The sequence below is a fragment of the Diadema antillarum genome, unplaced genomic scaffold (assembly GCF_040938485.1).
Source record: "Diadema antillarum isolate AM-2024a unplaced genomic scaffold, OU_Dant_1.0 seq00002322_RagTag, whole genome shotgun sequence".
Lineage (NCBI taxonomy): Eukaryota > Metazoa > Echinodermata > Echinoidea > Diadematoida > Diadematidae > Diadema > Diadema antillarum.
Window position 1 is genome coordinate 1 of NW_027272943.1, and position 281,288 is coordinate 281,288.

At 39.2% G+C, this 281,288-nt stretch overlaps 3 protein-coding genes across 3 annotated transcripts; 2 read left to right on the plus strand and 1 right to left on the minus strand.

Moving 5' to 3' along the window:
* Positions 1 to 46,176: 46,176 nt before the first annotated feature.
* On the plus strand, positions 46,177 to 51,059 carry LOC139714577 (uncharacterized). The gene is made up of 3 exons (XM_071626267.1): positions 46,177 to 46,350; positions 47,666 to 47,898; positions 49,750 to 51,059. Exons 1-3 carry the CDS (start codon positions 46,221 to 46,223, stop codon positions 50,992 to 50,994), a joined length of 1,608 nt encoding a protein of 535 aa, XP_071482368.1. The 5' UTR covers positions 46,177 to 46,220; the 3' UTR covers positions 50,995 to 51,059.
* Positions 51,060 to 79,634: 28,575 nt separating this feature from the next.
* On the plus strand, positions 79,635 to 112,497 carry LOC139714579 (uncharacterized). Its single transcript, XM_071626269.1, has 17 exons — positions 79,635 to 79,657; positions 80,330 to 80,421; positions 82,016 to 82,200; positions 84,361 to 84,434; positions 85,301 to 85,419; positions 96,685 to 96,746; positions 97,473 to 97,564; positions 98,699 to 98,792; positions 99,253 to 99,415; positions 100,635 to 100,781; positions 101,195 to 101,324; positions 103,068 to 103,263; positions 106,678 to 106,921; positions 108,091 to 108,222; positions 110,066 to 110,161; positions 111,026 to 111,190; positions 112,349 to 112,497. The coding sequence occupies exons 1-17, from the start codon at positions 79,635 to 79,637 to the stop codon at positions 112,495 to 112,497; spliced, it is 2,163 nt and encodes a 720-aa protein (XP_071482370.1).
* An 8,700-nt stretch (positions 112,498 to 121,197) lies between these two features.
* Positions 121,198 to 199,551, minus strand: LOC139714578 (sodium/calcium exchanger 1-like). The gene is made up of 5 exons (XM_071626268.1): positions 199,456 to 199,551; positions 157,663 to 157,814; positions 132,846 to 132,945; positions 126,904 to 127,170; positions 121,198 to 123,304 (listed from the first exon to the last, which is right to left on the minus strand). The coding sequence occupies exons 2-5, from the start codon at positions 157,759 to 157,761 to the stop codon at positions 122,925 to 122,927; spliced, it is 846 nt and encodes a 281-aa protein (XP_071482369.1). The 5' UTR covers positions 157,762 to 157,814; positions 199,456 to 199,551; the 3' UTR covers positions 121,198 to 122,924.
* Between the last annotated feature and the right edge of the window lie 81,737 nt (positions 199,552 to 281,288).

A 281,288-nucleotide genomic window follows, 5' to 3' on the forward strand; every position in this document is an offset into this window, starting at 1 on the left:
CTGACTAATAGTCTCAATAGAAGAATAGATTGCTGTTTTTTTTCATTATTGTTACTTTTGCCTTAGCTTTGATTATGATAAGATCTTCTTTAACTTATACCTCGCAGTTGAAGGGTTTGTTGTATATTCTTCTTTTCTTCTTCTTCTTCTCTTTCTTCCTCTAACCTTCGAGGATCGTTGTCTCTGTTGCTTACTCTTGTCTATTTTGTTACCTCTTCGTCGCGCTGTAGTCTTGTTTCCTGTCGTGTCGTCAAGTCAGTTTTCTTCCCTATAAGTAGTCTTGTTGCTGTCCCAGTCTTGTCTCATGCTCATTATTTCGTTTGTTATTGTTTTGTGTGTAACCGTTGTCCGTCTGTCTCTTAGTGGGCTGCTTAACTTTTATGCCAAACTTTTCGTGCTGCTTTGTTGCTATATTTAGTCAAATTTTGCATCGAGTTTTTTATACAAGAGGGGCCCACACTCTACAAGCATTGTCTTTTTAGTGGGTCCCTCCGTTTTTTCACACAGTGCATATTGACAACTCTTTCATTTTCGTTACTTTCTGCAACAATTGCAATGTATTGATACTATTAGTTTTTCTCATTATTGTTGGTTTCTCTGTACGAATTTACATACATTGTTTCTATCACTCAAGAAAGTGAGATTTATGTCTGTATGATTTTATTGTGGAAAAACGAATAAATTCGAACTCGAACTCGAACTCGAAGTAGGACTAATTATAGTAAGGAGTAAACTTGCCATGTAGAGCATGTATAGTTTGCACGCAAATCTTGAAATTCCATTTGTGTGTGTGTGTGTGTGTGTGTGTGTGTGTGTGTGTGTGTGTGTGCGTGTGTGTGTGTTCTGCAAACGAACAAAAACGACAACATGATGGCATACAATCAAACTAGGGCTTTAGAGAAAAAATAAACACGTTTTGTTAAAGGTCCTGTTTACCTTTGGGAGCAGTAATTCAAAAAATGTTCAAGATATCACATCTAATGCATATGTGCAGGTCTGTTGTATCACAAAAGCACCCTGCGGCCAAGTAAAATTTTCACAATGAAGCCTGAAATATTAGGAGATATCAGTATTTTCTCATTAAACCATAACTGTAGACGGTTTAGTCTGGAAACATTTTCATTATAACTATTGTTCGCATTTTGTATATTCCAATATACTTGGTATTGAATATCATATCATGGATTCAAGTTTTTTATAGTGGTTGTTTCTATCCCTATACAACTCACATTTTAGAAATATTCTACAGAACGAAAGCTAGGTTTTTGTTTCATCTGCAAATGGTAAATTATGCTTTTAAAGTAGACTATACAATGAGAAGGTAGCATAAAACAAATCTAAAATGTGAATATTTGCTCGTGACGGGTTAATACTGTAGGCCTATACCTTGACGTTAGTCACGCACCCTCCCCTTTCAAGTTAGGGTGATGGATACCAACTATCGCAGCCATCTACTTATGTCAATTGGGTGTATTGCGATTTACTATGTATCCCAGTTAATGAGCTGCCAATAAAACAAATGTGTGTGATCAGCATTCGTGCCTTATCTGGGTCAACAGCTCGGAGTGTGGATAATGACCGTCTGTCAGATTTAATTTCGTAAGGTTAAACACAAAACAAACTAGAACTAATGGAGTGTAGTACCGGTGTCACGTGCCAGTGACAAAAAGGGGGAAAAAGAAAAAGAAAACAACAACTTGACACACTTGCTAGGTAGCGTCAGGTGGGTGAGAAGCAATTTTACATTACTTTGGTTGTTGTTGTTATTGATGTCGCAGTGCGTGTATGTGTGCGTGTGTGTATATGATGAGCATACTTATGGATAATGTAGGCATGCTATCTCCTTATCATGAATTATCTGTTTTCATGTCACGCAAGGGGCAGACATTTGGATGACTCGCACGATATTTTGTTTTTGTTTTCAGCCACTCTCTATAACATTTTTGCTGTGTGTTGTTGCTTTCATATTCCGTCGTAAAAGGTGGTTGCTAAGCATTGTTGCATTTTCTCTAATTAACTTTTGGCAACGTGGTCTATAGCAACGGTTTACCCGGGATTGTCTGTTAGTTTGAACGGGTCTGTTGTAGTTATATTGGCCTACTTATACTAGATACATTTTGTTGGGGTTAGGTTTCTTTGGTGGTTTTTTTTTTTTTTTTTTTTTTTTGGGGGGGGGGGGAGTGTGAGACGTTTGAAACAGAAACAGAACTTTTACGTACTTCGTGAATGGATTGTGGTTCAATAGCTCCATGGTTTCAAGCCCCCATTGATTGCGAAGTAAGGGCGTTATTCTACTGAGCGATAAAAGTATTTGGAATACGTATCTCTCCACCAAAGAGCAATAGACGTGCTTACGCCGCCTGATGTCAATTCGTTACATAGGGGCTACTCTTGTAGCTGGTATGAAAAGCATGTTTCTCACCTCAGACGCAAATCTAGTATGTACACTTAATAATCATGGCTTACCGGCCACTAAAAGAGCAGCCTGCAACATAATTAGTTAGACAATTTTACAGACAAACTCAACCGTCTTGCATACGTATAACAGACAAACTCAACCGTCTTGCATACGTATATTTATATCTTTAATCCTCTTCCCACCCCCCCCCCCCCCCGTTTTGTAGTTCGATTTGGTAATTGGAATAACTCGTGCCAGACTTCAAGTCGCAACAAGGGCTCTGGCGATCCTCATATTGCCTCTTAAAACTGCTTTTCATTCCTGTGATTATTGGGAAATCTTGCGATTGCCTTGAGAGAAAAAAAAAATGGAGGTCTTGCGGTAAACCGCAACAGACGTATTTCTATCATATTTTAATGGAATGTATACTATTATTTCATCGTTGCAATATATCTGCTACTGTTTTGGAAATGAAAATGGAAATAAATGAACGGAAATTGAATGCTGTTACATAGAAGAGGATCAGAGAGAGGTTCATAACCTTAAAGGGATAGTGCAGTATTGGTGGAGATGAGAATTTGGATTTTAACTTTTTGTGAGATACCAAGAAAACACTAATGATATAGTACAGAGCATACCATTTTAAGAGGAATTTAAAGTTTAGTTGATGAAAATCGGGTTTGGAATGACTGAAGCATCCAAAAACAAAGTAAGACAAAGCGATAGTAATACAGTGTGGGTCCCACACTTAAATCACTCTTTTTTGGATATCTCAGCCATTTCAAAACTAATTTTCATCAAATAAACGTTGAATTCCTCATAGAATTACATGCTCTTTCATATTTCATAAGAGGTTTCTCATTATCTCACCAAAAAATGTTAGAAACCTGAAATTAGGTCTTAACCAAAACTGTACGATCCCTTTAACAACCACCACCAAAAAAAAAAAAAAAAAAAGCATCTGAGTTCATTACAAGGGGTACCAAACCGTGCAAACGAGACAGTGGTAAGGACGAGCAGAGAGATATCAGGGAGATCGGGGGGGGGGATGGGAGGGGAGGGGTATGTGGGAGGGAGAGGGAGGGGGCGCAAGAAAACGTAGAGGGAGAATGGAAGGGGGGGAGATATGGCGTGTGTTGGGACTGCCATAATGCGGCGTGACTGAGGCTTCCACAATTTAACACGGCGGGTGACGCAATCAGTCACACATCGATTTGGCATGCCGATAGCCCCCAAAATTAAAGAGCAAGTATTATTATGTGGAAATTAACAACAAGATTTTAGAGCATGCAGTCTAGCGGACAGGATGAGCGTGGCTAGCCGGCTGCGAGGAGATTAGCGGGAGAACTAACTCTTCTAAAGTCCAGCGAATACCTCCTTGACATTGTAGACTTTGTCAAAGGAGTATAGAAGCTGTGACAAAACGGATCATTTTTTTTTAATCATTATAATATTCATGAAATAGAATCCATCATAAACATAGATTCAAGAACCAACAAAGCATACAATTCTTATTCTTCATAATACGCTAAAAACTGTAAAAGCGGCAAAGGGTAATATTCATTTTTGAAGGAAAAAAAAGACAGAGCAAAGCTTGGGGTGAAGAGGCTTTCAAGTTTCTGCTTTTGTTTTTGTTTTACTGTTTGTTTGTTTGTTTGTTTGTTTTTTATTGAACTGTAGTACCAGGATTCCCACCTCCCTGGTAGTACAGAGATGTAGTTCGCTCCGGTAGCCAGGTCGCGCCAGCCGTTGTCTCCTACCTCACGCGGCGCTCGTTAGTAATAAATATCATTTCGATTATGATGCCTCGTGGCCTTGCTCGAGCCAAGCGCGAATCAAAATTTGGCCCGTGAACCTGGATGACAAGCGAGTTTGTGTAGGCCACTCGCACGCTGTCTGCTGATGAACACAGTGCCAATGACACGCTTTATCAACACGTACGAGTTGTCATTCATTGCTTGTGAGGGCACCCTGTTTTGTTCCTCTTTTATCATTAGTCATGACTTCTGATCCAGTCACGTCCGACAAGCAATTGCCAGAAGTTACACCTAAGAAAGGATTAAAAAACATCAGAAATGTTGGCTTGCATCACCTTCTTATTCCAAGAAAATGCTAGTATTACAACCATTAATCAATTTCTTTATTTTATTTCTTTAAATTTGTATGTTTTCATTTATCAAATTACCAAACGTCTTTGTCGATTGCAACATTAACAGTGGAGACAAGTTTGCAAAAAATTTCTCAACAAATCTTCACATTATTTTTCTTAATTAACCACACAACCAAGTCCTATCACGCAGCACATTTCCATAACTATATCTGTCACCATTGCACGTGTCCCTCTGATCTGTATATATACCAATATATCTATATCTTCCTAAATTCCATTATATCTCCGTATTTGTCTCCATGTCCACGGATTCATCACGATAATATTGGATTTGATAACATAATAAAGTCAGTGTCCCTTTCAGTTAAAGTAGCCCCGCATTAGCCGTGAAGTTAATTTGAGCGAAAGTGCATAAATTAACCGAGAAGGCCTGATGCATTAGCAAGCAATGTGTATGCTGTTTTTTATAGGCATCCAACTGATAAAGTATTCACGGAATTTGCTCATATTTTTTCTCCTTCTTTTCCAATACAGGGGAAAAAAACTCTAAGTCCTGGCAAAGTGTCTCCGAACATTTCAATAGATTCTACAATTTTTGATCACGCGTGGACATTGTGGCCAATAGCCTACGTGTTTATCATTCTTGGCACGGTGAAATGAGCAACCATTGAGCATTACAGTGATATAAAATGAAAAAAAAAAAGAAAGGAATTTAAATCCTTATTGGCAAACGTGGTTGCTGCATGGATTGAGTTCTTGGATGCGTTTGTGTGTGTGTGTGCTTTGGGACTTTTTTGTCAGTTTCTTATTTTTAACATGATACACTGTGTCTTTTCGACGCGAATTTGCAATTTTAATGGGGAAAAAACGCTCAAAAAGTGCGCTCAGTACAATGGAGAAAGGCATCTGACTGTAGCGCCCTCTATATATATTTCCCGACTTTACATCATCAGTGTACTTAGTATGCGTAATTTATATTCTGCAGGCCTACTGTATTTCCAGCATTACTATAAAATGTCGGTAACAGATCAACACCTGGAGTACCCATGACTGAGTTCATGAGAAAATATAGAATACCTTGAACTTTAGTCTAGGGGTCCCCAAATATGAATTTAGTTAATTTGGCACTTTAAGAATCTGCTGTCATAAATATTAATTCTTTACACCGATGTAAGGACTATCAAATTCTGTAATGGAAAGTATTATGGGACGTAATCACATACAATGTATGTGTGATACCTCCTTGCTTTAAAACCAAAGTAGGAAGCACTTAGCAATACTGACTCTAGAAGATTAGGGGAGGCGATGGTTCATCACGTAGTTATTCATACAGTCCCGTCCGCTGATTTTAAGTACGATATACTGTATATTAATTTCATTCAATTGAATCATACTTGAATGGAGTACGCCATGAACACACTGCGACTAGTTCTAAGACATGAAAAACATGTATGTCACATCCGTTGCCGAGTACAGCGGTAAATTTTTCCAGGGTGCCTCACAATCGCCTCTGGGTAAACGAGTTTAATTTGTCTGCTAAGTATCCCATTACGACCTTGAATAGTATATAGTGACGCATTGATCTCTTCGATCATCTTGACAGGTTTCAAACGACAATAGGCCCATGTCCCCGCGAGGCCCTCACATTGCATTTCACCCTTTCTATCTGGAAAAAGAAATGATGAATTAAAAAAAAAAATCTGAGTTAGTCTGTCTCCAAAGAGTTTTGATTTCGTTAACATTCTAAAAGTCGATCGATTGTTGGTCATGAAGGCCTCCCAACCTTTCTGACTGAAAAATAGGCATGATTTGGCTCAAAAGTAGGAATGAAAGTCACAGAGCAGTTCCAATAGGAGCGTGTAGTAAAATTATCAAGAAAACTAGGGAACTCCTATTGAAACATGAGCTGGGAATGGTCAACATTCAGATTCTTTCCTCCAAATTCAGAATGGTTGGGAGGTCTGGTCATGGTAAATGTCGCAAATGCTGCCATCTGACGGCTCATTACGATGTGTTATTTCTTAGATTTCAAGCGCGTCATTACCTACATGGTGCACATGAAATGAAGGTGTAAGCGACCAGAATCTGTTCAGTAATGCTACACGAATATCGGTCTATGAAGAGATTACTATCTTTTACACACCTACATAACAGGACGAGAAGAAACCACAGTTTAACTGTTTCAAAGATCTTCGCTCTTCCCACACGGAGGGGAGTATAAACTTCGGCATTATGTTTGAATTTTTTTTTTGAACCACCTCTCTACGAATGCATCCCTCAGTGGTTACCAATCGCTTTGTATGTCAAACAATAACCAGTATAATAGCAGCAAAAGGATCAACTAAGAGCTCCAATTGCACCGACAAGAAACTGTCATTTACGTGTCTTCAAACTACAATAGGTTTATGAGAAAAGACACACGATGAGTTCATTTTGATGGTCTTAACAAAACACCCCACAAGCGATTTCAGTATTCGTCATCATAAAACCACTGTTTCGGATTTTGGTTCTCTGCCAGTTATCTCGGCGAAGAAAAAAAAACACTTATCGTCACCATGGCAACATGCAGTCGTCTGGCAGGATTGCTGAGCAACTGTTCCCTCGTCCGTTCATTCTGATATGTTCGAAAAGAACGCCTGTTTCAGTATAAGGACCCACAAAACGGCCATGACAGCAAGATTGCGAGCATCTTCCACGTAATCGATTTGGACATAAATCCCTGAAACAGCACTAACGAGGGTGTTTTCGCCTCTGCTAGCTTGTTGCAGTCATTCTTTATAGGGACGAATTACTGTCGCTAACAGACAGACAAGAGAGGGGATAAAGCCTACCTCACCCGACATGAATGGTGGTCAACCCAATGAAATTGAGCCAAAAAAAAAAAGAGTGGGAAAAACAAAGCAAAACAAAACAAAAACAAAATGTGTTGTTACAGTGTTCAGAAACAGTCATTCAAAACTTTGCTTATCATGATCCAACTGTCGCGTTACATCTACAACTGAATCACTGACAACTTCTTTTTTTTTTCACCATCTCCTTGTTCTTAGGTTCAGTCCTAGCATGGAGCAGCTCCATGGTCCTAAGTAGGATACAAGCAGTGTGCATTGCGGGGGTGTGGTGGTTGGTAGAAACGAGGGAGAATGGGGAAAACGAGAAGAGCACGACAGAATACTCTGGTCAGGGAGGTGGAAGAAGGGATGGTACAGTATTGGTGGAGATGAGAATTGGGCTTTTAACTTTTTACAAGATACCAAGAAAACACTTGGACTTATGAAATAGTACAAAGCATACCATTTTAAGAGGAATTCAAAGTTTATTTGATGAAAATCGGGTTTGGAATGACTTACAAAGTAAAACAAAGCGATCGTAATAAAAGGTGGGTCCCACACTTTATTAGAATCGCTCTGTTTTGGATATCTCAGCCATTTCAAAACCAATTTTCATCAAATAAAGGTTGAATTCCTCATGGTATTACATGCCCTTTCATATTTCATAAGATGTTTCTCATTATCTCACCAAAGATGTTAAAAACCTGAAATTAGGTCTCAACCAAAACTATACGATCCCTTAAGTCATATTCATAGATTGTCAGTTTCATGCAAATAATCCAACGTAAAAAGGGAAATTAACAGCAAATTGTGGATAGAGCGAATGCGACAGCATTAGTAGAACGCAACTGTGACGTTTGAGGAAAATATCACTATACGTTCCAAAGACATGTTCAATGTATAATTATATTATATTCAAGGTTTCGGTGCCGCCATTGCTGGACATAAAGATTTGGAGAGCAATCTGTGATGACAAAGTGTCACAGTCAGACGGCGATATAAAGAAAATACAGAGAAAATTCCACAAAATGTCATTATCAACTTGTTGCTGACACATTGAAGTTAAGGGTAACATTATTCCCCTGCCTTCTGAAAGAGGCAACTTAAGTGCTCTTGTTATGAAAAACAGAAAATATGTTGAATTCTCTTGATATTTCCTTTACATCGTTGTTCAAATGTGACATCATGAAAATCATTTAGTGTCTTCTTATCCAGCGATGAGAACACATTGATTTGACCAACACTTTAAGATATGAAAACGCTTTAGTAAATAAATATTAATGTAAAATTTTCTCAACTTCCCTCAGTGATATGTTACACTCTATATCTACATTCACTATAGATTCACATAATACAATTACGGATTTGGGGGTAAATGACAGGCGCTGTTTTCACGGCACTACCAGTATTTATTGTTTGTTTTTATTTTGTTTTTGTTTTTTTACCTGAAGCCATTGTGAAAAGTTGTCTTTCAGACAATCAGCTCAATCTGATTAGGCTATCGAAAACGCGGATGGATTAAGTATAAAAAGACACTTTCTAAACAATTTTATTCATATGTATATAGCTCAAAAAGTTCTTACATTGATCGGAGCAATCCATCATGCGTATGCAGGAATGTTTTGAAAACCGTGGCGATTGGTCGACTTGCTGATATGAAATACTTTATTATATTTAAAAAAAAAAAAAATTTAAACTCTGCATAGCCGATGCCTGCTCATTGTAAGCTTGGCCACTTCAGGCAAATCAATTAGCATCGATAACAAGTACTCGACCCTACATAAACAGAAGGTATCACGGCCCTTTTCAGTTTCTCTATAAGCAAAAAACGCCAACCGTAATCCGATTTTCCCAGGAAGTCCCGCGCTCCTTTCATCTTCTGACATTTTTTTTTCAAATACTTTCAAGGAGACTACTGTAGTATGAAGCCTTTGGGCAATCACATTCAGATGCCTTTATCTAGTAACAACCCCTTGTCAAAAATAGCCTTAGAGGGCCATTTTCATTTTTCGTCTGTATGCTTTTTTGGTGCGTGTGCCAGTGTGTGTGTGTGTGTGTGTGTGTGTGTGTGTGTGTGTTTGTGTGTGTGTGTGTGTGTGTGTGTGTGTGTGGAGGGGGGGGGGTTCAGTTTATTTGCTATCAAAGCATTGTATGTCATCTCTCTTTCTTTGGATAAGCCTAACGCATGATGTTCGAGGTGGCGTATGGGGAGCTGAGGGGTAGCATATCTAAAATATAGTAGAAAAAAAAAAACACGAGAAAATAAAAGCGATCTCAACGATTTCCAGATAGGGGTTGGTCGTGTGTGGCCTGAAGTTTGCACATTAACATTCTGGGTGCATTAGCAGCAAGAACCTCCTCTCTCACCTCAACATGCTTCGGGCGGCTCAGGACCATTCTTCTGTCGAGCACATTTTGTGTGTCACAATGGTCTGACCTTCAGGCTCTGCTTTATTCCTGCGTCTTTGAGCGAAGAATTTTCTGGCAAATTTCTTATCTCATTCTCAGCAAAGGGGGAAAAATTCAACGTCCTGCGCAAGCCCTGTCCACATTCAACTAAACACGAACGCTTACCACAAGATAATCGTACTCTTTACCATTTAACCACTGCGAGAAGTTAACCCCGCTGCTTTCAGGGGAGTGTAGTTCCTTACAGAGTTTATACCATGTTACAGTACACCCCATTCATGTAAACATGGACTTGTGAGGTAGGCATTTTAAATTATTAAGACTAGTTGCGACAATGAAACGTCAGTTGTTATGATGCGGAGTTCTGATTAATTTGTGAGAGACTCACACAATCGCTAGCTGGTAGAATTCAGCACGATTTCCTCGCAGTAATTCATTGTAACCGACATCCAAGCAAATGGAACAATTACAAAATCAATTTGATTAAAACAAACAAGAAAGACTCGATACAGACTAGAGGGAAAAGGCATTTTGTTTCAAAAAGGTTGTCTTGACTTTCAATCCTGGACGATACAATATCTCTGCTTGGACAAACTGTCCCTCTTGACCCAACGTGGGTTCATGACAATTCTCTATAGAAGAACTCTAGTGGCAGTGTATCAGGAGAGGCTACCTTGACTGCATAACGACGACGACGACAATTATGACCATGATGACGACGAGGACGATGATGACGATGATGATGATGACTATGACGACGATGATGATGATGGTGATGATGATGATGATGACGACGACAATGAAGATGACGATGATTACTACCATTATCATTTTTGTTATTATAATTTTAAATGATTGATTCTTTTTCTTAGGCTTATTTTCATTTGTATTTATTTGTTGTTGGTTTTTTTCGTGTGTGTAATGTATTATTTGACATTGTGTGTAATTGTTTTACATTGATATAGCTGATTCTGGTTGCCCACACTGGTCGGGGAGGAAAGCCTCGAGCCTCGGTGTTCCTCCCCTGGCAACCAGCGGTATGCACCTAGAATCACCACATTATTTTATATCATGAATGTAATATGATTTTCTATTTGTATTTTATGTTGAAATGCCAAATAAATACATAAATGAAGTAATGATGATGATGATAATAATAATAATAATAATAATAATAATAATAATAATAATAATAATAATAATAATAATAATAATGTTCCTATTATTATTATTGTAGTTGTTGTTGTTGTTGAAGTTGTTGTTGTTGTTCTCGTATCCATCGTACACAAATGAATTGGTACCTGACAATCTTGGGGTAATCAGCATGTTAGGGTCCTCCGAGAGAGTAGTGTCTAAACATGGAAGAGGCTACCGTGGACATGAATAACGCCATCATTAAAATCATCAGTCCGTACATACGGAGTACTCATCACGTGACGGTCACCTTCCTATCATTCGCAGAGACTCCAACTCTCCCGTTTTCGACGGGAGATCTCCCGCCGAAAACCCATTTTTGCAAAATCTCCCGTTCTCCCGCTTGAGATTTAATTTCTCCCGCCCTGGCTCTTTGTCTCCCGTTGGAAAGAATTTCTTACTTATTTCTATCGTATGTTGAAAAAATAAGCCTTAGATAGCACCAGAGAGCATCTAGAACCCTGGGAATTTAGCGCTTCGCACACATCAAGTTGGAGTCTCCCGTTTGCTAAGGGTTTCAGGCGGGAGAATCTCCAGATCAGAAGGTGCTTGGGGTTGGAGTCTCTGCATTCGTCTGATTCCCTTTTCTCGATCTGCATGTAGTGACCACAGCGTTGCTTCTGAATATCTTTACTATTGGTGCATGGTAGGTAGTCTTGCATTTGCCTAGAATCTCAGAGTTAAAAAGGTGGTATAGTTAGATTGGTGGAGATGAGGATTGGGCTTTAGGGCCTACCTTTTTAAGAGATACCTAGAAACCCCCGGTGAAATAGTACATAGCATACTATTCTAAGAGGAATTCAAAGTTTATTTGATGAAAATCGGTTTTGGATTGGCTGGGACATCCAAAAACAAAGTAAAACAAGGCGATCGTAATAAAAGGTGGTCCTACCTTTTATTAGGATTCCTCCATTTTAGATATCTTAGCCATTTCAAAAACCAATTTTCATCAAATAAATGTTGAATTCATTTTGGAATTACATCCTCTTTCACATTTCATAAGAGGTTTCTCATTATCTCAACAAAAAATTTTAGAAACCTGAAGTTGGGTCTGAACCAAAACTATACATTCAAAGTGTGTGCTCCATGGAGAAACTTAGCGTTGATGTTCAGTTTACCATGCAAGATGTCAGTAAGTAGGCTGTAAAGAAAATATGCTTTTTCTTCGAGATGTTCACGAGGAGTTTACACAAAGCTTCAGGTTCAACTTCGGTGCTATTTTGTCCCTACTTCAAACATTCATAAATTTAATGCAGATCTTGTCCCGCAAGTGTTATTTTGATATTGTCAGAAAAGTCATGTGATTGTGTTTGTGTTTGTGTTCTTGCTTGTCTTTCCCTTTTTCTTCTTCTTCTTTTTCTTCTTTTCGCTCAGGCGTGATTGACGATTTTTGCGACTCTGTTTTCAGTAACCCGGCAGACGAACTATAGGCGATAATTATGTCACGTACAAGGTTCGCGCTCACCGTTGGTTCCTCGCAGACAACTCCTGTATTCAGAGCGACATTGCAGTAGCAACACCCCATCAATCAATGCCTACACGTGTACAAAAATGTTCCCTGCAATTTACGGGTTCACTTCACCTCGTATTCAGTCGTTGCGGATAATTGTGCCATTTTCTTGCCCTAGATTGTCGATTATTGAGTCCAGCGTAAATCATCATCATTCATTCAGACGGGCATCAAACAGATTTCTATCTTGCAACCTCTCTGCGAGGCTCATTTTTGTTCCCTTTTTATCACAACAGTGTTCCAGAATGTAATAATATGGACAGAACTTGAACACTGGTTTGATTGTTGTTGTTCTTGTTGTTATTGAATTTTCTTTCTTTCCTTCTTGTCTCCCTCCCTCTCTTTCTCTTCCTCAATGGTCTCAATTCTACTTCTAGCTAGACTCCACAACATTGCCTCGTGTGACTGGCTGGCAATTAAATGGGCAAAATAGGGGCATTAACGAGCTTTTTTAATTTCAATATGAAAAAAAAAATGAATAAAAGAGGACCCGAAAACGCACGGAATACCTAACCGTGAACTTCACCACCCAACATATTCAGTCTGAAACCGGCAAAAGCCCAAACACACACACACACACACACACACACACACACACACACACATCTATCAACATCTGTCAACGTGGTCTTTGAGTATGAACACTATACTTGATTATCTGAAATTGAAATCCTGGGCGCTCCAATTAGTAAACTATTACATGTCGCACAGAAATTCCACCAAGATGGGGAACGAACATAAATAATAGACTCGCCCGCGCTATCAGGGGTGTGGTGTCTCTCCTCCACACAGTGGTAAAACCATCAATCCGCCTTACGCGGCCGATCATGCAAACATTCATCCAGTTTATGCTCCTAGACATCTGTTTATTCGATCGCCCTTTTACCGCCGTGTCAAAGCGCGCGCGAGTGCCAGTGTCGTTTGTCAACGCCGGGAGTATGTGCAAGATATTACGTAATAATTGTTATGCCTTATTCGCCGTTTCGTAGAACTCCCCCATACCATCAGCATGGGAAAAGCGAAGATTTTAAAGGGGTGGGGATGGTACTAGTATGTGGTAAGACACAGTCTGCGTCTGCGAGAGGGTCGCACAGAGAGGTGTTCAAGAATTAACGATGTGCAAAGAATACAAGCATGATTCAAGGCACCAGAACTCCCTCAAGAGATATGCCCTGGTTGTGCGGACATGATGTGAACTTCTAAATGTGTTATGTGCTATTATGGTAGGATCGTCTGCGCTCGCTCTCCTTGATACACGGACGGGTGCCATTCGTGTGCGCTGCCCGAGACATCCCGTAAAATTATTAGAGCAAGGCTGACCCACGAGACAGCCCGAAAGTGTACCCGGCCCTGTATATTCACAAGAGCGAGTTGGGGGAGGGAGGGGTTGAGAACACGTCTGGGAAACGGTTTAGTGTCGCCACATACAGCTTCGCCGTGGTGACAAGGCGTGTTCTTGTTTGAGAACACGATAAAAAATGAACAGTTCTCTGTCCGAATATCGAAGGGGATAAACACGCGGATTTGCATTCATGTAACCAGGGAGGTGAGCACCTCCCTGATGCATGATGTAACATAGGAAGAGGAAGCCGTCCGCAATGAATGAGAGTCCTTACTTCGGTACTCTGGTCATCTATACCATGAATAATAGAAATGGTTCCCAAAGTTGGTGCTTTCATTTCATTCATCGCATCAGCCTGTTCATCACTTAGGGCCTACATTTCCTCGTCATCTCTGCGCGGGCTTCCACTTCCTTACTCTTTCTTGTCTGCTCTTTAAATACACTCTCAGCGTAGTAGTACTCATCTCTTTTCCGTTGTGGTAATCTTTTGGTATGAACCTTTATTTTATGATCCCTCTCCACCTCCCCCTTTCTTGTTGCTGAACTCGGCTCGGCATTCTCTTTCAGTCCGGATGATGAAGAAACGTCACTTTCTTAATTCCCAAGATCATGGGCCTACCGACTTTACATTGTCATCCTGTACTTGCCTACTTTCATTACGATGACTTTTTTGATGTTGTTGACGAAGCAAAATTTGACGTTAACAAACGAGATATCACTTCTTTTTTTTCAAAGTTTTTGGATAATATGAATCGGTAAACATTCAGCTGACTTACCCAGTGATCACCCTGTTTGGATAGACGTAGCTGTAGACCTGTCTTGACGACGTGGAGGTTCGATATCTCGTCGGGGAGGCGTGGGGGAGAGACCCACACATGAGGGCGACAACGGCCCACACGCACCGAAGCAACATATCGGCAGAATTATCCACTGAAGGGCAAGAAGCAGCCCCCCGCTAGCTCTCCACGGGGGATGGGGGAAAGGACGGACGGAGCCCGGAGATCAAGTGATTGGAGGACACAATACGCGAGGGGAGTTGGATGACCGATCCGACCGATGTCGATGATAACGTGTCGATGAAGAAGAGGAGATCGATGCGAATGATTATAATCCGAGTGTAAGCCCTAACCGCCGCGAGCTAGTGAACGCACCTCGAGAGAGCGTATCAGTCGGTCTCGGGCTCAACGAGGCGACAGGATCGGGGTGACCTGGTCTGCGATCGGATCGTGCGAGGGCGGAGAGAGAGCACCTCCCAAAACGAGTCTCCGCCAGAGAAATTCTGTCTCAATCCCGCTAGATTCTAATTGACGTGTACATCCGAGCTATAGTTTGACTAATCATCTGTCACAGTCAGATGTGGAGACACCAAAGACACGATGGCATTCGAATTCGAGGCAAATTTCCACAACTGATAATCCTGTGATTGGTTGTTTACAATTTCTAAAAACTCCCACAACGGTACTGTTTCATCTGGAAAGTTTGCCTTCATAGAAAACCAGCTGGCTCTATTTGAAGATGATTAAAAAGAAAAGTTGAACTTTTGACAACTTTCAGCAAGAAGAGACAGGGTTGTTCCCTCCACCGATAGACTGCGGAGCGATGAATGCCGAGCAGTGAAGTGTACATCACATTTAGGTTATCCGAGACTCTTTCAACCCGGTCACGTGCTCACAAGCACAAGCACACACACACACTTCTGCATACACATGCGTGCACACACCAATTCTTATTCGAACGAATAACATGCATGGCCCAGCTGAGACTGATTCCACGAGAGGAAGTTGGACGCACAGCTAGAGTCTGATGCTGTTCTTCGAACTCCTGGCACAGTCTCGGCGAGTCATGTTGGAGCTGACATTCGCAGGAACGCAGGGGACCTGCGGCGCGTGCATGTGCGTTTGTGAATCGCTCGCCTCCCACACTGACGAACGAGAGTGGTAAATGAACGCAAAAACAACATTCACAAATCTTGGGACGTACTCTCTGACAAATCCTTATGGATTAATTATACTGGATGTCACAGGAATCCTCATCGGGTGACATCTTTTGTGTGTCCCGAGAAAGTTTTTGACAGAGAGGGCGAAGAGAGTGCGCGCGCGGGAAGGGTTTATGGGAATAACGGTGCAGACGACGCCGCTCATCACTAATTTTATATTACGTAACTGTCGTTTTCCGTCATTTGTCACGCCGTTTTTCTCAATTCTCAAGAGGTAGGTCAGCCACCAAGGAAAGGATGACATGCATATAGACCTACAATCAAAAGGGCTATTCTACAGTAGGTAAAATTGCTGTGGTTATTCAGAAGGGAAACTGAATTGCAGTCTTCTTAGTCAACTAAATCATATTCTCTGATTAAAGTTTCCCTCTTTCTCTCTTTTTCTCCCTCAACCACCTCCTCTTCTTTTCCCTTTCTTTCTTCAGTCTATCTATCTACATTTCTATCTCTATAAATTATTCTCTCATCATGTACTATTCAGTGCAACACATTTAGATTTAACTTGCGCAACTGGAATAATATCAGTAATACTTGTCCTACGTCACAGCGCAATCTCTGCTAATCTGTACGTAAGATGGTATGACTGTCGCCAAAACCAATATGCAACGGTATTCTCCTTTTCAATAAAATGACAAATCACTTCACAAGCAGGAGGGAGTATAGTATAAGAGATCGGCAGAGATTGAAAAATATATGTTTGTGAAAGGGGAAGACAATTCGGAAAAGATATACAATTTTAAAGCCGCTTACATTACAGCGTTCGGAGAAGGCCATCGATATTATTATACGCGGGCTGTCAGCAGACGATCGGCCTTATAGAAGACATAATCCGTGTCCTCTGCAGAGAGTCTGTCAAAGGGTCACTTCATTCAATGTGGATATTGTTGTTAAAGGGATGGTATAGTATTGGTTGAGGTGATGATTCAGCTTGTAACTTTTTGCGAGAAACTTAAAAACCATCCCATGAAATGTTTAAGAGCATGCATGAAATTCTAAGAGGAATTCAAAGTTTATTTGATGAAAATCGGTTTTGATTTATTGGCTGAGATATCCCAAAACAAAGCAAAACGAAGCAATCCTAATAAAAAATGTGCCCCACCTTTCATTTGGGATTGCTTAATTGTGGATATCTCAGTCATTTCAAAACCAGTTTTCATCGAATAATAAACTTTGAATTCCTCTTAGCATTATGCTATGTACTAACTGTACTAACTGTACTATGCCTTTATGAAAGAAGATAAAAGGCAGGAAAATCAAAGAGCCACACAGACGATGTGTGTGTCTATCTAAGTCACTGCTTCTGATGCAAATTATTTGTCTTGTCCAAGTAGCATCCATTAGACCAACATCAGTTTTGTTTGCAGTGAAAAGCCACTAAGTGCATGACTTTATTGAATATAGTTATTCAAACAAATATCATTGAATAAGACAAAAATATCTGTGATAAGAATTATAATAAACATACACTTACGCCATGATGTTAAAAATGCACGAAATATATTATCATCATTATCATACAATATGCTATGAAAATCATGTCGTGACAAAGCAAGGGAATGCTATAAGAAGGCCATGAAAAAAAAGAATATCCTTTTACGTAATAATAATATATATTTATGAGTGAATATTGGTGATGCTAACACTTGTATACTGTTATCTTTATACGAAAGTATCTCTTGTCAAATAATGTATAAATGATCCTATGAAAACCTGTAAATATGTACATGTAACATTGCTTCTGTGAATATTGTAAATATGTTACATAATCTATATCATTGAAAGGACTGGTCTAGACTAGCCTGCACGCTATTGCCAGTTCTTTTTCTGCCAAAACTGTTCTTTAACTATTGACTATTTTGACTATGTTGACGATGTTTGTTTGGTAAATAGAGTTCATTTCATTTCATTTTATTTCATATGTGACTTTACACTACAATATCTTCAAATGCGTTATCTTGAACAGGGAATGCGTTTAGACTTCAAAGTGACTCTATCCCTGTGTAATGATGTTATTAAAATCATATATCATTTTGTATGCAACTTTTCTTTTCCTGGCCAGACCCGTTGCACATCACCTTAAGGAGCAATTCCAATCCACTTCCAGTTACACACTAATTGCACAAGCATAGAATTAAACGAACCCCCACGGTAGAAGTTTCCTCAGGAGCAGACAGTGAAATGACAAAGGTTAGACGTTTGAGTGCTAAGTTTCACATGTTTCCGCTGAGCAGTGTAAGTGGTCGCAACCACATAGAGATAAAGTGAAGATGTCATCATTCTGTTACTCTTTCATTGTTTGTACACTAGAACGTAAAATTTCGACCATGTATTTGGTAGATGATTTAACAGCTTTGACTCCCTTCCCACCATTTCTGTCATAACATAAGCATACTTAGATGACCTCGGTGTCAGATCAAGGCGGTACTAGCTTGCCTAATACCTTCTTGGTCAGATTATCCAACGATACGTTTTACCTTTCCGCTTACATGACTTGTACGCTATCCATTACAGACAATTTCGAACTGCGGAGAATGCGAGAGAATGACGCCTTGACTAAAGCCTGCATGTTTCTCCTCATGTTTTGGACACATCAAATCGACGGAATTTATGGTTTTCGGTGTTTGTTGACAGCTAACGATTCTTTACATCGTACACCTTTCATGTTTCGCCCTTGAAGACCCGGATGGGAGACATTCTTCTCGATCTCACTTGGCCTCTAGAAGCAATAACATTCCATCTCACACTCTCCAAAATGATACCCAATAAAAATACGACACTAATGGCACCATGCGACTGGTTGACAAGTAACATCCGCCACTTATCGGGTTCGATTACTCAACCCTACCCCCGCATTCCCCCCCCCCCTCCACAAAAAAGAAAACTTTTCTTTTTTTTTAACTACTATTATAATGATAATATTCAGCTTTCTACATAACTACCTGAAATAAAATAGCTTGGTTTCTCATCATACAAGTTTGTTGCAATTCATATCTCATCTGTTGAGATGATCAACAGAATGGACTGAACTTGAAATGCATTCGCAAGACTTTAGGAGTCGGGAAGAAAATGATAGATGCTACGTATTTCTCTTATTGCATGTGACACCCAAAAAAGCTGAACATCTATTTTGTGGAATGCAGGCTCATTTGAATTGAAAATAAATAGTTCATCCTATGACGAATTCGACTGTCTTCTTTCACCAAGATTGTCAGCAATCTTACGATATCAAGGTTCAAGACGGTCACAAAACATGTATGATTTGTAAGTTTTATAAGGATAGCGGAAGAACTTGCTGTTTGTTTATCTTGCTGCCATTCGATGACTGACATACTTTCACGGGTGTTTAGAATGTTTGAGTAGCAATTTGTCTTCTTCCATGGATTTACACAAGTATTCATTGAGGACAGGGGGGGGGGGGGGGGGGGGGATACTGGCATACATTTTGCTCTTCCCAAAAGGAAATGGCTCGATTTGCAAAAGTCCAAAAACAACCAAGATGCAAAAATAAACGAACTAAATTTCAAACCAGCGTTCTGTCTAGACGCAAGGGAAGAAATAAACACATTACATCCCCCTCAAGTTGGCTGAGCATGACACCAGACAGGTTTGTAGCCATGCGGGTTCGACCGTTTCCACTTTCTTCGAAAATAAGGCTAGCGAGGAGTGGGCCGGGGGTGGGAAGGAAAACGCGTAAACGTCATTTCCCCGATTCCGTCAAACTTTCCGATATCATAATTGTTGTGTATTTCCTGTAATTACATTCCATACCACCCACTCTAAAAACCTATATCCGTTTACAGGACCCGCGCTGTTTGTCCTGCCCTGATGACGGTTTCCGTGTGTAGTGAGTAGACACGTACAGCCTGCCTGCCCTGTACTGCGAGATATGTATGTGAAGAGGCGGAAAGGCCGTTGAAGTTCGACGAACTCGAGAGCGTGTTTGCCATGGGCTGACTGCTGCTGCTGCCCTCCGCGGTGAGTTACTGTAATACTGATCTCCTGACGCCCTTCGCCGTGTTTTTGGCTACTCCTTGTGGGCCGAATATTTCTGACATTTGAAAATAGTTTTCCATAGAGACGCCTGTTAAAATGAAAAAAAAAAATGTATGAAATACACAAAAGATGCAATTACTTTCGCATTTCATGTCTATGTAGACCAATTTGTTTCGTTCCAGTCTTAAAATTATGCATGGGGATTTCTCAGCTCAAGTTGCGCTTCGGTTTCACCACTCAAAAAATATCGTCTGTTTTCTGAATCTACGACGAAAAGAAAATGATATAGTTCCCCCCCCCCCCCCACACACACACACATTTAAAAGAAAAGGTGTCAAGCCTCCATAATGAGGTGCATCTTAAGATAAGATACACAATAACCAACCACACTCATTGTCTACAGGTCTGAAGCCAATGATGCCTGACGTTGTTTCTGACATGATTTTTCTCAATAGCATTTCTTGACCTTTGTTTTGATTAATGTTGGCGATATTACTTTGCAGTTTCTTGACTATTTCTAAGTTTATTGTTAGGTTTGCTTTTCCTTTGATCATGGGAATTATTTCACAATACATACACAAATTGCAGAGTAACCATCTCCCTTCCAATGTACGTATTATGAATCTTATACACATGTATCACCTGTTTTATATTCAAATCCACATTTATGCCTAATGGATGTATTACATATTCTGAAGTCCCATATCTCATTGGCTGGTTCGTAGAAGCTTAAGATGTTAACTTTGAATATACAAATGATGCACAGGATAGAGTGCGTTAGTGGAGGCGTAGCGGGTATTTACAATCGTGAAACATGCACGAGGCGAAGCCGAGTGCATGTTGCACTACATTGTAAATACCCGAGAGTGAGCTGCATCTCCACTAACGCCACGAAATAATCCTGTGCATCATTTGTTTTATAAAATGGGTCGAAAACTAACAGCATTTTTCACGTACCTTTGTGGGTCAATACCAGTCAGCTACATGTAGCGTTAGCACTCGCTCGAGAGAGTCGAATCAAGCACGTCGCACTCGGAAATCCCGCACATGTAAGTACTGTACGTATAAGAGTATTGTATACGTACGCCACATAATAAATACGTTATGCACACAAGAAAGGCCGGCCGGCAGTCCGAACTAGAAGTTGTTTACAGGATTGACAGCGCATATAATAGCACTTGTAACAACTAATTGAGTGCGCACTGGTACTGCAGTGCAATGGTACTAAAGTAATCAAAGCCCACGTGACTCATTTCAGCGCTTCCTATTGGCTACGTTCTTGAACTCATTTTATAATATACAAACGATGCACAGGATAGAGTGCGTTAGTGTAGGCGTATAGTGCACTCGAGGGTATTTACAATTGTGAAACATGCACTACATTGTAAATACCCGAGAGTGAGCTACGCCTCCACTAACGCCACGAAATAATCCTGTGCATCATTTGTTTTATAAAATGGGTCGAAAATTCGAAAACTAACAGCATTTGTCAGCGTTTTTCACGTACCTTTGTGGGTCAAGACGTCCGAGGATGTTCGTCCCAAACATTTACGCACGTCGCACTCGGAAATCCCGCACATGTAAGTACTGTACGTATAAGCGTATACGTACGCCACATGATTGTTGTGCACAAGAAAGGCCGGCTGGCAGCCCGAACGAGAAGTTGTTTACAGGATTGACAGCGCGTATGGTAGCGCTCGACGCACTTGTAACAACTGATTAAGTGCGCACTGCTAGTGTAAACATTGTGACGTCAGTGACTTTACGCTTTTTTGCAAGGCCGTGCATGATAGTAAAAATTAATGCACGCACACGTGACTCATTTCAGCGCTTCCAATTGGCTACATTCTTGAACCCATTTTATAACATGAGTTAATTGGCAAGAACCCATACTTGAAAAAACAGTATCTCATTATCGTCTAGGAATAGATCTGAAACTGTCACCTCGATATCATCGATTCGAGTTCTAAGTGGTGTCGACTCGTGTTTTTTTTTAAATTGCACCAATATAATATTCCTGATAAATAAAAAAAGAATACACAAACTCAATTTTACACAATAGTAGTTTCGAAGGAAACATTGCATAACACATTTTTGTAAGATAATAGATTTGAAAATGTCATGCTATAACTTAAAAGTCACGAATAATGAGAAAATTCATAGCAGGTATATTGCGTAGAATACACACAGAAGAATATATATGTGTTTTTGCTTTTAAAAGTGATGTCCTCACCCCGAATACCGTAAATAAAAAAAAAAAATCCTTGATTTTGCAGTGAGAAAACAACATGAATTTATGTACCCATTACGTATGCCCATGTAACCTATAACATTATGTAGGCCTATGTACGTGTATGTATAATGTGTGTACGCATGTGTGTGTGTAAGTAAGTACAAAATATAATATTATGTATGTGTCCTATAATACATGTACAACTGCGTATGTTAACACCGAGAAAAATCATGCTAGTTCGAGCAGAAGAGCACATGGGGTTTTTGTGTTGTTGCTTTTTTCAACTTGTGGACACACTTTGATGACTCAGATAGCCTTTCCTGCCAAAATTAAGGGCGACGCTGACTGGACGTTTCGTCGAATATGACGAGAAGATCTGGTCATGGTGAAACAATCATTGTGAAGAAAAATACTGTACAGCTCTAGGTGACCCTTGTGAGATAAAATTTCAAGAACAACATTTTTTTCGCTTCCTCTTTGATAGAAAAACAAACAGCATGTTTTTGTTTCTCTTGAACAGTCAGATGCAGTAATGTGAATAATTATGTAAAGGTCCTCCCCTCATAGCTCGGCATGCATTTTGTGCATGATTTTTTTTTGAAAGTTCCTATTTTGTTTTGTTTTGTTTTGTTCTTTTCTAAAGCGCAATTGCGCCCCAGTCTCAATTCCTAATATACTAGGTCTGACTGATTAATCATTATGTTGAAGTTATTCAGCCAGGAATAACATTATGTTTAACTCTTTTATGGCAGAATACGGGTGTGTTTTTCTTTTCTCTCTCTCCTCCCCCCCTTTTTTTTGGCAAGGGAGATGATTAATGAAAAATTTGTGAGGTGATGACATCATCCGCTCCCTCATTTGCATATTCATATCAACTATTCGGGAAAGAAAAAGAAATAATTAATCTTTTAAACTCCATTACTTCACCATTGTGTATGTCATATCTTGAGTTTTATTTTTCAGACTATTACGTTTAACAGGTCCAGAATCAGGCATAAGTTTGTAAATTTCACAAAGGTGGTTATGCCTCATTTTGTGTATGCAATAATTCAAGTAAAGGAGACATGGAACAAAACTGTTGTCAGTGCAATTTTTTTTCTCCCCCCCCCCCCATCTCTGACGCACTATCAAAGTCCAAAGCTTCTGCTTACCCCTTAGCTATAATAGCAGAGGTTGACTACAAGCGAGTGCTCGGAATTTCCTGCAATCTGCAACTCGCCGCGAAGGTCATGACGTCATCCTTTTCTCGAGAAAGGCGAGATTCAATTAATGATGTTACGAGAATTTCGGAAGTTGCAGTTACTGTGCACCGATGTTTGAAATGAACGATTTCCGCAGAGAAAAAGAAATGTATCAACACTGACAACCTGCGATAGAATAACAAAAAAAAAAAAAAGAAGAAGAAAAAGAGACGCCCTATGGAGAACGCTCATTCGCTATGGAATAATTTCCTTATATATATATATATATATATATATATATATACGAGAAGCCCAGTCATTAAAATCGTTTAGTAACCCCCCCCCCAAAAAAAAAAATAAATAAATAAATAAATAAAAAAAAAATAATGTGTTGAGCGAAGGTCTGTTAGGCTTACACTACCTGACAGTTTAAATATGTAGGCACTAGTGGTGTATGCCATATTCTTCTTTAGTTACACGTAATTTAATATTTCTAACATTATTTCTTTCTCTTCCCCTAAGAATTCAGGCAATCCAGTTATGCTTATGATTGGTATACATAATTTTGTTGTTGGTGTTGGAATGAGAAAATAAATGGAATGGAATGAAGTGAAACTATTGTTTTATATGGTGTTTGCATTGATACAAGTTCCTTCTATGAGTTGCGTAGCATTTTTTCTTGCATTCGTTTAGTATCTCTAGTATTTCATAAATCATGAAGAATCGTAGAAGAATACACTCATTTGATACTATATCAACTTGTGAAGTACAGATATAATCCAAAATCGGACTTTACTGGGACCCCCCCCCCCAATCACTTTGCAAATGAAAGGCCTCTCTTTACATTTCCATGTATTCTGCATCGTTCTCTCCAGTCCCTTTATTTCATGAAACATTCTTTGACAGCCTCTTGCACGAGCATTTCGTCTTCTCCGCTCACTAAAAAAAAAGAATGTCCAGGGGGGCATTTCATGAAGCATTTTTGTCCGACAACTTGTCGGACAAATTTGCTCCCAGCCAATCAGATGCAAGGATTTCAGTAGCTTTTACCATTTGGTCAGACGAAATATCTGACAAAACGCTTCATGAAATGCCCCCCAAGTGTACATACTTTTAGTTGCACAGTAACTGGCCGTAAGAGGGCGCCAAAGTATGAAATGCATCAGTGCCACATTGCAGCAGCAGTGAAAATATGACTTCAAGAGAAAACTAAAAATGCAAATTTGGTCTACTTTTTTTGAGGGGGAATATGTTGCAGGTGTTATAAAGGAACGGATTGTGCATTTGGTTATAAACATCGTGAGCGCCTTGAGCACCTTTGAGTGGGTATGTTGAGCGTTATAGATGTCTATATTATTATCATTATTACTATCATTATTATTATCATCATTATTATTATTATTATCATTATTATTACTACTACTATTATCATTATTGTTATTATTATTATTTCATCATCATCATCATCATCATCATTACTATTTTCATTATTGTTGTTGTTGTTGTTCATTTTCCATCTGTGAAGATGGCTGGATAGCCCATATCGTACAAGGGAGACATCACAATTGTCATAACGAATTGTGGATATGTTTAAATAAAATTATGATATGTACAATTAAGTAGAATAACTAAGAACACAAACGCATCCTTTGAAGATTGATAGAAAAAATAAGTATGGAAATGAGTGGTCCACTAAAAAGCAAGGCTTGTAATAAATGGATCACTAAAAAATAAAAGTAACATTACGTTATCATTATAAACAGTAATAAAAAAAGGAAAATACAAATTCAGACTGATCTAACAATGTTCAACTCCGGGGTTCAACCTTGAAACACTCTTCGCTGAGCCTTGTAACAAAAGAATGGTGAAAAGAAAAAAAATCACAATAGTAGATACCTATACACATGCGTGTGTATTTACACACATACACGTAAAAAGGAAAGGAGAACAGGCAGATAAATACACTCACAAGAGAAGCGACATCGTACAAGGGAGACAGCACAATGGCATTACAAAACAGCGAAGTACAAGAAGATAGGGGACATGTAACCCGAAGGAAGCAAACGGAGCAGAATAGAATGTAGGGAGATGTGTTCAATAGAATATCCTATACTCCATTGTCAGAACAGGTGAAAGCATGAATGTTATTCCTTAAAAGAATATATCTATTATTGTTTGCCGAAAGCAAATGATTAAAAAAAAATCTTAGTTTATATTTACATGAGTTTAAAAGATTCTTTTAACCTCTTGTCAAGGTTATTCCAAAGTTTGAGTCCAGTATATCATATAAACGAAATATAGCTGAGAAACAAATGTATTTTGGATATACAGTACACAGCTCCGAATAAGTGGAGATTTTCGTCTAGGAATTTACGAACGTGACTTTTTCGATGAAATAAATCGTGGGATATCTTGGGGAATGATTACTGATTATAATCAAACATAAACTGACCAAGTATAATGCGTACAAATCCTTTATTTTCAAGATTTCAACAAAGCATCAATATGCGTTTGTGAGTGAAGGTTTAAACAGTTCTGAGGGTTTTCTTTTGCAATAATAACAGTTCATCTGGTAATGTCTGGTACGTATTGCCCAAAGAGGATATTCCGGAATTTCAGATACACACTGTATAGGCCTACAGTAGTATCAAACTTTACTATAACAGCATCAATGCAGATATAAGAAGCCAGTATTTTAACGTCTTCATTTCACCTATATTACGTGAAATAATTTTGCAAAAACTATTAACATGACATTTCCATGAAAGCTTGTTATCAACACAAGCACCTAGATATTGATCCACTATATACGGTAAATGATATTGATTGGCAATGCGAGCCGACATTAAAGGGACATTCCAGACGATTTTCATAATTTCACATCATGTAGTACATAAATCGCCAACTCCATGTACAGATTTGTGGAATTTATTGTGGTTCTTGAGCAGAGAAACAATACTTTGAAAAACCTTAAACAAATTACACTGAACAAGGATGATGACATAGGAGGTTCACATATTTCAGAAATGTAGCAGTGTAATTCAATTACAATACTGCTTGCTTGCGAGTTCACCTGTGCATAATCTATGCATGCCTTCTTCTTTTGTTCTGTTTCCTCGAGCCCCAACTCATGCATTCTTATGGTGACTCTGCCATGTCATCATCCTTGTTCATTGCAATTTGTTCTAAATTTTGAAAATATTCTTATTCTTCATCCAAGTTATTACAAATTCTGAAACCCTGTCCTCAGTATAACTAATTTATAGTTGTTCAAATAAAAAAATCTGAAAATCATCCGGAGGTCTCCTTTAACCGTATAGCATGCAGCCACGTGTTACCCACCCGACCTTCAGCTTCATTCCTCATTCAGTAATTCAATAAAACTCTAACTCACAACAACAACAAATCATTTATTCTCACACTTTTGGAGGTGATGTCCAAAGTCTAATCGAGCTTTGTTTGACGAACCCAAGAGACACAAGGTATTCTTGTTTTTTTTTTTAATTCAGCTTACACTTCTTTCATGTTGGCGTACAACTCTTTTGTTCAAACTCTTTTGTTATTTTCATTTTGACTAGGCCGTCTCACACTCCCTGCTATCCTTGCCAAATCATGTATGCTCTGTGGGGATGTCATGTACATTTTCTTCCCATTATGTATCTTTTCCAATGTATGATGTAGTTGTTGTTGTTTTTTCCCTACGGGCTGTACATTTTTTTTTTTTTTTTTTTGCACAAAGCCCCAAAACGAAGGGGTTGATAGATTTAACATCCACGCCAATGGTTATTTTGTAACGGTAGGTTTAAATGTCTCGCAAAGTGAACGCATTAACAGACACCTGTGACGCTATTGGAAACAAAGAGGAAAATAGCTCGACCAGCAGAAAGTGATACCTGACCAAGCTGAGTGCATGAAACATAATTAATTCAGACAATCCTTACGTATGATTACTGAAGGGCTCAAATTTGCATTTCTCTTTCATGGGAAGCTTGCCCCAAACAGTATGATAATGGATCAAGAAAAAGGCAGCAAGACTGGTGAAACACGATGTGGGAAGAACAAATTGGTAAAATATCATGACTTCCCACCCCGAAGGTTTGGTTAATTTCATAAGCCACCCTCTCTAGGAACTCCTGTGCAATCACTCTGTGAATAGATCGGCCAAAACAAATCAAAGAGTACCAGTTGGCTTCGATTAAAACAAACAAACAAACAAACAAATAAATAAATAAACAAACAAACGCCCAACATGTCATAAACATCTGTGATGGCACGAAAGTATAGAACAGTGTGAAGGAATCAGTAAGTACATTTTACACTATAAAGAGACCATTTTATAGGACATTGAAAGCGCTTTTGATCCTATTCCTTGAGAAGGCAAAATAGTCCATATTATCCATTTATTTGTATTTTCTTTGAGAGACCAGCACATTACAACCACTGCTTTTTAATGGGCTAGACCATGTTGTTATCTTATATTTTATTATCATAATGGGAAACCTTTTTGTTTTAAAGAATGATGATTTTCATATTGATTTCACTGTATCATCATTTCATTTGTGATGTGTTGAAAATTTTTAAAAAACTTTGAATTTGAATTTACTTAACATTTGATTGAACTAAATTGCATATCATTGTATCTGTCGTTGCAAATAATGATATTAATTGTTGTGGTGATTTCATCTCGGGAGGGCCGCCGGGAAACAAGATTTAAGAAGTGCTTAATTTCTAAACGTATTTTCCATTTTCTCTCCTAATGTTCACAGTCTGTCACTAATATCTTACTGCCTTCGCTTTTGGGGAAACTTCCCGCTTTGGAGCTTTATAGTTACTTATCCATGCTGTAATTTAGTTGTGCTGAATCCACAGAACAGGATGAAAAGATGTCAACACTGTTAATGCCCGACTGATATCTATCCGGAAGCTTTTGTTAATTGCCAAAAATCTGACAGACTTGAGCAGAAAGATTGGCAAGTGACACAAACGGATGTCCCGACCGGTGAACTGCAAGAATTTCTGTCTATCGAAACCCACGGAAGTGCAACCAAGGGGAAAAAAAAGTTGCGAAGTCCCTCCGAATTGATAATTCTAGTACACCCTCATCGGCAGTGGTATGGTCATAGTTTGCGAACAATATAGATATCATGATACAAGACTGTTTGCTGGTACAGTATTCACCGTTCCAATCACGAAGGCGTACTGGATTAATTCTTTCATGACTACGAACACGTGTGGAGTAGAGAGAGAAAGACAGCCAGGGAAAAAAAAGAATAGCGAAATATGCCGGGAGCACAGAAAAGTGGATTTTGGAGTGTGAAATCTGGAATATTTCTTCTTCCTCCATCATATCGCGATGAGAACATATACCCAAACCCAGAGATGCGTGATAAACTGCAAACCAAAGGATTTGGTAAGTTAAGAACAGTGGAGGCGAGTCGTAATTTCTGATCAGTGTAATCAGAGTTTGACATGCAGTTTCCAGTCACCGGCACGATGTTCATTTGTATGTCGTTGGTTGGCTGAGAGTCCGTGGATATAATCCAGAATCTTACTCTTTCTGTCTCTTTTTTGATTATCCCTCTTTTCCACGAGCATTATGTTGGACCCCTTCTCTTATTGCATTAACGTATGGTATCATCGGTTGCCAAAGGGTCAAGCTTATAGCTTGTTATTGGCAACCGTTCTGTATGGTAATTCATAACACATGTACTGTAATTATGTCACAGATTTATGTGTAACGGAAATTGTTGAAATTGTAAAAACTATTCATAGTGAGTATCATGTTTGATTGTACTGCCAAAAAAAAATAATTGTAAATGATGCCATACAGAGAATAAATCAAATCAAATCAAATCAAATCAAATCAAATCAAATCAAATCAAATCAAATCAAATCAAATCAAATCAAATTAAATCAAATCAGACACCAGATCTGCACTGCATGAATAAGTTGATTTACAATGATGGTGCACAACTCCACGGGGTAGAAACTAGGATTTCTGCCTGAGATTTCTGCCAAATTTTTCCATTTTTATCATACAATGGACGCTTTATGTGCGTGTGTTTGTTCCTTCTCCTTTTGTAAGTCCCCCCCCCCCCCTCCATATCTTTCTCTGCGTACCTTTCACGTCTCTTTCTCTTTCGATTTCCATATACATTTGTATCATGCACCTGTGATATGCGAACATAATATAGTTTGGTTCTGGTAGTTAATTTTTGCAGCATTGTCCGTATAGAACGCCGGGGATTCCCCGCATCCGGAGCAGGCGGACCAGGCTACTCGGTGGCGTTACTTGCTCGTCGTCTACTATACGTACAATGCCATTGTTGCTGCGTACATGAAAATACTTTGGTCAATATCATACGGAGTCGCGTGTATACTGTATCTCTATACATAAATCAGTATACAAACACATGTATGTTACATTGAAAGATTCAACATATTTCGTTAGGTTATCCAATAAACCAACTTGCCAAGGTTGGAAAGGTTAGGCCTGTGTTTCTGCGCGGGTGTGTGTGTGTGTGTGTGTGTGTGTGTGTATGTGTGTTGGTGGTGGTCGATTAAATATCATCATATTCTATATTTCGTAACGGACCTAAGCTTTGGTTCCGTTATATACTCACTGATAGCCTTGTGTTGTTGATTCGCCCTGATATCATTGCATTTAGTTTTATGGCAATACTTTTGTCTTTTATGTATTCAATTGTAATCTGATGATTTTGATGTCTTTTGTCGAGTGATATGCATTGTGTTTGGGTTTTTGTTTTTGGTGAAATATATGAGAATAATTTCAAATCGATTCAAACCAATTAAAAAATCTGCTTGCTTGTAAAGTGTTCCATCACTCTGAGATGCCATGAATGAGAGTATGTACTCATGTATCTGCACATAAATAAAGACCCTGTTTAGACCCTTATCAACTCAACAACTAACAGCAAGCAATAGTGTAGGCCTACTTCCTACAGTGTAAAAACATCGGTGTTAGATTTAACACCACGGGTGTTAAATCTAACACCGATCAAACTTCAATAGAGGACCACACCCACAGGTGTTAAAAATGCACTGTGATGGTGTTGAAAAATGTTCACCTGACACTTCGTGGTGTTAATTTGACACTGTACCTGGTGTAATTTTGACACTGTACTGGTGTTAATTCAGAAATGACACCACATGGTGTTGATTTGATATTTGTTGGTGTTAATATCAATGGTTTAACACCTGTCCAGCTTCAATAAGAGACCACACCAGCTGGTTTTCTGTGGTGTAAATTTATTTTCACATTTTTCCAAAAATCTAGTATTTTAATGTAAAATTCTTGATCGTCTTGTTTAAATCAAAAATCAACAAGAAGTGCAGTTACTAAGAAACTCTTCAACAAACAGTTTAAAATTTGGAAATGACACCTGGAGGTGTTAATTTAACACCATAAATGAGCACCGAAAATTTAACACCAGCTCGGTGTTCACTATTTAACACCGGACTTTTTGCAGTGTATCCAGAATATTATTTGTGAAGCCTTTTCTTCCCTCCGCCCCTCCGTTATCAATGCAAAGTAACAATATTCGACAAAGTGTCTGGAAAATTATATAGAAGATTACTGAGAAGAGTGTCCCCCGGATTGTCCCTCGGACAGGACATGGAATGGACGTCCCATAGGCCCTATGTGTGAAAGAGTCACAACCCCTGACGTAGAAAAAGATCTCGCTTCATTCATTCATCGCAAAGAGCAGGGTGTCCAGTCAGATGAAGTGATCCGCCCTATAATACAAGCAGCTGGACCCCATGGAAGACCAGCTAGCGCAGCTGAATACTGGCTATCCAGCCATCTTGTCAAATGGAAAATGAAACAAGCAAACAATCAAGGTTAACATACTCAATATTTAGTGGAAAAATGAGCAAAGAAAATGGGATTCCATCGGGATTCGAACCCGAGACCTCCGGATTGCTAGCACCGGTGCTCTACCGACGGAGCTATAGAAAGCCCTAGTTCAGTGTCCGTCCCAGTTCGTCCCAGAAACCCTAAATTCTCAATGCTCGGATGGTCAGGAGCTATAGCAGTGTGTTTGTGTGTGACACATACGCACACACTTAAACCTGGCATAAACCCGAAGGATAATTCATCTTGGGGATAAATGCGAGGGATCACCGAAGTGATGCAGCTTTTTGAGTATGTAACAAACGCAAACAGAAAAAAACTGACCAGAAATGAATAATTATAAATCATTGATGGAAAAATGAGCAAAGAAAATGGGATTCCATCGGGATTCGAACACAATATCTAACAGATGCGTATAAGCAAACATACAGAGGAGACATTATATTATTTTGCAGCATGAAATAAAGCTCATTATAAATTTTGCTACTCACTGAGAGAGGTGTAGCAGTCGTGCGGAGGGGTGCAGCGAAGTGAGATGTGCGTTTTGCTGCGGATGAAGTTGATCTGTGAAAAGGCGTGGGGAACACTTCGATGGTCGTAAACTCATGTCTAGAGTAAGTGGATACGTATGGTATGAGTATCAAATATTTATTTACGTATCAGAAAATTATTGATGGTGCTACTTGTGGAAAGTCATTTCTTTTACCCTTGTGACACCATATTGGACGTGATAACTATTCATCCGTCCATACATGATTGTTATTATTATCAAGCTCGAACTACGAACACGTTCATCATTCACCAAAATTGTGGCTAAGTTCCTTGACTGCTTCATCATGGTCGTCTTTCTTCTTCTTCTTCTTCTTCTTCTTCTTCTTCTTCTCGCAAGGACCACTAAATAAAGAATAGATGCAAAGTTTGAATTCTTCTTAGGAACTTCATCTTCTTTTTGCAAGGACCACTAAGTGAAGGGTATGCAGAGTTTAACACACTAAAAAGGGGAAATGCATTCTCTATAGGCAGTGTCACAATTTTTGTCACGATGCGAATGCAAAAAAAAAAATGATGTAAACGTCTCCTTGTCATACATAATGAATGACAAAGTCAGATCGAGTGTAAACTCCTCTGCAGCATTCAGGATAACTGTAGGCCTATGAGGCGTACGCACAAAGTCGAATGAAGATTACATAACTCTATCATTTCTTTGTCTGGTTTCGTTTAGTTTCGCAAAGACCTTGGTTTTCTGTATCCTCTTTTCTACGACTCACTATATATTGCCTTTGGTCGATTCTTCATGCAGGTTGTTCAATCGCTGTTCTTCAATCCCTATCAGAAAGAAGCTGCTTAATCAAAGGAGAATTCCGGCTGATTTTCAGACTTTTACATTTGAACAACTATAAATCGGTTATACTGGGTACAGAGTTTCATAATTTGTAGTGATTGGGATAATGAATAAAAATGTTTTCAAAATTATTCATAACAAATCACAATAAACCAGGATGGTGGCATAGCAGCCTCACCATGAGAATGCATAAGTGGAGGCTTAAGTAAGCAAAACAAAAGAAGAACTTGGCATGCATAAATTCTACACGTGACCTTAAGTTAAACAAGCGGTATTGTAATGGGTTACATTGCTACATTTCTGAAATGATGCGAGCCTCCTACTCAAGCATTCTTATGGTGAGCCACCCACTCATGCATTCTTATGGTGAAGCTGCTATGTCAGCATCCTTATTCAGTGTTTGTTTTGGGTTTTTCAGAGTATTGGTTTCTCTGCTCAAGGACCACAATTAATTCCACAAACCTAAAGATGGATCTGTCGATTTATGTACTTCATGATGTGAAATTATGAAATTCGCCCGAACTTTCCCTTTAACTATAAGTTGTTTTTTTTTTAATGATGTTCGCAGGAACTTGCTCCTTTGAGAAAGGACTTGACCGCGCCTGGACCCGCGACGAATTGGAGCAGAAAATCATCGCCAAATACCCGCGACATGCAAAACTCCTACGATCCACCGGGATACTCTTCGCCAAACTGGCCTCAAGTTCCAAGAAGATCGGCGTCCACCGCTTCTCGCCCTGCCAGACCGTGGCAGACCTGGAGACTATGCATGGGAGTGGAGTCTTGGTGCTCCTACCTAGGGTAGGCTTGGACCAATCCATGCTTTCGCCATTTAAACATATGTAATACGTTTTACTGTAATTTGAAATAGAATAGCCTTTTCACGGGATGTCTCTTTGTGTAGGCGAATGGGGATGTGTTATATTCTCAGTATTGTTGTGTTTGTTTTTTACTGTATTCATTTGTTACGTCTCGGGTTTTTTTTTCTGTGTGTGTCCATTCGCTTAGTTTTCAGCAGACGCAAATCTAGTGTATTGGAAAACAAGCTAGATGATTTGTTAGTAGGCTGATCACTACAATTTTCTATTCAAAATGAGCCCAGCTGATGCTAGATGCTGAGTTAATATAGATTCAATGGCGAGTGACATAAAGAAAATGGTCAACAAGTATTGCAAACATGCTTTGGAGTAATTCTAACCTAGCCATTCAAAGTGCCCTCTCTTTTTTGGCCAATTTTATGATTCCCAGTGGCATCGATGGCATATCATCAATAGGAAATTGAGGTGATGGGGGGGGGGGGAATTACCGCTCTGTCAAAACACAGAGAAAAACCAACCTTCATGTAATTCAAACTAACAACAGATAAACAAAGAAATCTGCCATGGATTTTTTTTTTTAATTTCACATATTTTTATAGTAACTTTGGGTGGAATCTTCGATTAATCTACTTGACCATTCATCTCTTCATTAGTTCTTTATCAATTCACTAGTTTTATTTGCTTTCCTACCAAAGGGACCCTGAGGTAGATGCCATCCTATCATTTATGTGAAGGTTCATTTTTATTTTTTTTCACAGTCAGTCAAAAATGTACCATGTGTTGAGACTTTAACCTGTTGAGGACCTGCAAGCTTCATCAGGGGGGCATTTCATGAAGCGTTTTGGTCGGATATTTTTCTTACAAACTTTTACAAGCTACTGAAATCTTTGCATCTGATTGGCTGATAGCAAATTTGTCCGACAAACTTGTCTGACAAAATGCTTCAGGAAATGCCCCCCAGATCTTACTGTGTGTGAACGAAGTTCTCTCGCTAGCCAACGTAGCTGGCGCTCGTTGAGAGTCCGCTCGTCCGAGAGACTGGGATAGTCTTATAGTATGGTGAAAAAGAGTGTGAAATGCCCGTAGACGGTATTGCCCACGTCCCTGTTCTTTTGTTTGCCCTTGTTACTTCCGAAAGTAGAAGGCCTCCTTACCCCCCGTGTGGGTTTGGTTGAGTCACATGCAGGGATGGAGCTCTTTTTCCAGTGCGGTGAAAAAAAAAAAGCCTTCAGCGCAGGCCTTATCCACACTCCCCAAAAGAGAATGCATCGGCAATGTTTTCAGGAGTCACTTCCTGGGTCAAAAAAAGAAAAGAAAAAGAAAGTGGGTGAGGCCCGAAGGGGTACACACTATGTATTCCTATGTATATAATTGTGAAAAGGGGTGGGGGTGGGGCGAGCTCCCTCGGCACCCCCACCCCCTCCCCCTTCCAGTTCCGGTGGCCCTGCCTTTCTTTTTTCCTCTTGTGAAGTACGAGGATTCGCTGGCGTCGACTTCCTGATGTTGGTGTTCTTTTTTTCCTGGTTCCACAGTCTTCTTGCTGTCTCTCCGATGTCACAGCTCTTGCAGCCATCACACGGGACTCGATAATCGAGCCATTTTGGTCATCAGTAGATCTCTTGTCTTTGCCATGAACCAAGAAGTTGAGAAGTTTGTTACGTGGTTTCATTGCAGTAGAGATGCTATACTTTTGGTATCGTTAATAATATAGAAAGTCGTTCCCTCACACCGGCCGGAGCTCTTCCTGTCATGCCTGTCTCGGACTCTCAACGGGCGCCAGCTACGTCGGTTAGCGGAAGAACCTCATTCCTGCAATCAAGATCGGATGCAGCTTGCAGATCCGTTGCAGGCGAAAGTCTCGTCACAAGACTAATTTTTTGACTGATTGGTGAAAAAATGAACCTCTACATAATATTGCAATCAGATGAATCGCCCTGTCATTCTTCTGTAGATGAATGCATAACACACTTTTTGTTTTCACTAATTAGACTTGAATAAAAAATATGCAATGTTTATTTCTCGTCGATTGATGCCATCACTGTTTTATTAGTCTCCGTTGCGTCAAATGCTTGATTAGCAACACACAAAACGTTTTGTACTAGTTTTTACTATGCACATACCTTTACGTCTTCTCATCAACAGCCTCCAGATGTCGTTCAACAAGACCTTGCGCGTCTCTGGGAATGCGACGGCATTACTATAGGCCATCTCAACTGCCAATCTCTGCCTCCAAAAATTGACGAACTTCGGTTGCTGCTATTCAGGACTAACGTAGACATAATGACGCTAAGTGAGACGTGGCTAAGGAACGGCAACAGGGAGGCAGACTTCGAGGTGGCTGGTTACGAAATAATCGAGCGGCGAGATGGGAAGCCCAACTCCGAAAACCGTCCACGTGGAGGGGTCATGGTGTACGTCAAGGCAGAGTTGGCAGAGAGATGCAAGTGCCTGAACTGTGACCCTAGCCTTGAGATGGTATGTGTTGAATTAGACCTTGGTCAACCTGCGAAGCAGACCGCCGGCAAAGGCAGAGCCTCAGCAGCAGCGGCAGGCGCAGCTGCGAGGCAAACTGATAAGTGTGAGCAGCGCAAAGCACTTCGAATCCTCGACGTTTACATCCCTCCTGGAACACGCGACCAGATTGCGGCTTTCGAGAAGTTAGTAAGTAACATTCACGAGCTAAAAGCCCACGAGCAATGTAGACTCTTGAACAAGTGAGACGCATCCGCAGATGTTGTGAAGAGAAAGGGGACAAAGTCTGTTGCCAGCAAAGATGCTGGCGGTACTACCAAAGACAGCAGTGCTTCCACCAAGGGAAAAACGTGCCGATGTAAGACAAACTATGTTGTACTCGGAGATTTCAATTTTGACATGAAGATTGCTGACGCAGCAGCGGCGCAAAGATCCACGGTAGAATCAAAACTACGCACTCTAAAAGGGATGGAGGAGAGCTGCCAGCTAAAGCAGCTGATCAAGGATCCAACGAGAACGGAACGCAGGAGATATTCAAGTAGGGGTAAAGACAATGTGACTGAAAGCATCATCGACTTGATTTACACCGACGACCATACCAAAGTCAAGTCGGGCATCGTTCGTGTCTCCCTCAGTGATCATTTCATGGTGTATTGCTCGCTGACTGTCCCTAAGAAGAACTGTACAGGTGGGGCACCCGTCGGGAATCGGGACCAAGAAGCTCTCCGGAAATTTTCTTCCCAGTATCCAAGATCCAAGATTAACAAAAATGTCTTTCAGTTGATTAAAGATCGCGACTTGGCCCACGCGAACAAACAATGGGACGAGTATGGTAGATTACGTCATGAGGTAAAGAGGTTGACCTGAGTGATTATGAAGCAGGAAAGAGTCAAGTTGTAATAGAAATCTCCTTAGAGATCGCGGTAGGTCATTGCTTATTTGGTGGACAATCATAAGAATAACGGAGTTTGCCATCCCCTGGTCATTCGAATCTTTCAATAACAACATCTCAAAGTTGTTTACATTCCATATTATTTACTGAAACATGCCTCACTCGAATTGTCCTTTTTTGTCATGGTAAAAAAACATTATCAATAGACCTTAGTAAAACATATATTCGTTTGGAAGCGAGAGTTACACAGGCCTAAATGTTATTTCTCCCATGTTGGGTGTGTTGCAGAAACGTCTAGTCTTCAAAGTCAGTGTGTACAAGAAGAACCACGAGTCACACAGCCCACGAGTTCGACATTGAATAAAGGCCCATTAGTCATACAGCCCACGAGTCCAAGAGTTAGAGTTCGACACTATAGGCAAATTTAAGGCCCATGAGTTCGACATTACAACACGGGGCCTAATGTGTCAGTCTCGTAGGCTTTGTTTGCTGAGTGTCGAACTCATGGGCTCTATGATTCGTAGGCTGTAGAACTCGCAGGCTGTATAACTCATGGGCTGTATGACACATGGTGAGTGTCACATGGTGAGTGTCACATGAAATTCGTGAATTTAAAACATGTACTTTTAAGTTAATATGTGGCACAAGCTTCTACAAACCTACTATAAAGCTAGCCCGACCAGACACTGTTGCGCTATGCGACGTACCATGTACAGCGACTGGGCTGTGTATAGTTACTATAAAGCTGACTTTAAGATCTAGCATTACAAGAACATTCAGTACATATTCACAGTGTGTTGACAAATCAAACGGGTTGTTTGCTGTATTATCCTACCTCTACGAGTACCATAAGAGTGGCTACAACGTGATACTCTTTATTCCAAAAGTTCGTTAATCCGGAAAAAAGAAAAAAGAGTGTTCGTTAATACGTACATTCGTGGTGTTATTCCGAAGGTTCGTTATTTTCAAAGTTCGTAATTCCGAACCCAAGCTTCGTTGATCTGAAAATGAAAAGCAGGAGCGTACCGCCGAACCTTCGGAATTACAAACGTTAGGCCTACTTCATTTTTTAAAACAAACTTTCGGAATTACGATCCTTTTTTTTTTCATTTTCGGATTAACGAACCTTCGGAACAATAAGCCTTATTTCCTTTTCTGATTAACAAACTTTCGGAATAACGAACCTTCTTACATTTTTGGGATTAACGAATGTCTAGTATATCGAACTGTAACCATGAAAGTTACCTGTATCAGCACTACCTGAACTATGCAAATAGTCTTCCTCTGGTTGCCTACAAATCTGTAAAACAGTAAGACATGCCATTTTAAGTACATGTGTACTGAAAAAAAAACAACAACTGTGAAGCAAATCAGCCACCGCTTGGTGTCCACGTGCGAATGACATAACTTTGTCATGGGAGAAAATAAATCATATTGAGCATTGTTGTCTGCTCCCGCAGTACGGTGCAATACAGAACGCCTCGAATGCAATTACGGTGTGGTTATAATGTCCGTGCACATCCCTTCAAGGATGGAACAGCGCATTAGGTTATTACGGGATAGAGAAGAAATACATATCACTGTGGGTAAAAGTTCACCTCTGCTCGAAAACAACAACAACAACAACAACAACAGTACAAACAACGTGAAGGTGACTCAAGAGCTTAGGACAAGCTGCCATTTAAAGGGAAGAGTACAATGTTGTGTGCCTATTGCTTCTCTTACTGTTCATACTTTGCTACAGTCTGACAGTGTCATCATGGTCATGGTGCTTTTATTGTTGCAGGAGAATTGAAACATCTCAGGTTTATATATTTTTTTCGAGTGGTATTCAATTCTACAGTCAAACTCGGATACCTCGACATCGGATAAGCCGAATATCACTTACCTCGGGGGCAAAATGAAAGTCCCGATAGTTCCTATGGAGTTTCCGTGTATTAAAATTCGCGTAGCTCGAAAAAGATAACTCGAAGTTCGGTTACCTCGAAGGGAAATCTAATGTCCCGATCTTAATTAACTTATTGTTTTTCCCAGCATGTTGCTCGAATCGAAATTGTAAACATCACTCAGCATCTCCGATTAAGCGCGCGTGGACAGCGAAGACGTGTCACATGTTTTCACACTCGATTGTAAATATTCTGAGACCAGAACAATCGTGCGCCCAAGAAGAAATACCCGATACACAGCTGACAAGGAAAATCCCCAACACCACACGTACATGGTATGCACATAGCACCCGTGCCAATGGAGTGCTTTACGATAGAGCACTACGCGCTGCCCCATCATTTGCTTTTCTTTAACCACTGTGTTTTGATTTTTGATCTCGACAGTCATACCGTGCGCGTAGATTTCTCAACCGTCGGGGCGCACCTGCTTACGTTGACAGTTATCACGCTCCACTGTCAAAACATCAATCTACCTCGTAGTGCCTTTTTTTAAACTATTTTTTTTTTGCCTTTCACGAAGTTTACTTCCCCGAGAACGCAAGCACTGAAACTTTTTTTTTCCAGCAATGCGATTATGAAAATCTGGAAGTATAGGCCGATCACAATGAAGAATAGAATACACAAGGCTCCGCACTAAGTTTTATCGGGCCACCAATATCATTGATTTTTATTTTCTGGTGGTCGAAAGTAAAATCTGGTGACAAAAAAAAAAAAAATCAGGAAAAACATTAGAAAAACTAAATCGGTCCTACTAAACATAGACAAATTAATATTAAGCATTATTGAAGTGATACAGATGTCCATGTCTAAAACAAATGAATAGAAAATTCAATCATCTTACTCAGTGTTTAAAGATTTGACAAGTTAATAGGCGTGGATATTATTATAAAAGTTGATGCCCATATATTGAGGAGGTCAAAACTTACGTTTGAAATGAGAAAATGGGAGCATTTGCTGACATTTGTTAGCATCCGACATTTGCTTTAGCATTGTAAAAAACCGAAAGTTACCGTTATTCATTTCTAAATGTAAAAGCAAACAACCGACATTCATTTTAGAATCTTACGGAGCTGAATACTATCGTAATCCATTTCCAAACGTGAAAGCAAACATCCGCTATTTGTTTTAGCATCTAACTGAGCGGATTAATACCATTAATCATTTCCAAAATTTAAAGCAACAATCTGTTATTCATTTTTGCATCGTACGGAGCAGAATATTACCATTATTCATTTCAAACATCCGACATTTATTTCATTATCGAACGGAGCCGAATGTTACTGCTGTCCACTTCCGAAAGTGAAATGAATCATCTGACAATTATTTTATCATCGCACGGAGCCGAATGTTACTGTTTTTCATTTTTGAACGTAAAGGCAGACATCAGACATTTTGGACTATGAAACGTATAGCTGAATGTTACTGATATTTATTTTGAAATGTACCGTAGCAAATATCCAATATATTTTTTTTTTTATCATCGTATGGGGCAGAATGTTACTGCTGTTCACTTCCAAACATGCCAAACGTAAAAGCAATCATTCGACATGTATTTTAGCATCTTCCGGAGCTGAATGCTATTGACATTTACTTTCGGACGTAAAAGCACACATCCGGCATTTATTTTATCAGCGTACGGAGTTGAATGTTATTGTTATTCACTTCAGAACATCAAAGCAAACATTCGACATTTATTTTAGCATCTTTCGGAGCTAAATGTTATTGCAATTTGTTTTCGAACATAGAAGCAAACATCCAGCATTTATTTCATCATTGTTGAATATTATTGTTACTCTTTTCCGAACGTCAAAGCAAACATCAAACATTGACTTTACCATTAAACGCAGCTGAATGTTACTCTTATTCATTTCGAAATTTAAAAGCAAACATCAGACAGTTTTTTTAGCATCATATGGACATGATGGAGCAGAATATTACTGCTATTTTCTTCCAGCATAAAACATAAAAACGATCATCTGACATCTATTTTAGCATCTTCCGGAGCCGAATGCTATTGCTATTTACTTTCAAAAGTATAAGGAAACATCCGACATTTATTTAACCATCGTACGGAGTTGAATGTTATTGTTTTTCATTTCCGAACGTCATAGCAAAAATTCGACATTTATTTCAGCGTCTTCCGGAGCCGAATGTTATCCTTATTCATTTCCGAACGCAAAATCAAATATCTAACATTAGTTCTAGCACCATACGGAGCTGAGTCTTATCGTTATTCATTTCCAAAAGTATGAGCAAACATCCGACATTTATTTTAGTATCATACCGAGTCGAATATTACCGTCATTCATTTCCACAATTAAACGCAAAACTCTGACATTTATTTTAGCATCTTACGTAACCGATTGTTACCGCTGTTCATTTTGAAAAGTAAAGGCAAACATCCGACTTTTTTTTTTTTTTTGGTGGCGCGATCGGGCCACCAAAATCTTTATTTCTGAAATTTTCATTTCATTTCCTATTTTCACTCAATTCATTCATATAAAAGTTGATTCAATTCAAATTGACAAGCATGCAAACAATCAGTAGGCACTATAACAGACACCATGTTGAACATCGATAAACGTTGAACATCGATAAACATCGGACAAGTCGAAGAAAATTCGACGTACGCGTACCTCGAAATTCGCGTACGTCGAACCATTTTCTTCAGTCCCGACGAATTCGAGGTATCCGAGTTTGACTGTATTTGCATAAAAATGATCGCGTAATCAAATAGTTTTATTTTGACATTAATTCTGCTTTTATTTCGTGTGTTGATTTCTTTTTTGTATTCATGCAATGTCATATTTACTTTGTCTGTTTACGATTACCAATGTGCGTGGAATGTCTTTTAAATGTACGGCGAAAAAAAAAATTCCGTTGAAAATCAATTAGCCTTGATGGTCAGAAGGCACTTCTGTGAAATAGCGAGACTTGAGACCGAGCTAGCAACGTTCAGAACAGGTTGATTTTTTATTGTTATGAATTAAGGAGGACGATGTTGATTTTCATGGAGATTTAGGAGATTGATGAAGAAGAAAGATTAATCGAGAAGTGATGTGGTGGAATGATCCTAAAGGAATTAAACTTTCGAGAACCAAAAAGTTTAGTGTGGAAAATGTATGGTATACGTTGTATATAAGTACATATCTGTATTACATAAGATTAATTACTTTTCGCGAGGATAATGAATGACACTGAGGAGAAGAGAAAGAGAAGAAAATTGGCCTATTGCGTTTTATCACGTTATTGATAATTTGTATACTTGGAAAATCGAGCATCGCTCCTGAGTTCAAAAGAAATGTACAAATCATCGCCCATCATTAAAAAGTCACAGGATACACCTTGGTAGAGATTAATCACAACTGAATTGTGTATTCCCGAATAATCCCGATATGCAGCTCCTTACATACACGAATAATCCAGTTCGCATTTAGAATGTATGGACGAAATGTCCCTTTTGTTTTTCTCAGCTGGGTTGGCACTTTGCTTGTTTTCGAAGCGACATAGCCCGGTTCCGCTGGCCCTGTGTATAACCTTGCCCGACGTAATATGTTATCAAATATTCAAACAAAGAATTAACCCGTGCAGACCAGATGACTAGATGGCTCATCAATTTACGCTTGGGGACGCGTCCATTTCATTGTTTTGCATTGAATGCATTAACAAACCTTCTCTTAGAATTTGCATATAAGTTGTTTATTTTATTTCATATTGTTTGTCTGTTGTACATTGTTCCCTATATGTATAAGTACTAGCTTCTGTGGATACAGTGCTAATAAATTATTATTATCATTATTATTATTATTATTATTATTATTAATAATATCATTGTTATTATGATTATTATTAGTATTATTGTTATTATCATTATCATTAATATTATAATCATTATTATCATTGTTATCATTGTCAATGTTATTATTATTATCATCATCATTATCATTATAGATACTGTTATTATCAAGATTGTAAAATACTAGCCTTTAGTGAACACTTATTGCTCACAGCATGGACGCGCTGGTAAGCTCCATTATACGTCATAGAAAATTATTACATCACAGATGCTTATCTCAGCGAATTTGAAAACCAACATGCCTGATATCACAAATTACTTTTTCTGCTCACGCGCAGTGTGTATAACATATACTATATAGTATACGAACAGGGAGGTGAGACGAAAACCTCCCTGATACGAAGTGGCTTATAGCTATCTTTAACAGTACTGATAGATGTCCTCATAGGAAAGAGAATATCATTCCATTTACAGGGTCTTTGTACGTGTCGCGTGAATTTATGAACAAGTATATACCGTACGCGGATTAGATGTATCATCTGGTAAAAAATTCTTGCTAAGCTAGTAAAGTGTCAGTGCAGTGATCTGTTCAGTTCAACAGTGATAGCATGCGTCGAAGTGGAGAAAATGCTTGAATGATACATACGTACTGCTGCGCATTTCCCAGGATGCTTAAACGTGTGTGAATCTTCAAACATTTCTGTTAAGCAAACAATGGATCTTTGTGTTCTCGATATTCATCTCCATAATTATGCATGAATGGCTTTCTCCTGTAAATTAATATCTTTTATCTTTCACAGTATATAAACGTGTAGTAATTCGATGTGAAATAGTGGAAGAATTAGAGTGTGAAGAAGTGATCGTTGTGATCATGCCATCATTTCAGTGGAGTGTTTCAACACAGTACAATTTTCAGCATTTCTTTCGCTCCAATGTTGCATCATTAAGTTCACGTCAAATCAATGCTTTTGATAAATGTATATGAACTAGTGAAAAGGATTTTAAAGAAGAACATGTTGAATAAAAAAAAAATGTTTCCTTCAGCTGTAATATTGTGATATCTTATTTCATTGTATCATCTTATTTCTTAATTTCTTCATCTGCAATATCATGACGTTCATCAGAAGGAAAATGTAACTCGGAAAAGAAAAACTTTAAAGCTGAAATTACAAAGTGTTTCTGTTTTTTTCTTCTTGAAGACATGAAACATTAAAAGGATCGTATAGTTTTGGTTGAGACCTAACTTCGGGTTTCTAACACTTTTGGGTGAGGGAATGAGAAACCACTTATGAAATATGAAAGAGCATGTATTTCCAAGAGGAATTCAAAGTTAATTTGATGAAAATTGGTTTTGAAATGGCTGAGACACCCAAAACAGAGAATAAAAAGGCGGAACCCATCTTCTATTATATACGATCGCTTTGTTTTGTTTAATTTGTTTTTGGATGTCTTGGCCATTCCGAAACCGATTTTCGTCAAATAAACTTTGAATTCCTTTTAAAATGGTTTGTATTGTAGTATTTCATCAGTGGTTTCTTGGTTTCTCACAAAAGGTTAAAAGCCAAATTCTCATGCTCACCAATACTATACCATTCGTCATTGATATTGCCATATCTTAATTATGGTGTTTTAGTTTGGGGCAACACGCACCAGAACCTACTGGATAGAGTGTTCCTTCTACAAAAGAAAGCTCTCCGTGTCATCAGTTATCCTTTCATACCCTCCCACTCAAATATGTTATTTGCCGCAAATAAGCTGCTAAAAATTAAAGATTTGTATTTATTTAATTTGGGGCAATTTATGTATACGTACAGCAACAACTCACTCCCCTCCATTTTCGATTCTATGTTTCAAAGAAATCAATCATTCCATGACTATCCCACTCGACGTTCCAATGAATTTCACTTACCTCTCTTACGAACGATTCTTGCTAAGAACACACTTATTTATACTGGCCCAACATATTGGAATTTTCTGAATAATGACATAAGAAATTCACCTTCTATATTTTCATTTAAAAGGAGATTAAAGTTGTTTCTATTGCAATGTTATGTTCCTACAGAAGTGAATCAGCCTGTTGGCTCATTTTAATTTTTTCCGAAGAATTATGATTACCAATAATATACTCTCACACATTCTCTCGTCCCTGTTGTCCTGAGACTCTTACTGAGTAGATTCAATTCTACTTGTAGTACCTCCGCATCTATTTCTCTCTATTTTTCCATATTTATGTATCCCTTCCTCGCATCCCAATATTTTTTCGACATAGTTATGTCGAGGATCGCTGGATCTGTTTTTCCTTTCTGTCCGCTGTATTGTCTTCCTATATGTCAACCTTGTCTCGTTCTGTCTTGTATTGAAGTCCCCTTTCATAAGTTTTGTCGTCTCAGTCTCGTTTAATGTTCATTCGCCTGTGTATGTGTGTCTGTCCGTTACTCTGTCTTCTTATTGGGCTTCCAGACCTTTTTTTTTTAATCTGACTTTATTCCCGATCTTTTTTCCCCTTTTTGCATCAGTTCGTTTTCTACTGACATTCTGTACCTGAGGGGCCCACATTCTACAAGCATTGCCTTTTTAGTGGGTCCCTCCATTTTTCGATATTTTGTGTAATGTTATATCGTCTATATCACTTCAGTCAATTTTCATTACAACATTATTTGTTACTTCAAGGTTCCACAATTATGTTCTCTTTTCAATTTTACTTTGTTTTGATTATGTAACCTTATTCTCTGTTACCAATGAAAGTGAAATGTTTACGTTTTTTCGAAAAATGAAATAAAGTTTGAATTGAATTGAATTCCTTCAATTTAGGTAATCACAGTCGTAGGCCTTTACACGGTCATACGGTGGTGCTTAAAGAGTAATTATATTTTTGGTTGAGTGAGGGGGTTCAGATTTTAACTTTGTGCTATATATAATTAGAAATCACTTATAAAACATTAAAAAACATACAATTTCAAAGTTTATTTGATAAATACCCTCTTTGAAATGGATGAGATTTTAACAAGTAAAATAAAGTGAACCTTACAAAAGAGGGATAGCACCTCTTATTAGGACATCTGTGTTTTTGGATATCTTAACCATTTTAATACTGATTTTCATCAAATAAACGTCGAATTCCTCGTAAAGAAGTATTCTTTGTATGCTCTTTCATATTTTAAAGAAGTTTCTCATTATCTTCACAAAAAAAGATTGGAAACCTGAAGCTCCAGCTCAACCAAAACTATACCATCCCTTTAACTCCAAGTTTTCTGTTGCTAAACATATTGGGAATTGGCTTCTAGAGTTTGCATCTTCTTCTCCCTTTCACTTTTCTTTGCTAATTCCGATTTTGATTTACTGCTGCAGAGCTGTTTGTGTGATTTTGCTTGATTTATCAAAGCCTACGTGATCATGCAAAGACGCATGTGATTTAAGGGGATGAAGTGTTTTATTCCACCACAAACTGTCTACATTACAACAAGAATGACGTACGATCCAACACTATTGTTTAAAAGAACTTTCAGCAAATGTTTGCAGTTGGTTTACACATCAAAAGGGATGGGTTGTGTACATATTAAAGTATAGGCTCAAGTACGCGTTCACATATAAAAAAGTGTATAAAATACACCATCTGATGCAAAACGGATGTCTAAGGATTACATGCATATCCCGCCTCTTTTCACTCCTCAACGATTATATTGTCAAACATGGTGTAACCAAATACTGAAGCCACGATCTCCACAGGGGAGAAGTCCCTCCGATTGCTAACTCTGGTAAACCCTGTAACGCAGTGGTACGGTCATGATTCATCAACATACGACGTAATATCAACAATGCTAGCCCAGATTACAACAACACACGCAAACGTATGCATATTGTGCACAACTCGCAGAACCAAAAATATGCCGAGATCACAGAATAGTGGATTTTGGAGGGTGAAATCTGGAATTTTTCTTCTCCCCCCTATATATCGAAATGGGGACACGTACCCGAACGAGAAGAAGCGCGCAGAACTGGAAAGAAAACGATATGGTAAGTCAACAACATTTCCACTTGAGTACAATTAGTTGATAAAGAAACTATGTTGACTCATAAAAAAATATCAGTCTTTCAGTCATGATCATTCTTGTGTTTGTGCACCCCCCCCCCCCTCTTTCGTGAGGCGCCCATGCAGTACAAACTTATTTATGTCGCTTCTGATAGTAACATGATGATGTATTTGAAAATTAATTAGTGCCTTTACGTCGTGAATAAACAGACTGGGTAAGTCGTTCTGACATTGCTGCACTATTTGCAAGTCGCGCGCCGGGCATTTCCCTGAGAAGTGATTACAGTAAGGTACACCAGGGAGGTGGGACCTCCCTGGGTACACCTAGCCCCGTGGTGATACCAAAATCGATTACGCCACGGGGCAGCGGGGATTCCCAGCTCAGGACAGACAGAAAGAGAGAGGGAGAGGCAGGGGCAGGTAACCTGCCGTCCTGCATCCAATGAAGAAAAGACATACTAGTACCCGAAAAAAATGTGTAATTAATGAATCATTTGAGATTGGTTGTGTTCCTTTGCGGTTTACATACGCCAATAAATGATCCTGAGGATTAGACAAATTATAGACCTATAATAATTATTGTTTCATTGTACACTTCTCCTTTCCGAACTCGATGTCCCAAAGATGTTTTGTGCTGATGATGCACAGTTGTATCTAGCTTTTAAGAAATCTGAATTCTTGAATGTAATCTCATATATTACATCCTGTATCAAAGCGATAGAGCGACAAAGTATAAATAGTAATGTATTCAATGGGCAAAGGTTGAATAGTGTCAAAGCAAAATTTCTCCTACATCTTTTCGGGTTGTATATAGAATCTATACACGTCTGTTGGTTTTGATGGTATGGGCCTTTTGAACATCGCTTACACGTGGTATGATGAACAATCGAATACAATTATGAGCTATCAACCTTGCTTGGCATGGCACCACTTTGTGCGTTTGATTGTTAACTTCAGAATTCTATTGAAATTGTGTATTTGATTACTACAAATTGTAGTAACTACTTCGTATATATGTCCTTGGTCTCAAGCAGTTTTCAACCTCCCTACCATGTGTATAGGTCCCATAGATTTTTTTTTTAAAATTTTAAGATACATGTTTAAATGAGGTTAGCCCAGGCTATATTAATTGGAAGGATCAAGAGCAGCCGAGGATAGGATACAATCCTGATTGATGAACAGGCTCTGACCTAACAGCATCGTTCCCGAAAAGTAAAGTAAAGTAATAAATGACAAGTTTGATCAAACTCAGATTTCCAAACTCAGAGTTTACACATAATATACTTATACTGTTTGTAGGAACTTGCTCCTTCGAAAGCGGACTTGACCGCACCTGGACCTGTGAAGAATTGGAGGAGAATATCATTAGTAAATACTCACGACATGCCGATGCGCTACGAGTCACCGGAATTATCTTCGCCAAGCTAGAAGCGAGTTCCAAACAAATCAGCGTGCATCGCTTTCTGCCTCTTCAGACCGTGGCCGAACTTGAGGCCATGCATGGTAGTGGCGTCTTGGTACTACTGTCCAGGGTAGGTAACCCCAATTCATCGGAGGCATCCCACGAGACCGACACCCACGAGTCATACGGTCCACGAGACCGACATCAATATTAGGTCCATGAGTCATACAGCCCATGAGTTCGACACTACGCACAAAAGGCTCATGAGACCGACACTAAGCAAACATAGCCCACGAGACCGACACTAAGCAATAAAGGCTCATGAGACCGACACTAAGCAAAGAAAGCCCACGAGACCGACAGTAGGCAAAAAAGGCCCACGAGACCGACACTAAGCTAAAAAGGCTCACGAGACCGACACTAAGCAAAGAAAGCCCACGAGACCGACAGTAGGCAAAGAAGGCCCACGAGACCGACAGGATAAACAGCGCCATCTATATCTCAATCACCTGTACAGGATGTTCCATGAACGGAAAAATAAAAACATACTGGCGGGTGTACTTTCGTCACGCTATCAATTGAAAGATGGTGACCATACATAATTATGAACGTCATCAAATATGTATTTCTAAATACTTCTGGGGAGGGGGGCAGTGTGTCAGGGAGCGACATTGTTATCAAGTAGAAAAATTGAATTGTATTCTTCATGCCCCCGCCCCCCCCCCAAAAAAAAAATAGAAGAATTAGTATTCTTCATCCCCCAAGAAAGAGAGAAAAAACCACAAATGAATCTAAAAGAGGACAATAACGATGTATGGATTAATTTTACAGCTTTGATAATGCCATCGTGCTATTTTTGATAGGTTTTCCCAGTTTTTAGCTAGAAGATGGACAAGCTATAAGTTTTACCTCTTCTCTTTCCTGATTCACTAGTTGCTTATTCTATTCTAGATATTCTACCCTCCTGCTTTGAAGTTTTGCATTAAGATCTATTTGTAATTTTCTCTGTAACTATAATGTAATTCTACTGATTAAAACGTTTTATATCGCAGGGATTCACCTCAATTTTGTGGCTTGCGTTATTCTCCTCCGAACAGTACATTCTATCATGAAATACAATAGCTGTTTTCATGGATGCATCTGTTTTTTTTCCGAACCCTAACGCTACCTTAATAGACGATTCCGTTATTGTTTATTCTTTATTAATACTAAATCAACACCCTCGCAGGTTTATTGTGGAAAGATCTGTTACACACTTTTACTGTACTTTGTTCATTTTTTTTTCACAAACACACACCCATGCAAACACAATTAAAGATCCTGCAACTGATGGGGCAACACCCTGCCGGAGATGGCAACTCTTCTTTTCCCTCTCTCATATCTTCCTATGCTATTATCAGGACACCCTATACAATTTATTGGTCTATAGGTGGCGTTGTTCATCCTGTCGGTCTCGTGGGCTTTCTTTGCTTAGTGTCGGTCTCGTGAACCTCTTTTGCGTCATGTCGGTCTCGTGAGCCTTGTATGCGTAGCGTCGGTCTCGTGGACCTTTTAAGTGTAGTGTCGGTCTCGTGGGCTTTGTTTGCTTACTGTCGGTCTCATGAGCCTTTTGTGCGTAGTGTCGAACTCATGGGCTGTATGACTCCTGAGCCGTATAACTCGTGGGTTGTATGACTCATGGAGGGGGTGTATGTATGTCTGTATGACTTTTGACGTCCGCTGCTTTCTTGTCCAATGTGGTGGCTGATTCAGGGCCGTTTGATTCATTTGATGCTTCGCACACATCGAATCTTATAATTCAAGTATAGATGAAAGCAAAAACAATATTTTGAGGACGAATGTTAATTCTGAATAAAAGTAATGAGTATATTTGGCTATGGTTGTGCTTATTCTGATTCTCTGGCTATTTCAATGTCATTATCCAAAAACCACACACAAGCTCATGTTAACACTCAAATCATGTACTCCTTATGATCAACAGCCTCCAGATGTCATTCAACAAGACCTAACACGTCTCTGGGAGTGCGACGGGATGACTATAGGCCATCTCAACTGCCAATCTCTATCTCCAAAAATCGACGAACTTCGGTTGCTGCTATTCAGAACCAACGTAGATGTGATGACGCTAAGCGAGACGTGGCTAAAGAGAAGCATCAAGAATGATAGTCTTGCCGTGGCTGGTTACAGGATAGTCGCGAGGAGAGATGGACCCGAAAAGTCGATGTATACCCAGCGCCCTCGAGGAGGAGTTATGGTGTACGTCAAGGAGGAGTTAGAAGAGAGAGGAATTCATGCTCGCGAGTACATGTATGACACTAGCCTGGAGGTGGTATGTGTCGAATTAGATTTTGATCAACCGACAAAGCACAGAAAGAGTACCAAACAGAGTGGACAAACTACCTGCAAAGGCAGAGGCAGAGCGTCAGCAGCTGCAAAGCAACCTGAAAGATGCCAAAAACGGACCGTACTTCGAATTCTTGACGTGTACATCCCTCCTGGAACACGTGACCAGATTTCGGCTCTCAAGAAGTTACACAGTGACATTAGTGATTTAAAAGAACAAGCACAGTGCAGGCCATTACTACGTGAGCAAGGCACCCCTGCAGATGTTCCAGAAGACAAGGGGACAAAATGTCGCTCAGGCAAGGGAGCTGGCGGTACCACCAAAGGCAGAGGGGGTTCTTCGAAAGGACAAAAATGTCATTGTAAGGCACACTATGTTATACTAGGAGATTTCAATTGCAACATTCAGGATGCTGACGCGGCCGCGAAGCAGATATCCACTGTAGAAGCAAAACTACGAACTCTCAAAGAGATAGAAGACAGCTGTCATCTCAAGCAGCTGATCAAGGATCCAACGAGAACGGCGCGTAGGAAGTATGAAAGCAGGGGAAAAGAAAACGTGAGTGAAACCACCATTGACTTAATCTACACCGACAGCAATGCCAAAGTGAAGTCGGGCGTCATTCGGGTCTCCCTCAGCGATCATTTCATGGTGTACTGCTCTGTTACTGTTCCTGGGGGGAATAAGAAAAAGATTTGCAAAGACAAGAAATCCACAGGGAATCGGGACCAAGAAGCTCTCCGGAAATTTACTTCCGAGTATCCAAGATCCAAGATCAACAAGAACGTCTTTCAGTTAATTAAAGACCGTGACTTGGCGCACGCAAACAGCGAATGGGACGACTTTGATAGACTGCGTCATGAGGTCAAGAGGTTAACCTGAGGGATATCTTTAGTTTTCTGGCGATTTTTCTTCGTTAGGACAAGCAGTTTGAGAACCTCTCGTAACTATTTCATTGGCACAGTTGTCCCTTATTTGGATTTCGTACGCGATGGTAGTGTTCAGTTTGCCGCAAATCCAATCGAATTGTAAATGACCAGCACCTAAAAATCGCTGAAAATGGCACTCTGTTAAAGGTGTTTTTTTTTTCGGTCGGGGGTGGGGGAGATGAGTAGCGAGATCATGACTACTTCATTTGACCCTGCTACGGTCTTTTCACTGCCATGATGACACTTCATACTATCATTCATTGGGCAGCAGAGCTTTCACCCAATCCGGCTCTTTTCTCTGGAACTCATTGCCTTTGGAATTGAGAATGTAGACCTCATTTTCTCTGTTCAAGAAAGAACTCAAAACCTTTTTTGTTCCAGTAACTGTGTGCTTTCTTTAAATTGTGGTCTTTTCCTGGATGAAGTAATGTGAGAGGAGGTCTTGCCTTTCTGCGCAGGAGTGCCACTGTGTGACAGACATGGCGCATTATAAAGACTCCATTATTATCTTTATGGTATGCTACAAATATATAAAAAAAAAAACAGTGAGCTCTTGTAAATCCATGAAACAGTGTATGAAAAATCAAAAGGTATAAAATGTTCCCCTGCAACGGTAAAGCTGCTGTGTCCCCACCATTGATCGCACTGTGCTGGCTCTAGGCTTGTATTGAAGCCATCGCAAGTGCTATACGGGGAAAGCAGCTGCTCGAACTTTCATACTTTCTAGTCACTGCGAACGTTCGAACTGTTCTTTAATTACCACCTTATCTTTAACTCGCCTTAGCGTTATTTTAGTCAAATTGTCGTAGCCGAGCATTGCCAGTTTGTTTGTTTGTTTGTTTTACAGTTGTTTTGTTCTATATCACTTCACTTCCGCAACATCATCTTTCATTGTAACATCGTGCAATTCAGTCACCGACTGCAATACAATTGGAATTAAACCATTATTGATTGATTGATTGATTGATTGATTGATCGATCGATCGATCGATTGAGTGATTGATTGATTGATTCCCTATTCACGCTGCACTGTGCTTGTCGATATACATGTACTTCTGCAGGTCGCTGTCCCTGTTGCATCTGGCTGTCTCTTCTGTGGACGCGTTCTCATGTCAGTCTCAATTGTCTCATTATTGTCCTATCGTAATGTATGTCAGTCTTGACTCTTTGGTGAGCTTCCAAACCTATTATTGTTCTGATTTTCTTATTCAGAGGGGCCTACACAATTATAAACATTGTCTTTTTAATGAGTCTCTCCATTTGTCATACATTACGTTATTGTTCGCCTTCATAATGTATTGCAATATTTCGTTACTACGATTCGCTTTTGTTGTATACTCTGTTTTCCTCGCTATGTGTTGTCTACATCATCCTTTTGTTACAAAAACAAAGAGTGAAGTGTTTGTAATTACATTTTGTCGAGAAATGAAAAACTGGATTTGAATTGAATTGAATGGCATCAATTTTGTATATTCTATTAACACACCCTATAGTACCTGCCAAGTTTGTAAACAACAACAACAAAATCATCAATCAGTTAGTCTCAGTCTTTGTCTTTCATGACCTCAGCGATGCAGGTTCCCAACCTCACAAAATTTTATTCATCCATCATGAATGTATCGTATCTCAGTTGATTTCAATTGATTTTTGTGTTGTGTAACTGCCATCATAGTCTTTATTACTCTGAACTTACAATTCATGTATCACTTTACATTGTCATGGATGCATAGTGCAAATGCAGCGCTGTATAATTGGTGTAGAAACTTAATAAAAGTAACGAAATAAAACGAAATGGAATGTTTTGAGTATCCTGTATATACCAGTGTCCTTCCTCAATAAATCAATGTGATGATGTCCTTCTCGGTCCCCGTCTTATTGCATCTCCCTCTGCTTGCATATAAATGGACGGGTTTCCATTACAGGGAGAGGCCATGGTGCGCGTTGGACTAATCATATTGATATTCCATCACCCGCCAAGTTCGGCAAAAAATTTACCATGCATTTAAGACGAAGATGAAATTAATTAACCAATGATTTCGTACTGGCCCTATGGGGGCCACCACTGAGTCTGCTATACACAAAATGGAAAGTGTACAGGGTATACATTCCCTAATAAGATCCAAGGTTCTTTTATTTTGGGGCAGAAGTAGCTCACGCGGGGAAGTCGTGCTCCAATTTAGTACTACAATGTTTGTGTGTGTGGTTGAATATACACACTTGGGGGAATTAATGTCACCATCGTGCTATCATAATGGTCCAAAGTGCAACAGACTAAATAAAATTTCAGAATGCGGAACTAAAAATGAACAACAATTGTCCAACAGGCACGTACAGACAAAATCCATGAACTACTACACAGTGGCGTCAAACTGAGGCCTGGGGTCGGGGTCTGCCCACCAAAGTTCTTCAAAGCCACTAAACTCTAGAGGGCGTCAGTACGTTATGCCCATAGAGTTGGATTATTAATCATACAGCTCTATGGTTATGCCTATTATCTTTACGAGCTGTTAGGTGGCACGGTGTATTTACGCATTTTGTAGTTCTTGCTGTCAGTAAATGTAATAACGAATTTGGTTTACCCCAAATATTATCACCATCTCAAGACCTTAAGCTTTCCATTGAAATGAAATAGCCCTGCTGGAATGAACACAATGTCTCACAGATGTGAATTACAATGTGAAACACAATGTGAACACATTGTGAACAGATTGAGAAATCTCTTCTCACTGTTAAATTCGAGTGTTTTAACAGTGTGAACGCATTTGGGAGTCATCAATTCCAAGTGTGAAACAGAACATTACTATATGTAAGTACCCTGTGAAAAACCACCCCACAGTGTGAAATAATCTTCACACTGTTAAATTCGAGCGTTTTCACTTAGTCGACTATAGTGAACACAGTGTGAACACATTGTGGGACACTGTGTTCTTTGCAGCAGGAGGTATATACGTCACATATTAAACTTAAACCAACCAAATAAATATAGTAGCTACCTGGACCGTTTTGAGAAAAGTTTAGAGGTGGTCAAGAATCACTCACAAAATTGGCCAATTCACAATTATGAATGAATAAAAGTTTCGAATTTTGAAAAAAAAAAAACATCTTTACTAGACACCACTTTTCTTTTCAATTTTCTTGAATCAGATGTCACAGGACACACACGCATTATGATCATGTCTAATATCTACACAGTGTGTATTTCTTTCAGTCAATGTTCTGACATAAAAAGGGGCATTTTCAAATAAACTTTGGGGAACATAGAAAGGCACTGCGAAAGAAAAGGTACTTCTCTGAAGTTTAACCAGATTTGGCTTTAAGGATAATTCTCTAATAGTTGTATAAATTCAATAAGCTACGTGGGATTACAATCTCTCATTGCTTAACTCATGAAATTGAGGGAATTAGTGTTCTCCACATCCCCTCTACCTAGTGAGGCACCGATACAAAAACAACGGCAAAAAGACACCGCAAGATATTCAATATAAGTTAGTCAGGAGCTGCAGCGTGCCACGCCCAAGTTCTTAGACATGTTTTCACCATATGGGAACGGTACCCAACAACTTTTGTTTAGATTCGTGTGCGTGACTTTTATGGTGCGCTATTTCATTTTTTTTTTTTTTTTGATCTTCATGTGCGTGACTTTTGTAATGCGCTCGTTCTTTTCCGACAGCCCGAGATGGGATGGTTAATCGACCGGCCTTGGAGAATCAATCATCGTGTGGAGCAGATAGCTGGGAGACGTGTGTTCTCCAACGTCTCTCTTGAGGCAGCCAAGAAGAGTTCAGAGAACGGCCACCAAAAACATCGTTGGAAAAAAAAACCAACATAGTGCATGTACACCAGTCATCTTGCTCGTGAGCTGGCAGAGAGGGCGCTAGTATTCGATTAGTGATTTCAGAGGACAAAGTGCATGAGAGGGTCAAAAAGCCTCAGTTTGGTTCTTGTGCAGCGACGCTCACGAGCAAATAAAATGTATTAATTTCAAGGCATCTGGAGGGCTATCTCTGCATTCGACGGAAGCGTATTAATAAGTGCCCCGATGAGAGAAGACGAGTTAAAGGAGACCTCCGGATGATTTTTCAGACTTTAACATTATTGCATGGCCGGCGGAACCGTGGGGGCTGTGGGGGCTCGGGGCCCCACACTTTTTGTGCATCATACAAAGGAATACATAAGGTGTCATCACTTTGGGCCCCCACACGTTTTTTTTTTTTTAACCCGGAAGTACGTAACTGGCACTAAACAGGAATAGATGGAAATCTTGAAATGTGAGCGCGGTAAGGTCATATTCTTCCACTGAAGACCTTTTTTTTTTTTGCCAGCTGAAAAAAACAAACAAACCTGGAAATGGAAGGGGAGAGATGAGCTGAGGACCTTTTTTTATTTTTTTTTATTTTATTTTTTTGCTTGTCAGCTGAAGAAACCCGGAAATGTAAGGGGAGAGCTGGGGAACTTTTTTTGTTTGTTTTTTTGTTTTTTTTTGTTTTTTTGTTGTTGCTTGTTAGCACATGAAACCAGGAAGTGGGCCCCCACACTTTTGAAAACGCTCCGCCGGCCCTGTATTGAACAACTATGAATTAGTTATACTGAGTACAGGGTTCAGAATTTATAGTGATTGGGATGAGGAATAAGAATGTTTTCAAAATTTATAACAAATTGCAATGAACAAGGATGATGATGTAGCAGCATCACCATAAGAATGCATGAGTTGGGGCTCAAGAAAGCAGAACAAAAGAAGAAGCATGCCTAGATTCTAAAAAGGTGCATGAACTTGTTTAGCAAGCGGTATTGTAATGGAACTACACTGCTACATTTCTGAAATATGTGAGACTCCTATGTCATCGACATTGTTCAGTGTATAATTTGTTTAAGATTTCTCACAGTATTGGTTTCTCTGCTCACGGACCACAATGAATTCCACAAATCTATACATGGAGCTGTGGATTTATGTACTACATGATGTGAAATTATGAAAATCGTCTGGAATGCCCCTTTAATTTCTCGAGAAGTTCAGATCCAAGACCTCGTCTACACGACTTCTCGAGTCCGAGAGGTCTAGATTTTGATCTCTCTCAATCTCTCTTTTTTCCTCCCCCCCCCCCCTACTTCCTGGGGTCCGAGACAGGGAGAGAGGGCGAGTTGTAGGCTCTCGTCTTCTCGATATTTCGGGTCCGAGAAGGCACGAAGACAAAATCTCAAATCTCGCCTTCTCGGAATCGAAACGTAGAGAAGGTGGGGGAAGAATATTGTCTTCTTAGCACTTATACGAGCTTCCGAAGCATTTAAACTGTCATTAAACACACCATTTGACATTTTGTGCCGCTTGTATACAGGTTAAAGGTGTTTTTCCCCCGATACTCTTTTGCAAAATATATACATATATAACATAGTGATCTATTTACCCCCTTCTTGAAGAGCACGTTCATATACAAATAACAATATGAAGTACACAACAGGTGTGTGCGACGTGTATTTGACCTTGCTGAAGTATATGATGTACACTAACTTTGAAGATTCATTACATACATTCATCTCATTACATAATTCGATTACCAATACAGACGTATCTGAAAATTAGAACAGTTTAAAAAGCCTAACACAGACAAAGTACAGTTGTCTTTTTGTGTTTGTATGTGTGTATGTGGGAGGAGGGTATTCTGTTGTAATGGTTTTATACCAGCCATTTTTGTCAGCAAATGATACCCACCTTTGTGAATATTTCAAAAACATAAACATATTCAGTTACATACGACTGCATACTTTGTTTACACACATGAATCATACAAACATAGGCCGTACGCCAACACACGCACGCATGTGATACACTCACTATTACGAACTCTATATGCATATCAAAAACATGTATGAATATAATGTTGATAAGTATTCAGATTCCCTTGAATTTTGAGGTTTTAATGATTCAGTGTAGATTTGGTTTCATGAATTAGTGTCGGGATTTGTCCAGGGTGTATGTTTCGGATTAAATTAGGTTTCCATATTGAAGTTTCTTTTGTAATTTCGCTTCTTATGTATAACAGTATATGTATATCAATCATAGATTTGTTATAGGTCATCTTACATGTGGGGGAAAATGCACCCTACAAGCACTGCTTTTATAGCATTCCTCCCCATTTCCAGCATGTTCGTATACTTTCAATATTATTATTCTATTATGCATTATGATGGTATTTATGTATTCACTTTCTTTAAAATATTTATACGTTAATGTTTGAAATGCAAAAAACAAAAACCAACCAACCCAAAATAATAGAATGAATAAAGAATGAAAATTATTTGCCCGTTTGCCAGTTTACCTCATCCAATGAATTTGCGCCCTGTTTTTAGCGCATCATGAAGTGAGGCGGAATCTTTGGAAAAATCACATTATTGCTTTTATTCGTAATCCTACTTTGTGACTTGCGAGAACAACATTGAAACATATACACTCCTCCGCTACGTTTATACATGCATGCATATACATAATACATGTATCAATACACACATACACACACACACACACACACACACACACACACACACACACACACCATGACCCGCCTATTATAGGAAGTAGATGAGTAACAAACTATAAAAGACAATGATTTAGCAGCATCATTAGTGAATATATAGGATTCCATCTTTTCTTTGAAGGAATCAGTCCAGCAGCATTTTATTTCAGCCTTGAACATGACACACATGCACACTGTAGGTATACAAGGGGTAAAACACTATCCGCCTCTATCACGTGGCATCACAAAACGTGATAACGACGTGGGGGAGACTTTAAGATACATGCATCGCTGAGCCCAACTAAAAGAAAATTTGACAAATCTTTATAATAAAGGTTGCGGGATGGCGCCCATTGTGTGTAGCAATAACTGCTCTTCGATTGTCCACTTTGCGCTTTTTGGTGATGGTTATTGTCAATTTTATCGCCTCGAGGGGCATCACCCCAAATCTTTGTAATATTTTTTCCGGGCGATTGATACCAGGGGACAAACAGCATTTGTGCAGCGCCATTCTGTACCTGCAGATTGTCACGTAGCGAGTTTTTAGGGGTAAAAGGTATCACCCTTACTTAATCTGTATCTCGCAGATTGTATAAGTCTATCTCTGACCACAGCTAAAATGAGAGTACGGTGATGTTACGTACATTGAAGCCTTGTTCTCGGACCCAGCCGCTTTTCCTTTTGCAGTATTATTGTCTAGATTTGCAATAATTTCATTTAATGAATTAGACACCCTGTACTCTATATATATATAGCCAAACAAAAGGTGCTATACTCACTAAAACAAGAACAACGGAATGAAATAATATGATTATTATTTAGTCATTGATAGATCAATCCATAGGTTCATAAGGAATTCTCGACACCCTCAGCAAACGACAATATCACACTAGATAGTTCGTACTGAAAATAATTGTACATGTTAGAAAGTGATCATGCTGATATCACTCTCCTAATTAGCAACAAAAGTTTGTTGAATGGAAATACTGATTGAAATCTCCATGTTCAAAAAGCGAAGAACGAGATAAACTTACGGGCACAGTGTGCCATTCGCTTGAATGAATGAATGAATGACATTGCGAAAGTACACGGCAGCTGGATTATATTAACGAATGAACATCAAACTTATATCAGTTACGACTCATCATATCAATGATAACCCAGACCATCATTTTATTGCTTTCAACGATGGCTTCGTTGATAACGTAGCAGCTTCATTTGAATTTGAATGTAGCAGCTTGACATTAAGAAAACAACAACAAATCAAACTATTCAACGATAACACGTATTTCATAAGTCATATCGACATAGTTCAATATCTATAAAAAAAAGAACATTCGGCTACACAGGACTGTTCATGTGTAAATGGCAGCACGTTTTACACACGTTGCACTAGACTACATTCAAGTGACGTCAGAAAAGTATCAAGAACACACATCGTGCTGTTGGCTTTGAATGATGGCTGCATACCTAGATCATTTTTCTCCTGTATAGGCATATTAAATCAATGCATAACCCTTCGTGATCATGGCAAGCCCTCACGTGACCACGGCGTCACACATTATTCTCCATTCCGGTGTGAGGAAAGTATTACACAATATGATAACATTTATTATACAACACCTCAGAATGATGTCGAATTGTGATTGGCCAAGAACATGTCACATGACATTCAATAGAAAATACCTATCAAACTCATTGAGAGTGACAGCCATACAATAGGCCCCTGGCATGGGCCTATTGCATGGCTCGAAGGTACTATAGCACGGCTTCGCGGGGGGCTACTAATGCATGGCCGCTTACAGAATTCTGTGGCTCACACCCACCCGTAGCAAAGCGCCAGCAAACTACATTGTACGTGCTGGCCGGCTGCGCTGCGCTGCCGGCAAGTCTCAACCAGGCGCGGCGGAGTACTGCAACGTTAACGTGTACGCGCAGCTACTTTACCTATTATAGCTAGTTGCATGTATCGCGGCCTTTACACCTACTGCTGTGTTTTTACTTTTGACTCTGATCTGCTACGTGGACCACAGTGATCCCAAAATCAAGACAAGTTGAGAAACCGTAATGTGATTAGTTTTCTGTGTTTTTATACAAAATCATTTTCGGAAATAGACAAAGTCTAGACCTACTACTAGATCTACCGACATCTCAGATCGGCCTAACAGTCGGGCCTAACTCGATCTAACGTAAGCGTAGAATGGGTATAGACCCTGCGGAGTTTGTGATTCCTGTGACTGTGTGGTCGAATCATGACGAGTGTTTGAAAGCAGTACACAGGGTGGTTTACAATTCTCTGCCTGATTGTTACATTTATTTTTTGGGCCTTCCTGAGTTGGCGGTCACTAATCTAGTACTGTGATTGTGGACAAGGTGTTGTATAAAACGAATAATTTATGATTTTGTTCGTGCATTGGGACACGTAATACCGCACTCGGCGCGAGATTCGCCACTGGTCCATTCAACGCGGCGCTACGCGCCTTGTTGAATAGACCAGTGGCTTATCTCGCGCCTCGTGCGATATTCGTGCCCTATGCACTCACAACTCATAAATTATTCGTATACTACATGAAGAATAATTTTCTACATGTTTCTGTGAGGGTTATACCCTTCCCCTTGCATACCAATTAGGGAAAAGTTTAGTGTAGAGCAATGTGTCTTCAAGAGAAATAAGGAGTGCCATGGAGCAAGACATTTACATTGACCGACCCATCGCGTTTGATGAAGTAAATTCAGTTGATGCAATATTATATAATGGGTCTCGTGGTCGCAGCGAAATGTGTTCGATTCCTCTCAAATAGGCGTACATATCTTTTACAATACTAATATTTATTATTCAAATATATCTTTGTTTAAATCCTTCTTTTCTGAAGGGTATTTTATACCCCTTTCTTAGTAAGGTTATCGATCTTCTTTACTGCTTTCATTCATTCTGTTCATCTCTTTGAGACATCCCCTATACTCGTGATCTTTTCAATACTTTCCTTTTATAAACACTATCTCTTCAAGCCGATCCCTTTGTTACGACAAGCGATTCTCGTTACAACGAAGTCCCCGGAACAGGCAGTTTTCTTTCTTTGCATCGAAATTTCGCTACACCCGAAAAGTAACTATATAAAAACATAATTATGGTAATTTTGGAACCTGAATTTTCACTTCGTCATATCGAAATTTTCGTTTTAGCCGTGTTCCTTATAACAGGGAGTGTATCTAACTGAATTTGGCTGTATCTAGCCTAATATTATGCTGTACTTTTTCACACAACAGTCTCCTCTTCTGGCTGTAAAATATTCACCAGGAGCCATGGTCTCTGCACAAGCACAAAAATCACTCTGCAGATCTGCGAAAATGAGTTATCAGGGGAAAAACAAAAATCAGTTCAATCATGTACAATCGTACGACATGTAGTTTCATATTGCGCGTTCTTCAATGGACAGTGGAAGTTACGTACTTTAAATAGCAAAATGACTATGGGTTGTAGCTACCCTGATTGTTCCAAAGACTGTAGCCAAGATAAACACATTCTCTGTCTCTTTTCGTTACTCGCCACTTCTGCCCCGTTGCGCGTTTCCCGTCGGGAGAGCAGCTGTTGGATGCATTCCCGCGGCAATTCCCGCACATTGACGAATTGCACGCCTCCTCGCTTTCTTAGTTCGTGTAGGTTTACTGGCATCGACGACCGCCTGACCGGGACCGCTCCTCTGTCAGTCCCGTCATGGTTGCTTGTGCCATTTTCGTTCATATTCCCTAGAGAACACCGCCTCTTCGTTGACTCCGTGGATGTGAAAACTCTGTTTGACCTCTCGCCGTATTCCCGATCCGAATCGTCGGAGTCTTCGGCCAAACAATGCTCTTGGATATTTTGCAGGGTCAATTCAAAATGGACTGATTTTCGTAAGGCCGGCGTTTTGGGCCGGATGAGAGGTTCTTCGTTTTGTTCTAGATCACAAATTTCGCCATCGAAAACCTCTTCGTCTCCTTCCTCTTGGTCGTTGCAGGAAACCGATGTGCTTGGCGTAGCCACTTTTCGTGGAAAGCTGGGTGGCCGTGGCAGAAAACACACAACAGACTCGGGAACAGACTGCTCCTGTCCCGACGGCGATGAAGCCACTGGTGTCGGGACTCGTATCCTCCGTCGTGGCGAAGTACTGCCGTTCCCGCTGGTCCAAGATTCACTGCCTGTTTCACTACTGCTGTTCCCGCCGAAAGGACTGTACTCGCCGGTATCTCTAATTTTACCTTTTGTAAGTGTACCAAGAGCCTCACTGTCATGCACACAAATTTTCCCGTTACTCTTCCGTCGCCAGTTCGTACCGATTCCCGGAAGCTCCACTTGCTTATTATCGGCCAGGGAGCTCTTTCTGACTCGCGGGAAGTCCTCGCTTGCCCGGCGGAGATACACGCGTCGAGATCGTCCTAACCCGCTCTGATGTGAACTCCAATGCGGCAAAGAAGGCAGACATCCATCAGATATCTTCCTTGAAGGACTCCTATCCCCCGCCAGGGAGTTTAGGGTGTTCTTTCTCGATCTCTGCACTCCATCTTCCCTAATCACCTCTCTGCATCCAACACCAACGGCGTCCATTTTACTTCCTTCCTCGTTTAACGCCGGAATCGCACCGATGTCAGAGTTCCCCTGCAAATGACGTCTCCTGAAGACGATAACCATGGTGAACTAGTGTTTGGTAAATTTTGTGAATTCCAAGTGGTAAAACAGATGATAATTGGACATAATAAAAATATGGTGATGACACAGGAAGCAACGACATGGCATGGAGTCCACTTGTCTGTGATACTGTCATCGATTGCGAATTGACTTGATCTGATGACAGTCACTTTTCAAATGACGAGCAGTACTATTCGCCCCCGAGATTTTCCGGCGAACTGCCTCCGCTACGGTCTGGTTTCCATGGAATGCCTATGTATATTATCCTATTCATCATTTTTTTTTTTGATGCGGCATGCATGCAGCATTACCCTCGACCCCACAGAGACAGAGTCGCATGGCGTGAACTCTGACCTCTTCAACGGCGCACGTACTCCATCTGCAGCGACGCACGGATGAGCGGGTCGTATTGCCGAATGTCAAGGATGTTGGCCTACCGAGGCTCAGACGTGATGAGCCCATTGGATGAGCCTGGGATGTACTGAGCTCTGGTCCGTTTGTGTGTGTGTGTGTGTGTGTGTGTGTGTGTGTGTATGTGTTTATTTTGTGTGTGTTGAACGTGCTGGTGAAGGGGGAGGGGTAATATGAAGGGGGGGGGGGTCTCAATTTCGACTGCAGATTTTGACACTAACCCGGCCTTTCACTTAATATTGGGCCCATTCTCCGTCATGTGATGATGAGGTGATCCCCAAACTATCTTCACAGACGGAAGGTTATAAGAGATCTCCTACAAAAAGTGACAGGACAAGAAAAATCAGCGCAGTAACAAAAAATGCATGGAATCAGCTTCAAAGTATGGTCATAAAGGGGAAAAGTAGATAATGACAACATGATCATCTCGTAGCTACCCACTGCACATTGCTGTCTGTGAGAAACGATGAAATTAAGGCGTTGTCTCCGAGATAGCTTCATGACATGTCACTCCCGTTGCCATAAAGCAAATAGGGTATGCGGCGGAAACTGTAAGACGTGAGCAAATTTTTAACTTTGGGAAGGAGAGTGAAAGCAAACAATAGAATAGCGGTATTATTGTCCTGAAAAGATAAGAGACAAAATGTACAAAATATGGAGTTTTGAAGCCCGCACGTGGTGGCGTGAAAGAATGATAACGTTCAATGATCACATTCACAAAAAAATTCATGTCATAGATAATAAAGTATATACCGTCGCATCACTGAGTCTCTCGAGGACACAAATCATTACTAAATTTTCTCTTTCATCTTGCCAAAAATAAGAAATGCATTTACAAGAGTAAAAATTGTTTCCCTCATATGTATGAAATCCATTTTGAAGCAGCAGTGATGCAGCGTAATTTTCCCCGTTTTTCTGTATGGATATTTTACGTCTACATTAATTTCTAACATACAAACCAATGGAAAAGGTGTGAGATACGGACATTCTCACTTCACACAATTATCTTACCTCACTGAGTAATCATATCAAAATCATTCGTTTGTTGCTTCACTTTCACTTTAGAGTCAACTTGAAGGGTGCGTTGAATGTAGTTGATCTTTAAACTCACAAGGAATGTGAACGACAAGGCGATTTACGACCTATCCCACAAGTTCATGTGATCGCTCCTCGAGTCTGAGCTATTATCGCTACATGATGAACGATTGCCCAATATTGGTAATGGGCGTTTTTCGGAGAAAAAGAGGTACCGATTCTGAAAAATGGCATAAACAAATAATTTTAGTGACCGCATCCTCTTCACGAAATCACATCGATAGTGGAGAAAAAATGCTATATGGTATGTAGTAAAAGGATAGAAATGACGTCACAATGGTTCAGTGATGCTCATGATGTCATCGAATGCCCCATAACTCACATTAATGATTATCAAAGTGATGATTCTAAATCATTATTTTATAATATGTGTGTGGGGGTGAGGGGAAGGTGTTTAAATTCTAAGAAAAAATGAAATAATGAAATAATAACTTAATATTCGTTTTGAGATGGAAGTTAGCAATGTGTTACAGAAAATGAGCACGTAGGAGGGAGGGAGTTTCTGTTAAGATGTCATCAGTAGTCAGGTAGAAGAAAAAATACCCAAGAAAATATTCTTCTATTTCAAGGCGCGCCAAGTGTCAGTGGAAATGATTCTTATAGATTATATTTAAGAGATAAAAACTCAACAGATGTATTGATATTATGATATGTAGTATAATAATGAATTATTTCCCCTGTTTAATGTTGCATGGAAATTATATCCAAATATTGCTACATGGGAATATGTTTTAATATCTTGTTTCTAGGGGCTTGTGAAAACAAAGTTAAAGTCCAAACACATAAGAAAACATTCCTGTATTTTACTTTAAATGTAAGTCCACTGCATGTGTTATAGTTGACATAACAAAGAGTAAAAGCAAATAAGCAGTGTAGTGTACTGGAGGTTCATACAAATCGGACTTAAATGTTGAATTCAATGTTTGTTTGTTTAGGTTTTTTCTACAGTGATAGTGGTCGAAAACACAAACATACACCATCTGCAACAACTACTACAGCAACTTTCCCATGGTTTGTATACGAAATATTATTGCTATAAAAGTCATATGTTTTATGTCAAACAAACTATTACGACCCATTTCTTTTAAAAAAAGATGTCATCATCGCTCAGCTATTTCTGGCGAGAAGGCTTTATTTTTTATTACTTTGTTCATTTCATATTTTTGTGAAGAGAAATATAATGATTATTTTTGCGAGTTTTTGAGGCAGTGACGTGATCATCCATCTGATTGGAATACGAGTGTGGTTGTGACTTATCTCACTGTTTCATGAAGACAGGTATAACAGTGACTGACTTGCGCGTCCGGGTACAGTTTGTTATTCAGAGGGTTTGTCATGATTATATCAAGAAGGTTCTTACTCGAAAGTGTACAGTGTAGAAGAAATTTCGTTATTCCAAAGTTTCGTCATTCTGAAGGTTTGTTATTCCGAAAGTTCATTATTCCGATGATGAAATTAGGCTTGTTATTCCGCAAGCTCGTAAATAAGAAGTTTTTTTTATCTTTTGTTAATATCATTTTCGGGATAATGAACCTTATTTCATGTTTCGGGTTAACTAACCTTTGGAATGACGAATCCTCGGAATAACGCCACAAACATCTATATTAAGTAATCGGAATTTGTGTGTTTCGGAATAACGAACCTTCGGAATAAGGAACCCTATTTCATTTTCCGATTAGCGAATCTTCGGGGAAAAAAAGAGCATCACTCGTGAGTCCGAAATTAAGGAAATCTCTATCAATCTGTATGTTTCATTTTATCTTAACTTTTAAAGCCAACGCGAACGTACATGGATGGAATTGTATTCATATATTCTCAGTGGAAGAAAACTTATCAGGATCTACTCGATTTGATGCAACCTAGGGTCCATTCTATTTTCATCTTACTTTTTGAAAGCCGTCGTCCGACAATAAGAACGTTCTGTTGGAATTAAGAATTAAATCTAAATCAGGCAAACATTTTTGGTCAATTTGTCCAAAAATATATTAGATAATTTCATTTGCTATAGAATGATTTTAGGAAATGAGTACAATCAGATTTTCTTTTTGAATTGCTTGCTGAGTGGTACAAAATGTGCGCAACCACGATGGACGCTGCGATCGTTCTATTGTAAAGCTGTCAATAACTCCATTTTGAAATAAAGAACTTTGGACGTGGGTGTTGGTTTCTTTTAAAAACGTTCAGCAAGGACATCTTAAAGGAAAGTGGAATATTGATGACGTTTGAAATCATATCTTTGCGTAAACGATAGCAAAGGAGAAAAAAAAAGGCTATTACATTGTCAGCGGGTGACTATTTACGTGGTCAGGAAGTAAACGACCGGGATTGTTTTGAGAAATTTGGTTGAGGGGCGACGGGTATAACCTTGTTTTACATTAATATCTCCGTCGTTTTTTTCTATAATCATTATTCCTCCTTTATCTTCAAGCAATGTCCTTCAAGTGCACCATAGGTTAATATCAACTGCTCAGGTACCCACTGGGTATACCACCGGAGAAGCCTGTCATACTCCCTTGGAAAGAGGCCTTCGTGATATGTGGTGGTATACAAAATCACAAATCACATATTATGGAAGTTGAAGGAAAACTTGTGTGCGTTTTGCTGGAAATGTGACTCTCTTTGGTCAAATAGCCGATCACTGCATGGGGTCTCGAAGACACCATTCCACCGAAACTGCGGGAATTGAAAAGTCGGTCACAAACCCCGGAGTGATGTGAATTAGGGACAGAGATTTCATGAATGAAAAACTTCTCCCGAAGTTCTGACATTCAGAGTTGTGGTACGGAATATTCCACTCGTGAAAGTGGATGTGAAATGATGTGAAATGACATTCCCGATTAACCTTAACATTTCAAGTTTTAATTTTCAAGTTGATTTATTTCATTTCCCACAAAATAATACGGAATACAATGAAATGATCGCATATACAGATAAAGTCACGAAATCAGTAAATTGAGAAATGAACATTTATGTTTTATAATGCGGTATAGAGCTATATCACGCCTGTACGGATAAACATTTTAACAAGACTTCCTTTGAGGGTCTACATTTCGCATGAATTGATTCAAATGCCCCCTTCACATTTCCACATTCACGTACTAAAAATTTGATTCGTATAATTCAATGTGTGTTGTCATCCAAAAGTTATATTTAAGTCTTTTAAGAGCTGTATTTTTCACTGGTGTTTTTTATATGATCGAAATTGAAGTGGAATATCTGCAGAGTAATATTGTATGTGACAAATCGTCAAATTCAACCTGTTTTCACCAAACTGGTGACATATATTGCTGCCAGTACAGGCTTATTCCAGCTAAGCATGTTTCTCATTTCAATTTGATTTATTGGCAAGTGCTCAAAAGGGGAAATTTAAGGGGGATATTAGATTCATTTATATGCATTAAACATGATTATGATAGTAGAGCAGGTAGGAAATTCATTTGTTTTAAGTTTAAAAAGCCCAAATATTTGGGAGTGTTCTAAGATTATGAATTGAATGCGTATACCTGTATGTTGTTTCGTCTCTTTTTCGGTAATACTATAGTCTCGGAATATAAGCGGATACATATCACCAGAAATCACCAAACTTTGGGCTGGCAACAAGTTTCAATATTTCTTTCGAAGATTTTTAAAGAATCGAAGATTTTTAAAGAATCACACATTTTTTTTCTGAAACCTTAGATGGCAGAGATCACCATCTGACAACATTGTGTTTAAGATGAGCTTTTTACCCTTCGCGAAATAGAATGCGATCCTTTGACAGAAATATAGTATTATTTGGTGACAAAGCGACATGATAGTCTCTGTTGAGAATTGATAGCCCAGCGTGTCACATGAAGATACCCGACCGTGGAATATTCCATTCGTGGGAGTGGGGGAATTCTGCGTTATGCCGAGTGATATTTCTGATGAAAAGCTTTATCATGTACAGATTGGCCAGTTTGACAATCATACAGATGCACCAAAAAAGGCTATCAAAGGGGATGATAAAGGTGTGAAGAGACAGTTTTTCAGAAAAAAAAATCTTTGCTAACACACTCGATCTCGACCTAATCTCTCGCTCGCATTCACTTTTGGACTTGGCCAGAAGTGCCATACAGTGCCCCTCTTGCAGGCGCACAGGTCGTGATATGAATGTGAACTTCTTGTTGACATTTCGTCATTGAACTTTCAGTCAGTCCATGTAAGATGAACTCTGCTTCTCGTGTTTTAGAGTACTGTTTGTCAAAATATTGGTTGTTTATGCTTTCTCTGTTTTATTGTGAAAGATTCTGATGGTTTAGTCTTCTTGACATTGATTTAGGATGACTTGCAGTGACTTTTTGCGTCTAGATTAAGATGCAAAATTCAACGATTGTGTCTGACTTTGTTTTCTCTGTTTCAAATTCGATGACATATTATATTTTGGTCACAGAGAAGGCGGTACAGATGCGAATAAAATCTCGCTCGAATTGAGCTCAATGAGCGTTCCTTTTTCAATTCTATGTTCAAGACTGAAAGTAACTGGTCATGGTGAAATGGATCATGATTGCTCACCAACGTTTAATTTGTTAACGCGTCCCCCTCTGTTTTTTAATGTAAGTCTTCTGAAGTCACGCATGACAATGCTACGAAAAGGATAAGGTTAACAGTGTGAAGATCACTTGAATTGTGCTCTTTGTGATTAGTTTACCCTTGTTTACCCCTTGAAAGTACCTTAAGAATCGTATTGAAAACATGTTTGAGGAATTTTGTTTGTTTGTTCGTTCGTTCGTTCGTTCGTTCGTTCGTTTGTTCGTTTGTTTCATTTACCATCTGAGAAGATGGTTAGATAGTCCATAATCAGTGGGGTCCAGTTGGACTGTTGGATGTGAGGCGGGACCACTTCATCGGGTTATATGCACCCTGCTCTTTACAATGAATGAATGAAGCGGGATCTTTTCCGTGCATGAGTTGTGACTCTCTTACACTCTGTAGGCCCTACCTCCATTTTTATGTCTCATATCCGAGGGACGGAGTGTTTTGCCTATTATTATATAGAGGGACGGTATATGATTACACAAAAAATTGCTGAGTTAGACTTGGGGTTCGAACCCGGGTCCTTTGGATCTGGAGGCAGACACGCACTATTCAAAATAACTGCATTCAATAAAAAAAGTCCTGAAGTTGGTTAGTTTGGGACAGTGTATGTGTGTCTTTTTCATTTAGCTTTGAATATATTTGGATTTGATGAAGATTGATTTTGCAGTATGGACATGATAGATCCACCTGTTCATTCTAAAATTTGAACTCGGGCTTCACGAGAAGGAATATACAGGTATTCACATTATAGACACTGTATACAGGCCTACAGACGAGCATAATTGATACCTTCGGAAAAAAACTGACTACTTTGAAACTGCATACACACCAATAAAGGCTTGCATATAGTGTAATTATGATTCTTTAATGTGCAACATTGTTCTCTGTTCACCTCTGTTCTCTGTGTATGAAGTGTATTCTTTGTTTTTCACCTCAATGAATTTTAAATTGTATGGTTTAATTAGCAGTGCATCCAAACAACACAATGACAATCTATTGATGATACTGCACGCTGACAACGCCCCAACACTAACCACATAATGACAATGCATCAATTAAAGACAAACTGACACATAACACATAGTCCCGCAAAAGTAAACCAATGAGATAGAAATAAACAACAAACAAGACGTAATGTACAATGTTCATGTTATAATTTTCAATGGAGTCGAAATGTTTTTCCCCTTGGCTAACATTGGGGGGGGGGGGGCATTGAGAAAAGCATATAGACGTAATTCTGAATGACGCTGTTTTGGTTATACATGTACTGTATTGAATCAAGATTCAAGTCTTCAATAATAAAACTATACTTTCGTCATTTCATTCAGTGTATTCAAAACTAAATCGGAGGATTTTATAAAAATCATCAACATTCGAAGAAGGTTTACGATACACAATTCAAATTATTATCTTCTTCTTGATGGCAACTTTGGTTTCAATGACAAGGGATTCTACGCCATCAACACACAGACAATTCAACATTTTGTAAAATTTGAACAGACAGGTTTCTCTCACATACAATGCTACTCCTCCGCCTCGGCCTTCAATGCAAGTAGCTTGAAACATATAAGTAATGAAAAATGACTTGATGTATTGCTCATCCATGTCTCAGTCACTCCTATTATAGCCGGAAAAGGGGAACTTAAGAACCTGTAAATCTTTGAACACAACGTTTATCAATTTTTTTTATTCAAACTTCTTGGCAATATGATTGATCAGACTAAGCTTGTTCACCGACGCATTGATAGATACTAAATCACGAAACTGTTCGAAATCATAATGGTCGCATTCAGACATGAGGTATATCTTTAAGTTTTATTGATTGCCTGTTGTTTGTTCATGTATTGTTTGTTGTTGTTGTTGTAGCTCATTAGCTTGTTTGTGTTTGTCTTTTGAGTTTAGTACATGTAAATCTTGTCATTGCTTCTCTCTATCTTATTCTTGCCATGGTCTTTACTGTCTTTCTTTTTGTCTCCGTTTATGTTCTGTGATTTAAACACAATTTTTAAAATGCAAACTTGTAAGATGCAGTCCATCAAGGGTTTGACCATTGACAGGCCAATGGCCTTTTGTCATTCCCACACATCTGCTGCAGATCTTACTGTTTTTACTGTGTTTATATATCTTATACATCACTGTAACTGTCCTTGTACTGCTTATGCTTTGTTTTGTGTATATTTCTGTGTTCTGTTCTGTACATCTTATACATACACGTATGTCTATCATTGTGGGTTTTTTTTTGAAAGATGTGAAATAAATTGAATTAAATTGAATTGAATTGACATGTCAGAGGTGTAATTTTGAGAATCAGTATTCTCATTGGCATCAGAATTGACCGAAAAATCAGTGCCTAGATTCTAACGGGGAGACGCCATGGTAAGTCAGTGATAATAAAGCTTTGATGAGGATTCTTAAAGAGTCGATGTCGCGTAGAGAAGTGATTAGTTTCTTGGTTCCATTTTTTTTTATTGTAAAGATTCTTCCGTTAGTTGACCATGTTTGTGTCGTGTTCACGTGAGACAATGCTTTGGCGTACAATTCTCGCCTATTACGGATCTACCATACCGAGAAACAAAACTGTTAGCAGTTGAATCTACCAGAGTACTAAACTACTAAACTATACATACTACATACTAAACTACACACGAAAGAGGTCATAAAGTTAGCCGAAATCCCTCAATTTGTCTGTAGAAGTAGGTCCTACACTAGGCATATTATATATATATATATATATATATATAATATATACATATATACACACTTGTATATTTTTTTAGTGTTTTTCCATGTTTGTGAATATCTGTAGGCCTATTTTTTCATTGGATTTCCATTTGTGTGTAACTTGTTCAGTGGATGTTGCATATTATTTATCATTGTAGGACCTATGTGTTTGCACTTTCCCTCTATATGGGGCCTTTATTCATTCATTCATTCATTCATTCATTCATTCAGTTATTCATTCATTCATTCATTCATTCATTCATTCATTCATTCATTCATTCATTCATTCAATCAATCAATCATTCATTCATTTATTTTTCATTTCCAACAGAAGCATGTAAATATATTACAGAAATTGAATACATAGATTTCATCATAATACAAAATAAAGGATAAGTTTACAAAAAAATGTAAGTATACGGAAATGTTAGAAATGGGGAGGAATGCTAAAATGTTGGGCTTGTAGAGTGCTTTCCCCCCACTCGTAATGCAAGCTGAGCCCCATTAAAAAAAAGAAATGTTAGGGTGGCAACTCTTGCTAGAATAGCAACTTCTCATAGAAACAGCCAACCAGGAAGCTGGATTGATGTCATTATCATGACACACTGCCGTTTCAGAAAGAGTTGCTATCATAGCAACTTTTTTTGAAACGGGGGCCTGGTGTTCAGCTGGTGAAAGCAGGCCCTTAACCCGTGTATGAATAAAATAAACTCAACTCAATTAACTCAACTCGGCAAACCGGGTAACCATTTTACCTCTATACCACAATGTATCGTAAATATGTCATTTTTGCTTCAATTTCAACAAAAGCAAAACCAGAACAGTGAAGGCCTACAATTTATAGCCTCATGTATGGCAAATGAAGTCTATAATGTACCTGTGTGTCATTGTAGGAAATATTCAAAAATTTGGTATAGTCCAGTAGACGATGTCATAGACCATGTACATGACCTGGAAACGTTTTTAAGTACAAAGTTTGTTTTTTTTGTTGATTCGTGTTCTAGAAGGGTATTGGAGTAAATTTAGCTTGGTTGTCACCTGGGCAACCTTGGACAACTTTTTATTAGCCTAAGTATCATAATTACGTAATTAGCATATATAAAATATGTAATATATTACTAATTTTGATACAGGGAACCAGAAACATGGGAAATAAAATTTTTTAAGGGTTTTCTATATCGAGGAATCCATTCATAACATTAAATTTTTATTTCAAATTATGTAAGTGTCTTAGATATACCGTAATTAGCATAATGAGCGTATTTGCATACGTATAATGGTGAAGTATATGGTAATATATATCATTGATATGACCTGAAAATGCTGTTAAGCCCAAGGTTTTGTTGGTGTTGTGGTTGATTCATTCTTAAGATGGGTACTGAAGTTATCTGAGCTTGCTTGGTACCTTGGCAACCTTGAACAATCATTCTTATTAGTCTCATTAGCATATTATTCAGCTTATTACCGCACTATGTCATATGTTCTTAATTTCACTGCAGAAAGCCCGAAAACACGAGTATAATACGATTTTCAAGGGTTTTTCAAGACCAGGAATTCATCTGTAACACTGGTTTGTACTTCCAAATTATGTAACTGTCTGAAATATTATAATTAGCATAATTACATAATTGGCATAATTATTATGTATGTACAGTGTACAACAGTCCAGTAAATGATGTCATAGTATGCCATGTACTGTATATGACCTGGAAAAGTTGGTATGTACAAGGTCTTTGTAGACTGGGGTTTTAGATGGGTACTAACAACGCAGCCATCCTCTCAGCCTTGGGTAAATATCTTTGATTAGCCTAATAAGCATATCAATGATTTATACCTAATTAGCGTAATATGTATCCTGCTAATCTCAATCCAGGACGCCTGGCTATTGAATTTTAATACAGGAAGCCTGAAAACACGCAAATTATAGCTTGTTACTAGGAATCCATTTGTAACACCTGTTCCCAATTTAAAATGATGCAAGTATTTTAAATATCATAAATAGCATATTAACCTAATTTGCATATGTACAAAAGTAAGTTAGAACTGAAGTAGATAAATAAATACACGATATGTGAATGATTAAGTAAAGGTAAGTAATTAAGTAAAAATGTTAAGTACAAGGCTTTTTATTGCTTTATTTGTTTCAGACGAGTATTGAAGTAAGCTAAGCTTGGTTACCACCTTGGCAACCTAGTGCGATTATTATCTATTAGCCTCATTAGCATATTAAGCAAATTAGTACACTTCGTGTTTAATATGTAGTTAAATTTAATGTAGGAAGTTTAAAAACATAAAAAACCGTTTTTCAAGGTTTTAAATGAAGAGGAATTCATTATAACATTATAACCTGCCTTAGCGGCCACCTCTCTACAGCGGCCACCTGTCTATAGCGGCCACTGAAAAATCCCCCCCGAGAGAAAAGCAATGTTAAAGACCCTGTGTATAGCGGCCACCTGTCTAACGCGGCCAGCGGCCACAAATTTTGTTTCCCGTGGTAGATTTTAACCTGTCTATAGCGGCCAAAAACCCGATGGAGCCGCGGAGCCGAGCCGATAATTCAGCGTGTTTTTCTGCTTGTTAGCCGTGCCAGTCATTCCTGGGCAACGTTCAGTGATCGCCACCGTTGCATTCATCACTTATTCAGTCACAATAATGCACTAGTGTTAAGCTTTCTTCATGACTGTGTGCATGCTACAAGTCATGTACTGTGCAACAATTTCATAAACACCGGCATTGTTCTATGCATGATACACACATGTGCATACGTACACACATACATGTTAATGTAAGTATATATAGATGTATATAACGATGATACATGTTACCTGTCTATAGCGGCCACCTGTCTATACGGCCACTTTTCCCGTATCCCTTGGGTGGCCGCTATAGACAGGTTTGACTGTATTTGCAAATGGTACAAAGTGTCTTTAATATCGTAATTGGGGTAATGAGATTATTTGCATATTTCCTATAGTCCATTTTACGATACTAGATACCGTTTTATGTGACCTTGAGATGTTGTTAGATTATATATATATGTATATGAAATATATATATATATATATATATATATATATATATATATATATATATATATATATTGTCATGAATATGCATTTGTACAAAGTGACTGTGACATGTTCTTCCCACGTTGGAAAAAAGATAGATCGAGACTGGGACGATGCCGCTTGAGGCGAGGGAAGAATAAAGTTTTTGTTACATCATTGGTGGTGGTGATTTGTTTTGTTGTCAGAATGTGTGACACGTGTTGTTTCTTTATTATAAAGCGTAAACAACATATTCTATTGTCAACCTAATTAGATCTTTATGCTATTAGGCTACTAAACTGTAATTGCCTGATGTTGCCAAAGTGGCAACGAAGTATTATCTATCCTTGAATACAAATCTCAAAACCTCGAAAAGTCATATGATATGAGTATTCACATTCCTGGATTAAGATTAGCAACATGCGCATTGCATATTCTAATTAGCTAACATCAGGCTAATTAGCCTAATCAAAGATAATTGCCCAAGGTTGAGAGAGTGGTAACCAAGCTTAACTAGTTTACTGCATTGTTAGTTCCCATCTAACATATCTGAAACCCAAGTCTACAAAAGACCTTGTACATACCAACTTTTCCAGGTCATATACAGTACATGGCATATGACATCGTTTGCTGGACTATTACACTGTACATACATAATATGCAATAAAATTATGTAATTACGCTAATTATGATATTTAAGACAGGTACATAGTTTGGAAGTACAAACCAGTGTTACAGATGAATTCCTGGTCTTGAAAACCCCTTGAAAATCGTATTATACTCGTGTTTTCGGACTTTCTGCAGTGAAATTAAGAACATTAGCTGAATATGCTAATGAGACTAATAAAAATGATTGTTCAAGGTTGCCAAGGTATTAGGCAAGCTCAGATAACTTCAGTATATACCCATCTTAAGAATGAATCAGCCACAACACCAACAAATTCTTGGGCTTAACAGCATCTTTAGGTCATATCAATGATATATATTACCATATACTTCACCATTATACGTATGCAAATGCGCTCATTATGCTAATTACGGTATTTAAGACACTTACATAATTTGAAATAGAAAATTAATGTTATGAATAGATTCCTCGATATAGAAAACCCTTAAAAAGTTTTATTTCCCATGTTTTCTGGTTCCCTGTATCAAAATTAGTAATACATTACGTATTTTATATATGCTAATTACATAATTATGCTAATTAGGCTTATAAAAAAACAAGTTGCCCAATTAAGGTTGCCCAGGTGGCAACCAAGCTAAATTTACTCCCATATCCTGCTAGAACACGAATCAACCAAAGAAGAAGAAGAAAAAAAAAAAAAGATTGTACTGAAAAACTTTTCCAGGTCTAAAAAGTTTCTACTCGACTAGTAGGCCTATAAAAATCTTCGTCACGCAAAAAAAAAAAAAAAAAAAAAATCCTTATGATACTTGCATTATGAAACTGTTCGCCTTTTGGCTTCAGAGCTACCACTGTGCAAGAATATTTATTCTGAAAGCATAATGTCACGATGTTGACTCTGCTGTTGAAAGTTACAAGAAAGTTACAAGAAGCTTTGATTACCTTGCTGACTCGGTACCCAACCCCTACACATCTCATGATTTCAGCAATAACATGTCCACACACACTCGTGAATGTGGCTTTACAGTCGTCCTTTACATAGACGAGAGATTCTGTCAGTCTTTACAGGCACATGATTTGTCCAAGATAGTATGTTTTGATCACAACCCAGTGAAGAACAGGTTTAAGATAAAAGGTCTTCACATCACTACTCCCTCTTTTGCAATTGTGAGCACTCACATTTTCCACCTTCAAAAGTCCAACTCTCTTTTCATTCTATGCAAGATGTCATTGATGTCTCAGATGCTAGTCATTTTGTCCTCCTCAGGGGACATACATCCCAACCCAGGCCCAAAGTGTAAATGGCCATGTGGTATTTGTGGCAAAGCAGTCAGGTGGAATCAAGAAGGCATTCAGTGTGACCATTGTGAGCAGTGGCTCCATAGAGACTGCATACCTATGTCCCCTGGCATGTACCAAATTCTTTCAGAACACTCCCAGCTTTCATGGTGCTGTTGTACATGTGGCATGCCCTCTTTTAGCTCTAGTCTGTTTTGGACCTCTGGAACTAATAGTTTTATTCATGATAATAGTTTTGCAATATTGTCCAGCCCAGAGCTATCAAACAACAACTCTGATTCTGATTATAGCCATTTATCAGATTCACCATCTTCCAGAAAGAATAGCTCTGTAGGAGAACCTGTATCTTCATCCACACCTAGTAAACCCAGTAAGAAACAAAAAGGTCCTTCTTAGGGCCAAGCCACCATTTTAGGCAAACAGCTGATCAGAATAAATTGCGATTATTAATACTCAATTGTCAAAGTATTTTTGGTAAAAGAGCCGCCTTTGCTGAACTTGTTCACTCTTCAGACCCCCATATCATTGTTGGCACTGAGTCTTGGTTAAACCCAAGCATAAAGAATAGTGAGTGTTTTCCGGAGAATTATACAGTGTATAGGAAAGACAGAGAGAGGGGAAAAGCAGGAGGAGTATTTATAGCAGTAAGGAATGATCTCATCTCCACTCATTTAATCTCCCTGGATGTAGATTGTGAACTGATATGGATTTCACTGCAGATGGTGAACTCCAAACAAATCCACATTGGGTGTTTTTATCGCCCACCGAGTAAGGGTTCAGACCCTATCAAGAAACTCAGGGAATCCTTGTCTAGGATAGATTTCAGTAAAAACCCTATAGTATGGGTAGGAGGTGACTTTAATGTCCCAGACATTGATTGGTCCAATCTGTGTAGAAAGCCTGAACACCACTGCGTGTACCCCCAGGAACTGACCACAGAGCTTCTCGATTTAATCCACGATTTCTCATTCACTCAATTGGCTTACGAACCCAATCACAACCAGAAGACGAGATCAGGCAATGTTAGAAATATCCTGGACCTACTTCTCGTAACAAACCCTGGCTGTTTTGCACCAATTGTAACAAAAGCAGGAATATCTGATCATTTCAATATGATAGCAGAAATTTCTTTACGCCCAGTTCTCCATAAAGCAAAACGTAGAAAGATTTATTTATGGGATAAAGCAGATATATTTAATCTCAGAAAGGATATGGAAAATTTCTTTCAAGTTTTCCAGGCCAATTATGCACATAAGACAGTGGAGGAGAACTGGAACGCATTTAAGGAAGCTATTTATAGCAGTGTTGATTCAAATGTTCCTTCAAGGTATAAGAGTACTCGATTTAATCTTCCTTGGATAAACGGAACCCTCAAGCGATTGATTAGAAAGAAAAATAGGGCGTTTTATAGTGCCAAAACAGATGGATCCCATCGGAACTGGTGCCGTTATAGGCAGCTTCGTAAGCAAATCCAAAAAGAACTTCGAAAAGCTGAACAACATTTTTTAGGAACAACAGTTTTTGACTCACTCACTTCTAACCCCAAGAAATTTTGGTCTTTTATTAAGCAAAAGAGGCGTGACACAAATGGTATATCGGCTTTATACTCCAAGGGAAAACTAGCCGATACAGCTCGTGAAAAAGCTGAAGTCTTAAGTGATCAATATCAATCAGTTTTCACTAAAGAAGATTTGATTAATATTCCTCATATGGAACAGAGACAAATCCCAACAATATCAGATTTGATTATTTCTACAGAAGGTATTATGAAACTTCTTAAGAACTTAGATGTGAATAAAGCTTCTGGCCCAGACGGCATTTCTCCCAAATTTCTCAAGTTATGTGCTGCACAAGTAGCACCTATATTGCAAGTCATATTCACGCAAAGTCTTCGGACTGGCACGCTACCCCGAGATTGGAGACAAGCTAATATAAATGCTCTGTATAAGAATGGTAGTAGATCCGACCCAGCCAACTACAGGCCGGTATCCCTCACATCCACCTGCTGCAAAGTCTTAGAACATATCATCTATCGCCACATTATGAGCCATCTGGAGGATAACAATATCCTCAGTAACACACAACATGGATTCAGATCCAGACGGTCGTGTGAGTCCCAACTGATTACAACAATTCATCATATTTTCTCCTCTGTCGAAACCATTAAGCAAGTTGACGCTGTTGTGTTAGACTTTGCAAAAGCGTTTGATACTGTACGTACCACATCAGAGGCTCCTTCATCGCCTCAAGTATCTTGGAATCCAGGGCTCATTACTTTCATATTTCACAATTTCTCACAGAAAGGGAACAAACAGTCGTAGTCCAAGGGTCATCCTCAAGACCCGTTCATGTTTCTTCAGGAGTGCCCCAAGGCACTGTTCTGGGCCCATTGCTTTTCTTATCATATATTAATAATCTCCCTGATCAAGTTTCATCCAACGTCTGCCTATTCGCAGACGATTGTGTAGTTTACCGTCCCATTAAGACACATAAAGATTGTGTCATACTTCAACAAGATCTACGTACCTTAGAGGCTTGGGGAAAAAAATGGCAAATGAAATACAAGCTGGACAAATGCAACGTTATGCGCTTCACAAGGAAGTCTCGTCCCATTCATCACACGTACACCTTAGCCGGTCACCAGATAGAAACAGTGTCCAGTCACAAATACCTAGGAGTTGTCTTATCAGACAATTTAAAATGGAATAGACATATTGATATAACTACAGCCAGAGCAAGCAGCATGATTGGCTTTCTCCGTCGTAATCTACATAATGCACCGAGAAATGTTAAATTACAAGCATACAAGAGCCTAGTGCGTCCCCACTTGGAGTATTGCTGTACAGTATGGGACCCCTTCACTCAACGTAACATCTCCAAGATTCAAGCAGTACAAAATAGAGCAGCCAGATTCATCTGTAATGATTACAAGTGGCAATCTTCCGTCTCCGGAATGATAAAGGATCTCAAACTTCATCCACTCCCAGAACGACGCAAGCTTTTAAGGCTATCAACATTTCATAAAATAAAGCACAGCAATATTGATCTAAATCTCGAGGATTATATCAGTCCTGCTCAAGCACCGAGAGGTATGACAACCCGAAGTTATCATCCGGACAATTACTCTACTTTACACGGTTCCTCAACTGCTCTTGCCAACTCCTTCTTCCATAGAACAGCGAAGGATTGGAATAATCTGCCGAGTAACATAAAGCAGATTCATAAATTTGACACATTCAAAGAAGCGCTCCAGCGTCACCTCCGTTGTGATTAGCTGCACATCACACACCACAGTGCTGAGTGATACTCTATCCAGAGTTTTTCAGCGTATTCATCCAGATCCAGATCCAGATCCAGCTTGGGACCATTTTTATATGCACTCGATGCACAAAAGCTGTAGGCCTATGTGTGGCACGGGGGTGGGGGGGGGGGGGGGGGGGATCTTTTTTAATAGTACATATACACAGTACTGTACTAGTAATACAGCGTTCCTATCCTCCGGCCCGAAAAGCGTGCGCTTCGAACTCCCGGTACGATATTCTGTGTACAGTCGACTAGTCTCGTTCGCGTTTCAACAGACATCTTTCGTGCATGCATGGGACCAAGCAAGCAAGACTGCAAGAGAGGGTGTACAAATAGTATAATATACTGACGTGAGCGATGAGGGTGGTGGCATTGATTAGGTAAAGTAATATTTGCTGTCGGCTTTTGTGATTGACTGGAAAGCGTTGTTTCCAGGGTTACACAATTAATGCGATACGAGTTACATAGATTTAAAGAACAGCCATTGCGCTCGTTTAGTCCCACGCGTGTATTTTTATGTTACCAATTCCCTAGCTGCACATTGAAATTGACGAGTGCACTAACGTAACTTGTGATATACAAGTATAACGACATTAACGTTATACACCGTAGTAGGATTGCATAATCTATGTCCATCAGTATTTTGGTATAGTATATGTGTATTAAGTGTACCAATCAGTAAAGAATACAAACAAACGAAAACAAAAATGGCTGCACACTCTCACACACCACAGTGCGTAATCTAAAAAAGTTTACAAGACAGTGCGAGTTGTGTGTCCATTTGCAAACATAAGGTTTAGCACAGTTCTTAAACTTCCCGATGGAATCCCATTTTCTTTGCTCATTTTTCCACCAACAGTTCTAACTTGTTACATGTACTGTAGTGTTCTATTCGTGGATTGATTTAAATGGCACAAACATACAGAAAAGCCGGCAAGTTAAGAAAGGAGAAAACCTTGTATAGCACTACACTGTATTAAAACTATTGACTAAGATTGTCAGAACAGAAAAGGGTTAATTTTTGTTTCTGGTACAACTGTCTGTTCATACAGCGGGGGCAAAGACAGCTGCTTCAACATGATGCAGTGTGTCGCCGAAAGTCACGACCTTGTAGCTCTGGTCAACCTATATCCACATCATGTGGGTGAGTATCGAACTACTGTATACTATTGTGCTTCAGTGAAGAATAAAAGATTACAGAGACAGTGGACTCCCTTTAAAACTTGAATATAATGAAGTCCTCAGGATCAGCAGTTTTCTTTTGTTATATTGAAATTTCGTCATAACCGAACAAATAAACAGTAATAAACAGGAATTTTTACTTCCTTTTAACTGGAATTTCATTATAACCATTATACTTATATACGGTAGTACAGTACATTATCTCTTAAGGGTGTGTGTGTGTTCCATTATATGTTTGTGGTAAGTGTTTGTGGCTGTGTATATCTGTCTGTGTGTGTGTGTTTGTGTGTGGATGTGTTCAGATTTAATTCAAAATTAATGTGTGATGTTGAAGAGTGATTGAATGTACATGAATGTGAGCATTGCAACTGATTGACCTACGATATGTACATCAATGCAAAAAAAAAAAATTACGTAGATGTAATTTAGGGCAATTTGTCAATCAGTTGCAATAAAAACACCTCAATGGAAGAATTTCATGAATTTGAATAATGTGAGTAACGGTATTGTATTGATTATGTATGTGTGTGAGAACTTGTGCACTGTGTATTCAAATGGAATATGATTGCTATTGATTTTTATGGAATGAAATCCAAGATTATGAAAGAAAGAAACATGTAAACAGGAGGGGTGGCGGTATGAAATAAGTGATAGCTAGTACTTGTGTAATACTCTCAAAGAACAGTCTGTAAAGAGGCCTCTTACAATGATATTGCGTCTGATCTTCATCAACTACTGCAGCTGCTACTGTACGTACGGAATATTTCTTAGTGTGACAATGCTTGAGTAAATTTTGTGTACAACTGAACTAGTGCAAAAATGATAACATGCAAATATTTGTGTGACATAATTATGAAGATAGTACACTGTATACTCTTATCCACAGAGTGAAGTTTGCTGAACTTGATCCAGAGGAAAAATGAAAACAAAGCTTTAGAAGATTGTACTTTTTTACAGAATTGGACTTGAACCAGGAACAAGAGACTGTTTGATTGGCCCTGTGAGCCACAACAAATAATCAACAGTATTTCAGCAAGAATATGAGAAAGGAATGAAGAAATGAGAACAAATCTCGTCAGCTTGCTTTAATGTTTGAGTTGTAAAGGTCATCATTCATTGAAAAAGCTCATCTGAGATTGCTTTGATCCTTGATCTGTTGCAATGTGTTTGGGCCAGTTATCAGTGCTCACATGATACAAAGATGAATATGAAAATGTACATCAGGCTTAACTATTTTGTTATGCCAGTCAGAAAAACAAAGTTTGAATGATGCAGTACGATCCTCAGTATCGTAGGAGTGATTCACTTGAAGATCTGTTCAAACTAGTATCCACTGAAAAGATGTACTTCCTATGCTGGATATTAGTGATTAGATATAATGTGAAGAAAAGTTTTAAAACCTCCTAGTTTTTGTCTGTACTAACACCACTGTACAATGTGTAGCTCTGAGAATGACATTTATAACATCTAATTCAAATGTCTTCTGATCTGATTGTATGTGATGTGCTTGCCTCTGTCCTCATGCGTTGTTATCATCAATGGCATTTCCTCTTCAGATGAGCTGGACAGCTACATGTTTCAGACTGTGGGTCACCACGCCATTGACCTCTACTCACAGGCCATGGGGCTGCCCCTGTACAGGGCCCCGATCAAGGGGGGCTCTGTGGAGCAAGGGAGGGACTACCACCCCACTGCCGGAGATGAGGTGGAGGACCTCTACCAGATCCTGAAGAAAGTGAAAGTGAGTCCCTGAATCTGTATCCATCAAGTCCTTGCTCTGGGTTTACTTTGCCTCAATGATACGGTTTATTGTAAACATTTTTGTTTTTGAGGGATTAGATATTCATGCTGAGTAGTCCAAAAACATATTCATGGGTTCTTAAATTCATCCTGCGCAATTTCTCGCTGATATGTTTTCATCCAGGTCACACGCACAAAAAAAGACAGAATTGGATTGGCATTTCCGGCATGAAAACCAGCATACTGCCTGATTGCGTTGAAAAAGTAAATTGAACCGACAAGTACAGTAATGTTTGGAGAGGGAACAGACTTGTGAAAGTCTGTACAATGTGCGTCAAAGTTTTCCAGCAGCATCAGTGACAAAGTAGTGAAGTATTGCAGTCCCAGGGCCAGGGTCATGATCAGCCGATCAGCATGCTTTGAACACTAAGCATCTTTAAACTGCTTCTAATCTGATTTGGTTTGATTTGATTTAATTTGATTTGATTTGATTTCTGCATTTTTCACAAAGTACATAAACAATTTTCCACTACTAATTATATTATACCCAACACTATAATCATATACAGTCAAACCTGTCTATAGCGGTCACCCAAGGGAAACGGAAAAAGTGGCCGTTATAGACAGGTGGCCGCTATAGACAGGTTATCTAACTTTGCGTACATTGCCTACAAATGTACATGTATCATCGTCGTATCTATAAATACAGGGTACGTACATGTGCATAATGTGTGTACGTATACACATGTGGGTTTCATGCATTGAACAATGCCGGTGTTCTTGAAATAATTATTGTTGCACAGTAGCATGTGTACAGTCGTGAAGGAAGCTTGATACTAAATGCGCGATGAATGCAGCGATGGCGATCACTGAACGTTGCCCATGAATGACTGGCACGGCTTCTAAAAGCAGAAAAAACGCGCTGAATTATCAGCTCTTTGGCCGCTATAGAGAGGTTAAAAGCTACCGCGGGAAACAAAATTTGTGGCCGCTGGCCGCGTTAGACAGGTGGCCGCTATACACAGGGTCTTTAACAGGGCTTTTCTCTCGGGGGGGATTTTTCAGTGGCCGCTATAGACAGGTGGCCGCTATATAGAGGTGGCCGCTAAGGCAGGTTTGACTGTATAATGTACCAATAATAAGATATTGTGAATGTGGGGTTTAATCATACACAAACTAGAGAAGCACTCTGAGAGCGCAGACCTCCGCCAAGCATGCAGCTCATTTCCACCACTGATTTTGTTCTTCCATAGAGATTTCAGTGATTTCTACCCATACGTACTTATAGCATTGTGTGCTGATAGTCGCCCGATTTCCCATAATAGAAGCCTTTGTTATGTCATAAACCCTCAGCTGCACGGCGCGCCTCGCCCTAGATAGTAGAAACTAGAGCACGCTCTTTAGTGCGTGCATGCAAACCTCAAATACGCACAGCCTGAACTCCCAAGTTCATTGACCCTACCTGCCAAAATATCAAAAATCCTTCATAAATTCCCCCAAAATTGTCGGATCACTACCAAAATTTAATTATCTCTTACTTGTATCATTCTAAACCTTTCCTGCAGGTTTCATCCAAATCTAGTCACTACTTTTTGAGTTATTTTGCGCAAGGACAAACACACAAACACAGAAACCAACGGTAACGAAAACATAACCGCCTCCCTTGGCGGAGGTAACAATTGGAAAATCAGTGATCATTCATTTGAATGATTTCAAACAAAATGCTGAAGCTTGAATTTGATGACAACCTCTGAAAATGCATAAATTGTATTATGGCTTAAATTTCATTACAAATCTGTTGCAAATTCTTTAAGAAATAAACATAAAGAGGGTGATTTTCAAAGTATTGAGCATGTTTCAACTACTAAATGTTGCTAAATGTTGCATGCATTATTGATGGTAGAGTAAAGTTGTATTAAGAAGCTGCTATGGATTTACAAGCTGGTCATTTGTTTTTGTTATTGGAGCTGAGAGGGGATTGTACTGTGTGTCATAATCTGAACAGTTGTTTTGGTTACCAAAGTATTACATTTTTATTGACACATGAAGGGACAAAAAGGAAAGGGTGTGGTGGGGATTTCTCTAATAGATGCTTCCAGATTTGTTGTATCTCATTCCACCAGTTGATTTCATATGACTTAATTTCTGTCCTGTTTTAAAGGAAGACCTGCAAATAGAGGCTGTCTCGGTTGGAGCCATCCTATCCAACTATCAGAGAGTTAGAGTGGAAAATGTGTAAGTTTTTAATTGAATGGATTGTAGAGAATGCATTTCCCCTTCTTTGTGTGTCTTTCTTTTATACTTTGCATACCCTTCACTATTATTCCTTGCAAAAAGAAGATGAAGTTTATGAGAAGATAACTTTGCATATAAACTCTTTACTTAGTGGTCCTTGCAAGAAGAAGAAGAAGAAGAAGAAGTAGAAAAATGAAATAGACTTTAATATTGAATGTTTTTAAAGATTTGTGCCCAAAGAGACCAAAGGTGTACACTGCCTTGTAGTAAGTATTAGTATCTTGAAACATAACAACTGGAATGGAATCATTGCATTATACATATCCTCCCCAGGTCACATGTCCAAGTTATAAATGTTACATTTGGCTTCATGCATTCATTTCATCCCTTTCAAGGCATGATTTATGACATTTACAAGTTTCAGGATGAATCTACTGTGCTACATCTTAAATATTGTGATCTTGATAAACACACAAGAGACGTGTAGGAAATGATTTCTTGCAATTATTCTAGCTGGATGATTTGCAGTATAGTGAAAACTGGTAGTGACACAATGATGCCACCATGCTCAAAACTACAGATTTTTTTAAAGAACATTGTAATTACGGCAGATTGTACTATGAATGTGGAATTTGCACAGGGTAAATACTGTATGTACCCTTTGCAAAGAGACAAATTGACCTAAGATTATGACATACAATTGTAGGCCATACTTTAATTGTAAGCTATCTGAAGGCATACTTCCAGGCGACATACGGAAGTTCTTAAAAGTCTACTAAACATGTACAGGTTTGTAACAAACTATAAAGTCAGAATCAACAATTGATGGAAGCAGAGCCAATGTTTTGTTTTGTACCCTATGTCAGGTGTTTACGTCTCGGTCTCACATCCCTGGCCTATCTGTGGCGACGGGACCAGACGGAGCTGCTGGGGGAGATGATTGATGCCGACATCCATGCCATCATCATCAAAGTGGCAGCTCTAGGTTTGTGTGTGTGTGTATGTTTGTTTTGTATGTGTGTGTATGTTTGTTTGAGTTCAGACTGGATTTTTTTTTTTTTCAAGAAGCAAATGGTGAAATGTGCCCAATTGCCTTGAGCAAACTATAATGTCCCCAGTTTTGGGCACTTTGCGAGAATGTAAAAAGTGTGTGCTAACCCCCCCCCCCCCCCCCCCCATTTCATTTTTGGTCAAATAAGGGTGGGATTTCACGGAGCACGCGAACGATTTGCGAAGGACGCGAATGACAAAATCCAACATTCGGAAAAGTTTTTCTCAGATTGTGTTCCGACAATGAAGCCGAAAACTATTCTTGTGCATTTTGTGCGAAGTTTCCACGACGTTTGTGCGAATGTCGTGTGTATCATTGCTAAAGTACAGCATGTTACGTACACATAATCTCTGTAGTTCAAATGAAATTTTACATACTTAAGATTAATCTTAAGTGTATTCTGCGATTTTTTTTGTATATCAAACATTTCTTTCTCTTTGCTAGTCTTTAATTTCTTTTGTTACTATAGTTGTTAATAATTCTTTGATGTTAGATGTATGCTACAATTTTTATCTGTAGAAAACGTATAAGTCATACATCCCCCAAACGTGCGCTACACGTTCGCGAGAATGTCTCAAAATGTACGCGAACAGTTTGCGATTACGTCGTAAAATGATCGGAAAAACTTCGCAGATTTCGCATAACATACGCGAGACATTCTCCAAAGTTTCGGAGTCTGTTTGGGGTTTCACGAACATTTTGCGAACATCGCGCGTGTCTTGCGAAGGTCTTGGGCATATGACGAGGCTTTAAAGACACTTTCGAGAACAATTCACGAGCAAATCACGACCAAGTGTGCGGAAAAGTTTCGCAAAAAATTTCAAACTTTTTTGAAATTCTCGCCGAAGTAAAAACGACATTGGCGAACAACTGACGACGCTTCCGAACCCTCACGTTTGTTTGGCGAACTTTTGCAGACTAAAATACGAATGCTGGATTTTGCCATTCGCGTCCTTCGCAAATCGTTCGCGTGCTCCGTGAAATCCCACCCTTAGTCATAATGTTAAGATAGATAGATCTCTGTACAATGTTTGTATATATAGTATAAATGTTGTTTGTCTTTGTACAATGTTTTGTTTTGTTTTGTTTTGTTTTGTTTTTGTGAATTTCAATTTTGTGGCACTGAACGAAATTTGAATTAAGGATTAAAAAGAAAATTACAGTGTGCAGCATGTGCATTATGTGGTAGGGCACTTCCGTAAGGTCGGACATACATTTTGGACACTTTGAAGGCCTGGATTTTAATTATCAATGAGAGCATCTGTGTTTCTAAGTATGCATGATGTGTAAAGACATTAGTACTTTAAACTCACTTACTATTAAAGTGGTAGTGGTACCTTGTTTCATTTTTCTAGGGTAATGTGTAAAAAAAATACCATGGTGTCAGACGTATGTGAACGAAATGACTTTTCCAGACTTAAAGATTCATGTTTAAAACTCTGTGATGTGTGAGGGCTTATAGAAAAACTGATACCAGTTTTGATTGCATGAAGGACTGAACTTTGTAACATATACCAGAATTATGTATAACTGTGTCAAAAAGTTATGTAAATTCTCAAGATATTTCGGAGTCGGACGTAGATTTTATGGTGTTGGATGTATGTGTGTGAAATTTTCAGAGTGTACGTCCAACACCGATCCGGCCCTCTGTATTTTCTGAAGTACAAAAAACTATTCAAGTAATGATTCATATTTCAGACACTTGAGGTAATACTCCATGCAGACACATATGTTAAACATTTAAGAAATTTATTGTGTTCATTTTAACCAGTGCACAAAATTGAGAAAATCAGAAACGTACGTCTAACACCAGACTGCATTTTTTTTTTATTTGGCAGAAAAATTATTGATTTTTCCAAAGCATTTGTACTCAAAACCAAGTGAATATATTTAGAAGCAATGATGAACTCTTCTATTTGTTTATCAATCCAACTTCAAAATCCATATATGAAAAAAACAAAACAAAACAGAACTCGCAATCAAAATAAAACTTCTGACATTTTGTGTTTTAAATGCCAGTATATAACAATAAAGCTAAGTTGCTTCACAGGGATCAGTGCCACTGAACAGTAGAAATGAATTAAACATCAATGTTTGTTAGAAAATAAGATGAGTTATGAAAGGTGAAAGAATGACCACAATGTGCAATTACTACATTACATCTGTAATACCTACTTAAGGCTACTGCAGCCTACACAAGACATGAAGAATGATTTGAACATATTACACATTACATGTAGCTAGATTCTATAGTGTCATAGCATTAAAAAAACAACAACAATTATATGTCAACCTTTAACAAAATTTTTATAACAATGCATGCATGCTTTTCGTTAACACCAATCCTGAAAAAAAAAAAAGAGAAATATATAATAATTGATTATTGGATCATGTCCTTTTCTTTCCTAACCAACAACATTATTAGTTTGATAATGTGCCAAATTTAATTAGTGGATAGTTTAACAATTTATAAATCTACACACTGCATGTCTTTCTGTTCTTCAATGGCACCATTATTCAGCTCTATTAAAGAAAAGACCACTGTAATGAAGAGCTTAAAAATCCCAATCAAACTGAATTTTAAAAAAAAATGTATTTAAGGAGCCATGTAGCCAGGCAGTAACAATTTTTGTGTGAAATATTTCAAAGATTGTTCATCCAGAAAAGAAACTTCTTCAGGAATTCAATCTTCTCTGCAAATAAGGTACTCAATTCTGCTTCCTGTTGAATACTGGTGCCCTTAATTAGGGTACTAGAATTTTAAAATGTATGTACAATGTATCAAATATTATAAGGATTCTTGTAGCTTGTCTGACTGGAAAGTGATGATACCTTTCAATGTAGATCAGTCTTAATTCCAAAACAGTTTGCTATTGGCTTGAGACATTTAACTGTGGCCTTTGTGGGAAAAGAACTTAGATAGAGTTCAAGTCATACCGGTTCAAGAGTCATTTGCCTTGTAATTGAAAGATCACACAATTATCTACTGCTAGCATTATAAAACAAGTGTGTTTGTAAAAGATTTTATTTCAACAAGAAGCAAAAATACAAATAACCAGTTTTTGGCAGTTTTGTAGTTCCTCAGTTTGACATGTCTCATCAGTTTGAACAGATTCAACTAAAGAAAAACTCCAAACTCAATCAACATGTTGAAGACCTAGATACAAGTACTAATGCTAAAGTCAAACGCAAAGCAACCTTTACTTCCAGATGGCACAGGGGTGATATTTTCTGGATGACATTTCTTTTGGAAGTAGAATACTTCATCTGGCCTATCTGGCCACTTCCATGCACTCAGTTGTGCCAGATTTATACATCTTTTTGACCCTAATCTGGGGTTCTTCTTCCACAATATTTGTGATTTCTCCTGGATACATTGCATTGCAATACTGTACAACAAGCCACTCACCTATCTGGTACTTGTTTTTCCACATTTGAATCAGGAGAACTCTTGCATTTGTCTTTGGTCATCAAAGCTTTCTTCACCTGAATCCGAGTCTCAGCACAGTCTTCAACCAACTCATCGTCATCATCACTATTTCATTTTATTTCACTTCATTTCATTTATTTTATTGTCCATAAAATGGAAAGTTTTTATGATTCAAGTGGCACACATAAATACACACATATATAAAGCACACATTTCAAAATGAAACACAGAAAAAAAGACACATGTCATTAATTCATATAACATAACACAGAGAAACTGAACACTCAATAACAAAATATACATTCACGACATCCAATATTGCACCAGTTTCTTCTATATCTAATCTTAATAACTTTAAACCCAAGTATTATATATATTAAACAACAGTTGCAAAATACAGCTGTACAGTGAAATACAAAAAAAAAAAAAAATAAGGCTGATACAGCACATACAAAAACAAAATATTGACGTATCATCTTGTAGAAATCTGAAACAACACTATCAACGAGACATGAAAACTCGTCACATTGAGGACGAGTTAGGTGATACGCTTGTGGTCATCAGATGACAGTCATCTGTGATCGACAAAGAAAAGAATGTGATATAGGCACCTTGAAGTTATATTGAGCGTACATGCGAAACCGTTTCTGTAACCACTCGGCCACGGGTCATCCACGGAAATGGTAAGACAAAAAAAAAACAATGTATAGATATAACAGGGGGAAAGTCAATGCCCACTCAACCAACGTGGCCGTGTGAACATCTATTGCATTGCTAGACGGAAAAGCGGCCTTGTAACGACTGAGGTCGCTATGCCATTTCTGGCAACTTGGGAAAAATACGTCCCGCAGACATAAAACCTATAATCGGCTGGTTTTGATACCTTGCCTTTAATCACAATTTTCAGTGTAATGACGTCATCAAATTACAAAACAATGACATCGTCTTGAAAGACAATTGTTCAAAGTACAACACCTCAGTCGTCGTCATTACATACTATGATCGGTTTGACAAAGTCAACCTGCAAAATTTTGCTGCAGTCGAAGCAATGTGGTCTCCAACACACAAAAAAGAGGGATATGGCGTGTGTGTGTGTGTCTGTGTGTGTGTATAGGTGCGTTTATATACGTACGTGATTTCTACATGGACGAATATGTAATACAAAATTGAAGAAAAAAAAGTAAAATAGCTAAGTATTTCGTTTCGTGATCTTGTGGGGTTCCAACCCGCAACCTTACGTCTCTGAGACGTCGCCTTTAGCCACTCGGCCATACGTCTCGACGAGAAAATATGGGGAACGTAAACTTATGTATGTGAAAGATACATGAGGAATCGTTTTGTCCACATTCCATTTTCATTTTCAGTTTTAAACTGCAAAATTGTCAATCTGATGAGGAGATTTCAAAGAATAAAATGCATGATTACTGCAGCTTATTGTCTCAGCTACAACATACTAAAGTTTCAGAGGAAATGAAGCAAAATCAGCTGAGATAGAGGTGCTTAAACGTTGTCAAGTCAATGCATGGTTTTAAAAAAAATCACCTCCCATAGACATAACACGCAAACTTGTCCGATTTTGTGTCTTTACTTTTATCACAATTTAAAGTATGATGACGTCATCAAACTAGAAAACATCGATATGGATTTGAAAGACAGTTGTTTAATGTATAATATATTAATCGTACGTTGTCAGTTTGCTATTGACATGATGATCAATCACATGAATATGAGGCAGCTATTAGTACCTGTATGAAATTATTATAGGCATGGTTATCAAATTCCCTTAAAATTTCCTTATTATTGCTTTATTTTTACACACAGTTAAGCTATCTCTTTAAACTCGTCACAGTTTAATGAGAATCATGAACATCATACATTAGTACCATATTCAGTTCCATAGCTGATCGCGTTTGCTAATTAATTAAGATTTATTGTCTAGAATGTGCCATATGGCCAACCTGTATACACACGTGGACACACAAACACAATGCTAAATGTATGTATCAAACCTCTGTAACACAACTTTGAACTAACTGTAGAAAGTATCGCTGCACTTATCATACATACTTTTTATCATTATCTGAAACTCCACAAAAACCACTAATTGACAAATAATCATCAATACAGAAGACTGACTTAAAGGAACAATTCAAATACCTTTTTTTACAATGTATAGCTTCTTACATGTATAAAATCAGCACAAAGTAACCACGACTACATTGTGTTACTGAATTGATATGAACAAATTTCATTTTGTTACAATATACCATGATCAGTTTGAAAAGCCCAGCCTGCAATATTTTGCAGCATTTGAAGCAATGCAGTCTCCAACGATAAACAAAGGGATACTGTGTGAGTGTGTGCGTATAGGTGTGTTTACATGCGAACGTGACTTCTTCATGGACGAAGGTGTAGTACTCCATTGAAGAAAAAAAGTAAAAAAAAAATTATTATTTTCTTTCGTGCTCTTGTGAGGTTCGAACCCGTACGTGTGCAACCTCACGTTTCTGTGACGACACCTCTAACCACTCGGCCATACGTCTCGACGAGAAAATTAGAGGAACGTAAACTTATGTACGTGAAAGATGAATCAGGAATCGTTTCGTCCGCATTCCATTCTCATTTTCAGTTTTAAATTGCAAAATTGTCAACCTGATGAGGAGATTTCAAAGAATAAAATGCATGATTACTGCAGCTTATTGTCACAGCTACAACATACTTAAGTTTCAGAGGAAATGAAGCAAAATCATCTGAGATAAAGGTGCTTAAACGTTGTCAAGTCAATGTATGGTTTTTAAAAAAAATCACCTCCCATAGACATAACACGTAAACTTGTCCGATTTTGCGTCTTTACCTTTAATCACAATTTAAAGTATGATGACGTCATCAAATTTCAAAACCATGACATGGACTTGAAAGGCAAATGTTCAAAGTAAAACATATCTGAATTTGGGGTGATATTAAGCTTAAACAATAGAGATACGAGTAAATGAATGTCAGAAACAGTACCTCAAAAAAATTAATTCCACTTTTTTTATTTCAGATGATGATATGATGACGTCATGAGTTTTCCTGGCAATATTGGTACTTGAAACGTTATTTCCAATTCATATGCTTTTGTAATATGCAATAGAAATATAGGGTCAATGGACGATTTAAAGAGCTATGGCGACATAAACAAAAACATGTTTTTTCACTATATTTGCAGAAAGACGCGCGCGCGGAATTTCAACTTTGACGCCAGTGCATTCCTTTGTTATAGGTCAAAATCGATCGGAAATCAATGGATATTGTTACTCAAAGTATCAGAAATCCAAATCAGTCAAAAAAATTGCATTTTCATGTTAGTCACGCCCTCTGCGCGCGAAATTGCGCGGACGGACGCGCACGCGAGAAAATGTTTGAAACGCTTAAAATTGTCTGAAACTTCGAGATTTCCCATTGGGAAGTCGTTTTGAGCCTTTTAAAATTTTGACGCGCGCAAACGCGCGCGTAATGATGACCTGGGTAACTAGCGTTAAAATGTAAGATAGAGCGTGACCTGAACTTTGTGTCCACCGAAAATGATACAGAAATGATATCTAGTTATGAAGTTATGATCGATCATGTGACAAGGTCCGAAAATCACAAAATGGCGCCTAGATGACGTCATAGATATGTTACTGTCATGAAAACCTTATTGTGGCTAGATATTGTTATGAGACATGTTGACTGAAAATGTCATGTTATTCCGTAATGTCATTGTTGAGATATTGACGACACAAAATGTGGCAGAAAGAAAGAAGAATAAAAAAAAAGAGAAATTTTGGCAATCACAATAGGTGATACGCTGATAGCGTATCACCTAATAAAAACTTACTACCTGAAATAAAACTCCCCATTAATCTCAATAAAAAATTTGAACAACATCTTACAGAGAAAGTGGCTGATACAGCACACAAGGGAATGTGGCAGATACAGCACACACAAGAATGTGACAGCTGCAACACACCCAAGAATGTTGCATAGCATTTGCATTTGCACATATTTCTCAGACAGAGGGTGATTTGCACATGAGACAATATACTCAACCTTCCTAATAATTCTCTGTCTACAAATATCATCCCATTAATATTGATCACTCAACATGGCTGTAATTGGGACCTTCACCTTCTGAATGGCATCCGAGGTACATTTGTATCTCTTACAAGCAGGGAGTATTTCTCATGTGGCATAACAAAGTAAAATTTGTGGGTGTTTGGAACTTGTATGGCATCTTTCCATCTTTCTTCCAGTAGGCCCTTGGTCTGTTGGATGAAAATGGCATCAATGTAAGCGGGATGAATTCCTGGGTTTCTCTGCACAGCGAGCTCATAGCAATCAGCTGGGATTGTTGCTTGGCCTTTCCCCGCTGCGGATGTAGCGCCATACAGACCTCTTGACTGTTCCTCCCAGGCCGTCAATAACTCCTTTACAGTCGGATGTTGCAAAAAAATGCCAGTGCAAGCCTGCACCAAATTCTTGCTCCCATGGATAAAGGTTGGAAAGTAGAATTGAATTGGCTGCTTGCCCTATCAGAGAATATTTATGTCTATTTGATGGATGTTTGGCTATTTGTGTTTGAGCTCTGAGAAGATACGAGCCATGATAGCATGTACACTGACTTTAGTGTGCTGCAAGTCGTCTGATATCAGCACAATGCTCTCACTAACTCCTGGACTGATCCATGCATGCATGGGCTGTGAAGATTGTTGCTTGTTTGTGGCACCAATGCCCCGGCTGGACTTTGTTTTGTGTACCGAAGAAGCATTTTCTGAGAAGTCCACTTGTACCAGGACATTGACACCATCTACAGAGCTCTTCAGCCTCTCAAAGTGGGCAGCTTGTTTCCGCTTGATATATACGTAGATAAAAAACCACTTCACTTGAGATTTGAGCTCAGCAAATATTTCTTTCACTGTACCCAGGATCTCTACTTTTTCTACCTGACTATCGTTTTACCATTGTTGGTACTTGATGTTAACAGATCTTCATGTTCCTTATTGGGTGCAAACTTTGTCAATTTTGTCCTTGCAATCAGAACATTCTATGGCCATGCACTCCTTGCACCCAGTGTCACACACTATTTGTTCAGTAAAGGATGAGATGTCGGTTGGTAAGCCTGTGTGCTCATGAAGAGCTGCCAGCAGAAGTTGTGCATTCTCATGGTGAGGGCATATGCAAACATTATGGGAAATTTCATCATACAGCTTCACATATTTGGGCCGGCACTCGCAGAATTTGCTCAGACTGATAATGTTCCCTTTTTCTTTGCTGAAGAAGGTGTATGCCTCTCGAAGAGACATCATCAGAAACCTTGTCTGGTAAATATCTTTCACTTTCTCTCCATCTCATTTTTCATTTGGATAATCGCATGATCCTTTCTGCCAGGTGCTTGCCAAGAAATATCCTCTTTCAAGAAGAAAGATGTCACATTCTCCACAGTTTGAGGGTCTAATCCTGGTCTGCCCTTATCTTTCCCTGGGAAATTGAATACATTCTTCAATCCAGCTGATTTTGCAACTTCAGCAGCCGCCATTTTTTTCTCTCTTGGTGCATACGGCAAAAACTGCTGGGCTCGTTTCACTGCTTTTCCCAAAGCTTAGGCAGTCTTGTACAGTGTTGCCGTGTTTGGATAATCCGATAAGCCAGTGCTGCCATCTCGAGTCTGCCTTTCAGTCTGGCCACCATTTTGCTTCGCACGCTCTGCATGACAAAGATTTCTGATCCGTCTATTTTCAAATGAATGGTGTTCATCCAATTCATTCTTTGTCATGTTTTTCATTCTTCTGGCTCTTGCCTTCCCTTTCCGTTGCTTATCCTTTTGAGGATGTTGCTTGTACAAGTTTTCTTCATTTCGGATCTTTTCCCTTCTCCGCTTACACTTTTCAGCATTGGATAATGGCATTGTGCTAGAAGTAGATTGAGAGAGAGAGAATTGTCTGATTGATTGAAATTGTACTGAGTTACTGGAGTGACAATATGGTGTCGGACGTTCACCATGTCGGACGTACATTCAAAGTGTACGTCCAACACGTTAGTATCTCAGTTTTGACCAACCATACAAGTGACCTTTGATGATGGTTACATTGCCTATGACAAATGTACTTTGCATCGTAAGTGATATGCTTTATCTCCCTTCAGATATCTGTGAATATTAAAAAATGCATGTTTACGGTGTTGGACGTACACCACCAAAGTGGTCGAACCTGGGAAAACTGTTAATAAAAACAAAAAGACTGGGAGTTTTCTTTGATTAATAATTGAAAAGTGCACCTGTCAACCTTATTGATAAGATATAAGAGTTGAGTAGTTTTGAATTCTTCATGAAATAAATCAAAAGTCTATTTTGGCTACTTTTTACTGAAAATGAGAATAAATTTAGCCTCTGACTTCAACGCCCGTAATTCTTAGAATATGCATAGCAAATTGAAATTAACAAAATTCCCTGAAAATATAATCTATTATAATTGATACAGTATCTTAATTTTAGTGATTTGATGATTTTGAAATTTTGATGTTGAGGTTAACTATTTTACAGAATTGCCCAGTACAGTACTCTCCGCATAATCAGGTAGGCTCGGGCAAAGCGTTTCTTACCAGATTAAGCGGAGTACCCAATAAACAGAAGAACGTGCACGCGTCTCATTCACACGTTGTAAACTTCTCGTATTGTGAATGTTGTTGCAGAGCAAGGGAGGAGCGCAAGTGTGTTCAACTCCTGTCTGTCTATGCAGTTGTGAGTGCCAGCTACATGTGTAATGAATGCGATTAGCCATGGAAAATTTGACATGCATGATTTCTTAAAGTGTTATATGCAATAAAATGTGGGTAGAAATTCGTAGAAGAAAATTATTTACCCGTTTATGCGGAGAGGCAACCCGATTATCAGGTAATTTTAATGTGCATTGGAACTAACTCTGACATTTCTACCCAATTAAACGGAGTACCCGTTTAAGCGATACCCGATTACGCGGAGAGTACTGTAATTATAAAAGTACAATATATGCAATATCAACAGTGACTGATATTCCTTCCATAGGAAGAAAAACAAAAACAGAACCAAAAGGTGTGATATATTGCATATGAATCCTTAATGAAGAAGAAACAAAAACAAAAATAGATTAATCCCTCTCAGTTTCCAAAGTACATGTCTAATATGTGTAATTAATTGGCATTATATTGTAATTATAAAAGGAAAGCAATGTCAACCGTGACTGATATATCTTCCACAGGAAGAAAAACAAAACAAAACAAAACAATATTTAAAGAAGTGATATATTGCTTATGAAGCCTGAATGAGGAAAAAAACAAAAATAAAAACAGATCAATCTCTCACAGTTGCCAAAGTACATATCTAATATGTGTATTTATTGGCCTGATGACAAAGATGAATAAATTTGTGTTGTCTGAAAAACTAGGGTATTTCTTCCACAAAAAAAAAATACCCCAAAATCTTAGTTAAATGAGAGAAGCAGATTTAATTTCAGTGTAAATTAGTTGTACCTATTTCATATCCTTCTGTTGATACATTTTCCGTAATATACTCTTGTAATTTCTCGACAGGTTTAAAAGTCTGAAAAAGTAGGGTATTTCTTAAAAAAACAACAACAAACAAACAAACAAACAAACACCCCAAACTGTAGTTAAATGAGGGAAGCAAATCCAATTCCATTGTAAATTGGATGCACCTATTTTATATCCTTATGTTGATACATATCTCATAATATACTATTGTAATTTCTCAACAGGTTTAACAGCCAAACATCTTGGGAAGTCCATCAAAGAGATACAACCTCACATGGAAGCTATGGTAAAAGTCATCATTGACTTTCTAGTTTTCCTAGAATAGGCTGTAATTAAGTATTCCCACTCTGCTGTTATTCCTTGTTTTTGTGATATTGATGGATCCTATTGTTAATATATTTTATGGATCCCCTCTAGAAAAAGAATCAAAGAAGGAAGTGGATGATGAGTAAAGAAATTGTTCTGTTAAACCTATTTTGCAACAGACTAGTTTTCTGACCAGGCACCGCAATCCTCTAGATATCTTGTTGAGATATTTTGGAAATCAAGTACATATTTGATCAAGGTGGAAAATAGATACCATATGCTTATGGCATGAGATTAAGTGTGAATGAATGTAAGTGTCATGATTGTACTTTGAGCACTTATTAGCTCATCTAATTTATTTCTAATGGAGTAATCAAAATTAGGAAGTAGACTGCTGAAGGTTAAGACAGGATCCTGTGTGATGACGTCTTGTAAATATTACTCAAGAGTGGAGTGCTATTAAAGGTAACAGCTTGGGGTAACCCTTCCTCCCCCCCCCCCCCCAAAAAAAGGAGACGAACAGAGATCATAGTATCACACATTTTTTATTTCTTTTTAACTCCAATATTGAATGATATTGTGCGACCATCTATGCCATTACTTTGTGTCTTGAGTTTCATGATTTCATGCATTGAAAAGAATTGTGAATATGTACCATGGCTTGAAAACATTTATTGGTATTTTTAATTGTTGTTTTCCTCTGCAGAAAAACAAATACCAACTCAATGTGTGTGGGGAGGGTGGTGAGTACGAGACGTTCACGTTGGACTGCCCTCTCTTCAGCAAACGCATTGTCATGTGAGTTGAGGTACATTAACCTTTTTACGCTGAAGTGGCGATGCACATGCAACAAAGTATGCTACGAAAGTCTTTCTAAAGAGGACTCATCAGATTGTTGTATGTCGTGTATTGCGGTGTATCATGTGTAAGAGGAAATTTTCATGCTAGGCCTTGGAAGACGACGTTTGCATGTTTTTAATTTCACTGACTGTCACAACGTTTGAGCAAGTACTTTAAATAGCTCACTGCTGCCACAGTGGTAAAGGACTTTAGCAGCACATGTATCACACTGCAGTCAAAGGTAATTGCTTTGCACTATGCAGTATGTCAGCAAAGTCACTCACCCTAGAGGACTAGTAAATGTGAGATACCAAAACAGTTTTACCCCTGCAATATACCTACTTTGAAATCGAAGATATGAAATGATATTACATAATGTAACAAGCGAAAAATTTGGGCACGTTAGATTTTGTGCTAGTTTTATGTCGCACGACATGCATGAAAATTTCCACTGCACAGAATCCAATTAAAGTGTGCTACCTCTCATGCTTGGCCAACACATACATGTAGATGTAATTGTACTTTGGTCAAATGTGGACTCTTTCCATGGTGATAGGTTCTAGCTCTGGTGATTTACAGTTTAACAGGTTCAATTCTTTCCCAATGATATATTTGGAACACACTGATCCCCAAACCTGTGAGTAGGTCCTTTTTTTTAATGACCTTGTGGTATACTCATCCACAAGAAACTTTGAAACAAGATGAATTGCAAATCACTGGATCCAAGAAATTAAGATTGCCAAAGTTCAGTTGACACCATGATGAATGTACAGGGTACACTTCATTGGGCAACTGAGAGGTGAGCTACTGTACTCATCATTGCAGGCATTTGTGAAGTTTGCTTACATTTTACTATTCATGTACAGTGTTTTAATTGAATGGGTTTTCTACTTAAACATCTGTGGATGTTAACCTCTTGCCATGTTCAATGAAACTCAGTGCTGTAAATTGACAGTGATGCAGTTCATTTTCTCTCCAGTAGGGGCATATATAGCTATCTGTGGATGGAAAACAGATGTTAGTTGCAGTGTCACCATGTATTGTAATATTTGGCCTGGTATCCTTTCTTTCTGTATCATGCTACATGTGCAGTGATGACTTTCAAGTTGTGCAACATGACGAGGATGACATTTCACCAGTCTTCTACATCCACTTCAACAAGATGCACCTTGCAGCGAAAGACAAGGTGCCACAGTGTACTGGAGATTAAAATGGAATGAAATTTATTATGGTTTTTAGTCCCTTCCAAGCCATTCTTCTTCCCCAGATGTTTAAAATGACTTTCGTGTCTATCTTATAAAGTTCAAGTTGGTAGTGTTCATCCTAATGTAAACTTGGAGACTGTTGTGAAGGTAGAGCTGATTTTCATGCTGTGTTATATGTAATGTGCAATGACATCTTCTTCTTTTTTTGAACTGATGTTGCGAGATGCTTGCAAAGGACAGCCAGGATGCCCAGAAGAAGAAACAAAAATTCTTTATTCACAACACATCTTTGAAATCATTAGTGATGTTATGATATAATATATACTTTCATAGTTAGGTATGTTGTCAAAGTCTGGCGGTTGATAAGTAGATCAGGCACACTTTTTTTTAATCGTAAAATTAATGCTCTCTTTTTTTATTTGTCCATCTCAAACACCATAGATTGTGGAAGAGAAAAGTTTTGCGGAGAGAATCAGAGACATCAAGATGAAGCGGGGAAAGTCTCTCTGTAGTGACCTGGACATTCCTGATCTGACTCCAAGCAAAAATTCTGCTCTCGAGTATCCCATCATCAACATCAACATCAACTGCCCATTCAACGAGGGTAGGAGGAAAGCCATATTTCCTGGGTCTTGTCGCATAGAAGTTGGAGTTAAACATAAGTCAGAAAAACAAACAGAAGTCTCAGAATACTCAATCCTGATTGGCTGATACTTGACTTATGCTTTATTTTCTGTCTTATGTTTGATTGCATCTTTTTTTATACGACAGGGGCCAGATTTCCTTTGCATTTGTACTGCCATGTTGAAGGCTGATAAGTGCCCTCAAATGCTTAATGTATTTTGTCCTAAGGACACTTATATATATATATCTCTTCTCACTTCAAGCTCATGTGCCACTGTACCTTTCCATTCTCTGTGCACTGTTGTTCTTATCTGTCCTTGGTATGAATACGTATCCTTACATGTGTTTATGTCTGTCTTTGTGTATTGATGTGAGTGCATCATAAGTGAGTACACATGTGTTTTGAATTTACTCAGATGTGACTGAAGGTATTTGAAATGTGATTTATGGTCGTCCATCTCTTTTACTTATAAAAGTTCAAAGTTCATTTCTAGTTTTGCCATAATGTATGCAGAGTTGCTCAGCAAACGATCATGTTACATGTGGCATTGATTTAATCCATCTGTGAACTGAAAAGAGTTTAACCATCGATGCGTACCATGTTTCCATGTATCATGTATACAACCAGCTCGCAGTCACTCTCCATGCCCATTGACTGTGGCAGATTGCATGTTGGAATAATTCCATTTTTTAGATATTTCCCCAGGGTTTCTGTCCAACTTTTTGCATCGGCCCTTTTAGGGTAAAAGTCTTCTTCTTTTTTCCTTTTTGTTTGTCGGAGTCAAGTGCTGTTTATTCAAACTCTTTGAATGAATTTGCCATTGGTGGACAATCACATTAGCACTTTAATGCTTAAAATTTAGTTTTAGTTTTCTTTAATTCAAAGATAAAGAATTGAATGTGAAATTGAACTATTATCTTTCTATTGTGAATATTGTGGACCCTCTGAGAATAATATTTTCTGTGAACTCTTATAGCAGTCATTTTCAAATTCTTTTGTTGGATGATGACATAAAGTTTTGCCTATTGTTTCAATATGAAATGACTTCTTTGATTCAGTTTTTCTTGCCATTATGATGTCTTATTCATTGAGAGGCAGTCATTGAGTCTTCATTCTTCCGTAGCAAGAAGCCATTCTGTTGACTAAAGAGTGTTGAAATGAAAAGATGCATATTCACACTGTCTACCTACATTTTCAGAATTGGAAACTTGCCAGCCCCCATTGTGTAACCATGGTAACCAGGGCTTTGCCTGGGTGTCTGGTGTGAGGGCATCCAGCGAAACAAATTGCGGTAGTGACTCCTCTGTCCTGCAGAGCACAGAGGTTGCCATGGAAACACTCAAAGGTAATTTGGGATTTAGCAAATGGTGAATTTCACACCCTGACTCATCCAAACATGTGATTTTTCTAAAAAGAAAACAACAAAATTTCTATTAATCACCTTGCTCTTGCATAAAGAAAAACATTTTATAAAGTGAATGCAAGAATATATAAAGACATGTAGCTTTTAAAAAGGACTTTAGTAAACTTATCACTCCTTGGCCAGTGTATATTAATACACATACCTGTCTGTTGATATTGTCTTAAAAATAGTGATGCAAAACAATAGTTTTAATGGAAATGATGGTACTGATAATGATAGGAGGATAGACAATAATGATAATACTTGTAGTAGTAATGTGATATTATTGTTGATTAAAAAAAAAAAGTCATAAGAAATGACATAACCTCTTTTCATTCTAACTCCCATCCAAAAAGCACAGCTCCAGAGTCAGGGATATGGTCTACAGGATGCTGTACTGGTTCACCTGTATGTCAGAGACATGGCTGACTTTGCCCACATCAACTCCATTTACTGCAAATACTTCTCACTCAATCCCCCAGCAAGGTAATTCATGCAGCTTGATTTTCTTAATTCTGTTCCCATGTAAAATCATAGAATGACGATGCAGTTAATTGTACCCTAGGGTACCAAATGGAAACTAGCCATTTTTAAAGAATCTTTATTGTTTTTATGCCTCCGCCAACGAAGTGGCCGGAGGCATTATGTTTTCGGGTCGTCCGTCCATCCGTCCGTCCGTCCGTACGTCCGTCCGTACGTACGTCAGTACGTACGTCCGTCCCGTTTTGTTTTTGTCGATATCTCAAGAACCGTGTGGTGGTTTTACATCAAACTTGGTATGAGGGTATATCCTGGGGGGATAATACTTTCTTTGGATTTTAGGGTCACGGGGTCAAAGGTCAAAGGTCACAGGTTATTTTGTGAAAAAAAAGGTTGAAAATTCATGTTTTTCTCCATATCTCGCAAATGGTTCAAGGTATCTTCATGTAACTTAGTATATATGCTTTTCCAATGGGCAGTGTATCTTCATGTAACTTAGTATATATGCTTTTCCAATGGGCAGTGATTATCTAGGGAAGTTGGGGGTCATGGTTCAAAGGTCAGGGGTCAAAGGTCAAAGTCAACTCCTCAAAATATGACTACTTTCTTTATATTTATGCAAGGCCTGAAGGTTTTTTTTTAAAAAACTTGATGTATGCATGTATTACCCGATATATATTCTGTGGGAAGTTTCTTGCCAAAAGGTCAAAGGTCAAGTGAAAATGTTGAATTACACTTTTTCCTCCATATCTCAAAAGTAACTCAAGGTATCATCATGAAACTTACATATTTGTGCATGTTCAACCTAACAGTGATTCTCTTTGGAACTGTGAGATCAAAGGTCAAAGGCCAGATTTAGATAATGCTATTTTCCCATTTGATACTGAAATTATACTTTTTCTCAATACCTTGAAAATTACTCAATGCATAAACTTATAAAAGGGTCAGAAGTCAAGTAAAAATCATCAGTTCCCCAAATATCGGTACCTGCACTCTGACATTTTAATCATTCATCCAATTGAACCTAGTTCTAGGAAAGTGAACATTCAGCACATTTGTGGCAAACCTGTCATTTTAATATTTTGCCAATTGTGTGAAGCTGTCATCACACATTGTCAAGACATTGTACTATAGACCTATTAGGAGAACCATGCATTATGGCGGAGGCATATCAGTCACCGTAGCGATATATCTAGTTTATTTTATAATTCTTTATATATTTTTTTCCTTCAATACAGTTATGCTGTAGTTCTAATTTGTGTTCTTCCTTTGCATTCCCTCAAAGCCCTGTAGTTTTTGCAAGCTTTCTTTGCCATCATTATCAATGATTTATGTAGGGAAAGATTGGAAATTACCTAACACTTCTTGCACAGATTGTATGAGGCAGCCTCACTCTTTCTACTGTATATTATTCCCTTGATAGTGATTACAATAAAAAAGGAGTACAGTATGTTATTATTGTAATCATAATCATTATTATTATTATGCTAAGCAAATCATAAACAGTGCTGAATTGACACTTGGATATTTATTTGCCAATTGCTAAAATTTGACTGCTATAATTAGAGCAATGTATAACCATACATATATTGAAGTACATTTCACAAACATAAGATGGCACTACACAGCACTGTAACCTGCTGTATGAGGGCAACCTAGAGTATGGCGTGATACAGCAAATATTCATTTGAAAATAACCTGTTCCCACCAAATAAGTCTGTGTGTGCATGTATATGTTTGTATACACAGGGTGTGTGTTCAGGCCAGTTTACCAGAAGGTACAGTACTACAGCTGGACTGTCTAGCCCACCATACACCATCCCCTCAGGGGCAGGGCAGGGTCGATGAAGATAGGGATCCTGCTCACTACAGGACCACCATGCATGTTCAGGGCTTATCACACTGGGCTCCTGCTAACATAGGCCCTTACAGCCAGGCTGTACAGGTGGGTCAATGAAGGTTACTTGTTCAAGTTGTTGTTGTTGTTGTTGCTTTTTTTTAATGCACCATTTACAATAAATTTTACAGCATGATATATTAAATGGGTTAGTCAAATACCGGTTAGTGATTGGCTAAACACAGTCATGTGATGGAGGCACAATGTTATATTCGCCCATGGGAGAACATTTTTTATGCCTCCGCCAACGAAGTGGCTGGAGGCATTATGTTTTCGGGTCGTCCGTCTGTACGTCCGTACGTCCGTCCCGTTTTGTTTTTGTCGATATCTCAAGAACCGTGAGGTGGTTTTGCATCAAACTTGGTATGAGGGTATATCCTAGGGGGATGATACTTTGTTTGGATTTTAGGGTCATGGGGTCAAAGGTCAAAGGTCACAGTTTATTTTGTGAAAAAAAAGGTTGAAATATCATGTTTTTCTCCATATCTCGCAAATGGTTCAAGGTATCTTCATGGAACTTAGTATATATGCATGTACCGATGGGCAGTGATTATCTAGGGAAGTTGGGGGTCATGGGTCAAAGGTCAAGGTCAACTCCTCAAAATATCACTACTTTCCTTATATTTATGCAATGCCTGAAGGATTTTTTTTCTTGATGTATACATGTATAACCCAATATATATTCTGTGGGAAGTTTCTTGCCAAAAGGTAAAGGTCAAAAGGTCAAAGGTCAAGTGAAAGTGCTAAATTGCACTTCTTCCTCCATATCTCAAAAGTAACTCAAGGTATTATCATGAAACTTACATATTTATGCATGTTCTACCTAACGGTGATTCTCTTTGGAACTGTGAGGTCAAAGGTCAAAGGCCAGGTTTAGATAATATTATTTTACCATTTGATACTGAAATTATACTTTTTCTCAATACCTTGAAAATTACTCAATGCATAAACTTATAAAAGGGTCAAAAGTCAAGTAAAAATCATCAGTTCCCCCAAATACCTGCACTCTGACGTTTTAATCATTCATCCAATTGAACCTAGTTCTAGGAAAGTGAACATTCAGCACATTTGTGGCAAACCTGTCATTTTAATATTTTGCCAATTGTGTGAAACTGTCATCACACATTGTCAAGACATTGTACTATAGACCTACACTATTAGGAGAACCATGCATTATGGCGGAGGCATACACCAGCTGCCGTAGCGACATTTCTAGTTTGTAATGTTCTCCCATGGGAAAACATTTTCACGTAACAAATGACAGAAGGACCCGCGCACAGTGAATTTGGCTCTGCGCGAGCGATCGAGTGTGTTGTGCTGGTGGTTGACGTTGACTTATTTGACGTATTTGACTAACTCATATAATATAACAGATGGTGACTTTTGTTGTCGGGAACATGTACCAAACATTCCACCCTCAGGGTTTGAAATGCTATTTCGGGAGGCTATAAGTCCCTCGACTTCATCTCGGGACTTATAACCTCCCTCAATAGCATTTCAAACCCTTCGGGTGGAACATTCGGTATGTTCCCTCCCCCGCCAGTCATCATCTATATAATGACTCTTTTGTCATGAAGAGTTTCCATTTTATGGACAATAAATGTGACCATGCATCACAAAACAAACAAAAAGTTGAATTCCTTGATTTTACGGTAGGACTCAAAAAAGGTGAAAAGGGTCAACCGAGTCAATCTTAAGTTTTTCATATTGTCTGAAAGAGCTATCCTTCTTCTACATTATTCTAATAGTTTGGGATCATAACATGAATGGGAAAGTGTGTTTTCAGCAGTTTTTCTACAACCCTTTTTTTTTTTGGAAAATAGAATGATCAGGTATGTCTTCGAGTCCCCTTTCCATTTCTTGAAATCCTTTACACACTTCACTTTCAAGTCTAATAACTTTTGAAAGGATAACTCTACTGCATTGAAAGTTGGCTTTAATTATGGACAGAATGTGTTAATAGAACATGCTCAATTTCAGCTTAATCTGATAATTCCTTCATTGTTGTTGTTCCGGTGATTTACATCCTGTGTTTTGTCCCTTTCATTGCACAGCTAGCACAGTTTGGTAAAGATTAAAGCGCTTGAGTAGACCCTGTACTTCAGAGACTCTTTTCTCAGTTCACATTAGTCCAGAGTGTGTGCTTTCTTTTTTATGCCTCCGCCAACGAAGTGGCCGGAGGCATTATGTTTTCGGGTCGTCCGTCCGTCTGTACGTCCGTACGTCCGTACGTCTGTCCCGTATTGTTTTTGTCGATATCTCAAGAACTGTGAGGTGGTTTTGCATCAAACTTGGTATGACTGTATATCCTGGGGGGATGATACTTTGTTTGGATTTCAGGGTCACAGGGTCAAAGGTCAAAGGTCACAGATTATTTTGTGAAAAAAAAGGTTGAAATTTCATGTTTTTCTCCATATCTCGCAAATGGTTCAAGGTATCTTCGTGGAACTTAGTATATATGCATGTACCGATGGGCAGTGATTATCTAGGGAAGTTGGGGGTCATGGGTCAAAGGTCAGGGGGTCAAAGGTCAACGTCAACTCCTCAAAATATCACTACTTTCCTTATATTTATGCAATGCCTGAAGGATTTTTTTTTTAACTTGATGTATGCATGTATAACCCAATATATATTCTGTGGGAAGTTTCTTGCCAAAAGGTCAATGGTCAAAAGGTCAAAGGTCAAGTGAAAGTGCTAAATTGCACTTCTTCCTCCATATCTCAAAAGTAACTCAAGGTATTATCATGAAACTTACATATTTATGCATGTTCTACCTAACGGTGATTCTCTTTGGAACTGTGAGGTCAAAGGTCAAAGGCCAGGTTTAGATAATACTATTTTACCATATGATACTGAAATTATACTTTTTCTCAATACCTTGAAAATTACTCAATGCATAAACTTATAAAAGGGTCAGAAGTCAAGTAAAAATCATCAGTTCCCCAAATATCGGTACCTGCACTCTGACGTTTTAATCATTCATCCAATTGAACCTAGTTCTAGGAAAGTGAACATTCAGCACATTTGTGGCAAACCTGTCATTTTAATATTTTGCCAATTGTGTGAAACTGTCATCACACATTGTCAAGACATTGTACTATAGACCTATTAGGAGAACCATGCATTATGGCGGAGGCATACACCAGTCGCCGTAGCGACATTTCTAGTTTAGCATTTAGATGAGTTTGGAGAGTCCATTTGAATTGAGTTATACATCATTTTAAAGCTTAGAGTCTGCTCTTTCAGGATCTGCCCTTAACTAAAAATCCATGCCTGGTGACTTTTTGCTGGTTTTGTGATGCAGGGTCACAAATGAAATTAAATTTATGTGTCATTTTTGTGATATAAAAGAAAGGGCAAAATGTATGTCATTTCAACAATATAGATATCTGTAGCTGTGTGATGGTCTTGAAAAATGTCAGGTCTCTTTTTTTTTTTCATTCCTTTGGGTTGATTTTGTAGATTGGGAACTTAGTGTTCTGTGCTGGTATAATCGCCCTGTGCCCTAGCTCCATGCGGATGATAGAGGGCGGTATTAATGCAGAGAGCAGGTTGTCCCTGCGAAGCGTAGCCAGAGTCCTGGCCGCCATGCAGCGCGGGCTAGGCCTGAGGGACGTCGTGGCGGCCACCTGCTACCTGACGCAGCTGGAACTGGAAGGCACAGCCAGAAACCACTGGCTGAGATCTCTGGAGGAAGAAACGGTTGGTATCATAACTTTTAGTCTTATACTGTATACTCTTAGGTGCCATGACATTTGCTCCTGCGACAAAAACTCTCATGAAGTATCTGCACACCAAGCCAAACACAAATTCTACCCACAAACATAACCCTAACCCTAATCCTAATCCTCACATCAAACAAAAGCTGAAACCCTATCACAACCCTAACCCTAACCTGAAGCCCTTGGAGAAAATAAGACCAGAGCAATTGCCACAGGTGCAAATGTCATGTTACCATACACTTAAAAAGTCTACTTTGTTTAATTGCAAATTGGGACTTCCCGAAAATTTCACAAGTGGTTAAATTTGCGATCATGGAATACAGCAAGTGAATGGAGAAATAGGTATCAGTCACTCATTTTCATTAAGAAGTGTACACATCCATTCTTTGACAAAGTAGGCGCACCAAGACTTGAGCCTTCTAAACTGCATTACCACGCACCATGTTTATGTACTATGTACCTGTGTACCAGTACATGTAGGCATGCACATCACACATTCTGGTCAGGATCAAAGTTAGTATTTTCGCATCCTGTAAAATTTGCAAATTTCGCAAAAATAAAAGCCCTGAGAAACATGATGTATACAGTATGGTAATCCCGTTGCTGTTTATAGTGCAGTGCTGCCAGTATATAAAGCGATACAGAGACTGGTAGAGACCATCTTGTCTGTCTGTGTTTGCTTCTTCTTCTTTTTTCTTTTTTTTGAGCATTCTTTATTAAACCCTACATGCATCTGCCATAAACCATAGGGAGGACAACTTTATTTCAGATTTTAGAATACTGTATAACATTCCATTTCATATTTCCTTTTTTGTGTGTGTGTGTGTTTCCATGAAAAAAACAGAATTCATGTTTGCTTGTAGAATAATTGACATGTGTCAACTGTGTCTTATACATCTCTTAAGATTGTCACTTTTTGGCATGAGAGAATATTTGGCTGTCAGATATCAAAACCTCTACAATAACTGATACATGATCATTTTTAGGACATCTTAGTCTTCAGTCCAATTGTTGTTGTCATGTATTTGGCACATTTTCTGTGTGCATTTCATGTGTGATAAACTGTAAGTCAGGTCAAAAGTATTTGACACAGATTAAACATGAATATGAGAATATGAGTGTCCATGACATTTCTCTCTGTAGGCAGCGGAAGAGCATCAGGAGTTATGCGGCGAGCATCCCAGCATTCCTTGCCTGGTGAACTACGTTGTTGTTCCGTCCCTACCCAGGGGAGCCCTGGTGGAGTGGCATGTGGTTGCTGCCACAGATAAGCACACATGGCAATGTGAGTAACTGATGGCAACATTATACAAATTAATCGTGGAGGTGTTGTGGCTGAGTGGATAAGAGCGCTTGTCTGTGATTGACATAAGCGTGGTATGATGCGTGGGTTCGAGCCCATGCCAAGCCCGACACATTTGCCCTTCAGCAAGGTACTTAGTCCACATTGCTGCTCTCCACCCAGGAGTATAAATGGGTACCCGGTAGGATGAGAAAGCTTTAAAATATGTTGGTCGATCAGCATGTGCGTGCCTGTAAAATGGCTGCGACAGGCTGAAATGCTCCCCAGGGAGTGGAGAGTGAGCACTGTCAGTGCTGGTTGGAAATAATGTATCCAGTGACTGGGGTAATGATAGTCTGTAAGCGCATTGATATACTTAACAAGTGTGAAATGCGCTATATAAAAACCAGCTATTATTATCAATAGTGAATGGTCACAAGTGCCACGGTACAAGATTTCGCACGAGGTGAAAGATAGAGGTGCTCTATTCAACAAGACAACTGCGATCGGTTGAAGTCGTTGACAGTACAACGAGTGACTGAATGCATAGTTTTAACTGATATAATTATTATGCAATGTGTATTGTGAGGTCAGAGGCATGCAGCGGTGCTACAAGTTGATCATGAGTTTAACGTGGGAGTCAATGTAGATGGGTGTTGTCACCCGTCGGCCGTGCGCCATCCATTTTTGCTCAAATGAAATTGCACGGCTCAACAGCGACAGTGCGCAATCGTACTTTTAACTGCAAGTCACAAGATGAGCTATCAGCCAATTGGACAGGTAGAATGTCTTCAGGTATTGTATGAAATATGCCACTCTGCAGTACGTAAGAGCTCCATTTCACCCTGTTATGTGAGGCAGAGTGTGACAGTTTGGCATCCACTGCAAAGTTGTATGCAAATTAAGATTTCTGTAATCCTTTGATCACTGTGTCAGAGGTGTTTAAGTGACCTGTTCTGTGGAATGGTACAGCAGTATTCCATTTAAACTGAGAAAGAAGCATAAAATGTCCATCAAATTCTTACTCTCTAGATGTCACATATGCTTTTGCTTGTTCTGACATAATACTGACACTGCAATACTTTGATAAGATGTATTTGTTTACACTGGTTACTGGTAACAGCTCTGCCTACAGATGCATGATATTTTCATGTGTCAAATTGATCAAATGAAAACACACATAGACAGCATATTTTTCCGCAACACAGTTCTTCAAGAAATCATTGAGAAAGCTCTGTGGATTGAATGGTTCACTCAAAGTACCTGATCAGTGTGGTAGACTTCATCATGGAACTTCAAATCTTTCACCACTAATAATTTGGTAGAATTGGCAGCCTATTTGGCTGTCCTTATTTTTCACTTGATTTTTCTTCAGCAATGGATGTAAACTTCTCTTTGAATAACATCAGGTATAGATTGTTGCTTTTCACACTCAATTTGTGTATCATTTGTATGGTGTGAATATTACCTCCATAAGGTTAAAACTTTGTATATAATTGTTATTAAATTGTCTTGTACTGATGTTCCCCAGTACCTCAAGAATGTGCCATAGATCAATGTTGTTTAGATCAATGTTATTGCTACATTTGTACCACTGCTACTCAAGTATTGCTGCTACTACTACGTGTATGATTGCTATTATTACTGTTTACTACTACTACTTTTATCACTACTACTAGACTACTACTACTGCTATCTGTACTACTGCTACTACTACTACTACTACTACTACTACCACCACTACTACTACTATTGCTTCTACTATTACTAGCACTTTTTCTGCTACTTCTCAATTTGATTTATCAATTAATTGTCCATTGATTTTATCTTATCATCCTATGTCAAGATTCTGAGGCTGTATCTTCCGAAGAAAGTGTTACTGTGGAGCTGAAAGTGGCATGGTGCAGTCAGTCTGGAGCGGCCTTCATCTCTGCAAGAGTTGGTGAGATGTGTTCACAATTTTTTTGTTTATTTCTTCTTTCAAAGATTGTCGTAAGAACTTTTGAATCTTTTTTGCTTGTTTCAGACTGGAGTTCCTTGTATGCAAAAAAGAAAATTAACAAAAATGTTGACTCTACTGGAACTCTTCAGGAGTACTCATGATGATTTTCATTTGACAGGAAAGTAAAATGATGACAGAGATAAATATAAGTTTTACAATTCTAAAATGGCAGTTAACATAATCAGAATCATGCTGTGAAGAAACTTTTCTTTTCTCATCTGAATAGCATGTGCTATCAATAATGCTGCATCATATAATTCGTGTTGAGAATGATGTACATAGAAAGCCTAAAGCAGTTTTATCTGAATAAATCATTGCAAAGTACACTGTAGATGTAAATCTTTACACAGTATTAGTTTTGATGGACTGGTCATGTGTGTAAACAAAGCAGCAAAAACTATGTAAGGGGAAAACATAAAATTGCATGTGATACCTAATCCTTTTAATGAATTTCTTACACGGATGAAGGCTAGAGTGTACTCTCTATGGCTACCATATTTTTGCACATTAGATATTAACTGACCACATTAAAAAGTCCCTTAGTACCGACAACTGTTTAATAGAAGAATGATATATTTTACTTGTAGTATTGTGTGGAGCTCCGTTGGGAGAGTTGCTTCTCATCCTGAGATGGATGGGTGGATGGATGGATGGATGGATGGATAGACAGGTGGATAGATTGATAGATTGGTAGATAAATTCATATATGATTATTCACATATTCATTTCGTTTGTCTTTAAATGTATGTCTTGGTAGTCCTCAGTTTTAATAGTCAGTGACACACCCTCTTGGCTCCTTCACAGACCCCCAGCCGAATACGACTGAGATCAACCTCCACTCTGCAGTGAAGGCGCTTGTCTCTGCAGTCTCCATGGACATGAGCAGCCGAGGATGGGACACTGGCGACATCCTGTCCTTCAAGGTCTTCCATGACCAGAGTGAAATACCTCAGTCGAGAATCAGCACAGGTGTGCTTTAACACTATCTTAACTGGGGGAGGGGGGGGGGGGGGAGAAGGATCAAATTGACCCCCCCTTGACATTTCATGTGATGATCCCACAACACGCAAAGATTTTGCAGTGCCATTTCATGACTTTATTCTTTGACGTCTCCCGCATATTGTGAGACCAACGTTGCGACGTCCGGGTACACCGCTCTGAAGTTACGTAATGTTTTGTGCATGCATGTCAAATTGACCCCCCTCCCCCAAATAAAAATTGATCTCAAATAGCCCAATTAGAATAGGGTTAAGTGCTCTCCATCTCTGTCCCTCTCCCCTTCCCCATCTCTCTTTTGCCCTTTTTTTCTCTCTCCCCTTGCCCCTCTCCCTCTCCCCTGCCCCTCTTTCTCCTACCCCCTCTCTGCCCCCCGTTTCCCTCCCTGTCTCTCCTCTACCTCCCTCTCTCTCCTTCTCTTGGTTCTCGAGAGCTTAATTTTTTCCTCTTTCAGGCTTTAAGGCAAATCAGAATCCCCCGGGAGCATTCGACCAGGCACCAGACTTCATTGTAGTGAGTGGGATTCTTTGGATTCATGCATTAAGGAGGCATTTTATTGTCCATATTTTTCAAATGACCGCATTAGTGAATTTGATGTCTTGCACACTATCATTATGTATGTAAACTGCAGGAAAGGTAGGTCAAACTATCCATATGCGATAGAGCCTGCAAGCATACATCCAAGATTCTTGATAGCGGGTGCCACGTTTAGGTGGAATTAAAAAAAAAAGTACCATTAGCTGTGCGATCTCTCACCAGCAACAAGTTTCCTTCTCAGAACTAACCTGCCAAGGTAGGAACTGTATGTATGTGCACCAGACATTGGATGAACTGTGCATCCTGTATGATCCACACATTACACTTCGTGTTATTGTGGTAATTGTGTAACTATTGCAAATTTATTGAACTTTATAAAAAGGATTAATTCTGTTTTCAAGCCAAAATCTTCAGAATATCAACTGCTATGAAAGCAAGCACGAAAGAAAGAAAGATGATGAGTACTGGATATATTTGTTGTGTTGTTGCAAGAGAGCAGATAGCAAGAGAGCAAGGAATGGAGGATGATGATCAGATGTCGAAGAAATAACATTTATCTTGAATATTGTCCTTCCCCTTTAATGCCTCCCACAGCGTTACGCGCTGAGCTGACACAGGGTCGAGACAGGCCAGTCAACTTCACAAGTCTCCCTGTGAAGTCACTGCCACCACCTTGCATCTTGGATGTGTGTGTTTGGGTCCAGGCCCAGCCCTCCCCAACCAACGACGATGCCGACTTATGATGTCCAGAAGCATGGAGATCGATTAACCCCTTGCAGTGCTGTATGTGCTGGTCAGTGCATTCCCTTGCAGATATACTGAAGAGCAATGTTGTGTTGTCCTAAAACTACTTGTGCATGAACAAAGTGTACATGATTCCATTTATCTCTGTTGAATTACCCTGGCCTCTGTATGTGGGACTGTTGCAATGTCATACTCGGCGATATTGACTGGTATTTATTCAGTACAAGTTTAAATCCAATAAACATAAAGTTGATTTAGCCCAGCAAGTGTATGGGTGCATTAGGGGTGAACTTTACAGCGTATGTGTAATGTTCTTAACCCGTTGAGGACGAGTCCCAAGTATACTCGGGCAAGCGTCTATGGGAAATGTGTGTTGTAGCAAAATCAAACCGTCCTCAACAGGTTAATTAAAATCACTCTTTACTGTCTGTGCTTATCTGTTTTGGAGTTTTTAAGTGATGGGTGGGGGGGGGGGGAGGGGATTGGGTCAGGAGGGGGGTCACATTGTGATGTTGCAATGTTTTTTGCACTGATAGACAATATCATAAATGTTTAAGCTTACGTTTCAGTTATATCAGTTGTGCAAGTAATGAATTAAAATAATGTACATGATTGTAGTGTACAGTGTAATAGCATTTGTACAAGAGGGGGTATGCATTGATTGCATAAACAAAAATTGCAACTTTGATTGAATATAAGCAAGTACAACTGTACCTGAAAGACCATCAAAATGAACTACATTGTACCTAAAAGTACTTTTTTAAGGGCTGTGAACATGAATGTGTATCGACTCTATCTAGGTACTCCCGACTTTCCCCCATACCAGTCCGCTATGAAGTGACGTCAGTTTCCTCCAGCTCTAACAACTACCCTTGTGCCGAATTGTTGATGAAGTAAAAATAAGGGGGCCCTCACAATAAGGACCCGACATCATGACAGTTACTTGGCTATAATAGGTTTCTCTATTACAAAGTACAATTGTAGTAAAGAGAATCCGAATGGAGACCTGCACAATCACCTTCTCATGAAGAGGTTTTGTTGTATGTGTCAGGCCCATTTTATATCGAGTTTCCACTGTATGTTGCTCTCCAAAGCCTTCAGTCAATTTTAGTAGACCAAAATTTCCCTCCCAGAGTTAACACCATGCCTTGCTTTGTGAGGGGACTTCTGAAGTATTTGGTGCCATTCTAATATTAAAGGTCCTGTTTACCTTTGGGGGCAGTGATTTAATAAACGTTCAAGATATCACATTTGATGCATATGCGTAGGTCTGTTGTACCACAAAACATCCTACCATATAAAATTTTCACAATAAGGCCTAAAATATAAGGAGATATCAGCATTGTTCTCAATAAACCGTAACTGTAGACGGTTTAGTCTGGAAACATTATTATAACTATTGTTCACATTTTATGTATTTTACAATACTTATCATTGATTTTTACTGATTCAAATTTTTACAGTGGTTTTTTTTCTATCCCTAACTCATACTTTAGAACTATCTTAAAGCACTTATCCTGTGTTTTTGTTTCATATGCAAATGGTAAATTATGCCTTTCCTGAAATTTTTTTGGTGAGATAATGAAAAACTTCTTATGAAATATGAAAGAGCAGATAATTCCAAGAGGATTCAACATTTTTTGATGAAAAGTGGTTATGAAATGGCTGAGATATCCCAAACAGAGCGATCAGCTTTTATTACGATCGCTTTGTTTTACTTTGTTTTTGATGTCTCGGCCATTCCAAACCCGATTTTCATCAAATAAAGTTTGAATTCCTCTTAAAATGGTATGCTCTGTACTATACATATTTCATAAGTGGTTTCTTGGTATCTCACAAAAAGTTAGAAGCCTTATCCTCATCTCCATCAATACTATACTGTCCCTTTTTGTACAGGAGATGGAAATTGTTTGTGCCACAGTGAGAGAGAATTTGAAAGCCTCTGTCACCAGTAGTAAGTGTAGATGCGGAGTCATTGTAAACAAACGAGTTCTCTGATTTGGGAAGTTTGCCTCGTCCAGCGTCTGGAAAAAATTAATAAATTCTGGTCCTGTCAGGGCTGATGACCCCGTTATGGCCGACACCCTGGCCTTGCACTCCAAAACCTTGACCTCATTAGCACAACAAGCAAGCATGAAGATTGTATGTGTATTTGGCAAGTCTGAGCAATACATGTGTCCAATGTGCAAGGATCTTGCAAGATAGTACACTATAAAGTTTGCAGCTACACCTATGCCTGGATGGCCGTGGCCGAATTACTAAAAATTGTTCCAAGTGACCCAAATTTTTCCTGCCTGAATCGATTGTTTATTGCATTATCAATCATCATCATTTGTGTGTGTGTGTGTGTGGGGGGGGGGGGGGGGGGGGAATCATTCATTTTTTTTCCCCCTAGAAAGTCTGGTTTTGTTCAGTATGTTAAACTGAGCCTTCACCTTGGCAGTAGAGTGGGCCGAGAGAATAATCATGAACCGTGTAAGAGGGAAGTGCCAGACAAATTTTACATTTCAGCAAAGCAACACATTCACACACATAGTCACACCCAGCCACACACACCCAAGCTAGCAGATAGTAATGTGGTGATAGTGTGTTTTGGTAGGCCAGAAATTGAATAAAGGAGACACAGAAAGTAGACGGCATAAAGTTATTTCCACTTGTAATTTATTGACAATAGTGGAAAAAAAAAAGTTGAAGGGAAAAAAGTTGTATCACACAAAGCAAAACTGAAGTGGATAATTGAAATCACGTCAAAACACCCGCAAAACTGTTCCAAGAGAAGAGAGCACACTAGGAGACATAGAGAAAAAAACAACAAAGGTTCATGGAGAAACGGGATTGTGTGAGACTTAGAGAAGAATTCAATGTCAACATACAAGATCAGAAACCATATTTAGATTCCTCCAACCTATCAATGGCTGTACTGATGAAACAATAAATACAAGCTTGTTTCTCTTTTGCGTTATTTCCTAGTGCAGCGTGCAGTACATGAATAAGTCAAATTCCAAGCACTAAACTAATGTGCTTCTACATTTTTTTTTCGTCTGTCATGAACATCTCATAAAATATACTTGCCACTATTCTACTTGTCCTATTGTTTTAATTAATTGAAATACAATGTTTTATTTAGATAAATTTGAAGTATATACGTGCTTGTGTTGTGGTCTATTTACAGATTTGTCAGTGCGAGATTTTTTTTTCTTTTGTTATGTTTTTTGTATTTTGCAGCACGTTGGTTTGCGTGAAGACTACTGCCACTGGGCAATTTTTGGAAATGAATCGTCTGAATCTGTATCTCTGCTGCGTTGAATCGTGGGAGCAGCGACACTGACGTTTCTCAGACAGCGCAGAGAGAAGAAAATTGTCCAATTTAGAACAGCCTACCATTTACAATCCTACACACTGCCGTCATTCCTTCGTATAATTAATAATGTTCACATACATACACAAGTCTGGTATTGTCAGAGTTTGCTGGTATTATACCTCCCTCCTGCTAATCTGTGTCTATACATTGGAAAAAAAGAAAGAAATGTCTGCTTACCATTGCTTTTAGTAACATCCAAATATATATTCATCAAATACATTCCCACTCTGAATTGGCTATACAGGAGTGATCCTAAGTATATCAGCTTAATACATATCCTATCGTAGAAAAAAGTTTTACATTTCAAAGTCAAATATGTATACATGGTACACGTACAATAAACATCTTGATTACCCATCCACATATTATTATTTTTCTGTCCTATTTCTGTTTGAAAACGGCTAACTTGCTATAAATAGGCCGCGTCGGAGACAGGAATTTCAGAAGATGCGGCTAAGATTCTGCTAGCTATGCCTTGATCAGAAGACTAGCAGAGTTTGATTTTTCTTTTCTTTTCAGAGACTATTCAGTTCTAAGGAAGTTGATACAAAATGTGAGCTGTAGAGTAATTATTATTGCTCAGCCTGGTTTCATTGAGGGTCTAAAAGTCAATATGCAAATTTTCCTTGCCAACGAGCCCAAAGAAAAAGCATTTAGAAAATAAAAGGCAATCACCTTCACTTTTGACATTTGTTCACTCTTTGGCTAAAGTAGTCATAATGGGTGGCATCCCTAGGAAAGCAAATTTGACCTTGCATCACAAAACCAACACATAGAGACTGGAAGATACTTTTGAGTCTGGGTGAAGAAGGCATTCTTGGTCTTAAAAATAACTTATAACTTGTCCAAACTGGACAGCTGTCCACCTGCTTAGTTTTACGAGAAAGAAAGTCCAAACTACACATGTACTAGAATGTTTCTGAGAGGATTCGAAGTCCAGGGTTTTACTGAAGCCTGCTATCCCATACATTGGGCAGAAAAGGGATTTAGAATTATATGCTAATGATTTAAGGACTGTATTACCATAGGCAGTGGCAGATCCAGAGGGGGGCGCAACTGGCGCACGCCCCCCTTTATTTTTCGTTAAAAACAAAAGAAATAAAAAGAAAAAAATGAAATGAAACCCGGAAGTGGCACCAGAACTACTAGTATTAGTTGCGTCTCCCCTTTACAGAATTCCTGGATCCGCCCCTGATAGGGATTATCAGATAATCCTGAATCCTTTTGTACTTGTTAAGCACAGTCTATTCACGACCATATCAGAGTTTCAGAGCTACCACTGTTTATATTACTTAGTTTTTGTGAGTTTTCATTAACACTTTAATGCACCGTGACCGTAGAAAACAAGGAGGAAAAAGTTCAACCCTAAAACATGGCATTGCACAACAGTGACTAGTGAAAAACACTTTGTACATAATTCCATGTTTCCGAACATCAGATGCAAGTAAGGAAGGGTTACCCTTAAAGAAAAAACAACAACTAAAAACTAAACCTGAAAATGGACATTGAAAAATGGACACTGTTGACCCGAAGTACGGCCATTCTCAAGCCGACTTGAAAATCAACCTTTGTCACTTTTTGTGGGTTTTGTGATGCACGGTCACTATTACGGTTGTAAAGTAAAGCAGGCATGTTAGCTTCTTTACTGAACATGACCGACGAATTTGAAAATCGTCACTTGCAATGAATCATGTAGATGACATTACACACACAATAAAAGTAATGAAACTGTAAAATTTTTTGTAATATTGACCAAAGCCCTTGCATACCTTCACACATCCATCATTAATCGTGCTCACGTCAGCTGTATTAAAATGATGAGAACATCAAGATGTGAAAACAAGTCACAACAGGCGAGTGTCAATATATATAATACCCCTTGTAAAGTTAAACAATAAGTATCTGATCCAGGTTTCCCACCCCACCCTCCTTCCCAATATTTTTACAAGAGCATGTTCAGCAACTTCAAGCCAGAAAATAACCCCAAAGGATCTTGTTTCACGGCATCATACACTCGCAACTACCGGGATAAGCAACCAGAAATGGCACACCCGTTCTGCATACCAGCCACAAATGTTGGGGGGGGGGGGGGGGGGGGGGGGGAGGAGAACAATTTGAAAAAGCCAAAGTACCCCCCTATAAGGCATAGGGCACATCTGTTACTACTGCTGTCAATGGTCTTAATGGTTTTGCTGATGTGTTCGGTGAGAGATAACTTGTTATTCTTTGCCTCCTTTCTCTCTTCACTTTGTTCATGGAGACATACTGCAGCGTAATTGTGAGGTGCATTTCATGGACATATCGTGAGCATTATCATTTGGGAAACTTTATTTACCAAACACCCCATTTTGTTCTACTACGTGGCTACTTTTGACGCAGATCCCCCATGCGTGTACTAGCGATAATGATTTCACAGTTTGAAACGCAACAGAGCTGCAAATGGCGAGGACGCCATGCTGCATGCGATAGATACATCTGAAGGTACTAATAATGCAGAGCTACCAAACATTCATGAAGTGATTAATGAATTAACAAATTAATCTATCAGTCTGTACCTCTGCCATAGTGGTGGCTGTAACTGCTTCACAATGTTGGACCTAGAAGCAGCTACTACTTCCACAACTGCACCGAGTGTCAAAACTTGCTACTGGCTGAGCCGAAAAAGAAAAAAAAAAAGGTCGGCGAATGCATAAAAAAGAACAACCTGAAGAAAAAAAAAGATGAATAAATAAGACTACCATAATATCCCTCAGTTGAGATGGCTGAACAGAGGTAGTAATTTGTACACCAGCCCTTCTCATGTCCACTAAAAAAAGGAACACTTTGTGCTCTCACCAATTTACATTTAGTACATGCTGTCGGAAGAGAGAAAAGCACATGTTGCTTCCCACGTGATTTTCCAAAAATGATCTTACATATGGAAAAATTAAACAAGGATAACCTGAACATGTTTCAACAAACAAACAAACAAAGAAAAAAAAAACAGGTCAGATGAAACATGCCTCTGGCATACTTGTCATTGGATACAACATGAAACACATAAAGTAAGTATGAGTAGTAAACATATCATATCACTGCAATTCAAATAGATACAGTACCAAAACATTTTACCCTTAAATTGCAACTACAACATTCTGGATGTGTTGTCTGAAAACAAATCCAGAGTCCGCAACATACTTGATATTAATTTCCACAGTGTTCAGGTCGTTTTCATGAGACCCCCTCACATCTCTTTGATATGTTTTCTGCGCATGTCAGAATGTGACTCCTCTTGGGTTTATCTTGTCAATTCCATCACCAAAAAGGAAAAAACGGAAAAAATATACCAGTACATAAATCTGGGTCTGGCCATGCTCTTGCTGCAGCTAAACTAGATTGGACTGTGATCGCTGGATGCTGTGCAATTTTTGTTTTTCTAAAGACCATAATGATACCCTTGTCAAAAGCTGCCATTGTTTCTCACTGGAAGATGCCTGAAGTACGAAAGCAAAATGTCTAGATTCTTTGCATGCTCATCATGCTTCAACATTTTGTTGCTTAAAGCTCACATATAGAATTGCTTGCCTTTTTCCTTTGGTAAACAGAGGAACTGATGTAGTTAGGCATAAACTCGGCTTTATGTCAGAGATAATTGATATTATTATGAAACTCTCAGTGAAACGGTCAAATCACAAATCATTAGTGTCATTGGTGATTGTGGTGGGTGATAATTTCTCAGCACTTTTTCCCCCATATTCATGGAATGCATCCAATAAGTGTGTTTTCTGTACAATGAAAAGAAAGAAAATACATCCTATTTTTTTTCTCAAGGCTTCTACACGAGCAACTGCTTGACGCAGTTGGCACGTGTGTATCATTCATCTTTGCCTTACGATTTTCTTTTCATCGCTCACATCCTGCTTGTTTTCACTGAAATTTTTGAATATTTTTATCAAACAGAAAGTAACACTCCGACTTACCTAAACTTTCATGTCATCCCTAGTGCCTGGGATTGTATGTACATTTGATGCATGGGAATACAGCTATTTACACAATGCAAGTACACATATGCACACACATACACACACGCACACACACACAAAAAAAAAACGAAAAAAAGAATACAAATCAATCATGTACGATTCGCTCATCTTTTCCCCACAAAAATTATAATGAAAGAAATGTCAATTATGAGGGAAATTCACACAAGAATTGGACAATCTTTCAGTGCACACGACATGAACAGAACAGATAGTCTGGTAATAATTACAGTCCAATATGGAAAAGAAAAAAATAACAGAAGTATTGACAATGTATAAGTTACATAGTATATCACTATTTTTCATGTGGTACGTTATAAGAGTATAAATCGCTAGAAATATCTTTCATCCAACTGCCACTATTGAACCAGATCATTACATTTTTGAAAAAAAAAAAATGCAAATACATTGTACGTCAACATCCAACCAAAGTATATTGTGGTGTTAAAGGGCAAGAGCAAGTTTGGACAGTGCAATAACTCGACATGCCTTCTCCTTCCCTTGCAAACTCTTTGGATGTATATAGAAAAGACAAAACACTCCTCACATTTCAAGTGAGGCCAGTCATTAGCAATTCCACACCTCTCTTTAAATCACAGTACGCTTTGAGCAGCACACATCACGAAAACCCTGAATATGGCAGTTACCTGGTACAGAAAGCACTACCATGTTTGTACATTCAACTGCTGGAAATCTAAAGATTATGTTGGCATACTCACTAAAAAAGAAAAAATAAATTGCACTTCAAAGAAAATGTTAGACCCACCTACAAAGGCCGAATACTTAAAATATTCCATTATAATAAATAACAATATATTATGTCAATAAATAATTGCTGAAACTGCATGTACACTGGCATTAATACTTATATTGCAAACCAAGCACTGAAAATTTGGTACTGATATAATTTTTTTTTCCTGTTGGACCATTAAAAACAGTCCATAGTTACAGAAAATAAAACATCCAACTTTAATACCCTAAGTCACTTATTTATCAACCATAACTCCCCAAAAGTGATTGTATTGCATTTGGCAGGAAAAGAGTTAATGTATTAAAATCTAAATTGAAACACATGTTGATCCAAACACTGTGGGTTTACTGTGATATTTCACTCTGCTAAAGGACAATATGATGAGGGTCAACAGATTGCTTGTAGAAATACCTAGGACCATCCTGTCCATTGCTGTGTTTTTTTTTTTTGTTTTGTTTTTTTCAGGTTTGCATATTTGTTACCTCTGCTAAGGAGGTTATGTTTTTGCCGGCACTGGTTTGTTTGTTCGTCTGTTTGCATAATAATTTAAGCTGGTTTATTCGTCTGTTTGTTTGTTTGTTTGTTTGTTTGCACAATAACTCACAAATTTATAGACGAATTGGGAGGAAATTTTCTACGTTATTTGACAGTGACAAAAGGAATCAGATGAATAAATTGTGGCAGTGATCCAGATCATGGTCTAGACCCAGAAATTTTTTGTACATCAAAATGGGGAATGGACTGTTTATCACTACAATCCTTGATTGATGCCTGGAAACACAGTGCGTAATTCCTTTCTGAATTGCCATGGGAACATTTGTTGCAAATCGTGGACGACTGCAACAATCTTTACTGGGATGGTTTCCGTGCCACAGAACTTATAATTGTGGTGGTACAGACATGAATCACAGTAGGGGTTGCCATTTCTGTAAGAATACTTCTAAAGCCACATATGATACCTTTCCCTAAAGAGTTAATTGAGTGGAGCGCAGGCTTTTGAAAAGTAAGGTGAACCTGCCGGCAGTATTTATTCATTAAATGATGTAAAGTTAAAAAGTATGCGGTGCAGAGAAAGTGACAATACAGGTACACATGAATCGAGCAACTTGTGTCTCTGTTATCTCCATGGTACACAATGGTTAGACACAGTAATGTCTGCATTGTTCCCTGTGAACACAAGCCTTATGGATTTTTACTTTGTCCCCGTATCCTTTCTACTGTTGGTGCATTAGCTTTCGTGTGTACTTGTTCATGCATTCCCAGCGGTATTCGCTAAACACAGATACAAAATTGTTCCACTCGGTACAAAATGTTACTTTTGCCTTTACTTCCAGCAAAAAATCGCACTACAATACGAAATCAGAGAATGGGGATGAGTAACTATGCTCCATTTCCGGAGAGATGTAAAATTTTGAAAGGGACAACAGTGGAATTCAATGGAATTACCAATTTTGCCTTTCGCTGTGACAGAAAGAATGCTTACATTATCAAAAACTTGTATACCATACGGCACCTGGTATCTCTGTTCAGTAGCAGACTGGTCTGTAATAAACTCTTATCTAGTGCAGTCAAAACTGGTTACTGGGATACTTGTGGTACTATGAGCAATCGATATTCTAATTATTCAGGTCTGCCACCTGTTCCAGCATGGCCTAGCTGTCTATCTGATCTAATCCTAATATACTTCTTCTACAGGCATTCTATAAATGTCTTAGACTTCCGATAGGTATTGATTTCTGAAGCGGGGTGAACCAGTGTATGCCTGCCCTTGAGATAAAGATAACATCCACCTGTCCTTTCCCTTTGCTAGTCAGATTTAATTTTGTCTCACACATCGAGCGTCCTGGTTCCCAAAGCAAAACTTGGTTACCATGACACCATGTCTCTCCTGGCGAGACTTTCATCTCGCACTGACCACTCCTGCCCACCACTCCCGCTTCAGGTTTTCCCAATATGCATAGATCTTGATTCCGTTTTTCGGTTGCTCCACCTGCCTTGCACCAAAACACAGGCCCATCAGACCACACATGGAGTCTTTTTTTTGTGGGATCACATTCTCCATGTTCCAAATCAGTCTTCTTCATCTGCAAGTAATGGTTAAGGATGCTGGGGCTGTTGTCATGGTGACCGCATCAACCTGTCCAAAGAAAGGTGGCAGAGAGACAGGCTATACCCAGCGCTTTCCCCACCGGCTGGCATACTGTGCATTATTGTGCCAGTCAAAGCACATCCAGTCTGTGCGAGCATGTCTTTTTCTGTAGAGCGACGGAGAAGGAATCGGAGGCTGGCAGGAGCTCAGAAGCCCTTGATGAATCCATACGCTTCCAGACTGGAGAGGATTAAGTACAGCAGCCACAGAGTCACAAAGATCGCCGACGACACAATCTTCGGGGTGCGGGATCCCCCGAGCTCGCCTCCTATGCCGGGCAACCGCCGCCGGAGCAGCAAGATCGCTATGGCTATGATTGCAAACACTGAGAATATTGTCACAGAGAACCCCAGCGAGCCAGGTTCCACTTTGAAGGTTTTATTGTTTACAGCGTGGTATATGGCAGCAATGGTCCACGCCACACCAATACCCAAAAACACATTCACTGCATTGCTCCCCGTCACGTTGCCTACACTTGCATCTGCATATTTGTCTCCAACGGCTGCTGTCTTGCTGGCAAATGTATCTATGCACAGAAAAACAAAAACACAAACAAAAGTAAAACTGAGAACAGTTTTGCTACATTAATCTTTACATAAAACAATGGCCAGGGTGAGAAAAGGGCAATACACCTAATGGACGATATGTTGTGAGCTTGTTAAATTGTTAGAAAGAGGAGTCACTACTGTGGACATCACTGTAAAACTTGATATATTCGCGGCATTAAATTTTCATGAATTGGAGCTGACAGCCTTTTTCATGGCATGAAATTTTCGAGAATTGCCATTGGCGTTCAATGCAAACAGTGTAGACAAGAATTTTCGCGTGCATTTTATTTTTGCGAATCTTGGCACTTGCAAAATTTGCAAAATTAAAATGCACACGGACATTCCTCGTTTTACAGTAAATGATTTTGTGGCTTAGATGAAACCATGACAACAACTTTCAATGTCTGCATTTTTGTTGAGCCCACCGGAGGTGAGGGGAGACTAAGGGATTGCCTGCGGCGTCTGTCCGTCCGTCGTCAGTCCGTCCGTCTGTCGTCTGTCCGTAATGCTACAAAAACTTTAATAACTCTTTACTCTGGGCTTCAATTGCAATCAAACTTCGAGGGAAGAGGGGTCATACAAAGTTTCACATTTTACCATATATGAAGGTCACCTCAAGGTCAAAGCTCACAGGCAGGGGTCAATGAACTTTAGGGCCCAATGTTAAGTTTTTATGGCGCGTTTCTATTATGGGTCATAACTTATGATCTATAGGTCAGTTTGTGACCAAACTTAGATGGGAGATGTCCCTTGGGGAGTGGATGGTCACCACAAGGTCAAAAGTCACAGGCAAGGGTCAACGAACTTTTAGAGCCCAATGTTAAGTTTTTGTGGCGCGTTTCTATTATAGGTCATAACTTTTGATCCATAACTCCGTTTGTGACCAAACTTGGATGGTAGATGTCTCTTGGGGAGTGGATGGTCACCACAAGGTCAAAGGTCACAGGCAGGGGTCAACGAACTTTTAGAGCGCAATGTTAAGTTTTTGTGGTGCGTTTCTATTTATGGGTCGTAACTTTTGATCCATAACTCTATTTGTGACCAAACTAGGATGGTAGATGTCCCTTGGGGAGTGGATGGTCACCACAAGCTCAAAGATCACAGGCAGGGGTCAACGAACTTTTAGAGCGCAATGTTAAGTTTTTGTGGCGCGTTTCTATTATGGGTCATAACTTTTGATCCATAACTCCATTTGTGACCAAACTTGGATGGTAGATGTCCCTTGGGGAGTGGATGGTCATGACGCAAATCTCTTGTTTGAAGAGGCTACACCCCCGTAAATAATGCCAGTGTATATCTTGGCAATCAATGACTTAAAAACCAAAGATATAAAACACCTGTTTCTTGACCCTGGCCTAATCTAAGCATCAGTCATCGTCACAGCGCCAGGGGGGGGGGGGGGGGGGCACCCGCGAGAGGAGGAGATTGTTTTGGTTTTGGCATGGGCTATGCACTAAGTAGCTCCATGGGCTATGTAGCTCCATGGTGTGTGTGTGTGTGTGTGTGTGTCGACAAACTTCTACAATGCTCTCCTTCTTATTCCTGTATTTTCGTTATTTATGGGTCAATTTTTTTCGCTCGAAATGTAAAATGGATGACCATAGAATTTCTCAATAGAATATAAAATTGAGAACTTTAGAAAGGATAGAGAAAATTGAGTTCACTTTGAATGGTCTGCCACAGGCAGATATCCTTATCATGCTCTTACGTAATACGACAGCTGCTGGAGTCATTAAACCCTGGCTTGGCCTCCAGGTTTGTCACGCCTGAGCAGAAAGTTAATTTGCAATGGACAAATACTTCGACTCCCAACTCCCAAACAAAAAATCTTTAGCGAGGTATAGCACCCCATCAGCTTCGTGGAAGTGGGGTCTCGCCTCAAACAAGGGATTGACGGCATGCATTACAAGGTCAAAGGTCACAAGCATGGGTCAACAAACTTTTAGAGCCCAATGTTAAGTTTTTATGGTGTGTTTCTATTATGGGTCATAACTTTTGATCCGAAGGTCCGTTTTTGACCAAACTTGGATGGTAGATGTCCCTTGGCCAGTGGATGGTCTCCACAAGGTCAAAGGTCACAGGCAGGGGTCGTCGAATTTTAAGGGCCCAATGTTAAGTTTTTATGGCACGTTTCTTTTTTGCCTTGAATTTTTACCCTTTTATATCTCTTTTTTGAATCTGTTATATCCCATTTGCTTACAATTTCTTGTACGCAAATGGGCGAGACACATTATGGCACTTGCCTTGTTGGATAAATCATATGGTGGGAGTATCAAAGCAGCATCTCTGATTGCAAACTTCCTTCAGCCAAAGCTAGAATGATGACCTTTGATATTTTTTTCTCTGTTAATCTCAGAAATATTACTGCGTATTGCTTTGATAGCTGGAATGTATTAGGAAGAGAGTTTTATGTACGGACTGTGGCGGCAAGGTCGATCATGAATAAAAGAAACTTGGCAAAGGCTTCTCCTACAGGAATCAATGGCTTTACAACTTTGATATGTGCCATGCACTCCATATTTCAAAATAAACTCTGAATTCCAGATTTCAGATTCTGGATTGCAGGTTCCAGATTCTGTGAAAACTCTTTGCTTGCCTTTGTGACAAAATACAGGTCTAGATCCTCAGATCCCCCAGATGGTTTAGAAAGAAGGGGGATCCTGGTCCGTCACCAAACAACAAAGCAAGTTCATTGTACAATGTGTGAATTAGGCTGTGCTAGCCTCACTGCTGAAGGGAGCGATATCACGCAATGCATGTCTCACTACATAAACAGTCATACTAAAGTACTGCAAGCTAATGAAGGTGCATTTTCACCACACAGCCCACTTTTTAATGATTGATTTGTGTGTGTGTGTGTGTGTGTGTGTGTGTGTGTGAATGTTGTTCTAGAATGCCCCATCAATGCATGAGAATACACGGCTGTTGACTTTTGCTGGACCTTTTGTAAAAAGGGGGGGGGGGGGAAACAAGAGATTTGTGAATTACCATTCCAGCTTGCTACCTTTGAATTTCTTTCCAAGTCATGATTTACATAAACCAAAGAAATTGGAAGTGAAGGGGTCAGTGTTTCCTGTAACAAACCCTCCGTAACTCCCAGAATCATCTGTTCCCTTCTATTTTCTATAAGTGAATGAGTGTATATTCCATTCCCTCCTTTCCAAAGAGTACACTTTTTACGCTATAACAAAACAAAATGCCACTTAGCTTGGAAATTGCACTCTCTAGATTGACAAACAACTACAGGTTTGATTGGAAGTCCCCCATTTTTGTATCTCTCTCTATGACCTGTGGCAGGTATATTAGGGAATAAGGTTTAATCTGTTCCCCCCTTATGTATTGTTTCCTCTACCCTCTAACTTCTTCATGCTATGAGACTCTACATTTGGCAGCCTTCAGGATTTTTTGCATTTGTGCAAGGCTTGGGATATGATTCAACGATACTGTCAGCAACAAGCATTTGTAATTATAGGCATTTGTACAAAGCAGAGAACAAAATGAAATACAAAGAGTCAAATTGTCCACTAATGTCCAATAGAGGACACCGTACGCTGGCTCATTCGATCAGGGAGCTAACCTGGCACGCTCGTTCCCAGGGCGACGAACGAGATGGCCGTCACGCTGTCCTTCAGGCCGATGGTGCAGCCGAAGTGCGAGGCGAGGTCACCGATGACGGCGGTCAGGCCGCCGATGATAAGGATGGAAACGACGAAGCACGCCCAGCCACCGCCGATGTCGGTCGGCGGGACGAACGCGAACAGGATCTTCCAGAAGATGGTCAAGAAGTGCATCACGTAGTCACCGCAGGACGGCAGCTTCTCCTCCCCATCTGCATCATCGTCACCTGGTTTCCGGGGGCAACAACAGGTACATCATGAGAGTGAGGGAAAAGATTCAGACAAAGTTCAACAAAAGTTCAAACACTACCATGCACTGGATCAAAGTGACAGACTGAAAAAATGGCTATACTCAAAGAGGGCACCTAATTACACACATACACACACACACGCACCATTATTGTTCTGGACATAATTTCTGTTACCCTTGCTGTTTAACAGGCTTTGATGCACCTACGGTAACTGGAATGGACTGAGGATCAACACAGAAAGATGCTAGACCAATTGCAGACTAGTTTTTCTGTGCTGTAGTTTCCTTCGTTGCATTTGAATAGCTGCAAATCTTTAGAGACTAAAATTTCAATCTGGACTGTAAAAGTACATGGCATAATATTGGACCCTTCTCCTTGAATTCATCATGCCACAGAGAAAAGCAGAGATTGCAAACAACAAAATAAATCATGAACAGAGGTTCTTGCTGTAGCTCATGCCAGTGAGATCACATGTTTGATCTGAATTTGATAAAAGATCTATTGAGAAAGGAGAAACAAGCCTGGAATTTACACCAATCATGTTCTGCTCACTAAACATGTCTCTCTGGGCACTCATGAATTATCAATTGTGACTGTGCATCACAAAACAAACAAAAAGTCGCACCCCTTGATTTTACGTGAGGAGTCAAAAAAGGTGAAATGGTTCAACCGAGTCAATCTCGAATTGTTCATATTTTCTGAAAGAGCTCTCCTTCTTCTACATTATTCTTTAGTTTGGGATCTTAACATGAATGGGAAAGAGTGTTTTCAGCAGTTTTTCTACAACCTCTTTTCGGGGGAGAGTAGAATAATCAGGTATGTCTTACAGGCTGCTTTTCATTTCTTGAACTCCTTTGCACACTCTTCACTTTCAAGTCTAATAACTTTTGAAATGCTTTGAAAGTTAGCATTAATCATGGATAGAATGCATTTATAGAACATGCTCAATTTTAGCAAAATCTGATAATAACTTTATTGTTGTTGCTCCGGTGGTTTACAACCTGTGTTTTGTCCCTTTCATGGCACAGCTAGCACAGCTTGGTAAAGATTATTAAGCGCTTGAATAGACCCTGTACTTCAGAGCCTCTTTTCTCAATTCACACTTTTCCAGAGTGTGTGCTTTTTTTCCGGTATTTACGTAGGTTAGGGGAGTCCATTTGAATAGAGTTATACATCATTTTAAAACTTAGAGTCTGCTCTTTCAGAATCTGCCCGTAACTAAAAATCCATGTCTGGCGACTTTTTGTTGGCTTTGTGATGCACGGTCACAATTAGACCAAAGAGGAAACAGAAAAATGGTGGAGGCATTGGTTATTTGTTTCCAGTTCTTCATGCCACTACCACCAACTGGCTTCAGCTAAGAAGGTAGCACCACAGCCTAGCAAGCAGTAGGTGACAGGCTCAAATTTTCCAAGCTGTTTCCTCCTTTTCTAATTTGTCATGTGAGAATGATAAGGGTGTTAAGTAGCCACTAAACCCATAGTGTTCAAGACAACTGAACGCCCTTCTCATTCTCAACCGACGAATTAATCTAAGGCAAACACAGAATGAAGAGGCGATCTTGCTCATGGAGAATTGAGTACAGCAGAAACCTCTCTTTGTGTTTACACAAGCTCTTTGTGAAAATAATTCTCTGTTCATCTACATGCCAAAAACAACAGGAGATTCAGGCTTCTACCAACCTTTAGTGTACAGGTTGTAGAAGCCTGAATCTCCTATTGTATGATCTCCCCAACTGATGAAAGTTTTCTGCATGTCAAAAACAACAACAGCCACAACAACCACAACAACAACAACAACAACAGCCACAACAACCACACAACAACAACCACAACAACAACAACAACAACAACAACAACAACAACAACAAATCGTATAATCTCTTGGCCAAATATCACAGATAACAAAGAAAAGAAAGAGCACCTGTACCAGTACATGCCTTCTTCTAACCAAAATGACTACTTAAACATCATTTTCATCTTTGTTTTGTTTAGTTGTATTTTCCTAAAGTATACTCCTAAATTCTGCAAAGGGAAATAAGAATAGGGATCACTAGCTGATAGACAGCTCAGACATAAAACAGAGAAAGAAAGAGGAAGAAGAGATAAAGAAAGGGCAAGATATTAAAATCATCAGGTGTCTTTACAGAAACGCATGCCATTGACAACTTGTCTTCTCAATAATCACAGTCCCCCCAAAAAAATATTTTCAATGCACATTCCATGGGTTAACATGTTTCTTTAAGAGCAGGAGAACAGCTACCACGGTAACATCAACCTCAATTTCTACATCTCGACAAGCCGCATCTACATGCGAATCGAACGACCCCATCACACCGGTACGCTCAGACGTTCATAAATTTTCAAATTGCCAATTTCAATCTGCTCTCCCTCCAATTGACCTGGAAAAAAAAAAGAAGAAGGGAGGGCCGATTTTGATACTGGGCTGGTTGTAAGGGGCAGGATGGGGGGAACGAAGAGACAATAACATGTGGTTCAGATACGATCTTCCAGCCGAGATTGGATGTAATTTAATAGGGGGCCAAAGCCCTCTGACATTTGTGTAGAAATAGATGCTAGAGAGGACTCCGATACATATTTGTCTGTCCACATCTAGAAACCAAGTGTTGAACAATACCCTCACTAGAGCACATGACGCTTGATTTCGAGTGATTGCATATATATACATGTAAATGTTGTACTGCACTGGTATACACTTGCAGTCACATTCTCCTACTTCCTACTCTTCCTGGTTACTCTCTCCCTTTTCTTTCATGACCTGTTTGCGAAAACTTATGTAATACTCCTCACCCTGGTGTGAGTAGAGCATCCACTACAGGTAAAGGGTTTATGTTATTCCTCCCCCCCCCAAAAAAAAAAAAAAAAAAATGATGATAATGAATTTAAAAAAAGAGAAAAGAAATATTGGCAGTACACATTGATTTGTTATCCAACAGGAAGCTATGTTCAAAAAAAAAATCATCAACACTCAATATTTGCCTATATCATGGAGTTTCCAGCAGGTGACAAGTGGTGGCAATTGCATAGATCTGATATTTCACATCGAGTTATGATGAGTTAATCATTAATGTGTGAATCTAGATCTGACCGTTCAGCATCATTTGCATTGCTTTGCATTGCTACACTGTACTAGCATGGCTCTGCCCTCGTGTGCAACTTTTGGGGTCCTTTCAAATGAGGCATGACTTGTTGGTGCAAAAGAAAGCAAGCTCAGTATTGGCAATGCCATTATATTTTACATCAACCGGGGGGGGGGGGGGGGGGGGGGGGGGGGGGGGGGGGGGGGGCAACTGACTGTCCCATTTTCTAGAACATTTTCCCTATAATCCACAGATTGCCTTTATTTATCATTCATGTGTTTATTTATTCATTTATTTATTTATTTATTCATTTATGTATTTATATATGTATTTATGCATGTATAATTCATGTATTCATATATTTATTTATGTATGTATTTATATATGTATTTATGCATGTATTCATGTATTCATTTATCTATTTACTTATTTATTCATATTTATAGTTATTTATTTATTCATTTTTGACAGAGGTAAAAGTGGCTTGATGACAAGAACAGTTGAAGGTCAAAGTAGAGAAATATGACTTCATCAGACACCATTCTGGACTGGGCAGCAAGACAAATAGAGATGTGTGGACAATTTTCATTGGTCTGTCAAAATGTCAGGTGACATTGAACCTTAACCTTATGCCTCCTTGATTACATTTCCATCCAATTGCACATTACAGAAATGTGTTCTATGACGTACAGTCCATATCTTCCCCAAAATCAGGTATTCCCCCCCCCCCTCCCATTTTAAAGCTAAAACCTAGTTTTCAGAAGGGCTCAAAATTTATCTTCCACTATCCAGAATTTGCCTGCAATATACCGGTATTGAAAGACTCTGCCAAAAAATGTGTCTGGATGATGAAATTTTCCGGGTTTACCTTCACATGGTCACTTTTAATCCTTAAAGAAACAAGGAAAAGTAGAAATTACGCGGTGCGTAATATATGTCCCCGCCGGAAGTAGCATTTTGTAACAAAATGTGCAATATAGGTAAAAAATCAAGGTCAAAGGTCAAAGAAGTCAAAGGTCAAAATTCTGTGTAGAAGTTTTGAAGCCCTAACCTAGTGCCATCACATAAAGCAAATGGAATTGAAATTGGGTTAGAAATGGCGAAGGAGTAGCATTTTGTAGCCAATGTACAATATAGGTCAAAAATCAAGGTCAAAGGTCAAAGACAAACGTCAAAATTCTGTGTAGAAGTTTTGAAGCCCTCACCTAGTGCTATCACATAAAGCAAACGGAATCGAAATCGGGTTAGAAATGGCGAAGGAGTAGCATTTTGTAGCAAAATGCACAATATAGGTCAAAAATCAAGGTCAAAGGTCAAAGAAGTCAAACGTCAAAATTCTGTGTAGAAGTTTTGAAGCCCTCACCTAGTGCTATCACATAAAGCAAACGGAATCGAAATCGGGTTAGAAATGGCGAAGGAGTAGCATTTTGTAGCAAAATGCACAATATAGGTCAAAAATCAAGGTCAAAGGTCAAAGAAGTCAAAGGTCAAAATTCTGTGTAGAAGTTTTGAAGCCCTCACCTAGTGCCATCACATAAAGCAAACGGAATCTAAATCGGGTTAGAAATGGCGAAGGAGTAGCATTTTGTAGCAAAATGTATAATATAGGTCAAAGGTCAAGGTCAAAGGTCACAACTGAAATTCTGTGTAGAAGTTTTAAAGCTCCCATGTAGTGCTATCATATAAAGCAAACAGAATCATAATTGGCTCATAAATGACAGAGAAGTAGCAAATTGAACATTTTGATCACACACGGACGCACACACGGACGCACGGACGGACGGACGCACGGACGGACGCACAGACACACACACGTACGGAGCCCGTTTCATAGTCCCCTGCTCGAACTCGTTCGGCGGGGACAAAAAAGAGAAAAAAAGGAAAAGATGTGTGACATCATTTGCTGAAGAGAAATTAATCTCTTCATGTGCACTGTGTATATGAAAGTATGTCTTTTCCTTTTCTCTAACATATTCCACTCCTCCTCCACCCTAGCCCCCTTCCCAGACCAGCCCTCCCTTTCCTTGTGGCGCACATGCAGATTACTGTACTCTATGCAGTGTGAATGCTGTCCTCCACACTTGGGGTGCGTTCGAGAGCTCTCCTGAAGCGAACTGACCTGTACCAATCCTGCGCCAAAGGAGTGCTCAAACTGAACCAAGCCAAAAGTGGACCACTTTCCAAAGTGCTCCAAAAGTGTACCCAAACTTAGTGTGTGAAGAATGTGCTGAATATGCACATACGTTATAATGCACAGAGTTCATTCTCTTTGTTCAGGACAACTAGTTTAAGCACGCCAGGTGAATGACCCTCTTGCTACAAACTGCATGACCCCCTCTAAAAATAACTCATGAGGTACGCTTTCTCAACAGAGTGCTTGAACGCTCCAACTCTGGCACAGTACATCAGTTCGGTACGGTTTGGTTCGGTTCACTTTGGTTCGCTTTAGAGTGCTCAAATGCAGCCTTGACCTCTATGTTTCCTTCCACCTTGGATGTTGGAAGAAGAAACTCCTACATTCGAGTTTCTCCTTACATACGGTATTACGTACCTGCACTAACGGTGAGTGCTTCAGCAAACTGTTCCCTCCAAGATGAAGTACCCACCACTGATGAGACATTGGTCTTCTTGATCAACTTGTCAACCGTGTTCTGCAGATAGAGTGAGAGACAGGAGTCGTTAATTTGCATTAATTAAGTATTCCATAGAAGGCGCCATCCGTGAAAAACTACACTTTATGCTCTATATAACATTAAAAAAGATATTGCACATACATGTACATTTTACATATAGACCAATCTGACCAGGCAGTAAAATCAGCCATATGATGTCCCATGCACACACGCGTACTCTGAATCAACGATACATGTTGCAAAGGGCGCCAGCCAGTTGCAATACATATCATGCATTTGCATACACATGTGTACATGGGACAACTCAGTAATGGCGAATAACACTGCCAGGTTGAATCGGTCTATGATATCTTTGATTTTACTTGATTCAAACAGTCAACTTGAACTTGGGAGTGGAGCATCCCCGTACATTGTATATATGTCAAAACCCGTATCCGGGCAATTATCCCCAGAGGGCAATTACCCCCCGGCTAAATACTGGTTAGTGGTAAGGTTAGAGTTAAAACTAGGGTTAGGGTTAGGTTTAGTGTTAGGAGTTTGGGTTAGGGTTAGGATTAGGTTCAGGATTAGGATTAGGATTAGGGCCAGGGGAAGGGCCCGGGGTAATTGCCAAGGGGGTAATTGCCCTAGACCCGTCAAAACCATCAAAACCACACTCAACTTTGTGGCATAACGTGTCAATGAGTCCTGGAAAGGTTGAGGCTGCTCAAAAGCAACAGATCAAGCACATATATACACACACACACACGCACACACACACACACACACACACACACAGACATACATACACACATACAGAATCCTAGTGAAAGAGAGATGTTAGTCTCCATCTGAGCATGGCACCTATTTCGTATTCCGCTTCTGCTAAACATAAAAGACAAAAGTTTTCTCGTCAGCTTCATCCTCCTACATGAAGGTATGTATCGGGTACAGCTGTTATGATAATCAGTCCATACTCCAGAGATGGCATGGATGGAAAGAGAGGGAGAAAGAGTGGGAGTGAGAGAGAGAAAGGAGATACATGAGTCAGAGATAGATAAATAAACAGACAGAGAAAGGAGAGATAGAAATATATGGAGAGAAGGAGAGAGAGAAAAAGAGATACTAGAGTAAGAGATAGATAGATAGATAGATAGAGAAGGAAGATAGATAAATAGAAAGAGACAGTGAGACAGACACACACAGACACAGGAGTTAATGACAGGCAAAGAAAGGAAGAGATAGGAGTCAGAGATAGATAGATAGATAGATAGATAGATAGATAGATAGATAGAGAAGGAAGATAGATAAATAGAAAGAGACAGTGAGACAAACACACACAGACATAGGAGTTAATGACAGGCAAAGAAAGGAAGAGATACAGGAGTCAGAGATAGATAGATAGATAGGTAGCTAGATAGATAGATAGAGAAGGAAGATAGATAAATAGAAAGAGACAGTGATGAGACAGACACACACAGACACAGGAGTTAATGACAGGCAAAAAAAAAGGAAGAGATACAGGAGTCAGAGATAGATAGATAGACAGGTAGATAGACAGATATATAGATAGATAGATAGACAGATAGATAGATAGATAGATAGATAGATAGATGGATGGATAGATAGATAGACAGACAAACAGATAGATCTATGGAAAAATAGAGAAAGAGGAGAGATAGCTACATATAGAAAGAGAGGGGGAGAAAGACACATAAAATACATACTTAGATGCAAGAATTAATATGGGCAAAGAGCATCGTGAAGAGACAAAGAGAGAGATGGGGGAGGGGGATACGGAAGGGGAGGGATGCTGAGAGAGAGAGAGAGAATGATCGAGTGGAAGAAGTATTAAGGCCCCACTGCCCACTCTCAACAGAACAACTGCAGGAGCCGGCATGCTAAAGCCCCAGCATTACACTATGGGACACACCTTATTTGGTTAAGATGATGAACAAGCAGGAGATAGCTTGGGTCATGGGACCAACAAACACTCCACTTCCTTATCAATACTCCAGATACCTCTTAGAAGAAGCTATGGGAGCACACAAGCACACACACATACACTGTCTTGACATTTACTGCCTGTACTCCCCTGCCTCAATATTTCAGCAAAAACAAAAGGCTTCAACTGGAAACCCATCCCCCATCCCCTCAAAAAACCCAAATAACAAACAAGCAAAAAATTTAAATTGCCTATTAAAAAAGTATTCATAAACACCACTTGTTATAACATTTTGCTTTCACAAAACACATACTGCTTCACAAACATATGGAAAATACGGTCTTTCTGTGGCAAGTTCCCATACCCAACTTTGTTGATGGCTTGCTAACTTCGCATACTCTGCTCTAGCGCACAACTGGGCACAAACTCATCAATGAATTGCAGTATGCCACAGTGCATGGAAAGCATCATAGCCATATGTAGCTTTGTCATGAAATTTACATCACAGGAAAGCTTGCAAATTTTCTCGACAACTTTGCCGTACTGGATTTCCAGCACAACTGCTTCGAGAAAAAGTTAGACGACTTTGGAAAAACAAAATGTTTTCCAAAAGTGCCCATGCCCTGTGGCTTCAGAATAATGTGGCATACGGGGAGTTTACATTGTGATGCACAAAGAGTTAAGGGTATCTCATATTGTCAACTTATTCTCATCCCCCCTCCCCCCACTGTCACACAAACATGCCCTTCTTTCCATGTAATTTCATTGATGAGATAGCTTTTGGCAAAACAAAACAATACCAAAGTCTCTACAATGGTGTTTCTCGGTTTTGATTAGAAATGTACAAACATTAATCAACTCAAACTTGGGAAGCAAAAACATAACATGTCTCTTAAAGCAGAAAATTTCAGTTATTCATCCAAGTGTTTGTGTTTTTCAAAGTAACTGAGCACAAGCAACATTGAAAAAAATTATGACAAAGGACATTCATTTTTCTTTTATAAAATTTTACTTTTACTGAGATGACTGTATATGATAGAAACTTAGTCAACCTGGAAAGCACTAGGTGCATCTAAATGCACCCCCAAAAAGCTATGTGGATTATATAATCATGTTATCAAAAAGGCAGAACTTTCTAATCAATTTCCTCCTGAATAACACTTTCATTTGTAGATATCAGATGAGATTATTACTTTGAGAAATGACTAAGAGGCAACAAAATAATCAAAAGTTTTGGTGACACCAGGCCAGTGCCTTTAAAGTGAAGACACATTTGAATGTCAGAACACAACACAAAGGAACCTCAATGAACACCTCTAAAAAAGTACTATAAATCACATGATTGTGGCATTCCCCATTTAGCATGGGCCCCCAGCAGGCTTGGTGTATCAAAGGACCAAACTAAACAGCTTGTCTTTCTTCACTTGGAAAAAGAAATTCACTTCTATTGCCTTGAATGATGACTCAAAGTACAGTGAACTTGATGAAGAGTTAGTAGATCTATGAATGGCTCACTGAACTCCTACACATAAATGGTCTATATGTGCCACTTGGAAGTCTTCTTTTTCATTCTAAATTGAATAAATTGTCTTTATGATTTGAATGAGTATATACAACTTGTTTTTATTAAGAAGAGGAATAATGACGGCTTCATCTCATGTCTGGCATAGTGCAGGGAGGGCGCTATTTACTTCAGGAAGTCTGGGACAGTATTGTCCCCTGGCATAGACAGCTTAAGTTAATGATAATAGTAATAGTAATAAAGATAATAATAATGATGATAATGATAATAATAATAATAATAATAATAATAATAATAATAATAATAATAATAATAATAATAATAATAATAATAACAACAATGATAATAATGATAATAATAATAATAATAATAATAATAATAACAATAACAATGATAATAATAATAATAATAATAATAATAATAATAATAATAATCATGATAATGATAATAATGGTAATGATAATAATAATGATAATAATAATAATAATAACAATAATAATAATAATAATAATAATAATAATAATAATAATAATAATAATAATAATAATAATAATAATAATAATAAGGTCTTATTTACCCAGGGTAGCCTCTTCAGTGTTGCCACTGCTCCACCAGAGGACCCTGCTATTATCATTACCCCAGTGTTGCCAGGTACCCATTTATACACCTGGGTCGAGAGGGACACAGTGGAAAAAAAAATCTTGTCCAAGGACGTAAGCACTGGGCGGGATTTGAACTCGGGTCCTCCGATCGGGAGTTGGGAGTCTTATCCACTATGCCAAAATGCCCCCCAAAAAGTTGTGAATACCTTATTCATATTTTATTCTGACCACATGCTTTACCCCCTCCCCCCCCCCCCCACTTTAACCGTACACTAATCCCCTAGCCCTCCCTGCTCCCATCCCCACCCCCACCCCCACCCTCTCGTCACTCTGCCATCACACAATTGGTAGTCGGACCCAACACAAATACTCCCACACATGTAAACATTCTACCTACAGGCATTTTGTGCCTACTTCCTCGGGCAAACCCCAGGGCCCCAGCGTTTACAACCCCAGCAGGCACCATAGAAAAAGGGCCATGCTTTGCCATGCTTTAGTAGAGATATAAGACTAGCTGATGAGTCTTTGCAAAGTTTTTGTGGCATGGAACAACAAAACAAACCATATAGAGAGATATATACTGACAATAAAATGGATTGACACAATTTTTTTCTTTCTTATTTTTCAATTGGATGCCATGCTGATTATGCGGTAAGAATTCAGATGTATTATTTCTATTCCACACTAGTCACCTTCCATATGAAAATACTTAGTAGTATCAGGACTGGCTTGCAAAAAGGATGGGAAGCTGTATTGGTATAAACATGCTTTATGTTCCTTTGCTGCAGGTGGTCCAAAAAAGCTACCTTTGGGCATCCATGATTGTGCACTGTATAGGGGTGTGTGTGTGTGTGTGTGTGTGTGTGTGTGTGTATATATATATATATATGTGTGTGTGTGTGTGTGCGTGCTCTCGTTAACAGCTTCAATCAGGGATATTGTAGTGTTTCACTCCAGGCAACCGGGTATACATTGCACAAGGGGCATATATGAGTATCTAAAAACAAATGAAAAAGTGCCCTCTTAAGGTCCTAGAGGTACCTTAGGCGTATACAATGGACCTGCCCCATTCTGCATATTTCGGACCTGTATTTAGGTGAATAGATTTCATTCCATTCAAATGGGGAAATTGTAAAATATTTACATGTATCCTCGATCACTGTGTTTGCACCTAAACTACATGAAGCCTGATTTTTTACTTATTAGACTGAATTCAAGAATTATATTTTTATTGGTTTAAATTTCAATCAGTCAATTTATCAGAAAAAAAGAATAAAAATGATTTTTGTCACAAACAAATAATGGAATGCTGTACAAATAAAACACGATATTTACGCGGCATGAAATTTTTGTGAGTAGCCTCTAACATTCAATGCGTTTAGCATAGACAAGAACTTTCATGTGCATTCTTATTTTGCCTATCTCGGCTCTCACAAAATTCACGAAATTAAAATGCACGTGAACATTCCTTGTTTTTTACAGTATGCTCAGTTACCTTGAGAAACTATCATGTCCCTGGTGGAAGCATCTTGCAAGAATGTGTTTGTGTGTGTGTGTGTGTGTGTGTGTGTGTGTGTGTGTGTGTGGAGGGGGAGCGAAAAAAAAAGGAACATATCATGCATACCCCCTTGAGGCAATCGCTCATTAGATATTCACAGTATGCTCCGCGCATTTGTGGTTTCGCCACCAAGAATTCCACATCCGTGTGATAATATCCTGTTTTCCGTTTGAGCACTGCTCACCCATTCACTCTGGTCTGCTGTACAGACCTCTGGTGAAACACGCAAAATACGCATACAGGCATGGACATACAAAAACACACAGAAACCCCCCCCCCCCCCCCCCCCAACAAACCCAGAGTATTTGAAAGGGAGGGAGGGTGATAGAGGAGTGTGGGTTGACATCATCCATACCTTCAGTGCAATGTGATGAAAAATTCCACTTAATTTCCATCCACAGTGAGACATCAAAGGAATCTGTATGCTGTCTCCGCTCTATACGCTCCCCCGTGGAGGGGGATGGCAGTTTTTTGGGGGGGCTTTTTTTCTCTTTCAAATGCCGATGCAATAAGTCATCTGTCATGCATTTTTCACAAAGTGCATCGCATAACAAGCGAACCTCAGCTGTGAGAAGGGATAAGCTGAGATTTACTTATTATAATACATACTCGATGTACAGCTACACCCTCCCAGGCTCAAGTACGCATGCTTAACTCGTTGAGGATGAGTCCCGAGTATACTCGGGCAGGTGTCTAAGGGAAATGCGTGTTGTAGCAAAATCAGTCCGTCCTCGATGGGTTTAAAACACAAAACGTTGTGTTACTGTGTATACTTATGACTATCTTTCTATAATTTCTGTCATCCATCTTTTTTTTGTCCCTCACTTTTCAATGAAACATATTTAATGTGTGTGAATATGTATGTCATTTTTTCCTAAATACCTCATTCACTTCATATATCAATTTATTTGCATTCTTATCTGTGTACGTGTTTGCCTTTTAATAGACATTTTGCTATCAAACCAACACAATTCTCTGTAGTGATATACTAGTATTGTACAAGCTGAAATTTTTCTTGTACAGACATATTTGCGAATTGCTACTTCAGGACATTTTCGCGTGTTGTTAATTTCGCGGTTAGGAGGGTCTAATAACTGAACTTACTATTTGCGCGTTGTTATTTTCACGTGCTGTTATTTTCGCAGTTCAAAGGCGATTTGCAAAATTCGCGAAAATAAAACCACCACGAAAATTTCAGCTCGTACAGTAGTTTGTTCAATAATGAGTACAAAAAGTGCATGAGCAAAGTGTAAAAATGAACATTGTATGTGGAAAAAAAGTGTGCTAAATTGTAGGGCAGTTCTTCATATCTTCGCATTCACAGAGTCATATCAAAATATTACAAGGTTTGCCTGTGACAAGATCAGCATCTTGCTCCTCACTTCCCTCCACCCCTCCCCTACCCCCCCCCCCAATCCTCCCACCACCCTGTCAAAGATGAGTCATACAAAACTCGTAATCATGCCTTTTTTTCTGGATGGACAATTCCCACAAACCTTTCACCAGCCTCAATGCTGTCTACAGCCAAATAAATCGGCTATACAGAGACTTCCAGCAGTGAAAGGAAATATTCATGACTGAAGTTCACATTTGATGGATTGCTTGAGGAGAAGGCTGGTCCGTCCCACCTCGCACTGCAACATCACTTCCTCCAAATTAGTATGCCAGCTTGGAAAATTCAAACAGGTGTTTGTTAGTACACGACACATGAGTCACTGCTTGCACTTGCATCAGTATCATTCATTGTACCGTATGTCCTGCGAAAAAAATTACGACGGGACCCTCCACAATGATAACTTTAAAAATAGTGAATCAATCCAACTACAATTTCAGGGTATGAAACTATGACTTATTACCCACATCTTACAGAAAACCCCATCTGATTTGCTTTAGTGGTCAAAGAGAAATGAGGATCTTTATAGAGCATGTCAGGAATCCCTTCCTTCCAAGTTCTGTCCATTGTGTTTACACATTAATATGCAATTCCAGGAGCATCCAAGTGCTAAACTTGGAAGAAACAGACCCATGACATGCTTTATAATGATCCACACTTCTCTGTAACCACTTAACCAAATTAAATGGGGTTTTCTGTAAAATATAGGTAAGATGTTATATTTTTAGACCCTGAAATAGCATTCAGACAGTTTAATCATATTCAAAGTTATCAATGCGGAAATCCGGTTGTAATTTTTTTGGGGGACATAGTGTACACAGGCTGAACTTGGCAGTATGTGCGTACGTACCATCTCACTGAGCTCTGGGCATACCTGCAGGAGGATTCAATCGCCACCACATCCCATATATTTACATTAACCTGTCAAAGCAAACTCTGCAAATCTATCAATACATTCATATCAATGCATTCTTCTATTCCCTGGTTTGTATTCCAAATCTACAGACTTTGTAGCTCTCAAGTACTGACCATATTTGTATGTTTCTCTCATCTCTCTTTCTCTTCCCTTTAGATGTATCTATCTCTCCATCCAAGAATGCATTACTGGATAATTTTGGTACATCGTTGGTAGATATCAATAATAATAATAATGATAATAATAAATAACACTTATATAGCGCTTAATACTGATGCTTCTAAGCGCATTAATACAGAAAAAAATACCAAGAGTCACTTAGCAAAATTGTACAATCTGTATATATCGTATGTGTGCTGTATTATATTCATGCTTGATGCAATCATGCATAGACCTCATAAAGTCTGCCATTCAGAGGCAGATGTAATTTCTAAAGTAATGACACACTACAACGTTAAGTGCCACTAACCCTATGGCGTTAGTGGCACCTTAACGCCCTTATCTTTCTCAACCAACGACATCATGAAAATGAGTATTCTCCAGTTATTGTCAAATCGGTATTCACGTTTATCTCTCACTAGAAATATTCTAGTCAGATTTCCACTTCAGCCGTGCTAAATATAAAGATTCATAAACGTCATGAGTGTCTGAGAGTCTGTTTTCCCTATGGCCTTAAATCATTTCAACATCTTGTAATTTTGATTGGATTTATTTTCCCCTATTACTTTCCCAGAAAATGCCTTTATTTAGAGAAGTAATACCTCTTTGTCTTGATGCATATGCCCCGAAGGACCTATCAAAAGCTTATTACCTTTTGAGTAGGTCCCCCACTAAGAAACGTAAGATCTTGTAATTGCAAAGAAACTTCATTCTTTTTTTTTTTCATCTCCTGCACTATTATGTCATATTAGGCACGGTCAGACTGGCAAAAGATTGAGAAGTTTAAGATCGCGAAGTTTGGGCCATTCGTACACGCACAAGAAAGAGTGCGCCGTCCGATGGCTAGTGATTGTGATGTAACAATGCACATCTGTACATGACAATGGCCTCGCGCTTCGGAGACACCGCCCGCAAACACATAGAGAAGTTTCGCGAGAAGTTTCGCGGGAAGTTTGCGGTCACACTGGCAAAACTTCGAGATCTTAATAAAGATCACGATCTTAAACTTCGCCATCTTTTGCCAGTCTGACCGCACTTATTGAGTATCATGTACCTTCACACTGTATCTATTACATTGTGTACTTTTATACTGACTTTAAACCTATAATCTCTACTTGTAATTGTCTGGTGTACAACTGCATTAACAAATAGTTTATACACATTATTCATTAGCAGTTCTGCTTTAAACATCAATGTGTTTAGTTTGTGTCATGTCCATAAGTGAAAGGGGATATAAATGTGAGTTTTGATACTTGAATTGCATTTTTTATGCTAATGCAATGGAAGTGGGACCCCCTATACCTCATTGAAGGCATGTACAGCTACTTGTCGCAGATGTCATTAGAAACACTACTTTCATAGTTTATCTCCACTATCTTGCTGGCCTTCCCTATCTGGACCTTGCCTCACATGATTCGCAGGTGCATAAGTTGGGCAGAAGGCTCTCTACCAAGGCGTGCAAAGAGGGGTGCCCATTTTTACAGATCAAAAAAAAAAAAAAAAACAGCTTTAAAAGTGAAAATAAGGAAACTGCATACATTTAACACACTGATTCACATTTCATAAAAAGAACAAAAAGATCACTTTTAAAAATATATCATTTTAAATTTCCTATACTCAAGCTACTGGGGAGCTTTGTCGAGGCATGAATTACTTCAGCTCATGTAGTATAATTAAGGAATTTGTGCTCTTGTGCAATCACTGTGCATTTCATCAGTTATTATAGAGGTTTGGTAAAAATCATGTTTGTTGCCAAAACTACAGAAGTGTTGAGACAGGGAAGCATTATTTGAATCTCATCTTGAATCTCATGTTGTTCCCTTTCGACACTTTGGCATCTCCATGTCACTTTGGCTTACAAAGTGAATTTAAGCATAGCCAGTCGTATAACTGGAGAACTGCGTTTGACAAATCTACACTGATCTGCAAGAACCAATACGAACATTTCATTCCTTAAACATGACTGATGAGATGCCACGAAAGAACCAGTCATACCATTCTACACCCACGACTCATTTCCCTTCCATTCCCTTCCCCCTTCTTTAAGCCCTCCCCGTCCCCCTCCAATTCCCCTTTCCTCCCCTCCCATTCCCCTCCCCCTCCTCCATTCACCTAACTGACAAAGAGTGAGATTGTCAACAGCTACTGTAGCAGCTCTTTTGACAGCCACAGCAGTAACAGTCAGTAAACGTGCAGAGTCAACAGAAGTTGCCGGGCAAACAGCTGGTGTGAAGAGTCAAGGGGGGGGGTGGGCAAAGCTTATCGTTATCTCTGGTAGATGTGGAAGTCTCAGGGAAGAGAAAGAAGGAGAAGGAGGAGGAGGAGGAGGTGGACGGGTCATCATCCAGTCTTTGGGTGTCCTGCCCACACTGTTTATCACTTCAACATCATGTGCATGGAAGAGTGGTGCTGGACTCACAGGATCCAACGCTGTACTTCTGCACACTTGAAAACAATATTAACCATTTTTGGGTGAGCATTTCCAGCTGTCCTGCGCATTCAGCAAAGGGGCATTTGCAGATATCGGCTGGCTCCCAATAATGCGACGTACACGTACATCTCAGCACATAAAGTGACCTAGTATGCAATGCATTTGCACAGGTGGCCAAGTCTAGACATTGGTGTATCTAGCAAAGGGCATGGGATTTGGAGGCATGGCCGGTGGGGAGGTTTACGGCCGGTGGGGAGGCCTAAATGCACTGCACCACATTCATGATTCTAACACCTTTAACATCAATCTACATGATTGTTTCTTCTTTCTGTTGAGCCAGCTGCATTGATTTCCTGGAAATGAGAGTGACAGAAACCATACTGCTACACACACACACACACACACACACACACACACACATGCACACACACACACATGCACACGCACACACACACGATATCTTGAGGATTCAAACGAAAGACAGCATGTCTGGTCATACCTCCTGTCCCCCCCCCCCCTTCATTCATCCCTCCATCAAAGCCACCTGCCCACCTGCTTTTAGCTTGTTTCCCCAGTAGAGACCCCATTGATCAATTTCGATAACAGACTCTGTAAGCAGCCGAGTCAATAAGAAGAAAAAAAAGATGGGCACAACATTCCTGGCTCCCTAATGATTCCTATGCTAACTCCCTTTTCTTGAATGTCCCAATGTTGGAAAGAAGACTCCAAGTCTATAACATTGAAATGGAGGGCATGTATCATATAATGACTGCAAGTACAATGAACCCTACACAGGCATTTAACAAATGCATAAATATGCCATGGCTGTGGTGATACACAAAACTCTGCTAACAATGCAATTCCATATAAATCCCATACACAATCATAATCCCAATTGGAGAAATGCAACTGCAAGAGTTCTGCTTCGCATTGTCCCATATGGACACAAATGACATACTACCATAACCATAATAATAACCTAGGTTTATGGAGTAAATGCATACGGCTCCCATTCTTATCGGTCATTCTCACATTGCAATTCTACAATACCTATCCACAGAGCCTGGCCTACACACACACACACACACACACACACACACACACACACAAACAAACAAAAACCGAAAAAGAAACGAAAACAAATCCAAGCCATCAAAGACTGCTCCCGCAGCCGCCTCTTGTTCAGGAAGCAACACAGCTTCCATATTCCGCTGGCATTTTGCACAACCGACAATTTCGCTTTTGAACGTGACGAGGCGTGCTCCATTTTGGCGATTAATCATTGATCAAGTCAATGAATTTGCAAACATGTTGACCTTAAGCTGCTTATTACCGACGGGGGAACCGAGGGGGAATGTGGGAGTGTGTCTGAAAACTGGAGTCGATTACCACGGATACAGGCCTTTCCGGACCAGTCTGCAACTCATCTGAATATGACAGAAACATGTCTCACTCTTGATTCTCTATGCTGCTTTATTTCATTTTTTAATGGGGGGTGGGGCGATGGAGTGAGATCCAGGAGGTGGGTGGGAAAACATGGACATGTGTCATGGATTCTTTGCTCTTACTTGTGTGCGCTACCATCTGGGTTATGACTGGCAGGGGAGGGAACATTACAGAATATTAAATGGTCTACATCAATGCTGGCTGGTGATTCGTCTTAATGCAATAACGTGATAAACGCAGCGAGGATCGAAATCATTACATTGCAAGTAGTGACATCACATATTCCACAATTTGACTGGCTGCCAACAGGACTAGAATAAAATTATGTGTAATTAAAGACCATACAATATAATATATTGCCTTGTTTATCATTGTAATATCATACATGTACTTGACAGTCCCCTTGGGATTTGTATTTTCTCCTCAAGGCAGTATTTTTTCTATGCACTGCATGCTTCCAGGAGATGTAATCTCTTGGGGGAAAATGGAACTACTGGAGCGAAGTCGAGTGTTTTATTGCATCTCCAAAAAGACAATATCTGTATCATGTTCAATCATAATGGTTTGAAGGGCTATTGATGGAAGCTGTAGCTCCCCAAATTAGCATCTGAAAACCTTCTGAGATTGGAATATTCCATATATTTCCGGTCAATGGAAGTCATTGTCTGTCATACATCTCGTGCAATTTTATCAGGATGTGGAAATAAATGATCTAATTAAAAAATACTACTTGGAATATGTCAAAGAGCTTGAGAATGCACAACTTCACCTTAAATTTTCCTTGAGAGCCAACACTGTAGCATCACCAGCACCACAGCAAAAAATGCACTCAGAGCAGGTTTTTTGCTTCAAACATGTAGTGTGCACCCAATTTTATCATGCAATGCTTCCCGTAATAGAAATCGTACTGGGAACATTTCACAAACTAGTTTTTAGAATGCAAATTTACCCCATTAATTGCGCTAAATGTATGATTATTCTTCTCACTGGTATCAGTTGCCATGGACAACAAAGCAAAGGTAGGGAATAATAAATCAAAAGTGGTGCATGTTTTGCTCATGTTTTCATTAGCTTTTCTGATCACATACAGTTGTAATATGCACATACACACTCACACACACATACACACAAACAGAAACATATTCTTTCAGAGGCATTTTGACACAGCCATGCCTACGAATCAAAGTGACTACACTAATCCCGACACACTAGTCAGTTTCGGCAAGCCCACTGAAACAGTCGGCCACTCTTGAAATAACAATTTTTGCCAATTCAGCACTAGTACATCCAATAATCCAAATTCAACCAGCAAACTGTAATCAACATCTCAGCTAGATAGACATCACTTGATGAACTGCATTCTCTCAATACTTCATGTATACATTTGTGTGTGCTGCACAATACAGCTTCACGTTTTGCTCAATTACACTGTTTTTCTTTCCCACTGTTCTGTGCAAATATTTTTATCTGTAAATGAAGTGTTTCTGTACATCTTGAAGGTATCGGCAAGTAGGATTCTACAGCAGATGCTGCATACAGGTCATAAGCATGACATTGTTTACTGGTATACATTTGGTGGAAAACCTTGTAGTCCCATACATAGTGCTGTGTGTTGGTAACCCTCTCCCCCATTGCTCACTGGCATACGGAAATACAAGGAGGAAGAGGTGGTGCAAATGAGGTATAAATAACTGGATCATGCTCAAAAACATGTCACGTCCATACACCATCTCTATGAACAGTCTCAATGAGACTTACGAAATATGATGATCATTTTGATCCACTTTGAATCACGTGATTTTTTTTTTGTTTTTTTGAGGCAAAGCCACTGAGGAGGTCGTGACCTATATTTCTTTCTCTTTCATTTTTGCCCCGACACGTTTCCCAGGTCATAATTAAACATAACACCTAAATACCCTTTAGGTGAATACTCCAATGACAAGATAACACCTACACTTGCTAATAATTGGCAACAGTGTGGATCACGTAAATGACAGACGGTGTTATCTCCGCAGCATCTCTCTTGCCATACGACGGATGAGGGAGGTCACATGACCGACACACTACCCCCTGTGATTGCTAAACATACACCGCATGTACTAGAGGGTGCGGCGCTGTAACTGTTCCAATTACCTTTCCCAACAGTCAAAGGGCTGCGGACTACACAAACTCTGTACTTCATTTCTGCTTCTTCTCTTTCAACTGTAGAAACTAGATATGGCAACTTCTGTTTCTTAAATATGAATACTTTTAATGAGTGAAATATCCATGAACAAAAAAGGAAAAAATAATGGCCAACTGTTACTGAACTTCTCATTTTGTTAAAGGAAAGGTCTTTAACATAATTATTTGGACAATTATACTTTGCTTAATGTTTAAATGCTTTTTTTTTCTTTATCCACATACATACTGCTGATTAAAGTCTTTTACTTTGAAATACGGCTATAATACATTTTCCAATGCATTGCAGAAAGAGTTCTGTGAGATATTAAACTGACTTTGCGTTCTGTCCTGCACAACAGAGAAATGAATTCAACAAACCTGTTACGTCTTGCGCACTTAAGTGTTTGATGGGCTTCATTTTTTTGTACGACAGTTCACACCTGAGGAAGGTGAATGCTCGGCAAGATGCTCATTACTTACATTACCCTGACATGAGTGTGGTGCATGAGAAATTACCAAAATTACAAGTGCAGCATTAATGCCTACTAGAGCTTGTTTCCCAAAGACTACAGCTCGCTGTCAACCCCGTAAATGGCTGCAATTTAGGGTACATTATTCAGCTGTGACAGTGACTTTAATGGCCACGTTTTGACGTCAGCTAGGATTGGCCAACACACAAGGCAGTTCACATGCATCGGTCTGCAAAGAACCTCGGCATCCATAGATATTTTTTGTCCCTTGATTGCAGCGCAGAAGTAAAGGTGCATAGTCGTGGTAGTGTAGAGGGCAGTGTTGATGATACTGCCGATCACCGCTAGCATTGATACGAAGACTACCGAAGTTGAGCTGTCATCAAGAGTAAAGTGCGTAGGTGTTGCTAAGAAACGTTGCCTTCGTTGTCTTCTCTGCGCATCGCGCAGTCTGTAGTAATGCCAGGGTGCGTGCATATGTGCTTGCTATTATGACATCACAAAAGAAGTTTGCTAAAGCTGTCACGCCCCTCAGCCGAATCATGAGCCGAACTGTGATCGGACCACTGACAACAGTGAATCGGACTTCTTCAAACTCGGGGAAGTGGGCGAAAGCGTAAGCGCCAAAGAGGAGTCGATAGCACAGGTCTCTATAGGAAACTTGCACCATGTGCCCACGTACGCATTTGACTAAAACACCTGGACCATGCACCTTTAAAGTGTAATTCCACCCCACTTTCAAGATGGCTTTCTTGGTTCACCCTTTGAGTGCTCTGGATACTAACTGGCACAGAAACCCCATAGACTTCTACACACTGTCCAAAGTCCCTGGTACAGAAAGGGTTGATGAATGTGAGTGACATCAAACTGAGAGAATCATAGACATATTCCTCATAAGTTGATCTGAAAATGAGACATTTCTGCTTTTTCAAAGTGTCACACATTTTTAGGTATCAGGTAATCATACTATAAACAATGTTGTGGTGATGAAGTAATGGCCTAACAAGTCTTCGCTTAACCGATCTACAAATTTTCACTTCAGAAATTTTCTTCTTTGATAAAAGTCACAAAGAAAAAGCATGTATCCCTCATATCTCATTTTGTGTTTGTTGCTATCAGGTAGCAATGATGTCTTAACCCATTAAGGATTAGCTGATTTTACTATAACATGCCTTTCCCATGGACACCTGCCCAAGAATACTTGGGACTTCATTGTAGTCTTCAAAAGGTTAAGGGAGAGATAGCTGCCACTTCCACATCACTGATTTGCATGATTTGAATGACCTTTTTGAGCACAAGCCAAAGACAGAGTTTTGAGTTGATGACATCAAAACCTAAATTTATATGCAGTGGAAGGGCAGCATGTAAGTGGATATGAAATGCTTTTTTTCTTGGTGAAATGTTTCTTCTTAAAGAGACTTTGTTTATGTACTAGTACATCTGCTAAATATCCAAGCAATATTCTGCATACGTATCTTGTCTTCTATCTAACATTGGAAAAAAATGTAAAAAGTCTATTTGCTAAGAAATATAATATAGTATGCCTTCCTTAAAGGAAAAAAAAAGACAACAATTGTAGTGCTGTAAATTTGTGTCAGAAGAGGGCAGCAAATATTGACCAAGATGAGACAGCAACCAATGAAAAATAATGACAGTTATGATTTCAACAATATGTCTGAGCTAAAAATGAAGTAATCAAACACATTATGTGCTGGCAAACTTGTTCATGCAGCATTGCTGAAAATTATTCTCCCTTGTATCCAAGTCAATCCAGAAATGGGAGGGGGTGGGATTTCTAGAGTTATAAATATTGTAGGATAAGTGTTCTATTCCATTTTTTGTGTGGTGCTTGAGAAGGAGGTAAACTGCTTTTCTGATCACTTTTTGCTCTGGCGCCGATGCACCTGCTGTTATCTAGCCCCCGGGATAGAAAGTAAACACAGGGTCGTGGGGATGGGGTTCGGGCCAGCAGGACACCCTTAATGAAAAATCTGTTCAGATTGCTCCCCGAGTGTCAATTACATATTAGATTATTGACGAAGAGCAATAAAGAAAGAAAACCGACATTATGAGTCAATATCAATCGGCGTCGTGGAGAGAAAGAAATGGGGAGAGTGCTTCGCCGCAACGCACTTCAAGAAAATTAAACAGAGCGTGAACTGTGACTCGCAAAATATGTCCTGTAATCTTTTCCCGGGGAGAGGGGATAGTAAAGAATGATGGCAATGTACAAGAAAGCTTCGACTGTACTGCCACTGCAGATGGAGTGGAATGCCATTCAAGACCCACCATCACAAAACTGAATGTGTACGCATACTGTGATCATGAAAGCAAAAAGTAACCATTTTCTTCTGACTGTTTTTGCAGTTCTGCTGGGAGCCTGAAAGTGAGGCTATACTTGCAATCAAATGGATATATGCACCATGTGAGTTCCACGCTCAGAGATTTTCAGCTTCTATCGGCCTCCTCTAAATTGGCCTTCTCAATCTGACAGTACACTGTATGTATACATCACATAAGCTGCACTTAACCTAGCATGTCCATATAATTTTCTATCATTTTTTCATTTTTCTCTTTTTTCGGAGGGGGTGTGGGGAGCGGGAGGCACACTTCTCAATACCACTTGTATAATTTGATGCATTGTATTCAAGAGTATGCAGAAAAGTGCATGGCTTTGGGGTGCTCATTAGGTCAGGTAATTGATAGCCATCGAAACGACTAGACTCCCAGAAAGAGGGAATTGCCAACGATCCCATTTGAAAGTCCAAGTGGCCACTGATGAATGAGCAGACCTGAAGGACCCTGCGATGTCACGGGACTCCACCGCGCTTGTCACCCCTGCTCATAAAGAAGACGGCGAGCCAAATTGCTCCTTTCCAGGGCGCCAAAAGATGCGTTGAGCCGGCGGCCATGTACACAACCGGCAGGACGGATGGCCACCCCGTGCTTTCATCACGTCCCATAATCAGGGTCAGAAATCTCTGTGTAGTCTCCTTCATATCCACTACTCCTAACGCGTTGGTCCGCTCTTGCGAGAGGTGCCCGGTACCAGCAAATGTTCGTCGACTCGTGGTTCTGTCTCACAGAAAAGTGAATATCTCCCTTTATTTCTACATTCTCACTTACTGTTTGCCCGGGGCCAATCATGCATCACGCTGTACCCCGGGGTGCCATCATATTCCACGCTGCGACATTGTGTGGCGCCATCTTGTGGTTCGAAAGGTGTACAGTTAGATACCGCCATCAAGGCAGCCAAATTTCAGCAGTCAGCAATAATGAATGATCTCAATGCCAACCCTGTCATGCTATGACTTTTTTTTTCATCACAGTAACAATGATGACAATAACTAGACTTAGAAATCTGTCAAGAATGACAAATTAGGTGATCTGTTCAATTCGTGATTGGGGGCAATTGGAGAATGAGATGCAATTTTTGAGATGTTCATCAGAGGACAGTACTTCAAATTTGACATCTTGTGGAATATAACCTACAGGTTTTGCCCCATTTAAAATGTGCATTTTACAAAATCTCCACAAATAAAGCCTGAGTTTCAAATTGAACCCTATTTTCAGATATAACTGCAACATGCAATCAACAATCAATGGTCATGTGACAATAGCCAAGAGTACCAGCTACAACATATTGAAATCTGACAGAAATTTGGTCAAGGATAAGTGAGATACTGCTCAGTAAATAAAGTCATGTCAATTGGCATTTTAACTCCCCCCCCCCAAAAAAAAAAAACCACACAAAAAAACCACACACACAAAAAAAAAAACCAACAACAACATGATTGCTATAGGATAACATGTAAAATGGTCAAATTTTCCAAGGGATTTAGTATTTCATACTTTTCAAAACATGTTTTTACAATTTCAATCGTTAATTAAGAATGGCATCATATTAATCCCTACACTTGTCCCCTGATTTTGTCTTCCATGGATGGTAATGCACGGTGCAGTGCTACCGTTTGTGTGTGACACTGAGATCACTGGTGTAGTGTGTGTCATGAAAGCTAATGTTACAATGCTGCTGCACTGCTGAGCTCACTGTTGCACCACAATTTTCTTCCATAAGGCACTAAAAATTACTTTCATGGAATTTTTTTACATCCTGGGATACTATGCTGGAAGGTGAAAAAAATAATTTAACAAAATGGCAGATTTCTATTTGGTACCCCAGGGCACCCAAAACCACATCGAATTAACCCATTCCCTACGGGAACCTGTTGGCCTGTATATTAAGTCTATGGGGATTTCAGAATTCAGTATAAAATGGGTTAAGATTACTGTCAGGCCAGACATAGTAACTGATCACTTGTCTGTAAGAAGGGTGGGTGGTCCTTACCAGAATGCCCATTCAGGAAGAGTGTGCAATAGTCATTTTGTAATGCCCTGCTAAGTCTTAGGTTTGCACATGGCTGTTGTTGTTGTTTTTTTCCTGTACAGTACAATGCACACCCATGACGAGGCATCTTTGCCTGTTGAAAGGGTGAGTGGAGATGATCAGAAAAAAGATGGTGATGTATTAATGAAGCATTATTGCTCAACCACAATACTCTCAGCAGGATACAGCGCAGATAAGGACTGGTGAAAGATTTTTTAGCTGCGAGCTGGTGCATAAATAAATGAATGGTGAGTGGGCTCCAGCATCAATTTATGATCAGCTAGTTCTTGAGAAAGGTCTCTAACACACACACAAAAACAGGAATATATATGCACCCCCCCCCCCTGAAAAACATTTGGGTGGATGGATTGATGGATTGATGGATTAATGGGAGGATGGGAGATATGGAGAGACAGAAGGAAAGAAGTGAAAAACGAGTGAGTGAACTGAAGTGGTTGGTAGACAAGACAGATTGATGCATTGCAGAGTACTCAGTATTACAACAGCATGCAAGTATATGAATATGAGAGCTTGGTTAGATGAATGAATGGATGGATGAATAAATGGATGGATGGATGATGGATGGATAAAGGAATGAATGAAAGATGTTAAAAAAAAATTGAAGCAAGATCTATCAAGGAAATGTTTATGGTAGGGCAAACACAAGAAATATATCATGGCGGTGGCTTTGACACAATAAAAGGCAAAATACGGAGGCAGCGCGACCAAAACTGCAACAGGTCAAGATTTTATAATGACACACCTCTGTTAAAAAAAAAAGAAAAAAAAGGAAAGCTTCAAATCAGTCAAGGATACCCTATAAAATCAACAATTTTGTGTATAAAGATGGAACACGATGCCAACACCAACGGATACAGGTGGCTAGATTTTCAAATAACACACTAATTGAATTTTAATAAAATCCATCAAGAAACATAGCTCAGAGGGCACACACAAAACACTAACCAGAATATGATGTTTGACCCTGTAAAACATGGAATACAGGGGGTAGCATCATAAAAAAACCCAAACAAAACAAACAAACAATAAGGGTCTAAAGCTTCATCATGATGCATCTCAATACAAGCTATGAAGAAGATCAATTAAGAAATGAACAAGGAAAAGTAGAAATTACGCGGTGCGTAATATATGTCCCCGCCGGAAGTAGCATTTAGTAGCAAAATGTACAATATAGGTAAAAAATCAAGGTCAAAGGTCAAAGAAGTCAAAGGTCAAAATTCTGTGTAGAAGTTTTGAAGCTCTCACCTAGTGCCATCACATAAAGGAAACAGAATCGAAATCGGGTTAGAAATGGCGAAGGAGTAGCATTTTGTAGCCAATGTACAATATAGGTTAAAAATCAAGGTCAGAGGTCAAAGAAGTCAAAGGTCAAAATTCTGTGTAGAAGTTTTGAAGCCCTCACCTAGTGCCATCACATAAAGCAAACGGAAGTGAAATCGGGTTAGAAATGGCGAAGGAGTAGCATTTTGTAGCAAAATGAACAATACAGGTCAAAAATCAAGGTCAAAGGTCAAAGAAGTCAAAGGTCAAAATTCTGTGTAGAAGTTTTGAAGCCCTCACCTAGTGCAATCACATAAAGCAAACGGAATCGAAATCGGGTTAGAAATGGCGAAGGAGTAGCATTTTGTAGCAAAATGTACAATATAGGTAAAAAAATCAAGGTCAAAGGTCAAAGAAGTCAAAGGTCAAAATTCTGTGTAGAAGTTTTGAAGCCCTCACCTAGTGCCATCATATAAAGCAAACAGAATCGAAATCGGGTTAGAAATGGCGAAGGAGTAGCATTTTGTAGCAAAATGTACAATATAGGTCAAAAAATCAAGGTCAAAGGTCAAAGAAGTCAAAGGTCAAAATTCTGTGTAGAAGTTTTGAAGCCCTCATCTAGTGCCATCACATAAAGCAAACAGAATCGAAATCGGGTTAGAAATGGCGAAGGAGTAGCATTTTGTAGCAAAATGTACAATATAGGTCAAAGGTCAAGGTCAAAGGTCACAACTGAAATTCTGTGTAGAAGTTTCAAAGCTCCCATGTAGTGCTATCATATAAAGCGAACAGAATCAAAATTGGCTCATAAATGACAGAGAAGTAGCAAATTGAAGATTTTGATCACACACGGACGCACACACGGACACACGGACGGACGGACGGACGGACGGACGGACGGACGGACACACGGACACACACACGTACGGAGCCCGTTTCATAGTCCCCTGCTCGAACTCGTTCGGCGGGGACAATAAGTGAAAGAGACAATATAAACTGGCACTACACTTAACTATCATATGATTGGTAATCTTCAGTAGATGTAGAATTGTTCCCATAATCATCTGCATGGTTTATACAGCACTCTGGCTTTTAGCATTTGGTGATTTTGTACTTGTCACGTGAAACACAACCTGAACATTGAAAAGAAAGTTTTTTTTTTTTTTTCATTTCAAGGGTCTCTTTTACATATTGATATCTAATACCTAAGATGAAGAAAGGTAACTTCTATACTTTTAAGTACCCAAATTGATGAAAAAGATTATACATTGTAAATCAACATTTTGACATCACTCAACTCCCCTCAATCCCACCCAAAAAAAGATAAAAGAAAATTACATCCTGATATGACACACTCTGTATGAAAATAAAAATTAGTGAAATTTTGTAATACAAATCAAACGAGAGCTGCTCAACACCTATATCATACAGAGCTGCCAATTTGTCTTACTCTCTAAAAGAAAAAAAAAATCATAACTGTTCCTTGTGTCTGAATTTTCTCCCAAACTTTCATGATTTACTTTTCTGACTTTTCAGTTTTCATAAAAAGCAACATAATCGCATGATGGAATTTTCCCTTTAAAGTCCCTGCTACTTGCACCAGTACTGGCAGGGGGGGAAAAAAAAAAGGAAGAAGACAAAATTGCCCACAACACATCATTACCCTATTCACAATCCATAACTCAACAGCTACGGGGAAAACATTTGGTGGCAGCGGAATATAAACATTCATGAAGAGACTGATCAGTACAGGATGCAGTCTTGAGACGTGAGAGGGAAGACATTAATCACACCATCTCACTGGGCTGTTTAACCCCTTGAGTCCCAGAAACCAAATTTCAGATGGCTTGGTGCTGCATCTCTGTATTACAACATACAAATTAAGGGTTTGATCGCAAAACATGTTAAGTGCATTTCTACAGAAATTCTAAAGTAAGTCTATTATCAGATGGAGCAAAATAAAACCATTAAAATACCCAACTTGTTTAATAACAAGGAATACTCTTGATGTCATGATAAAAATATCCCATAGTTTCCTATTGTTTTCTTCTTCTTTTTTTTTAGCAGATTTAATCGCAAATATCTCAAACTGACAAGAATGGACTTATCTCATTTTGCAATGAAACACTTGAAATGTACTTTCCCTTGATAGTTTTTGGTTAAAACTACGGGCCGATGTGACTCAAAATAGTACTACTGGAGGCACAGAGGCCCATAGCTTTAATCAGAAACTCAAAATTAGGCAGAGTTTATTTGTTTTAGATTTTGGAGCAAAGTTTAAACAAAAGAAAGAACAAAATTTCAGGGCCTGGTACGAAGTAGGGTTATAAGACTGTGTCGGCACAAATATAGGACAACAGAAGATGACACGGTGTTGGGGGGGGGGGGGGGGACAGCAAGCTTGCTCTTGCTTGCAATGGAATCAACCTGCATAGAATGCAAGCACACAGCATTTACCGGGTGGGACGGAGCAAGAGAAATGGAAAAAGTGGGTTTATTGATGTCATGCAAGCGTGGCTACGGCAATGACTGAGAGGCACGGCAATGGCCCTTGCTGGGCTGACTCTTCATGCGCCGTTTCAATTTAGCTTTCTAGAGGGGCACAGCTGGTTTTTGATTTGGACCCATTCAACATTGATGTGCAAGGGACTACCATCTTGCATTTAGAAAAAAAAAAAAGAAGAAAGGAAGAAAAAGGCAGCTCTTCTTTGGCATAACCACACAATTCCCATTCCAGTTCACCCTGAAGATGGCATCAAATATCAAGACAGCATGTCTTCAATTTCAGGTAGGATCACGGGATCATTTAGCTGCATGATATCTTAATGCATTCTTTGATCATTTTTCTATTTCATATTGAAGTAAATGTATTCATCTATTTTGTTTTGTCATCAGTTCATGTAAGCTCATTTCAGAGAAGATTTTCCACAATGTTTTGCCAATAGAGTCCGCAGCTTTTAACCTTCACCACCCACATTGTCATATCAATAAGAAAAGCCTTCCTGACCTTTCTGGGTATAAGCCGCGATTCGAGACTCAATGTGAGAATTGAAAATACAAGAAGTCTTCTTACAACTATACAAAAGCGGCAAATTAGTAACAAATCCAGCACCGTATCATACAGTCCCCGGTCCCATCCAGTGTAGTACAGTATGTGGTATACACAGTGAATTTCTCCTCTCTCTCTCTCTCTCTCTCTCTCTCTCTCTCTCTCTCTGAATTCTTGTGGTTGGAAGAAATACAAGGTAATTTGCTGGCTGCTTCAAGAAAAACTCAGCTGTATCTTGATAGGAAAAAAAAAGATAACTTCTGCAAAACTAAATACATGGCCAAGCCAATATATGACAGCAGTGTGCATCATACAGTTGTGGTTTACACAGAATGAAGGACTGGAGTTGAGGAACACATAAATAATTATTGTTGTTGTTGTTGTTGTTGTTGTTGTTGTTGTTGTTGTTGTTGTTGTTGTTGTTGTTGTTGTTGTTGCCCTCTGTCTGCAACAGGTGTTCTCTATACATCATTTAAGTCATACTCTTGCACAATTCATTGTTGTCAAAGCATCGTTCCTCCTGGAGCCTTCTCTCAAAAAGTTTCACAAAGTTTCACAGCTTGCAGAAACAATCAGAGATGGACAGCCTTGGACAAATCTCAAATGCTCTCGTAAGCAGGTATATACTTTACTTTGCTATTCAAGCTCTTCTCAGTAAATGCCACAAATAGTCCCAAGAAAACTTCACTTTACTCACACATACACACAAAAGACCTGACCACAGAATGTCATGTGTACTAATATGCAATACAAGAGAGTAATGAATATATGCCATGATTAAGACAGATTTCTCTTGTCTATCAAAGTGGAGTTCATTCCATATTGTTCACATTATCTTCCACATACTGGACTGAGCAGTCTCGACATAGAAATAAACAAATTAATAAACTAAGGTGGTGCGGATATACATAATACACACATAGACATGGTAATTGACTATAAAAGATTTCAAGGAGATTCGTTTTTTAATGTCATATCTCAACGGTGACACATTTTGGAAAATGAGAACAGTTTTTTTATCATTCACAATAACCATCAAAGAACATATTGGTTTTACATGCATTATTTCCTCCAAGACCGAAGATTTAAAAAGAAAGAAAGACAAGATTATATCTTTTCAGCCTAGAGGTCAGCATGCTGAAAGAGAAAAAAAAATCAATGAAAATTATACTTTGGAGGTAGGGGCAAACATCCAATCCCTTCCCCCCCCCCCAAAAAAAAAAAGGGGGGGGGCAAGAAGGAAAAGTCATAAATGCATGTGACACTCATATAATAGAAATAGCAGTGCTTTCTTCTCTGTATCTCTCTTTTCCAATTGCACTCATGTTTGAAATTGAATATGATTTGCTTTTAAGTACGTTGGATGAGTATGTAATGTGAATGAATTTTATGGGGGGGGGGTAGGAGAACGGCGTACGGTAGTGTTGTCCCTACCTTGAACTCCGTGCTTTCATGGACGATGACCTCCAGCGTTCGAATTTCACCCAGTTGCGGCTTGCCCATGTCGGCGATGCGCTGCTCCTCCTCCGACATCAGTAGTTTGATCTTCTCGTCCTTCTCGCTGGTGATGGACTCATCGTCGCTTCCTGTGGATGGGAGGGGTGCGAGGAAGGTGAGAGGGGGATGGAGGGGAGAGACGGAAATGATGAACGTCAGTTGAGCAAACTTTCTGCAACAGGTGATTACTATTGGCAGAATAAATGTACATCCTGAGCCAAGTATAACACCAAGAAATGAAAGCACATGGTCAAGTCTTTATTGCAACTGATAGACAAATAATTGCCCGACATCCAACACAAATAAGCACTGAAGTAAATCAGTGTTTTTTTAGTAGCCATGATAAAAAAAAAAAAAATCATGGGCATACATACTTGGGCAGGATTTGAACCTATGACCTCCTGATCACTGGACAGACATCTCATCCACTAGACCACCAAGCTCCCAGCCGATAGCCTATATGTTGGTTCTAAATCCTTACAACATGCAGTGTGTACTGCATATTTATTTAAATTACTGAAATTCTTGCATCGATCAGTCAATCGGTTGCAATACAAACAACCCCACGCAAGAATTTCATTAATTTGAAATGGTCACGTTCTTGTTACAAGCATCACTTAAACTTCAGATTCTCTGCCAATGTGATTTAATCAGCCTGTGTATAGGCCTACTCTCCTTTTTGTGGTAATACAATATACATCACAGTGTGGAAGGTGAGGCATGTACTTTAAGTGCAACTCTGGGCCAGTCAAAAGTTTGTTCCACAAGAGAGAGTTAAATTTTATTAGCACAGCAGTGAAAATTTGATCAAAATCGGATAAGAATTATGGAAGTTATGAATCAGATTAGAATTAGGGAACTTATGAAATTGTGAAGTTTTGCTTGTTTTCACAAAAACAGTCCTTGAACAATCAATATGAATATGCAAATAGTGAGTTAATGGTGTCATCACCTCACACCTTGCCATATACTTTGTCCATAAAATCTTGAAATTTTCAAATTTTTGTTTGAACACGATTATTCCACAGTCTCAAATAATATTGTCTAACTAAGCATTATTTTGAAATCATCTGCATCTAGGAATAACATGATGTTGTACATTTCTATGGCAGAAAAATTGAACTTTTATCATATTTGTGTACATGATCAATGAAAAGATGCGAGGTGATGACATCATCAGCTCACTCATTTGCATATTCATATCAATTCTTCAAGAACTGTTTTGCAAAATTTAGTTAATCTTTCAACTTTCATAACTTCTTTACCTTTAATCCAGTTCTACACAAATTTTCACTCCGACTAACTTGTAGCTGGCACGGAATTCCAATTTAAGGCTTCCCCTTCTTGCATACATCAATGCCAGGTACCATTTTAGTTGGCTCAATGTTGTTGTTTTTCTTTGTTTTCTATTCCTGACTGAACATTCCATGGGATGAATTAACAAAAATATGCTTCCTATAGCTTTACAAGGACAACTGATAATGCTAGTGGAGTATAAGGTCAGTTTCATTGTCAGTACATCTTAATTAACCAACGAGCTGCACATATCATTTCTAGGCAAACTGGCACAAGCCTCAAAGACTTCAAGAGAAGAAAGGAGATGCACATTGTGACATATTTATCTATCTTTATACTGTATCATGCTGCTGAGTATTAGTTGCTTGGGCTAAGTTGAATCCAATGCTTTTCTTATTCAAATCGTTGTGGACGAGTCCCGGGTATACTCGGGCAGGTGTCTATGGGAAATGCATGTTGTAGCAAACTCAGTCCGTCCTCAACGGGTTAAAGTCCAGCATCCACAAATCACACAAGAGAGAAAGAAACTTTTAATGCACGTCTGTCGTCATTGAAGTTGATAGATATACATGGACACTTTGAGAAACGGAGGAACAAATTGCCCATGTCGCACTGGCCGAAACTCAGCCGACCGTCACACAGTGTCTGAAGCTGAAAGACTGTCTCGGCATATTTTCAAAGTGGTGCATTACCATATTCAGATCTTGTGAAGTAGATTATACTGCAAGGAGAAAAGACTGTGTGGGTTGGTCTCAGAGAGTCAGTAACGGTAATTGAAATCTTCAGTTTCCTCTCTGAGTATTTTTGGCAAGGTCTGATGTCTTGTTTCAAGTAAAGTGAGCAATCCTCCCTAAGAGCAGATCAAACAGAAAATTACAAAAAAAAAAAAAAATGCCCTAGAAGAAATGTATGTGCATGTGAGGACTGTGAACATCTTGGAAATAGGAGAAAAACCAACAACACTTAATTCAGAAGAGTAATCCCAAGTGATGGTTGACTATACAATTAGCCTGCCCCCCCAAAAAAAAAAAAAAATAATAAATAAATAAATAAAAAATAGATAAATAAATAAATAAAAAATAAAATAAAATAAAAAAAAATATGTACACTCTTTTGGGGTAACATTTAAAATCAAATCAAGTATATCTTTGTACATTTCCATGTACAAAAGTAGAGGAAGGGTATAAAGAATCTATCTTCAGAGAATTTGGCATGATTTTGTTCACAATAGCTGCTTGCAATTTCATCATATCCCTATCACCCTATCAAAGTTGCACCGATTCATGAAAACAAGAGAGATGTTTAACATGTTATCATTCTGTTCTTGAGTCTTAAATTTCATTGTAAATTGCTTATAAATATCATTGTCATTTTGACTTCTTAAGTTATGTTCAGATGGTGATTCTTAACTTTGAGGATGAGCTCTATGGTGCACCAAGTGTTGGACTGTCAGTATTGTTATGAAATCAGTCATTTTGTTGACATAATGGCCGTTTCATCACAAATCGACTGTGCAACACTTGGCACCCCATAGAGCTTATCCTCAAAGTAAGCTTATCCTCGAGGTTAACCCGCTGAGGACGGTTTGATTTTGCTACAACACGCATTTGCCATAGACGCCTGCCCGAGTATACTCGGGACTCGTCCTCAACAGGTTAAGGATCATCGTCTGAACATAACTATTCTCTCTTTATCAATGTCAACTCAAACACAGCATGAAATTCCTCTCTTAATATCCCAACTGCAGGTGCTATGCTGATATCATGGACGATAAAGAATACACGTAAGTTAAAACAAAGATGTGTTTTTACTCGAACACCTGACCGGCACAGGGGACAGACCAAATTACAATGCAGGATTCTCGTAAGATTACACCGACAGTTTTGGGCTTAAAGGAATCATGACATCAGCAAAGACACACACACCCAAGTTCACAACCTTAGTGAAGGACCTTTTTCCCATCCATAATTGATAGCTGCAGTGCCTTTCACTCACATGACTAGAGCTTGATGGAAGTTCATCACCCTACCAATATGTCATACTCTTCTTCAGTTCAGGTAAACACATATACGCAAACATTTGCAGTCACATTCACAGCAGCCCACCCCGACTGTTGACGGAGAGGAAGGCATCCAACTCTTGTGTATTGAAATATTGATCTCCAGCAGGAAAAACATTGCGCCTTTTGATTGATTTTATTGGAGCGATAGGAACGTCTAAACATCAGGCAAACAAATGCTTTTTTCCCCTCTTTCCCCAGTGGCGTGAATGATATTGAATTTGGTTTCATCCAGCAGGTGGCTGACTCTCTACAACTTCCTGCAGGTGTAGGGGTAATGCGAACAGAACAATGAGCGACAGATTTTATGTGGACTTCGCTGACTTGCGGAAACGGTTGCCATAGTGATGCTGGAAGGCAAGATGACATCCTGTGCACTTACCCCCCCCCCCCCAAAAAAAAAAAAAAAAAAAAAAAATGAAAGAAAAAAAGAATCAAATGCTCTCAGAGGGCATCCATAAATTGTTGAGGGACATCTAAAATCAGCATTCGCCAACAATTCAACGTGCTGGAACAGAATAGTCAAGTGTATCTGAGGGCTCATCGCTTCTGTGGAAAACCCCCCTGCCCCGTCACTTCCTGTTTATTCAATTCAGCAGCGACGACAGAACAAGCCATCCACATGTAATATGGCTGTCTGTTGTGATGACAACGCCAATTTACAGAAAGAGAAATAATGCTACAGACAAATAGTCTTTGACGTAGCTTGCCTGCGATGTCGGGACAGTCAATGGCCACTCTTTCACGTTGACACAGTGGGACGAAAGTACTGTGGTCACAGTCTGGGAAGTTTCCTGTTGTGATACTGAAATGACCAGCCTCCTGGTCATTTCATACACCACATCACCATTCATAGCAGTAAGTGTGCCAAGTGTATGCTTGCATTCACCAGGTACAATGCGACGACTTAATTTCCATGAGGCTTGAAAATGTGCACTTTGGCTGACCTCGGATGACATAGGAGCTTTCGCTCTTCAGTGTAAGACCTGCTTTTAAGAGTCTTTGTATACCGGTAGTCATTTCTGTTTTTTTTTCCCTGTCCTAAATTGGTATCCTCCATATTTCATCCTTGGTGTTCCCTCATTCATTTCGTTGAGTAAGGATAACCCATGTTTCGATGAGTCATGCACATTATTCCAATACTGAGAATGTCCTTCTTCAGACTTTGGCATTATAAATCCATAAAACTGTACCTTTGAGTTTTTGCTGTTTTGTGATGCAAGGTCACAACTAATATGGCATTCCATGGGAGAAAACAGAGCTTTTGATACGAGGCATGATGGACAGGCTCCTATATGTGGGGCACATCTGAGCCAAGGATTCAAACACCCAGTATGTATTTTATAATGCATAATAAATTGAAAAATAAAATGTAGGTCAAAACTTTGTACAACTGCAGCGACAGAGTGCTTCTACAAATTAATCTCCTCAAACCAATTCCACTAATGAATAATATCATATAAACTGAGCAGAATGATTGCCATAATAAATATCTACGAAACCAGCAAGATCTCTTCCTAGTAAGAACACCTTCTTGTACTCTGATAGCAACACAACATGCAAATCAGCCAAAGTTTCCATGAAGGAGCAAATCAATCACGCAGTCTGTACGCAGGAAGATACTAGTTTTACATAATTGCATCTTAACATGAAAATTGAAGAAGCCGACACATAGTCGCTTTCCAGCTAACACCACGAGGCAGCCTCCTGAGCCACTATCCCTTCCCCTATGATGATGCCATGTCCTCTTGGGATTAATATCAACATGTGACTTACTTCCAAGCTCATTCCTAATCAACGTTGCCGATGCCGCAGATTACAGAGCTCGGTGGGAGGGACCGACTTTACCTTCTTGTTTTTTCCCTGAGAACTTTATTCATTTCCCGTAAGTAATGACTCACATCGCTCATCTCATGTGCATGCTCTATTAAAGTGTACACGCCTTCATCCAGCAGGGAATACATGGTCTGCACGACCTGATGCTCCATGCATATAGGAGGAAACAGACAGATGGAGAGAACGTGCAGACAAGGGAGAGACAGAAGAAAAAATAAAGAAAAAATAAAGAAGAGATAAGGAGATTTTACTGTCACACATCACAGACAACAAAATACACACACAAAAAAAGGAGAAGAACGACTGATATGGCAGAGAGCAGGAAATAATGGAATGGAATGGGGCATGAAAAAAGAAAGATGGAAGGAGTATTAACCCGTTGAGGATGAGTCCCGAGTACTGTAAAAGTGGAAATTTTCGCGGTGTTGAAATTTTCGCGCTTTTCGCGCAACCAGAAACTAAAAGCACACAAACATTTTTGCGTGCTATATGTTCCAGTAGTTGAGGTCTTGATTCCGCGTAATTAAAAACACACGAAACTCTTCTTACCCTGCTGAGCACGAAAAATTAGTCACACGAAAATATCCACTTTTACAGTATACTCAGGCAAGTGTCTATGGGAAATGCGTGTTGTAGCAAAATCAAACCGTCCTCAACGGGTTAACAGAGATAGGGAGACAGCAAAAGGGGAATGAAAGATACAAAGGCAGGGCAGATGATTATAGGTCACATGACTGGGTTGAAGGCTGTAGACTTCCATTTATGTATTGTAGAGGATGGGACGTCATATTGGAGTGAACCATGTTAAAATTTCAGTTAGAAGGATATACATGTACCTGTACATTCCAGGTGGGGGGATACTTTTTGTTGAACTGTCTCTGTTTTCTGTAAATGTTTGAAAGACAAATTCTTTCCTTAGAGGAATATAGATACTATTTGATAAGTCATGGCTGTTTGAATCCCAGTGCCCCATCTCATATGGCATTCTTACAGGTCATTCAAGCGATCATATTGGTCAAGTTACAAAGAAGTCTTTTGTGTGTGACCCTCCATTTGCTGTGTCCAGTAATACCCCAAACAATTTTGTTTTTTGAAAGATGTGCCAAAAGGAAGCAGTGAATAGAGTAGAGTCTTAGGGATGTTCCTTTTGGGAAATGTTTGTTTGCGATTCCCTTGTATCTGAATAAGAGCAAAATTCCGACATCTCACATTCTCAAGCTGCAAAGAATAAAAGAAATGATAACATGACTTTGAACAAATGACTGCGTTACACATCAACAATGGAAGTTGGTTATCTGAAGGTACAGGGAGCCTCTTTCTCTTCAGCTTCCAGACATGTAAGTGAGTACTAACACCTCTAGGTGTGATCAGATGTTCATTCTTCTGATTAGTTCTCTCTGCAGTTTAATTGTCATCCCACCATACCCCCAGTGGCAGCAACCACAGACCGGTCCAACTTTGATCTCTTCACTCATCACTTCTCTTCCCTTAAGTGAAGATGCATTTTGCACAACTCATGCGTCTGTGTCTACCCCTGCCGATGTACTCCATGAACAGTCCTCGTGACAAGTTTAGGCGTGGGGCACTCAAGCATGTATGCCTATTAACCCACTCACTGCCACGGGTGACCTCTTTATATACATTGTTAATGGCTATTTTAGTTGGAGGTCCTCAGAGGGGTCACCCTTCCTGCGACGTAATTTCCATTCGTTCATACTTACGAGGTTTATAGCACATTGCTTGAATGATGACAGCCTGTGATGGATCAAAACTGTCATCATTTTTTAGTCTGGTACTGTACGAGCTGAAATTTTTGCGGTGGTTTTATTTTCGCGAATTTCGCGAATCGCCTTTGAACCACGAAAATAACAACATGCGAAAATAACAACGCGCAAATAGTTATGTTCAGTTAGACCATCGCAACCGCGAAATTAACAACACGCGCAAATGTTCTCCAAGTAGCAATTCGCGAAAATATCTGTACGCGAAAATTTCAGCTCGTACAGTATCATTTTCTCTGTCTAATACAGAAAAAAAAAAATGCATATATATGATCTACTCAACATCACCACATTCAACGAATATTATTACTATTATTTATTTATTTTTTTTTTTTGGGGGGGGGTTGCACCTTCATCCTTTTGAACTCCTCTTGTGTTTTAAAGTGAAAGCCTTTATCTGACACTGGTGGTCCCTGAACCACTGATTCAGTCTAGCTGTCCCAGACTTCTCTCCCTATCAATCCCTGAGTGTTGTACACACCTTCTGTGTTTGATGCAGTGACAATCTCAGCTCAGTCCTCCACCATGTCATCTTCACTTCTCCATCATTCCCACTCCGCATTCCCGCACCCCTTTTCTCAACCTTGCATTTACAGCGGGACGTCCGCATCCGTAATCTATCATCAATTTCAAAATGTCTCACGCTCGTGTTGATACGATGCCAGTCTACATTCCCAGCAACTTCTTCTATCTGTGCTCTAAATACCTCCCATTTCAGTTGTCACCTTTTCACTCACTTTAACAATCCACTGCCATACAAAACACCATGACAATGTTTCTGTTCTCGTAATGCTAACATCCACCAATGTCCCTTTATGTTTCCTCCTCCATGCTCAGTTTCTCCTTAAAACTTCATTTAAAAAAAAAACCCTTCACTGCCTCTTCCATCATTCTCTTTTACCTCGACCTTTTACGACTTTCCTTCCACAAAGAGTCCACTACAATCCATTTGAAAATGCATGCTCTTCCTCATCTTTCAACATCCATTATGTTTAGCATTTATTACCAGCCCACACCCTCCTCAGTGGTTCCCACTCTCCTTTCTCCTATATATTAAAAGCCCAGCCTCACGTAAACTGCGACAAGTCCACAGTGACCCGCATCTCCATAATCCATCGTTGCCATGGCGATCTCATCCCGTATCAATTCCCCCCACACCCACCCGTTCTCCGCCCCTTCTCCTCCCTTCTCCACCCCTGTGGCTGCAGCTAGCTCCCTCTGAAGGATCTACGGACTGCACGTTTGCATATACAACTGTATACCATGACAGAGGAAGAGGGCGTGGGCACGCTCTGATAGTCTCCTGACTTCTACATCGAGAAGAGGGCACTTTGCCGCTGGGTTTGCCACATAAAAAAATCTGTCATGCGGAGATGCATGCACTCCTGTTGCGACAGGGCTCCGAGGGGGGAACCGGGCATTTGAAGACACTGGGGGCACGTTGCAACATGCACTGTTCACATTTTAGCCTTTTTCACCTCCACGGAGTGATGATGAAAACAAGTTTGCACAGATGAACATTGGTGTGGACAATTTATCATAAAAGTGCTTATTTCTTGAGCATTAATCAGTTCTAAAATATTGTCTGTTTTTTAAAACTTACATTAGGGCCTACCATATTCGGAGTAGGTGTGTGCATATGCGAATTTCATTCATCAGAGTCAGAGAACTTCTAAAACTGGATTATCCTTCAATCTCCTGCATTTCATGCCATTCAATGTTGCTTTACATTGCATTGCACTGGATATATGATTTTTTTTTTTTTTTTTTTTTGGTTACACAATAAACCTTTTATACTGCACCAGGATTTCAAAGCATGCCATTCAAATTGATTGAATAGAGAGGAGTGAAAGTATGGATCATATTAGATCCCCCGAAGATATGCTGCAATTTTCAAATTTCCATCTCTCATCTGACACGTCATTCGGGAGCCACTGACTCAAAGTTGAGTGATTCATATCTTTATCAGATGACTCAACATTCATTCAGCCATTCTGTCTACTTGAATCACAATCTATGTAAGTATGTGAGGGCTGGGACAACATTGCCTTTGCTGCTGATGTTGTTGATGCTTCAAAAAACAAACCCTCTTCATTTAGCAAATTTGCACAGGACAGTGTTCTTACTTAACCCGTTGAGGACAAGTCCCGAGTATACTCGGGCAGGCGTCTATGGGAAATGCGTGTTGTAGCAAAATCAAACCGTCCTCAATGGGTTAATGTCTCACGTGCATTGTACTAGCTCACCAATGAGGACAGTAACAAGTTGGGGTAACAGGAAAGCTTGTAGATATGAGGATGACCTTTGAACTTTTCACGCTTGCTCGTCTCCTTGGATAAGGCAATGTTGGCAGCATGTTATCAGACTGTACTTTTCAACACTCTGGGCCATTTGAGCAGAAAATGTGGTGTAATATGCCGTGTTAATCCTCCTGGGTTTGTGCATGCAGAGCTATCAGAATGCCCTACAATTGTTCCCCCCCCCCATTCCTTTTTTCCTTTTTAAATGTATAAAATAATGAAAAAGTGGTGCCATAGAAATAACTTTCAGTTGGGTTGAGCATTGTTTTCAGAAGGTAGAAATAGCACGCATTTACTTCATGCCAGATGTGACATTCATTCCGATAACATTGCTTCTGCTTTGAAAATGCACATACACACACATAAACAGACACATACACATACACACACACACACACACACACACACACACACACACACACACACACACACATATAAACACACACAAACACAAACATACAAACACACTTTAAGTGTATACACACACATATTGACAAATACCCACAAGAGTAACTGAATGATGGTGAGACGGACGAAAGCTTAGGTGTAGACAGAGTTCTCAGCTGTTATAGCTGCAGGACTCCTTCTCATTCTGGGTCAGCGTGCTAATCTTAGTTGTTAGATCGAGAGGAGCCGCATTCGCTGCAAAATCCGAGCCCGCAACCAGACCTAACCCATCCCGCGAGGCTGCCACTACGACTCATCTCCCCCAAATGACGCAACAGTCTGCGCAGCTAACGAATGCCTGCCGGTCCAAAAGTAAACGATTGGCCTTCTCGGTTGGCACGCTATCAGTGTTGGCTACAAGGGATGGCAAGCAGAACAGACACAGACAGACAGACAGACAGATGAACGGATGGACAGACAGACAGAAAAGGCAGACACACAGATAGAGAGATGGCAAGGGGAAGAAAAGGGTTGCATTTCTTCATTGATGGTGTGTATCTTGATGGTGTGTATCTCGATTGTTGAAGGAGTGGGAAAAACAACTTGGGGGACTGTTAGCAAAGAGAACACCACTTGTCTTGGTCCTTGAAAAGTGTTTGATTAACTGGGGCTTCTCAGGGTGCTTCTTTGTTTCTAAACCCCTGGAATACACACTTCAGGGCAAGCTTTTATTAAAGGGTACCAAGAATATTTACATTGAGAGGATTAATTCAATGAGAATATGGTTGTAAATATTACAATATCTCAAAATGCACACATATATACCTGCCCAGTGATAGCAAATATGAAAACCAGTCCAATCAACAACAGCACTCACGTGTCCCAACATCTGTTGCCCATTTCTCTTTGAAAAAAATAAGAAACAGACACAGGCTCAGCATACCACCAATCTGTGAATAACACAACTATTAGGTCAAAATATTTGACAGATCCAAAATCTCTAAAGTCAAAGGTGTTCAAGAATACATTTGTATATTAAAAAAAAGGAAATGGCAGTTCACAACAGCAAACTCCACTTCTTGAATATCAGGTCTGGCATCACACTGCCTATCTTTATCTTAACCCATTGAGGATGGACTGATTTTGCGACAACACCCATTTCCCATAGATACTGCCTGAGTATACTTGGGACTCGTCCTCAATGAGTTAATGACAGAGAGGGAGATACAAGCATCATTGAGTGTTTTTTAGCAGTGGGGTAAAGATCTAGAAATTATGGAAAAATTTCAGTCGTACTTTGCATTCATCAATGTGAGCACAAACACCCTCAAAAAGTTGAAATGAGATTCATCCATGTTTTGTGTCATATTTTCAAGAGTATGCCAGTTAATTTAGAAGACGTATTAAACGTGACACGGAGCAGACCCAAAACAAATATGGGCAGAACTGTCCTTGTGAGAGCCACTGGGGCGTGTTATACATGTCTGCAGCACAAGTTGATGAGCCATGTCTGTGTGTAAGCAGTATGTTCCATATTTCTTTTCCTTCACGATGTACAAGTTTCAAACAAGCATCGAACGCACCCATGCTGTTCCCCATCATGACGATACTCCATGAGGAATAGCGCAGGGACTTCATCGTAGCGTCCCAAGCACCAGCGGCACGGCTCATGGCGCCCGAACTCACTCAGATCCACAGCCCAAAATCAGTATCGACACCGCGCACAAATAGGCTGCCGATCGGTATTGAAAGGCTTCGTCATCAGAGCTCGCAGGGTATCAGCTGATATACAATCCAAAATTTACAATGACGTAGCTGATTGAAGGTATCAGCAGTAGAAATCCAAAAATACATGAAAGATGAAATGACTGATGCATTGATGTATTTGAATGCACATTCTTATTCGTACAAGAAAAGATAAGAAATGTTTTTGTCCACTTCAGTATCAAGCAGGGGAAGTTTGGTGATATGCTGTTTGGGTAAATTACCCAATTTTTCAGTCTAGCTGGAATGTGGAGCTATCACTAAAAGGAGATCTTTGTTTGAAAAGTGTATTCACATCTAAGCCTGATGTGATGGGTTTGTTCGTGCATGCGACTGTGTATATGCGAGTATGTACTCTGTATGTGTGAATACAAAAGGCAAAAACCCATGATTAAAAGTCATTCTATTCCATTAGAGTTTACTCATAATCTTATTAATAATGCCTAGTGGCTGAAGTTACCAACCAATGCACAAATACCAGCCCTTCCACCCCCTCCCTAGAAAAAAAAAAATGAAAAAAAAAAAACAACAACAACAACCCAGCAATGTGGGTTTGTGGATTTCTCCCTTTCCAATGTAACTATCTTCAGATTTTCCAATCAAACACCATCATACAGCTAATGACTAATGGGCATGGGTTATATTTCTTTCATGATAACTTCAAAAAGGTAGTTAGCAAGGTAACCGCGACCCTGGGAAGACTTGTTACCTTCTGCCTGGTCATTCAACTCTGTCCCATTCCCTCCACACAAAAGGAAGTTTGCCATTCACCTTAGCGACTTACGATGCACACTTCCCTGACCATCACAGGCCCATCCGCAGAAGGTGCTGTCTTACACAAACACCAAGATCACATGATCACACATCCAGAACTTCCCACTCATTCTTGCATGACCTAGAAAAACCACCAGACGCTGTCGCTGGATTGAGGGCGTCGGCATGAAGTCCAGTCTTCAACGCATGCACAGAAGGTCTCCAGGCCAATTTCGCATCAGAGATCATGACAAAACATTCACACCAGAAACTTTCCGTCATCTCGTCTCTCTCAGAGTCTGCCTCGGGAGTCTTTGACTATTGAAGCGATTGATGCAAGGGATGGTAGTATCACAGCTGAATATGACTAGCACACCTGATAATCACTATTATCAGCAGCAACAGCAGCAGCTGTGAACTAATTGAAAAGTAAACCAGACATCTTACTTCCAGCCTTTAATTTGCTTCTTTGTTGGTATTTGTGGACATTCCTCATACCAAAGTTGTGATTTTTCACACTTTGGAAATGCAGTCCTGATTAAAGACAATGAGAGTCACTAGTATTATATGTTTTTTTTTTTCCATTTTTAGCAGAGCTAATAATAGCAAGAGTTTTGGAAGAAGTGTCATTTTGGCACTGCCAGTTATCCAGGTGTGCATGTGTCAGACGGAACTGTGTAAAACCTATGGTAGGTATGAGGACTCGTCTGGCGGGTAAACTTCCTGTCTGAAAGCTTGGCAGCAAAACTTGAATTATTCAGGGCTTTAGCAGCACGGTGTGAAGCTCCTCCACCAAAGCCACAGCTGTTCTCAGAGTGGTTATTTCATGGACTAGATCAGGTCCAGAAGCCAATCAGACCCACTCGGTAACTACTTATAGAAATTAAACAATGATCAGAAAGAGACCCCCCCCCCCAAAAAAAAAAAAAAAAAGTAATTAAAACATAAAAGAAAGAGGAGCTGTTTGGGTCTCTGCAGATTTTCACTTCATTTCAATCATGGTGGTAATATGTTATTTGTGACAGACATACACACACAATTTATCCAGGGCCTTTATCAAAAGTATAATCTGGATGCTACAATAAATGAAATATTTGCACAGATGTTGTAAATAAGGTTGGAGTCTTTACCTGAGCAGCACTCTGGAGCAAAATATTTAAAACATTTTGAGATTCAGGGAATGCTGCTGGAACCTAGGGTAATGCTGGTAAAAAACTTGCAGCCCACAACTAGGGTTCCCCCCTACCACCACCACCACTCTTACAAACTGTAATCCCCTGTTATACAAAACTGATGATTCCTGCTAAGTTTGGTCAAAATGGAGCCACCTGTTTGAAAGGAGATGAAAATATACAAAATCATGAACAACTAGATGGAGATGTTTGGGTCACAACCCAATGGCACAAACTATAATCTCTTCCCTCCATTGATAATTCCGGCAAAATTTGAAACATTCATTCAATGATTCCTCACCAGTCTTGTAAACAAATCAATCCAATTTAAAAAATTAAATTGTAAAAAGTTATAAAGAATTACCTAATTTTGCATACTTGGGGCCCCATCTGGGGTACTGTATGCCACCATTGGTACAAACTATGATCTGCTACCCCCATTTCATGATTCCTACCAAGTTTGGTCCAAATCCAGCTACCAGATTTCAAGTGGGCTGTTGATTCACATCATTTATATTTCTGGTGGTGCAAAACAAATATATATCCACAAAAACAACAATTACTGCAGCCACTTGATATCTTGAATTATTTGTTTGGCGTTTCTTTCCTCTTTCTCCTTACATTTTTGCATGGGTTTGAAGAAAAAGGAAAACAGCTGACTATTAAACCCTTAGTGTGTTTTGTAGGTGACACAACATTTGCTCCTGCAACAATTGCTCTGGTCTTATTTTCTCAAAGGACTTAGGGTTAGGGTTAAGGTTGTGATAAGGTTTTAGGTTTACTTTGATGAGAGCATTAGGATTATGGTTAGGGATATGTTTTGGGGAAGAATTTATATATGGCTTAGCGTGCAGATACTGTATAAGCTGTTACTTTCATAAGGGTTTAATTTTCACGTATTTCGCAAATCACCATGGACAGCCAATTTATCAACACATGAAAATGTCGCCCATGCGCTGATGTAACAGTGCATTTCCAACAGCTTCATGTCAATTCCACAAAACAACATCTCATGAAAATATCTGTGACCTCATAATTTGCAAAAATATCTGTATGCGAAGATCAAAAGCTTATACAGTATTTCATGGGAGCAATTGTCGCAGGAGCAAACGTCACGGAACCGCTTTGTATGCTGATTGGCATGTCCGATGGAGTGCCTTCTTCACAGATTAGCACGAATTTTTGGAAACTAATTGCCTATGGTGTCACCACAGTCTCCCTGTGGGACAGGCACACTGCTACGTGTGACTAGGCTTGCTAACTTTATAAAATGTCAAGTTTGGAAGGATAAACTGAATGCTGATGAGAGTGCAGGGAAGTTATAGCTACCCTTTGATAGGTGCCTGGACACAGAAAGGATTAATGACAGAGCACCATCATTGGTGTGGTAAGAAGTTACGAATGAAAATTGTAACCATTAAAACAATCTGGCCCGAATTCATGAAGGTGGTACAAATGAAACCATGGTTTAAGCCATGGACAAAAACCATAAAGCGCCAAGTGTCGCATGGAATATTTCCATACGAAATCAGTCTTTTCGTCGATGAAATGATTATTTTGTAACAACATGACAACATTTTATAACTAAATGAATATTTCGTCCACGAAATGGTAATATTGTTCACGAAACGGTCATTTTGTTGATGATATGACCAATTTCGTAACGAAATATTCCATGCGACACTTGGCGCTCCATGGTTTTTGTCCATGGTTTAAACCATGGTTTCATTTGTACCACCTTCGTGAATTCGGGCCTCTGTGTTTTAAAATCTGATATCAAGCACTGCTAACAGGAGCCAGCTTTCAGTTAACAAAAAAAAATGTCATATCTGTCATATTTCTTCCCTCACATGCATCTGTGCACAGATACTGGGCATGTAAATAGTAGAATATTTTGTATATATACATTTCAGGGACATTCAAACAGGTATTCATAATTCACATATTCTTCTGTGTTTTGGCCACAGAACATTGAGTACTTTGCAAGGAACATCTACAACATTGCATTTTGGAGAGTAAAAATGATTATGTAAATGTATCAAACATACTGCCTGATTCTAGTATTTTGTGCTAAAAAGGGGGTGGCAGGCTTGATGACAGCCCAATTCAGGAAACCTGACTGTCTGTCACTTGTGCACAAATGCGCATGCACTCTGCACTCATAGAAAATTAAAAGACTCCTGGGCCCTGTTGCATAAAACCCTTACCGTTGGACTTACCACTCCTTTCTAGCGGTAAGTCTTCAAATCAGCGGTAAAATTTATAATCCTTGATGCTGATTGGCTGTGATGCCTAATTTTGACGGTAGTTACCATTGAAATTCAATGGTAAGTTTTATGCAACGGGCCCCAGGAGTACATTGTGTTTTTTTTTTTTTCAGTTTGACCCATACATGACTTGTTCCTAAATTTTGCACTTTCTCGCAGTCAGATGCCGTCCTGTAATGAAATCACAGTCCTAGGTATCCAATACCAGCATCCCTTTTGTTTTTGTTGGTTGGTTTCTTAGCAAGAAGGTGTGTCCATTATCAAATAGATTTTTCAGTAGTTGCTCTTTTCTCATTCATTTCACCTTCAAGTCCCAGACCCTTAAAAAAAAAAATCACACCTTCATGATAGCACACAATGGCCAGTTTACAGCCACTGAAACTCATCTCTTACTGACACCCGCCCAGAAGTGTGACTGGCAACCAGTAAAAGCTTTTAAAGTCAGGATGCAGTGGAGGAGAAAGTGAATTCAAGTGCATTATTTGTGTGTGAAAGAGAGATGGATAGAAAGAATACGGAGAATATATGCCACCTTGGGAGTTTCAATGCCCTGTGTGCATTTTGTATATTAGCTTGTTTCTAGAGTCCCAGAGGCAATGTGTAATTCATTTGAAATGCAAAATCTTCCATGAGATCTATAGTGTCAACTTGTGTCTTATTCCCACTGAAAAAAACAACAACATTAAAAGATATGTCTGTAAGGTAACTTATATGTCAATCTTTGCTGCTATGTTACTCTAATATGTAGTTTATCATTCTCTGCACTATATCAATTTGTTATATATTATATTTTTCATTTGTTTTAGTTCCTCATTGTCATATGGTTAGGAGGTGTTCTCTGGCAATTTAAACTTGCACAATAACCTCCTTCTCCTCCCCTACTCCTCCTCCTCCTCCCCTCCTCCCTTTTTCCTGGCATTGCTATCATTTGATATAATGTTCTTCAAATAAGCACAAGTGTGTTGCTTGTATCAAATAATGTCTGAAGAAGATTACACCAGACTGGAAAGAAACACTGACAGGTTTGTTGGAGGAACATCTATAAGGATGACGTTTTGGCTGAGAATGGGCCGACAGCAAGAGGGACGGATCTTACCTCCAGCCTATTTCTTGTTTTTGTTTTGTTTGTTCCCGATAACTTCGTCACTTACTTGAACTTTCTCTCATCTATCTCCTTGCCCATCACGTCTCAAGTACTTTACCAGACTGCCTCACACACAAAGACAATATAACTTCTTCTTTTTTTTTCATGGCTTGATGTCTCAGACACTCGCGTCATATCACCAGCCTCGGTAATAACATGGGGGAAAAAATTCAAAACATGAAGGGGGAGTTAGAGGATCACAACCCTTTATCATCCAATTTCATGAAAACGGCTCATACAATATCCGCTCTGTAAGCCCAAATATCTCGCTCCAATATTGCTCACAAGCTCCCCTCCCACTCTGCCCCCCCCCCCTCCTTCCCTCTCTCTCCCATCAACAATGTTATTCATATTTCTGGCTTTTCCTCTCTTTTTCTCCATTACAAGCACATACACATACATATCCCTAGGCACACACACACACACACACACACACACACACACACACACACACATGTTTAGCCTTGATGGCATTTACCCATCTACCCTTGCCCCAGTTCCACATCCAACAATCTCTTCCATCCTGTAACACTAATGCCATACACTCCAGTGTAATCACAACATATTTGCAGGTAATCAAACTTTATGACACAAAGCAGCATGGCTAAATGAAAACAGCACTCGCCTAGGTGTGACTCCTTTGGGTGCGATTGTGTGTGTTTGTGTGTGTGGAGGGGGGGGGGGTGGTGATGGGATAAGATAGGGTTTGGGCACTCTAACATACCAAATAATACAGGATCAACAAATCTCTATTTTCTACCTTCATATTAACTGACTGTGGTAAAACAATGCATACAGTAAAGGTCAGGGGAGTTGTGTAAAGTGCAGGAATTGCTGGATGACTGACCCCCCCCCCCCCAAAAAAAAAAAAGATTATGAGACATTCTAGCAGATACTAGATCAAGTATTGAGTCTCGACTTGTGAACACATAAACAGATAGACAACACACACAGAACACACACACACATATAAACACACACACATGCACACACACACACACAAACACACACACAGAAAATTAACGAATGCCGGGCCTAATACTGTTACTAACAAGGGCCCCTCGCGTGAATAACACGTTTTGCAAATCCACCCACGGTTCCGCCTCAACGGACGAAAGCCACATTGGATGCACGGCTCTGCCCGAGCACACGATTACACACAAACTTTGCTGACAGCAGCTGGCCCTATTCGTACATTAATGCCCTACTGGATGTTTGCGCGCCAACTCACCGCTTGCCTTTAAAATTCCTGGCAGCAATTATGCAAATGACCATCATTCAACGCAATTCATTATCATTATCTCTGAGGCCGGGCAAATACAGGAGTTATGAAATGGTCCCGGCTTTCGGTGGGGCACCGGGATTGATTTTGTGGATCAATGGGAAGGCAAGAATGCTTTTAGTGGCAGCATGGGGCATATACATGTAGAATCAATTTGGGTATGTGTTTTGTTGAAATTACAACTGCACTATCTCCTTCCGCATCTCTCTCTCTCTCTCACACACACTCATCTCCCCTCTATTACTATCTATCCTCTCTCCCTTTCTCTCTCTCTTTATATACATTACCCATACATGTTTTTATATATCTTTCTCTCTGTATCTATCTATCTCTCTTTCTTTTTTTATATCTCTCTCCGCTTTCTCTCATATCATCTTTCTGCTTCAACTCAAATTCTTCTGCAGTAAAGCCTTTTACACGAAGGCACATCTGCCAAACTGAATGTACCACTCAACCACAGAATACATTTGTTTTAAAGCATTTATTTGAGTTCTTGGGAGATCAGTTTCCACTGTCTGCAACAACAATGACAAGGGCGGTGAGTTGGCTCTGTCGGCAGCGCATCTGCCTCCCAATCCAAATGACTCGGGTTGATTACCGAGTATAACTGAGCAATGCGTTAGAATCATACCGTCCTCTCTAGTCATGGTCAAAACACTCTGTCCCTCGGATAGGACATAAAATGGAGGTCAAGTGTGTAAGAGTCACAACTCATGCACATTAAAGCCCCACTTCATTCATTCATCACAAAGGGCAGGGTGCATAGCCCAGTGAAGTGGTCCACCTCACATCAAACTGGACTCCCATGGAAGACTAGCTAGTGCAGCTAAATATGGGCTATCCAGCCATCTTCTTAGATGGGTATGAAATACTGTATACGCTATATATATCGCGGGGGTTTTATTTTCGCGAATTTCGCGAGTCGGGAGCTATTCGCGAAATTAACAACACGCGAAAATATTACCTTCCAAAATGAATTCCTTGCCTTGATGATACGAACATTTCAGTACTAGAATACCATGTCACGGCTTACCGAACAGACCATACTGGCTAAGCTTGTTTACGCACGTCCACGTCTACTATACGAATACTGTAGAGAGCCAATCCATTATCGCAAGGGGACCACTCGTCAGAAATCTAGCGCGATGGACTTAACCGCTTCAAAAATGTTGAATTCTAACTTACTAGTTCGCAGAGTTTGGCAAGTCTTTTTCATGCAGTGTATAACTAGTATCATTCTTATATGCTAGTAAGTTGAAAATTCACACTTTCTTTACCACTTCATATTTTCTCTGGTCCCCCAATCGCGAATTTAACCACTCGCGAAAATGTGTGACAGCGGCAATTCGCGAAAATTTATGTACGCGAAAATTATAGCGTATACAGTAACCAGAACACAGGTATAGACATTAAGGCCAACATTTATGTGGTCAAACACCCACAGAAATTCACTCAGAGCACTTCAAATTGCAAAGGCTCATCTGCATAGTCATAGGATTTTGCTTAACCCGTTGAGGACGAGTCCCGAGTATACTCGATGGGAAATACATGTACGTGTTGTAGCAAAATCAGCCCATTTTTTTTTTTTGGGTTAAAATACACTGATCTCTGAAATTATTCATTCACTCATTCCTCTTTTATTTTCATTTCCAAACGATATACAATATGAATATTACCATTGGCAAAATTATAGTGCAATGCAGAATGGTGAGGTATACATGGTATGAAACCAGACATACAGTATGTCCCCCCATAAAATACAATCGGATTTTGGCATTAATAACTTTCAAAATGATTAAACAACTGAATGCTATTTTAGGAAATGAAACTATAACTTCTTACCTACATTTTGCAGAAAACCCCACTCAGTTTGGTTAAGTGGTAATAGAGAAATGTGGATCATTGTAAAGAATGTCATGGGTTCATTTCTTCCGAGTTCAGCACTTGGATGCTCTTGGAACTGTGAACACAATGAACAAAACTTGGAGGGAAGGGATCGATTCCTCACATGCTCTACAAAGATCCTCATTTCTCTTTGACCAATGAAGCAAATCGGATAGGCTTTTCGGAAAGATATGGGTAATAAGTTATAGTTTCAAAACCTCAAATTGTATTTGCATTGATTCCACTATTTTTAAAGTTATCGTTTTGGCGGGTCCCATTGTAATTTTTGTTTTTTGACATAGGGTACAGTTTTTTTTACACGTTCTACATGTGAGAGAGACAGTGATTGGTTTCTACTATATGTTCCCTGAACAATATTTTAACAGATTTACCGACAGGGTCAAAATTAAGTAAATCAAGTGCATCTGGTTCCAGTAGTACCAACAAATTTGATCACTATAGTTGCACTGTCACTCACATATTGAAATAGTATTAACCTTTGCACAATACATATTTTGCACTGGGCCACTTTTCAGTGATATTTGCTTATCAATACACATTCACATACAAGTGCACTTTTGCAACAACAACAAAAAATCTATAGAATATGTTCCAAATGTACGTTCTTGACAGTAATTATTTCTGCATAGATGTTAGTGCAGCATGAAAAATTAAAGAAAATAATCACATTTACAGTGTGTCATTTGTATTATCAAGAGCTGGTTGCCTGTTGTTGCAGAAATCCATGTTTAACATTTTTTCTTTCACACCAAGAAAACACCATATGCCTCATTCATCAAATTTGACATTAACTCTCTGGTTTTGTTTTTAATTTTCTTTTTTTTCTTTTTTTTTTGCTCGTGACGGAGGGAAAAATTTTCTTGCGGAATTTCTATTCAGATTTCAGATTTGCTACAGTAGGCAAGACACTTTGACTGTTGACTGTTCCATCTTTCTTCCTGGAACCAAAAACAGATTTGAAATTTTAAAAAAAGTCATAAAGCTATTAATGGAAATATGATTTGCTTTCCATTGACGTCACGATGCATTACATGTCAGCTGCAGACTGAGACTTGACTTCCGTAAGATGCCTCTGATAAATTGTATCCCAGAGCCGTTAATGCGGTCACACTCACAGGAAATGCTGCAGTAGGGGCATGATATAAAAATACAGTATGGTGGTGGTGGGGGGGGGGGGGGGGGGGAAGGGGCACAGGCTGAAAGCACCCCAGAGTCCAAATTGATAACGGAAATGCCGTACAGTCGTCCATGCATGGCCCGCTATGTCATTCTGATCAATCAATCTGATGCAAGTGCTGCTATTCAGCGAGCGAATAAAAATTCAGACAGAATCCCTATACCACAGTGCTAATCAACATTTTTGTCCTTTTTTTTTATAGCCATCAATATGCTCCTGAAATCATGGGTAAGGAATACTATTCAAAGAAGTAGCCCCCCAGTCCACGTCTATTTATAGGAATAACTCACAAGGTCCGTGTAGCTGACTGAGACCAATAACAACAAACATGGTGCCATGGTCCATGGTCCTGAGCTCATGGAATAAATCATTTGCAATATGTGGCCCTATCTAAATCTGGTACAATATTCTTTGGCAGCCTGTAAACTGAAATCCGGTGTTACATCAATGCAGTTTAGCACTGATTCTCATACACCTAGCAAGTCTACTTCAAGGGAAGCAAATTCAATGATACTACTTTAAAATCACATCACTAACAAAAAATATTGAGAACTATTTAGAGAAAATCGATCAAAACTTTTAGATGAAAACTAAATGCGCCTGCATGGTACACACCAGATTTTCAATCTAAAATGGACTTGAAGAACCGATTATATGTTATACATTTATCATCCCCACCGTCTCAGTCTGCTATTGTGTATTTGTGAGCTGGGATACAGCTTATGACCATGAGAAGTACAATGATACAAGCAGAGGGGGGAGAGCGAGAGCACGCTCGCTTAAGCGCTAAACGAAGCTGTGGAGGGAGGGCTGTGGGATTTGGGTGATTGAATGCCCACTGGGGTCCACTCTGCTGATGGACGCCGGCGTGCGTCTGAGGTTGATGCGTATTTCTGGTCCTCCGACGGGACGCAAACAATGGCATGATTACCTCCATGCGAGTGGTGATTTACTGCCCGCCGCTTGAGAGGAGCTTTCGGCCGTCTGCGGGGAAGTGGAAGGTCGGATGCAACTTTCAAAAGGGTCGGATCTTTTGTATAGACTGTGCTCCTGCAAGAGCACAAGACTTTAAAAAATACTTATCACATATTGGGGTTGTGCTTTCAAACTTTCAAACATATCATTTCATTTTTTTTTTGCTAATAATATGAAACTGTCATCTCAAATTTTCGAGATGTACTCTAGACCTATTGAAAGAATGACACGATGCAGCAGACGCATGCCACTTCCCTCAGTGACATTTCTAGTTTTCTTTTTCTTTTTTCTGCTGATCCACTAATTGATGAGAAATTGTCAGGTGTTTAGGTATCAAATAGAGCAGCATGGATGTTCCTATTGATGACAGCTGCATCAACGCTATCTACATTACTGCAGAGCCAGACACATCACTGTGTGCTATTTTTATCAGAAAGCTCCACAGCGTACACACAGCCTACCATCATAAGCCATTCAACTCAGAGCTGTACCATCTCTCTAGAGGTACAGCAACACACAATGTTTACGTCTACTGCAGACATCCCCACTGAAGAGCTTTAAATCTCTCAACAAATCTAATCTGTGTTGTGAGCAACCAATACAAAAGCCCAACCAGACTGGTTATCATTGACATTCTGATTTTGATGTTAGTAAAATTTTTAAAGACTCAAAGCTTTCCAATGATACATGTGACTTGTCTCACTTTTATTGCTTCCCTTAGCCCCCCACCCTCACAAAAAAAAAAAAAACTATGAGAGGAAAAAGTAAGACATCAGAAGACCAGGGGGGTGTTTCATAAAGCTGTTCTTAAAGTTACGAATGACTTAAGAATGACTGGTGATCAGTTCTTGTGCTGAATTATTGAAATTCTGATAAGTATAGCACATCAGACCTGATCACCAGTCGTTCTTAAGTCGTTCGCGTAACTTTATAAGAACAGCTTTATGAAACATCCCCTAGATGAACAGTGTTCTGGAAATTGGCTCTGCCATGTAGTCTAGAAAAAGTCAAATATGTAGGAGATAATGTACTTTATAGTGATCAAAGACCTAGTGGTGTGGGGGATTCACAGGTCACCCAATTCATTTGCTGCCAACTGGGGGTACATTTAAAAAAAAAAAACACAAATAGCACCAGTCAGTGAATGTGTTCATCAAAGGGAACGCTTATCGGTAACAGTCGACTCAAGTCGAAATTCTTCCGCTGTGTGTGTAATTACACAGAGATCAATGATAAAGTTATACACAATTCATTACGGGGATTCTCGAATAAATCCGAGTTGGGCCAGCCTTACCACTCCATGGTACTCCCACACTACTGGGTCTTGATATCAAGTTCAAACTAGTCCAGATGAAATGTTTTCTTTCTTCAACCACAAGCAAGCTTTGCAGTTATCTCTGCTTTAATGTCAGCATCTGTTTCCATCAGGGCAGCTAATAGAACCGAATAAATCACACATACGCACACAGATAGATAAACTAATGTGCTTGGATTCAGATTCAAGCACGTAGATAGCCAATCACGTGTAAGATGATAGTAAATCTTTACCATAACTCTCTTGACAATATTCCTCACTTTTGCTTGCAATAATCAGGCACAATGAAAAAGACAAGCCCAATGCAGATGAGAAAGGTAAAATTCAGAATTTGCAAGTAGAAAAATGAGACAAACAACTCCGTCCTTTCAATTTGGTTGCACTTATTTCCCCAAAGATTTCCAACTGAGAGCATCAAATAAACAAGCCTGAGACCAATGAATATGAACAGTAATGATTGAACATAAGATGCAACAGCTTCGACTGGACGGAGCTCAACTCCAATTTTGTCTTCCTCCACGCCTACTGGGATGTACATGGCTTTGAATGCAAAATATACAGACCTGAACAAAAGAACCATGATATATTTGGAGTATATACACAAGCAAAACCTTCCTAGGACTACCTGGGGTAACTCTGTGCTGGCACTTGTTTTGATTTTGTACACATGGGTCCAAATCATTCACAAAGGTAGTTTGAGTCAAATCTGTGGTTTGAATTTAGTCCACTGACTGTTCAAACTAATACGGAAATGGGTACACACATTTTACAGATGCGTGTCAGCAAGCATTCACCACAGGATGTTTGTTGGCATGATATGTCATGTACATACATACAGACGAAATTTGCAGAACCCTTGGAATAAATTTAAACTACTTTGGTGATATTTGGCCAGTAAATGAGTCCTCCTCCCTTCACATACCACATTAATGTTTATTTAATCCTGAATGAGAGCTATGCATGTAACTATCACACAGCACTGTGCCAAGAGTGCATTTAAAAATCTGTAAAAAAAAAATCTGCATACCATCACCAGTCAACACCTAGTGATCTTGGGGAATAGGATTGCATTCACGTGACTGCTACTGGCATCCAAATCATTCGCCGTTTTGCCAATTAATTTGTTTTTTGGCTTTCCAGAAAGAACTCCTGCTAATTTTCTTGTAATGCGACTCTCCAAACAAGTATGGTCATGAAAAATTGGCACCACTCTTGTACTTGTACATGAATTTGGCACAAATCACAAATCAAATCACGCAAAGGACAATGCACATTGTCTAACCAGGCATTAGTAAATGATCACAAGTCTTCCATTAATCTGGTGCAATAAAAGTATTGTAATTCAAAATCCACACCACCTTTACTATTCAGTAATGTTATAGAGTCACTTCATATTGATAATTACTTTCTAATAACTCTCCCTAATGTGCATTATTTCAACACTACGTCATGTATGTCAAACGAATTCACACCTTGGAATACAAACAAGCAATACGTACGCACTTTGCACTTAGCACTTTCTTTTCAGAATATGTGATTCATCACTGTAGAGGTTTGCTGCTTCATATTGTGCATTATTGCCACAGCAGAGAATTCCACACCATACAGCGCTCCAGAATCCAAGTTTCCGGAAGTTCCTACTGCCGCACAAACAATGGCCATCCTGATTACGTTCTATTGACTGTGCAAACATAGAGGAAGGTCCTGAAACCATACTCTCATCTCACACCGTCCCATGAGCTGTAACCTCCATTAGCCTTTTGAGACGCATCGAAGCCCCAAAATACCAGCACTTTGAGCCGCAGAAATACATTCCGCAGTGCAAAGATATGAAGTCGATCAATTTGATGCCACCTTGGTCCTGTACCAGCATCAGCATTGATTGCAAACATTGCGGGAGACTGTTGAAGGCAGGAGCAGAAAGATTGATTCACACATGCCCACAAACTGAGTTTCACGTAAGCAGACATCCCTGAGCCTGCAAATCCATATGAAGCTCAACCCACTCCCCCATTAATGACGTTGTTTAGATATATGCCTGACCATGACGTATTTCAGTCGATCTTACAAAATTTAGCAAAACAAGTCAAGAAAACAAAGCAGATCAGATCATCTCATCAAAAGTATATTCATATGCACAAATTCAGAGCACAAAGCAGTAGGACTGGATGGTACTTTCAATTGCCACAGACTCTATTACTGGTACCACTGAGACTACTACTGGGACCATTAAAACTACTACTGGTGCCACTGGTAAGACTACTGGTACCACTGAGATCAATTCTGGTGCCACTGATATGACTTCTTATACCACTAAGACCACTACTGGTGCCACTGAGATGTCTACTGGTACCATCGAGACCAATATTGGTGACAATGAGATGTCTGTTGGTACAATTGAGACTTCTTCTGCTAACATTTCACTGATTAACCACCAAAACAAAATGACTTTGATTATGAAGCATGATACTCTGGTCTTTGGCTTTTACAAGGCCGATTGCGAACTGATAAATTTGATGCTTCAGTACAGTGTAAGAGATCATTATCCATCCCACAAATCATTTGCAGCTTAAATAGATACATTACAGAGTGTCACACATGCCCTCTTTGCAAGTAAAATATCAAAGCCCAAATTTGTAGGAAATAATTATGACACAATTAAAATGCAATGTGCACCACAAGAAATGAAATAAAAACTTTGTTTAAGTGAAAAAAAAATTGACACCATTTACAGTAATTACAATATAATGGTAGGTCCTGTCCTCAGAATAATTTGTCATCATAGTGATGAATTTTCTCTATTTCAATTTCTTGTTTCCGTCCTTTCAATCAAGAGGGTTCATGGGACGAGGGAGAATACATGTGGGGTCGAGATTAAGATGCGCTCTTAACCGTTCTCTGACCCCTTACGTACTGTAGTCCGGTCCCAATGGGTGATGAGCAAGCCCTCCCATCTGTCAATGGGGATGCACAACTCCCATCGGCATCGGCCGGCTCTTCCCCTCCACCGATCAATGCTAATTTGACACTGATTGGTGATACTGGGTGCATTGAGCGGAGGCAATAGGGGGGAGGCCTTCAAAATGGCACACACACAGGAGTCCGCGTCCAGTTTGTTTAATCATGCAAGGGAGTACCTGCTGGGGGCATTTGTATGCACGGCCCATTGTTTGCGCTGCCATACCCAAACGGTATTTCTCGTACTGAGATGAGGTTATGGAATATTCCAACGGAAGGTAAACATATTTGGTAAATGGGGAGACAAGGCGGACAGAGTACCCAGTAGAATTGCGTCATACAATGAAGTCCACATCGGGTTTTTCTCATCGCGCAATTGTGCGCTCATCCTACTGGCAGAAGTTCAACTTGAGACCGGATTTTACATCCGAATCTACAGGCAAGCCCCTACTTCTTACCATGCAGATCTTACCTGAACATAACATCACACAGCATGGTATACCATATCGCAAGTGAAACATAGTATGTGGAGCCCAAGACACTTTCCTGCATCAGACTGAATATCTGCAAGCTGGTGCAGTGCACGAGTCAAAGAGGATCTTAGTTAAGAACATTTCATATTGCCAATGGAATGAAAGATATTAATGGAATGTATATTGCACATATTCCAAACTACAGAAAAGTGGACATTTTTCATGAATTTCATGTGACCAGAAACTAGCACAAAATCAAAAGCACACAAATTGTTTTGCTTGTCATATGTACCACTACGTAATGGCTCAATTCCGCTGAACTTGAAATACGCATTTTCATCCTCATACTCAGCAGAGAGCGAAAAGTTACTTGTGCACAAATGTCCACTTTTAAAGTACTGATGGCAACAGCAAAGTCAAAGAGATAGTCTATTCGGCTGCTACGTGTAAAGGCACGAAACTGGGCCCAAATATGGCCATTAACCTCTTGAGGACAGTTTGATTTTGCTACAACACGCGTTTCCCATAGACACTTGCCCGAGTATACTCCAGACTCATCCTCAATGGGTTAAGACAATAAGTCAGCACAGAATTAATTTCATGCTTCTTGAGTAGTTGAGTACTTTTTTTTTTCATCCTTTCCATGCCAGGAACTTTGGGCAGTGTGTACAATCGTATGGGATCTTCTGTGACACTCAAAAACACATAAAGGGTTAAACGCTAAGGGTTGACATGCTACTGGCATGCCCTATAGCCAAAGACATTCACCTGTTCTTGCCTTTTTTCATACCACACATATAAGAGATATGCTATTGGGCCTCAGTGGATTGGGAGCAAAATTTCCCAACATTATTTTATTTTTTTCCTATTGACATATAACATAAAAAGGAAGCGGGGGGGGGGGGGGGGGGGGGGGGGGGTCTCATCTCAGAGGGGGAAAAGATGTCCCGTGTCACAAAAAACACCTCTCTCTACTATTTCTGATAACTGATGAAGGCACAGAAAAACCACTAATGGCCGACATGAATGGCGGCAAAGGGGCAACATCACTTCTCCCTTTCACATTGGTTTACTGCCGTTTGAATGCTATACTCATATCAACATGGAGGCATGACTCTTCCTTTTGCCTTCCTCTTATCATGTATGGTTTCTACCCTTTCTCCCTCTTCCCTCCCCCCCCCCCCTCTTCCTCTCTTTAAAACTATCCTGATCCTCCTTCAACATCTCCTTGTGTATTTGGGATTGCACAGCAATCCCAAATCTAATCCACAAAATTGTACATCTCAAACTTGGGACCCATGGGGCCCCTGATGGCGCACACACCCCTAGAGTCACACGCCAACTCGCGTCTCCATATCTAATTGTCTCGGCGATGACTTCAAATTTGCATTGCCACTCTACCTACGCCTTTTCCGGGAATGCGCGGAAGCAGAATCAATTGCTGCAACGCGGTTTATGAAATGGTTTTGGTGCTGCGTAATTGCGGGGCTCCTGCTTGCAAATCTGCGATCACGGGATTTCATTAGACTGCAGCTGATCCTGTAGTTATTACAGCACAGGAGGGTGGAAAACGAGGCCCTCCACGATGGTGCTCAAATGAACGCGACAAAAGCTGGACATATGTTTGCGTCTCTCACATTGTACAAGCTGCACTATAGCTTATGTGCGTGAGCCAAAAATAGAACCAATCACAGGTCTGCCCATTTTCGCTCTGGTTATCACTGTTTCCCGGGCCACTGTTTGGCAATATGTTCTATAGTACGTGACATTTATGAGCATCATTCCTGAAATCGTGTCCAATTAGCTGGCACTGGGTAGTTGATGTATACTTTATGACAAATACAGAGATTTACGGAAAAAGTAAGGGCATTCCCTATCAGATTCCCAGTGCCAGCCTCTCCTTCCAAGACAGAGGCAAAAATAAAAAATAAAAATGGAATTTTATGGTTTATAATTCATAGTGAATTCCACCACTAATTTGTAAGTTATAATCACTGTGTACACCCATCCAAAATTTATGTACCACTGCAATTTGGAAGTATATGTAGAGCTTGCTAGCATTCCTTAATACAGCAACCCCTCCCCTGCATAAATGGAAAGCAAACAGATAGAGTAATAACATTAAAGATATTGATTACCTGACACTTACCTTTATGTAGTCTTATTCAAAAGTGGTGCTGATATTACATAAACCTAACAGTTTCACATCAGACCAATATAGCAATCGTTTACATTACATGGACCAGAGTACACCCACTATCCAGTCTTTTCATTTCAACTACTTGCTTTGGAGGAAAAAAGTTCAAATCATATTATCTAACTTAAAATAGATGAATTTCATCTTAGATTTAAAAGGTTGCTCTGTTGGCATAATCTGCTTCATTAATTTGACAGGGATTCATGGTTGAATAGAAAACATAAATCTTTACTGCCATGATGGGCCATGCTTCACAGAAATCATACTATAAACACCCATGTCAAAAATGGTTCTGTACACAGTTCTCACTTTGAAAAAAAGATATGATTACGACAAATGTAAGAAATCAAAAGTATAGTCCAACCAGTAATAAATGCATCTACATTAAGTCACTGGATGGGAAATTATCTCCCTGAAAATGCATATCTACAAAAATTGACTTTACTGAGAGATGTTTAGGGTAATATCATTCGCCCTGCTTTCTGAAAATGGTACGCAAGTTCCATTTCATTGTAAGGAAATTGAAAATAAGTTAAATTTTCTATGCATTTCCCTTATTGATCATCCATGCATGACATCACAAAATGTGGTATCCTTCTCATCCAGCCATATAGCTGTGCACTAAAACTCCAGAAATTCACATCTTTCCAACGGACTGACTTATTTTCCTCAAAACTTAGTTGATATGTTCCACTAATATTGCTGTATTCCCTCAATCCACATTTTTCTTTGGGTTTCGCTCTCCTAGTAAGATGTTATTACATATCAGCAGTGGTAGTTGCGTGTGCTTTATGGTCACATTAATTAATTATCCCATTAATGAAACCGTGAATCGCCCAGTGCTCCTGCGCCCAGTCAATACCGGTAATGGCCTTCTCACGATGGACACAAGGTGAGCGTGACAGGCCCAGCCAACGACGACCGCATGGCAATCATGTTGGTGGTGCACATCTATTTTTAACCTTGCGTAGCAACGCTTTTTATGATGTGGCAGCTACCGTCACGCACTACGAGAACACAAGGTCACAACGAAGCCCATACTTTGTTTTTCAGCCTTGAGATGGCTATACGCCATTTTGGATGCACATGTATTGAAAAATATAGTATACTGAGGCAGCCTCTTTTCAACCAAAGTTAGAGAAGCCATTGTAGCAAATCTCACTCATTTTAAAATATTTTCTTCATTTATATGCCTCGCTATAATCACCGATCTTACACTAGAAGGATATCACAATGAAAACTTTACATTTCACTTTATAAAAAGTCACCATCAGAACAAACGAAAATGTTTTAACAATTGGTTTATGCATGTGTGTATATGCCTGCTATTATTTTTCTCAATATTCCTTTATTTGTAACATAAGTAAGAAGGATCGCAATGAAACTGTCTGCAAGAACCTTCTCACAACACAAGCTGAGAAAACAGCAAAGCATCAATTCATTGAGAGGTAATACTCCTCCTGTACAAATGAAAAAGAGCCATGACTGTGCCACTAGGTACAACAGAGTCAGCTCATAACGTTGACAGACATCTGACTGTCAGTACACATTACGGGGTGTTGCCCACTCAAAAGAAAATCTAATATACCTCTGCCAACAAATCATACACCAGCAAAAACACAGCTCTAATGTTCATGTGTGCCCCGACCATACATAATCTGATCTCTGCACCCCCCCCCCCACCTTGAATCCACTCCCACAGCTTAATTCCACTCCCAGCCCACGCCTGTCCTCCAACCACAATTGGTTGGAACACATAAATCGTCAGGATCTGGTGTTTGCCAGATTAAAAGCAGCTTCAGCTTGCTGGGTGGGCATTCAGCACTTGACGCATGAAATTTGAATATGGTTTTAAATGGGAGAGAGTGATAAATTCATGATCATATCATTCACTGATTCATGACTACAACTAACATTATGTCTCATTGCCATATTAACATATGAATTAACATCCTCATCCTTATGATAATTAGACCATATCTATTTACCTACAGTGAATTGCTACATTCTCTATCACGGTTTCAAATTTCACAAATTGTGTCATATGCCCAATTCATGACACAGAAAATAGAAATAAAGATTAGAAGTTATGAAACATTGACCTATGATCAGATTAAAGGACACTTTTTTTTTTCTGAAATTGAAGGTATCTGCCTTGCAAATTATAAAACCTGATACATAGTTTGCTGCGTTAGCATTAGAGAATCCTCGAGTTACAACATAACACTATATGAATACTATGCTCATTGCACAGGGAGTTGGTAAGAATTATCCACTCAATAATAACTTTAGAATAGGCAAAGACACATGGGCAAAAGTGAGTGTGTATTGGAATGTTCAAAACTGATGACAGTGAATATCAAAGTTTATTCACATTAGACTAAGCAATGTTCAATATTTGTTTTACAAAATGGAGATATGATTCAAATTTCCATGGCAGCTATTTTTGCAAGATTTCCAGGCTAGCACTAGCTCTCAGTTAAACTGAGCTGCACGTACAAACAATTGCAATGCATTTGTAATTCTTTTTTTGTGTGTGTATGCATGCATACATATTGTGCAGAAATCAAATGATAGATAATTGAGGTGTAACTGCATAAGAGATTTCCATATTAGGCTAAACAAGTGGTATGCTGCTGCTCAAAAAAGTAAAACTCCAGAAAAGCATGTCTAAAAACAAACAAACTACTAACAAAAAAGTGCTAGCTCTTAAATACTTGTATCAAGGAGTCAGTGAAGGGAGAAATCACGGCTGGAGTTCCATGTGAAGAACTATGCCTTCAATAGCGAGAGAGAGAGAGAGTGAGGGGAAAAAAAAAACAGAACCAGTTTTACTGCACTGTTCTCTGCCAGTTTAACGATCGAGTTCAGGCAGTTCATAAATCACAAGTGCTCTCATAAGCCTGGTGATTTACCTACAAGAACACAATGAGTCATCCAGGAATAATATCACCATTTCATACAACATCTAATGAAGTTGATTTCATCATCGCTGCTACTTGTCAGATCAATTCAAACTCTAGTCCAATGACTGGGGTCAGTGATATTTCATCCTCTTTCTGATTGAGAAAAGATTCTGAGCCAAATTTCTTGGAAATAGGTGTAAATAGGTCATCTAAGTCGAAAGATAGACAACTAAATTTAACAGACAGATGGGGGGGGGGGGAACCAAGCCTTTAACAAATGGGACATTCTGGTAGCAGAAATGAAATTATCCTCCCAACACACATTCTTCTTTCCTGACTTTTGTTTTCATTAAATGTAGAATATCCAAAGTGCATGAGCACTGATACAGGGTATCAATTTTGTTGGACCATGCCAGCCACATGTAGTCCTTTGTGGTAGAGTGCAGGAACATGTCTTTTTACGTAATTATTCCTATCATCATCATCATCATTATTATCATCATCATCATCTTTGTCTTCATTATCTTTATTAGCACTATCATCGTAATCATTATTCATCATTATTCATCATTATTGTCTAATTGTCATTATCATCAACCATGCATTCTCTGTTCCATCAATCCCATGTAGGCTGTTGTGATGTTGACAGGCTCATTCATCCATACTGCTTGGTAACATGTTCATATCTAATGATGATAGCTGTATTGTTACCCAGGATAGTGCACTTAGAAAAAATAAAATAAAACACATATTTCAACAAGATAGAGAACTTTTAATTGGTACCCCAGAGTACTGTGTATGCCACATACAAACGGCACATTCTGTGGTGAGGTTTTTCATTTTCGTAAATTTTGGAAGTCAGGTGCTATTGGTGAATTTAACAAACTGCAAAAATTATTAACTCTGATTTCAACACAAATTCAACTTGCACACATATATTTCATGATTGTACTCAATGTTTGCAAATTTTACCACATGCAAAATTGTCACAAAGTCCTGATTTGCTAAAGTATTAGACCCGCTGATTATATAGCGTATACAGTATCAAATATGCATTTTATAGGCAACTGGAAGGGACAACAGTATCACAAAAATGCAGCGCCTCAGCTAACAGAAGTCTGGATTACTTGGGATGGCAGTCATAAGAAGGAGACTGATTAATATTTTCATTTCCTGTATAATCTATATGTACATGCAAATCGGCTTCAAGTTCCAACTACACACACAGAATGCAAGCTGAAGAGCTTATTGTTTCAAATTACCAGTATCAGACCATCAAAACATTAGTGAGTCTGTTATTCATGACATCATCCTCTTCTATACCCCCCCACAACATCCTTTGGCACCAAAGAACAAATAGGCATGTAATGCCAGAGAGTAAACAAGGTCTACTGCTTGAATGCTGACAATTTGAACTTCTTTTTATCTCAAATACTATAATCAGTAAAATTGCAGGCTGCAGATTAATAACGCTCCCTCTTCTTCCTCCATCTTCCTCCCCCCTCCCCCTCCCCCCCCCCCCCCTCATCCAGCCCTACTGAATATACCTTTGAAAAGTGAAAGATCTTCTGAATGTCGTTATTATTAATGAGACTCTGGGGCAATCACCTGTGAGTCCAAGTGTCAAGTTTCTGTAGTTCCAGACCCAAAAACAATCGCAATATGGATGTTGCAATGAAATTACAATTGATTTCCAAAATGAGGTGCAATCTGGCAAATTACTGAGCGGGTCATTTCATAAGCAAATGGCAATCTGATGAGCAAATAGCTTTTCCAGCCAAAATGTCATGTTCATAATCTAAGAAAACAGCTTTTCTTCTTGTTTAGAATCAGGTCTGTGTGTCCCCCCCCCCTGCAAGATTCCCATTGGAAAGGATTTTTTCATTACTGTTATTAGTTTCCGATTTAATAGCGGAGCTTCACAAGAGGCAATGACTATTTACTATTAAATCCATGAGTGGATGCAAGAATACTCTGAAAAGGCTCATTAATGCCACAAATTCACAACATAATTAAGTTGAAATCTGTCATCTATGTGGGGGGGGGGGGGGGGGTAGGGGAAAGATGAGAATACCTCAATCTATCAAACATATGACACATCTACTCTTTGTGCCGAGAAGTGCACAAAGACAATCTGCAGGTGATTGAACGTGATGATTGGACTGTGATTCTGCAAAGTATAACATTCACTGTCAACAACCTCCAATCTCCGTTGCAAGACACATGCAGTTTAAGTAATCCAAAAGAAAGAAAAAAAAAACCCAACCCAATCAAAATCCATGGCTGCATCAAACATGATTATCTTTTCCTGACCTTGATGTTTCTCGTCCAAACAATGCCTGCGAGGCTTCCCCAGTTTCACTGAATTGTAGGTGTAAATATCAAATATTTTCAAGCAGTCTAATATTTTGTGTTAACATTTGCAAGAAAACCAAAGAAACATGAAATCTGGATTTATTTTTCTCTCTTTCTTCTAGCATTGTATTCTTCTTTTCTTCTGACAGCAATGGCAGAGCATAACAAATATAAGTCAGTCTTGCCAGCACAAACTTTGTGTGATATTCCCAAGAAAAATACATTTTTCATTAAAAGGAAATAATGTGCACATTTCCTCCTGAAAAGGACAGCCTCACAAAAAAAAAAAAAATTAAGAAATGACAGTAAGAAAACATCTGCACTAGATTCCCAGCTCTATCTCTGCCCACAGACGCTTTGCAATATGTACTGCAAAATTTGCAAGTTGATTAATATTTGCTGATCTGACAATGCTCAAAAGCTCACCTCTTGTACAACATAAATGCAGTATGTTTTATCAGCACGGTGGGAAATCACTGACTTTGCTCATCTAACAAAAAAATGATCCTTTTCCTCTCTTTTAGTGCAGTTCTGAATCCCCCGTTACACCACTCGCAGAAATGTTGCAAAATGTGCTTGCATAATACATGACCTACAACGTACTTCTCTTCCAAGAGGTAACATTTCTCTTCGGGAAGCCATTGCATTCACCCAGCAACATTAGTCTGAAGAAGCCATTTTGAGTAAAAATGACACACTTTACATTTGAAACATACCTTGGATCTGTTTGTTTTTTGTTTTGTTTTTTGGTGTGGGGGGGGGGGGGGCAGGAAGTTGGAATGCATTCCTCAGATGTTCATTTACATTTTCCGTACACAAAAAAGGCATCTCCTTACTACACAAAATAACATGTCTCTTTTGTATGGCAATGGCTTTGGTTTTCTGAAACAATTTATCAAAAATGTAGGATTCTTCAGTCATTGCTAATCTCTGCACCTCTCCTCACATGAGTACCTTGCAAACGAAGGGCTCCGTCTTATGATATCAAGACTAACATAGGAGCGAGGGGCTCAATAAAGTCTGCATTTCTGCAACGACAAACTCTAGCAAGTATGCAAGCTATTGGGATTACACTGTTATTGTCAATGCCATTTATGGAAAAAAAAGGCCTGCATGCATCACTGGTAAGGTATCACAACCTAAGAAGGGCAGCCATGAAAGCAATGCAAACAGATGCAGTAACACTATACAAGTGTGCTTGAAACAGCTGAACCGAAGTTTTTTTTTTTCCCCCTCGCCGCATTAATTTCAAAGCTAGCTGCATGCCCCGGCTGCCGCGCGCCCCATCCCTCCCAACGATAAAGCAAACAGCACTAATCTCCTTGAAGACACAGTCTACGGCGTCGTCGTGAGGAGTTGGGCCATGTTCCACGCCATGATTGATTATGATTCATGACGCATTTAACTTCCCGAAGCAAACATGTAGTGATAGACGCACTTACTGCACATGGCGGGGGTTGAAGACAGAGGACCCAGTTAACACCTTCCCGGCTGACTATCCCCTTTTCCCCATTCCCATCCCAATTGTGCCAGGACCATACCGACTCCTGACAGATTTGAGAATTAAAAAAAGGCGAGCGGAGGTTTCACTTTCACATCAGGGCATGAGCGCGGCGATATCATCGCACAGGTGAGACCACCTGAAAAGGAGATTAATTTCACGCTCAATGGGTCGCGATGAAAACTCTGCGGCAGTCGGAACAGTGTGAGGGGTGCTCCCCCCCGAAACATTGCCATATCTTTCACATTCCGCCGAGCCCCGTGGCGGGGATTTCTGTTTCACTACCCGGTAATCACAAACCAGGTAACCATCATTGATTAGAATGTTAACTCAGGTGTGCTCGTGACAAACACGCAAGTTACAAAATACACCGACATCGCAGAGCAGTCGCAAACAAGTCACATGATATGTGGTATCGCCTCTCTCTATCTTTAGCTCCAACTAATAGTTTAATCCTCCTGGTCACATTCTCTGTCATTCTTGTCTGAGGCTGCACCCTGCACTTTAGTTTACCACCAATACTTCTTCCAACATCGACATGACAAAAACATGTGGCATGAACTTGAAATCTTTCAAGCAATACATTTATGAACAATCTATTTAAAATATGGTTTTGTGCTTGGGACTTTTCAGTAAGTATGTAAAGACTTAAATGACAACTGTGACTAAAATCATGTGAGATAGGAGTAGCACTTAAATTGAATTATATATATATATATATATATATATATATATATATATATATATATATATATATATATATATATATATTTACACCAGTACATGAATAAACATATCACGCATTACATAAACATAAAAAATATGCACATATTTATACACACATGAGCTCTGTCAAGAAATGATAGTGGCATGATAAGAACGTATTGTCTAGATGTACTTTCCACAAAGCATATTCTTTAACAAATCAGTATTGCAATATTGCAACTTTCTGAAACGAAAACATTGTATGCGTCATTCTGCCGAGACTAGCATCAGAGCACAGCCTACTCACATGTAAGATAAGACACGGAGGTTATTAGCGACAACAGATGTGGCGAATGGAAAATGTTCGTGCTTGTACTGTCATGGGACAGTAGAGATAGTGTGTGAGAGTCAGAAGGAAGTAAGGTTAACTTGTGGTAGCGGGCTTCAATAGATGGCAAACCTGTGAGAAGGCGGCCGTGTTGCAGGCGTTTGGATTGTTATGACCATGAGATGAGTGAAGACAGCGAGAACAGCAACTTCAAGAGAGATAAAAAAACAACAACAACAACTCACATCTGGGCCCCAGAGACAAAATGTTTTTCACACAACAGTACAACATGTTGTCAGATTGCCAAGATGGGCGCTGCCACTAGCAGGCAGACATATGCAGAGAAGATGAAGAAGGCAGATGCAGCTTGAGGTTATACCGAATAATGGAGTAGAGATTAAACACAGAAATTGTTAGAAATTGGAGATGGAGGTTCCATGGAATCGCAGCTTGGTGATGCGAATGGAGTATAAACACTTCTCATGGCAACAGATATGCAGTTCTATATTAAGCCATTGCTGCCTGTCGGGCAAAGGAGTGGGTATATATGATAATATGCATGTCATCGTTACATAACATGTTTGGTAATGAGTTCAGTGGGTTATACAGGATGCTGGGAAAGTTTCCAGGCAGCCACAAACAGTCAACTTCTGTTTCTCCCTCAGTACTTCAAGGGTACTCTGGGTGAGAAATCTCCGGTTTGTGGCAGAAATGGGTCAGGGGAATGTATGAGATAGTGGGATATGACCACATGGTGTTATAAGATTCTTTGTTAAACCCAAAGATTTCACTTGCATACACATTCATTAGCCCCTTGCCCTTGATGATTTTCTTTTTCTTCAATTTTCCAGCAGTAGGTCCATACTTCCCATTCATACTGATTGACAAGACCGTTACATCTCTGTTAGATGGTAAGGCCAAAAAAAAAAAATTGTTGCATTGGCGTAACCCGCCCGACCCTAAAAATTCCGCCGACCCCATGTTTTTTTATCATTTTTTTTTGCTATCGATATCAAATATCTTGTTGATTGCGATCGCGATCGCACAAACCCGGAAGTGGAAACGGCTCTGGGGATATCGGATGTACGAGGGAGAGATCTAGCGCCTCGCATAAGCCTTCCTTGATCAGTACGTCTCCATCTGTTTCCAACACGGACACGTACTCTAACAAGATTTATTCAGTGTATACATAGCATTCAGACTGCGATGTATTGTGCACAGTTTTGCCATAGGTTTCTTGTGTGGAGAACTTACACGAATCTGTATATGTGGGACTGTAATAGAGATCGCCGTGTGCGATGAAAAGATCGTACATATGGGTCAATTTGCATCTATCTTATCTAAGTCAAAATAGTGAAATATGAAGTGAAAACATTCGGGATAGGGATTTCAACATCTTTAAATTCTGTGAAGGGGTATAATTCCAGTAATATTGGCCTCATAAATGATTTGTAGAATAGATGAACACAGCACATTTGGTGCAGCAGTTATAACTGTTTACTGAGCTGAGCACGAGTTTTACACGTAAAATGCAGGTAGCAAAAAAAAAAAAAAAAAAAAAAATCCGCCCGACCGACCCAATTTGAAAATCTCATGTTACGCCAATGCAACAATTTTTTTTTTTTGGCCTAACTTAGTAAAGATTTCACCAGTGCTACATCAACAATGATACTATTATTCAGCCGCCATCACACAAGGCCAAAGCTGGTACATAATGGCTTTTCTCTACACGCTGTGTAAAGGCTTTACATACAACCTCTCAACAGCAAATACCGCTATAGGTATGCCCATTATCTTTTATCATGGCTGCTATACTAGAACATGGCATAATCGGTGCTTATTTTAGTCGATGAAGGGCAATTTGTCAATCAGTTGCACCAAATATCTCTTTGGGAGTTAATTTCTGTAATAAAAAAAATTGACAGGACTAGATATTTCTTTTTCTTTTTTTAATGCAATGAGGGGACATTCTCTGTTTAATGATGCAGTCAATGGGGAAAAGATAGTGGTTAATGCCCCAAAACCAAATGCTTTTGCAGAGTGAATTCATGAAGGAAGACTTAATGTTGATATATAGGATATGATGCCATGAAAAATTGGTTCATGAGTAAAGTGTCAAATAATTTTTTAGCTCCAGTACATAAAACTGGACTAAAGAGCATCTTCAATTTTTTTGACTTTTACTACTATTTCAGAAAAAAAGAAGAAACTAATCTGTTGATATATCTTCAATCTAATTAAATGAATACTTCATAATTTCATTTACAAAAGAGTTTAAATTTCACAAACAGCTAAACATTTTCATGCAGCAGTTTATTCAGCAGTGGACAGTCAATCATTGTCCATTTTAACTGTATACATATGAGGCATTAACACAATCTCCCTCTACTGAATTAACATCAAATTTTATCTATGTACTTATACCGGCAAGAAGACAAATGTTACTGGTCTCAGAAAATGGCTATAATCTGTAACAGATACGGCTATCTGCAGGCATCATGCATTACTTTTGGTAAGCACAGACAAGGGGATACAGAGAACCATCCATAGAATACATAAATTACATCATTATTTCTGTTAATGGACAGAAGACCAGCGATCAGGATACTATTACGCAACATTGCCACCATATACTTAGTACTCTTTTCTAAGTCTTTCAAAATGGATGAGCAAAGTTTTTTCATTTTTTTTTAAACAGTCTCTTTATTTGCCTGTTACGAGGCAATGAGTCATTGCAATGGTATCACTTGTGATTTTTATCCTCTTGCATTTTTATTTTTTCATATTGCATTTCTTTTTTTTTTTTTCTTTTTTTTTTGAGGGGGGAGGGGTTGGGGTGGTGAGAGTATGTAAACAGGTATCACCTGTGCCTGTGAAAGGAATTTACATGCTACTTTTGATTGCATAAGAGCCAAAATATGTTCTTCACCTGTTTTGCAGGATGTGCACCTGTTTCTTGCTTGATACAACAACCATATCACCATGACAACAAAGCAGATTATTAGGTACTGAGATGCTGCAGAAAATCACCTCTGATCTAATCATGGCCTTAACTCATCATAATGACCAAAACAAGCTGTGAAAGTTTTCCATGGCCTCTGTGCATTTTTTTTGTTCACCATCCATAGCTTGGGTTAGCAGGCAAAAACCCACGCTGGTCTGATTCCATGTGAAGTTAGAGACAGCGCATATATACAGCGAATACAGATGCAGGTACTAAACTCGTGACTCAAAGCAATGGAAATGTATGTTAATATCTGCATATATATATCTGTATTTATAAGCATATATATATATGTATTTATAAGCATATGTATATATATATATCGTCGCTGGGGTGACAAGACCTCGTATTTCCAAAATGTCAAAAAAAAAATTTTTAATTAATGGTCAAATAATGGGTCAAGTGATGTCTTGGCCAAATCCCAACTGTCTTACTCCAAAAATGAAGCCACCATGACATGTCAAAGAGAAGGCTTTCCCATTCACTATAGTGCTTTGGCCGCCATGTTTTTTCGCTCTCCTGAACATTTGACATTTTTGAGATACGAGGTTTTGTCACCCCAGCGACGATATAAATATATATATATATATATATATATATATATATATATATATATATATATATATATATATATATATATATATATATATACATATATATATATATATATACATATATATATATATATATATATATATATATATATATATATATATATATATATATATATATATATCCCTGAGACTGGAGATGCAGAAGTTTGAAATTAAATGAGTTGTACAGCTGTTAGGAGGGAACTGAAATATTGTGAGAAAACTCGCTGCTGGAGTGGGAAATGAATGAGAGTTGAGTACGACATGGCAAAAGCTTACATCAGAATGCTATTCAGCCTGCAAAGACTTCGTGCCCCCCTCTTTTGCAAAACCAGCGGACAAGAGATGGGCTGCAGAGCATACTTGATGAAACTGCCCAGGATGTTGTTATGAGCCCTACAGCAAGATTTTTTTTCCCTACTGGCAGACTTTTTTTTTCTTCTTTTTTGGATATAAGCACTTCATCTGACAAAGTCAGCAGTTTTGATGAGATCTTTATACTTTTTTTTTCTCCTCTACATCTCTACCTACTTGATCTGCCATCTCAGCAAATATATTGTAAAAGAGTATCTCATTTCCACTTCCGCGATTGGATTCCAGTTTTTCCATTCCGACCGCGATTGTGTCTGAATCTCACTGCAGGATCATATGCCCCCCAGCCGTCGAGACACTCAAAAACACAATGGCCATCATGCGCACACAGTCCCCCACTCTGGGGCAGATAAAAAGTCGGAATGGGGGCTGCACATGTCAATGCAATGAGATTGCTTTCTGTTTGTATAGCAATGGCGATGCATTGAAGCCGGACACGTTGATAAATGATGTCTTGAGGAAGTCTTGCCTTATGATATTACAAGAATTTAAAAAAAAAAGGAAAGAAAAAGAGGGATGCACTAGCTTGCAGGCTGACACTGATGTTGTGAAGGTGAAATTAGTGACTTACAAGATTAAACAAGATACTGCAGGTGCACAAGAGGTGTGTTGTCCTTTACACAGGAAGAGGTATTAGATGTGATAATAGACCGTAGATTCAGAAAAACTTTGATGCGCCAACGTTTGTTATAAAATACTGCAGAATGGCACTAACAACCATGGTCAGCTTCCAATTATCTCTTAAAATTGTCAAATTCAAAGTATTCCATCAACACACCTCCACTGCAGCACTGCGCAATGATCTGAGTTTTACAAACATAAGAAGAGTTATCATGTTCTATGCAATCAGCTGATATGGATTACTCCACACAGTTTGAGTGAGAAGAGTGTAAGAAAAAAAAGACACAGGGCCCAGAACACGTACCGTTACCTCTCCGAACAAGCCGGGGGATGCCCAGCTCGATGAAGAAATTCTCGTTCTTCTCATACTCCTCGTCGTCGATCACGTTCACACTGATGTATTTCCTGCAGAATGCGGAGAGGGGAGATGGAGAGGGAGAGAGAGAAAAAAAAAGAAAACAAATAGTGAGTCAGCCAAATGCTAAGTGACTGGACAAGTCTCATACGGCATATGTGGAGGGGGGCGGAGGAGAGCTGGTGAAGAGTGAATAAGACCTGGCATGCCACTTCTTACAACGTACTTTTGACAGGAGCAGATATAATCTGACATCACACGCTTCAGACTGCCTGACGGGAATGAATGAAACATGGCATCACTACACTTGACAATTCGAAGGAAGCGAAATATCTGGCATCCCTTCATCTACAATACCTTCCTGACAGGAAGGAATCCAATCTGGCATGAATAGTTCTGTCTTTTAATGGGAGTGAATAAAATTCGGCAGTATCACCTCTGACTTTTGGCACAAGGGAATGAGATCTGGCATTTTTACTTCCGTCTCTTGACAAAAATTTAATCATCATTTTTCCCTCCCCCCGCATTCAACCAATTGATCCTGTCAAATTTCACTTTAACCTACCATTTCTGATATCAGAAATTGCCTTTCTGCAAGAAATGCTCTGAATGATAATAACAACAACAAAACTATCCAGCAAAACAAAAAGCACAGAAAATGACATGAAAAATATTCCCAACTTGGAGATGGAGACCACCTCATGAAAATCACACCTGAATCTTTCAGTTTTGAAATACCACCTTCTTTAAAAAAAAAAAAAAAGTATTACAAGTCTTCCATACCTGACAGATTAATAGACATTCATGAAATTTAGCCATGGGTACAAAATGTATGGCTGAGTTTAAATGCTTATATGGCAATAAATATCAGCTTCAATGTAACAAACCACACGAACAGAGAAAATGGCAAATTCATTAATGGAATGGCTGTTGACAACCAGAATGCGAGCTTTGTGAATTTTCCTCAAAAACTCCCAAGGAATAATGGTGGCGGAAACACATGCTCCTTTTATTGATTGTCGCTTTCAGGAAATTGACTTTGCTGTATGAGCCACACACTAATTGCTTGACACAATTAAGGGCTTTCGATTGGCCGCTTGTTGTCCAAACCAGGTCATCTGTGTGTCACATCCTCTTTGCTCCCCCAAGTACTTAAATTGTGTGCAAACATTTTATGGCAAATTGGTTTTCTCATGGGGCAACAGAGAGGAAAGGGTATTTCACAAGAAGAAAAGACACCTCATGCAAACGCTTTTAAACAACCCAAAGATTTAATTGTCACATACATTTGTACAGCTGATCCTTCGCTGTCAATGTAGTGGTGGAAATGCCTCCATTTCCAGTTGCAATGGATTAATAAGCACACACTTTTGTGCATTATCTTCTCTCAATTGATCTTTAATGTGCTCTTTCACTTAGCTGTATCTTGCCAAGCTATCTACCTCCTTTAAAATAGTAACGGTCGCTCCCTAAACTTAATTCCTGGGTAAGTTAGACAAAACACTGAGGCATGGCAATGCAACAGTGCCACGTGAAGGTTATAGTGACACAATAGGATTATGTTAACAGAAGTATCACAAATCCCTGTTCAATGGCATTCAGTTTCAGGAAAACTTCGTAGATTGGTATTATGGAAAACAAGCTAGCAGAGGTGTTCTGCATGGCAAACAGAAGCCTGAGCATGCACAATGCGCAATAAGGGCTGGTGACTGCAATTTTCTATCAATATTTAGTTTAGTCACATCTTAAACAAATGCTCGTAACTGGCATCATTGACACTCCAAGGAGTGGTACAAGGGGGTTGTCTCACAAATTATCTAGTCGATCCTAAAAGTTAAGATCAACTTATAATCATGGTATGCCACTGGTTTCCCTGTTCAATTTACCAACCGTACAGAATCCACTTCAAACTGTTGCCAAAATTTACAGGAAATTCCTTTTTCACATATTTTATTTTGTATATCAATGGTCACATAAAAAGTCTCCAAAACTTTCACTTTCATTAGGAAGTTAGAACAACATCGAAGACACACAAAGCATAGCATAACTTGGAGTCGATATGAACCTGTAAGATCCATTCAGATTCTTCGTGAAACATCCCCACAGTGTACTCTTTTGAGAGGTAAAAGGCCACTATACTGATGAAAAGGCTTGGATGATGTATCCTGGAAAGGGCTGAATATTTAGTCATAGTGCCTGAAAATTACTGCTTACAGCCTCTATTGTTATTGAGATCTGAATAGATACATGTAAAAGGCATTCAGGTATACTTTCCTTTTTGTCGTTCTACTTCAATGTGTTCCAAAACAAAAATTTTCACAGAGTTTCTAAGGCATTACTTGGAAGATAATCTCAGCATTGATATATTCCATCAGTTTAACAGAAATAATAATAATCTCTAAGTGTTTCATACATATTGTACATGATGTGTTTTCAGGTGTTAGAATCTCAAATACCAGCACAGACTACCAGGTGTGAGCACATTTCAATGACATTTAAAGTCATATGCTCTGTGGTCATTGACTGCAAGAATACCGCTATGTCCAGTACATTAACCAAACGCAAAACATAACACTCACAAGCTGACAGACAGTTGTACACCCAGTATCCAGGTACTCAATTTTAGTCTTGCCAGAAAGTTCTATGTTTCAAGTGTTTAAGTGTTTTGAATGAAACATTGCTTGTGTCTGGCAGGTGGATCATGGTACCCATTGAGGACAAGTCCCAGGTATACTCGGGCATATGTCTATGGGAAATGCGTGTTGCGGTAAAATCAGCCCGTCCTCAATGGGTTAAATAAGCACTGTCCATAGACTTAGGAATTGACCTATTTGACATTGGTCTGAGATACCATGGGAAGCTTGTCGGAATCTACAATCAACACATATGAAAGGGTATTCAGTAAAATGTGAGGACACTAAACACGTCATGCACTTCATTGCCAGAAAATGCACGTCACATTCCTAGTAAAATGTACTCCTGTTGCTACCCTTGTTTCAAACACACGACTGTGAGACTACAATCTTTATGCACAGCAATGGCTTAACAAAAAATGACAAAAAATATGGAGGGAGGGCAAAAAAAAAAGGTGCAAATAAAGAAGAAGCTGACGTTGGGTGACTAATGAAGTGGAAAAGGGAATTCTCCTGTGATTCTAACTTAATAAGTGTCCCCAACTCTAATCATCAGGGGTGCCGTCTTTCGCACCCCATCAGAATGCAAAATGCCAGAAAGAGCACAGGGCTGGTGCCACGGATCCTGCGCCGAGTGCCCCTTGAATGCGACTCTGCGCATTAGCGGCTTGTAATCCACCGTATCTCATTCACACGCATCTCTACGAGCTTTCCATCACTCCAGCTGAGGTCCCATTCTCTCCTATAGTGGACACTAAATGCATGCTCTAAACATGACATATTTTTGCATCATGGCAGCATCTTATACGGCGTTGCATGAATTTCATGCTCCACAGAACAAATCCAAAAATGATAAAACATGATTTTTTTTTTTCTGTAGATTCATGCGCAAGACTTGTAAACAGGTCAGGCATACTGAAATTGGCCCGATGTGAAAAGTTGATTGAGCAAAAGTTTGAATTTACTAATAATTCATGCCTCCTGTTTCTGCTGTGGACATATACATTCTATACAATTATGTACACTGGGACTCAAACGTCTCGACTGGAATAGATTTTTTTTTTCTCTTTGATTTTGATTCTAACTTGAATTTATTTGAATGTTTTCCTTGCTAGGCATTACTACACCAATGAGAATGGGCAGAATGTTATGGAATGGACCCGTTCTATTTGTCTACTTTACCATTTCTGTGCAACTGCTCCTTTAAAAAAAATGCAAGAATTCAAATGAAAATCAAGCATATATTCTATATACCTAGTATATTCAAAACCTAGTCAAGCTTTTGTTGCATGTGCATTCTACTCTTCACCTTGTTTACATCGTCACTCAAGAATATTTCAGAGCATGTTGTATTAACCCATCATTTACAAGCATGACATTTCATGGTGCACTTCTCTACAGTTCACAACAATCTATAAAACAACTGGGAACCCTTTACATATAGGCCGCCGTACCATCCATGCAAATGGGGTGACACACTTTTCAAAAACAAGTGAGTGTTTGGAAAAAATGCACCAAATGTGCTGCGGACTGGCATAAAGTGTTTGGGGAAACACTTGAAATTCCCATCGCCCATCAACAGCCAGCAATGTTCAGTCAATTTCCACTGAAATGCGACATACAGCAGGGGAAGAAAAAGCTCTCCACTGAGAAAAACAAATAGAGATCACACTGCATTCGGTGACACGCCATAAAGAATGTTTGACCTGTGACAAGTCTGGTCAGCATTGTCCCACATGCACATGCTACCAGTAATTACACAAAACAACTCTACACATACACAAAAGTGGCTAAAAATGATCGAAAGCAGTTTTAAAAAGAGTGAAAATCATGGAGTGCCCAGATTGACAACACTAATGTCTTTTTTCCCCCAAGGCTAGTATATCTAAAATAAACCAGTACAGAGATCAGTCTACAAGCTAGGTGATATTTCTATAGTGACAGTATTAATTTTTAACCTTTGTATGCCTGAGAATTCATTTTTTGTTTGAATATTGCTACATTTATACTGAATATGCCAAATATTTAGCGAGTCTAAATTTTTACGAATCGGGACTTCCCGACCATTTCACAAGTGGTTAAATTCGCGATCGCGGAGTGCAATAATAAACGGAGAAATGTATACGAGCACGTCACATTCATATCAGGATCAGAGTCAATATTTTTGCGTGTCTTTAAATTCGCGAATAGCACCTGACTCACGAAATTCGCCAAAATAAAAAACTTTGTGAAATATTTGCCATATACACTAGATCAGATCAATCAGCCAAGTTTGATAATTTATGATATAAGATGGAGGGTAGCATACTCCCAAACAGTGCCTTTACCCAATACTCTTCTGGAGTCTTCCTCAGGGCATGTCTTTCCAAGCATCTACATTGTAGATGACGGATCTCTTGACATCCCTTGCTCAGGATCCCATCAATCAGACACGCCCACCTGACACGCCCACCCCATCCCTTGCTCCAACAGAACATGCCTAACCTTTACTGCGCACTGTTTTTTTGAAAGACTTGGCACACATATCTACCATAAATCAATAAAAAAAAAGAAAAACAGAGAAAAGTCATGGGACTTTGACCAGCATGCATCATTTGGGCTGATAGATATAATGATGTGTGTGTGTGTGTGTGTGTGTGTGTGTGTGTGTGTGTGCGTGCATGAAAATGAGAGAGAGATCAAAACATCTGCTATTTATATGCTCACAACGAGTGTAAATTACATTTACAATTTAGTGCCTTGCCTCACTCAAGATCATTTATGTTTATATGAATATTGTATATTTCATTTTACCTAATGATTATATTAGGTTGATAATATTTTATCTTGTTTGGCCACAGGACAGCTTATAGTATAATTGCCTTTGTGTATGTGTGCATGTATTTGTGTTTTTGTGTAAAATCTAGGTCTCTCACAAAACATTAAAAGTTATATTACATCTCAGGCCTCTAGCACATGCAGAATAATGCATACATATGCCATGCATCAAGTTATATCTTGTGCATGCCTACTGATGTTGTCATTACACATGAACTGCTCGAACATGCAAATTGCTTCCCCGCTGACATTTGGAACATGTCACACCTGATTTGAACCACCTCTTGGAATACATACGAACAAATGCCAAACCATGATCATAAACACTTTTATACAGGGAAAAACTCATGTAGTCTCTCACATTAGTATACATAACATGAAATAGAAGCACGACAACTGAAGTGCATTTTGAATTACTAAGTCTGTGTGAGGTATGTACAGTGTGGTCAAAGAAAACAAAACTATGGCCCAAGTTCTACAAACTAACAGATCTACGGACAAAAAAAATGCATATAAACCCCAAAAGACAATCATTATATCATGGTGACTTCAGCTTGATACAAAAAAAGATAACAAATAGAATAAAGAAATCAGAATTCAAGAAACAGCCATTTCCAGTCCTGTGGTTAATATACCTTCCCTGATTTACTCTAACAATGGTTTTAGCGCAATGTTATAATGTCCATCTTAGGAAAAGTAAAGAATTGTTGAATAGCCTTGGAAGTGAATGTTAACCATGGTGTATGTCAACCTGAGTAATATCCTGCATTTCGAAGAAATGTAACCAGCTACACTGTAACTGTATAGCAGGGCTCCACACTTACTTTTATTTTTGGTGGCCCAAAGGCAAACATCCCACCTTTTTTGGTGGCCCGATCAGGCTACCAACTTCTTCATTTCTGAAATGTTGGTGGCCCGACGTGCGTTTTTGGTGGCCCCGGGCCACCATTAGTGTCGAGCCCTGTGTATAGTAACACAACATACTATTAACTTTGACGGCAGTAAAAAAAAACACACCATCATAACATTTCTGTCATAACACTCTTTTTAATGATTAAGTATTTCTATGAGACTACCCAAGCAACCTCTGAACAACTCATTTAGCATGTTCCAGCTATCGCATACATAGCTCATCATTTCTATGCACTACACAGTGTATAAAAATGGTGGATGTAAAACCTGCATGTAGGCATCATCGCAATTTAGACTAATAGCCTACACATTAGCACTTTGACATGATGCACACATGTTCAAAATTAACCATCTCATGTAAATGATTGTTAAACCACATGCTTACTTGGGAGAAAGAAGTGAAAAGGTACAATCAAGCCTGCCTGAGTGGCCACCTGTCTATAGGGGCCACTTGCTGGACATGGCTGGTTTAGAATAATTCCCTCCAAGAAAAAAAGCCATGTAAACGACCCTGTCTATAGTGGCCACCTGTCTACAATGGCCACTTTTTTTCTGTCTCCCTTGGGTGGCCGCTGTAGTTAGGTTTGATTGTATTTGAAAGTTTGTATGTCCACGGAGTGTGAATAAATGCAGAAGTGTTCTAATTCACTGTGCACTTTACAAATTGTATCTATGGTGCACAAGAAGGCTTGTCAAACAATGTAGCATCATTCAGAGATTTGGGATTTAATTTTGCGAATGCATGCAGAAAAAGCTCATAGATGGAATGTTTCTACAGCAGCATGCTCTTGACTCTGTGACAGTTAGGAAGGCAGCTGGATAACATGATTGATGTTCATCATATGTCCTAGTGCAATTATGCAGGAAAAAAAATATCCACCTATAGGTAAATTTTTCTGTTTCACCATGATTGAGGAGAGGTTCAGAGAAAGATGTTAGTAACTGAAGCCTGCAATTATATTGCACACTCATTACTGTCTAATGGAGGTACAACGCAGTTTTTTTGTTAGGGCAAGAACCATGGCCAGCGGAATCATGGGGGCCGTGGGGGCTCCGGCCCCCACACTGTGTCATCACTTTGGGCCCCCACACTCTTTTTTTAACTCAGAAGTATGTAAGTGGCACTAAATAGAAATAGATAGAGATCTTGAAGTGTGAGCGTGGTAAGGTTATGTTTTTCCACTGAAGACCTTTTTTTTTTTTTTTGCTTGTTAGCTCATGAAACCTGGAAGTGGGCCCCCATACTTTTGAAAACGCTCCGCTGGCCCTGAGAACCACATGTATACATGTATACATACAAATACAGTATAATGTGTACATACATGCATGCTTATACATACATGCATACACATTTGCAGATACATACAGTATACACAGTAGCAAATTTATATTTCCTCTTGGGGGGTCTATAAGGACATCACTGCATGAAACCAATTTACACCTCTAGATGATGAACTGATACGTGATACAGTTTCTCTCCTAATACAATGCCAAAGATCATTACTATGACACTGATTAATCTAGATCACCATCCACTTAAATATGAGAGTCATGGCAAACGTAATGCACTTGGGAGCAGCTACATTTTGTATGCTTCAGTTGGCATACTGGGCATCATTATTCCCAAAGCAATTATATGGATGAAATGAAAGATGATGAAAACGTGACATCACAGATGTATTCTCTGTCTCCTTCCCTTGTAATACCTTTAAAGGACAAGGCCACCTTCATAATTATTATATGTGGATTGGTTGAATGCAGCGATATTAGTAGAACACATCAGTGAAAGTTTGGGGAAAATGCATCTTGGTAGTATCCCTGTCTTTCTGTACTCTCTCTCTCTCTATATATATATATATATGAAGAGTTTATTTGCAAAAGGGGCTAGATCCACATTTAGTACTTTAGAGAAAAATTGGTTTGTTTGTGAGAATTTGTGCACATCTGCATGGAAAATCAAAATCTAATTTTACGATAATTTCTATTCAAATGGTTATCCAGAGTTGACAATTTCACTGTAACTAACTCTATTGGAATTCTGTGCAGTGATGCTAATAACTAAATTTTCATTGAAAATGGATCTAGCTCCTTTTGCAAATACGCTCTTCATATATATATATATATTTTTTTTTCTCTCGCTGTAAAGGGGCTGTAAAAGTGCTTTGCGATGGCTTACTAATGAAACGATCATTTTGTTGTCATCAGGACAATGGTCATTACCATCGCCACCTCTGTACTTGACCCTGAAAGCAAACGCCAGGTTTGTGTGAATGGAGATTTATGGGCATGCAGGCAAAGACCTTGGGGGAATATCTGTCATGTTTGAAACAAGCAAGTGGCTATTGACCGAATTTGAAATGGAGTTCCAGGAGTAGAGCATTTCGGAAAATGTAGCTGGTGTTCTAATTCTACATGTGTATCCGTAATCCCCACTATTCAGATTTCCTCGACCGGCTGCATAATTCAGCTGAACAAGAAAGAGGTATGTCACGGTAACTCAAATGGAAAATGAGCAACAATGCTGATGGAATTGTGTCTCTTCAATACCACAATACAAAAGAATGCATGGGTCTGAGTGCATCAGTAGAAATTGTGTACATAAGGTAAAAATCTATGGAATGAGTGGGTTTAGGCTAAATTCCATAGTTAACGCATGCACACTTTTCCTTCTGATACGCAAAAAGATGCGTGCATCATTTGTTTTATAGAACCATAACAAAGTTTTCCTGAAGTCCATTGTTTTAATCATATTTCTGATTAATTTATTTCTCTTTGGCTTGCCATAGATGAAGTCATACTCGTACATCAGTAATCAATGATGCATGACAATTTTTACTGATGCATGGTACTGATGCATGGCTAGCCATCTCTTGCCAAGCGCACAAACGCTTGCTACGTGTGCGAACACCGGCTCCTGGTTAATACTATATGAACAATGGCAAGCCATCTCAGGGAAAGTGCGCTAACGCTTGATAAGTGCGCAAACTCTTTGTTACAAGTGTGCACGACAACCCGTTTAATGCATCTATTAGCAGTGATCAAGCGAGTTGCTGGTAAAAATTGATGCATGGCCCTCGACCAATGAGACTGTAGGATTCTCTATATACCCATTCTATAATACTTCTTTGAAAGCACCTTCAAGTAAAATTAATTTTGTTCACTCACTAATTAGCATTTCTATATTTTTGCCAGGGCTTTTCAAAAATATTCGATATACTGGTAAATCCATAATGAAATCCTCGGGACTGGCAGTTTTCTTTCGTTACATCAAAATGTTGCTATAGCTGAACAAATAAAATATATGATGAAAATATGATACCATGCATACACATTACTCTGCATCAAAAAAAAAAACCCACTAAAATGTCACCAGACACAGATTTTTAGTTATGGGCAGATTCAGAAAGAGCAGACTGTAAGCTTTAAAATGATCTAAAACTCAATATACAATATTAAATGGGTTAGTCAAATACCGGTTAGTGATTGGCTAGACACAGTCACGTGATGGAGGTACATTCGTTATGTTCGCCCATGGGCGAACATTCTTGTAATGTTCTCCCATATGGGAAAACATTTTCACTTAACAAAATGACAGAAGGCCTAGGACCGCGCGCGCACAGTGAATTTGGCTCTGCAATACGCGAACGAGCAATCGGGTGTGTTGTGCTGGTGGTTGACGTTGACATATTTGACGTATTTAACTAACCCATATAATATAACAGATGATGACTTTTGTTGTCGGGAACATGTACCAAACGTTCCACCCTCAGGGTTTGAAATGCTATTTCGGGAGACTTTAAGTCCCTCGACTTCGTCTCGGGACTTGTAACCTCCCTCAATAGCATTTCAAACCCTGAGGGTGGAACGTTTGGTACATGTTCCCGACAACAAAAGTCATCATCTACATATTGTAAATGGAATTTCCTAACCATCTAAATAATGGAAAGACAGTACACTCTCTGGAAAAGTATGTACTAAAAAAAAATGGCTTTGAAGTTTAGGGTCTCTATTCAAGAGCTCAATCTCACTAAGCTGCATGTGCTCTGTGCAATGAATGGGACAAAAAACAGAATGTGATACTCAAATACACAGCAAATCACTAGGGAGGGATTACTGGACTAAATTGAAATCATGCCCACTCTATTAACACATTCTTTCAAAGCAGTAGCACCATCCTTTCAAAATTTATTAGAGTTGAAAGTGGGGAGTGAGTAAAAGGTTTTTAGAAATGAAAAGGGGCCTCTAAGACATATTAATCACACTATTCTTTTTAAAAAAAAGTGTTCTAGAAAAACTGCAATAAACACAATTTGCCGCTGGTTTTATGACCCAAACCTCAGAATTAAGTAGAAGAAGAATTGCCCATTCAGAAAACATAAAAAAATTGCCTTGAGATTGACTAGCAAGGTTGACGCATTTGACCTATTTTGAGTTCTCACGTAAAATTGAGGTGCGCGACTCTGTTGGTTTTGTGATGCACGGCCACATATTGTATCTTGTTAATTGTACACTCATCCATGAACATGGAAAGGCAATGTTAGATGCTTTTCTATCTCATTAATGTAATTCAAATTTTACATTCAAGAAAAAGCATATCGAGGTTGTTGGAACTTTCAGATTTAGAGAGTTCAAAATAGGTGCCAAACTGAAAAAGCATGTAAGAAAAGTCATGTCAGAGAGTGCAAAAGGGCAAATATGACTTTCAACGATCACGATTTCGAAAGGCAAGTGAATCGTGAAACTGTCTCACGTTCACTTGCCGTTTCCAATCTCGGGTACTGGTCTACCGACGCATGGATGCTGTCACCATTCCACTTGTCTTTACCCCCCTCTCTCTGCTCATTTACACTGTACGGTTCACATTACATACTGCACAAACTGCATGCCTACAGCACACTATCATACTACATTCCCGTTATGTGATATAATGCAAGTTCTTAGAAATGGTGTGTGACACAGGGAAAGAATTGAGCACACTGAAATGTAAAAGTTCACTCATGCAGAGACACTTTGTTCCTGTTTGATTTGTCATGGAATTTCATAAAGTGATCTGCATTTTGTTATATAACACAGCACAAAGCTTGCATTTTTCTTTATCAATGGCACTCGGAAATGACCTCATTGCATAGCCATGTTCGTTGTCAGGGAATATTGCACCACAGACTTTAATGATAATAACTTTGGGATCTGAATTTTTACTTCATTATAACAAAATTTCATGAGCATGTTTTTTTGTAACGGGAGTGCCCTGTTATTACATAATCATCATGATCATGTGTTAGATCCTTCATTCAAGTGCCAATTACAAACATTGTCTGTAATATGATGTCAGTAAATGAAGCAATTCTTAAAGTGGAAAAGTTAGTCATTTACAAATGCATTGAAATATATTCGTATATACACAAACATACCTAGATGTAGCATAATGAGAAGTTTATTTCTGCTGATAAAAAACATTGCAGTTACAGTGATAAGCGGTGTGCAATTATCATAATCGCTGGTGATTTTGAACAGAAATAAGCCATAAATTCAGGACGACGCCTCTATGCCATCCAACAAGACCATGGTTTTTCAAACTCAGTTAAACACCTGCCTACTTTATTGAACCAACAAACATTTAATCATGTATGGGACTATTATTGTGTCAATAAGGAACTCTAAACATCCAACAAATTTATCAATCTTACAGACAATGCTACATTCTGGAGTCAAATGACAACTTGTTTTTCTGCCATCAGCTAACAATTACTGGTGTTTCTGTGCCAATTTGAGGAGATTTAAGAAAGTATTAAACACATAAACTGCAGCACAAACCAGTCTTTCATGTGTGCATAGCCATAAAGGGTGGTTGCGATACCATAACCTGCCATGCGCGCATCACACAATTGCACTATCTCACGCAATACATCAGATATTTTATAGCAAGTTATACACCATGTCAGAATGATAGTTTCAATCAAAATAAAATCTTACATGTTGAGGGGATTTTTTTTTTTAGTCGTCAAAATCAGGATGTGGCTTATACCATGCTGTAGACCAAAATCACCGGCAAATATGGTATTCAATAATTGCGATCACATGAAAGAGACTTAGAGCACTACGATTTGCTGGTGAGTGCATCAATGTACCATCGTATGCTGTAGAATGTATAGGATCTTGAGAAAGCCAAAAACCAAAGGAGCAAAAATCCAACAATCACTGAGCCCATTTAGCCGTAGGCCAGCATTGCCACACATATACACACACACACACACACACACACACACACACACACTCACACGCACACTATATCGATAATGCCATGTCGCGGCTATCATGTCATAATTAAAAAATCACACATAGCATGACAGCCCAAATTTTTCCAACAGGGGCCCCTCTAGCCAAGGCCAGACTAGTCTCATTAATCATCTATCACATCGTGTTCACAAAGTGCCACCTAGAGGCCAGCAATGACGACGCACAGCACTTGTCAACTTTACAGGGGCTCACTGCGAGGCAGCCAAGATGGCTGCCATTTGGTGCCTATTTCTTTCAACAAGCACTATGTTTGTCAACCTCTGAATTGTTCCCCTCTCTCTATATCTCTCCTTCTCTTTCTCAATATCATCAGGCTTTGTCAATTCCAAACCAATTTAACTCACCAAAATATACACACACACACAACTAACGCATAGTCTCGCATGTTGAAAACTGCATAATGAGGTGATGTCATGTTTAATTTCTTCTCTTTCTTTCCTTCACACATATATGGAAACAGTGCTTGTGAAGTTGCTTGCATGCCAATCTCAAAAAGCAACGCAGATATCACCCTCTCCCAGTTGATGCCAGGGTGCACTTTTTACTCCCCCTGCAGTATGGGGCCTACGCTCAAATATCATACACCGTGCGTGTTTGCGATTATTGATCCAAATGTTCTGGCATGTGAGTAATAAGATATAACCCGTGCTGAGTCTTATGCAGGTGAAGCTTGTGTCTGCCGCCTCCTGCAGAATGTCAATGGTTACCATAAATGAGCACAGAGAATAAACTTAGCGGGGTTTCAGACTAAACAAAACAAAAACAACAACCTTTTTGTTGGTCATCACATTTCTAAAACACATTTTTTTCCCCCTTCAAATCCTGAGAAACTGGTACTGTAAAAGTGGTTTCTTTCGCGTACAGATACTTTCGCGGTTTCCATCGATGCTGACTTTTTCGCATGTGTTTGAATTAGCGGTCGGCAAAAACTGTTTTATTTTGCACATGAAAACCCAAACTATAATCCAATTATTCTTTTATTTATTAAATAAAAATTAGAATTAAAGGCAGGTTACCTGAAATCCCATCTCTCGAGTACTTTATAACATGCTTGTACCGACATTGTGCGGTATCGCTGTGTGTGTGTTGACCATCAATACACTCAATGTGCGGAATCTCTGTGTGTGCATGTGCGTAATAGCATCACTTGTAACAAGCGGCGAGTTCAATACATTTTCGCGTGATGTTAAATTCGCGGTTCGACCTCAAAGCGCGAAAATAAAATCACTTTTACAGTATTGTAACACTGAAAGTAGTCCTTTCGCCAACCTCAAGCAGCAATCAACCTGCCATACGACAGCTGAGCCACAAGATGCACGGCCCGTCAATCACACGGGTAATTCTAAACACACTTATCACGTATGAATGCAAGAGTACCTGTGCATATGCATGGACAATGGCAGAGATGAATGCAAGATCAAGTAAAGCTCCATCTTCACAATCGTAAATGGAATTCAAACCTCTCAAGCATAATGTAGCCATCAGATCCCAGACAAATCTCTCCGACAAGCGGGCAAACACTATTTCATAAATGTGTTTGGACAAGCATGATAACAATTTATTTTCAGAATCACAAAATTACTCTTTCTAACAAAAACATCTTTCTAAACATGCTTGCACAAAAGGTCTTTTGCAGGTTTGAAATCCTCAAACATCATTGACTTCACATCTGGGCCCTGTTTTATGAAGAGTTAAAATTGATTATATCAGTTGATTTAAACTGTAAGTCTATGGTAGCCTGTGTGGTAAGGAAATTTAAAATCGATTTCATCTTCTCATAAAACAGGGCCCTGTTCTTACTGTGGAATAGTAGGAACTTGGATATGTAACATAGGATTTCTGCCATATCTACTTGCTCACCGATATGACTTGCGTGTGACTTTATAAGTCGAGGGAATAATATGAACTCATCATGTACACTTTTTACACCTAACAGGCAGTTGGGGGGGGGGGGGGGGCTTGCTTCTTTTTACAGACTTACACAAAACAATCTTCTGTGTATTAATGACACATTTTGTGAGGTGTCTGAGATGCAGCAGGGTTTACTTGTGGGCATCAAAAAGCATCATCACCCATTGCTTAACTCTTTGCATGCCAGGTGTAAATCCCCTGTGTGCCATATTATTACGCAACAACAATGTATGAGCACTTTTGGAAAACATATGATTACCGGTACTTTTTCTAGCCAGGTAACTTTTCAGAGAACTATTCATGCCAGTAATGAAGAACAACTATTAAAGGCATAATTTACCATTTGCAGATGAAACAAAAACCCAGCATTAGTGCTTTAAAATAGTTCTAAAATGTGAGTTAGGGATAGAAACAACCACTGTAAAAATCTGAATCCGTATAATCGATGTTAAGTGTTGTTATATACACAAAATGTGAGCAATAGTGAAAATAAAAATGTTTCCAGACTAAACCGTCTACAGTTACGGCTTATTGAGAAAAACACTGATATCTCCTTGTATTTTACGCTTATTGGCGAAAATTTTATATGGTAGGATGTTTTGTGATACAGCTGAGCCTACACATATACATCAAATGTGATATTTGGAACATTTCTGAAAACACTGCTCCCAAAGGTAAACCGGACCTTTAAGTTGTAGTGATGATTGCAAGCTTTGCTGTGATGTAAATGTTACGACAAAGCTGTGGCTATCTTTCTTACCAAAGGCAAGCATTCAAAACATAACCTCTAAACAGACTATCTGGTACAAACTTGTATTTTTGGTCATGAGTACACTGTGTAGCTACTCTATTAAATGGGTCTACAAGGTATGATTTTTGAAGACATAAACTCGACAGAATTTCAGAATTTACTCAAAAAATCCCAATGGAACACTGCTAATCAGTCACCATACACCACAAACTACAGGTACAATTGTGTGTGTGTAAGAAATACAATTGCGCAATTAAAGTATGCTTTTTAATGTCTTGTGGCAAATTGCACTTTATCAATGGGTTACAGTGCGCAGTTGTGCATTTGAGCAAAATTTATCGCAAAGTTTGCACATGACATGGTCAAGGCATTCTGGCAACCGCCTTATGATAAAAATCAATCCATGACTGAACTGCAACTGTTGATTTGTGCACGTCCAGAATGTGATCGTACGACATGCAGTGTTTAAGTCCTTGGAATTCTGATGTACGTGGTGTAATGCCTGGATATTATGGGGAGGGGTGGTGGTGGTGGTGGGAAGGGTGGGGGGAGGTTTGGAGAACAATTCACGTCTGCCAGCATGACGGCAACAATTTGAGGAAGAAATTGCAAAATGCACAAAAGAGATTTGACCTATCGATTGCTCAGTGCGACGTAAACGGTAAATTGCCCTGATGGAAATCGTCTTCTGGGTCAACTCCATCTGCGGGGCACGCCGAATCTCCGCAAACAAACAGGAAGCAAACTGCTCTCCCACTTTCGCTCCCGACGGTTCAAGGATGGTGGGAATGCATCCCCAGGAAACCATACAAACATTTTCCATTTGGAGACATGACTGTATACCTGACTATTTCCAAACTTATCTTAGCAGATGATCCTAGCCAAAAATGACAGTCACATCTCAAAACAAAAACAAAAACAAACACAATTAATGACCATTAGACTTAATTTAGAGGTATATAGCCAAGTGAATAAAAAAAAACAGTGAAGAAAGTGGAAATAAAATAAACAAACCATGAGAATTAGAGGTCTTTCAAAAACGGCTCAAACTTTTCAACAGTGGCAACACATTCTCCACATACTTTTACTAAGTGTCTGGTTACCCTATCTTGAACTACAAACTGTAAATTCCAAGCCGAAGCACAGTCAGTTTTCTGCGCAGTGATTACTAGAAATATGCAAAGCTAGGTATCGTTTCCCTATGGCTAAAGTCAGTGCCCAATTTCTCGGCCAATCTTATGCGTACCATGCCATGGTGGTATGGAAGACTCATCAGCATGGCGGATATGGGGTGATAATTCATGCTTGGCTCCCTCCTGATTTTTTTTTGTTCCCAACATTTAAGTTTTATTGTTGTTCTTGCTCTTTTTTTTTCTTTTATACCCGGCACTGGTCTGGGGCAGGGGTGCATCAATGAGTGCGTGACTGATGGGCTGAAGGCAAAACGACACAAACAACACGCTTTAATTATTAAAGCAGACCTCGAGGGGGATGGGTCCCGGACCGCAGTGGAGGTGGAGCCTCCATCTTGTCCTCCTGTCCTCACCTCAATCTCCTTTCTCACGGCAATGCAAGACAAAACAACTAACAACAACTAAAACAAAACAACTTTTCACACTGTCGGCCATGGGCATCTCGGCCGCGACAAGCCAATGGACCGGAACCGGGTCAATTTTTCGTCTGTTTTGCCATCATGTTGGGAATCATTATCAAACCAAATGATCGCAGGTTGGGGAACACCATCTCAAATTCACCTACTCAGTGTGAAGGGACAACACTACTCATTTTTTGTACTCAGTGTAAGGTATCAACTATAACAGTACGTATACTGAGGTACTCCGTGTGTCGGAAAACAGCCCAAACAAATGTTATGTGTACCTGTCTCATCTCAAGGAAGTGTATGGTGTATGTTTGTGGTCACCACTTTAAAGTCCTTCCTTTATCACTGTACAGTAACACATTGTCAGCCTACCAGATGAAACACTAAACACCTTACTCTATCAAGGTATAATACAAACTATGTGCACTAAAGAATTGTTTCTTTAAAAAAAAATGTGCTAAATAATGTGACAAACTATTGTTTCTCAAGTACTCTTACTTTTGCTTATCTCATTACAAAAGAGCTTGTTTCTTTGTAAAAGATCACACTCTTGTAGTAACAGTAGGTCTAAGTGCCAAAATGTAAAAACCCTTGCCTGTATATACTGTATAAGCTGGTATTTTCATGAGGGTTTAATTTTTGTGAATTTCGCAAATTACAGTTGGATCGCGAGTTTAACAACACGCGAAAATGTCGAAATGCACTAAGTTAATAGTGCATTTACGATAGCATCGGTGTCAATTGGTGAAAACAACATCTCACGAAAATGTTTGTAACCTCCTCATTCGCTAAAATATCTGTACGCAAAAATAACAGCGTATACAGTACTTAATAACAAAGTAATGCTTTCTTTGATTATCTAGAAATATTCAAATTCAGTTTGTTGGCCCTCTAATCATAGCGATATTATGACTCTGAGAGTAAATTGAGATATATGATAATAACTTGATAGTGAAAACTTTTGTCTGTTTGTCTGTATGTCACAGATATCCTCTACCTCTGCCTATTGTTACTGGAAAAACACAAGATTCCACCTCCCCCATTCCGCCCGCTCTCTCTCTTCTACGCAAATCATGTATATCCGCATATCAACTGCTTCCTACACATCTATACACAGGTGCTAAGTTCAGCCCTAGGGATTCTACCTGAGGAGAAAAGATGAAGAAAAGAGGATGGGCAACGTGCAATCAATTTCAACATTTAGGAATTGTTTGCACCGCTGTGTTGGCCGACTATGTTGAATCTATTATAAACAGAAGAAGCACAAGTGTGTGCCTCTGTGTGTGTGTGTGTGTGTGTGTGTGTGTGTGTGTGTGTGTGTGTGTGTGTGTGTGTGTGTGTGTGTGTGTGTGTGTATGGAAGGGGGGGGGGTGTGTGAGGAGGGTGGCTTGGGGAAAAAAGTTGTCAGAGATGACATCCCAGGGGAAAAAGAGTGCGTGGGCGTCTAGTCATCCTCATTTCATCATTGTCTGTTGTGCCTGGATATTTTTCCCCCACATCTCGCATCTTCTGCGCTCACTCACCTCCCCATACCCTCTCCTTCTCTCTCCCTCAGTCTCTCTCTATCTCTTCTTTTCTCTCCTCTCTCTTTTTCTCCCCCTATTCCCTCCTCGTTTGTCACCTATCTTCATGAATGTTTCATCGCCAGGCAGGTAATTTCGAATAATAAAGGAGTGTCATTGCATACGTCTGTGCTTACTGCACCATCAGCGCACATTGACCGGTATAGACCGTCATCGAGGCTTGATTGTGGATGGACGGATCAGTCAGATACGGCTGGTGACCATACTCAGTAAAAGACCATCATCTTCATTTTCAACAGCATCATTAAAAAAAAATGATAAAAAAGTATTAAAAGATGATAAAGAGGTAATGAGTAAGTTTGGATCAAGGTACAATGCAGTACAAGGTCAAAATGACAACTGCAAAATAATAAGTTCATGCATGCGATCTATTTAATCACTTGTTCCCAGATTAACTGAGAATGCACCAGCCATCATAAAAAGTTTGTTTTCATATATTTGTGACTCATTAATCAGACCCCCCCCCCCAAAAAAAAAAAAAAAAAAAAAAATCTTTTTTTGCATAGTATGTCAAATGTCCATAGCCAGATATACTACAGTGTATATTCATACTTTTGCTTTTCTTTTTAGAGGGACACTACCAGGCACCCAAGCATTACACAAATAAAACTTTTATTCAAAGACCCGACAGCTTGGAATACCATGGACTGGGGAGGATGGCCCTGCTCAGATATATTTATTCGAGAACCCTCGTGATGGATTGTGTACAACCTTATCACTGATCTCTCTACGTAAGTACATGCACGCAGCCGAAGAATCTTTGACTGGAGTGGACCGTTACCGATGAGCTTACGCTTCAATGCACACATTCGGCGACAGGCAATACTATTTTAGCAGGCCTGTGCTTTATACTTAAGCGAGTCATGGTTTTCGAATGTTACCCTGGTGGGCAGCGAATGAAGATCATTTCAATCTGAGCATCTTTGTCTCCACACGATGTCGAGTCTTTGATACAATCTTATACAACAATTACTCAAGTAGTTTCATATTCGTAAGTGTTATATCATCAACTGAGAAGCTAAAGCATGTGGCGCAAGAGGCCTTTTTTATATGTTGCTCACACAACCAGGTGATGGAAGTGTAACCTTTTCAGGAGCAGTTCTTGCACTGAGTAAATATATGTATGTAATATAGACTTATCTGAAATATGTATGATATTACACTGTTCTCAACAACATTAAACAGCCATGATCACAGAAAAACAGCAAGACACACTATTTCATTGTAAGGTATTTCAAACTATCAGGATGAATGCTTTACGGTAATATGAACTGTCCATCACTATTTTTTAATAGGGGGTTTGGCATTTTTCATTGCAAAATCTTAGAGCAGCCTATCTTTATAGTTACATACACTGCATACTGTCCATAGATATATAGACATACTAGGCAGTTGCCCTTCAAATGCCAGTTCTATTCATGTATGATGGCATATTTTGGTTTTTGTTTTGTTTTGTTCTGTTTTTTTGGTCAGGGCAGGCAATAAATGTGCATTCTCACTACTGTCAATGCCGCTTTCCTTCTATAAGCTGTGCATCAAAGACCTACCGGCCAGTATACCAGAGTGTGGAGGGTCCGTGTGGAGTGCCAGAGTTTGCGTTCTCCGCAAATGTCCTCTGAAACAAATATCAGATGACACGCCTCATCTGGCTCGTGAGGGGAACAGGACACAGACAGACAGACAGACAGACAGATAAAAACGGCTGACAGTGAGGGATGACAACAGCAGCAGAAGAAGAGAAAAGGGAAGAGATAAAGATAGACAGGAGGAGAAAGAGAGGGAGAGAAGGAGACGAGGGACAGGGACATGGGTTGTGGGAGAAGTGGTACACACGACAGTCATCAAACCCTGATTGAATTATGGATGTGGTTAGGGGATCACTACCAGAGATGCAATTTGCCGCTGTACTTGTTAAGCTTATACCTCTCAAATGCACCAACACTCATATCCCAGGGAATGGGGTATGAGAAATGCTTGAATGGTGGAGGGACATGAACTAACCTTAAAGCCCTCTTGGTAATGCCTCTACTTTATGTTTTTTTTCCTCCCCTGGCAATTTGTGGTTACAACCATGACACATATTACCCGGCAGTAAGAGTGACGTTCTCGCCATCACATGGCATTTAACAAATTTGCAGCAATTTTCACCAGAGGGGAAAAAACCTCTAAAAGGGCAGATTATGTAGATTAAAATGATCAATGATACGGAAGTTGACAGTATCGCAAGTTTTATAAAAGAGATATGGGGAGTGTGATTGTATTATCATCATTTTTGTATTCAGTAGAGATCTAGGAGCATACTGGCAGATAATTTCAAAGGTGTGGTTTATCATTGACAACACAGAGCTAGCACTATCTCTCTCATAAAGGATCTCCTCCCCACCCCCCCTTTTTTTAATTTAGGTTCATGACCATTACCCGCCTGGCTGACAAAAATTTGTCAAAGCAAAAATTCAGTCACAAATTGTTGTTAAACATTAAAAAACTGTAATAATTTGTTGATACAAAGTATTTACCTCATACCTCTATCCTGTATTTCAGCATACAATCTATTTTTGCAGTTTACTCTTGATACACATGCAGTATTGCACAACAAATGGTTTGCGTTTAACAGCCAAAATGTGACATGGCCATCAGGATGCAAACAGCTTAAACATGAACAGAGAAGGCTTTTCTTCTCTACAGACGTAACAGTTTTTTTCTCACCCTTTGATGGAGCAAACATTTACAGCTAGAAGAAGGTGGCCACATTTGCCTGCCTATCATATGGAAATGGGGACATCTACAAACAGCTGCCTCTATACACTTGCTTTTCAGTCCTTGATCAAAACTGGGTGTGGACAACATTTGTAAAATTGTAAAACTGCTCTGTCCGAATGAATTGCTTCTGCGATACTGTATCGGCTTACCAACGGCATACAAGGTGCTTTGGAAGTGTAAGGAATTAATGGGCATGAAGGGGCTCAAGTAGGGCAGATAATCAAGAACTCGCTTCAGCCTAGCCATATTCACATACTGAAAACATGCCACGACAGCTTCAGTGGAATGCACATGCTGAGGAACCAGCACCGCAGATTGCTGCAGCATCTGTGTCATTTCTTCTTCTTTTTTTATAGAGCGCTGTTCAAATTTCTCTAATACAACACATCAAAATATTGTCGCTGCGGGATAATATGGCAAAGTGCAGGGTGGGTCACATGCACTTGTCAATTCACCCATATAGGGATTCCTGGCATCTAAAGAAGATATGAAAATACTATGGTGAAAATTCATCAGAGGAATCAGCCTTCACAATTTTTCCTTAATGTTTTGGAAAAAGTTCAATTCATCTACCTCAAGAGAGGGTGGAAAAATGAACAGTGACTTGCAAATCTAGCTATCAATATCAAGTATTCTTTACGATTCCTCACATTATACTTTTTGCACATATATTGTGTCTGTGTGTTGGGGGGATGGTCTGACTGTGTTTTAAAAAAAAAGATATTGAACTGTGACCCCCCCCCCCCCCCCCCCCCGCCTTGCCCAGGCAACTGATATTTCAAAACTACAGATAATCACACATAGTTAGAGTCATTGTGTACTTACTCTGAACATGACAGATAAACATGTCAAACTATTCAATTTATGGCCACATGGAAAAATCTACATCATTTCTATTTCAGAACAGATGTCTGAAAGATGTTATAAACACTTGATTATGTAAATATTGAGGTACTTTCCATCTGTCTTTTTGACGAGGTAGCACGCATTAAATGTTTCCGTTCACGCATCGATCCCAAGTACTTTGTCGTCTGCCAGTGGAACTTCGAAGGACATCAAGAATGCAGACGAGAGAGGCACCTATCTTCCTGGCATACCACAAACAGATACACCTTGAGAAATATGTGTGTGTTGTGTGCATGCATCCACATACTTACCACACATACACATTCATGTTGTCATCATCCTCATCAGTGCATATTACATGAGATATGAGAACATCCGCCGTGGAGGCATGCTAACTTGAAAGGGAAGTAATAGCACTGTATGTCCCCCCCCCCCCCTCCCCCTTGGCCACCTAAGACATGACTCATCCGGAGATGCCACAATGAGGCGCATGCTGCAATTGCTGAAGACTTGTGGCCCGGAAGAGCGCCATATTTCTCCACTCTTCCGACATACATGAATAAACTGTGCTGCCTGAGTTTAGCATTCAGTCAGAGGGGATGTGTACATGTCATTGGATGCTCATGGATGGGAGTAGATACATGCACTACTTGCATATTGTAGTAGGGACTACTGAATATCTGCTCCAGTCTCCTTCAGTGTAGACCATATTTTCACTTCTTTCTTTTAGTTCCTACAGATGCCTTCTACATCCTTCTCCAACCATGTTTCATTTTTCTGTACCATTCATCTCTCTTGCTTCTAAAGATGTCCATTTCCTTTCATTTAATTTCAGCTCATCCACCTCAGCCGCCTTCTTGCTCATTCTAATGAATTTAACCCATGGAGGATGAGTCCCGGGTATACTCGGGCAAGCGTCTATGGGAAATGTATGTTGTGACAAAATCAAACCATCTTCAATGAGTTAATGTATGTGCTGGGTTGAATTTTTATCATAATCTTTTGATACAATCTCCTCTCTTTATTGTGGTGAGCCCATGCATCTCGTACAAAAGTTTTGACCCTTCAACTCATCTTCCTTTGTGCTTTTTCCCTGTCCTTTTCAGTTTTTCTCTGTTATTTCCTTCTATGCTTGTCCCTTTTTTTCCTCCACAAGAGAACAGAGTATATTTCCCTCAGTCTATCTCTTCCTTTCCAAAGCAATTTGCCTAGTTTTGTTAGTTCGGCATTCAGTTAACCCGTTGAAGACGGTTTGATTTTGCTAAAACACACATTTCCCATAGACGCTTGCCCGAGTATACTCGCGACGCGTCCTCAATGGATTAAAGGGATGGTACAGTTTCAACATCTACTGTATTTTAGTCCACAGTCTCTTCCTTGACTACAATGTTGTACTGATTTTATGTGATTATGTGCATTCACATGTTCATTTCCAAAATTGCATTTTTCTTGGAAATGCAATAAAGGAAAAAAAATGGAATGAAATTGCTCAAGAATGAAAATGGGACATTTCACTTTGAACAAATGCACTCTCTGAATCACGGCCCTCTTGATCTCGAAAACCTGCGACAGCTTCGAAACACATACACCCCTCTGCGGGGCGGAGCCGCAGCGTTCTCGAGGAAAAATGTGCGGCTGGTTTGCGAAAGTCATTAGGGGTGACGGCGCGCCAGAAGTGCACATGTTTCGTGGCCTCCTCCGGGAGACAAACATCTGTCTATAGTGCACACCAGAGACACCAGCTCCTATCGGAGTCCCAGCCTGTAATTAGGCATTCTTGAAATACTATTGTCTTGTACATGCGCACTGACTTTTTCACAGCTGAGCTGAAGACCGGCAGGCTGACTGGTAGTGGTATGTACGTTTGTAAAGGCACACACACACACACACACACACACACACAGCAAACAAAGGTCACGTGTTGGTTTTGCCTGCATCTCCGAATCAATTTTTTTAACTTTCTTTTGCTGCTCTTTCTTTCTTTTACTTTGTTTTCTCTCTCTCTTTCTCACATAGTTACAGATTCATCTACCTATTCATAATAGTATGTCTTCTATTAGAAAGGAGAAGGACCAACAAAGTAAATTCAGTGATATTATTCACATTCTGAGAATCTTGTATTAAACATAAAAGTATGATAAATGCTTGGGTCTTTTTTTTTTTTACTTGAATAACAAAATGTAAATGTATGCACTAAAGCTCTAGGACTAAACATTTCTAAAAGGCAATGAAACAGAAGAGTGCTCTTCCTATTCAAAATCTGATTTTTTTTCTTTTCCAGGCAATGTTCTTCATGCAGTACTCCTCCCAAATGGTTTCTCTGCTATTCAAAAAGGGAAATGAAACCCAATCATACATAACTTGTGTATTGAGTGAATGCAGTAATATCAGTGGAATGCACCAATGAAAGTTTGAGGAAAATCAGACAAACCGTTCAAAAGCTGTGCATTCTAATCTTAACAAATTTTCGTACAACATCACTGGATGAAAGGACTTCTACCGTTCATGGTGTCACTTATGGAAAACAATACAAACAAAATATAAAGAGAATTCTACAACATTTCATTTGCTATGAAAAGAACACATTCTTTTGACTTGTTGCTGACTTTTTATGTTAAGGGTAATATTATTCCCCTGCTTCCTGAGGGAGGCTAGTCAAGTGCTCTTTCATTATGCTCAAAAAGTAAAAAAAAAAATATATAAAAGCTTCTTTATATTTTCTCTACATTGTTTTCCAGATGTGATGACACAAAATTTGTAGTAATTTCATCCAGCAAATGGCAGCACCAAAATCTTAAATTCATAACTTTTGAATGGATTGTCTAGTTTTCCTCAAACTTTTACTGATGTGTTCTTCAAACGTTATTGTATTCTTTCAATCTACATACATAAATATATGTATTGGGGTTTTGTTCTTTAAACATGAAGTGAGTCTGTACTTGTACGCAGATTTGTGTCTACGTTTCTTATGTGTGCTTGTGTGCAACCCCACACACAGTACATTTGTACATCGAGTACATTTTGTGTCTGTCTATATGAACACTTTATGAGAATACAAGATGAAGGGCTGTTCTGAGATGAGTGTTTCTTATGAGTTATCACAAGGAAGACATCTCATGTACATTTTTGTAGCAGCTCAATTAATTTCCCCATTTCATCACACATAATCTTGGAGTCTGAAACATTTCCCACATGGTTGTTTTCAGAACAGTCACACATACTTAAGTACATGATAGCACGTGCGTGTACATGTGTGCATATCTAATCAAGCAGCAAATTATTTTTTTTTTAATGTTCGTGCACACTTCTTTGCACACTGTGTGTACACTTTTGCCATCCCAACCCCACCTGCCCGTCGTTCGCCACGTTTTTCTTCCAAAAGCAGCGCGCTTGATGCTCCACAAAAGCAGGACAAGTTTGACGCATGCCCCCGAAAGCCCTCCTTTCAACGAGTGTGCGTAATTGTACTCGACACCCCTATGAATAGTGCACCAGCCATCACCAAAGTTGTGAAATGGATAGGAAATACTGTACACCTCCATCTTGTTTAGTAAGCACGAGAGGCTACAGCAATGCATTCCTGATAGACCGTCCTTCCTGGTTTTTGTCACACTTGAGCTTCTCACCTCTTTCTCTCACATCCCCTTCCTGTCCCCTTCTCTACAAGTAAGTCTAACATCTTATTCCTTCAATCTCACTCTCTCTCTCTTCTATCTATCTTTATATCTATATATCTATCTATTTATCTCTCTCTATCCCTCTCTTAGCTATACGTAAGTCTGATTTACATATAATTCCTTCTATTTCACTCTCTGTCACTCTCTATCTCTACCTACCTATCTATCTATCTATCCATATATATTTATCCACCTACATATTATATATATATATGTATATATATTCATCTATCTACATATATATATATATATATATATTCATCTATCTACATATATCTATCTACCTTTATGTTTATCTCTCGCTATCCCTCTACCAGTTTATATGCTGCTCTGTACCTAGAATATTTGATAGTTTTAGCTTTTTTAGCTTTTTCAACCCTCTACCCGTGTCATATTTTGGTTTGCAGGTGTGGTTCATTTCTCATTGCATTGTCATAATGTCTATACCTCTTGTAACAACATATTTTGTCTTTTGTCTTTCTCCTGTCTTTTCTTCATTTCTTTTTTACTGTGTGTTACATAATGTATAAATGTGTGTGCGGGTGTGTGTATGTGTGTGCGTGTTTGAGCAAACTATTATATTCCTGGTTGAAACCTCTTGATATGGGAATGTGTGTTTGTGTATATGTGTGCCAGCTTCTACATCTGCATTTTCCTACGTTCTTCCCCTCCTCCTCTATTTCACACTTTAGTCCTCTTCTCATCTCACATTCCCTTCCATCCTTTTCATGCCTTTGTTTTACTTGCCATTATTTTCCTTCATTCCTTCCTACCTGAGAATCATTTTCTGACTTCTTTCCTTGTCAAACTTTGCCGTGTTCTGACCACTGAAACCATATCTTTTCCTTGATGGATCCATTTTTATATTAAATTTGCCTATAGCAATACACACTATTTGTTAGTGACAGCAATAGACAATGTTCATAGCACTCTATAGCAATACATGTAGTTGTGCGAATGCATGTATGTGAATTCCGTACATTGATATGTTCATGTCTGAATTTAAATCTTTTTTCTTCTTTTTTTTTTGGACATTTGGAGGTCTACAAAGTACTTGCTTTTGTTCTTGCAAATTGCTGCAGAGAAAAATTTCATCTGCCTCATTCTGGGACGAAAGAAAACCCAGTCATCAAACACTGAAAGTGAATCAGAGAGGGGTGGCTTAAGAGTACTGACAGACTCCTATTCTATGTCAAAAACATTCCACATGAAGTACTGTAAAACATGATATATGCGACATGAAATTTTTGTGAATCGGAGCCGACGGCCTTTTTTTGTGGCATGAGATTTTCGTGAATTGCCACTGGCATTCAATGCATATATATATACAAGAACTTCCGCGTGCATGCATTGTAATTTCGTGAATCTTGGCACTCACGAAATTTGCGAAATTAAAATGCCCACAAACATTTCTCGTTCTACAGTATACACTGTAAGGTAGTGAGGAGAGTGTACATAGCCTGATGCATTATGAGTGTTGGCATGCACAATCCATATGCACAAATCCATACTTTTGAAGAATACTAGTACACTGCACCACGTTGTTAGCAGGGCATTGCAGAAGTCACTAATATACACGTACAGAGAGTACAGAGCAAACTGTTTGTGCACAGAAACTTCCTCTTTTGATACAGTGTACGCACATTAATAACTGACTGCACAAAATCACAAAGAGAAATCGCACACCAATGTCAATTAAAACCGCCGGTTCTGTGTGCGCTGTTCACGTTAATGAACTGACATTCTAATTAGGGGGGTATAGTTTCCATCTGTGCAAAATTTAATCAAAATATTTGTCTTTCATGTAGACAGTGATCCATTGAGTATATCTCTCCTTCCCATTCTCTCCCTCTCTTACTGTTTCACAAAGGTATTATTCTATTGCTGCACCCTGTCCTTGGGAGCCTGCATGTAGGTCACTGCTGGAATTGATTTGATTATTAAAGTGCCTAGACGATTCCAGCCCTCTACCATCCCTATTGGTCTTTGCACTGAGTCCTCTATATTTTTTCCATCTGTCTAGATCTATCTAAATTATGAAATACGCATGCAGACACCCTGTAAAGGGACATATATGTATATAAATGTATGTATGTATATACATGTGTGTGTGTGTGTGTGTGTTGTTGTTGCTTTTGTATATATATATATAAATATATATATATATATATATATCATACACTTTCATATGTATACATAAATAGTTAAAAAGATAATTTTTGTACATTTCAAGCAACATGAATTTCACAAGAAAAAAAAAGTGTGTAAATATTTTTGCATGCGATTTGTAATAACATATTATCTCTTTGAATGTGTTGGATTAAAAATGTGCAGAATCAATTTTACCCAGCTAAGCACGCATAAGTACTTACATGAAAATTTCCACTTTTATATACATTTTATATTAATGTGTATAAATAAAAAGATAGTGTATATATATATATATATATATATATATATATATATATATATGTGTGTGTGTGTGTGTGTGTGTGTAAGTTTATATCATCCCTCAGCATCTACATCCCCTACTCTATATTCTTATATGATCTAACCTACAACTGAAGAAGTGGTAACACAGCATACATTTGTATTTTTTACTTGTTAATTTCACTGCTTAATCAAAACCGCAAACTGCTTATGAGCACATATTTTTGGCTAGAATAGTTCCATTTTCTGTAGCTGATATTAAAAAATGACAACTAAAAGCACAGAATTAATCATAGGAATTTAATGTTACTGCCAGAACGGTTGTTCTCTTACCAATTCTGGACTGGCTCTACCAATTGCACAGTCTAAACATTTGCCATTGGACAGTAGGATGTAGTTCGTGAGACTACACAGCAGGGCGACATTGTGATGGTGGTCATATCGAATGCCGTCAGCTTCTACTCATACATGCACTTCAGTGCGAACGAGAGTCACCTTCCCCACTTGGGTCCCATACTTTCTGTCTGTGTGTGCCTGATTGCGTGTTGTGAATGTGTTTGTGGACGTGTGTGGTGTGTGTGACAGATGGAGCAAGAAATATATATAATATCTCAATTGCTATATTTGTTAAAGTAATTATTCTGTTTTGTTGCACAGTAATACCAAAATGAATTTATACTTTTGGTATTATTTGAATGGAGGTGAATAAATATCATTTGGTAAAAAAAAAAAACTAGTACTATCATTCAACGTGATTAATATATCCATCTAAAACTGAGGGAGTTGGCTCAACCAGCAGTAATTTTGTATGCTTTTTATTGAAGAGAAAAAAAATTGTTAGCATGGCAATGCATTGTTCAACATTGAATAAAGATGTGTCTAGCTATTTAAACATTATGTTAGGCACATGTGCCATATCTCAAGTCAAGTGCTTAAAAACTGAGTTGAAAAATAAACTGGTAATTTGTACGATTTTCATTTAAAAAATGTTGTTACCATGGCAACACAACGTTCGTCATTAACAAAAGATGAACTTTGCACACCTATATTTCATAGAAGTCACCAATAACAGCCATAAGTTACTTAAATGGGAAAAAAGTGTTTATCTCAATGATGTGGGGGCCACTGAACCATGTTTCTGTTTAATCCCCCCCCCCAAAAAAAAGAAATAAAAGAAATAAAAAAAAATCAACATGCCCATCAACCTGTCTATAGTGGTTCACTGTCTGTAGAAGTCATATTTGCATTTATTTTTTTTTTGCATTTATAAATGAACTTTTTGGGTATCCCCCAGCCACACTTTTACAGATGAAACAGATGTACAATGTATGCTGGTTATCCAGGCACAGGTTTAACACAATGAGAGTATACGTCATCTGATGTTTATGTGGTTATGATCCTAAAATGTATGATGTAACTACAGTTGTACAGTACCAACATGACTACAATGCACATTGTATTTGTGAGAGAATCAGCACAAAGTACACACATTCTCACTGCTGCTTTAAATAAGCAATGAATGTTGGATATCCTCTCAGCACTATGTGATGCGCGATGTGTGAGGAGACGGCGGGTTGGAACCGACACACTTCTCTCGGGGGATTACAAGAACACAAAGAATATCATGCATACATTCATGCTCAGATGTGGTTGCTATTGCTTGTCAGCACTTCTGTCTGCACACAGTTGATTATGCACATTGTAGCTTTATACATCACCATCAACTGCTCTCACGAATGCTTTGCATCACTTCTCCTGAAGCAATGGATGCTGCTGTTGATAGAATCAACTAAACCTGTTCCGTACGGGAACCTGATGGCCAGCGTATCATAAGTCTATGGGCATTTCAGAATTCAGTATGGAATGGGTTAAGAAAATTACCAAGTGCAGTTCCGTTCAAAGGTTTCAATATAATTCTATCTATATTTAAAACTATGTCCATAAAGAAGATAACTCCTCACACCCCCTCCCCCCCCCCCCCCAAAAAAAAAAAAAAAAAACTCCAACAATGAATATCAGGAGACAAGTAGAATGTACATTTCTATCTCAGTAATGGGATTGGAGATAACTTTCAGGGAATTTTCTGTTTTTTTTTCCTGTTTGCATATTTCCTTTACATGTATTCTGCCATGTCTTCTTCCCGGCTCTTACGGGAATTCATGTACAACAGGTATTTTGGTATAAGTAGATTTTAAGAAAGTAAAAGAAAAGTTTGTGACATATACATTTAGCAAAGCCTATCCTCTCCCACTTCATTCTGATTACCCTACAGCTTCTGTGCAAACACACTATACCATTGATTCCTGTTCCCCTTACACAATACTGCGGGATATCTTTATAGACACAAATGTAAATATGTATCTAACATTATGATGACTAATCAAGCATGTGCTTGATAATTATCTTTAATGAAAAAACAGTAACTACTTTTGTCAATCTTGCTTTTCTATAAGTGAGTAGCATGTAACTTGTTTATACTGAGAAGTCACTTCACTAGCACTCAAATATTGGGGGTGAGGGCAGCTTGGTATGAAACTACTTGTGAAGTGCCATTATAACTTCCGATTCACATGTCAGCTGCATGTGCAGGCACTGCAGAAAAAGACTGCACTATATACCTCCAGCCACTCGTTTCATTCAGTAAAAAGAATGACCAGTGGTGATGGTGTCCATAACACCCTTTCAAATTGATGTCCAAGTCCTCACCTTCAGATTTCACCTTCATACCATTGTGATCCCAGGTGTTATATTACACATATGTTTTGTAATTTGCCGTTCACCAAAGGTGCAGGTATATTGGTAATTAAAGCTCCCTATTCAAACCTTGGTGTCTATTACTACCTGCAGGTCACGCAAAAATAGTTATTGCCCTGGAGAAATGGTGAAAAAGAGATGCTGATGATTATTGACTATCTCTCCATATAACATTATTCAAGAATTATTTACAAGCCTTCTGATAGTCTCAAAAGCTTGTAAAGTTAGCGCTCCTAATGCACCAACTCAAAAGGGAATAATAACAATACATCAAGCAGCTTTTCCTTTTTAATATTCTCTTTCACGGAGTGTATTATTGCTTGAGAAACAAAAGGGACATGACCTTAATGCCCTCTGATATTCACATCCAACAAGACCATCACATAGAAAGTTTAAGTCTTACAGAGCTTTTTTTCTAAAGCAAATTCTGCCTTTGGTGCGCGATAATCCTACTGATGTTTGATGTAAGACATAAACGTGAATTAGGCTAATTCACTATCAGATCAGAATGAACCTTTTCTGACCAGCACTGCCAGGTGTCAGAACTAGTTTTCCACAGTGCTAAATGATGACATTTTCTCTCTCACTTCTATTTGGAGTGCTGTTATCGAGAAGCAATGAAAACACACGCATCTGGGGCTCGCTCACTCTGGCACAGTTTAACGTGTGGCATCGCGTATCCGCCGAATTGATCAGCAGTCGCTTTTCGGTAGCTGCATGCACGCTCTTTGACCGCTTGTCCTCACACAAACGGAATCATAGCACGAAACAATTAGTGCCACATTGATACTTTCCCCCCAACCAGGCAGCATAAAAGCTGTGGCGACTAAAGAAAGCCTTGGTGCAGACAATGCAGCATGAACTCATTCTTCATACTGACAGCAAACCACTTCACCTGTGATTCACATGCCCCGCATTCACTGGACAACAGAATAATGGCTTGTTTCTCTTGCTTTTTGGGTTGCGCTAAGTGGGCAGAGATGCGAGCGAAAGCCGCGACAAATCGGTTACACACAAAGAGCTGAACTCGTTCCGTGTCTATTCACGGTGAGTTCAGCTTACACGGCAAAATTGCGGTGTTTGTATCAGTCAAATGTCAGGAGTCGACGGTCGTAAGTACCAGATGCCATGATGGATTTGAAAGCTTTATCAACGGAAAAAGGTGATATGTACATACAGCAACCACAGACTCATCTGCACTTATGTACAGCAATCACAGACACCAACCATGCATGACTTTGATGGAGAACATGAAACGGGATGAGGTGCAGTTGTTGGGAGGAGATTGAGAAGCGTAGCTTAAAAAGGAGTTAAGAGCGTCTTTAGCCACTATAAACCAATAGATGGCACAGAGTAGATACATTTCAAGCAGTCTTTGACAGTTAGATTTAAGAGTCTTTTGAGTACATATTTTTCATTCACTTGTCAATGGACTAGGCTTTGCACTTCATGTCAATTTAGCCACTTTTCATCTCACCTTGTTTCTCTTCTCTCTCTCTATGTCTATTTTCTTTTGTTTATATTTTCCTGTCTTCAATGTGCATAGAGATTTTAATTTACTGTTTGTGATATTTGCTATGATTTATTATTGCTGTTATTACATGTACAAGGACGGAACGTGTGTGACCTTGGTTTCCTTGCAGCTAGAATACCAGAGTGATTTTACTTGATTCATCCGCAATAAAGAGTTAATAAATGATTAAATCCACTCTGTATCCAAATCAATGACAACATGCTCCAACAGGAAATGGCAAACAATATGTTTTGCATTAGTGCTGACGTGATCGGCGCATGTTTTAGCTTGAGTCTGGTGAACGACCACAAGCCCCGCTTCTTTTTCTTTTTACAAACACCGTACATCCTCCTCCCCCTTCTACCCCTTTCTTCTCTATTCACATCCTATCCCTCCCCCCCCCCCAATATTTCGGTCACCTCCCACTCTCATCTGCACCTACCTAACTACCTCCTTTTCCATTTCTACAGCCCATTTATTTCCCCTTCCTCTTTGCTCCATCTCATGTTTTAAACCCACCGACCCCTATCTCTCTTTGCCCAACCCGCCCTACTGGCCAGACTCACTATTCCTACTAGCTCTCCCAATCTACCTCTCTGTACCTCCACCATAACTTCTCCCTCCTGCTCTCTCTATTAACCCCCTACTTTCCTACTACACCTCCTTCTCCTCATCCCTCCCTCCCTCTTATCTCCTATACTTTTCTATCCCCCTTTCTCATTCTCTTTAACTTTCCTTACTTTAACACTCCTACTTTATACTTTTTGCTTCCCTCTCCTCCTCTCTCGAACACAAGATTCCCTTACTTATCCCGTATCCCATCTTTCTCCACTTTACCCCTGTCCTCCCCTATCCCCCCCCCCATAAACCCTCTCCCCTACTCACCTCCCCATTCCCCTGCATTTGATCAAACGTTCCCTGTTTAATCAACTGCCACGCAATCTCATGAACATGAGGGATTAGGGAGAGATAGCACTGGAACTCACCGAAATGAAATCAACTGCTGAATTTCAGCAGACTGAATAAGTTCAGGACAAGGTGGATCTTCTTCTTCAGCTTGTTTTTTTTTTTTGGGGGGGGGGGTGAGGAGGGGGCTAGCATTGGCACCAGTCAAAACCTCTCATCTGGGTGTGGGGAGGGGGGTGGGCATGGGAGAAATTTGATCGGGAATGAAGTAAGGGGATTGCTTGATGAGACCAATATTGGATCGGATGGAGGGTTACATCCAAGGTGGATGACCAAGTAATGAAAATGAGACGTGCCCGTCATTAGATTAGGAGAGCATGCAGGGGAGGAAGAAAGCAGGAGAAGTTTGACAGCTCTTACTCGTTCACTCACTCCCTCTCTCTCTCACCCTCTCTTCTTCTTCTACTTTCCTTTCTTGAATCATCATACACATGTATGACACAGCCAACCCAGGCATGATGCTGCACTACACAAAAAAAAAAAAATGTCTATGTCATGCGAACTTTTGGTAAATGTCACATGCTGACGGTTGGTGTAGACAGACTACAAGATACTCAAAACTTGATTTTGAATTTGAGCTAAAACTCAATCATGAAAGACAGGTGGCTTGACATACAGATCTCTGCTAACTGGCAACCCTCATCTTTTATCCTGTTCAAATCGTTACCTGGTGCTTACACAGTTTTCTATTTTTCGCAGCTACTCGATACGATCATCTCAGCTTTCCCTTTACACTTCACTCTCAAATAATGCCTCGATATGGACCCCAAATGTGCTCATAATATTAACCAGCTGCGATGGTTGCTCAGCCTATGAGCATACATGACATGGTGCACATGATCACCCTTGTTGGGATGTCAAGACTCATCTGCTTCATTGCTGAAATCAGTGGCTACCTTTTACTGAACAAGCTGAAATTTTCACATACAAATATTTTGCTACTTGTCAGGCATTTAAATGCATGTTGTTGATCTCACAGGTGCGAGGGTTTAGTAATCATTACTTAACCTTTCACGAAATTACTTTACTAGTAATGGATGTTTTTACTCGGTAGTTCCCTGTATCAGCAAGTAGTGTGTTCTGCATTCAAAGTACTGTACGAGCATGTTGTTATGACCCAGATATTGCCACATCATGGCCCATGCACAAGCTAGACCTAAAGGAATTACTGGTTGAGTACAATCCAGTGCTGGCATGCTTTAATTTTTTCTCTTTAAGAATGTTATTTTCATGCATTGTTCATTCCCACAATTTTATATTCACTCGTTGTTATTTTCAAGGTTCAAAGGAGCTTTGCAAAATTTGCAAAAAAACAAAAAAACAAACAAAACCACAACAAAAAAATTGAGTTTGTACAACAAGTGTTTAGCCAGAGACAGTCTAAAGATACACCTTCAGAAACCAACAGAAGTATTAATGCTTTTATAAGCATAAATTTACCTCATACTACAACATGGTTGTTGTTGGACTAATACTCACCAATTACACTTTAATATACATGTTCATGCTGTGATTTCTGTTCTTTTTTGCACACCTAAGCCAGCGATCATGCAGCCATCAAATTTATTTTAAAACAAGGAAAAGTAGAAATTACGCGGTGCGTAATATATGTCCCCGCCGGAAGTAGCATTTAGTAGCAAAATGTACAATATAGGTAAAAAATCAAAGTCAAAGGTCAAAGAAGTCAAAGGTCAAAATTCTGTGTAGAAGTTTTGAAGCCCTCACCTAGTGCCATCACATAAAGGAAACAGAATCGAAATCGGGTTAGAAATGGCGAAGGAGTAGCATTTTGTAGCAAAATGTACAATATAGGTCAAAGGTCAAGGTCAAAGGTCACGACTGAAATTCTGTGTAGAAGTTTCAAAGCTCCCATGTAGTGCTATCATATAAAGCAAACAGAATCAAAATTGGCTCATAAATGACAGAGAAGTACCAAATTGAAGATTTTGATCACACACGGACGCACACACGGACGGACACACGGACACACGGACACACGGACGGACGGACGGACGGACGGACACACACACGTACGGAGCCCGTTTCATAGTCCCCTGCTCGAACTCGTTCGGCGGGGACAAAAAAACATTAATACAGTATATTCAGATCCTACCCAATTTAGATGAGTCAATTTCATCAAACCATCACAGAAGTTCCCTTTATCTGCAATTTTTTGAGCGTAGCAGACTTAGGTGGTGTATGTGAGAAAAAGTATGTGAGGAAAAGTAGAAATTACGCGGTGCGTAATATATGTCCCCGCCGGAAGTAGCATTTAGTAGCAAAATGTACAATATAGGTAAAAAATCAAAGTCAAAGGTCAAAGAAGTCAAAGGTCAAAATTCTGTGTAGAAGTTTTGAAGCCCTCACCTAGTGCCATCACATAAAGGAAACAGAATCGAAATCGGGTTAGAAATGGCGAAGGAGTAGCATTTTGTAGCCAATGTACAATGTAGGTCAAAAATCAAGGTCAGAGGTCAAAGAAGTCAAAGGTCAAAATTCTGTGTACAAGTTTTGAAGCCCTCACCTAGTGCCATCACATAAAGCAAACGGAAGTGAAATCGGGTTAGAAATGGCTAAGGAGTAGCATTTTGTAGCAAAATGAACAATACAGGTCAAAAATCAAGGTCAAAGGTCAAAGAAGTCAAAGGTCAAAATTCTGTGTAGAACTTTTGAAGCCCTCACCTAGTGCCATCACATAAAGCAAACGGAATCGAAATCGGGTTAGAAATGGCGAAGGAGTAGCATTTTGTAGCAAAATGTACAATACAGGTCAAAAATCAAGGTCAAAGAAGTCAAAGGTCAAAATTCTGTGTAGAAGTTTTGAAGCCCTCACCTAGTGCCATCACATAAAGCAAACGGAAGTGAAATCGGGTTAGAAATGGCTAAGGAGTAGCATTTTGTAGCAAAATGAACAATACAGGTCAAAAATCAAGGTCAAAGAAGTCAAAGGTCAAAATTCTGTGTAGAAGTTTTGAAGCCCTCACCTAGTGCCATCACATAAAGCAAACGGAATCGAAATCGGGTTAGAAATGGCGAAGGAGTAGCATTTTGTGGCAAAATGTACAATATAGGTCAAAAAATCAAGGTCAAAGGTCAAAGAAGTCAAAGGTCAAAATTCTGTGTAGAAGTTTTGAAGCCCTCACCTAGTGCCATCACATAAAGCAAACGGAATCGAAATCGGGTTAGAAATGGCGAAGGAGTAGCATTTTGTAGCAAAATGTACAATATAGGTCAAAGGTCAAGGTCAAAGGTCACGACTGAAATTCTGTGTAGAAGTTTCAAAGCTCCCATGTAGTGCTATCATATAAAGCAAACAGAATCAAAATTGGCTCATAAATGACAGAGAAGTACCAAATTGAAGATTTTGATCACACACGGACGCACACACGGACGGACACACGGACACACGGACACACGGACGGACGGACGGACGGACGGACACACGGACACACACACGTACGGAGCCCGTTTCATAGTCCCCTGCTCGAACTCGTTCGGCGGGGACAAAAAAACATTAATACAGTATATTCAGATCCTACCCAATTTAGATGAGTCAATTTCATCAAACCATCACAGAAGTTCCCTTTATCTGCAATTTTTTGAGCGTAGCAGACTTAGGTGGTGTATGTGAGATCAGACACTTCTTTGGTGAGATAAACCACTTGAAGACAGTATTGCAGAAAAAGAGGGACATTCCAGACGATTTTCATAATTTGACATCATGTAGTACATAAATCAACAGCTCCATTTATAGATTTGTGGAATATATTGTGGTTCTTGAGCAGAGAAACAATACTTGGTACTTTGAAAAACCTTAAACAAATTACACTGAACAAGGATAATGACATAGGAGGTTCACATATTTCAGAAATGTAGCAGTGCAATTCCTTTACAATACCGCTTGCTTGTGAGTTCACCTGTGTATAATCTATGCATGCCTTCTTCTTTTGTTCTGCTTCCTTGAGCCCCAACTCATGCATTCTTATGGTGACTCTGCCATGTCATCATCCTTGTTCATTGCAATTTGTTCTAAATTTTGAAAATATTCCAATTCTTCATCCCAATTATCACAAATTCTGATGAAACTCTGCCCTCAGTATAACTAATTTATAGTTGTTCAAATGTAAAAATCTGAAAATCATCCGGAGGTCTCCTTTAAGTCTGCATTTTGGGCCCTTTCATGACAAACAGCCTCAGATACAAAGTCTACACACCTACAGTACTATGTCTGCTGGTGTACGTACAGTCTGACTGCGATTATCTGCCCCTCTGTTATCCGGACATAATTCTCTATTATCCGGATGCCTCTGAGCAGTAGATAAACCCCCCCCCCCCCAAAAAAAAAAAAAAAAAAAAAGAAAAAAAAAAGAAAAAGAAAAGAGAAGTGATTTCAACTACAATGATATTTCCTACAAAGCTCATACAATTTACCCATGATATTCCCTCCAGAAACATGTTATGAATTCTGCAGTAAAATGTTTGAATTTCGTTATTATGATTTTAAGTACCCAAGCATAAATTATACTGTTGCACAGCGTTGTACGCTACCTACGTACTGTACCACTGGGATGGCAGCCTATTTGTACTCAAATGTACATAAATATTGTTTCTCCCTTATCCAGCCAAATCGCCTATCCAGGCGGGCGCCGGATAACAGGGGTCAAACTGTAATGGCAGCCTCCACTATTAAAGCTTCACGCTTCCATTAGACATTCTCATTTTATCTTCTCTTTGTTTAGATATATTATGCATTTAGCTACTTGTAGCTGAGAGTTAAAACAGTTTTTGCTACAAGGACTTCATTCAGTGCAATTGCCATAAGGATTTTCAAATGGCCAAGGGTGTGTAAACGAGGAATGTGTGTAATATATAGATCGCACTTGGTAGAAACTCCGAGGATCAAGCTAATGTACAACAGGTCTTTTTCTTCTTCTTCTGTTTTTTTTTTTTACAGACATTTTTTTTTTTAAAAGAGAAGGATGAGTTGAACACATCCACAGGAAGAAAAGTATCCCCAAAATAAATCCATTTAAACATATGAACCATTGATGACACTTTTAGTAATAACATGCTTGAACTTTCCAGTATAAAGTAGAAAATGGAACAAAAATATCACTAAATCTTGAAATACACATTGCAGTATCAATGCATGGTGCAAAGCTTAGGTATGGGTGTGCATAAACACACAAGGGCTGCACATTAACTCATTTTTTCTCCTGGTCCGACCTGTCTGTCGCACTGCAACCGATAAGTAGATATGATAGGTAAAGTGCAGTGTACATCTTGACAACGGTACGATATAGGATAAGATATGCATGTGCAATCAATGAAAGCGCATTTTTAACATTTTACCATCCTGATGTGACAATTTCTTTAGAATGCACAAAAATATTCATCCCCTCTTGCCTAGTCATTATGCACAAAGAGGTCCAAAAATGATAACAGCAGCTGACGATTTCTTTTTTTTTTCAACTGCCCACACCCCTCCGTGTTTGTTCTACTTTGGGGCACGGCTGACGTTCTTTGCAAATACACACTGGCGGCGCTCCTGCATATCGGCCTGACAGAAACGGGTAGTTTGGTAGAGGATTGGGACAGGTAGGGAACATGCAACTCACGCAGCGTTGCGGCATCGATTGTGTCAACAAGCAAGATCTTGCAACAGTTTGGTCAAGCAATTATTCGTCCCAGCCATACTGCGTGTAAACACAGTCACCTGATAAAGCCACATATTGCACATTGAGAGAGAGAGAGAGAGAGAGGGGGAGAAAGAGAATCGGAAGGAGAGAGAAGAGAGACATTGGGGGCTAAACTGGGCATTTGCGTTATGGAATTTTAATCAAATGTATTCTTCCTACAATATGCTATAATGGTTAGGTGCAGATATACCACACATGTGCTTGATCTGCCAAAGTCATCTTCATTTCCTTTCTCGTTCAACAACTACATGCAAAATGTGTGGTGGTTTTTTTGTTGTTTGTTGTTGTTGTTGTTGTTTTTTTTGATGTTGATACTGTACACATACACAGGAAATGGAGTATTCATTCTTTTCCCAACATCACTCTAGTGAAATCTAATTCCAGTTGCAAAGGCCGATTGTCTTATCGCTATTTTTGTCTCAACTTTCTGCTAGCATGTCTTGTGCGATATCATATCATCTTTGCCCTGTCATATTTTCTTTGACATTACGTTTATTGTTGTTGTTTTCGCCTTTGTTTTTGTTTCTTTTTTTCCTGGTTGCTCCCTGTTATCTAAATTGAGCCTGGGAACCAAAGAGGCAAATCACTGATGTTTCTCTATCACAATGAACGTGATGACATAATGCCAGTGACAGTGCATGACTTCACAGACAAACAAACACACAAACAAATCAGTAGACTTGTGTAGATCAGCATCTTCAATGGTGCAACATTTGCTTTGAAGCACTAACCTCTACAGGGTTCTGCATTCGCTCAGACTTTAATACACAACCTGCCTCTTCACAAAGTCTTTGCATCCCCAGAGTCCCAGGGGCACTTGCATAGTAATCGTGAGTTGTCTCTTTATGGCAACGAGATCACAACGTCACATTACTGTAACTTACAGGCACTGACCCTGGTCCTCGTACATGCTTCACAGAATGAAAGAAATTTGCGTCTACGGCCCAACGAGTGACAATAAATCCCCCTCGCCCACCCCCACACACACACACACTACATCAACCCCTTGACTGTGACCCAACGGCATAAAATTGCCAAAAAGTTTGCAAGACAAGTTTTTTCAACTGAAGGTAGAAAATTTTTTTAAAGCACAATCTCACCAAGAGCTACGATTTTGAAAGAAGAGATCCAAAGTTATACAGCTTTGTGACGTCCCTAATGAATCAAGGCAAGTGATAGAAACTCCAACACCTAGAAGTGTTAAACAGAGAGACAAAAGATCTTTGACGTCAGGTGTCTATTGGCACACTCTGACTTACTCTTCACTGTGCCTACATAAAAGAAAGATTGAAACTCCATGGCGACGGCTACGAAGGGATTGTCACATTATCCTCAAACTTTGCATATATTCATTGCGTACATTCTATTTATATCAACGCAGTTCAATCAATCAGTATCAATGCTATTACCATCTACTATTTAGAAGAGCCTTAGAAAGCGTTTCGGGTGCCTGTCCAAAAAAAAAAAAAAAAAAAAAGAAAGAAGAAAATGCTACCTTCATTTGATTTTATGCTTTGCACTTCTGAATGTGATGGAAGAAGGATTATTCCTCCTGAAAATACCGCAAATATGTAATCAATGCTGTTGATCCAAACCTCCTATTTTTAGGCTGCCCACGAGATTGACCTGGGTGACTTGTCTGTGAATTTTGAGATGCAAGGTCTCATGCACCCTTTCTAGCTTTGAATTCTGCAAGTCTGTAGATGTTCAATCTGAAATCCATGCCCGTGTGCTGACAATTAATCAATTTGCAAGAACGACAGGGGTAAATTGATATTTTTTCCCACATTCACAAAGAGAACGAATAAGCAGTAGTCAGAAACTGATCTATTTTGCAGCGCAGCACTGCAAAAAGCAGAAGATGAAGAAGAATAGAAAAACAAAGCGGATGCAGCAATGTAAATGTTGGCTCAGATACGATGCATTCCAACGGCATTCACACAAAAGCGGTGGTTCGGCACACCACGCAGCAGCAGGCACACACGCCTCGTCCGCTCTAATGAATGTGCCAGCCCACGACCTAACCCATGGATATTCTGATGACTCCAGGGATGCTACGTAAAGCATCACCATGACAACGGGAAAGCATATCCGAGGTGATATGCCAACAGGGGTCCCCCTCGTTCCAGCAATGCCATAAATCATGCCACCTTTTCTTTTCTTTTCTTTTTCAATGTTTCATGAAGCAAAAAAAAAAAGTGAAACCCACCAACAATGGCTGTCATAACATAGCATGCTTCCGCATTATACGGATAGTCTATTTTCTTTATGATATGAACATGCAAGGTGCAGCTAATGTAAACAAAAGTACACACTTGATCCACTGGTTTATTGCTCCAAAGTTGGTCTGCATCACTCAATCTGCACAATATTCTACTTTGCAACTTTGCAGTGTTTCCATATCAATGCCTGATATTCTCTTGACTTCTATGATAAACTTTGGTGACCTCCTCATTTACAAAGTTTATGGCATTTTGATCCCGTATGGCATTCAAGAAAGGAAGGATTACACAGTATGTTTATGAGTACACCCTAAATCTCACTCAACATCTGCACTATACAAATGCACTCAACAGAAATGCCATTAGGAATTCAATAATCTGATTAAAGTATAGAAATGAATGATAGACTGTTTTCAAGCAAATGTACCCACATACAATGCATAGATTTGCAAACAATTTTAATGTTTCCTGGCATGGCCTAACCAACCAAGGAGGTACTAACCTAGTACCTCCTTGGCCTAACCAGCATGTTTTGGGAAACCTAGCTCAGGTAGGATTATGAGTCAGTGGTATGCTTTTAATAGACATCCTCAAAAGAGACATTATACAAGACATGACTGACCTTCTTGCATGAACATGAATTGAATGGAATCCCTGAAGCAATAGATACATTGTAGTCTGTCAAAACAGTATCAGAGGTTGTCCAAAACTTTGCTGACATGATTTCCTTGTTATGGCTTATCATTCTTTCTTTTCTCTTTCTTTTTGAAATCCTCAGCTGTAAATCATAGGTAAAAGGATGTCTAAGAGGGACACTTGTGATTGTTGATATTACAGTTTGAAGGGATTTTCATTAATTTTTCTGAAGCATAATTCTGAAATTGATTTCTAGCATAACATTTGTAATTCAATTAAATGCTAAACCCATTCTGCAATGATGTGTCATCTGCTTTCAGCCTGTGGATAAAGGCATGACTCTGAGGATTTCCTGTAGGACAGTTTCTCCTTTTTCCCTGTTGATATGGCCTCTGTTCACGATTCAGGATATTCCCAGTCAGCCATTTTTACCCATCCGCGGCATTCTGCTGCACTGCACACAGACTTACGTTAATGGGAATCAACAGCATGTGCTTGACATGGAATCGTACGCTTTCTGTCGGCCACCTCACCCAATGCACACAGCTGATATACATAATCTGCAAGTTAGACTGCCTCATGTGCTCGCCCTGCAATCGCGCCGAGTTGATATTATTCACGACTCGCTTTCACTGCCCAGGGGGGCTTAACTTTCGCTTGTCTGAATGCCATGCCTGCTGATGAAACTAAACACTTACGGCCTGCCAAATATGAGCTTTTGTTTCCTGGTCTTCCTCAGATGAGCATGTAACAAGTTATCATCTGCAGTAGATAGCGCCAGAGTATAAATAAACTGTTTGTGCCCATAGTTTGCATGCATGCAAGAATACCCATTTGTGTCCTTGCCCCACTGCAAGTTACTACTTTAATGCCATACCAACACTTTAGCATCATTGGTAATTCCAGGCATTGCCATGATTTCTCAGAAAATCTTTATTTTGAGGAGACGCACATAAACGAGAGAAATAATGCATCCTTTTTTCCCCTAAAGTTTGTGATAGTAGTCATCAATTCACAACATTAATCAAAATTCCCTTCATAATGCGTCACAAATAATGGATTGTGGTACTGGACTAGCACGTATCATTGAGATTTTGAACTGCCTCCACGTCTCATTGAGGATATCTCCTAAATGTTTTTCCAATTTCTCCTTAACTCTTTGTATGTCATGGTATAAATCCCCTGTGTGCCACGTTATTCTAAGACTGCAAAAGAATGAACACTGTGAGAACATCCTGTTTTCCAAAGCCATGTAACTTTTTCTGGAAGGGTTAATGCTAAATATGCAGTAAACAAAGTTGGAGAGAATAATTGCAAACTTTGCCATGATGTAAATTTCACGACATAGCTGTGGCTATGACGCTTTCAATGTTCCATGGGATTTCACAATTTATCGATCGGTTTGCGCAGGGTTGTGTGTTTGAGCAAAATATGTGAAGTTGGCAACCTGTCTACTGAGTGGGGAATACAACTTTTATGCACAATATGCTCTATGAATGCATGCATGGTATACTCCTGTGGCAGTGAGGCTGAATGGTGATTTTTTATTTGGTGTCAGTATTATGTTTTGACTCAAAACCTCAGACATTCACCCTGTGACTCACTGCTTAAAACATCAATGAACTGATTTTGATTGCAGATATCCTGCTCTCTCATTAAAAAAACAGGACTATCAAAAGGAGATTCATATTTTATAGCATTTGTTATGACCAACTACAATGGATAGACAGTGCATTTATCATCCTGGTACTGTTGGTCTAAAAGAGTGACACACATGTACCAGCAATTTCACCTTCTCTTTGTCATCGGTCAGTGGCCAGAAGTTGAAATGTTTTATGAGCCTTTTACACACTGGCTCATTTCATTTAACTGTCGTAAAGAAGAGGGCAAAACATGTGCTCCTGTTCTTGCTGCCTGGCATAATAGTGTGTGATACACTCCTGTCATATGGCTTTTCGGGGGGGGGGGGGGGGGTTCTGTTTGGTTTTTATTTTAAACAATGCGGCACCATTTCTTACAAGGTGAGGAAAGAATTAGTTTAAGTATGGAAGTACAGACAAGATTGTGTGTATTGAAGTGGCCAAGCATTTCAACAGTGGTCCTATTTATAGCTCACCTTGCAGTAGGTTTGTGGAATTTCAAAATGAACATTTGTATGTATTCCTGCATTAATGGAGAGTCATTCTTATCATCTAAGCATGCGAACAGATTAATTGATAAAAATAATCATATAAACAATGGATACAAATCAGGCAAATAATACCCTACTCTGCCCTAGGCCTCACCCGTGATCCTCAACATCACGCACATAGAGAGAGAGGCTCTTTTGGCTCTCATACAATATGTCACTGTGTCAATGACGGCAACAACCTGGGTCTGATAGATTATTAGATATGCCTTCATAACATTTTAACGAGATGCGCTGCACTAGCTGGCCTAGGCACTCTTAAAAGTGCATGGGAGAGAATCCCAGCAGCCGTAGGGGTCCCATGTGGGGTGGATGGCTAGATTGTGTGTACAAACCAAGGCTGTGTCACGCCCGCCGTTTGCTCAGCGAAAACGTCCTCTGGGGAGCTGGGGGGTGGGGGGGATAAGGTATGTCGGAGACAGCACGGGACATGCAGCCGGATGATGTGCTGGAAGAGTATTAGGGGGAAGACTGAGCAAATGATTGTTTCTAATTCCACCTCGACTTGAGGTGTATGCTTACCACTCGTGGCACTGTCCAATATCTATGTGCATACAGATGCCTTCATTTGCAAACCACAAAGGGGATATTAAAGACCTAATAGGCTCATTATCGGTGATCCGGTGATGAGTCACCTCATTGATATATCATTGTTGCTTGAATATCATTAGCAGGCTTAATGTAATATTCATGTGAGACACTGGACATTCTCACTTTAGGACCTTGATCACACGGACTAAAAGAAAAAAAAAAACACACTTAATAATAACACATGTCAGATTACATGGGTTATTAGAAATTGTAATCATGCAATTTGTTGTGACTTATTGGGTGGTTTTCTTTTAAACCCACATCTTCACAGCTTGGATAGTGTTATGAAACCAATAAAATGACACTGCTGATTGATTATAACATTCATGTTTGATATGAAAAAAAAAGCAAAGAGAAGACATTGTGTAACAATTTTTTTCCCCTCTACAGAGGTGCTTTATACATCTATTTCCAAAGCTATACATCAAGCGATTTCTTTTTTTAAACAATTGAATGGGCACATACTCACAGATTCTTCATTGGTTATTAAGTAAATGATCTCATCATGTTTGATATAATCTCAGAAACATTATCTAACAGTATTTCATTTCTAAAACTAATCCATATTTTCAAACTATTGTATGAATGTCCTTGAAATAAATGCATCTATTTCATTGTGTAACAAATAAGCAAGTTTATTTCATATTTCTGAAAAAACAAAAATGTGAGAAGAAGACACATAAAGCTGTACCTGCTAGCACATCAGTTTCTGATGAAAGATAATTGTACCCATTCAACTACATACCCATACAAAATGTTTTGTGTAGAGCATTTAGTCTAGGCATCACTGTAATTACAATTCACTTATGTTAGATCATTGTCATCCAGAATATGATGTTCCTCCAGCTCTCAACAGTAGTCTAGTCAGTGTTTCTCAAAGAAAAGTTTTGTGGGGGCAAGGCTAGCAAACAAGCATCAGCACCTTAATAGCTGACATGAATTCCTGCCAATCTATCCGTCCTATCTAAATTCTAATTTCTTGTGACTGCTATGACAAAATGTGACTGTTAAATCTGCCCTCTTGCTCTGATAATGAAATCTCAAGAAATCCATAAATCAAAATTGAGCAACTGTAACTTTGCATGTAATTACATAGAGAAGTGGCATGCTGCACTTGTACACTATACACTTGCAAAGGTACAAATAAATCATTAAGGTGTGTTATACAAAATAACAGTAAATAAGTTCTATCTTCTATTCATGAGGGGGGGGGGGGGGAATACATCCAATTTTGCATTTGAAGAAACGTAAGAAAGAAAAAAAAGGACAGGATCTTGTTGTCTGTAATGCCAGTCAGAGTCAAACACAGGCTTGATTGATTTCTATTCTCCCTGCATGATTCACTATCTGGAATGCCCCCTCTCCATTTCAAATGCTACTCCAGTAGAGATACTTCACTGTGTCAAAGCATTGATTTGGTCAAAATACATTCGCTCTCCCGGCAAATTATGCCCATAGAAAGATGACACCCACGTAGATAGTGGATGCAATTAACCGTGCCAACATGAATAAGCTGAAAAATGGCTGAATAGGCCGAGATGGATGAAACCTGGTCAGCACTGCAGAATTGCATCTAGATCTATACAATTCTGTGCAACAATGGCAATTTCTCTCTGATAAAAAAAAGAGGTGCCCTGTTATACAAAATCACCTCTCTTCCATGTATAGAGCATCCTCAAATTGGCAGCACCTGACCATGCAATTAGCTCGCACATTTGGACAAATCCTCATCCCATTAAGCTGTGTAACCGGCTGCGTCAGTGAGACCGCACGCATTAGCTGCAAACGCCAGCGATTAATTCAATATTTGTCTGTTGCCGTGCGCAGTGCACACAAGCCGTGACCCTCGTCTTCTCTAGCTGTGCGGCAAATCGATACTGACAACCAAATGAACGAATGCAAATCAATGCACGCTCCCTTTAATTTGCACACATGCTGGCACAGGCACACACGGTGCTTCTCCGGGCGCAATATGTGCTCAATGACAAATGCATTAGCATATATTTTTCTGCATCATCTCCTATTTACCTGCCTTATCAACATTTCTCAAGTACGCTATACGATAGAAAGGCAGTGCTCTCGTCCCGCCATCAATACCCATATACTCAGTTAATACTACAACAAACGCTAACAATCAACATTTATCTTCGTTACCCCTTTAACTGTGTAGGAGATGAGAGTCAGCTATCTACTAGCCATTGTAAATTAATCATATTCCAAAATGTACATATTGTGTGTCTCCTGCCCCACCCTTTAATCACAGGGTTCATTATTGCCATATGTGGCCTGATATTGTGCGCTCAGTATAGCTCGATGCATGTTGATTTTAATGGCAAAAGCAGTCAAAACAAGTAACATACTGCCATACTCATCATAGTTAAGTGAAAATTTTCACCACTACAGAAACGGTGTTCCCATTCCTCTGTTGATTGTGTATTCAGGCTCGATATACTCACTTCTGCTTCCTTAATATACAGCCTGAAAATTTTTGGCAAATCAATTCAGCGGATGGGGAGAATTGCTGCGATGAAGCAAACATATTTCTTGAAAATCTACAGCTTTTCAGAAATAGTGGTTTGAACAAGAGCAGGGTTTGTCAATTCATAAATTTTCAAGTATTAAGACATTCTGGCATGTTTGTCATGTCTTACAGCATATATTCACTCCATATGAAAAATGTACAAATCCAGAATAACTGCACTCATGACTGAGTAGATGGCAAAAACAAACAAGCAAGCTATGTAACTCTCACGACAAACTTTCTCTGAGTATGGCTTTAGGTGTAGATGAAACTCATACCAATTTCCTTTTCTTTCATTGTGATTTAATTCTAAAGACATCTTAGAGAAAGACTGAACAAAATAATTCTGATAAGATACAGTAAATTAAGTAAAAACTTAATTCATGTATATGGATGAGAGTATTCATACACCATGTGCATTTGTATACATCATATGCATTTCTGTCTATGTGAATATCAAGATCCACTGAATGAGCACCACAGTCCCCTTTCAAATCTAATGAGACGTGAAATTAGCTGACTTGGATCAGGAGGAATAAATAATCCGGTTCCTACGTGTATCGAATATTTAATTCAATTGGTGGTAGAATTATATAATTTGACCTATCAATACTCGACCTGTCTATCCTATTATAAAGTGGATGGATTAATAGGGGACTGCCGCCTGTCTATATGACACTCGCTGGCCAGAAGCTTTTACCACTCAAATGACCCAACCAGCTACTTTTACTTCTGAATAGCAGCGAGCGGCAATTAACACCCATTACTCATCCCCCACGACAAGTATCGATCATAGCATCTGCTCCTGAGGAGGACACTATAGTATTACCAAAGCTTTGAGCCAGGCCAGACAGCTGACCAGTTTCTGGTGTTCAAAGTCCGTCAAGGATATAGTCACTGGGAATTGGTATGAAGCACACATAGACATATAGTACATCAACCATGGATGAAACTTGATTCTGCCTTCATGCGAAGTGTAATTAGCCTCCTGCTGCTCTATAGCCTGTGCACAATGATGGAACTCACAAAGGGTGGCCACAAACAAAAACTAAAAAGGACACAAAGACAATGGACAGGAATCCTCACAGAAGAAGGAACGGGAAAATTAGCTGATGGATGGACAACAGACAGAAACATTACTCGCGAATGTAATCTCCACTATCCTGAATGTAGAGACATCAACACAATACATTATTTCCACATCCGATAGCATGTTTGTAAAGGATAAACTGATATCTTTATCACTATAATCTACATTATCATCACTATCATCATCACTATTATTGCTGTCATGAGTATCATGATCATCACTTAATTGCTTTCCATATATTTAAGTTGTAGTTGTAGTTGTACAGTGTAGTAGCAGCAGCAGTAGTAATAGTAGTAATAGAAGTAGAAGTAGAAGTAGAAGTAGTAGTAGTAATAGTAGTAGTAGTAGTAGTAGTAGTAGTAGTAGAAGTAGTAGTAGCAGAAATAGAAGTAGAAGTAGTAGTAGTAGTAGTGGTAGTAGCAGTAGTAGTAGTAGTAGTAGTAGACGTAGTAGTAGACAGAATTCAAATACCTTGTACTTACAACACAGCAGGAGGTTCATAAATGCATGGTCATGCAAGGAAAGATTTAATGAGCATGCTTAGATAAAGTTTATCCTTCTTTTCTCTCGCTCTCTCTCTCTCTCTCTCTCTTTGTCATCCACTATCACAATCTCATTTCATTCTGATGCTTTGCCTTTTCATCAATTCCAATTGTACACAACCTGCATCCACAACTCCCGAGCTAAACATCTCAGTTTACTTGCACAAATCCAAAATGTCAAAACATGACTTCTTTTTTTTCTCATAAGAGGCATCTACATTGTATGCTGCTTTTTCTCTCACAATATATTTCTCTTTTTCTTTCCTTGTCTCTCTCCCTCCCTCCTCAAGTCCTCTCTATCTGAGCAAGGAAAAAAAGAGAGGGGAAAAAAATATGAAGTGATGCTTTCTTAACCAGCCCGACTTCTGCGTAAACAAAAGAAATCAATGTTCGCTTATCTATGCCTCAGCACCTTCCAAGGGTAGGCATACGTGTGTGGCGCAGGAGGTAAGTGTTGATGCGTTCAATAAATAACAGAAGCACTTGACGCACCGAGCCAGACAGGGCGCTCACTGATTGTAGCAATAACTAAAGACTCAACGCACAAACACAATCGGACGGAAAGGGAGAGAGGAAAAAAAAAAGCATGTGACGCTTCACCGAGAAGGGTACGAAAAATTGTGCTCACAAATTCAAGGATTTATCTTTATTGCCTTCTATTTTCCCCTACCCCCATCTCCATCTCTTTCTCTCTCTGTTTAATACTCCATCTCTGTTTGTCTTTTACCGTTTTCATTTTTCCTGTGTGTCTCTCTCTCTATCCTGTGGTTATTGGAGGAAATGCACTGCCGATCATATGAATAATTCCTCACAAATTTCTACCATTACCATATCTCAAGGCTGATTCGTAAATCTCAACAAAGGCAACCAACTTAATAACTATTAATTATCATGCAATCGTTGACAAGGCCTTCTGCAAAAAAAAAAAAAAAAATCATTAAATAAGTCACAACATGCAACATCATTTATCAGTTATATTGACAGTTCCATAGTGACTCCATTACGATCTCATTATGTCAGAATTGGTGATTCTACCTCTTGTAAAACTATAACAAAGTTTGGTGTACCTCAAGGTTCTGTTGGAGGCCCGCTGCTTTTTTCTCTGTATATGCAACCAATTAGTGAAGTATTTCGCAAGCATTGTATTAGTTATCATTGTTATGCGGACAATATACAACTTTACTTGTCTTTTAAACCCACTGTGTCTTCATTGTCATCCGCCATTGCAAAACTCGAAGCATGTTTGCAAGACCTGAAAATCTGGCTTACATCCAATGGCCTTAAACTAAATGATGATAAATCTGAGTTTCTGTTATTGGGATCAAAGCATATGTTAAAGGGAAGCCGTGCTGAGATTTTCACTGTACTGATAATTAAGAAGAGTAAAAAATATAAACTTTCACCAATTTATACGCTTGGACATCAAAAATTGTCTCCGTACGCGATTTTTGAAAAATAATTCCTGCAAGCGATCGTGAAAGAGCCGGCAAAAAGATGCTACGTAGTGCATGCCCTACTCACCAAGTTGACAGCCGTGCCTCCAAAAACCAATTTAAGTGTTCAAATGATTAGTTGCAATTTTATCATATAATGTGAAAGTTTGTGGTTTCATAATTTCAAACAAAATATTTCAAGCTTAGATATATATATAATTTACGAAAAATTAATATTGTAAACGTAAATTTATATGTATTTTTAAACCAAATATACCATGAACTTGACATCAAATAGGCATGGTCGTTTTCTAGCTTCCGTCCGTGTTGCATACTTCTTAGCGTAGAAACCACTCTCGTGCGCAAATCCTTACCATACCAATGTATACATATATACACAGTACACTCGACTCCGTCCAGTCGATTTTGGCATTCAAACCGAAGATAACCTGTGCATGAGAGAGTCGAATTCTTCAAAGAAAATATTGTTTGTATCTCAATATTTCTGTAAGTAGTCAGATAATCGCCTTTCCTCGAAAAAAAAAATATGACGTGAGCCGGGAAGGGTAAACACAGGGGGTCGTAGGGATATGATTTCGCTCCACTTTGCCGTGCATGTCCAGTCGGCACTGGCAGCAGCTAGCTCAGTGGCACTGTACTGCAGTCCAACCCCGGCTGCAGGCCCACGGTAAATTAAACATAGCTAGCCACTTTCCTTACCTCTCTACGCTTTTTTCCCTCGGTTCTCTTCGAAGTCGATGCTCGAGGTGTTTCTGTTTTATAGCTCATGTGAGCAAATGGTCAGGATTGCATCTGGTTTCAGGAGTTTTCTCGGTTTATAACCGAGGGCCACAGCCTGCCGGTCCACGTAAAAACATCGCTTCACAAATTGTCCACGCACAGGTAGGTCACAACACGATTTCCAGATTTTGTAGGCCCTAAGTTTCTTATGTTCGGCATCGTTGTACCGATATTTCCCAGCCATACAGCTCACCTTTCACGATACTTTTGTTGGCCTGGGACGGAAAAAAGGATTTTCCTGGGAAATTTTCTGCACGATTCGAGCAAAACTACTGATGTAAGATAGCTTGACCAGACGACGCTGAATGCGGTCGCCCCTGTAGTGTACTAGCAGGCCTGTGTAGAATCGTTTCTACCTACAAATATGTACACTCTGTACGTACTATAGAACATGCATGAGCGGCGACAGGTAGGGCTGCAGGTGCGCTTGAGACTGGAAAAGTGCGAAGGGCAAACCGCGTACGGGGTGCGTACGCGTATCTACCGTAGATCTATCATCTAGTTGTACCGTCCACACGTGCGAATATAATACACAATACATACACACACACACAAACACACACACACACAACGTAGAAACAAATACGAGTCGGAGTAGCCACCGATGTCTTCATGCATCCGGGTAAACTAGGGAGCGTACGGATAACGAGCAGAACACGGCTGGGAAGAGTTGTGCATCGACGACGTATGACTCTCCGCCAAGACTTGCTCATTAGCATATTCACCATGCAGAGTCACACTTTTTCAACCAAAATGTACGAGCTTATTTGGTGATATGAAAGTTTGTTTTTGGTGAAAGTAGTTCATTGGAGGTACCAACAACAACATATTTTTTTAAATTTCGTGAGGACTGTGTCCCTTTAAGCAAAGTTGATTATCAGTCATGTCATGTCAACATCGGTAGCACTTGCATTACTTCGTCGAAAACAGCCCATAATTTAGGTGTCATATTTGATCAGGAAATGTCATTTCGAAGTCATGTAACTCATATTCAGCGGAATGTTCGATATCAGTTGCGTAATTCAAGTTTCATGAGGAAATATTTGTCTAAATCTGCAGCTGAGATACTTATTCATACTTTGATTTCTTCTCGGTTGGATTTTTCGAATTCATTATTGTGTAATCTTCCAAAAAAAGATGTCACAAAGCTTCAACGGTTGCAAAATTCTGCTGCCCGATTGTTAACTTTTACTAATAAGTTTGATTCCATGTCACCAGTTCTCCGTTCCTTACATTGGTTACCTGTAGAAAAAAAGGATTATTTTCAAGATTCTGTTATTAGTACATCATTCAGTTCGTTCTTTTTCCCCCATATAAACATAAGTAATTCTGTTCAAAAATACAATCCGACACGAAGGCTACGTTCATCATCAGATACATTCTTACTCCAAACACCCAGAGTAAAACATGGGTATGGTGATCGTGCTTTTTCCGTTATGGGACCAAAATTGTGGAATCAGTTACCTCTTCAGTTAAGGGAACTGTCATCTACAGAGTCATTCAAATCCAAACTTAAAACCTATCTGTTCCTTTCATACTGAGGACTGTAATTGCTGTATGCCATTAATATTGGATCAATATTGTATTTTTAATTGGTATATGTTGTATTCTTTATTTGGTATATATTTGTTTTTGTCTACCATTTTCTTCTTTGTTGAAATGTTTGAATATGTATATGCATGTAAATATATGATATCTTTTCATTTTTGAAGTGCCATGAGCACTGAAAAGTGGACCTGTGCGCTACAAGTAGCCACTATTATTATTATTATTATCATTACAGGAATGATGTAATTATTAAGACAAAGATGCATTACTATGGCAGATCACACAAGGCTACAAAAAATGATGTATGACACAGCAATTTCTCTAAATCATTGAATTCATTGTACTGACACTGATCTGAGTGCATCCACAAAGAACAATTTGCAGTCACATGAAATTATGTTAGTGTTTGGAATGGGAGGGATGTTTATTATAAGCCATAACTTCTACTGTACATACACTATCCCATACGGAAGCTCCTAAAAAACAAATACAGTTGAACCTCTCTTATCCGGCCTCCCTTTATCCGGATCTCTCTATTATACGGACGCAATCTCGCCGTGATTTTTTTTAAATAATAATTACGGGAGGAAAGGGGGATTCCCAACTCCTTAAGAACTCCTACACAAACACACATGAATTACATGTACTTGATACATTTCTTAATAATTATTTAGGTAAATCATCCCAAGAATCTATAAAAGAAAATGATTTCATTCTTGCAAACACAAACCTCTATTTTGGGGTCTGTTACTGAGTGGAACAACGAAAAGGTTGCAGTATACACATTACTACATGTGGTACTACAATGGGCTACATCAGTACATGTGTATGTATGTACATGTATAAAGCATTGAGTCTCCCGTATGCGGCCAAATCCCTTATCCGGATGAGCCGCGGTCCCGACTTGTCCGGATACGAGAGGTTCAACTGTAGTCTGATACTGGTTGGAATGACATATTATCAACAAAATGAATTGTAGAATATGAACTTGTTTTACTACACTTTGTCTGAAAGTGACTGGACAATATTTGTTGTTTTTTTTTATTCAAATCAAACAAGCATAGATTGATGAACGGAACAAGCTCTGAGTCAGATTGTACTGCCAAGGAATGCATAATGTGTCTGTGTAGAGCCCTCTATTCTTTTTTTCTCTCTCAATTATATACTGTATACTATAGAGCAATTATGCAAATCTATAAACAAAATATGAGGGCTTGTCTATAGAAATACAGCTTTAATCATGCTATCCACATCCATTTGTTTGTGAAGCCATCTTATGGCATGGAAGGAAAAAGGGAAACGAGAGAAGACAAGAACTAGGGGTGGAGAGTAGAGAAAAAAGGGCTTGTTGACGTACATCAATACCTCCTAGCAAATGGGCAAGCCATGCCGGGTCTAATCAGATGGCAATTGGGGTGGGGGGGGGGGGGGGGGGAGGAGGGATGGGGTACAGAAAGATAGTTTGGAAGGTTACAGGCAAACCTCTCAAAAATGTCAGAGGTGATAAGCTAAAGGAAGTGGGCAGCAATAAGTAGAGCAGAGTAGAGAGAGATTGTATGAACACTTTGCATCACTCAGTACCAATGGATGATAACATCTAGCCATAGACTATTATATACACCATATATTTAGTGAGTCAAAATTTTTTGGAATCAGGACTTCCTAACGATTTCGCAAGTGGTTGAATTCACGATCGTGGAGTACTTTACTGAATGGAGAAATATATACATGTGCATCACATTCATCAGGATCAGAGTCATTATTTTTTTGCGTGTCTTTAATTTCGTGAATAGCATCGAACTCGTGAAATTCACGAAAATAAAAACCTCGCAAAATATTCGGCGTATACAGTATATACCATGCATAATTTGTAGTTGCAGTAAGTTTGTTTGTTGTTCAAATATCTAGTGCTATTTGCATTTTGCTAAGCTCATTTAAAAGATTACGTAAAAAAAACAAAAACACACACACACACATGCAACACAAACACATGATAAAAGGTTGCATGATTGAGTTTCCAGAGGCATGTACAGGGTAGTTCACAGTTTATTAATTTCTTTATCTTTTCTTCTGTCCAAAAACAAATTATTTCTTTTCTTTTCTTTTTAATGACATTTTGATGACATTCTCATTAGAGTCAATGACTCAGAAAATTAATTCTGCCCCATATAATTTACTGTTGGACAATAGAAAAGGCAAATATCAGACAATGTCTTTAAAAGAACCAAACTTGCCCTAATTTTAATAGAGCTATTACCCACCTTACAGAGGCTGTGATTGTGTTAGTGCGAATCATTTTAGTAGTAATATTAGGGAATAGTAGGTTTATGGAGTATTATATCTACTGTATAGGCCTTATATTTCACAGGGTTTTATTTTCACAAATGTTGCGAGTCGAGTCCTATACAATTCGCGAATCAAACAACCTGAGAAAATATAAATTCTGAAACAAAGATGAATCCAATGTGCATGCGTACAACGCTCTGTTGATTACTGCTCTCCAAGATCGCAAATTTGTCCTGACAAAAAGTCCTGACTTATGAAAAATAAATCTGGCTAGATACACATGTATGTGGCATATATATACAGTATATTACACTCAGTAGGCCTATGCCTCACAATAGAGCCATGTGCCGCAGCCTCAGCCTGTTAATTCTATATTTGACAGATCATAATGAAACGGAATCTAATGAAAAACACTTTTAAAATAGAGAGAAGTGATGCATGGTATCAAATCCATCAATGAAAATAAAATAAATCACATTACCAATCCTGAGCATACAAGCTCTCTATTTTTCAAAAAAAGACAAAAAGACAACAACAAAAAATGCCAAGCAGACTTTAAAAGTCCGGAACAAGAGGGTAGGGTAGAACCTCTTCAATTCAGTCCTCTCCTGAACAGGTATTCTTAGAAGTACAACATTTGTACATGTCTGTACCAACATGTTTACTTTACAAGTTGTGTTATCAGTACTGAAATGTCAGTCTAATAACTTTATCGTGTGTGTGAAAGAGGAAGTAAACAATGAAAAAAATGGGTAGGATTAGACTTCTAAGATGAATGTAGCCATGGCTAATGTAAAAAAAAACAACAACAAACAATAAAAAAAAAACTAATTGCTTAAGAGATCATAATCAAAGAGGTACACATAGATGTAGCAGTTACAATGTTGAATACGAAAAACAAATTCAGAAGCACTCCCAACCAGGATTTTTATTACCTAGCTGTTATTATTACTGAGGCTTATATGATACAACATAGGATCCAGAGCAAAGTACAACTAATTCAAGCCCATTTCAGTAGTACTCAAAGCCTCTTCATATCCTACCATTATCATGTCTGTAAGCCCATGGCTTCTGACTATTTCTCGCCATTGCTGATCAATGTTTCACAAGACCCATTTCACAAAGAGATTTGCAAATTTGTGTTGCAACTAGTGATTACAGCTACTACGGCAGCAGCCCAGAAGCAACCTTGGGCATTCATGTCATTGCTGTGGTAACTGCAGTGATTGAAACTGTAATACAATGAATGTAATCATCTTTACGGGAAAGGTGGAAGGGGGGGGGGGGGATGGTGTTTCATAAGGAAGTTTATAAATCATTGTAAGGTTATAATTGGAGATATTTCTGCAGGGAAATGATCATTGCAACTTACAATAGTTTCAAACATCTTGACGTAATTGGCCTAGATCCTATGTGTGAATGGACAATGTGTACGGGGTACTACTTGTTCGTCATTGACTATACCCTTTTCACGTGCATGAAAGCGCACATAATCACGCATGCACTTGCATCATAAAAGAGGCACTGCACATTTCTTCCTATTATATGGCAAATGCTGTATGTTCTGACCATGCGATATTAAAAGGGAAACATATGAAATTGCAACCATCTTCTCTGTTCACCAGAAGTAGACATGAAAATTGATGTCAGATCAGAATTTGATCATTTTTTCTTAAATTCATTAATCGTGCAGTTGGATAGCGATCATTAGAAAGTGATATTTTTTTGTCCATACTATCTGTGATAACTTTAGCATCAATTTTGTTGTTGTTGTTGTTGTTGTTGTTAGCTGTTAATCATACCATTCTGCCCTCTCTGCTGGTATGATTTACAACTTTTGCGATGTCACTTCATAATCTGTGTCTACGCCTTGATAACATCAGTAATGAAGTGGAAGTTTACCGCGATATATGGCAAGCACATTGATTAATTAATAAATCACTAATTAATGTTCACTCTGACTATGACCCACCATCAAATCATTCTACTTGTTGATTCTTCTATAACACTAAAATGAAAATTTAGTGGTAAACCCCCCTGCCCCCCCCCCCCAAAAAAAAAAAAACAAATGCCCATGAAGATAGCAATAATCTTTCAACTGCTCAGGCAGATAATGTCTCTATTTATATAATATTGACTGGCCTTAAGGGAGATACCAGAAAATATTCTTTCAGTGCGGGCAATATTTATCTGGTATCCCCCTCAAGGCCAGTCAATATCATAATTATTACCTATCCCCTAGGTAAATTAGGAAAATATATGAATACAGCTATACACTATGATATAGATTAAGCCACATTTGACTACCTGTAGATCATTCCCAACATGTCGAATAATTGCACAATTCGTCCCACTGTTCACGAGGTGATGGAAATCCGCACGGAAACCGTGCGGCTTCTGTCACTTCGTGAAAAGTGGGACGAATTGTTCATCAATCTATATCATTCAACTCCAACTTCCAAGATACATAAGTAGTTGTAACAGGCAAACTTCAAACATCTGAACGTATTTACACTTTCTTTTTGCTTCTGTTTCAATTTGGAGAGTTGTAATAACTGATGGTCACTGTGCAGTTATCGAGCGCAAATATGGACTAGCCATTGTTTGACGCGTAGTTCTGCTGGAAGTGGTCGACCTTGTATGAGTTGATTTATTGGCGTTCTTCTGCGGTGCCTGTGTCCCGCGGATTTGTGAATGTCTCTTCTTGTGATTGACCGGAATGTTTACACGTAAAGTGAATGGCGAGACCCGGATGTAGGGTGATACCTACTTATATCGCCTGCTGAACTCAACGACCGATCAAAATACCAACTAAACTTGCCCCGCAAAACTGCCTCATATAGGTAATAATCAGTGTTAGTATGCTGTACTGCCTTACACCCACACACAATATCAGCCAGTAAATATAAAAACTGCTAGTATAAGAAATCATGGTGTCATTTGTTCAACCAAAGTGGTTGAACTGGCGAACTGCGGAGCTTCGAATTTCAAATTTGTCCACAAGATTATTTCTGTACACTTGTGGAATCCACTCTGGAAATCAAAAGGGGAAAAAAATGAATGTGAGAGAGAAAAGCGAAACGACATCGATCTGCTTCTCTTTCGTACCCGGCGTGCCGAACACTATAAGAGAGAGCAAACAGTCATAAGATGGAGTCGCAATGAGAATGAGGGAGAGAAAATGATGGGAGATTGCTCCCCATCGTGCCGTCATATTTCTTACTCCAACAAACGGCACAAGGGTTATGGGGGTATAAAGAGGGGGACAACAGGCATAACACTCATCAGGCCTCGGTGCATCATCGCTCATCTTGCAATGGGAGCTGACAACTACGTTTAGAGAGTCGTCAACGGCCTCAGATTGTCCTTTCTCCGCTCTCCATCTCCCCCCCCCCCCTCCCCACCACCCTAAAGCCCAGCATCAACCCCCACCCCCCTCCCCTTTGCTGTTATAATATGAAACAGTCCAGCAGGAAAGACTGGTGCCTGAAATACCTTTCTCACACAATTCCCTTATCTCTTCCCCTAGTAGTCCCCTTACACCTTCTCAGTCTTTGTATACACCTACTCCCACTCATATTTTCCAGTTTATCTCTATTACAGTCTTCTTAATTGCATTGGCTGCTCCACAAATCATGTGGCATTTATGAAACTAGACACTTCCGACATCTTAAGGAGTTTTGTCTTCTTCTTTTCAGAAGAAAAGAGCCTGAAAGAGAAAAGATTCAACATTTGAACATATTCTTAGAACAATACAACAATACTGACAAATTATATTTTTTTATCAATGTGAAGATTTTATCACATATCTAAGAGCTGGCACCTTCACTATCAATCTGTATACTTGTGTAGTATACTGTAAAACAACATATTTTTTTGTATGTATAATATTGGAGCCAACTGCCTTTTTCATGGTATAAAATTTTTGCAAATTGCTACTTGCATTCAATGTTCATAATTGTAGACAAGAACTTTCACATGTATTTTAATTTCAAGAATCTTGGCTTTTGCGAGGCTCTCGCAAAATTTGCAAAATTAATGTACCTTTCATTTCATATGGCCACTTGCATCTCCCATAATGCTAAAAAATGGACTCTTTGATTCAGTGTAATGTTGGTTTGGGTAATCTGCATTGATTTGCTGAGTTCTGACCGGCCATTAAATCCCCTTTAGTTTTATGTTATTTCAGCAGTTACTGATTACATCTAATGTAAAGAGGGTTAGAGAAATATTTTACAGCACCCTGCATATGACTATAAAATCATAGCCTACAATAAAATCACTGTATGAGGCAAAGATGTCATCTTCAACAATCTGTACCATCATCCAATGCTCTCGGAAACGTAGGACCCAAATAGAAGCCACGCTCACTTTTTTTCTGCCATCAAATTAAGCGAAGGAGAGTCGAGAGTAGAAATTGGAAAGCTGCGCAACACACAAATGCACGCGATTACAGCGAGATGAAAAATAATTTTAGGGTATTGTCCTCCATCCATCTCCATGATTAGAATTTGACCTCAGCGCCGAAAGAGAGGAGAGAGGCGGGGAGAGGAGAATGGCTGTATACATGCACTATGTGTGCTCAGCCTAAAAATAGCTGCCAGATTTTGGGTCTCCAGTTTCCGACCCAGAGCGAACTATAGCACTCCCCGAGGTTGACACATCGCCAGCGGCAGAAAGGTCGTCATATTATGAGCATCTCAGAATTTATGCGGGGAGGGAGAGAGGGGAAAATGGATGGGGTAAAATGTCACTGGGTGTATGTATGCATGGCCAGTGGCTCAGCCAGCATTTTCTGCGGCACAGCCCTCACATAATGATGCGTCGCGCCCGATGTGCATGTGTACTGGCTCTGCTGTGCAGAGCTGGCTCCCCTTCTATACACGTATGTATGCTCGCAGTGCGTGTGTTGTACAGTACGTTTGACGTATTCCCAAGGTGGGTGTTGTTCTGTGTGCCAACGATAAAGTCAGGCACATCTATTTTTTTCCACCTAGACACAATGCAAACAGCTTAGATGCGTATTAAATATCTCCATCTATATTCCCCCCTGAGGCAAACAGTTTGACACTTTACATACATCCATTCAAGGCTGCTAACAAAATCTCTGGTGTATTACATGTTGATTTTTTTTTCCCCAAAAAAAATGAACCAACAGTCTGGCTGGGTGTGATGTTGAAATTTCACTAGAGGTCTTTACGAACAGATCTTCTTCATTTTCTCTTTTTAAACACACTGCTTAAACAAAATCTTAGCAATAAATATAATTTAGAGATCACTTTTGAATAAAAGTAGTCAACTATCAAAACATTGTCTAAAGCCCATCAAGGGATAGCCATGTAATACATGATATTTATACATATTCTCATATCTGTGATTATGGATATGATAGCAGTGGTGATTATTTGTGCAGCTTCTTGGCCATTCATCCACCTCCACTTCTATATTTACAGAGCTGGATATCAATGTTAGGTACTGCAGCCTGAAGTTATCACTGAGAGTATTCTCATACTACCTGTGACTACGAAAAGGGCAGTTGCAATGAAAAAAATTACAAAATAGGTTCAGTCAATGATTTCATCACAATGGAAAATGCTCTTCACGCTTTTCCGCAGAGGATATTCTTAGAAATGACCTTAAGTACTAGAGTGTACTCGACTGTGTGATAAAACTTCATTTCCTTGAAATGTGAGTCTCTATGCCATGCAAGTATGCGGTAATATGATATTTTGCTATTCATGGGGAATTCAAAGATGATGGCATGACACTAAAATTTAGAAGAAAAAAATATAATGAAAATGGTTCTAAATAGGAACTCCCTTCTTGTTACTGTCTTAAAGGTTGGTAAGACACATCACCTGTTCAGTCACGTCAGGTTAGTGCCGTTATATGTTTCACTTCAGAAATCCAGATTTATTTATGCTTGCTATGTTAAGTTTCTCATCCAAATCAACATCAACAAAGCAGGAAAAACTACACTTTTTACCATCATTGATGCTATAAAGTTCTTATTTACAAATCAAATCCCCGGATACAACACAGGCTATTTGATACTGCATAGCATCATGTCAAACCTGCATGTACAACATTATGCATCATATCAGAACTGCTCTAAATGTATCTGTTAACCCATTTTTGCTGGTACTAAATGGATACATATCCTGTTACTGTCCCATAATGTCACAGTGATCACATACTGTAGTTTGCTATATGGCACAATGACACAACATGTCACTATGATTTGCAATGTCACCATCTGATTTTTACCAAAGAACAGTGAATAAGACCTCGGTTCATGTGAGTATATGTTACCATCTTAAAGAAATGTAATTGCCTGATTGAAATACAATTTTGTATATTGTGACTTGACCAGTTAAATGTGGTTGCTGTTTGCACAACAGCTCATCAAATACGCACTGTGATATGTGAGGTTTTTATTTTCAAGAATTTCGCGAGTCAGGCGCTATTCGCGAATGTAAAGACACACGAAAATATTGACTCTGATCCTTATATGACTGTGACGTGCACGTATACATTTCTCCATTCAGTACTGTACTCCATGATCACGAATTTAACCACTTGCGAAATCATCGGGAAGTCCCGATTCGTGAAAATTTAGACTTGCTAAATATATGGCGTATACCGTATATATGGCAAAGGTCTAAAGGGAATGAAAGACTTGATAGCATCACAGAGAGAGAGGGGTGGCCCAATTCAAATGATCTCCATTTACTGCCTACCGAAACACATTTGAAAATCATGAATAGCGTGGGCCTGCTAGTACAGAATTGCCCATCAGCGAATATAATGTGCATTGAAGCATACACTCATCACTTACACTTAACTGCAGAATAAAGCTGTACAGTGGACTCCTGTTATAATAAAGTCTTTGGGACCAGCAGTTTTCTTTCGTCATCGAAATTTCGTTATAACCGAACAATTTTTTTTTTCTAATCTCATTCTAATCTCATTACTACTCGTCCGTCAGTGCAGTGAAATTTAAACAATCGACTTCAGGCACAATCTATCTCATGATGCAAGATATATCCTGCATTTTCATCCAGAGTTTGCAGGATCAATGGTTCTACATAATGTTATGCAAGCGGAGAGTTTCAATTAAATACTGTACACAGCATTAGCGAGTCTAATTTTTTGCAATACGGGACTTCCCAACAATTTCACAAGCAGTAAAAACGTTTTATCTTTAAGGAGTACAGTAAAGAATGGAGGAATGTTTGCCGCACATCACATTCATGTCGGGATCAGAGTTAATTATTTCGCATTTTGCTTGATTCGCAAATAGCACACAAACTTGCAACATTTGCGAAACAAGAAAAACTTGCGTAACATGTGGGGCATACAGTATACAACAGGGCCGGCGGAGCGTTTTCAAAAGTGTGGGGGCCCACTAACGGGTTTCATGAGCTAACAAGCAAAAAAAAACAAAAACAAAAATGTCCTCAGCGCATCTCACCCCTTCCATTTCTAGGTTTCTTCAGCTGACAAGCAAAAAAAAAAAAAAAAAGGTCTTCAGTTGAAAAACATAACCTTACCACACTCACACTTCAAGATCTCTATCTATTTCTATTTATTGCCACTTACGTACTTCTGGGTTAACAAAAAAGTGTGGGGGCCCAAAGTGATGACACCTTATGTATTCCTTTGTATGGTGCACAAAAAGTGTGGGGGCCTGAGCCCCCACGGCCCCCACGGTTCCGCCGGCCATGCACAATAGCTGATCATCCTGTCCAGGAGCAGCAGGGGAAGATCAAGGCTGAGACATGAGACTCTTCCATGTTTAGGAGGTCTGCAAAATCACTGAAAGCTGTTACTTCGGCAGCAGCCATCCAAATGACCAATCAGCACCAGACATCTTCCCCGCTGCCACAGTAACTAAAGTTACTGTATTTTATCACCATGTGCTCGGGAGAACAAAGCGAACGCATGCAAATCAAGAAAAGTGCGCTCAGGAGAATGGCGTGAACACTTGCGAGGTTTGTGTTAAACTTACGGACCTTGCGTGCGTTTGCGTCCTTCTCCCGGGCACACCTTTTTTTAATTGCATGTGTTCACATTGTTTTCATTGACACATTGTTCACATTGGCATGTACAACATAATGATTATTGCCAGCATCATTATTGAATGGGTCCAGTGTCCATAGGTGCAAACAGGGAAAACTGTAAGTGGAAGGGGAGTTTTGACTTGTAAACCACACACTGGTTGCAATATTGTTTCTAACCACATGCTTTTTAGGTATTCATTCAAGCTGCATCTAGGGTGCACTTGATATTCCATCCCTCATGGTCAAAGGGCACCTCAAGCAATGATTCCTTTCTGTAACACTAGTTTCTGGTCATCAATATCTTCAATTATATATCAATATCATATCATTTCTGTTTGTTTTGTGTGTTTGATTTTTAAATACGAAAACTGACTCTATCATCACAGCAATAAAAAGTCTCTTTTCTACATGCACAATGCCAAACTGATGGGGTTAAGAATTTTTTTTTTCTTAACAAAATACTTTCAACTAGGTCTCAAAGTTTCTCATACAGACTGCCTCACTGATTTACTTTCACGGCTAACCGAAACCAGGCGGTACAATGTATTATAAAGGCTAGTAGGATTCTACCAACCCTCAATGTACTGTAGGTTAAAGGAGGTTCAAATGAATCATGAAATATGCATCATTGATTTCAATATGTCATAAAGATTTCATTGCATTTCATCTCGCCCATCCACCTTTCCACTTCAGCTGAGTTGACGTCACCACAACCGGCACAATCTAAAGCGAAAAGATGGAAGAGGGAGCTTTCCCAATCAAAGTGGGCGTACGGTCATGCACAATTAGGAGCCAGAGTGTCGCCGACTGTGCGTTCACACCTGCAGATTACGGTGGCCCGATGCACGACCGGCCCGCGAGCTGCCAATATCCGTCGCTTCCTGGGCATAATACGGCGTCCCGTGGACTCTCGAATGAAGATGTAAATGCTCTGCAGGGACAAATGAATCTAGGTAATCATGTTGCCGGAGAGGGGAGATGGAAGAATTACTGCAGAGTTTGTAGCGTCATGATGTCGGTACATTAACTTTGACACACTGAAATTATGTGGTCCATGGAGGCCCTAGATACGAATGACATGTGTCTGTCACAATCTTGAATCAGCTGGCTGAAAGGAAGTAGAGCTCTCCTCTTGACATGCTCCTGACTTTAAAGAAACTTTTGTCTCTCAATTTTGCAAAAGTCTAAGTGAATGTCAAAATTTACTTTAAATTGCCTGTTTGACCCTCTGCATGCCACATTGATTACATGCCCACTGGTTTACTTGTGATCTTTGCCCACATATGACTCATTGGCACAGAATTGGGTTAAAGAAAAAGTCTGCAGCATGTTAAATCTATGAAACATATATCGCATAAATACTGGCACTTGAAAGAATCTCACACATCAGTCAGGTACATTTTACAGCCAATGAAATGGATGCTGTGAAACATTCCAGTCAGATGTTACCACTCTCATCCACATGAAGCTTGTTTATTACAACCTCTTTAAAATACCGGTAATCCCTTGAGAGTCATACCAAAATCTGTGACAACGATCTTTTGTTACTTTAGCTTGATGACGATGATGATGATGATGATGATGATGATGATGATGATGATGATGATGATGATGATTATGATATGAAAGGAATTATAACAGCAAGACAAGGTGGCTTGCCTGAAAAGTAAGAAATATTACATTTGCTCAACAATTGAAAGTTTGATATCTGAACTTGCCTGGCATCAGCTTTATGTGCTCATATTATCTTCAATGTAACCTGATATGAGAAGTAAGAAATGAACTTGAAATTTACTTGTATGTACCTTTTGTTTGTACCTTTAAATTTTGTTTCCCATTTTAAAAATCAAAGTATGTACCAGAAAATTATGCCTAAGCCTTTTTCTTTTCTTTCTTTTTGTTTTGTTTTGTTTTTTGCTTGTCAGCTGATAAAACCCGAGAGTGGCACTTTGCTTTGTTGTTGTCTGCACTGTGCTTTGTCTTCAAGTAAACTCAAACAATTACACACGCGTACTTACAAATACATACACACACACACACACACACACACACACACACATACACATCGAGGGAGTTAAATCTATACCATTACTTAACTGCAATTGTAAACAACAGATAAATATATTCATACAATAATCGTAGAAACATGCAGATAGCAGGGCTGCCAACTCTCACTCATTGAGAGTGAGACTCGCTCATTTTGGTACTTTCTCACTCTAAAACTTATTTCATTTGCATGCATTTCTATTGATCTCACTTATTTTGACTCCTAAATTATACTAGCATTGGCCTATGAAAGTCTCACTCTCAACTAGTTTCCCATGTTGGCAGCCCTGAGATAGATACAATGATATCATGTTAAATTTGCTTTTCTCTAACTTTGTTCCATTTCTAGATCTCCTTGAATCCTTTTGTCACTCCTTCAGTACCCTCCTTTCTTCCAGTTGTGACTCACTCTTTTTCTCCCACCCACTGCTCAAAGCTGCGAGTACGCCTCTGGCACGCTTTTCTACACAACGAGCCTGCATTCTCAGCAGCACACTAACCCAGCATTCACACTTTTCCATCCATAAATCCATGGTAGTAGTTCAATTATCCGCACTGCAAGAACAGAATTGTTAGCCTCACCAAACGAAATGCAAGAACCTATGAGGTACTGGTTGATGTCGATATTGACATTTAGCAAGCTGCTAGGTAGGACTGTGTGTAATATTGAGAAATAGTAATTAACGACACGCATTTGTGGGTGGATGTGCACAAAAGAGTGAAACGTGTTGCCAAAATGGAATACGTGACAAAGAAAAAGGGGGTGCCATATACGAGGCAAGGAAATTGGTCATAATTCACCATGCTTTTTCTCTTCAGTCCCATTACGCATTATACGAGCGAGTGCAGCCATTTTGGAAATGTGTGATAAAGTGGCAGGATATTAAATGACTCTTTCACTTGCAACGTATACCCCTGCGCTTTTCTGTGCCATGATAGAATTTAGACTGCGCTTGATTTGGTCCGAAACAGCAGACATGAGCGATGTGACTCAATAATGGTCTAAATATTCTATAGGACAGGAAGAATATCACTGGTATATTGCCCTCTCAATCGCCAATTTTGACGACTTGCAGAGGCAATATTGCTGTATTACATCAGCTGTAATATGCCGGCTAACACTCACATCGACAACATCTTGGCGCCAAGATTGTGGATGGCAGTAAGGTCCTCGTTTTCCCCCCGCACACATTCTTTGGCACTTCCAACCACTCTTAAGTTTGTCTTTTCACTGTTGACAGAATATTTCTTTTAAAATTAACTTCCACTATCTGTCAAAATATATTTGATAGTCCCTCCTCAACCTTCTATTTTAAATTGCAACAAAATAGTAAACATTCACCCATGCAAAGATGTGATGTAAGACTTTCACTTTACAATATGTATGAGTATTATTATCGAGTTCACGGCCAACCAGCAGACATGTACCTGTATAAATGCACATAGTCATATCATTTCACTGCCCTTTTTTTATGTCATTCAATTGCCCTTTAACGGGTGACTCCACTAGAATAACATCCGTCAACACATGAAGAGGCTGGCCTGTAATGGATTTAAATAGAGTGATGTTAATATCAATTATCATCATTAGGATTATTGATGTCATCATTATTATCATAACTGGCTGGTAGCAATTTTGTTATACCACGCATTACCAGTAGGTACATGTATCAAATTATCAACAAAATCTGTATTACAGTTCCATATGCATACATTTTAAACAGGAAACTCAACATGGGGCTTCATTCTGCAAGATTTCCCCGTCACATTCAGCTGTTACATGCAAAAAAAAAAAAAAAAAAAAAAGAGCTATGGATATAAATGTGTTATTACAATCTCTGCAGAGACTCCAACTCTCCCGCTTTCAACAGGAGATCTCCCGCTGGAAGCCCATTTTTGCAGAATCTCCCATTCTCCCGCTTGAGATTCAATTTCTCCCGCTTGAAATGATTTCTAATTACTCAATTTCTTTGTAAGTTGAAAAGATAAGACTTAGATAGCACGAGAGAGCATCTAGAACCCTAGACGGCAAGGAACTTCGTGCTTGTGGTGTGCGCAAAGCGCACATCAAGTTGGAGTCTCCCGTTTGCTAGGAGTTTCAGGCGGGAGAATCTCCCGATCAGAAGGTGCTTAAGGTTGGAGTCTCTGTCTCTGTCATGTTAGTTGATACTAATACTAAAGTTTTTGTTGCCCTATCTACATGTAGGCCTATACCTGAAGCCAGAAAAGTGCTCACATCATTGCAGCACACAAGGCTACTTGGACTCAAAATGTGGATGAAAACACTTTGTCATCGGTGTTGTTGATGCAATACATTTCTGACATATCTGCACCGCACATGAGAACAAAGAGCCTTTAAAAAAGGTTTATAAAGTATCTTTTCACTTAGAAACAAAACTAAACTAGAAATATCACTTAAGGTGATTAATACCCCACCCCGTGACGACAGTCTTACCCAAGGAATGATCTTTCCTTGATCTTCTGCCATTTAAATGCCGTTACCATGGCAACGCAGCTTCCGACATGTCCGAAAAATATGTCTTGCTCATCTTCCCACCAAGACTATTGTGTGTGCCACATTTCATAAGCTTTTGTCAAAAACTGAGGAAGTAGTTCAATCCACAAGATCTTTCCTTGATCTTCCGCCATTAATATGCCATTACCATGGCAACGCAGCTTCCGACACGTCCAAAAAATATGTCTTGCACATCTTCCCACCAAGACCAATGTGTGTGCCACATTTCATGAGCTTCAGTCGAATACAGAGGAAGTAGTTCAATCCGCAAGATCTTTCCTTGATCTTCTGCCATTTATATGCCGTTACCATGGCAACGCAGCTTCCGACACGTCCGAAAAATATGTCTTCCACATCTTCCCACCAAGATCAAGGTGTGTGCCACATTTCATAAGCTTTGGTCAAAAAACTGAGGAAGTAGTTAAATCCGCAAGATCTTTCCTTGATCTTCTGCCATTAATATGCCGTTACCATGGCAACGTACTTTCGGGTACTGTCAAAAAATGCGTCTTGCACATCTACAACCAAAGGCACACATCTGTACCAAGTTTCATGGAAATTGGGCAAAAACTGAGGAAGTAGTTTGCAACACAAACTTTTCCATCATTTTGGCTCATAATATGTGAGCTGTTACCATGGCAACATACTTTTTGTCACTGTCAAGAAATGTGTCATGCTGACCTATATCCTAAGACAAACATTCAATATGAATTCCATGAGAATTGGAAGAACACTGATGAAGCAGTTTTGCCATGAAGCATTTTGCCCTATATTTTACCAATAACATGCCGTTACCATGGCAACGCACTTTTTGCCACTGCGGAAATATGTGTCTTGCACATTAACATATTCAGATGAACATCTGTACCTAATTTCATAAAAATTGATCAAAAACTGTGGGAGGAGTTCGCGACGCAAGATTTGTACCCATTTTTGCCCATAATATGCCGTTACCATGGCAACGTACTTTTGGGTACTGTCAAAAAATACGTCTTGCACATCTACAACCCAAGGCACACATCTGTGCCAAGTTTTATGGGAATCGGTTGAAAACTGAGGAAGTAGTTCGCGACGCAAGATTTGCAACGGACCGACCGCCCGACCGACCGCCCGACCGCCCGACCGCCCGACCGCCCGACCGCCCGACTGTCCGCTGATTCCTATATACCCCCTTCAAACTTCGTTTGGCGGGGGTATAACAAATAAAAGAATGCACAAAGGAATTAATGACCGTGTTTGGATGAAAAAGTACCATAAACAGTCACATCACTAGCCCTAGACTTGAATTGTGATGCATTTCATTTGCAGCAGTCTGAATCTTGTGCATGAATAAAAGAGGAATTCGGGAATACAACGTTATTCTTTTCCACCTTGTCATTGCCTGTTCAATGACAGGCCCTCATGGCTGATGACAGCAACGATAAACACGTCAGTAGCTTCGGCATTGTCAGTATCCCAAAACAAAGCTGCCATTCAACGTCACAACTTTGAATGTGACGTGGTCATCAATCCCACTGTTTATTTTCTTTCTTTCTTTCTTACTTTTGATGCTAGTTGTTCAATGGCTGTTGTTCTTTCTTCCTGATTTAAAAGAAAAAAAAAAAAACATTGCATCTGGAATTTTTTCCTTTCATCTCTGAACAAGGCACCAACAAAGCAACTTGTATACTACATGCAACCTTGTCTTTACGCCTCTTCACAATGATGATGTTCTGTTACAAAACACAGCTCCAGAAATATGCCCACTTTTAGCACAGACAGCGAACAATACCCTGGGCTTCCCATCGTCCGTCAGCTGTTGACATTGGCAATGTACGCAGCAAACTCTGACGATAATTGTATTTCTGATTCTGGAACTACAAGAATACAACTACTGGCTGGAGCTAACAGATTTCAAAAGCTCTCATACACTGAGGTACAACCCTCTTCATACCTCCTACACATTCGGCTACAATACCTACAAAAAAACCGGAATACATTTATTATTTATAGGTAAAAAATGGGAGTTCATGACCACCCTAATTGCACCATGTAGCCTCATACACCTAGCTGTTATCACAGTGTATAACTGTGCATAGAAAGTTTCAGTCATACAGGTAAGTACATGTAAAGGGACGATATAGTAATGGTGGAGACGAGAATTGCGCTTTTAACTTTTTTGGGATACCAAGAAACCACTTTTGGAATAGTATAGAACATACCATTCTTAGAGGACTTCAAAGTTTATTTGATGGAAATAGGTTTTGGAATGGCTGAAACACCGAAAAAACAAAACAAAATAAAACAAAGTAAAACAAAGTGATCATAATGAAAGGTGGGTCCCAACTCTTATTAGGATCACTCTTTTTGGATATCTCAGCCATTTCATAACCGATTTTCATTCCTCAAGAAATTACATACTCTTTCATATTTTATAAGAGGTTTCTCATCATCTCACCAAAAAATTACAGAAACCTGAAGTTACGTCTCAACCAAAACTATACGATCCCTTTAACACATGAATGCTGACAATTCCTTGATGTTCACTTGATGCTCTAAAAGTGATATCCAGATCAGTCACTACATGTTTCTCTTTTGTTTCTAATGGACATGACAGGCAGGAGTAATTTTTTTTTTAATATTGTAATTGCACTGCATTTCTCTCACAGTTGCCCACACAATTGCTCACCAACTGCAGATTACTGTCTGATAGCACATAAATTTGTCCTAGCCCTCTAGCAACCGACTCTCATATCGCAGCTGGACTACCCAGAGAACCTACCAGCAAATCTTTCATTGACCCTGAACATGGCAATCAGCTCAAAACACATTAGAAAAGAAGAAAACTGAAATATAAACTAAAAATGCATGTATGTGCAGCCTCTTAAAGGCACCATTTACCATTTGCAGATGAAACAATAACCTAGCTTTAGTGCTTCAAAACAGTTCTAAAATGTGAGTTTGGGATAGAAGCAATGAATTTAAAAATGTTCATCAGTGTAAAACAAAAAAAAAAAAATCAATGATAAGTACTCGTAAATATACAAAATGTGAACAACTGTTCTAATAGAATTGTTTCGAGAATAAACCATCTACAGTTATGGTTTATTAAGAAAAAATAGTGATTTCTCCTTATATTTTAGGATTTATTGCAAAATTGTCGTACGGTTGGATGTTTTGTGAAACAACTGACCTACATATGCATCAAATGTGATATCTCAAACATTTTTAGATCACTGCACTCCCAATGGTAAACAATACCTTTACAAATACAGCAGCTACAATATAAGAAACATTCCAGGTGCAGCTCCTTTGGCACAATAGGATGCATATAATAACTTTACTTTTCTCCACAGACAAAAAATTTACTGAACATTTCCTTTGAATTTGATGTGTGTTAGGACTTTCCCTTTTATATGGTATGCCTGAGGCAATCAAACTTCATTGCTAGATACAATGTAAGTTAACTAAATGTCAAGGTGGATTAGGCATCATAGTGAGATGTTGACAGTGCATCTTTGAATGAAAATTATGCAGATGTTTGTCCTAGTAAAACCTTTGCTAGGAAAGAATACAGTGTACAGTTTGCCTACTATTTGTAGGTATGACTGGAGTAGCTGGTACAACCCGACTTCACGAACTGTTGGCTCAAACAAATGATGTACATTTGCGACATCAGAGTATATCTGAAGGTGTTATCCAAAACAAATAGTGTGCCCTGTAAGCTCCTTGTCGGGTATGGCATAAAAACAAAGTCTGTGCTTACTAACCACTGAAATCACACCAATGCTAAGGCTTAAAGATAAGACAATTTGAGCACCAATGCTAATAGAGTGTTTATTTAACCTATTAAAAGAAGTTAATACAAGACATGCTGCAAAGATGGCAATACTCATGCCATCCTGCCTTATATTGTAATATATCTCAAATCTGTGCTTTACTGGTGCACCAGTGTAACATTTCCACGGTCAATCTGTCTTGTCTTTTGCCTTGCATGCATCATCATCGTGCATTTCTTTTAAAGCTCTTCATATGGGTCATATCTATGCAATTTGACTATCACAAAAAAATATCATGACCCTTTAATCCTTGCCTTACAAATGTAATACTTCGCCTTCATTCATACCCCCCCCCCCCCCAAAAAAAAAAAAAAAAAAAAAAAACAGAGTGGAGAATGAAAATCAGTGCTTGGGATGAACTAGTACTTTTACTAGGAAAATAAAGAAAAGTTAATTCAAGGATTTGGATGTTCAGTATTTCAGAGCTATATTATAGGCAGCCTTATAGATATCAATGCATTGAGACTGTACAACCACAACTTTTGAAAAGTAATCTATAGATGTTTTGGGTCAATAGAGTCTTTTCACCAAATCAAGCATCATTTATAAATTTTATATAAGATCCATATAAATGATGTTTACGAAGCTCACTGGTTAAAAGCATTGGTTGTTGTCTGTTTGGGAAAGATGGATATGAAAAGAGGATTATCATGAGCAGCAGCACAGACATGTAGAGTGTATGATGGAAAAGAAAAATATTAGAAAAGCATTTAATCTTTTATGCTGTCGATCAAATTAAAGATGGCACCAGAAAAAAAATGACCAAAAAATTGATATGGTTATGGCTAATTTTGAATGGCTGTAACCACACTGAATGATGACACTGATATTTGGTTTTTCATGTTACAAAATTGTTTTTCATAATCATTACTAGTTTACGTCCACCACGGCTATCTTAATATAGTAATATCAGTAACAATAATGATAACAAAGATTATGGTGATGACAGGGATTCAAGATTATATCAACAACACTGCTGATGATAATGATAATTTTGTTGTGTGCCTGACAGAATGTCACAAAAGCTTGTGATTCAAGGAAGGTGTGCCCGGCAGAACGACACGAGTGCACACGAGGCGTGCGTTATTACGCATACGCATTGCATGCATTTGGGTCATTCTGCCGGGCACATCTTCCATTAATCCTGTGCATTTGTGCCAGGCATACAATAACAACAGAGGGAACTTAAAATGATTATGATAAAACTGCTAAGTGATGACTGATGAATAAAATGATCTAGGAATAAAAAAAAAAACCACACACACACACACAAAGAATCTGAACTTCCAAATTACAGTGGTACAGTTGTAGGTGCATGTTTAGTGGCAGGGTTACAAATTCAGTCTATTAATCAATACTGTTTTAAACATCTGCACATCACATCAATTGATAAAAAAGAAAGAAAAAGAAAACAGATTAAAGCTTACTGTATATTTGACTGTAAAATGCAAATCAAACGGAAATCCACTCACACCTCTGCTCTGTGCGCACTGTTTGATGAAATATCAAATGAGGCAAATCTGTAATTGGTCCTTGGGCACTAACTGCTCCAAATGAACAGTGCCAGATCAGTTGCTGATTGCATTTCAATATAAATGCACAATGCAAGACAAAAACATGTTGTTGTTTTTTTTTGTTTGTTGGTGGTGGTGTTTTTTTTTTTTTTTTTTTGGGGGGGGGGGAATAACAACACAAAACAAAGCAAAGAAACACAAATGAAAAAACACACACAGAGGTCCTTATTTTTTCAATTAATCTGTGGCTGTAATTTGCCAAATGCATTTCGTCATTTGCGCTCTGATGTGGGATGGCAATTACAGGTATAGACGGTTTGGAACTTGGCATTTATAGCACTCTATTCAAAGGTCATCGTTCACAGCAGAACATTTCAGGGTGACATCAAAGCTATCCTGCACAAAGTTTATTCATCAAATCCCTGGGCTTCATGTATGCTGCCAGAATTAAGGAGAACAAATCTTAGGTCTTACGCCAAAAGGGCCTTAAGTCTCTTCCACTGTTATGCCAAAAGGCCCTTAACACTATAGACTTTGTACACTATTAGTGCCCTTTTGGCATAACAGGGGAAGTTCTTTAAGGCCCTTTTGGCATAAGGGTGACGAAATTCTCAGTGGTAGTCTTCATGGCAGAAATGTATCAATCTACCTTTGACTTTATACTGAGGTCATGTGCCATTTAGGGCTATTATAAAATTTTTGTCCTCCACTACATTAAGAGAATACACGAATGTACCTTTTATACTGTAAAACGAGGAATGTTTGTGTGCATTTTAATTTCGCGAATTTCGCGAGCGCCAAGATTCGCAAAATTAAAATGCATGCGAAAGTTCTTGTCTACACTGTATGCATTGAATGCCAGAGGCAGTTTGCGAAAATTTCATGCCGCAAAATAGGCCGTCGGCTCCAATTTGCAAAAAAAAAAATCATGCCGCGAATGTATCATGTTTTACAGTAATCTACTCACAGGTGTGGCTTATAGCCTCTTAAATTCTAAATATTTGTGACTTCAACACAGTGTAACTGCAATCAAACCATAAGCCTTCAAATTATTGCAATGTACATGTACCTTGTTTTCTGTAAACAAACAGTAGAAGGGAATAGAAGTAAACTGAAAGGCCTCATTAAATGAAGTCATAATTTGGCAGCTGTTCACAGGTCATCTTCCATAATTTGGTTTCTACAGTTGGTCTCACACTTTACATTGCTGCTAAACTGCTACAGAAGGAATCTTTAACCACTTGAAAACGAGACCCAAGTATACTTGGGCACCTGTCTGTGATGGGAAACGTGTGTTGCAGCAAAATCAGCTCATCCTCAGCAGGTTAAAACTGTACATAATATACACTAATGTCCTGCAGTATGAAACTTTTCACTCATTTTGTATGCATGCGCAAAAAGACAAAAATGGGTGGACAATTTTGTCACTACACTCTGCAAACATAAATCAGCTATTTCTGGTAACATGTAATCAGCAAAATTCAAAATATTTTTCACGCAGGAGATTTATTTGACAAATCTACTAATGATTAATATGAGGCAGATACGGTCAGAGCGTAAATTCAATCTAATGTAAAGCCACTTTGACAATGCATATATGATGGACAGTAATTCAATCAGATGCATCATTTTCTGGTAAACATTAGGCATATCAGGTAGAGTTTAAATTTTATCACTATCTTCACATTTTGAAAATCAAGTAGTATGGGAAAACATGGGTAGCATGATTGATTCAATCTTTGATAATACACTGGTTGTCCACCAGGGAACATTAAAAAACCGCAAATACGGCCCGTCAGCGAATACATGCATCAAAGGGCACGCCCATCAGAAATGGCTGAATCCAGTCAGTAGAGATTTTTCGGCTGTGTGTAAACCTAAATAGTGATCAGTGATAAAGCTGTACAGAATTTGTTACAGGGATTCTTGAATATTATATCCGAGGTGGACCAGCCTTCTCACCCCACTGGTATCCCCCCATGCTACCTGGTCATTAGGGAGCTTTAGATTTTGACGTGCGGACGTTTGAGCCAACGCTTGCGCTGGACGTTCTCCTCTCCCTGCGTCATGTGGAAAAGTAGCTTTAGATTATGCTGGGACGCAACATATAAAAAATAAAATCGCGCCCCCATATGATCAGTGCATGAAGAAGCTCTCTACGTCGCAAACTGTGCGGACGTGAAAATAGCCCAGTACGCGTAGTAAACAACTCAGGCGACGCAAGCTAAAAATAGATTGACTTTACGCGCGCTACTGCGCAGGCTCAGAACATTTTTTTTTTTCCTTTGAACGTCCGCGCGTCTAAAATCTAAAGCTCCCTAATATCATTTGATGACAGTTCATATGACTAGCCGAACACAGCAATCACTCTGAAGTAATGATGGCCATACATACCACTGATTACTATGGGCTAAATATGTTTTTACCCTACACTGTACTGTTCACATTGTTTTAAAAGCCCACTCCAGAAGCCAGGAGAATGTGATTGTTTTTGAAAATAGATTCACAGAATCTATTCTTGGTGAGATTGTGTGTAAATAATACATCAATCAGTCCTAGGTAACTATAGAAACATCTGTGAACATCCACTGTCATCTAAACCCAACTCCATCCCATGGATACTATATGTAGCACAGACAAAAATCTCCCTTTCATATCCTGCTCATCTTCATTCATCAAAAAGCCATCCCAATCCTGTATTGACCTTGCACATGGAAATGATTAAGCCCCATTTGCAGACCACATGAAGGACTGATGCATATAAACACATCTACACTTAATAAATCATATAGTCCTCCATGATATACAGTGGGTTTCTAGTCTACTTTTTGTTGTCGCTGTTTTTCCCCAATTTGACACACTACATCTCATTCAAGTGGAAAGAGTGTGTGGAAAATACCAATGTATGATGACTTTATTCTCAGTTGCCTTTCAGAGACAAAAGAGAGAGAGAGAGAGAGAGAGAGAGAGAGAGAGAGAGACATCTGAAGAGATATATTCCACAGATCAACGAGAAGGGGCCCATACATGGGATGAGGATGTTTTGCCATCGAGGGGGACGTATGGAACGGGATGCAGGCAAAATGTCACTGCATGCATAGTATGTATTATGCATGTATCGAATTGTGCTGGCAGCAGAAACTGCGCAATCAGCAATTTCTCCAGTCATCCACAAAGCATGTGATCATACTTGTTTTTTGTCTCAACAAATGTTGGCTTTCCTGCAAAGAAAGCAACTGAACGTTACGCGAAGCTCACAGCGACAGAGGCATTTTCGATGGAAACCGACAACCGAATTCCCATCAGTGGATATAATGCTAGCCATACAAAAGCATGTTTTGACTAATGGAAAGCTTTATAAGGCTCAAAGACTAAACAAAGGACAAAAAAAATAACAAAAGCAGGTCAGACCTGTCTGACGTCAGATGGAATCATTATTCAGATGGAATTCTAGTGGTAGAAATTGTGCAGTCAAACCTTATACAGGCTTGTAGTCTTCCACTTTCTCCAATCCAAGCTAAAAGTAGAATATTGTTCTCTGTAAAAGTGAACCCCAGATTGGTCAGAGTCTGGAAATGCCAGGGTTGAATGCGAATCCAATGACTCCCGTTGTGTGCAGCCTTGCAAAACCAAATTGGGGGACAATTTGGCAGAAAATGTCCTGGCCCAAATTCCTCTTCAATCTTACCCATGTACAGGGCATGTTTGTGGGGGAAAAACATACCAACCTGTGCAGTTTAATGCCCAGTGGGTGGTGTTCAGATCACTTATGGCTGATTTGTATGTTTGTTTGTTTGTGGCCTTGGTTTTCATGCTGTTTTGATAGCCAAGGAATACTTGTACAGTATATTTCAATTCCAACATTGCATTCTGCAAACATCTATCTCCACCTATGTACACTCACAATACATAAAATTCTAATTCTACCCTTTTCCTTTTTTTTTCAATTTAACACATTTAGGGCTTAAGGCTTATGTGCAATATATTTGAAAATTTTTGATGCTGTGCCACTCATGATATTATGCCAACTGTTTTGTAAGTCCTCTACTAGAATTTCTCCGACATAGTTAAGAATTGCTTTAGCTGGGTATTTGGTATGGGATTGGGAATACTCCGTGTCAAATTTCAGCTCAAATTACATACAGTGTGCACCTGTACATAGGAGATCTATGCAGATCTATATTGGATTACCTCTAGCTTGCATTGCAAAATGTTACTACCAGTATCAGTAGCCTGAAGACAAAAGAATCTACCGGTACCTTTTCAGGTAAATGCATACCCTCTTCCAGAATTCTGGCTGTGAGGGCAAGAATATGATACAATGTTGTTTAACCCACTTGAGACCACTAGCATATGGTCTACAGTGTATATATACAGCACAGAGTGTCAGTGGTATCTTTATGCTACACTTCATCTGGTCATGGGGAAAGTAGCCTGCAAATTGCCCATAGTGTTTTGTAAATGATGCATTTTTTGGTACCCTGGGATATGGAATAGGAATCTGCCATTTTCTTGAATTTTTATGTCAAAGTTTTTGTGCATTTTGTGCTTGCATTATACGCCACATTTAACTAGTGCAAAAATAACAGTACCAGATTTTTGGCTTGTTACATCGATATAATACTATTCTATATTTTGACTTCCCAGATTTAAAAAACATGCAAAATTTGTCTCACTCGGCCAGGGCAAAAAAAAAAGAAAATACATTTCTAAATGAAAATCAAAAAATTAACTTGCATGAAAATTTCCACTTTTACAGGTAGCAGAAAGTACTATCTGGCATTCACTGTTCTTTTCTTTGCTATTAACCCCCTCTACCCCCCCCCCCCCTTAAAAAAGAATATTAATTATCTATTTGCAATAAGTTTCATACAACAAAAGAAAAACCTTGAACTTCATTTGTAGGAGTTTATTTAGGCATCTTTCATAACAAGGATCTGCTTATAAAGGTCTCAGCTACCAATGAGCATTTGTACCAAAGGCATGCATAGAATTTGAATAAATTAGTTGATCTACAGTGATCAATTCCTTGTTAGACTTTTCCCATGCCTGCTAATATCACACTATCAATGAGGGCCTAGAGTGTGGCAGTTCCCATTGCCTTAATGCATCACAGCTGAGTTCACTCTGCAATATTGGTTAACATGAAAGTCGAACTGAAAGGTATGTAATCAAAGCATAGTTCAGTAAGTTAAAATCTACTCGAGACAGCAGACTGACTGCATGCATTGCAGGTAATGCCAGGACGCCAATTTGATACAGACCATATCTATGTGTGATTTTAATACAAATTTCTACCAATATTGTCCGGAAATTCTGGATGTGTGTATCAGATAGCAGGCAAAAAGTATTTCCAGAGTTTAGCTGTTCCTAACCAAATGACAAACTCTGCCAAACATGCAATACCGGTACACAAAAACACTATTGGGGTAAATATGTTCTACTGGGCTAGCCTAACTGACCCTAAACATTCTAATGAAATATGTCCACATGCTATTGTGATCATGAAAATTCAATATCATACTATCATCTATCGGTACATGCATTACAATTGTCATCCTTCATATGTGCTCATGACCATGTGTGTACATTTTTATGTCTACATGCACTTCAGGGATTTAACTGTGATAGGTGAATCCTTATTTTAAAAACAATCCAGACCATTTGTGCTGACTTTCATTTCATGGCACTAATGACTGCCATGATTGATATACAGTGAAAAATGTGATATTTCATCAGCTAGAAAACACATTTGACATTTTTTCACAATTATTTGGATGTCTTGACCAAGGATAATATGCCCCAATGTCATTTCCACTGGAAAGGCTAAGGTCTATGAAAGCAGAGCTAGATGTTTGAATTCGACCTGCTGATGTTACCTTATTTTTTTTTTTTTTGGAGGGGGGGGGGGGGGTGGGAGGGGCATTATTTTACTTTCACTTTTGATTCATGATGTGCAAAATAAAGATATTATCATATGCATTTTAAACAGATTAATCAATGTCTTAACAAATACCCATATGCAAGGCCTGTATGTCCTTTTTTTTATAGATACTTGCTGAAAATGGCTGAAGAGTGCTAATACAGCTGGATGATTATAATGTGCCTACATCATGTGACAAGAGACAAGCTAATTGCTCCAAATGTAATCAATTATCATTAGAGAAAATTGGGAGTGTGGGAAATTTGTCCTCAGTCTCCATTCTTTAAGCCACTGCACACCACAATTTCTTGAGCTCAAGACAAAACAAAGTTTACACATTGTATGTTGAAAACCAGCTTGCAGCTGAGAGGTTAAAAAGATTATTGAGCACAAAGTCACACTAGGCAGTCTTCTTGAGGTCTGCTAATAAAAACCTCCTTTCATTAGACTATTACATGTAATATACATGAGACACTCTTTGTGTGCCCACTTGCTTGCACAGTACTTTCTGCATTAAACAGGCCCATTGACACAAATTTGCATGTCTAATTCAGCTTCGTCTACATGAGGGGGAAAATCAATAATTTACAACATTTTGGCTTCCCACGTCTTGATCAAACCTGTGACTAGGCAATGTTGAATTCGTTAGTGTAAAAGCTATTGGAAAAAAAAAATGCTGCTGGTTTGAGGGACAGAATTTCACTCAACATTAACACTAAATGAACAATTGTGATATATTGTTACCCACAAAAAGGTGTGTGTGTGGCGAAAAAAGTATTTCACTTTTCTTGTAATCACTGTCTTAATACAGTCATATTTGATGGAAGTACACACTGCTTATTACCCATAGGGGCCTACATAATAGAGACTGATTATTTTGATCCAGAGAAAGTATTACATACTGATTTTGACATCACATTGTCTAGTGGATCTCTTTAATGTCCAGGCAGTTGATCATGAAGTTATGAATAATTACTGGCTCCTGAACTATTCCATCCTTTTTCCTCATGGTTTCTTGTGATAGCAAGTCTTTTCCTCAGTGAAAGAAGTTTAGGGACAGTGCATAATTTTCACACTTGCATAGTTATGGATCTATGAACTAGCAGAGTAAGAAGCATGCCAAGATATACACACACGCATTTCCACACATCCTAACCCATTCACAAAACCACACACATAAAAGGGCAATTGTCATCAGCAGAGACTCCAACTCTCCGTTTTCGACGGGAGATCTCCCGCCGAAAGCCCATTTTTGCAAAATCTCCATTTCTCCCGTTTGAGATTTGATTTCTCCCGCCCTGGCTCTGTGTCTCCCGGTGGAAAGGATTTCTTACTTATTGCTATCGTACGTTGAAAAAAATAAGCCTTAGATAGCACCAGAGAACATCTAGAACCCTAGGAACTTCGCGCTTCGCACACATCAACTTGGAGTCTCCCGTTTGCTAGGGGCTTCGGGCGGGAGAATCTCCAGATTAGAAGGTGCTTGGGGTTGGAGTCTCTGCATCAGATCTGTGCTTTTTTTACAGGGATAGCTAGGCAATTCAGGTCTACAGCATGACACCCAGTTCCATTTAAGGGCCCCTGAAATCCAAATATGCATGTTGATTTGTGTTGATTTATGATACCCTCAACATCACTTTTACGGTGAAACGAATATCTAGAAACATTCCATATACCGGTATATCTTTCACAATTTTTTCTTCTATTTTTCTTCAGATTACTTGGGAACGCCCACAAAAAATCCTTCCAAACAAATATTCCTCAGATGACCTCATCTGATCTGTCAATCATTGCTAAAGTACTGAAATGTTTAACAAAAGACATTGGAATGCACCTTCCCCTCAACTCAGCGTAGCTTGCATGTTCCCTCGCCATGTCTTTTGATAGTCACATTAATATCACAGAAACATGCAAGTTATGATTGACAGATGAGGTCATCTGAGGAATATTGGTTTGAAAGGATTTTTTTGAGGGCGTTCCCAAGTAATCTGAGAAGAAAAATAGAAGAAAAAAATTGTTAAAAAATATATGGAATGTTTCTAGATATTCATTTCACCACAAAAAGTGGTGTTGAGGGTATCATGAATCAACACAAAATCAACATGCATTTGGATTTCAGGGGCCCTTTACGCCCTACTACATACAAGTTCATAAGATTTCAGTTGTATTTCTAGGACACATCCACATTGAACATAACAAAATCCTGAATGGCACTAGTTTGTTATCAAATGTAATGTTTTTGGGGTTTTTTTTTCTCTCTCTGCTATAATTGAAGACAAAGACATGTTAAAAAGGACCTGAATTATATATTTTGTCAGGAGTCGCTATGCACGGTTATTAGAAATATGAGGTCATGTTACAAAATGTCTGTCATATGAGATGTCAATTTCGGAGGCAAAACGATCCAAGCCCACAGAATCATTATTTCTGATAGTCCCTTACCCCCAGGTACGTGTATATATACCCATAAAGCAGTAACATGATACATATTGATAATGTGCAGCAGTATGACTATTACTGTAATATGCAGGATCGTGTGTCGGCAATACCATTGCACTGTATGCTCTTGGACCAGCCATTTCTGGCATGCCAAGAATGACAAGTATGTCCTGGGCTGTCTTCAAAGAGTTTCTATCACTGACATTTCTTGATCTCATTGTAGCATGGCCACACACAGACCAACACAGACCTACATACATATTATAAACCCATATCCTTTTGTACTACATCTATATACATCAAAATGCATGTACATACAACTATCCTGAGATAAACTCATCAAATATATTCATCAACACAGAAATATGATTGCTGCATTCTTTTTGCGGCACTCCCAACACACTGAGAAAATACAAGTTAAAGGTTAGTCAAGGTGAGGCTTTGTGAGGTTTTCATT

What these genes read in the sequence shown, in the direction of transcription:
- LOC139714577 (XM_071626267.1), top strand. Translation starts at nt 46,221, where the DNA reads ATGCCGAGATCACAGAATAGTGGATTTTGGAGGGTGAAATCTGGAATT. An exon ending in ACTGGAAAGAAAACGATATG is followed by an intron (nt 46,351 to 47,665) that starts GTAAGTCAACAA and finishes TACTGTTTGTAG; the next exon opens with GAACTTGCTCCTTCGAAAGC. An exon ending in TCTTGGTACTACTGTCCAGG is followed by an intron (nt 47,899 to 49,749) that starts GTAGGTAACCCC and finishes TATGATCAACAG; the next exon opens with CCTCCAGATGTCATTCAACA.
- LOC139714579 (XM_071626269.1), top strand. Translation starts at nt 79,635, where the DNA reads ATGAGGGTGGTGGCATTGATTAG. An exon ending in AGGGTGGTGGCATTGATTAG is followed by an intron (nt 79,658 to 80,329) that starts GTAAAGTAATAT and finishes CTGTTCATACAG; the next exon opens with CGGGGGCAAAGACAGCTGCT. An exon ending in TCACTCAATCCCCCAGCAAG is followed by an intron (nt 101,325 to 103,067) that starts GTAATTCATGCA and finishes TTGTATACACAG; the next exon opens with GGTGTGTGTTCAGGCCAGTT.
- LOC139714578 (XM_071626268.1), bottom strand. Translation starts at nt 157,761, where the DNA reads ATGTCGGAGGAGGAGCAGCGCATCGCCGACATGGGCAAGCCGCAACTG. An exon ending in ATGAAAGCACGGAGTTCAAG is followed by an intron (nt 132,946 to 157,662) that starts GTAGGGACAACA and finishes CTCTATCTGCAG; the next exon opens with AACACGGTTGACAAGTTGAT. An exon ending in CCTGGGAACGAGCGTGCCAG is followed by an intron (nt 123,305 to 126,903) that starts GTTAGCTCCCTG and finishes TTCTGTGCATAG; the next exon opens with ATACATTTGCCAGCAAGACA.